This window comes from Ptychodera flava, chromosome 5 (genome assembly GCF_041260155.1).
Source record: "Ptychodera flava strain L36383 chromosome 5, AS_Pfla_20210202, whole genome shotgun sequence".
NCBI classification, from domain to species: Eukaryota; Metazoa; Hemichordata; class Enteropneusta; family Ptychoderidae; genus Ptychodera; species Ptychodera flava.
This window is the reverse complement of record NC_091932.1, coordinates 26228976-26517333: the sequence shown is the minus strand read 5'-3', so window position 1 is coordinate 26517333 and position 288358 is coordinate 26228976. Positions and strand designations below refer to the sequence as shown.

The 288358-nt window shown below is 37.4% G+C and overlaps 8 protein-coding genes and 1 long non-coding RNA gene across 11 annotated transcripts; 1 reads left to right on the top strand and 8 right to left on the bottom strand.

The window, feature by feature from the left end:
* Positions 1 to 18004: 18004 nt before the first annotated feature.
* Positions 18005 to 51026, bottom strand: LOC139133384 (short transient receptor potential channel 4-like). Of its 2 annotated transcripts, none has more exons than XM_070699942.1 (17): positions 50973 to 51026; positions 46309 to 46387; positions 42812 to 42865; positions 41930 to 42110; positions 39091 to 39193; positions 34560 to 34661; positions 34152 to 34261; positions 31089 to 31172; positions 30640 to 30846; positions 29248 to 30005; positions 27771 to 28014; positions 25419 to 25583; positions 24370 to 24453; positions 22528 to 22569; positions 21964 to 22023; positions 20471 to 20598; positions 18005 to 20342 (listed from the first exon to the last, which is right to left on the bottom strand). In XM_070699942.1, the coding sequence occupies exons 2-17, from the start codon at positions 46320 to 46322 to the stop codon at positions 20297 to 20299; spliced, it is 2382 nt and encodes a 793-aa protein (XP_070556043.1). In that variant the 5' UTR covers positions 46323 to 46387; positions 50973 to 51026; the 3' UTR covers positions 18005 to 20296. The 2 variants fall into 2 exon arrangements, with proteins under 2 accessions (XP_070556043.1, XP_070556044.1); XM_070699943.1 differs by having other exon boundaries at positions 42812 to 42862.
* A 30055-nt stretch (positions 51027 to 81081) lies between these two features.
* LOC139133387 (tyrosine-protein kinase SRK3-like) lies at positions 81082 to 86753 on the bottom strand. 2 transcript variants are annotated; one of them, XM_070699945.1, is made up of 9 exons: positions 86661 to 86753; positions 86121 to 86180; positions 85170 to 85422; positions 84409 to 84503; positions 84027 to 84198; positions 83396 to 83557; positions 82414 to 82592; positions 81957 to 82113; positions 81082 to 81569 (listed from the first exon to the last, which is right to left on the bottom strand). In XM_070699945.1, exons 1-9 carry the CDS (start codon positions 86670 to 86672, stop codon positions 81394 to 81396), a joined length of 1266 nt encoding a protein of 421 aa, XP_070556046.1. In that variant the 5' UTR covers positions 86673 to 86753; the 3' UTR covers positions 81082 to 81393. The 2 variants fall into 2 exon arrangements, with proteins under 2 accessions (XP_070556046.1, XP_070556047.1); XM_070699946.1 differs by having other exon boundaries at positions 83396 to 83554.
* Positions 86754 to 88484: 1731 nt separating this feature from the next.
* LOC139133386 (tyrosine-protein kinase HCK-like) lies at positions 88485 to 99757 on the bottom strand. The gene is made up of 9 exons (XM_070699944.1): positions 99694 to 99757; positions 98984 to 99022; positions 97303 to 97554; positions 96973 to 97067; positions 94903 to 95074; positions 94551 to 94709; positions 92656 to 92834; positions 92206 to 92359; positions 88485 to 91559 (listed from the first exon to the last, which is right to left on the bottom strand). The coding sequence occupies exons 3-9, from the start codon at positions 97343 to 97345 to the stop codon at positions 91375 to 91377; spliced, it is 987 nt and encodes a 328-aa protein (XP_070556045.1). The 5' UTR covers positions 97346 to 97554; positions 98984 to 99022; positions 99694 to 99757; the 3' UTR covers positions 88485 to 91374.
* Positions 99758 to 103576: 3819 nt separating this feature from the next.
* On the bottom strand, positions 103577 to 104194 carry LOC139133611 (uncharacterized protein CG45076-like). Its single transcript, XM_070700351.1, has one exon. The coding sequence runs from the start codon at positions 104192 to 104194 to the stop codon at positions 103577 to 103579; it is 618 nt and encodes a 205-aa protein (XP_070556452.1).
* Positions 104195 to 112738: 8544 nt separating this feature from the next.
* Positions 112739 to 118942, bottom strand: LOC139133385 (uncharacterized). The gene is made up of 3 exons (XR_011552583.1): positions 118831 to 118942; positions 113804 to 113871; positions 112739 to 112939 (listed from the first exon to the last, which is right to left on the bottom strand). It is a non-coding gene; the product is annotated as an uncharacterized lncRNA (long non-coding RNA).
* Positions 118943 to 144119: 25177 nt separating this feature from the next.
* LOC139133610 (uncharacterized) lies at positions 144120 to 144698 on the top strand. The gene has a single exon (XM_070700350.1). The coding sequence runs from the start codon at positions 144120 to 144122 to the stop codon at positions 144696 to 144698; it is 579 nt and encodes a 192-aa protein (XP_070556451.1).
* A 2414-nt stretch (positions 144699 to 147112) lies between these two features.
* LOC139133383 (uncharacterized) lies at positions 147113 to 164827 on the bottom strand. The gene is made up of 14 exons (XM_070699941.1): positions 164555 to 164827; positions 162991 to 163043; positions 162614 to 162747; positions 161654 to 161715; positions 158953 to 159852; positions 157667 to 157903; positions 155476 to 155629; positions 154605 to 154692; positions 151579 to 151650; positions 150154 to 150380; positions 149733 to 149964; positions 149439 to 149508; positions 148218 to 148293; positions 147113 to 147439 (listed from the first exon to the last, which is right to left on the bottom strand). The coding sequence occupies exons 4-9, from the start codon at positions 161663 to 161665 to the stop codon at positions 151626 to 151628; spliced, it is 1416 nt and encodes a 471-aa protein (XP_070556042.1). The 5' UTR covers positions 161666 to 161715; positions 162614 to 162747; positions 162991 to 163043; positions 164555 to 164827; the 3' UTR covers positions 147113 to 147439; positions 148218 to 148293; positions 149439 to 149508; positions 149733 to 149964; positions 150154 to 150380; positions 151579 to 151625.
* Positions 164828 to 170020: 5193 nt separating this feature from the next.
* LOC139132572 (polycystin-2-like protein 2) lies at positions 170021 to 181505 on the bottom strand. Its single transcript, XM_070698868.1, has 18 exons — positions 181470 to 181505; positions 181180 to 181218; positions 179399 to 179462; positions 179040 to 179075; positions 178032 to 178060; positions 177731 to 177822; positions 177159 to 177288; positions 176897 to 176974; positions 176438 to 176577; positions 175836 to 176092; positions 175318 to 175401; positions 174879 to 174988; positions 174402 to 174517; positions 173861 to 174065; positions 172324 to 172564; positions 171986 to 172052; positions 171679 to 171751; positions 170021 to 171460 (listed from the first exon to the last, which is right to left on the bottom strand). Exons 2-18 carry the CDS (start codon positions 181204 to 181206, stop codon positions 171392 to 171394), a joined length of 1818 nt encoding a protein of 605 aa, XP_070554969.1. The 5' UTR covers positions 181207 to 181218; positions 181470 to 181505; the 3' UTR covers positions 170021 to 171391.
* On the bottom strand, positions 181423 to 193012 carry LOC139133609 (ankyrin repeat domain-containing protein 7-like). The gene is made up of 9 exons (XM_070700348.1): positions 192789 to 193012; positions 187872 to 188077; positions 185285 to 185634; positions 184514 to 184664; positions 183906 to 184064; positions 183680 to 183789; positions 183164 to 183257; positions 181821 to 181859; positions 181423 to 181505 (listed from the first exon to the last, which is right to left on the bottom strand). Exons 4-9 carry the CDS (start codon positions 184539 to 184541, stop codon positions 181423 to 181425), a joined length of 513 nt encoding a protein of 170 aa, XP_070556449.1. The 5' UTR covers positions 184542 to 184664; positions 185285 to 185634; positions 187872 to 188077; positions 192789 to 193012.
* Between the last annotated feature and the right edge of the window lie 95346 nt (positions 193013 to 288358).

Sequence of the window (288358 nt, the reverse complement as noted above, 5' to 3'; positions counted from 1 at the left end):
CGGTCTAGTTCATGTCAGGACTTTTAATGGGCAAGAGTGTGTGTACAGCTATTCATAGTACCTAAATTCGTCAGAGGTTGCAGCGTGCGCATGACATACTTCGGAAGATAACGCGTCCCTGTGGTCGTAGCGACGCGTATCCGTTTTCATTCTCCTTCGCACTTTGAATACGCGCGACAGAATCGTAGTAAAAACTTTCTCATTTAAAACTCTGCCCGGCCGAGATGGAGAATGACCCGGTGTATGTGTGAGAGAAAGAATAATCGATTGGGTGAACCAGCGGAATATGACTGTTTCTATTCTCCTTTGTATAAATGATCCAATTGTTGATTAGGCCTTTTTTTTTAATCACGATATAAGTTCTCCAGCGGCAGCAAAAAACAAAAATACGAAATCCTGTTCACTGCATGTCAATTATTTCTTGCTTCTACACCTTTATTTAAAAACTATAGAATCCCCGAGGTTTAATTTGTCATCACAGCCTGCATTTTTGGAATATGAACAATGGTATTGCCGAAGACTATAGTAACTTTAAGTCTGCACTAGAATTCGTAATGTCAACACCAACATGGCATAGTGTACACAATGTGTACTTGCGAGGTATTATCTCAACATATTTATGGGAAAAGATTATGTGCGTGTACAAGTTTACATTGTGTAATATGCATTTATTATCAGTGCTGTGAACTCTTACACAATCTGTTTGTTGGTCATTCCTTAAGCAGATGATGACATATGATGACGGTCAGTGCTCGTCGCTTCCTGTGTTAAATGTTATAAACGCTTATTCTCTTACTTTCTTGACTCCGTATAATATTTCAAAATATCAGAGCTAGAAATATGACAACTTATTCAGTTCCTTAAATGTTTGCAACAGGGGTCACTAAATAAAACGGTTTGTGTCGAGGAGACGTTGACAAACACTGAACAAAAAAAAAATTAACGATGCATTTTTATTCTGTGTAGCCCCTGTGTTGCCATCGTTGGTTTACTACCTAAGGCAATCACTCTTCTAACGCTAAGTTGACGGCATAATTTGAGGAAATTCGCGTTCTTGAATGCTGCCACAAAGTACGAAGTCGATGCACCTTGCTATTCACGCTCTGAAACAAAAACATTGCATAATGTTCAAAACATTTTACTCGATCATTTGGTGAATAAAAAAACAGAAGACGCGTTATTTCTATTTTTATGTTTTCAAATAATTGGAATAAGGCCTGAAGTGCAATATAAGAATGGTCCTTACAGATACAATGTACGCATGTTACAAAATTTATACGCGGTGTGCACATTGCGTTGCCTTGGCTGGGTGACTACCTTACAGCATTAAACATTAAACTCGAAGTCAAAATCGACAACTCGAAAGTAAAGTAATTCTCCTTAATGTTAATTCAGAAAAACTCGGGATCTGAAAGAAAAACGGTGACATAACTCCGATTCAGTTTTTAAGGCAAAACTCGGTATGTATAAAAGGAAACTTGAGGGCTTTTCATTTCGTGGTTTGTGAACAATTTCAATTTATTACAAACTAGGATTCCTAAGTGAAAAAGGTTATGCCGACTTAGGTCGACGCATTCTAACGTAACGCCTACATTATAATGGTCGATTGTCCACTCTGAGCCGATAAACCTTCATGAACAGCGATTGACCGTGACAAAATCGAAAGCAATGTCATTCTCCATACTTTAACGTCGAATACAAAGGTAATTGAATATTTAGGATCTGAAACTAAATGTTAACATACCTGCAAAACCCTTCTGTCGATACCACGACAAATGTCAGAATAAACGACTTTTACTTTGTCCACCTCTGTTCAGCTGCAATGAAATAATAAAAAACAAAGTTTGGGTATAAATGTTCTTTGTGTAAAAGGTCTGTCATGCATGTAAAGCTGGTGCAAGTATACATTTAGCAACATGATTTTATTTAAGCAAGGACAAAGTTTTGCGGGGTTCGTATTCCTTAGCTTATTGATTTTCCGTATCAGTTATTTGCATATTTAGAAATTTCTTTTATTTTCTACGAGGTTACTCTCTTTTGTTTTGACAAATGAAGTTAAGTAGTACGAGCCTCAAAACTGAAAGACTTAAACTTTTGCCAGAACTTTCGTCGAAGAATTTTTCAAGCATTGCGTTATCAAATGGAGAATAAAAATCAGGGGTTACTAAGAACAAGAAAAACTATCTGACATTTACCAGTATTGAATTTTGAAATTCAATTTGGCCACTTTCCCAATTATTACTCTATGTTTTGGAAAATAACATTTTAGAAAAACTATGACCGTAAAAGTATTTCTTTCTCGAAGAGCTTTAAAATGATCGCCCAAAATAATAGATGATGTCTGTGAACTCTTATGTGTAATCTGTTCCGTCATGTTGAATTAATTTTAAACGAAAATTTTGGTGGAAGTACTTGTGTTGCTATAAACGATTCTTTAAATCGATGTATAAAGTAAACATGCCGTGACACGATTAGATTGACGCAATAATCCGGATATCTGAACTAGGATATAAGCGACAACAATATTGCTTCATGGAAGGCAAATGTGTTATATTAAGAAAGGACAATACTCTCTTTGTGAATCGATCCATCGCCGCCTACGAGACAAAGTGAAAAAGTTCCACTTATCAGTATTAGAATGGGATACACTCCGCTACGAGGGCATTCCGTTTGAACAAGAAGGCCCCCAATTCAATGGAAATTTTACCTTGCTATATATAGTTCGATTACTGCAGACGCTTTGCGCTTTAATATCCAAACACAGAGTTGACATAAAAAGTAATGCAGTTTGAGGTGACATTGCCAGAAGGTACTATTTACAGTGTCGTTCAGGCTCTGGAACATAAACATGACATAGCTCCAAATATATGAATCGACGACTCAGCAATGATGATCAGAAACGTGGTTTTGAGAACGTTTTGATTTCTTGTAAAGCAAGACAACAAGGTAAACAAGGATTGCGTCAGCTGTGCAAACAAACCTTTCCAATCATTGACCACTACTCTATTATATTCATAGTCTTTCATTTTGCGTAGCGTCCAGGTTGCCATGCCTTGGTTCGCTTAACTAAAATAGACCAGATGACGTAAACTTGATGTCGAAAGTATAGTGATTCTGAATAAATACCGTCTCGGTATACACCGTTACTGAACGAATCGGACTCTGAAGTAACATTTGGTCATACCTGAAAATCTTTCAAAACAAACAGGAAATCTGAATGGCCCTTTATTTTCGAGATTGCTTGTAAGCTGTAAGCAATGACAGCAACGAAAACGGATTAGGCAGGTATATTTCGCGTCATATATGTATATCTCGGACCCCCAAGCGGGTCCTTTGCCGTGTAAACTTTACATCAGCACATAAAACACAACACAGAAAGCAGCGCGCTTTATTTTTGCAACCAGAAGATGCTACCATATTAACAATGGAAAGTAAGTAAAAGTATTCCCTCGTAATTCTAGGTACAAGAAAACAAAGTTACAGGAAACCTCCCTAACTGCGGCACAAAATGAAACAAATCTGCAAATATATCAGTCGACATTTCGACAAAAGTGAAACAGAAAGTCCTTCTATTATGCTGTCTTTTCGTCTCCAGTTTGTTTTTTATATGTGGATATAATGAGGATATATTGTGCTAAATAAAGGAAATCAAATATAAGTACATTTTGAAATCTGTCAGTATGCAGTAAATAACACACCTCACAGGTTTGATGCATGTGCTTTGTTAAATAAATGTATGTCTAACATTTGAACTATTTGAGTAAACATGCAAATATATTAGTTCATTTGTGCAAATAACAAAGTTCACCGGGGTCAACAGTTCTGCTTATGACAGCATCATATTTTCCATTACACATCTACATGTATCGGCTGAACGTAAATGTCACGTATTTTTACAAAGTCCTTAAATTTTGTGCAAAGCCTTCTGTTTTCGACAACGTTGAGCGTTTCGTTGTAGGAGCGACTCAAACTACTTATTCACAGCGAATTTTGCCATGGTGAATTTCGAGCATATTCGTCTACTTAGTGAACACGAAATAGTGTTCTTGGACAGTTACCGGCCGGTACCTATCTATCGGAATCTTAGCCCAAACTCATTTCCTAACCCAAGCCCAATTTTGTGAATTGAAATGTCAGGATGGTGATAAATCGTATAGGGTAGAATAGTTTCCTCTACAGCTTGACAATTTTCAACAGAAAAAAGGGGTTTCTATTGCAAAAAGTTTTTGCGAACAATTATGACTTTGTTTTCAGGAACATGGGCATGTCAATGTTGCTCTGAGTCGGGCTGCCAAGAGAACCAGTAATGCACCTGCATTATTACATGACACAACACATTTTTTCATCGCGCGTAGAGTCTAGTTTGCCATTTCAATATGGACTATTTATAGGCATTATTAAACTACTGTGGACCAAACAACAACAAATCGACAGTTACAAATCGAAAGTAAAGTTATTCCCCTTCGTGTTGAATCAAAATGCAAAGTAAATGAAAAAATCCAGGCTGTGAAACAAAAAGTTTCCACACCTGCAAATCTTGTGGTTGACAAGTTGACTTCACGACTACATAAGAGCGGTAAAGTATTGTTGACCTCATAACATGGAGGACATAATGAGTGTAGTGTCCTGGTTGCCATAGCTGGAGCTCCCTTGGGGCGTTGAACGACAGTTGACCTCTAAACACGACGTCAAAAATTTACAAAGCGAAAGTAATGTGAGTCCCCAGAAATACACCTCAAAGTGCAAAGATACTGCACGGATCAGACTCCAAAGTATTAGGATAACACACCTGAAAGTCTTCGAAACAAAAGAAAGCAATGGCTTTCCATTTTCAAAAACGTTTGTATGCTCTCTCCTGAACTTTCTATTTAGTAATACGCAACTCTGTCGTGGTAAAATAACAACAATAAGAAACATCAGTTAGGTGTACTTTAAGTCATAAAATGACTTCTAATCAATAAATGTGTGCAAACACTTCGGGATATGATTATTTTGACATGGGGTCAAATTCCTAGTGAGTCTAATGCCTCTGCAACACATCAGCGTATTTATAAAAAACGCTCCCATGTATGGGAATAAGATAACGTCCAATGCATTTCTAAGTTCCATTATCTTTTTGCAAGATATATCTGTTTTTAAACAGATGTTTTTGTTTTCACAGATAGTGAAACAATCATATCAACTGCTGAAAAAGTAAAAAAAAAAAACGTATAAGAAAATAACGATCGTGGAAGCCTACTATTCTTGTCACATGCTTAAGTCAAGTTTGTCATTCTCTTGACAAAAACACAGGATATACGATATGGTCTTTAGGTGCATCGGAACTTGTTTGCGTCGATCTTCGATGTCATTACCTAAACAAGCAACATTGCAAGAAGCCAGCAGTTCTCCAACGATCAAAACTTGTGTCATATCTGACCTCGAAACACCGTAAAAATCATTGATTGTTTATCAGAGTTTGACAAAATACATCCACTTGGGGAATGTTCTTGTAATTTAGCTTTGTCGCCAATAATGTACCCCTCCGCCGCCTGAACTTTCGACTCACGAGCGTACATTCATGCGGTAGACTAAGTTAACCCTGCAACAGCGGGGTAAAGTGTTGCGTTCAGGTCGCATGTTGAGCCTCAAAAATTCGTAACATTAAAGCAATATTTTCATACACATCGGCAACAATATCCGAATAACGGTAAATTGTTTATTTGACGTAAGAAATATCCGTAACTCTTGGTTTTGTTGATAGATAAGCTGTAACACTGTAGATTCTCCCAAGCGGTCTACTTCGTGTCAACCCTTGGGCTTTCTTATGGGTAAGAGTGTGTGTACAGCTATTCATAGTACCTAAATTCGTCAGAGGTTGCAGCGTGCGCATGACATACTTCGAAAGATAACGCGTCCCTGTGGTCGTAGCGACGCGTATCCGTTTTCATTCTCCTTCGCACTTTGAATACGCGCAACAGAATCGTAGTAAACACTTGCTCATTTAAAACTTTGCCCGGCCGAGATGGAGAATGACCCGGTGTATGTGTGAGAGAAAGAATAATCGATTGGGTGAACCAGCGGAATATGACTGTTTCTATTCTCCTTTGTATAAATGATCCAATTGTTGATTAGGCCTTTTTTTTTAATCACGATATAAGTTCTCCAGCGGCAGCAAAAAACAAAAATACGAAATCCTGTTCACTGCATGTCAATTATTTCTTGCTTCTACACCTTTATTTAAAAACTATAGAATCCCGAGGTTCAATTTGTCATCACAGCCTGCATTTTGGAATATGAACAATGGTATTGCTACAGTAACTTTAAGTCTGCACTAGAATTCGTAATGTCAACACCAACATGGCATAGTGTACACAATGTGTACTTGCGAGGTATTATCTCAACATATTTATGGGAAAAGATTATGTGCGTGTACAAGTTTACATTGTGTAATATGCATTTATTATCAGTGCTGTGAACTCTTACACAATTTGTTTTGTTGGTCATTCCTTAAGCAGATGATGACATATGATGACGGTCAGTGCTCGTCGCTTCCTGTGTTAAATGTTATAAACGCTTATTCTCTTACTTTCTTGACTCCGTATAATATTTCAAAATATCAGAGCTAGAAATATGACAACTTATTCCAGTTCCTCAAATGTTTGCAACAGGGGTCACTAAATAAAACGGTTTGTGTCGAGGAGACGTTGACAAACACTGAACAAAAAAAAATTAACGATGCATTTTTATTCTGTGTAGCCCCTGTGTTGCCATCGTTGGATTACTACTTAAGGCAATCACTCTTCTAACGCTAAGTTGACGGCATAATTTGAGGAAATTCGCGTTCTTGAATGCTGCCACAAAGTACGAAGTCGATGCACCTTGCTATTCACGCTCTGAAACAAAAACATTGCATAATGTTCAAAATATTTTACTCGATATTTGGTGAATACAAAAAAGAAGACGCGTTATTTCTATTTTATGTTTTCAAATAATTGGAATAAGGCCTGAAGTGCAATATAAGAATGGTCCTTACAGATACAATGTACGCAAGTTACAAAATTTATACGCGGTGTGCACATTGCGTTGCCTTGGCTGGGTGACTATCTTAGAGCATTAAACATTAAACTCGAAGTCAAAATCGACAACTCGAAAGTAAAGTCATTCTCCTTAATGTTAATTCAGAAAAACTCGAGATCTGAAAGAAAAACGGTGACATAACTCCGACTCAGTTTTTAAGGCAACTCGGTATGTATAAAAGGAAACTTGAGGGCTTTTCATTTCGTGGTTTGTGAACAATTTCAATTTATTACAAACTAGGATTCTAAGTGAAAAAGGTTATGCCGACTTAGGTCGACGCATTCTAACGTAACGCCTACATTATAATGGTCGATTGTCCACTCTGAGCCGATAAACCTTCATGAACAGCGATTGACAGTGACAAAATCGAAAGCAATGTCATTCTCCACACTTTTACGTCGAATACAAAGGTAATGGAACATTTAGGATCTGAAACTAAATGTTAACATACCTGCAAAACCCTTCTGTCGATACCACGACAAATGTCAGAATAAACGACTTTTACTTTGTCCATCTCTGTTCAGCCGCAATGAAATAATAAAAAACAAAGTTTGGTATAAATGTTCTTTGTGTAAAAGGTCTGTCATGCATGTAAAGCTGATGCAAGTACACAGTTAGCAACATGATTATATTCAAGAAAGGACAAAGTTTTCCGGGGCTCGTATTCCTTAGCTTATTGATTTTCCGTATCATTTATTTGCATATTTAGGAATTTCTTTTATTTTCTGCGACGTCACTCTCTTTTGTTTTGACAAATGAAGTTAAATAGTACGCGCATCAAAAGTGAAAGACTTATACTTTGCCAGAACTTTCGTCGAAGAATTTTTCAAGCATTGCGTTACCAAATGGAGAATAAAAAATCAGGGGTCACTAAGAACAAGAAAAAACTATCTGACCTTTACCAGTATTTGAACTTTCCCAATTATTACTCTATGTTTTGAAAAATAACATTTTAGAAAAACTATGACCGTAAAAGTATTTATTTCTCGAAGAGCTTTAAAATGATCGCCCAAAATAATAGATGATGTCTGTGAACTCTTATGTGTAATCTGTTCCGTCATGTTGAATTAATTTTAAACGAAAATTTTGGTGGAAGTACTTGTGTTGCTATAAACGATTCTTTAAATCGATGTATAAAGTAAACATGCCGTGACACGATTAGATTGACGCAATGATCCGGATATCTGAACTAGGATATAAGCGACAAACAATATTGCTTCATGGAAGGCAAATGTGTTATATTAAGAAAGGACAATACTCTCTTTGTGAATCGATCCATCGCCGCCTACGAGACAAAGTGAAAAAGTTCCACTTATCAGTATTAGAATGGGAAACACTCCGCTACGAGGGCATTCCATTTGAACAAGAAGGCCCCCAATTCAATGGAAATTTTACTTTGCTATATATAGTTCGATTACTGCAGACGCTGTGCGCTTTAATATCCAAACACAGAGTTGACATAAAAAGTAATGCAGTTTGAGGTGACATTGCCAGAAGGTACTATTTACGGTGTCGTTCAGGCTCTGGAACATAAACATGACATAGCTCCAAATATATGAATCGACGACTCAGCAATGATGATCAGAAATGTGGTTTTGAGAACGTTTTTGATTTCTTGTAAAGCAAGACAACAAGGTAAACAAGGATTGCGTCAGCTGTGCAAACAAACCTTTCCAATCATTGACCACTACTCTATTATATTTATAGCCTTTCATTTTGCGTAGCGTCCAGGTTGCCATGCCTTGGTTCGCTTAACTAAAAAGACCAGATGACGTAAAATTGATGTCGAAAGTATAGTGATTCTGAATAAATACCGTCTCGTATACACCGTTACTGAACGAATCGGACTCTGAAGTAACATTTGGTCATACCTGAAAATCTTTCAAAACAAACAGGAAATCTGAATGGCCCTGTATTTTCGAGAATGCTTGTAAGCTGTAAGCAATGACAGCAACGAAAACGGATTAGGCAGGTATATTTCGCGTCATATATGTATATCTCGGACCCCAAGCGGGTCCTTTGCCGTGTAAACTTTACATCAGCACATAAAACACAACACAGAAAGCAGCGCGCTTTATTTTTTGCAACCAGAAAGATGCTACCATATTAATAATGGAAAGTAAGTAAAAGTATTCCCTCGTAATTCTAGGTACAAGAAAACAAAGTTACAGGAAACCTCCCTAACTGCGGCACAAAATGAAACAAATCTGCTAATATATCAGTCGACATTTCGACAAAAGTTAAACAGAAAGTCCTTCTATTATGCTGTCTTTTCGTCTCAGTTTGTTTTTATATGTGGATATAATGAAGATATATTGTGCTAAATAAAGGAAATCAAATATAAGTACATTTTGAAATCTGTCAGTATGCAGTAAATAACACACCTCACAGGTTTGATGCATGTGCTTTGTTAAATAAATGTATGTCTAACATTTGAACTATTTGGGTAAACATGCAAATATATTAGTTCATTTGTGCAAATAACAAAGTTCACCGGGGTCAACAGTTCTGCTTATGACAGCATCATATTTTCCATTACACATCTACATGTATCTGCTGAACGTAAATGTCACGTATTTTTACAAAGTCCTTAAATTTTGTGCAAAGCCTTCTGTTTTCGACAACGTTGAGCGTTTCGTTGTAGGAGCGACTTAAACTACTTATTCACAGCGAATTTTGCCATGGTGAATTTCGAGCATATTCGTCTACTTAGTGAACACGAAATAGTGTTCTTGGACAGTTACCGGCCGGTACCTATCTATCGGAATCTTAGCCCAAACTCATTTCATAACCCAAGCCCAATTTTGTGAATTGAAATGTCAGGATGGTGATAAATCGTATAGGGTAGAATAGTTTCCTCTACAGCTTGACAATTTTCAACAGAAAAAAGGGGTTTCTATTGCAAAAAGTTTTTGCGAACAATTATGACTTTGTTTTCAGGAACATGGGCATGTCAATGTTGCTCTGAGTCGGGCTGCCAAGAGAACCAGTAATGCACCTGCATTATTACATGACACAACACATTTTTTCATCGCGCGTAGAGTCTAGTTTGCCATTTCAATATGGACTATTTATAGGCATTATTAAACTACTGTGGACCAAACAACAACAAATCGACAGTTACAAATCGAAAGTAAAGTTATTCCCCTTCGTGTTGAATCAAAATGCAAAGTAAATGAAAAAATCCAGGCTGTGAAACAAAAAGTTTCCACACCTGCAAATCTTGTGGTTGACAAGTTGACTTCACGACTACATAAGAGCGGTAAAGTATGGTTGACCTCATAACATGGAGGACATAATGAGTGTAGTGTCCTGGTTGCCATAGCTGGAGCTCCCTTGGGGCGTTGAACGACAGTTGACCTCTAAACACGACGTCAAAAATTTACAAAAAGCGAAAGAGTAATGTGAGTCCCCAGAAATACACCTCAAAGTGCAAAGATACTGCACGGATCAGACTCCAAAGTATTAGGATAACACACCTGAAAGTCTTCGAAACAAAAGAAAGCAATGGCTTTCCATTTTCAAAAACGTTTGTATGCTCTCTCCTGAACTTTCTATTTAGTAATACGCAACTCTGTCGTGGTAAAATAACAACAATAAGAAACATCAGTTAGGTGTACTTTAAGTCATAAAATGACTTCTAATCAATAAATGTGTGCAAACACTTCGGGATATGATTATTTTGACATGGGGTCAAATTCCTAGTGAGTCTAATGCCTCTGCAACACATCAGCGTATTTATAAAAAACGCTCCCATGTATGGGAATAAGATACGTCCAATGCATTTCTAAGTTCCATTATCTTTTTGCAAGATATATCTGTTTTTAAACAGATGTTTTTTTTTCACAGATAGTGAAACAATCATATCAACTGCTGAAAAAGTAAAAAAAAAAAACGTATAAGAAAATAACGATCGTGGAAGCCTACTATTCTTGTCACATGCTTAAGTCAAGTTTGTCATCTCTTGACAAAAACACAGGATATACGATATGGTCTTTAGGTGCATCGGAACTTGTTTGCGTCGATCTTCGATGTCATTACCTAAACAAGTAACATTGCAAGAAGCCAGCAGTTCTCCAACGATCAAAACTTGTGTCATATCTGACCTCGAAACACCGTAAAAATCATTGATTGTTTATCAGAGTTTGACAAAATACATCCACTTGGGGAATGTTCTTGTAATTTAGCTTTGTCGCCAATAATGTACCCCTCCGCCGCCTGAACTTTCGACTCACGAGCGTACATTCATGCCGTAGACTAAGTTAACCCTGCAACAGCGGGGTAAAGTGTTGCGTTCAGGTCGCATGTTGAGCCTCAAAAAGTCGTGACATTAAAGCAATATTTTCATAGACATCGGCAACAATAATCCGAATAACGGTAAATTGTTTATTTGACGTAAGAAATATCCGTAACTCTTGGTTTTGTTGATAAATAAGCTGTAACACTGAAGATTCTCCCAAGCGGTCTAGTTCGTGTCAACCCTTGGGCTTTCTTATGGGTAAGAGTGTGTGTACAGCTATTTAAAGTACCTAAATTCGTCAGAGGTTGCAGCGTGCGCATGACATACTTCGGAAGATAACGCGTCCCTGTGGTCGTAGCGACGCGTATCCGTTTTCATTCTCCTTCGCACTTTGAATACGCGCAACAGAATCGTAGTAAACACTTGCTCATTTAAAACTCTGCCCGGCCGAGATGGAGAATGACCCGGTGTATGTGTGAGAGAAAGAATAATCGATTGGGTGAACCAGCGGAATATGACTGTTTCTATTCTCCTTTGTATAAATGATCCGATTGTTGATTAGGCTTTTTTTAAAATCACGATATAAGTTCTCCAGCGGCAGCAAAAACAAAAATACGAAATCCTGTTCACTGCATGTCAATTATTTCTTGCTGCTACACCATTATTTAAAAACTATAGAATCCCCGAGGTTTAATTTGTCATCACAGCCTGCATTTTTGGAATATGAACAATGGTATTGCCGAAGACTATAGTAACTTTAAGTCTGCACTAGAATTCGTAATGTCAACACCAACATGGCATAGTGTACACAATGTGTACTTGCGAGGTATTATCTCAACATATTTATGGAAAAGATTATGTGCGTGTACAAGTTTACATTGTGTAATATGCATTTATTATCAGTGCTGTGAACTCTTACACAATTTGTTTTGTTGGTCATTCCTTAAGCAGATGATGACATATGATGACGGTCAGTGCTCGTCGCTTCCTGTGTTAAATGTTATAAACGCTTATTCTCTTACTTTCTTGACTCCGTATAATATTTCAAAATATCAGAGCTAGAAATATGACAACTTATTCCAGTTCCTTAAATGTTTGCAACAGGAGCACTAAATAAAACGTTTGTGTCGAGGATACGTTGACAAACACTGGACAAAAAAAAAATCAACGATGCATTTCTATTCTGTGTAGCCCCTGTGTTGCCATCGTTGGATTACTACCTAAGGCAATCACTCCTCTAACGCTAAGTTGACGGCATAAGTTGAGGAAATTCGCGTTCTTGAATGCTGCCACAAAGTACGAAGTCGATGCACCTTGCTATTCACGCTCTGAAACAAAAACATTGCATAATGTTCAAAACATTTTACTCGATCATTTGGTGAATAAAAAAACAGAAGACGCGTTATTTCTATTTTTATGTTTTCAAATAATTGGAATAAGGCCTGAAGTGCAATATAAGAATGGTCCTTACAGATACAATGTACGCATGTTACAAAATTTATACGCGGTGTGCACTCGAAGTCAAAATCGACAACTCGAAAGTAAAGTCATTCTCCTTAATGTTAATTCAGAAAAACTCGAGATCTGAAAGAAAAACGGTGACATAACTCCGACTCAGTTTTTAAGGCAACTCGGTATGTATAAAAGGAAACTTGAGGGCTTTTCATTTCGTGGTTTGTGAACAATTTCAATTTATTACAAACTAGGATTCCTAAGTGAAAAAGGTTATGCCGACTTAGGTCGACGCATTCTAACGTAACGCCTACATTATAATGGTCGATTGTCCACTCTGAGCCGATAAACCTTCATGAACAGCGATTGACACGTGACAAAATCGAAAGCAATGTCATTCTCCACACTTTTACGTCGAATACAAAGGTAATGGAACATTTAGGATCTGAAACTAAATGTTAACATACCTGCAAAACCCTTCTGTCGATACCACGACAAATGTCAGAATAAACGACTTTTACTTTGTCCATCTCTGTTCAGCCGCAATGAAATAATAAAAAACAAAGTTTGGTATAAATGTTCTTTGTGTAAAAGGTCTGTCATGCATGTAAAGCTGATGCAAGTACACATTTAGCAACATGATTATATTCAAGCAAGGACAAAGTTTTCCGGGGCTCGTATTCCTTAGCTTATTGATTTTCCGTATCATTTATTTGCATATTTAGGAATTTCTTTTATTTTCTGCGACGTCACTCTCTTTGTTTTGACAAATGAAGTTAAATAGTACGCGCCTCAAAAGTGAAAGACTTAAACTTTGCCAGAACTTTCGTCGAAGAATTTTCAAGCATTGCGTTACCAAATGGAGAATAAAAATCAGGGGTCACTAAGAACAAGAAAACTATCTGACGTTTACCAGTATTTGAAATTCAAAATGGCCACTTTCCCAATTATTACTCTATTTGGAAAAATAACATTATAGAAAAACTATGACCGTAAAAGTATTTCTTTCTCGAAGAGCTTTAAAATGATCGCCCAAAATAATAGATGATGTCTGTGAACTCTTATGTGTAATCTGTTCCGTCATGTTGAAATGATTTTAAACGAAAATTTTGGTGGAAGTACTTGTGTTGCTATAAACGATTCTTTAATCGATGTATAAAGTAAACATGCCGTGACACGACTAGATTGACGCAATGATCCGGATATCTGAACTAGGATATAAGCGACAAACAATATTGCTTCATGGAAGGCAAATATGTTATATTAAGAAAGGACAATACTCTCTTTGTGAATCGATCCATCGCCGCCTACGAGACAAAGTGAAAAAGTTCCACTTATCAGTATTAGAATGGGAAACACTCCGCTACGAGGGCATTCCATTTGAACAAGAAGGCCCCAATTCAATGGAAATTTTACTTTGCTATATATAGTTCGTTTACTGCAGACGCTTTGCGCTTTAATATCCAAACAAAGAGTTGAAATAAAAAGTAATGCAGTTTTGAGGTAACATTGCCAGAAGGTACTATTTACGGTGTCGTTCAGGCTCTGGAACATAAACATGACATAGCTCCAAATATATGAAACGACGACTCAGCAATGATTATCAGAAACGTGGTTTTGAGAATGTTTTTGATTTCTTGTAAAGTAAGACAACAAGGTAAACAAGGATTGCGTCAGCTGTGCAAACAAACCTTTCCAATCATTGACCACTACTCTATTATATTTATAGCCTTTCATTTTGCGTAGCGTCCAGGTTGCCATGCCTTGGTTCGCTTAACTAAAATAGACCAGATGACGTAAACTTGATGTCGAAAGTATAGTGATTCTGAATAAATACCGTCTCGGTATACACCGTTACTGAACGAATCGGACTCTGAAGTAACATTTGGTCATACCTGAAAATCTTTCAAAACAAACAGGAAATCTGAATGGCCCTTTATTTTCGAGAATGCTTGTAAGCTGTAAGCAATGACAGCAACGAAAACGGATTAGGCAGGTATATTTCGCGTCATAAATGTATATCTTGGACCCCCAAGCGGGTCCTTTGCCGTGTAAACTTTACATCAGCACATAAAACACAACACAGAGAGCAGCGCCTTTTATTTTTGCACCCAGAAAGATGCTACCATATTAACAATGGAAAGTAAGTAAAAGTATTCCCTCGTAATTCTTTCGTTTGTTTTTTATATGTGGATATAATGAGGATATATTGTGCTAAATAAAGGAAATCAAATAAAAATACATTTTGAAATCTGTCAGTATGCAGTAAAATAACACTCCTCACAGGTTTGATGCATGTGCTTTGTTAAATAAATGTATGTCTAACATTTGGACTATTTGAGTAAACATGCAAATATATTAGTTCATTTGTGCAAATAACAAAGTTCACCGGGGTCAACAGTTCTGCTTATGACAGCATCATATTTTCCATTACACATCTACATGTATCGGCTGAACGTAAATGTCACGTATTTTTACCAAGTCCTTAAATTTTGTGCAAAGCCTTCTGTTTTCGACAACGTTGAGCGTTTCGTTGTAGGAGCGACTCAAACTACTTATTCACAGCGAATTTTGCCATGGTGAATTTCGAGCATATTCGTCTACTTAGTGAACACGAAATAGTGTTCTTGGACAGTTACCCGGCCGGTACCTATCTATTGGAATCTTAGCCCAAACTCATTTCCTAACCCAAGCCCAATTTTGTGAATTGAAATGTCAGGATGGTGATGAATCGTACAGGGTAGAATAGTTTGCTCTACAGCTTGGCAATTTTCTACAGAAAAAAGGGGTTTCTATTGCAAAAAGTTTTTGCGGACAATTATGACTTTGTTTTCAGGAACATGGGCATGTCAATGTTGCTCTGAGTCGGGCTGCCAAGAGAACCAGTAATGCACCTGCATTATTACATGACACAACACATTTTTTCATTGCGCGTAGAGTCTAGTTTGCCATTTCAATAATGACTATCTATAGGCATTATTAAACTACTGTGGACCAAACAACAAGAAATCGACAGTTACAAATCGAAAGTAAAGTTATCCCCCTTTCGTGTTGAGTCAAAATGCTAAGTAAATGAAAAATTTCAGGCTGTGAAACAAAAAGTTTCAACACCTGCAAATCTTGTGGTTGACAAGTTGACTTCACGACTACATATGAGCGGTAAAGTATGGTTGACCTCATAACATGAAGGACATTATGGGTGTAGCGTCCTGGTTGCCATAGCTGGAGCTCCCTTTGGGTGTTGAACGACAGTTGACCTCTCAACACGCCGTCAAAATATACAAATCGAAAGTAATGTGAGTCTTCAGAAATACATCTCTAAGTGCAAGGATACTGCACGGACCAGACTCCAAAGTATTAGGATAACATACCTGAAAGTCTTCCGAAACAAAAGAAAGCAATAACTTTTCATTTTCAAAAACGTTTGTAAGCTCTCTCCTGAACTTTCTTTTTAGTAATACACAACTCTGTCGTGGTGAAATAACGACAATAAGAAACATCAGGTAGGTGTCCTTTAAGTCATAAAATGACTTCAAGTCAATAAATGTGTGCAAACACTTCGGGATATGATTATATTGACACGGGGTCAAATTCCTAGAGAGTCTAATGTCTCTGTAATTCATCAGCATATTTATGAAAAACGCTCCCATGTATGGGAATAAGATAACGTCCAATGCATTTCTAAGTTCCCTTATCTATTTGCAAGATATATCTGTTTTTAAACAGATGGGGTTTTTTTCACAGATAGTGAAACATTCCACTGCTGAAAAAGGAAATAAGAGTATAAGAAAATAACGATCTTGGAAGCCTACTATTCTTGTCACGTGCTTAAGTCAAGTTTGTCATCTCTTGACAAAAACACTGGATATATGATATGGTCGTACTACTTCACAAAAACCCTCGTCTATGTCATCAGTTTAGGTGCATCGGAACTTGTTTGCGTCGATCTTCGATGTCATTGCCGAAATAAACAAGTAACATTACAAGAAGCCAGCAGTTCTCTAACGATCAAAACTTGTGTCATGTCTGACATCGAAACACCGTAAAAATTATTGATTTTTTATCAGAGTTTGACAAAATACATCCACTTGGGGAATGTTCTTGTAATTTAGCTTTGTCGCCAATAATGTACCCCTCCGCCGCCTGAACTTTCGACTCACGAGCGTACATTCATGCGGTAGACTAAGTTAACCCTGCAACAACGGGCTCAAGTGATGCGTTCAGGTCGTATGTTGAGCCTCAAAAAGTCGTGACATGAAAGCAATATTTTCATAGACATCGGCAACAATAATCCGAATAAGGGTAAATTGTTTATTTGACGTAAGAAATATCCGTAACTCTTGGTTTTGTTGATAGATAAGCTGTAACACTGTAGATTCTCCCAAGCGGTCTAGTTCGTGTCAACCCTTGGGCTTTCTTATGGGTAAGAGTGCGTGTACAGCTATTCATAGTATCTAAATTCGTCAGAGATTGCAGCGTGCTCATGACATACTTCGGAAGATAACGCGTCCCTGTGGTCGTAGCGACGCGTATACATTTTCATTCTCCTTCCCACTTTGAATACGCGCAACAGAATCGTAGTAAACACTTGCTCATTTAAAACTCTGCCCGGCCGAGATGGAGAATGAACCGGTGTATGTGTGAGAAAAAGAATAATCGATTGGGTGAACCAGCGGAATATGACTGTATCTATTCTCCTTTGTATAAATGATCCAATTGTTGATTAGGCTTTTTTTTTAAATCACGATATAAGTTCTCCAGCGGCAGCAAAAAAATACGAAATCCTGTTCACTGCATGTCAATTATTTCTTGCTGCTACACCATTATTTAAAAACTATAGAATCCCCGAGGTTCAATTTGTCATCACAGCCTGCACTTTTGGAATATGAACAATGGTATTGCCGAAGATAATAGTAACTTTAAGTCTGCACTAGAATTCGTAATGTCAACACCAACATGGCATAGTGTACACAATGCGTACTTGCGAGGTATTATTTCAACGTATTTATGGGAAAAGATTATGTGCGTGTACAAGTTTTCCAGAAGAAAAACAATGAAAAATCAACAAGTAACAATACTGTCCCCTTAACTAATGAGCACATAGACGGGAGACAGGGTGGCTTTAATCTAAACAACAGCTTAGTCAGTGCAACAGTTAATTATTCTGGAGAAATCCAATTTCAACAAAAGCTGAATGTACTTTCGTTTCTATGGGGAAGTATGACGGAAAGCTACCCGTACACAGTATATTATATACGAGCTGAAACAAACATAAACGTAAACACATGATTTTATCGATAATTATACAACAGCTTAGTCAATACAAATGAAGTTTGTAAAGTCATCTAAAGGATTGCTTCTGATATCTTTTCCGATTATCCAGTATTGTGACCAGAGATGTTTTTCACATCTTTGAATTCACTGGCATTGTCAAAACTATAAAACAATAGCAAAAATGTATTCCCCTATTGGACTCTAGTAAACTTTGCACTCCATAATGTACTCGGCTTCGCCTCGTAAATTATGTCGTGCAAAGTTTGGTTAGGTTTCATTATGGGCCGCAAAGGGGTACATTTGCTTAATTAAAAAATGCAAATAACTGCTCTAGACGACGAAAACACTTATTTAATTGGAGCTATTACGTTATATTTTATCGATTACATTTCTATTTTTGTCAGATATCTCAAATTCTGTAATTGTGGTTAATATTTCAGAATGTGCCATTGATAATTTCTTCAAGGGTAGAGATGAAATAAAATACACAACGAAGGAATGAAAAAGACTTCATTGTACATATTCCCCGGAAACATAAAAATGTGTCAGGATATAGTGTGGTACTTTTGACAACATTTGGAATTTTGCATGTTTGAAAATGAGATATGTTTTGACAAACGCACTTGAATAAAAAAAAATAGTTTCCAGGTAAATATTGGATGTTCCGAAGGTATTCGACAAAAATTTTTTATCACAAAACGATGTAGAACTTTGTTGGAAAACAGTTACGGTAGATGGAGCGGTGAGACGTTAAAATAGTCTTGGTTTCTAAAACATAAACAACTAACAAAAGAGATTGAATGTATGCATTACAATATCTCATAAATCCAGGATTCACGAAAACATAAACAACAAACAAAAAAGATAAAATGTAAGTTTTGCAATATCTCAGAAATCCACTTAAAAGATGCATTCTGTGATATAAGCAATGTATTCAAACACCAGCTACATTGTAATTTATCAGGACTAAAGAAGAAACACATGGTTATTAACATAGCAATGTGCAGTGATTTGTTTATGTTTCTCTGTCTGACGCGCGTGCAGTGGCCGTGGTTGTTGTGTAAATGAGAGCATTACCTGATTAAATGTAAACAAGACTACATCCAGCCCTGTTGTGTTAATGTTGTAAAAACGCTGCAACATCAGAACATATAACTTCACGTTTTCGAGAGCTTATTTTACTGCGAATAGTAATAGATGAGAGTAAGTCAAAGCTGTAGAATGTAAATTCAGGACGATGCAATACTGAGAAACCCTGTCTGTCACAAGTGTTGCATTCTATTTCATTACAGAAAAATTAAAAACAGTTTCCTCAAAAACTTTTTCAACATTAAAGTACAGTATTCTTATAATTAATAAAAAAAACAAGAGTAAACAGCACCCATTAGCGTTAATCTTGATTAAATCAAACAGAAATAAAAACACGATCTTGAAATTAAACTCGATTTAGATCTTACATCTACAAATATCACTGCAAATTGTACTTGGAAAAAACATTCATGATCATGATCATGATTATGATTTACTACTATACGAATTCGAATTGTTTTCTCAGAAGATCTCAATTTAAGGCACAATGTGATTCACTATGTGATATCCGGTTATAATGTGAAAATGAAATATTATAGTACCGCTGTTAATGTTAAAATTCAGGCCCGTTTAGTACAAGATCCCCCCTTTTAATGAACTGTACAGATTCAATCGAATTATGTTTTACAGTTTCTTTCCTCCACAATATTCATACCCAATTTTTCAATGTATTTAACATAGTTCGTACTATGAAAATTTTTTTCATCAGTGAAAAGTAGTAAGTGAAATAATTCAGCAACGTATTCATTACGCTGGACTATGGGATCAAAAATAAGAAACTATCGGTAAAAGAGATTACTAAAACGATTTTGAATTATAGAAAGACTAATTGATACCACTTAAAATAAATAAAAAATATATCAAACCTTTGACAATAAAATTACTTCTGTCCCTAGGCCGTGTGTATGATAATATATAAAGGTTTACACAGTGATGTGTTTCTACTTCATGTGGTATTTTGATCGGCTGCATTGATGAAGGATCGAAGAACTTACGTAGATGAGATTTTGTGGGCTTTAGCATATTTGGATTTGCAAAATGTTGAAAATCTGACTGTGGTATGGTGCCAAAAGCGACATATTTGTATGTCACTGATATGTGCAACACTTGTACATCAAGGTAAGTTGTAATTCTCTGCACGGAAGATGAATAAGGTGATAATTTTATTTCGGATTACTGAAGTTAACTTTCTGAGTCATACGAGGCAAGATCCATGTCACTTGCATTCCTGGAAAACAAAACGAAAAATTAGTGTTCTTTTCTGGCAAATAACTTAATCGATAACAAAAGATTTGTTTTACGTTACTCACTAGCTGGAAGACAACATGGGTGAATTAAAGCGTAAACGACACTCACTGCAGCTGTTTGTCCGTAAATCCCGTCTGTGGTCTTTCCTGTTTCTGATCTTGACTTTCTTCGCTAGTAAATGTATCATGTCTTCTCACATGCTTTACATAATATCTGTGCAGTAGTAGTTTCAAAAACTAACAAGAAAACAATCTTATGTAATTCCTGTATAATACCAGACAACCGACACAAGCAATGGTTTGAAAGAGCCAATCCTGCACGTAACAGACTATATACCCAAGTTTGTGTCATTCAGAGCATATATAAACCAAAACACAAGAGAAAAACACAAAACATGGTTAGATTGGGAACTAAAAGATCCATTAGCTGTAACTTTGGTCATTTTTTTATTTTGTTTGTTTCTGTGTATCATCTGCAGTTTCTGGTTTGAATCCCTGAACCATGGAGAAATTCCTAATATTTAGCTCATAAATATACCGTATATGAGTATAATCTGCATTGTTATTGTTTAAATTTTGTATTTAGGTCGTGACTGGAATACATTTATCAACTATAACAATGGTCATTTCACATATACAGGCTGTGTTGGCAAGCAGGACACCGGACATTGGTCATGATGATCGGATTATAGTAAAATTCTTGAGTTGATACATTGAAACAGAGAAGTGAAAAATTAGTCAACAGTTACAGCTAATGTCCCTTAAAAGAGATGAATGTGTGATTTAATCTAAATTATACATACACTGAATTTCAAAAAAGCTTGGAATTACAACATGCTAGGGTGATAAAAAATCATTTCTGGCGATACAAAATAACGACACCTGCATTTGTTATAAACGTTCTGATTTTTGCAACAATTTATCCCAATATGACATTCATTGTTCTACAGTTCACATCGTAAGTGTTTCCACGCTCACACTGAAAAAAATTACCCGTACACTGTCTGCATGAACATTCTCATATTTCCTTAATTACATTTCCTATCGATGAATCTGCACAGAACACTGACAATAGGTTTTTTCGGTACAGTGTGTATGGGTCGGTAAAACGAGTGGTTGTTTCTTTCACTGAGCGTGTTCTGTAAGTGAGAACAGCGACGTCGTATTGGGTTAAATTGTTGCAAAATCTATCAAAGGAGAACACTCGTTATGAATGCAGTTTTCTATTGCCAGAAATGTTTTTCTTATCACCCAAGCACTTTGTAATTCCAAGGTAGTTTGAAATTCACTGTGAGCATTTCTATAGAAATTACGAACAAATGTTTGATAATTTATGCACTTTCATTTTGTAGAAGTGTCACATGTATGTCTATGCATACGCGGCTCTGAAATGATACCTCGCAAGAGCAATGTGTGTCAAGGTTTTCGTTATAGACGAACGATCTCAATCTCATTATGTGATGTCTGTCATTATGACAGTTTCATTCATTGAATAATGATCTTAGAAAACTACGACGCTAAAGATATTAGATAATCTAAGTAATTGTCAAGAGATTACAGAGACGTAAACAAGGCAGTTGAAAACAACAGTTATGTACGCACCATATGATAAGTTAGTTTTGCCAGTTCCTGATCTACATTTTGCAATTGCTCATCTGGAACCTTTACAATAATAAAAGACAGATTACATATCAGTAAGGGCAAATATTAGAAAGAAATTAGCGTGAGACAGACAATACAATAACATTGAGTTTCGATTCTCATCACATTATATTTCGATACCGTAAACATGTAACCCCATCAAACACGCAATTAAAAAATTTTCAATTCCAATATTTATCTATTTACTTGGTATTTACACAGATTTCCCGACAGAGATTATGACATTTATATAAAAGAAAGTAGTTTAAAGTTTGCGTCAGTGCAGATAAACGATAAAGTTTAAGATTAAATTAAATTAAACTTTAAGATTAAATTACATGAATGAAGAAGAGGACGAATCGTTCTTGGCCAATCAAATGTATCACAATGCCGAGCTTATCATGATAATGCTTGCATTTCCTTAACTATCTTCAATTTTTTTCAATTCAGATTTTTTTTTTGTTTCTGAAGTACGTATTACCTTTCATATCGGTAATAAAGGGAATAGAAATAATTTATATCCACCTCGAAATTGTCCGGATTTTCTTCTGTACCCTCGTCCTCAACCTTAAAAGTAAACAGAAATATACCGAGGTAGGACCAATTGATGAAGTGGAGTACATGTGGAAACAAAGCAGGAAAGCCGTAGGAAGACTACAAGAATAAATGTTGGCAATCAACATTATACTGGAAAACGACATAGGACTGAAGCATAATACAAACGTATTTCCCATTACAGAAACACTTACAATTTTACATAAAATGACATAAAGATAGTGTTATTCCATTCAAAGAAATGCAAGGCAATACATCTTCGAATTCGTCCTACAAAAGAGCGTAATTCTTTTATTCAGTTAAAAAACAAACACAGGCTAAACTGCAGTACTTTGCTAGATAACAATTGTTGGCTCAAAAGTACCTGTCAATATCGGACGGTGTTTCAAATCTTATCGTGTCATGTCATTCACATAATCGAATTAAGGTTGGTTTTACATGTTTTCAAATGCGTTTTTTAATCTATATTTAACATCATTTTTGAGGACGTAAACCAAACCAAGCATTCAGCCCAGTGAATAATGGCAAAAATTGCCCGAAAAATACAACATTAGAGACTTCATCATAATTTCAATATATCGATATCACATTTAGTTCATCTGTAGGAACCTGTATACCAAACATCAAAGGTATGAGACGTAGTTTTTGAGAAACATATTTTTGTCCAAAAATTGCAAAAATTGCGCATAAAATTACAAAATTGTAGGTTTCATCATAATTTGAATATGTCATGCTTTACTTATCCCGATGAACCAATATACCATTGAAATATCAAATTTGTCAGACAAGCAATATTGGTCCAAAACAATTTTTTTGACCGAAAATGGAAAAAAGTGCCTTAAAAATACAAATTTGAATATTTCTGCACACTTTGAACATTGTAAAACATCAGTAAGGCTTTGGTTCCTTTGTAATCATAGAGGATAAAATGCACATTTCAGAAATCCGAAAACTTCAAAAGTATTCAGTGTGAAATATTCTAAGGAAAGTCTACCTTAGAATAATGATTAGAAATGCATTTGTTTTGGTGGACAATTTTCGCAAACGCGACATTCCTAACCAATATGACTTAATGGTAATCGAGCCTCTTGATACGTCAACAAAAGAATAATGAGTATGAAATAAGTATTTCCGGAATAGGCTAAGGTTGTCGATTGTCGAAACGTGACATTATATAGCTAACGGTTGAAAAAACAATGGATGATACATCAATAACAACATTTGCTATTTGCTATTTGTGTTTGGTCATGACTCATATTATTAACGCTAGAGAGCAAGTGTTCATTAACAAGGTAGATACACCGACCCTAGCTGGTATAAACGTCGTAGTCCTTTCCCCTGCCCTTTCCACTAATTGTTTTGTTTGTTTAGCTTTTATTCAATGTATTGAGTCTCATTTTCTTCTTTTTCACAAGTCCCACATTTAGTCGATAATAAAGGCATTGGGATAATCACAATTGGGACCCTTAGCAGAAAATAATTATTTTCAAGTTTTTAAAATTTATCATTGACCTATCGTTGCAAGACGGCAGCAGAACTGCTTACCCTCAGCGATTGCGAGGTAAGAATGATTTTTCATTGCACCGTATGCCATCACGGCATTTTTGCCGGGAGGGGTTACATTATTGCTTAAACATAAAACCCTTTAAGGGATTATTGACATATATTGACAGTGCTTCCATTTCTTGGACGATGTTTGATATTGTACTGCAGTCAATATTTCGCTTGGAACACGAGCACTTACTTTAGCAAGTGTGGAGGTAATGCATAGGTATTAAGTATGAGAGTAAACACAAATCCTTCTTTACCTACCGGGGAATTTACTGTTCCTTCTTCTGTTTGCACCTGGGAAGTTTCTGGTCCAACCCTTCGAGTTCTTCGCGCTCTTGTAGCTTGCTAGTCATAAAAGGGTTTAATGTTGAAACGAAGCTGGGAGGACTACATGAATCAACGTCATCAATCGACAATGCATAGAAATATGAATTTCACTAAATTCAATGGGAGAGAAACACATTTAAATAACAAGATAAAATTATTGTCTTTCTGTGCAAAGTAATAGACTAACACTCATTTACTTATCACCTGATGTGCAAACATATGTGACTCACTGGCCCTAAACTTCTTGTCAAATCTTGGCACGTTTTAATCTTACCTTGATAGTTTATTGAATCATGAAGCAAAACAAGGAACACATGTATGTAATAGATCAATATCATCAATTCTAGAGAGTATGTATGTGTTTATGTGTATATGTATCTTAGTGAGCTATGCTTAATTGACGATTTGCTGTGTGTGATATATCTAAAAGTGTTTAGATGCCTATTAATTGCATTTACTATATTTGGAATTTACTATACTATTTCATCAAGTTTACGAGACCTTTCAAAAAGTTATGTGAACTGTCCACAACGTTTGATAGATGCGCGGACTGTTGATGATTTTGGAAACAGTTGAAATTAACAGAATGGTCGCCCGGCTGCCGAAGTGAACTGTACCAAGAAAGGCAAGAACTTACTAAACTAACCCAAGGACGGCGCCACACAACTCGTTATCTGCATATACACTCAAATAACCTACAAATTGACTGATCTCATATGCGATCATAATGGTAAAATATTCTACTGGTCTCTTAAAATTTATTAAAATCCTAATAGTCCATATTCATGGCTCATATCCTTGCAATCCTTAGTTTAAATCAAAGAAATATCGCTTCAGCTTCAGATTGCAATGAATGATATTGACTAATGAAATATTCTCAATAAGAATGGAAAAAATGTTTCTTTATTTTGCAGAAGTTTTAAACATGAAAATTCAAAGTAATATTACTTAAATTAAATGAAACGAATAAATCTCAGGCTTACCTTTCCGTTGCTAATAAAGCGGCGAAGGCATATGATCAGTGGACTAAACAGTATCATGAAGAGATAGCACAATGTTGTCGCAGGAGTCATGGGTGCCCGTTTGGTGCAAATATATGATATCCATATTTTGGTTCTTTCAAATTTCCATTCAAGATCGATGACTTCCTAAAATCAGAAAAAAATCGTAATGAAGTTTTATTGCACATTATCCTGTCTGTCTGCCTGTCTATCTGACAGTCTATCTACCTACCTACCTATCTATCTATCTATCTATCTATCTATCTATCTATCTATCTATCTATCTATCTATCTATCTATCTATCTATCTATCTATCTATCTATCTATCTATCTATCTATCTATCAATCTATCTATCTATCTATCTATCCATCCATCCATCCATCCATCCATCCATCCATCCATCCATCCATCCATCTATCTATCTATCTATCTATCTATCTATCTATCTATCTATCTATCTATCTATCTATCTATCTGTCTCTCTATCTACCTACCCATCTATATGTCTGTCTGTCTGTCTGTCTGTCTGTCCGTCCGTCCGTCTGTGTATGAGTGAGTGCCTCTGTGTGAAGACCATGGAGGCAATTATTCTGTAGTTTATATCAAGTAATGGTTCAGTCTATCTATCAATCTATCTATCTATCTATCTATCTATCTGTCTCTCTATCTACCTACCCATCTATATGTCTGTCTGTCCGTTTGTGTATGAGTGAGTGCCTCTGTGTGAAGACCATGGAGGCAATTATTCTGTAGTTTATATCAAGTAATGGTTCTCTACTTACACCAGTGGCCACTTTAGTGTTGATCAAGGTTACTTGATACAGACAGAAATTCTGCTTGTATAAAGACAAAACAGGCCCTGCCCAGGGGTTGTAAATGAGATCCAACGATTGACACCCCGTGTTAAAAATTGAGACACAAGATACCATTTCCATTCATGAAAGCCTCTACTCGATGATCAGTTTATTGGGGCAACACACTTTTATAAGCTCGCTCACTGCTATAGCATCAAGTAAAATTGTATGTCCCATGCAAACAGTGTGTGTGGGGAAATTGAAATAAACAAAGACTTCACCATGGACCAGTGCATGGTAATGTTACATTGTATCGCACTCTTGAACACAGGGTGCAAATCGTAAACTCTCATTTACAACCCCAGGCAGAGCTAGTTTTGCCTTTGTACAAGCAGAATTTCTGTCTGTACCAAGTAGCCTTGATCAACACTAAATCGGCCACGGGTATATTAAACCCACTGCAGTAACGAAATAAATAATTGGCATTTACCTATTTGAGATAAAGATTTATAGCGTCACTTATCAATGAACCCAATAATGTGCTTTATTACTTACTACGCATCCAAGTTACATATACCTTCCTACAACCATACGTACAAGCGATCGTAAAAATATCTTACTATGAAAGAAATGACGACCCAGCTAACCGACTAAGCAACGAAACAAATACATCATAATTTACTTTCTAATTACTTACAGATTATCTATATGACTGACAGGCTGTCTACTTAATTATCAAACGAAAAAAACAAAAAAAAACCGAACAAAACATCGACAAACAAGAAGAATTTTGAATATATACCGTGGTTATTGCTGATTTTTTATAAAACCAATATGGCCTCCAAACCACATGACCCATCCATACCCTTTTTGCAAAGTGGGAAGTGCCTAACCTAAGGAAGGTATGAGCAAAGTTTTGGTTCAAATGGTGCTTTTGTTCTGGAGAAAAATATTTTTGGACACTATACACTGGTTATCATAGCTTTTTCGCAAAGCAATATGACCGCCTAACCACGTGACCAATCTATATGCCTTTTGTAAATTGATAGTACTCACACCAGTGATGACATGAGTAAACTTTCAGTGCAAATGGTGTTTCAGTTGTGGAGTTTATGATTTTTGTAAATAAAATTGGTATTTTTTGAAAATCCTATATGGCGGCCAACCCTTGTGACCGATCCAAAGGCCTTTCGAATACATGATAGTACTCATTGTAGTGATGACATAAGCAAAATTTCAGTTCAAATAGTTTAAATTAGAATTTACAAAAAAAAAACCCACTATGACCGCCAAACCACGTGACCGATCCAAAAGTCTTTCACAAACTTGAAACTTAAAATTCAATCAAGTGTGAGGTGCACCACCCCCTCATTATCGTTGATCATTGTACCAAGATTGGGAAGTGTACATGTAGCGGTGTCCAGATATAGGCTGGCAAAGAGTAGACGGAAGAAGAAGAAGAAAGCAGAAAAGCCCCAATGAAACCAATAGGGACCCAGCCGATAGCCTTTGGCCTCTAATTATGTAGTTGGACGTACCTGTATCCGAGTGTATCTGTCAGACATCATAGCAATGCACAGATTTAGTAACATTACAATCACAATAATGCCAAAGAAAGTGTACAACACGTATCCCATAGATACATAATAGTCAGCAGCGGTTGAGGCATATCTACTTAATTCAGGGGAAATATTGAACCTCCTATTTTGGTCAACTTGTAGATCATCTGTGCCATCTCCTCCAAATATTGTTGTTATTAAAATCGTTAATGACGAGGAAAGCCTGCAAAAATTAATCAAAAAGGTTTGCGTGTTTCTTACTGAGATGGATGGAAATAGATTTTCTCGATGTCAACAAAATAAGCTTACGTTTAGTGTTAACAATGAAATAAGCTATAGATTATCATTGATTATCAGGGTGTTTGATAGTGTATTTCTCTGATTGAGTTTGTCTCGGAAGCTAAATCATTCGTAAATTAAAGGCCCGTTTTTTGTGATTTTACTTTCAAACTAAAACACGTTTATGGGAAAGTACTCATTGGGGAGTATTGATACAGGTAGATGAAGCTGTTCCTGGGATTACATATGCAGTTTTAAGCAAGATAAATAATTAATGTTTGCCCAAACACAAATGGCGCCCGCATGCAAATAAAGAAAAAACACAGTACGCAGCGCATATATGCATTGGAATCTGCACGGAAATAACATGGTAAGCAATTATAATGAATAGTGCTGCAGGTTTTCCACTGAGACACAATATGTTTTTTTTTCTTTTTCACATAACCAAATTTTGAAAATGGCGGGAAATCAAAATAACGGTAAAAATTAAAATTTACTTTTCCGATTTTCTAGTGGTAAAAGACTATATCCTTTAATTGTAAAATTTGAAGAAACAAGAAGAAATAGAAAGTCTTTTTCAGGTCGACATATTTCAAGAGTTACAGCTACAAAAGGCTTTAATTTAAATCATTTCAATTACAATAGCAGTCATCATGGACTTGTATTTACACTACTACCTATTAGGTTCTACTTTTCATTGAGATGTCTGTATCGATCTTATGCAGAGAACGAGAAAATTAATCGACACCTGCATGCAACTTTACTGTATGATAAGCATTATAATTTGACAAGTTGGATTAACTGTATTGTAGTTAATCGAAACAAATAATTACTATCCCTTTAGTACCGTTACATAAAATACGATGAAACATTTTATGTACATTCACTGGACAAAATGCTTGATCTACGTTTGGAACATTTATGTATATTGACGTATATGTAACAAAATATTGTTGCATACGTAACGTATATCTTTGTATATGTAACATGCAGATTATGGTTATATGTAAAGCAGATCTTTGCACACCAAGTGTACACTGAAGTTTTGCATTTGAATAGTATAGGTACGTATATACTTAAAGTATTTGACACTTGTATAGAATCATTATATATGTATATATATTATTGTATATCAAGCATTTTGCCCTGGTGTTTAAAAATGAAATCGTGAACTTACTCTGCATAGCCTGACTGGTCCGAGCCAAGGTCAACGTAGAAGTAATACATGGCAAGTGCGAATGCCAGAACAACATATCCAAAGATAATAAGAAAGCGAAAGATGTCATGCCTCATATCAGTAAATATAATCAACATTGGGCCCAAAAAATGCGACAAGTACAATGGTTTCAATAAGCGAAGCAAGGCAAAGATAAAGCTTAGGGAAGCTAGTTTACTGAGAATAATATATACATAAGGATTTTGATAGATTGATCCAAGAATTAGCGGGTTTCCCAAAATAGCGCTTCCTATAAAAAACGTGAAAATTAAGAAGTCTAGAAAGTTCCAGTAGCTTTTGAAATATCTGAAACCTTCTTCAAGTATTTCTGCAAATTCATGGACAAGCAGCGCTCCAAACCAAATTAGGGACAAAATAAGAATAGGCCAGTAATTTATGTTCGATACCAACGCAATCTGATTATCAATTATTTTATAATCAACCGAAACATCATAAATAAAGAAGAAAAGAAGAAACGAAGCATATGTGTAGTAATGGGTCAGTAAAGCCGTTTTAGGACTGTGGAAGAATTTCTGAAGCCGCGTTCCTTTACAGAAGAAAAGTTGCACTGGAATCAACTGACAAATTATGCCGAAGACGAAAATACTATAAAACAGGTAAATTGAGCTCCACAGCTTTCCCTTCTTCTTAGCCCATCCCGGCTGCCCACGCAACCATTCTTGCTTGAGGAAGTGCTGGCATTTTTCCTGTACAATAAACTGAAAGATAATTTCAATGCGAGGTCGTTTAACAGACTAAGCTCATCTGCTTTCCTTTTTAAGTTACACACTTGTTTTCATTAGTAATTTGTAATATTGCAAAATTCCGCCATATGACACCTGACACTTTTGAGAAATTTGATTAATATAAAGATCCAATTATCCCAAATAAGTTCCAATCGATTTAAATCACACCTTTCAGCTTTTTCAATTTACAATTTTAAGTACAAAATTCAGCTACTTTTGACTTTACTCTGGCTTCACTATACACATTTTCTATGAATATACATTAAATATGATCAGGTAGAAGTAAAATGACATTAAACACTCCCTTCAAATAAAGTATGGCTGGAGGAAAATCTTTCTCCTTAAAACCTCACACAGCTTACTCTGCTTTCCACGCAAAGAGTTGAATTACAAGAAAATGTACAATTAAGGCATCAAACAAGACGAGTGTTATAAATCGAATTTCCTTATTTTTCTCCTTTTTTGGATCACGAATACTTTTCGAATGAAAAGTGATGACGCTAGAATAAAAGCTGTCATGTTATCTAATTGATGGTGGAGTCATCTTTCACCTAATTAAAGGCTGCTAATTTGCAAAATGGGATTAATAAATAATCCTTTACTTTACCTTTTTTTGCTTTGTTTCAATGGCTTCCTTTGCGAGTAATAAATCCCGGTTCTCCCTATCAAAAAGAAAATGGTAACAGATGCGTTGATTATGGGTCTTCTCATTTTCACCTTTCAATAGTTTGGCAACTTCATCAATGGTGATGCAAGAGTTCAGTATGTCTACGGTGAACTTGGTAAGGTTATCTTGAAGTTGCCCAATTGTTTCCTATAACAATAAATAAATAAATAAATAAATAAATAAATAAATAAATAAATAAATAAATAAATAAATAACTATTTGTGGAATCTCGATATTGCGATTCATGATCCATTTTTCGTAAATTTATCGACCGTCCGAAACCAAATCCTAGGTACATTCTAACTCCTTACCATAGCGCTAAAATATTATGTTGTATATAACCCTCTATCTTTGGTAAGTGAAGGGATAATGATACTCAACATAATTACCTTCCAAATTGTGTAATCCAGTACACCGACCAACTGTTTAAGTTCCTTGAACACTTCAAATGCATGCTGAAGGAAATGTTTACCCTGTTTAAGCATAGAAAGCTAACATTAAAGGGATGCTGTTTTCGGAATTGCGCATGTGCGACTCTCTTGTTTATAAACAATGTAATTCATGCTTGATATCTAGATACATCATGTCAACATAGCAATATTTAAATTTTACAATATTCATACAGTGTTTTTATCGGTCGTACAGGTCGCCTGTAGCCTTTGAGTACAGGTCAAAAGACAGCATCCCGTTAACACGAAAATATTCAATAAATTAGGGTAAAACATGATTTGACACTCATTTAATCGAGAAAGAGCAGAACATCGACGCAAAAGAAAAGGATTCACACAAGTACTTACAGGTAAGGGGTTCCATGTACTTTTTATCTATTGTCTACTCTACAAATGTGACAGGTTATAATGATTTTTTGCTGGGCGTTGGAAATTATAGGCCATTGTATTTTAACAACTTGTGACGGTGAGATTTTATTATAGGATGTTTTATTGAAAAACGATGCCGGTATCTTAACATTGCAACCGTATTCTATTTTTAATCAGTAAAATTGACTTCCTAAGTATAATAACTATTGTCTATCGGCTCCTCATAATCATATTTAGTTTAAGAATGTTAAAAATGCAGTCAATTCTCGATAGGATTCTAACTCACAACGTACAGCATGCATTCATCTTGTATAAACATGGGCAGTAAAAAGCACCCGAATACATTTGAACTCTTACAAAGAGAGATTCATAATTAAAACTCACCGGCAAAATTGAAAGTGCGCTTAGGTACAATTTGTCAGACTCGAATACACTGTAAATTGCTATTGAGAACTACTTAAGAAGATGCATTTGGATTGGTGTTGTTAAATGAAAGAACAATTCTTTTTCAAGTTTCGTGCCGATGGGAAAACCTACACAAGTTTGCCACTTACTCCGAGTCTGCATAGTGGTATTGATTAATAAATATTTACATTTAAAAACCAACATTGATGGATTAAAAAGGTCCAGTCTCCCCTTCTTCTAGAGTGTACTGTCCTTAGCTTGACCCCGTCTAATATTCTGGAAGACCTTCTTGTTATTGAGTGTGATTAGCATTGTAGCGGAAAGCCAGGTTTTGATGAAACAAAGAGAACAGCAGTTCGATGACGTTCATTTTAGGTTTTAGAGAACAGTATAGACTGCAAATGTAAGATGAAGATGCTTTACAAACGGATCTGGCATAATTTTCCTCATTCAACCGATGTAAGGTAGTGTCATCCGACGGATATAACAGAACGTCACAAATTAAATATGTGTTATATGTTCAATCATAGAGTGGCAACGGGTATTGTTCAAGGCGTGAAGCGGTTACGTAACCCATCCATGTTCGCCTCGCCTCAGGTTGCTCTCGCCTCTCTTTTCCGAAGAGTGACGACCATGAATCCTTCGGTAATTTTCGGATTTCGCCAATCGTTAAGCGAAAGTATGTTCGGCAAAGTTTGTGTTGTTGTTGTCGTGTGGTGCTGAGCAGAATTGACGTGCTGGCGAAAACGGGAGTGTTTTGAGCTTCAGAAAGTGAGTTTTACTGTTTTAAAAATTCCTCTCATATTTTTTTGAATATATAATGAGTGTGTTTGAACCAATTTGAAAGTCTTTTATCGATACTGTCTGGTTTTACTCAATAGTTTACGGTCAGTCATACTGTCTTTTACACGTGCGTCAAGGAAGGACATGTTTATGAAACTGCTGGCGTGTTATGTTTTGATTGGCGTGAAGTAGTGTTTCTGGCCTGAGAGCTCACAAAGTAACTATGGTTGCTACGCGACTGGCAGTACGATGCCATCTCCTCGTATTTTTCGCATAATCTCGTGTAATTATCAACCACAATACAAACAAAGCCTCCAAAAGGTTTAACACCTTTGAAGCTCATTTTAATATAAAAAGCCGATAGTCTACCTAGACGACCATGGAACAAAAGGCATGCAAGTGTTGCCACTCTGCCTATGTTTCTCTGTGGTTCAATTCACTCGGTACTCTTAGACAACTGAGTTGTAACACATGATATGACAATGAGTACTAGTATGATGAAAAAGTCAAGTATCGCCATTAATATCACAAGCTCCCGCTAATACACACCGTCAATATCGCTGTTTATCAATATTTACTTTGCAGAAAATATCCGTGGCATTGAGATCGATGAACAACTTCGCTCTCATAAGGTCTAGCAAAATGCAGACCATTACGGAAACAGTCTGCTATTCTCAAACAAATTAGACGTATCGTGACATCCGCAAAAGTCAGTGGTTGACGTTGATGCTATCATTTCTCAACTGTACGACCGTCAAGCGACTATATGGACGAGTAAGTCAAGACCTGCCAAAAGGAAAACTTACGGAAAACGTCGTCTGGTTATAGGATAAGCTTATAACTTCCAAAAATTCATGATTCGTCACTCGTGTAGTTGCATCAGACAGAAAAAAGGACCTTGTGCCGAAAAAGTATTGTCCGATAGCAATAACCCTACCCAGGAGAGTTTACGGGAGAAGTTAGTACCATTAGCAACACATGGCAGTAACTGCCACGGCGAGTGCTATTATGTTAGAAATTGTACCCGAATCGTGTGTATACCCACTTGCGAAGGGGGTTATAGCTATTATATCAGTATTCGTGCGGTTTTAGCACAAAGTAGAAAGCGGAATCAAACATTCAGCGCCACGGACAAAGCATTGTAGCCACGTACAAAGTATTGTATAATTGTGCATGCAGATGACTACAAATGACAACGTTGATGCGGTAAAGCGTCAGCTAATGTAGCAGTTCTAAAACAACATTCTAAACCTTTACACTAACTACTCTTGCAATCATTTCTCAAGAAATGATGCTATTTTTTGCCCCACGTCTCTGCGTTTAAGCTTTTATACTTATTATGAGGTAGATCTATGATATACACAGCCTCAAGGTCCTATATAGAAATACACATTGGCTCGACAAATAAACTGGTATACAATAAAAACATTTACTGCGTGAATTTACCTTTTGATTTTTCTGATTTTCTTCTTTTGATCTTGATAGATATGAAACGCATATATAAGCAGGGCTTGAAACAGCACGAAGCAAACTCACTTTTTCGTCAATTGGTTCTTCTGTCAGGAAAATTACATGAGTTTTATTTTTACTATCATTGATCTCCAGTTATGAAATGTCAAGCCCAACCCCAAAACTTCACGATTCTATTTTGCTGGCTTTATGTTTGAATAATGTTCGACTTTCTCATTCCTACCGTGTCATAGTACACATCAGCAACTGATTGCATGTCAAGAGGAATTTCAGGATTTTGTCGGGCCAACATTTAAAATCTGCATACAGACCCATTTATCGGCATGCAAATTCAGTTATTTTACTTAATATGATTCGAAATCATAACCTGTGGTTCCTACTCACCTTGATTATTAATCAGCAAACATAAACGCTTGGCCAAATCCCCGCCGCTATGTAAACATGCAAATTGTTTGTAGCAACTGTCCTCTTTTGTCTGTTCATCATCTTAAATTAATACAGAAAGATATCAGTATTGCTCTGCTCTTGATTCACACACCCACAGCTATGTAAGTGTAACGACGCTCTGAAGTTTCTCGTTAAGTGTTTGCATGTGTATATTGGCTATGATCAAAGATTGAAAGCAACTATGCTAAATATCTTTAGGTCTATGTAAATAACAGGGACGACAATGTTAATGCACTGTGTCACTACCTACTTACTTTGCATACAATGACGACACCCAAACTTCTTCTGAGAGGTATTTTTATTAGATCCCAACTCATAATATACTGCAACAGTACCTACTAACCTAACGAAGAGGTCAACGATCAAAACCACTCGCTGTGTAAATTTTGATAACGACCAAACCACATTGCTAAATATCGAGGAAGTATAATTTCGTTATGATCTTATACCATGGAAAATGTGTTCAAATCTTAAAGCATTTTGACCCTCTCTATCAGCACTTTTCCTGAAAAACAGTCTAGCTTGTACAGCTGGCGGGGTTCCTATTTAATGAAGTCCTATTTGCTTAATATATCTATTGCGAAGAGAAAGCAAACTGTCTGTCTGTCTGTCTTTCTGTCTGCCTGCCTGCCTGTCTCTGTGTGTGTCTGTCTGTCTGTCTTCCCCTGTAAAAAAATCGCAGCAAACTTATTTACCGCAATGGGATTTCAACAAAGACAGTGAATAGAAGAATTTTGTTGATTGTTTTTGTTGATTCTAAAACAATTGCTTAATCTCTTATCCCTATATTTCATTTTTGCGATTCCGGGTGGCAGATAATGGCCAAACATCCCGTCCAATTATTTATCAGATAGTCGTAAATTTAAAATAATTCTTCGTACATCCACCTAATTACTCATTCCATGAATGAATAAAAGAATGAATATATGTATGAATGAATGAATGGATGAATCAATCTATCAATCAATCAATCAATCAATTCGTGAAATTATTCAGCCAACCATTTTTTCGCCTGGATTCAACGAATGACAGTCGAATTATACTATAGGCAAATTTGTTATTTCATTGGTTCGCTTGACCATTTACATTGAAATTGGACCCATTTTCAATCTTCAATGTTCTTTCTTAGCACTGTATTTAAGCGCGGTATCTTTATCGGTCAACCTTATTTTTACCGATAAATAAGACTTTAAATTACAAAATTGGTACACTAATCCGTGACGTTATTCAGCCAACAATTTCTTCATCCTGGATTAAGTAATGGAAATTGAAATATGGGCAAATTTCTTTTTTCACCGCTTAACATGCCATTTCATTGAAATTGGACAAAATTTCCATCTTAGATGAGTTTTCTCAGCACTATATTTCTGAATTAAGAATAACACGGTTAGGGTGTTTTCTTTATCGGCCAACTTCATTTTGAGTTAATAAATGCAAATAGAAATCTCGAACGGGGTAAATAACTATCTTATAGTTTGGTTTCCCGAGTACGAATAGTGACGTTTCTCACTAATCCTCCAGTTGTGCAATGTTGATAGCAAATCAAAATTAGAAATTAGAAATGTGCACCACGTGATTCTAATGTGGAAAACTTTCATTTTTGACGGGGAAGGGGTCGGTGGATATCAAAGGCTTTAGTTTCACAGCACTGCTCGGGGGTTAGACATTCAAAAGATGGGGATGTATTCTACATAAGTTTGTTTTGTCGCACTACGGCAATAACAACATCCACGTCGTTTAAATATAAGTATATAGAATATGAGTACATAAATATCACTTCAGCAGTTGTCTGTCAAACTGTGGCAGTTTACAAACTTTCTGTAAATAGAACTATATTTATGAAGTAAAGTGATATATAAACTCCTGGATATGACACTTTAGCCTACAATTAATCGTTTGATTCTGATAAGTTTATATATATATTTACATATATATATATATATATATATATATATATATATATATATATATATATATATATATATATATATATATATATATATATATATATATATATATATATATATATATATAACATTGTGACGGTCTGTTTTTGGGTGACTTTCTATCCCTCGGCGTACAGACATATGCTATTGCACTCATGGCCAGTCAATATGTGTATACTGTACCATAAAAATGTGTTCTTGATATTAACTGTAATCCACAAGAGAAGCAACTCGAAGTTTTTTTTCTGAGGAATTCACGTACCTAAACCTTTATTTATATGCCAGGAAAACAATCGAAAATATTGGAAGTAGTCAAACCGTTCATATTCTGTCATGATTATCATGAGTTACAACTATATTACATGCATGTATATCACACGGGGCCGTGGAAATCTTTCTTTGATTTGAAAGGGCATTAGATTATACAGACATAATTTGTTTTGCATCAAATACACAGGATTTAGAATTTACGGAATGTCTAAGTGTAAATTAAGATAGACATATTATGAAGTGATTACATGTGGTTTTGCGTATTGAATATGTATAGCAATAAGATCAATATTGGACGTTACGAATTGTTTTGTACACTCTTGTTATTCGACTAGTAAACAATCTGTTGATGAACTCTTTTGTTATTATTGAAGCTTTCAATATGCCAAGAAAAACAAGGAATTAGATTACCGTATTGGCATCAAAAATAAGTATGCTTGTTTATAACTAATTCCTTAACAGTGTTCTCCCAGAAAAGTGTTATAGAATATCAAGTAATTTGCATAAAATGTACAAACGATAGTTTTGCAGGACAAAATTGAGACAGCTGATTGATTACAATGATCACTGTTGCAGCCAGGGATTTTAAACAAGGGGCACTGTGTCCCACTACCGATTAGTTTTTGGGGAATTTTGCTCATTTTGGGGACAACTTGCATAATTTGTCAATCAAAGTTTGTATTATTTTATTATAAATTAGTTCCACAAAACAAAACTCAAGTTTCCGGGACTGCGTCACTATGCTTTGATTTCAGGCAATTGCAACAGTATAACGTATCTACCTCGAATCAAAGCTCAGTTTGACTACAACCAAGTGCAGAGTTTTAGTTACTTTCAATCACAGCTTCGAAAGTACGTAAACATAAGCCTCAAGCCATCGTCAGTATCATATATTACGTGCAGACTACATCCATTAAACACAGTCGACTTTTGCGTGCTCCCAAAGTGACCTGCAGAGCGCTGCAATGCGCGACAGTGGGTTCCGTTTTGGGGACATTGTCGCAATGGCGCGTACTGGTTCCAATGTTAAATGAGCGTCGCATTTCATCCCATATTGGGATTACTTGTCAAAAATATATCGCTTTACAGCAGAAATCACAACAAAAGCAGGTGTCGCAGTGCTGTTTGCACCATCTCAATTCGAAACGGCTAGAAATCTAAACAAATATTTGCTTGGTCGTGCAACAGGCGTTGAAAAATAGTGAAAGTTCAGTGTACAGAGGAAAGATACAATATAACAAATTTAAAGTAAATCAGTTTGGAACTGATTTCTTATTCATAAACAAAAAAAAACTTTCATCATTGTACATTTTCTAAAATTTTACGGCCAGGGGCTGCTAGGCAAGCCTTGACAAGAGTTTGAAGACACTTGTACAATTCAAGTTGTTACACGTAAGGTTTGACTACTTCATGTTTTCAGTATACGTAATCTCAATTTTGATTTTACATTTTTTAATTTGATGATATTGCATGTTGTTTTTGCAAGAAAGTTGAATATCTGACAGTTCACAACTCACAGGTCATGGCATTGTCGTCGTGCCAATCGTTAAAGGTAGGACAAGCTTTGAAAGTCTGAATATTGATTGCACTCAAAACTCACAAAAATCTCAATAACCACAAGATGTTATTCAAATTCTTCATAACGACAAAAAGACCAGAAGCGCAAATTTCGCACATAGTGTCATCAGTGCAATTACTTTCAACCATGGTAACCGCTTAGGCTCCGATTATACTGCTTGCAGCTTTAATTTCTAATTGCATTTATTGAATAAAATATAAGCCCGATAAAGATAAAACCCTGAGAAGAGAGATGTAAGATCGAAATTTGGTCCGATTTCAATGTAAATGGTCACGAGAACCCGTGAAATAATATAATTCGCCCATATTTCGACTTCAATTTCTTAATTTCAGGGTGAACAAATTGTCGGCCGAATAATGTAACCGATTTTCCCAGAGCCGTATATACCTTATTTCCCGTATTTCAAACTTGGTTTTATATTTCATAATAGACATAAAAGTTAGCAATCGCGATAATAAGACCATTTGAAAATGTAAAATTCGTTCCGTTTCAATTTTCTGTTATGAAGGTGCAAATAGATTATTGGTTTGCCAAAATATGCCACGGATTGTCTACAAGCTACCAGTAATTTTATCGATCCATTAACCGACAAAATCACTGAAAGACCAGCCAAGTCATTGGAGGCCATGGATCCGTTAACCTGTAAACCATTAAGAATTATTTACAAACTTACTTTTAGGCGGTACCTTGTCGAATAATAATTCCACCATTCGAAAGTCATTATTCTCTGCAGCAATTTGAAGTGCTGTAGTTTCAATTCCTCGGAATGTATTCGTCTATGATGAAAATCAAGTTATCTATTTAAATTAAGGGTCACTTTACTGTACCTTGAATTTTGCTGTTGATTTTATTTTTAGCTTACATGTTCGCACACGTGAGCTTATGTCATAGCGATGTCTGTCTGTCTGTCTGTGCTTGTGTGTGTGAGTGCGTGTGTGTGTATGTCTTTCTGTGTGTCCGTCTGTTTACACGATATCTAAAACACGCCTGCCCAGATTCAAAACGGATTTGGTAGACAGGTACCATATGTTAATTGCAAGAACTGGTTAGATTTGTTTAGTGTGGCTTGCATGTTAATGAAGTTATGACATATCATTTTTTCATATAATGATTTCCCTATGGAGACAGTAATAACAGTGTCAACATATATCAAGATATACTGCACAAAATTTCATGAAACGTTTCACAGATGACAATCTCAGAACAATATGATGATACTGTGAGTTTCATGGTAATCTTCTACTCATTTAAGTATTGAAAGAACTTTTGTAATTAGTGACATAACTCTAAAATTCCTGCAAAATTTGATGATACGTGCAACATATATTGATGTGATATAAATCTAATTATATTTAGAAGCATTGAGCAGTGTCAAGTTAATAAATAGCGCATTTGAATATTTTATGAAGTTTTGTAATTAGTCGTATAACTCCGAAATAAGTGCACCACATCTGATGACGTCTGCTGCAGATACTGATCCGACATATATCTAACTGTGTTGTAAAGCATTTAAAAGTGTTAAGTTAATTAAGGCAATTAAGTTGATCAATCATTTGCATATTTAATGAACTTTGTAATTAGTGATATAACTCCAAAATTTGAGCATTAAAGTTGATGAAACGGACAACCTATATTAATCTGAAAGATATGTAATTGTCCCATGAAGCATTGAGCAGCGTCAAGTTAATAAAAAGCTCATTTGCATATGAAATTAAGTTTTGCAATTAGTGATTTCAACTCTGAGAGTTCTTTGCGAAAGTTGATGAAACCTGCTATATATAATGATATAACAGATATCTGATTCTTTAGTGAAGTGTACTGCCATTAATGAACCTGTTGTAAAACTTGGAGCACATTCAATTCACATCATGTACTTTATTTTTGTGTCTTTCTTGTCTTGTAATGTCTTGTCTTGTATTTTGTTTTATTGTATTGTATTGTCTTGTATTTTATTACTTTGTTTTGTATTGTTTTGTATTGCATTGTATTGTGTTGTGTTGTATCGAATTGCATTGTATTGTATTGTATTGTATTGCATTGTATTGTATTGTATTGTATTGTATTGTATTGATTTGAATTGTATTATATTGTGTTATATTATTTTGTTTGTATTGTATATTGTATTTAATCATACATGCTGTGCCTGTATTACCATTTTCCTGTTGTTTCGAGAGTACTGATCTAAGCCGGTATTAAAACATTTTAAAATATGTATCCTATTTTCATTGTAACTGGAACTACTTAATGCTAGGCTCAGGTGTTGGCATGTTCATATACATGTAACGGCTGAGCGAACAAAACTTATGATACCATGCGACGTCTTTTATAACTAAGATCAAAATTTGATACCTTGCTTTTTAGTTTTGGGCTATAAACTAAAGAGCAAGCATAGTTTAACAAAAAGTAAACAAAAAGCCAACGCATTCATTTTAAGTCTGATAAGTATTGCGACCAGCTCCTTTCATTTTTCACAGTCGATTCCGTGCCGGGTTTATCGTCTACGCAGCTGAAGAGTACGGTACTTGTTGTTAGTGAATCATAACAGAATCACCTTAAAACAAGCTCCCTTAAAGGCACTGTTCGCGATCCCAGAGATCGCCTTTGTTCTGGTCGGTAAGAGGATTATGAAGGTGTAATAGCCTTTTGTTTTCCAGTGAAATTGTAATCGTGTGGGTAAATTTTCTGATGAGACAATACGGCGCCAAGACATGCCTTTAATATCTAGTCAGTGAATTATATCGAGTGTAGCCATAAATGGGCAACATGGTCATTGTCGTTGTCCATGTAAATTTCAGATACAAAGAATGAGATTCTCAAAAAGTCAAATTTTCATTTAGGTCGTTTGAACAAGGTTAGCTCTATTTTGGCAAACCAGTAACAAACAAATGTAAAAGCATACGATGTAAATACTTTGTAATGTTTTGTTCGTACTCTAACAGAATTGAAAATCATTAGAATACACATCGAGTTACGACGCTCGATGCTTCACTCACTTAAACTTACATTGATTTATGGGTTATTACCCTAATTTTGATGAATATCGTAATATTTTGACAATTTTCGCATCAACAAAACAACATTCGAGACACTCGAATGCATTATTGTATGGTTATATGAGTTGTATATATATGTATGTATGTATTTATGTATGTATGTATGCTACTTAAGTTTAACGCATATATACATATTTATACATTATACATACATACATACATATATATATATATATATATATATATATATATATATATATATATATATATAATATATATATATATATATATATATATATATATATATATATATGTATATATATGTATATATATTTGTTTTGTTTGTTTGTTTGTGTGTGAGTGTCAATGTTAACTTTTAGTTCCTATTTTGTAAAGTAAAAGTGGACTGGGAGTTTTCAGACTGTCTATTAGTAGGGAAGAATAACTTGTAGTCTTCTCTGTAAATTTGACTTTTCATGTCTTCATTAGTAAATTTACATACTACGTTTCTGTACTTACACTGTGCAACGATCTTTTCGCAGATTCAGGCTTAGAAAGAAGTTTTTCAACCTCCTGCACATCACCGTCCAGCACGGCACGTATTAGTTTTTCAGATCTTGGAGCACTGCTAGTGGGGATTTTTTCCACAATATGGTCTTGATAGGTTTTGATAACTTTTTCCTGGATGTCAAATAGCTTTCTGATAACAAGAAAGATATACCTTGTTTAGAACATTTCTTTTCAATAGTGTTTATATGATGCTGTCAGGTTTTTGCGTCGCAGAAATTATAGTGTTTTATTTTCACTGTTCCATTAGTCATACCTCTGAGACGTTTTGTAATAACGAAAATTTGCATCACAAAGTACAGTCCTCTCATAATGCCACCAATTTCTCAGAGACTTAGCAAGGCACCATTTCTAATCAGTGGTTGTATTATTACAGTGTTTACTTTGTGGTGTACTTGGTATGTACCCATGACGTCACGTGAGTAGCACACGTGCTAGGTGTCGTATTGTATTATGGACAACACCTATAATGTTCTCAGAATAACAATTGTCGGTCATGTATAACTGAATTTATTTTACGAAAGTGTGTGTCCTGGTGGATGGACTCTGACGCTTTTCTTGGGGATGTACACAAGTTGGTAAAGCATGTACCGGAGATGAACTCTTCCCAAAAGAACATTACAATTAGAGTTTATCTGTTCCCTTTCAAAATTATGTAGTACCACACAGAAATATCAGACATAGTAAATCACGTGTAATATATCAAATAACGGCCAAATGATAACTTAATTCTCATCAGCATAATATTCCCATGATGTCAATATGCAATCTGGTATGAAAATTTGACAAGTTATTTTTTGACATGTGATTCAAGTGTTTTGATGATATACTTACCCTGTTTTTAATGATGAAGTACGTATTTCTGAACTCCGCGTAACTTCAACGCTGCTAGCAAAATAAAAATGGTAATTACATACATTTCTGCAAATGAGAAAAAGTAGTCCCTATTGACAGAAAATTTTCACGGCTAAAATGTCCATTTTAGCGATTTCAAGGGAACATATACAATAGCAAAACGCTATAACCTCAGCGCATGATCCGTAGGTACAGAAATAATATTCACTTGCTATTGAAAGCCAACTGCAGTATATCACCTCACCACTCATAAAATTAACTTCTTTACACCATAGATTATGCAAGAAGATAGTGGCGTTGTGTCGCAGTCACATAGCCTATTGGTTTTCAGACATATTGAAACATCAAATAATATATTTTCGTGAATGTCCAAGGAGTAAAAATAATTTTAGTTAACTATGAACCATTTTGTGCAATTTTAGCCTGTGCATAACTTACAAGGCTGAGCCATGTCCGATAAGAAACACTTCCAAAATTTAAATTAGAAAGCTGTTAATTTTTAGTCCCCACATATTGGTCTAATGGTATAATGGCGTGCATACATCAGTAGTAGTATCATATTGATTTCTGGCTGATTTGAATATTTAATGAATTGTCGTAATTAGGCTGATATGTCAAGAAATGGTTCACCAAATTTAATGAAACTTGGTACAAATTTTGAGCTGACATTGCTTCAACATTTAAATTAACGCATTTATCGACGCCGTTCAGATTAGTAGAAAATTTGCATATTTAATGAATTTTCCTAATAAATGGCCTATGTCCCAAAATACAGCATCAAACTTGATGAAACTTGGTGCAGATGTTGATCTTTCAGTAGTGTAAAATGTGCAAAGAAATTAAACAGTATCATGTCAATTGATTGCCAAGTTGCATATTTGATGAATTTCATAATTAGTGTGATATGTCTAGATTTCAGCATCAAATTTGAGGCAACTTGGTGCAGATGTTGATGTTCCGGTAGTGTAATGACATGCTACGATATAAAGTTGTATCGCGTCAATTAACGGCTGATTTGCATATTTAATGAATTTTCGTGATTAGAAATGGATCATCAAATGTAATGGAACTTGGTACAGATGTTGAGCTCACCTTGCTTTAACAATTAACGAAGACACTTAGCAGTTTCTTGTAAATTGATGTTTATTTACATATTTAATCAACTTTAGTGATATGTCCAAAAAGCTTCATCAAATTTCATGAAACTTGGTACAGATGTTTATCTCACAGTTTTGTAATACAATTCATTGACACTTAGCAGTATCATTTATGAAACGCTGTACAGGTAGTAATCTGCCAGTGTTGCAATAAATTGCAAAAATGTTTTTGCAGTATCCTGTCGATTAATTACTTATTGGCTCATAAAATGACCTTTTGTTAATAGGATGAACGCCCGCATTGGTTTTTACGTTTTCACCACCTCGGGACTCATTCTTCTCAATTTAGGCTATGTTTTCATTGCTTCGCTTCGATGAAGTTTGTGTGCGATGTGTGATAGTAAGCGTACGAGCGTGAACGCTTCACAAACTCTACAACGTGCGGAAGGATCGCAGTCAGAAAAATTGTAACAACTTGACTCGGTTATTGAATCAATCTTATAACATAAGTATTTGACTGAGCTGTTTTGTCTGATGCTTTTTCGCTAGGTGACTGGGCACCGTACATTGTGAGTTCAACCCCGATTAAAACCACCGTTCTTAGTCACAGGCACAATTAATGAACATGATTTGATCCTCTCTACGGACGCATAATCAAAATACGCATTAACATATGAGGACTGTGTCATCAACGATGACAAATTAAATTTCAAAAACACATATTGTAATAAATGTTCTACCATAAATAGATCTTAATTTGATACAGACCCATTACACAGTGGATATGTAATCTATGTCAACCACTGTTTTGAGTCACATATTGCTTACAATGTATAAAGTATACCGATGGGCTAAGCTATTACTTATGGGATAACTCTTCCCAAATTTTAGTTTGAAGACTATAGGAATTGGAGCTTTATAAAAGTACACATGTGAATCTACTAAAACGATCTTAGTTTGATTCAGATCCATCATGAAGTAAATATAAAGTATGTTGACTAATGTATATTTTGTGTCATGTGCCCCCGATGAATAAGGTATATCATGATAATAATTGTGTCTCTGATAGGTAAATGTCTCATAGGTAAGAATGTTCAAAACTTTTATCGCAGAAATGTTGAAATTGACACTTCAAAGAAAATCTGTACACTAGGGCTACATTCACAGACACCCCTGGAAGGGAGCGGTAAATGCAGCCTTGTAAAACAGTGTAAAATGCTTTTCTAGCGAGCACATCAAGGATGGAAGAAAATTAATGGAATGTCCACAACTATGCGATGTGTTTCCATGGCAACCATAATGTTTTTTAAAAAAACCTAAGATATCTTGCCATTAAATGGTTGTCATGGAAACAGGCTATATGAGTATAAGGATCACTTTTGTTTTTCACAACCAATCAAAAAACATTCTTTTAAAGTTTTGTTTCATTTTGAGCCATTTTCAATGCCATTTGACAAAAACTGATACATATTTTGAACCCCAAAATGGTCACCATTGAAACAGGCTGCACATGTGTAAAGTTCACCTTTACTTATTACAACTTATCGAAAATCTTCTTTTGAAAGTTATGATGCATTCTCTGCCATTGTCAATAGCATTTGATAAAAAATGATAATTTGAACCCCGAAATGGTTGCCATGGAAACAGTCTGCATGAGTATAAAGATCACTTTTGTTTATCAAAACCGATGAAACTTTTTTTTTCAAACGTTTTGCTTCATTCTATACTATTGTCAACGGCATTTGACAAGAAATCATGTTTATAACCCCAAAATGGTTGCCATGGAAAAATGGGGCATCTAAATGGACACAAATTTTGTTCCTTTAAATCAAATTTTCGTGACAATTTGGATCTACTATTATTCGCATTATGATAATTATATAATTCTTTATTTTATCATTATTATTTGGTGAAGTTCATCTGTCATCTTTCGCCAGGCATTTCAAATTTTTACCTGTGAAAAATATATGCGCACGATATTACGACTATTTTATCAGCCGTTAATAACTTCATGACATGTGACGAAGTTGCACATTCAACTTGCCTGCAATTTGTGCATTGTAACCTCAATACATGCCAATTTTTGCTTTGGCACACATCAAGGTCTTTAAAGTATGATGCAGAATTATGCATTAACATTATCAGTCGTCAATCGTGACAGTTACTAGTCGAATATTGTCATCATTTAGATGTAGTATTTCAAAGCAATTACGTGCGTATAGCTAATACTAGTATATGCAAGCTTGGCCATACGAGTTAATAGACAAACAGCTGCACACGCTTCAGCTCGGAGGGCTCTAAAACTCACAAATCGACAAAATGCATAAATACGAGTCATACAAATATAACGACTAAGGTTTTGAATAAAAAGTGACATACCTTTCACGGAACATGATTCGACAAAAAAGTGGCTCTTCAGGTTTTCAGGAACTATGAACCGTCGGATGTAAGCGCCATCCTGTCACAGAGAATTAACAAGACCAAAAAGGCAGGCTTGTTAGATTTTACTCGCATTGTAAAATTATACTTTCGTGATATAATTTCACGTAGACGAACGTAGGCCAAAAAAATAAAAGTTTGTTTCTCATCCTCGCACGCGACAATTCAGGCCCGCCGCGTCAACCTTTTTTATCTGTTCATGTGGAAATAAAATGAAAAAATAAGAAATAAGTGCAAAAATGTGCGACGATAGTGCATAACATAGTGCTGTATAAAACAAAACTGTAAACAAAATAACTGACAATTACAGTCCATTCAGAACTGTATACACATGTCACTGTTATATTAAGCTGTCAAAACTGTGCATTGCTGTATTAAAATTCAAATCGCAGAAATGTTGCTAAATGTATTCAAAAATACATTGAAGAATAAAAATAAATTTTGAGAGAAAAAACGTCTCGTCACCGCATCATTTTTGCAATACGTCTAGGATGAGAAACAGACTTTTTATTTTTCTGGGCCTAAGAGATCTAGAGAGTCATGAGTCCCAGCAATGCGCAATGCAACAGCATATTCACAAACAAGATACGCCTTTATGCCTGATCTGAACACACCGTTTAATGTTAGGCTGCGGGAGTTTATTTCTTAATCCTCACACGTATTGCGATATTATCACTGCCACTCCTTCACTTTGTCTACTGGGAGGTGTTTTTGAGTTGGGGGCTACCATGTGGCGGCACAACTCTAGAACTATTATACCATTTAATTTTTACAAATCTTCCAATTCTTTCTTCTTTTACAATTATTTCCAATTCTTTCTTCTTTTACAATTATTTCCGATAGGGCACTTCTGATGATTCATTTTAAAGCTCTCTTTGTAGAAAACTTTTCACAGTCTTAGTTTTTCGAAATCCAAAAATTTATATTTGCTCTGTAGAGTTAACACAGAGATGGCGCCCATTTTGAATATTAAAATATTGGTAAACCATGGGCAATTTGTTTCTCTAGTACCAAAATTTTCACGGTAACACAGATTATTATTCTTGATTTTGAAAGTGAATGGTCAAAATATTCGTTGAAAAAAGTTTGAGCGAAAGTTCAAGTCATTCACTTTTTAGGCGCACACTACCTAAAGTCACCCTCTGCCGTATGCTGTGTCCAAGAATACATTGACTGCCATTGTCTTGTCAGCTACATATTTATCTATTTTATAAGTGTCCCATTTACTTGTCCATAAGCGCCCCTAGCTATGCGGACAGGGCTGAAAGCTGACAGGCGAAGCCGAGGGGTAGCACTTAAATCTACCAGCGCATCTTGAAAGGACGGTAGCATTCTTTGGACAGGCCTTGTTTGAGCGATTAACTCATTTGCAATCACCAGGGATTACTCGTTCCACGACAAGTCTTGCATTTTTTCGTTTCTGAAAAATCGTACGATTATTACGTCATACCTTATTTTCTCATATAACATAAGCTTACTATAAGTTGTTCACCTCGTGCCACTGTAAAAACCACAGGGCGACCCTCTGACCAAACCCTTGGCATTCCAGATGGAACCGTAATCAAACGGTGGACCACTGCATAATGTTCATTGTGTTTCATGGTGCGCCTTTGATACTGAGCAGAACCTCATGGTGTTGAAATATGACGTTTGCTGCATGTTGTAACCTCCACAAATGTAATAATCTCCACAAATGTAATATCAACCACAATTGTAATAAAATCAACCACAAATGTAATAAAATAGTCAACCATAAATGTAACAACCCGCAACCACAAATGTAATAAACAAATTAACCATAAATGTAATAAAACTCAACCATAAATGTAATAAACTTGAACTTGCATATGTGATCATTTGTTTATCAATGCCCTGAGTAAATAATAACTTTAATAAGACTAGTGTAATGTTATTGCATACTTTCCTGAAACTAGGTTTCCTTTCCGAAACACAGAACAGAATACTTTGAGAACACTGTCAGAAAACGGCGAGGTACTGATCAAACCGTTAGATAATGGAAGTGGAACAGCAGTTCTAGACACTGATAATTACATAATAAGGAAGCGTCAAAATAACTCGTCAACCAGTGATACCACACAAAGTTTATGACAGATGACTCAGAACAAATAACAGAGAAATATAAAACCTTATAACAGAAACTTACGACACAAAACATGTTGACGAGAACATATATTTCAATCTAGTAAAAAACAATACGAACACTACCTTGAACACAGTAGAACAAAATAAGACATCCTGGCATCCCTAGTGAAGGAACAAACTTCAAGTGGGACAACATAGGAATACAGACAATCTATCGATTATTCCACAAAATTTATCCCCTGAAGACGACTTTGAGGCAATTGATTAAGAAAGCACGGCAATTTTCGAAAAAACGGCGTTAAAAAGGATCGTAGTGTTACACAGTCTTCCCCACTCTGGAGTAGAGACTGCACTGACATTCATATTACAGCTGTGTTTCGCCGCGGCCAATCAGTTCTATACACAAAACAGTGAAACGTAAAATACACTTTCAAATATACTTACAAACATACTAAAACGCAAACAATCAAGATATGAATAATGTGTGGAGTTGCATTCCTTATTACATAGATCAATATTTAAGGGCTAATTCCTGAATTGCAACGACAAAATAGATTTATTACATTTATGGTTGATAAGTATTACATTTATGGGTGTTTTTTTATTACATTTATGGTTACCGTTTATTACATTTGTGGTTGGTGTTTTTATTACATTTATGGTTGATTTTTGTTACATTTATGGGCGATATTACATTTATGGGCGCATTTTATTACAATTGTGGTTGATATTACATTTGTGGAGATTATTACATTTGTGGAGGTTACACATGTTGCTCAAAAGTTTTCCTACACCACAATTTCCTTTTCCTCACTTCTGAAAAGGCGCATTGCATTAATTGACTAGTATCACAAACCTAATGATTTGTATTTTATCATGAAGAGACGGCTTCAAGAACATGCAAAAGGCTTCAATAAGTGTATCTAGCTAGATCTCAATGGTATATGCCAGTCAAATGACGTGTATTTGATGAATTGCTGACTCTCGGAAATAAGGTTTATAGCGAATGGAGCCTTTAAAGCCGCAATTTTCAATCCCCAGGTTCTCGCATTAGTGGAGTTCTCCTTCCAGTCAAACACTTGGCCAGTACGATTTTTCATTTCTATAACATTAATTACACAAACTGGTCACAACCTTTTGTGACCTTTTGCTAGTCCTGCAAACATAGTTTACACAAGCGTTTAATTGACGGTCGATTCAAATCGCCAACGGTCACTGATTCCCCACCACCAACGCTCGAATTTCCTAAAAAAGTGTCTTCCACTCGCGTTAGAATTTGAATATAACCACAAAGTTCGATCTGCAGGGCTAGCAGCTTCGCACTGACCGCTTGGCAGTCTGTCTGCGTTTATACGGCCTGAGAAAATTAAAAGTAACATTTTCTGGAGCGTGTGCCCGCGTGTTGCCTGTTTGGTGTCCAGTTACACAGTGAGCGCCGCCATAGCTTGGCGCTCATTAAAAGGGAGGTCCCCGCCTTTAAGTGATACCGGGGTACCATATTTGCCTTCGTTATATATGCCTACTTGAACATACAACAACTCGCATTGCATGATAGCATATCAAGAGCTGGTATGGATGTCGGACTCTGGTAGTATAGTGACATATTTATTAGGGTAAACATGTTTAAACTGGCTTATCTTAAACAAATATCATGGCTACTGTTAAAGGGTCCATACTTCCCTCTTACAAATTTAAAAGTTTCGACATTGGGTAATTCAAATGCTGTACACAAATCAATAATATTATTATATTCATCAAACTTTCAAAAGTACCAATATTCACGTGAACATAAGACTGCTGTTGTGTTCCTGACCATAGATTACTGCTTATCTTGAAGAAGAAACCCAACAGATCTTGAAAGAACAGGATTGTCAAATTTTCGACCTGAAAGCTGGTATGCAGAAGACAAATACTTTTGAGGAGCAATGCTTGACAAAGGTAAGGGATTGCAATAAGTTATTTGAGTTTACTGGTACAGATAATGATTTGAAAAACAAAGATCATCTGCAAATTTGTTTAATCGACTATGCTGTTCTCTGGAGTAAGAAATTTAACCGGAAATAGCGAGAAACGATCATTCGACAGCGTTTTATTTTATCAACCACTATATTTCAGGTGTGGTAATGCCAATGATCCTGTATTTACTTTAAATTTCGGAGGAAATGCAGCTGCAGCATATCTTTTCTATACGTATCCATTCATAGCTTCAATGCTTCAAATGTTTTGAACAAACTAACAATAGGCATATGTCATGTCACTATATTAGCATAGGATTTCAACGATGAATTTAGACCAACTGTAATAACTACATCATAAGTCATGGTACACAAAAGCGCTTTGATGATTTTAACGACTTCAGGAAACAGCTGTCTCACATCTATTCCGAGAAATCCACAGAAGCGCACTAACAATTGAAAACACTCGACGCTCATAAGAAGGAAGTTCTGAGTTAGAGCAAAGCAAATTTAGTGGATTAATTATAAGCAAAAAATGATACTCACGACTACAGATGAGGTTTTAAAGCAAAGCTTGAGGTGTGTATGTGCTGAGTCGCCTGCGATGTATGATGGGGTAATAGGAGGAGCTTACTTTTATAAGAGCTGGTCACTTGACAACAATATGTTTATTCAACCAAATATATCGATTATTTTCCTTCGGGTGATTCTCATAAAAGTAAAAAATAGCTCAGGCATAGTTCATTGGTAGAGGAGTTCATTCCATATTAGGCAAAGAAATTTGAGGTAGATTTGTACATTGCAAGTTAGCTGTGGAAAGTCATATTCTTGGCAAAGGAGTATGATGTCGAATGTCCATGTAATATAATACAACCGTGGCCACTTTAGTGTTGATTAAGCCTGTCTGGTGCATGCAGAAATTATGTTTGTATAAAACGAAACAAAGTGGTGATCGGTGTAATAAATGCAAGGTTCACTATCGGCACCCCACTGTTCGGATTGAGATAACGTTCTACTAAAATGTCTCACCTGCCCAATTCAAATCGATGACAACACTGCACTGTAGACACGCTGTAAGGCTGCACTCCTACAATGAACATCAATAATAACGGTCGCGAATATCATAAGGGCAAATCCTTCAGTGAAGACGTTGCAAGCTTGATTGTTCAAAATATAAGAGATTGTAGTGGCAATCCGGCATCTGGCGAGGTACAACGAGGAGCTTACAAAGAAACAAGCAAGCGTTTTAAGATAAGCGTGGAGGGAGCCAGAAAAGTTTGGAAGAGATATATCAGGACAGGTTCCCTTCAACCGACATGGAGGAGACACCGTCCCAGGAAGCTCCTATACGGTGACACAGCATATTTGGAAGGGCTGAAGATTCAAAGACCCGGAATTACATCGAGAGCAATGAAGGCGAAGTTAGCTGAAGTTTCAGCGACCGATGTAAGTGAGAGAGCAATTAGACGCACTGTTCGTAATTACTTTACCGGGGGACTTTGGACGTACAAGAGGAATAAAACTGTCGCCGAAGAAAGGTTTACAGAAGCCAATTTACGCTATACCCAAGCGTATATGGATTTGTTGTGTACTATCGATCCAAGGTGAATCAAATTCATGGATGAGTCTGGTTTTAAAACAACGCATGTGAGCCGTCCTGTCTATGGACATTCGCTTGTTGGAACGCCATCCATCGAAGTTATCCGTTACCATCAAAGCCCAAACGTAACACTCAATTTGTTAGTTGGACTCGATGGAATTATGCATGCTCAGACCATTGACGGCGCTTCTGATTCGGCGAAGAACTTAGATTTTATTACGCAATGCGTGGACTCATTGACCGAGATGGGTCAGCCAGCGCTTCAAACCGGAGATGTTCTTATCGTAGATAATTGTCCAACTCATCACATATGCAAATGGAGAGTACGTTCGGTGCGACGACAAACTAAGTTAGTACGTTCTTCTTTTATAAATAGTTGTGTAGGACCTAACCCGGCCTTTTCTACGGTCACAGTTGCTTGCAGTTGCTATAGATTTTGTGCAAGAAAAGTAGACTGGCCACCGTCGCTTGGCTTTTCAGTTACCTTTTCCCCTTGAATGTACTATTGTTTTTATATATATATGCCCACAGATTTGGAGCATTGAGCCCCAGTAAAAAGAGTATTTATATTACTTTACACAAGCTCTCGGCAGTTTGTGTTGGAAACTCGCGGAAAGCAAGAGTTTAAGTACGATACCAGACGAGACTTAGTAATATTATGATAACCAAAACAGCCATGGATTGTTTTTTTTCGTATAATCCAGAATTCTCCCTCCGATAAGTGTAAAACTCTTTCAACATAGTTTAAGTCAAGCGTTCACACTTGAGATTTTCGTTACAGCATATTATGAAAAGTATCAACGAGCACAAGAACATATATTTATTGTTGTCATCCGGAATGCGGGATGTCAACTTTTATGAAAAATCTACCCCCACAGATCTTGATGGAAAATGGATGTTGAAAGATATGGCACAATTTGTTTCAACAGTAAGCACTCTGAAGAAAAAAATGAACTGCAGTATCAAAACATACACTGCGCTCAAGCTACTGTCCGTGTATAATGAGAAGGTTTACATTGGAATCACTAACTTGAAAGACTAATGTCCCAGCACTATCTTTCATACGCCGACTCTCGTTTAGTAGACATCCTCGAGTCAATATATAAACTCGAGAGTGGTATTCAAGAAGTTAATCTTCCACTACGTAATGTACCACAGTCTTAGTATTTGACAATATAGTATTGGTATTAATTCTGCTTTGCAACCTTGGTATGAAGTTGCGATGATATCAGACCCCATATCATTACGCTCACTGCGTAAACAGATATTACAAAATGCATGCTCCAAAAGGGTTGCTTTCAGACTAATTTGTCTATTGTTTGATATTCGACACATTTGGGAAAAGTGTTTAATTATCGGCTTATCCCGCAGCCAATTGTAAAATAAAATGAAAATTCCAAAAATGGAAAAGGCTAGCTCACAAAGCGGCGAGACAATTGGCGACGAGCTTTGGTAATGACAGGCATCTAATTAATAAACCGTACTAGATAAAACGAACTTAAAGGTAGGGAAATCGATCCAAAGGCCTAAGAGTGGCAATTAATTGTAAAACAGTGTATACCATTGCGTCAGAGGCGGAATAAACTATATCTCTTTATCCAGGAAACCTTAAAACTGACAGCTATGTGCGTACGCAAAATGAGCCAGATAACATTACGGACACACACAAAGGACAAACAGGTGGTGGTTTTGAACACAATCAATGAATTTCAAGAATGTCTGTAACTCGTACTTGAAAATAGTTGTAGCTTGACGCACTTTGAACCATAGAGAAACATAGATAGAGTGGCAACGGGTATTGTTTAAGGCGTGAAGCGGTTACGTCACCCATCCATGTTCGCCTCGCCTCAGGTTGCTCTCGCCTCTCTTTTCCGAAGAGTGCCGACCATGAATCCTTCTGTAGTTTTCGGATTTTCGCCAATTGTTAAGCGAAAGTATGTTCGGCAAAGTTTGTGTTGTTGTTGTCGTGTGGTGCTGAGCAGAATTGACGTGCTGGCGAAAACGGGAGTGTTTTGAGCATCAGGAAAATGAGTTTTACCGTTTTAAAAATTCCTCTCATATTTTTATGAATATATAATGAGTGTGTTTGAACCAAATTTGAAAGTCTTTTATCGATACTGTCTGGTTTTCCTCAATGGTTTACGGTCAGTCATACCCTCTTTTACACGTGCGTCAAGGAAGGACATGTTTATGAAACTGCTGCCGTGTTATGTTTTGATTGGCGTGAAGCAGTGTTTCTGGCCTGAGAGCTCACAAAGTAACTATGGTTGCTACGCGACTGGCAGTACGATGCCATCTCGTCGTATTTTTCGCATAATCTCGTGTAATCATCAACCACAAACAAAGCCTCCAAAAAGTTTAACACCTTTGGAGCTCATTTTAATATGAAAAGCCAATAGTCTACCGAGACGACCATGGAACAAAAGGCATGCAAGCGTTGCTACTCTGTTTATGTTACTCTGTGCTTTGAACATAGCTCGTAACAAGGAACAATTGAGTGCTCCTGGGACGTGTAGATCTATAACAGCCACTCACGTAGTTTTTGCACGGTGAAGACTTTTCGTCGGACGGAACGTGGCCTGACCTTTCCTACCGTAATTAGCATAGCGAAATAGGTCCAACGAACTCACTGACAACAAACTGCCCACGAAATTTGCCGAAATCAGACTAAAACTAAACTACAGCTAACAAGATTCTGGGAAATCAGTGTCGAGAGAAGAAACAAAAGCAAAATATTGTAAAAAACAATCACAAGATGAATTAAAATATCAAGCTGAACTACAAAAAACTTAAAATTTGTAAATGTTTCACTATTTGAAAATGAACGAATCAAATTAAGTAATCTCATAAATACTCATAAAATGATGAACTATATGAAGATTTATACAAACTGGCCATATACTAATTTTACCTCAAAAAAATTCAAACTGTATATGGAAAAGATCTTACCGTTCCAGGGGCAAACCAACAAGCGCCATCATTCACAGATGAATGATCATTAGTGTGCAAGATCGCTTTATGATAGATCAGGGTTAGACGTTTCTGGCGTGGAAATTTCTGGACAGTACAAAAGATGGGGCGGAATAAGACACTAATACGACCAACGTGTTACCGGAAATACCGCAGCTGATAACCCAAGACCTTCTCTATAACTTTCAGGGGCGTACATCGGTACGTAACGTACTGTTGATAGCAAGCTATCTAGTTCTAAGTCCAGTGACGAACGCGATTCTAAATATACCATGGCTGCTAATTTGAGCTGCTACCTCCGATCGATAATTTCCAATGAGAAGAAATAATATCAATAATTTTGCGCGATTATAAGCGCCCGCTGTCTTCTCGCCAAATAGCTGCTATCAAATTTATTATGATAAAAGCAAGCGCAGAACGCCTGCTTGCTCTTCTTATGCCCAACATATAAAAATAAGTCATTGCTGCCGAGAAATACGAACACAAATATTGCGATGTGAATTTCTTACTAACTTCCTCGCGATGCTTTGCATCTAGGCCTATTTTATCACGGTTCCTGGACTATTTCTTACAATTTTTACGAACAAACAATCAATTCACACTCATCGCGTTAACATATTGCAAAGACGTTCACAAATTTTCATTATAGGAAATATTACTGTAGGTGTAGGTGTTGTTTATCTTGGAAAATCGCGAGCTGCAGGCTATAAATAAGAAAATGCTTTCTTCTCAACAGTTTCCCCTAAAACTTTGCAATCACACCCCGTCACCACGTGACGGGTGTAACGGTAAAAAAGTAATGGACAATTCTAAGTTGATCCCCGCTACTTGGAGCGCAAGGATGGCCTTATGCAAAGCTAATAGGTTACCGTTTTAGTTGCCGAAAGGGAAATATTTTCCGATTGCATACTTGTACCCCAATCCCCTACGCGGCCTCACATGGGGCACGAATGGCAGTAAGTACGCGTGTTCAACGCGTACAAAACGCCCCTTGTCAGGGCTACAACATACTTCAAAGGCAACTACAGTAAAATATCGGTCTGCAGGTCATCACACATCAAAGGCCTGCAGGTGCACAGATCCACAAACAAACAGGGAGAAGCAATCTGCTTGAAACAATGAGCAGTTTGTGTCTAAATCATCTGGGTAGCCATTCGTAAAGTAATTCGCCTATTGAATCGTTTGTTCATTGTTTACATGGTAATCGATCCAATGTACACAGCAAGTGTTTGATCGTTTTCACCTTTCCGCGTCCCCTCGTGATTAGCAGCTCTTTCAATGCTTTCATCTACTGTTCTTTGGACTTTTCGAACACAGCATCGAAGCAGTTTTGGCATAAAAACCAACTTAATATGGACAAATTGAGAGAATTCCCCCAACAAGGTGATGCCAAAAGTATTCACAAAACGTAACATGTTGGCACAGTGCTATAATTTTACATCATTGTTCTTTAAAGATTCAGATTTTCGGGAGCATTCGTCGGCGCTGCTGTCATATCCAACTCATTTTAAATAATGAATGCCCAGGGAGATAGGGGCTAGAATAGATGCTATTTGGAGCCTCCCCCTTGCTTTCAGTTCATTACCCACCATTGGTGGTATTTGTTCTTTGGACTTAAAGTTTATGTCCCCTGGCATTCATTCACATTGCAACGCAAACATGCATGACAAACTACTTCAATTGTACATTACGATATCCTTAACTGGCAGATATTTATTAGATTAGGTCACAGACCTCTTTTCTGTGGTGAGGCATACGTAAGTTGATTTACATTAAATAAATAACCCACTTTTAACCGTGTTCAAAGAACGAATTTTTCAATACTCTTCCGTCTTACAGATTGGAAACATTCTACCGATTGTAAATCGAAGGTGGGTGTATGTCGAGATCGGTGAATAGGGAGTGGCTCAACCAAATGACGCAATTGGAGTGCCAAGCATTCCATCAGTATTCATAGCTCTAGGTGCTGGATAAACGTCAATGTAAAATTCCGTAGATTTTCGATCGGATTCGAACTCACAACTTACACAGCACACAGTCACCTAGCGAAGACAGCACAGTCCAAAGCGCTTTGTCAAATCCCCACCCTTAAAAAAGTGGTTCATTAACTGAGCTAAGTTGTTACAATTTTTCTGACTGTGACCCCTCAACACGTTGTGGCGTTCATGAAGCACTCGCACTCACATAATCGCTATCACATATGACACACAAAGTTTATCAGAGCACCAATGCCTAAAATTGAGGTATTGGTGCGGCATATGTGATGCTAAACCAGTTTTCACACCTATCCACTTTTCCTCAAATACCTGTGAATTCACTTTGTATATTTAGACATGCTCGTACAGCATATCGCTTTAGTATTCTACATACTGGGTGGTGACCTTCTAAAACGACTGTTTATCATGATTCAGAAAATGACAAGCATCTCTTTATCATCAAACGCTGAAGTTGATTCTTGACAAGGTAAAAGATATAATTATAGATGATCACGTTTTACTGGCAGATGAGAATATTCCTGTCAAAGCTACATCAGTGTCACGTGAATCATTAAATTGGTCTTACGTGTCAGTAGTACACAGTGAAGTATGTACGATTTCTTAATCTTTATGGATACTAGATGAGCGTAGCCACTGTATAGCAAGTCACGCGTCTTTGCATCCATGTGACTATGTTTAGTCATATTACGGACGTAGCCAAGTATATGATCACCATTTGACTCTTATAGAATAGCGCGTAGCCTGTTTAAGGACACAATCAGGTTATTATGTAGTCGATTCAGAAAGTGTAATTTTGGCTCACGTGTTCACACATGTGAGCAAATGTCTAAGCGATGTGTGTCTGTCTGTTTGTCTGTTTACGCGATAACTCAAAAACGCCTAAACTCATTCAAGTCAGATCTGTTGGATAGGTATTGTATCCTTATGCAAGATTTGATTAGGTTTTGTTTAGTGTGGCTTGCATATTAATGAAGTTATAAACTATATCGTTTTTTATATAATGGTTTCCTATGGAGACAGTAATGACAGTGTCGACATATATCAAGAAATACTGCACAAAATTTACTGAAACTTTTCATAGATGACAATATCAGAACATTTCGATGATACTGTGAGTGTCTTGTCAATTATCTGCTCGTTTGCACATTTAATGACCTTTTGTAATTAGTGATATAACTTCGAAATTCCTACTCAATAGTTGATGATACCTAAATGTACTGAGAAACATCGGGCAGTGTCAAGTTAATAAAAAGTTCATTTACATATTTAATGAAGTTTTGTGATGAGTCATAAAACTCCGAAATAACTGCACAAATTTGATGAAATCTGCTGCAGATCCTGATCCGAGAGATATCTGACTGTGTTGTGAAGCATTTAGTAGTGTAAAGTTAATGAGGGGTCCATTTGCTACAGATATTGATGTGATACATTTCTAGTTGTCCCATGAAGCACTGAGCAGCGTCAAGTTAATAAATAGCTCATTTGCATATTTAAAGGAGATTGTAATTAGTCATATAATGCTGTAATGAGTACACCTAATTTCATGAAATCTGCTGCAGGTACTGATCTGATAGAAATCTGACTTTGTTGTGAAGCATTTAGCAGTGCAAAGTAGTGCGAAGTTAATTAAGGGTCATTTGCATATTAATGAACTTTGTATTTAGTGATAGAACTCTAAAACTAAGGCACTATATATGGTGAAACCTGCTACAGATATTAATCTGATAAATATCTAATTATCGCTTGAAGCACTGACCAGTGCCAAGTTAATTAAGGGCTCCTTTTGCATATTTAATGAACTTTGTAATTAGTGTATTACTCCGAAATTACAGAATCAAATTTGATGAAATATGCTACAGATGTTGATCTGCTACTATATAATTGTCCTATGAAGACTTGGGCAATGTCAATAATAATAAACAGCTAATGAACAGCTCATTTGCATGTTAAATGAAGTTTTGTATTGTAATTTATTCCGAGAGTACATTGCGAAAGTTGATGAAGCCCGCTAAATATAATGATCTGACAGATATCTTATTTTTCTGTGAAGCGTTTTACTATGTCATGAACCTGTTATTAACCACGTGAGCACATTCCATTCACTGCTGGTATACTCATCTCATGGTTACCACTTGATCACCATTTTGGTCACGTGTTTAAACCGGTTCAAATTTGTTCAAACTGGTTCAACAAGATTAAGGGTAGGGTTACACAAAATGGTGTGAAAATGGAGCCTTCAAAGGCGTCTTCTCTACAATAAACAGTAGTCGATAATTGTTGACGATGGAAATTTCCAGTATCTGTCTTGCAGAAAGTTGACTATGATTGAGTTTAAAGGAACATGCAAGATTTCGACCTCAAAGTATGTACAGGTGAAAAAGTGCTCAGTCCCAGGAAAATGTTAATCGAAAAATTCCTAAGCAGAAATTAATACTCACAACTACATACGAAGATTTCAAAGAAATGCTTCAGATGTGTATACGCGAAGTCGACTTCAACACGTTATGAGGTAAAAGGAAGGACCTAATTTTGTAAGGACCGATCACGTGGCAACAATATGTTTATTTAATCATTAGTCATAAATATCGATTATTTCCCTACCACTGATTCTCATATCGAATTTACCCCGCAAAACTAAAAAAAAGCTCGAGCATATTTTTCTGCATAAGTTCAAAGGTATTTATCCCGAATTTTGGGTAAAAACTTGAGGTAGGGGTTGTGTATTACTTGCAATTAAACACTTAAAAGTCTTATCATAGGCAAAGGAAGTTGATGTTGAATATAAATGTAATGTAATAGATATATCTTTATTCATAGTAGATGCACCTCAAAAATATGAATATCGACCATTTTCGTAACTAAACAATCAAGGCTTACCAAAGGCAAGAGGTAGTATATTTCTGTTTTAGTTTTTACACAATTGGAACAGTACACCTTTGAAGTCCCATTTGTTGCTCACGTGTTCACACACATGACAATGTCGAAGTGATGTCTGTCTGTCTGTCTGTCTGGCTGGCTGGCTGGCTGTTTACAGGGTAACTAAAGAACGCCTGAACGGATTCAAGTCAGATTTGCTGGATTGGTACCATATGCTAGTTGCAAGAACTGATTAGATTTTAGTGTGTGTGGGTGACAAATCAATGAAGTTATAAACTGTCGTTAGCTCACATGTTCACACACGTGAGCTAATGTCATAGCGATGTCTGTGTGTGTGAGTGTGTGTCTGTCTGTCTGTTTGAATGGACGATGTCTCTCTATGTTTTACTTTTTACTGCAATGATTATCTTCATGATTAATTCTGAAAACGTTGCATAACATCTGTTAACTAATTTCGTCTAGTCGCTAGGTGACACGGGTCAAGGAACAATTCTCTTACACAACTTTATATCAGTCCAAAAGTATGCAATAATTGTCAAGTAATCAGCAATACATATAATTGCTATTACTTGATTACTGAGTTTTTAATTCTGTCAAAACTTAAAATATGTAACACTAAACCTTTGTATATAACCAATAGTCAGTTAGATATGCCTTTTAACAAGTATTTTATCTCTCGCTGGTTGGCCATCTTTTACTGAGGAGTGAAATACACAGTTTTCTTCATCACATCGTCGAAAGTCCGTCCAGTCGGCCATACTTTCGTAACCAGATAACCGCGCAAACCCATTAAGAGTGGAATACCCAGAGTGCAAAACAGCATTAACCAGACAAGTGTCTTACACCAACATGGTATCCGGCTACTCACAGCTTCTTGCGTCGCAGCGAGGTGAAAAAAGCTGATCGAGGTTTTCCCTTGCCATCCATTATTCCGATATTCAAGTTTCAGTAAGCATGAATGACAAAACTTTTAGTCACTCTGTTCAGTCATACCCTGCTCCCCTGTATCGCATGCAACGTTCACCTCGCGAACGTCATCTCGATGACGTCAACCCTCAGTCAAGATATTCGCCCTCGCTTCTACAGCTGGCGTCAGGTGACCCAAGGCGTATTACAGGCATTATTCGTCTAGTAATTAAGATAAATGTATTTCACTTTTTTCATTATATAAGCCTTGCCCGTGTTGCTTGTATGCTTATTACTTTACACTCGCCATCTTTATACGTTATAGAAAACGTTAAAAATAAATTCATTGGCCCCTAATCCCCTTCATTAATTTGTTGTAACGGCCACCAATGCGGAGGCGTATCGCGCTGACCAAATAACTCATTAGAGGTAAAAGTAAAGACTGAAAGGGATGAAACTCCGGATCACTAGCTAGAGGATGGGAGTAAATAACCCGGATGCTTGATTCATGCATATATGCATTCATGCTTGTATAAATAAGCAGGAAAGAAATATCGAACAATAAAAACGTCATTTCGATCATATTTCAATCATATTTGAGAGTCTGAAAGAAATACTTTTCGCTGATGTCATATAAAATTCACGCCAAATGAAGTACTTTCCTTCTTATCGTGAGAGAAAATCAATTGCAGGTTGCCATGCTTCCTCCTAGACTGGCCTCTGTCGTTTGGCTTTCCTCGGGCCTACGCTGTCGTTACCAGCTGTTCAAGGCATAACTAGAAAATGGTCATAGATGTAAAACGAACGAGTAAATTGCTTGTATTCCGCGACAACCTCACCACTAACGCGATATGCTGAAATTTATTTTACTGTTATCCTGATACTCTACTTTGGTATCTAAATGCCACAAACTTTGGCAAGTCCAGCTGCCTCCTTGCTTTAAGTTTATCCTTCTATCATTGAGGTCAGACGGACGACTTGTACAGACTTAGGGATGACCATTTCATGACGAAGATATGTCATAAATGGCAAAGGAAATTCAAGTGAATTAAAATCAAATTTTAGGCAGCTATTCTATTTTGTAATGCCTCCATTTGTACAAGACAAAGTTAAGCAGCTAATATTATTTCGTGTCAATTCAAGAACATTTCTCGGCGTAAAAATTAAGACATTCATCATTCAATATCGAGTCATCAACGGGTTCACTACTTTGACTTTAGTTAGAGATCAATGCGAAATGTAGAAAAAACGACTAAAATTTCATTTCTTTCAAAGGTTAATCGCTAGGTTTCTATATAAATCAAACATCTCTTTGCGTATTTCTTGACAAGAAACGCATCGTTGAGTGTACCTCCATTCTCTGTGTCCAAGGGAAAGAACATGATGAACAAGAGAAAGATGAATATATCACCGAATCGCTGACAGAAACAATCAAATCAGCAACATTGAAAAGGAAGGCAGAAAACAATGAAAAGGAAAGCTAAACACAACAACAGGTAAAACGATACAAATGTAGTAAGACACCACGAAAACAAGCAAAAAGGGCTTCTCTTTCATATTATTTTGACTAAATACACTTTCGAGAACGACATGCCTTATCGGCTTTTAAGTTAGTCAGGCAGGGCTTCTCGGAAAGTAGAAGATCTTTTAAGAAATTATATCGTAGATATGGGGACATAGTTTCAAAATATGACACATATTCCCAACTTTGACCTTATACGGTAGCTTCACTGAGTTGCCATTGATTTTGACACTTTAGGGCCATGCTTGACGGGTGTAGCTTGCTAGCAGGGTATGCTTACCACTTCCAGACGCCTCGTACTACCACTAATGATTGTATTCGTGGTTCAAGATCGTCCTTCATTATCTTGAAAAAAAATTCTATTTTGATATTTAATACCAAAGGACCTGGTAATTTATTACCTCGTATGATTTGGATTATTAATTTTTTTGAGGTCACATTCCATGCTATATCAAATGAAAAAAATAAAAATTAATGCATTTGAGATAATATGATTCAATATAATATGTTAAATAGTGTTTCCCGAGGACGACAGTTACGTAGACGTCACTGAGCAATATCCCATGATCATCTCTGCCATATTATATATATGATAAGATAAAAGGTGTTTCCGATGTCACAATTCATTAAATTACACTGTTTGTTCGCAGTTTATATTAAAGGTTCGTGCCTCCTTCTAAAAGTTATAAAAACTGGCTAGCTGAATTTGTTAACTGTCAAATTAATACGAAATCCTAGTTAGCAGTCTTGAATGTATTCCGTAGCCATAAAGCACGTTGTCAATTGATCGTTTCACGGTGATATCAGAGTAAATTTTCTGACAAAACACAGTACTTTCACCAACACGTGTCTCCTGCTATAATAACTTGACTTGAGTCATATCAGATGATTAAGATTTTAGAAATACAAGAGCTTGCAAAGAGTCAAACGAAAAAAGTGTCATGTTTCCTAACATTGTCGATAAAAAGAAGTTATCAAACGCATAATATGTATATTCGAGTTGCTTTGACATGACGTTTTTCCTGATTATAATATTTGTTTTCTATTCGTGTTCATTCTCACACTCGATGGCTTTCCTTGACGATAAATCTCTTCAAAGTAAGTTACTCCTTGTCATCCTGAGCCAATTTGTCACTGCGGATCACACATGAGCAGGCAATACTGTCATTGGCAGTGGAGCTGCTCTTCCACTCCACTGTCTATGCTGCTAAATTGTCTTTGGTCAAACCATGCCATACACAGGAAGACGAGTTCATTTCGGTCTAAGAAATCATATTTGATTACAAATACTCACCAGATTTCATTATCCCGACTTTGCACAGTAGGGACAAACATTGAAATTACAACCATGCGTTGATTGTAGTGTTATTCGCTCAGCAGTGTTTTAGTTGTCTACCAAATCAAATCAAAACATGGGAAATTTGAACGAACTGCACATCCCAACTCTGATGCTGGAGCATTTTAATTTACTGAAACACAGAAGGCAGATTAAATTTCAATAACTGACCCTGCATAAATCTACTGGAGGTAATATAGATGCAATCAGGGAAGCGAATATGGTCGTCATTTTTTGGAAAATTTACATGACCTAACCCTTCAAAAATGCAATTTTTTAAAAATTGGACCCTGAGAGTTTCATCCCTTTCCTCTTTTACCATATGAGCTGCTAACAAGTTATTTGGCCAGGGCGAGAAGCTTAAGCCCCTACGATGGTGATCGGTGGAACAAATAAATGAAGGGGATTAGGACCCGGAGCGCTCAGTTTTTTTTTGCCAGGGAATGGGTTTGCAAATTCTTCCTATGTATCAGTCAAAGTATGTGAACTCCCTACCCATTGCCTTCCATAATTGATGTCCCCTTCTTTTAAGATGACAAAATTCATTACCTCCTGATTTCTTGAGTAGGTTTGATCTTATTTAGAATGATACCATTAACCATTACCGATACAATATAACATATGTGGAAAAGAGATTTTTCCGGATTACTGCTTTGATTTTGTGTCCGTTGTTCTCTTTGGTTGACAGATTGTGATTAATTAGGTATTTGTTTTAACTGGCCGCAGTCGCCTGGCGTTTTTTGGCAGCAGTCATTGGCTGGTGTCGGCAGTCGCGTTCACCCGGCGATCTATGCGACAGCCTGCTTCTAACGTGACAGTCTGCTGTTCTGTTTTGATATTTATATACCCACAGTCTTGGAGCAGGTCGTCTTTTTGTTTAGTTCTTGCACGTCTTCTTATACACAACGTGTAAAAATGAGTTATATCTGCCGAGAAATACGACTCACACAGCAAATATTGCAATGTGAATTTCTTAAATCTTCCTCGCAATGATTCAATTTGCATCTTGGTCTAGCTTATCATAGTCTCTGGGCTATTTCTGACAATTTTTACGAACAAACAACCAGTTCACACTCATCGTGGGAACATATTGCAAAGACGTTCAAAAATGTTCATCACAGGAAAGATTACTGTAGGTGAAGGTGTTGTTTATCTTGAAAAACCGCTAGCTGCAGGCTGTAAACAAAAAATGATTTTTTCTCAACAAAAAGTAATGAACATACTGGGCTGATTCTCGCTACTTCGAGCGCAAAGATCGCCTTATGCTAAGCTAATGGAGTACCGTTATAGTTGCCGAAACAGCAATAATTCCAGATTGCATACTAGTACGGATACAATCTCTGTATCCCAATCCCCTTAAGCAGCCTAACATGGGACAGAAATGGCAGTACGAACCCGTGTTCAACACGTACAAAACAGCCCTTTTCAGGGTCACAACATACTTCAAAAAAGAGCACTTGCGTAAAATATCGGCCAGCAGGTCAACATTTATCATAGGCTTACAGGTGCACAGATCCACAAACAAACAGGGAGAGGCAATATGCTTGAATCAATGAAGCGGTCTGTGTCTCAGAGTAGCCATTTGTCAAGTATTTTGGCTATTGAATCGTTTATTCATTGTTTACATTGTCGTCGATCCAATGTACACAGCAAGTGTTTGATCGTTTTCACCTTTTCGCGTCCCCTCGTGATTTGAAGCTCTTTCAATGCTTTCATCTACTGTTCTTTGGACGTTTCGAACACAGCATCGAAGCAGTTTTGGCATCAAAAACCGACTTAATAAGGACAAATTGAGAGAATCCCCCAACAAGGTGATGCCACAATTAATCACAAAACGTAAAATGTTGGCACAGTGCTTTAATTTTACATCGTGGTTCTTTAAAGATTCAGATTTTCGGGAGCATTCGTCGACGCTGCTTTCATGTGTCACTCATGTTCAGTAATGAATGCCAAGGGAGATAGGGGCTATTTAGAGGCTCGCCCTGGGTGGTATTTGTTCTTTGGACGTAAAGTTTATGTCCCTTGGTATTCATTCATAATGAAACCGCAAACATTCATGGCAAACTACTTCAATAGGACAGTACAATATCCTTAACTGTTAGGTATTTATTAGGTTAGGACACAGACTCCTTGACTGTAGTTAGGCATTCAGAAAAAGTTGATTTACATTAAACAAATAACCCACTATTGAACATGTTCAAAGAACGAATTTTTCGATATTTTTCCGTCTTGCAGATTGGAAACAATCTACAGATTGTAAATCGAGGTGGGTGTATGTCGAGATTGATGAATAGGAAGTGGCTCAACCAAGCGATCAATTGGAGTGCCAACCATTCCATCAGTGTTCATAGCTCTACATGCTGGTTAAACGTCAATGTAATATTCCGTAGATTTTCGATCGGATTCGAACTCACAACTTATATGACACAGTCACCTAGCGACGATATCACAGTCCAAACCACTTTGCCAAATCCCCATCCTTAAAAAGTGGTTCAATAACTGAGCTAAGTTGTTACAACTTTTCTGACTGTGACCCCTCCACACGCTGTAGTGTTCATAAAGTACCCGAACTCACACACTTGCTATCACACATCACAGATAAACTTTATACCTAAACTTTAGGTATTGGTGCAGTATATGTGCATGCTACACAAGTTTAGATACCTTTCCATTTTTCCTCAAATACCTGTGAATGCGCTGTAGTATATTTAGACATCCTCTTACAGTGTACAGCTATAGTGTACATAGTGGTGTATTCTACATATATTGAACTTCATTATGTATACTACGCAAATGCGTACAATTTGGTGGTGAATCTGTCAACAAAAATGCAAAAAAATGTTTCAATTGTTTCAATGATGACCACAAAAGTATAGACTGCTTAAGCAAGCGTGTAGTGTTGAAGTTACGCCTGCAATCGTCAGAAGACATGGGCAGCTGGAGGAACACAGTGGCCAAAATTGACTACATAAGCAATTGAAACGATTGCGCATGCCACAGGTGTCAGTGACTCCATCTGCGGCCAACCTCTAGACGCCAGATGAGCGATGATAGAATAATCGTTGCCTAATTCTTGGTATTTACTTAATTCTTGGTATTTCCTAACTGCTCTTATAATAAATTATAAGAGGCTACTACCGCATCGGGGACATTTTCACTGTCTAACAAATAGAAGAGGGATTGTACCAAAGTTGTCTATATCAAAACAAACCACATAGATAGGTAGGCGTAAAACAATAGCAGCACTCATTTACAACATTTGAGGCAGTAGTTAATGTAATTATATTCCCAGGAAGCCCAATGCTTATAATGGCATTGTTAAGAAAAGAAATACATAATGGAGCCTAACGAAAATGTAAAAAAACAGCAGGACATGATATATGAATTGAAAAAAAATCGTGACTTAAAACAATACAGATTGATGAGAATGAAGTGTTACAGAAGATTACTTTAAATGTTATGTGGAAACCAATAAAGCTATCTGAGTTGCTGGCCCCTTCAAACTTATAGCAAACACTGATAGAAAACTTTGTCAAACGACTGGATATTACATTCCGAAAATGACAAGCATCTCTTTGTCATCAACACAGACAAATAGAGGACAGACTAGAAACGCAGCATGCCTTTTGTTGCATGGTCGTCTCAGTAGACTATGGCCTTTTCATATTAAAATGAGCTTCACAGGTGTTAGACTTTTTGGAGACTCTGTTTGTGGTCAATAATTGCACAAGATTATGCGAAAAATACGACGAGATGGCACTGTGCTGCCAGTCGCTTAGAAACCGTACTTACTTTGTGAGCTGTCAGGGCAGAAACACTGCTTCACGCGAATCAAAACATAACACGCCAGCAGTTTCTTAAACACGTCCTTCAATGACCAACTAGTAAAAGACGACATGACTGACCTTAAACCATTTACCAGACAGTATCGATAAAAGACTTTCAAATTTGGTTCAAACACACTCATAAACCTGTGAGAAGAAATTTTAAAATAGTAAAACTCACCTCCCTAAGGCTCAAAACTTTCCTGTTTTCGCCAGCACGCAAATTCCGCTCAGCGCCACACGACAACAACAACACGAACTTTGCCGAACATACTTTCGCTTAAAAATTGGTGAAAATCCGGAAACTACCGAAGGGTGCATGGTCGGTGCTCTTCGGAAAAGAGAGGCGAGAGCTACCTGAGGCGAGGCGTACATGGAGGGCTAAAGTAACCGCTTCACACCTTGAACAATACCCGTTGCCAGTCTCTCTCTATTTGTCTGTGTCATCAAGAATATAAGGTGCTGATTAGAAGTTGATCCTTTACAAGGGATATAGCATATAGTTATAGATAGTCATATTTTACAGACAGATTTGAATATTCCTATCAAAATGTGACTACATGAGGTTACGTGAAGCTATAGGTTCGTTTTTCGTGTCAGTAGTACAGAGTGAAGTTTGGTACGACTTTTTTCGACGTCTAGTATGGATACTTGATGGGCGTAGCAACTGCACAGCCAGTAAAAAATTGATCGACCAACGGGAGAAAAAACACTTGTAAAAAGCATTGGATTGCAACAAGTGAAAATTGATACAGAAAAATACTGACCGACAAGCGGGAGATAAAACACTTGAAAATTCGCAGAGAATAAAAACAGGACGTTTCGGGTACAACCCTTCAACAGCACTAAAACTCCCTAAAGAAACGTGGAAAAACAAGAACTAAAAACAGCAAATCAAACAAGAGAACGATCTTACGCATTAAAATGTGCATTCATTTCAGCTGGTGCTAAAGTGCCAAGTTTAAAAATTGTGGCCTGTTTGAGTTAATGGCGGGTAGAGTCATTGATGGAAATGATTGCTGTCACTGCCATGTCCGACCGACCGCGATGGGGTGGTGTACAGAAATGTTTGGCCACACTGTGCGAAGATGTTAGACAAAGCGATTGCCTAGGTGACGCTTTGTTTCGCCAATATATAACATGCTGCAGCGTTTGCATTTAATACATTAAATAATATTAGCCTACGTGAATGTGAACACGCCGAAAACATTGACTCTACCACGCGGGCCCTGAATGAAATTAGTTGTAAAGATATGCGGGCTGGTGTTACATACTCGACGGCCACATGATGATGTTTCAGTTGCGCAGTAGCGATTATGTAAACTGGAACGTACGGATCAGTCGTTAATGTTTGAGTCCCATCGAAATGCCATGATGGAAATGCCATGATGGGAAGTGCGGAGAAAATATGTTGAAGATGGATGTTGAAGGAGTTAGTTAGTTAAAATGGAAGACTACTCAAAGATGATTTTGCGTATTCTATGGTTCAAGGGGTGGTATGTTAACACTAAAGGAATGCGATCGCATTGGAAGGGGTGGTTGATATTACCGCCTCCTCTGGTGTTAGTGGTATCACAAGTTGTTTGGCTTTGTCCACTACAGAGCGGAGGTAACCCCAAGCCGAGAACAAAGTACTTGTTGTGTCTAACTGCTGCTCAAAGTCCTTTTGATGGGAGCTAATGCGCCGAGTGCGTAAAAATTGTGAAAATGAAATGGATTCCTTGAAACGTCGGAGGTGAGATGAACTGGGTACAACGTATGCATGAGAGTCTGTAGGTTTATAATGAATGGAGGTAGACAGGGAATCCCCTTTTATTAAAACTAAGACTAAGACTATCTCAAGAAATGCAACCTATGTGTCTGAAACAGTGGAAGTAAATTCCAGTGCAGGGTGCAAATGTCATCAATATACCGTTTAAAGAGCTGGGGAATGTGACCGGTATATGAGTGTATTATCTGTTGTTCGATGTAACCAACAAATAAACAAGTGTAAGAACGTCTCACGTGTGTACCCATGGCAACGCCACGAGCTTGTGTGCAGACTTCATTATTAAAGGTGAAGCAATTTAAAGTCAGAACTAGTTCCGCCAAGAGATTTAAAACGTTTGTAGTTGAATATATTACGTCGCGCAAGTCGAGAAAATATGCGAGTGCCTTGGGACCATCCTGATGAGGAATGGAAGTATAGAGAGCCTTAATATCCTCTGTAAATATATATCGATGGGTACCATTAAATTTAAAGTCGTTGAAGATCTTAATGGCATGAGATGTATCTTTGACAAAAGTGGGGACTGCATTCACGATGCCAGCAAAAATGTTGTCAACAAATATTGAGATGAGTTCAGTGGGACAGGAACATGCAGACACAATTGGGCGGACAGGGTTACCGGTTCTATGAATTTTCGGTAATAAGTAAAAGTGAGACGTGCCTAGATACGAGATGATCAAGGATTTTGTATCATCGGGCACAAGGTTAACATGAACTAGATCACTGATAGTACGTTTGACGATATTATCTTTACTCGTGATGTCGGCATTGAGATGTTTGTAGAAGGATGTGGCGTTGCCATGGGTACACGCATGGGTTCTTCTTACACTTGTTTATTTGTTGGTTACATCGAACAACAGATAATACCCTCATATAACGGTCACATTCCCGAGCTCTTTAAACGGTATATTGATGACATTTGCACCCTGCACTGGAATCTGCATGTAATCATGCAGAAAATCATGTCTATTTCGCCGAATATTTTTGAACACTTAAACTACTTTTTGACGAGATGGACACTTATGAAAATAAAGAAACCCCTCTCTGTGCTGTTTAAAAATACACAACCGCCTTAGCAATTTTCAAATTTAAGGTGATCCTCCCCTTGATTTGAAGGACCACCCTGCCGTAATAACTGAACAATTCCTTAGGGAGGGCAATTATCAGATAAAGGCTGTTTTCTTTGAAATGCTATACAGAGATAGCAAGGGTAAAGTAATAAGCACAAACACAACACAATTGGCTTGTATAATTAAAAATGTTTATTGCTGGCGCAAATAAACTTGGAACACCGAAGTCCCTATATACATAGGAAAACCGCTGGCGATATCCCTATATCGCCAAGTGATTAGCCAAAGCAGTATCGCTAGTGAGTTAGATCATCTTACAGTTTGTTTATCGAAATCACTGCGGGGTGCCCTCATACTGTGTTTCATAGACAAAAAGCCATAGCAGAGGCCGTTCAAATTGCGTGAACGATGGTACAAGAAAGGATTGATGTTTTGAGTAAAGTTACTTGGGTAAATTTCGATGAGCAGGGAACCTGTTGAAGCAACCGTTTTGACAGACTTTCCCTCAAAATGAAGAAAGAGTGCAGGTGAGAAACGGTAGGTGTTGTCATGGAGTTCGCTATCGTTTGGCTTCGTTTCGTTGTGCAGGCGTGTCATCATAAATGCCGTCATTTCAACTATCTCACAAAAATTGTAAATTACGCCCGGCATTGTGGTTAAATCTGTATTTTTAACTTTCATTTTTATAAAGTGATCAGCTTACGTTGAGGTTAAAATGTGCGTCTCTTTCTTTTATGTTGTACATGACCTTTAGGCCTATTCACGTTTTTAATACACCCATCGAGCGATGTAATATCTCGAACATGTACTTCGACAATTTCCATTCAAAGCGACAGTGTTTCCTTGAGTGAAATTCAAAGTCGCTAAATTTCTAATTTCGTTTCGAAGAAACCGGTTTGTCCATAGACCCTCGTTTCTCGAGGATCTATGGTTTGTCGACCGGTGTAAAGTAGATGCGTATTCTAAGTGAGGAATAGACGGTTGTGAAAATAACCAATGGTACCGGTACGTTACCGGTACGTTTATATCGGCCGTGCACCGATGCGAGTTGCTAGGTAAAACTTCCTGGCTCTGACGTTTTTTATCCGACATGTCGTAGCGAAATTCTGTGAGAAATAATACTGGCAAGGTTTCGGTTTTCGGAGAATTTCAGTGTATCAGCTGATTATCAAGTTGAAATAATGGTCCGACTTGTTGCTGGCGCACGGCGTGGCGCATGTGGCGTGGCGGGGAATCTATGTTACAAGCATCCAACTGTCGGCCATAACCTCTACGGTCGCCATCGACGGCTTTCGTGATTTTGAAGAATATAGTAAACCGTAGATAAAGCTAGACTTTTCTGGCTTGTTTCTGAAAACCTCTCCTCAGAGGCAAAGGCGACGTAAACCGTGTCCGAGTCTCGGCCTTGACATGACACAAGAAAGTCATAGTTCAATCACATTTATTTGCGTGCGTCATACAGATGATATCATTATTCATAGGGGTATCCGCTTGAAGTGGGTACATACTATTCTCAAGAAACGTACGATGAAAAAGGACAGGCTAAATAAAAAGGTTTTAATCATATCATCAATTGCAAAGAACGCTGAAATGCTGCAGATTTTAATTGCTATGGCAAAGTTTGTTTTTTGACCTCAACGTTATCCGATCGAGAACGTAAACTTGGTTTGACCCAAAGTTTGAAAATGTGTTTTCTGATCTCCCGCGGCATGGCCCGCAGCCTAGCCAGTGACGTCGACGTTTCGTACTTCGAATTCTGAGAGCTACATCAAATCGCCACGATCAGCGGACAAGAAATTACTATTTTCAAATCGCCATCACCAAAAAAATTACAGAGAAATGAGACAACACGGTGAGAAAAAAGGCATATCATCAATGATGTTGATAACCTACATTTTGCTTCAAAACGGGTACCTTTTCAAACCACCCAGATTCCCGATACCAACTCGCCCGAATTCAATTTGTTGGGCGAGCCAACGATATATTTTTCCTGCAAACGTAAACAGACTTGCACTGTGCACTGAAAGGAATAGTTGGCGATATCTTTACCGAAACTGAAAAAAATAGCTAAAGAAGTAGCCATCTCTCAGGCAGTACACGGCAAAGGTAAACCTGAGCGTTCATATTCGACTATAATGTGGAGCATTTTCAACGAAAACGGCGATGTCCAGGCGATGACTTATTTTTAAAGTTGAAGAAAAATGCTTAAAATTTTGGTTGTGTTAGTCAATCTATCGAAATATTTTTGTTCTAACTGATAAAATCATAGACAGTCTCGATTATACCATCCATAATTAATATTTACAGACTAAATCGACAGGGGGGGAACGCGGTACGAACGAACGTGTGCACTCAAACAACGGGCGAGTTGATTCGGACCAATATGACTAAAATCAGATGTAGGTTCCCTGGTCATTGAAATTTACCAACGTAACTTTACTCAAAACGTCAATTCTTTATTGTACCATCGTTCACGCAAAATGAACGGCCTCTGCTAAGGCGTTTTGTCTATGAGACACAGCATGGGCACCCCGCAGTGTTTTCGATAAACAAAGTGTAAGATGATCTAACTCACTAGCGATACCGCTTTGCTAATCACTTGGCGATATAGGGAAATCGCCAGCGGTTTCCCTAAGTATATAGGGACTTCGGTGTTCCAAGTTTATTTGCGCCAGCAAATTACCTTAATACATGATATTTGTTGATTATAATACCTCTGACCATATAATTACATAACAGTGCCTGCAATAACCTGTGGATGACCTTGGCTTGGCGTAGTCTGGCAACTTTAGATAGCTTATTGGATGCTACTAGCACTTTGAACAATACCCGCTTCTAGTCAGTTCTTTTCTTTGCCTGTTCTCTACCCCACTAACCCTGCTGGAATGTCAAGTGTATCATCGTTGAGTTTCATCACTTCAAAATAGTTGCAGTACGATGTCGCTAAGTGTCACTCACGTCGAAAGGAAACAATCGGATAATTGTGTCGAAGTCGTGGATGGGAGCTACTTGTACTCGGCACTGATGACACACAAAAAGAGTAGCAGAGTTGAAACACCAAAAAAGTTAACGGCCATGGATGACAATGGCATGGGACCCGTAGTCGACATTCCAACTCGGATGAATGTCCAAATTACAACAAGTTCTTTCAACCATGTGCGATGACCAACCACCAGAGGTGGCTAGGAGAGACAAGATACCTGCGGTGAAAACTAATCAGTTCGACTGCGGTTTTACAGAAAGTTCTTGAATGTGCCTGATTGTAGATTTGCATGTGACGCGACGAGAGATAACTTTCCTGAAAACAGTGGCTAATGCGTGCCGATGATGTTACCATCACAAGACGCGAAGTTACGCCTGTATGCATGATTTCCCTTGTCCTATCTTTGTATCCAAACTTGCCCGGGATACCGTACGTCGCTCTGCTTCATATCTTGATCTGTTCCTACAAGTGGGTACTAATGGAATACACACTAAGCTGTATGACAAAAGGGATGATTTCGATTTTGAAATCATAAATTATCCCCACTTGTCTAGTAATATTCCATCTGCACCTGCTTATGGTGTGTACGTGTCTCAACTTGTCAAGTATCGTAAGGCTTATGATTCCTACGCTGATTTTCAACTGAGACACAGCTCATTGGCATCAAAATTACTGAGACAAGGATACACAACAAAAAGACTCGTTAGGACTTTCAAAAAGTTATACAGTTGATGTGACGACATTGTGGTCAATCTGACACCTTAGTCACTCAAATGATTAACGACAGCATTCCCTGCTTTGACTTATTACAGTGATTCATATCCTGTATCTTTTCATACAATATTTAGACAATTTTGGACCAATCCTGACGAGTGTAGCATGCTAGCAGGGTACGGTTACCATTCCGGACACCTGGTGCCGCCACTAACTATCAGTAGTTCAGGATGGTCCTACTTAAATTTGTAAATCTCAAATGTCCCATGGACCTGGTAATGTATTACCTTGAATGGAAACGATTATTGGACCCGTTTAATGTCACATTGGTATAGGCATGAAACAGTCCTTCTAAGGATTACCAGCCAAATGGTCCTTTCAGGGCCACTAAATTTTCCCCAAAATATACCCATATGATAGTCAGTCAACACAGAGGAAATCTGACTGTTTGTACTATTTCGTGAAAGTGCAAAGCAATGTGTGTGATCATGTTGACACTGAAGGTAAATACAAATGCTTAAAAACTAATAAAGCAGAACCGTGAAATTTGCATGAGGTTGTTGTTATATTTTTTTCTACAATGATTGAATTCTTAGTGGTTTTAGGCAATGGAAAGTTGCTAAATCACAAGTACAACCATCTTTATTATCTGCCATGTATTTGGACAGTAGCTAGATAAGGAGATTCACGTATTTATTGCTATTTACAATGACAACACGACGAGGACTACATAAACATTTGACTGATTGGCAGGTCAAGTTTACACGCGTGTTTGATCGATAACGAGTTTCAAACCGCCATAGCTGTTCTGGCCTAGACTTTCGCCACCAACGCACAAATATACCTCTCTAGCGTCCTCTTACATAATAAATGCAGCCATTGCCTTGTTCCATTTTATAAGGTAGTTGCGTCATCGGTTAGTAAATATATAAACTTGACAGTCGTATCAAAAGGTTTATCCTTCGTTACGTGGTGTGCTAGAGTCTTCGTATTTAGGAAGCCTTCAGTAATTATAATGGGTAGGCCAAGGAATTCCATGCGCACCGGTACTGTAAAATGTGACCCTTCCCCTATCCTCGTGTCTAAAATGTGACCCTCCCCCTTGTCCGACATTCTAGAACTTGACCCTCTCCAATCACTGAAGTATTCTCCCCAGGAAAAACCGAAACTTTATCAGCTAATTAACATTAAATTGTTATGTAAGTTACGAACAGAAATTACAGTGGAAGGGCTGGCATTTCGGCAGGGAGGTTCACAATTTATCATGCAGGCATTTTTGAAGGGCCATGTATTTGCGGGAGGGTCACCATATTTTGCGCAACTATAAGGCAGCGAGATATGGCCGAGTGCTTGGCCAAAAATATCAAATCATAATACATAGGAGTTTATCAGGAAAACTATTGACAATTTCTTCCCACACAACACTCCCACACAACAAACTATATCTGCATATATGTTTGACAATATATGTAAATGTACTTTTCTTGAAGTTGGAAGTAAAACATGCATGTGTGTGTACAAGAAATTGAAAATGGTGATTCACTATACATGGTAGTCTATGAGTAAACTATGATTTTTTTTCCAATATAAAACTATGGAATCTATGTATTTATGTTTGATTATTGATTTCAATGTATTTGATTCGACTATGGTGGTTACCAGTGGATATGTGTGCAAGACATTAGATTTTGGAATTTCACTGAAATATTGATTCAATATACATGGTAGTCTATGTGGAAATATGAATAATTTTTTCCAATGAAAAAACTAGGTAAATCTGTGTATTTATGTACTCTTGATTATTGATATTGATGTACTTGATCAGACTATGGTGGTTACTAGTGGATGTGTGTGCAAGAAATTGGATTTTGGAATTTCATCGAAAAGTTGATTCACTATACACGGTACTCTATGAGCGAACTATGAACAATTTTTCCCAAATATAAAACACAAAACTAATAATATTTGTTCAATTATAGACATTTGATAATTGATATACACTTTATCATCTGTCCCATATGTTTTTGTCTCTTGGCTTTCATCAGTTTTAACTTTCCAAGGTTTTTAATATAGGATACCACTGCATCTTCTTTGCTCGTTAATCTTGCCGATAATGTGTATGTATTTAAAAGAATCAATGTATTTCGTTGGTGATTTCCTATTTACAAGCAAAGATTTGGCGGTAAAATCAGCTTCTGTTAACATTGACCCTCCCAAAGGTAGGTTAAACTTTATAAAAGTGACCCTCCCCTTGGACAGTTTTCTATAAGATGACCATCCCCTGAATTTCCGCGGCCCTCGCCCTATAATTAATGAAAGCTCCCTTAAGAAATAAAGTATGAGTTTTAGTTTTCCATCAAAGTTTCAACATAGCAAGTGACGTTATCGTTACACTCACTACGTAGTACACATATATTACAAAATACATAACTTACAAAGGTTGCCTCAGAGTGCTCTGATGTTTAATGATCGAGACACTAGCTAAAAGTCATGCGATCATTGGCTTATGCTGCAATCAACCGCCAGCTTATGCTGCAATCGATCACAAATTGAAGGGTTAACTAAAAAAGGGAAGAGACAAGGTCATAAAGCAACGAGAAAATGCGAGATGAACTTTTGTTTTGTAATACTAACTTTGAAACCTGTGAATGAAAACAAGACGCCTAGTGATATTACTTCAGAGCGTGCGCTTTCGGTTTGTCACCCTAGAGGTATTTGTACTTAGGACTCAAAGTTTATGACCTTTGGAATTCGAATCTAATCAAAAACAAACGCAAACATGCATGACACACTACTCTAAATGCGCAATAAAATCTCCTGAGCTGTCAAGTGTTTATTATATTAGTGAGGTATAAGGTATGCTCATGATTTACGTCAAGCAAATAAACCATAATTACCCATTGTTCAAAGAAAAACTTGTCCAACATACATACTTCTGTCTTACAATATGAGAAATACTGTACAGGGTCCGGTTGGAATATATTCAAAAATGTTTAAACTGGTTTGATCACGTGACTGGCACTTGGTAATCATGCGATGAGTATTACAAACTACTTATGAGGATCAACTCCTTTTTATCCCCTAATTCTCAGTATACTAACTTCGCAGTACTACGGAAACGTTACACTGCAGTAATGTAACTGGCTATGCCAGCAGGGTTGTTATAGAGGGCCACATTGTTGTGTAGTTCATAGGCCCTCCAATGTGTAGTCTTGTGATTGACTAGGTAGTGGCTATTAGTTGCGAATTTTGCCGTCGCTTGGGGCTGAGGACCTATGCCCTTGGCCGCGGTAACTTCCAATTGAGCGAAACCACATTCTCTTCAGGCTCCCATGAGTTGAAGCTGTTCGGGTAGCCCGTCCACTTATAAGAAAAAAACTTTTTGCCCTGCACTTTCTTCGTCTTTAGCACTTTTTGTGCCTATAGACGTCGTCATCATGAACCGTCACTTTCTGCAGCTCATCCTTGTAAAATGTGCCAATGACCTCTTCGCCGTGCAGGTCGGTGATTTCGTACACAGGGGGCTCTAGTCCGGAAGGACCCTAGAAATGGTGAACATCTTCTCTGTCCATTTCGGTAGATACTCTTTGGTGAGGATGCCCTTGTACTTCGAAAGTCGCACTTTTTCCCCGACATGGAACTTGGGCTTCGCCCCTCTGGCTGCGAACTCTTGCCTGTACAGGGCTTGGAAGGCTATTGGACATTCGCGGCTGTCATGCCCTTTGGCTTCATGAGGATGCTGCTATGCTTGGTGCTGTTGTAATTCGCGACCAGCTCAGTCAAGTTTTTCGACCCAGGTGTGCATGTTTTTGTTTGTGAAGTATTTCCACATCAGCCCTCTCAAGGCCCGATTGAATTGCTCCACGACGCTGGCCTTCTTGCCGCTGTGCATGTGGAACCAGCGGATATCTTCCACCGCCAGCCAGTCTTGAATCTTTCTGTTGGTGAATTCACGCCCTTCGTCTATCTGCAGCTTTGAAGGGCCTCTGGCCCCTCTCACTGATGATGCTTTTAGTGACAAAAGAGTGTCTTTGCCTGTCTTTGTTTTGATGCAAACCAGCTGATCACGTTGATGACCATCAGCATGTAGCGGTATCCTCTGCTATCCAGGGCATACATCTGAATCTCTAAAAGGTCCGCCTGCCACAAACACGTTGTGGGAAAAAGCGCTTCGCCTGGCGGGCCGGTGGAGGGTGTAGGTCAGCTGCGCGCTTGCCAGTCTTTGACTTGTTTTTGGTTGACCTCACCCCGTGTTTTTTATGCTTCTCCAAAGAGCCGCCATGCTCCAAAACCCCTCAACTGGGTCATAATAAATCTCTCTTAGGCACTACTCAGCCTAAAGCGCTGCCCCTGCATCACTCTGGACCATTGTGCTATACCAACTCCAGACAAACAGTGCAAGGGAAATCATTGAAGTCGACTTGCTGGCCCTCCTGATCCGAGGGGCATCATGAGGACGTTGCTGATGTCATATACCACTTTTTCGCAGATTTCTTTCATGTCCTTCAGGGCTAGGATTTGCAGATAATCTTTCGGGGAGGTGCAGGTGTCTGCCAACAGCCCTGCAGTGGAGGTTGGCCTCGCTGCAAAATTGTTGGCTCTATCGACCGCGTCGCAGTAGATAACGTATTTATCGACATGGCCGAAACCCGCACTCCTGTGGCTCTCTCTGCTTTTGTCCACAATCATCTGTTTGCATCTGTTTGAAACCAAGCAGGGGTGCGAAGCTCTTGTCGGGGCTCAAGTCGATCTTCCAATCTTTGGCCAGATCTTGGTAGACTCTGCCTGTTGGCTAAGGTGATCTTGTCTGGCAGCCCAATGGCCTTCGGTTAGGGTGTTGATCTTGTAGTTGCCAGTCGCAGTATCCTCTGTTTCCATGCCTTGTTGAAATGCGATAGTGGATGGTGTTTTCATCTGTCACATTGTACCAAGAGTTGCCGGATGCTGGTGAGCCCCGTTATATCGATGCTGGGGTCAAAGTGGACCACTCCCTTTGCCCCATACTTATTAATAACCCAAATGATAATTTTGCTATATACATACATATAAATGTCAATAAAATATTGTTTAGGCTGAACAATGTATAGTGATTATTCATATGTTGCTATTAACTCATTCAACATTATATAAGCTGACCAATGGCAGAAAAATATTGGAATTGCCTTTAAATCTCGTTATCAAGCAGGCTTCATATTATACAGAGACACTACATCTAACTCACATTTTCTTTTTTTTTGTTATTTCACTCTTATCTTTTTGTAAGTCTTTTCCCCCGTATTTGTCCTGGTCTCGAAGACAGTGGATCTTTCACAGTAAGATAATTCCGGTATCAACGTTACTTTTCCGGTTATAAGCTACATTTAGACTTGTCGAGTTCTGCACAGCAAAACGAAGAGTTTTTGAATTTCTCAGGTAAGAATAATTTAGGTTTGAAGTGACGTAAGTGTTGTTATCCTAAGTCCTTATGTCGAAAGTGATCTTAATAATTAACAAAAGAAAAGGCATATTTACTTTCGTGAGCATCTTCGGCTATATGACAAAGTCACTAATTCTACTTGTGCACTATGTTTTTAAACGTCACTTTGCTCATACAGTTCCAAAGGGTCAAGTGTTCATCAAATAAGAGAGTTGTTGTTAAATTTACTTATTAATAATCAGAAGACACATATAAGAAATGTATTTCAAACTGGGAATAAGATTTGACTACTAGGCTTATTCAAACAAAGTCATTTAAGAATTAAAATAGTTTAGTCTTTTAGGATAATAGATAGCTTATTTTTTTCTTGGTAACCTTCGATGCACAAGCTTTATTTCGTTTTTGTTCTTTCAAGCTCTTGTTTCAGGCATTAGTACAGGTAGAAGATTAAGTTACTGTCAGTAGCTAGATGTTTGTAGTCTTCTTTTACTTTTCAGTGTATCTACGCTTTCATATTCCATAGTATACTGCAATCTCAGTCTTAAATTCGTTAATATGACATGTATATAGGAAATATAGCTTTGTTATCGCTAAAAGAACAGATAGTAATATGTATGTATATGTGATATAAAATGCAGGATAGGAGGCACAACATTTTCCCCAACTGTCTCCACTACGTAGCGAGCGGTAGCGGGGATAGCGGCAATTTTACTAAATATAATGGAACTACATAGATGTCCATCGGTAATGTGTTAGTGCGCTCGTGCAAGTGTTAATGCCTCCGTTATGGTACAGAAAGCCCGGATTTTTCTGAAACATACATTGCAAACTCTTATAGAAATTCCAAACTTTTTTATGAAACATACTAAATTATCTAAAATACCAGTGAAACAAAATGTGCAGAATTTGTAGTCTATATAAATAGGGTAACAGATACAACTCATAAAATAAACGAGTACTTTTGTACGAGATTTTCAAGCAATAATAAGGAACATTCGATAATGTACAGAGATGTTGATTATTGAAAACCTTCTTACTGGTTCAAATGAGCTGGACTGGTGTTGGGCATGCCACTACTATACCGTCTGTACATGAAACCCCGCTAGACACGATCCTTTTGCGTTTCCCACAAACACCGTCGGCTAGTACGCCAGGGGTTTAAAGTTGATTGTGCCCAGAAATGCACATCGGCGGAAGAGTCATCTTGGAGCACTAGACTCTAGCTTACATTATCCCTTTTAACCCTATCTATGCCATAGCACTTCGATGGCAAAGATTGAGCCTTTCAGATAACCCAAGAAATAAACAGACTGCATCAAGGAATTTTTTGGCCTCATTTTACAAAACATAAAGTCATAAATACCTTGTGATCGAATATTATTATTGAATAATAAACAACCTTGACTTTGTAGGTGCACCGTATTATTAACATACACGATAAAAATCACATGGGAGTTTAATTATGGATATTATGATGTGAGTGTAATCGCTAGCGGGCTCTCTTCCTAGAGAGGCACCCCAATGTATGAAAAATGACATATAAAATGGAAACGTACGAATTGATAGATGAAATATTTACATAAAGCCATTGGAATAGCCACTTATGAAAGATTGAATTAATTTGAATTATTGATATTCACTTGACACAGATGCATGATCGAAAGTCTGCGATGCTAGATATTCGGTAATCACATAATTACAGGGGGTTTCTCCTAATGTACGAAAAAATTAATGCACTTGAATAAAAAGTATGTCATGGGTTCTGAATAAATGACTAAAGTAAATGATTGTTGTAAAGATTCGGTGGCGATGCAACCGTCTCACATTCGCGTTACAGCTAGAGTTCAAAATCTCTACATTCTGATGGAATCAACTGTCACAGGTGCAAATACTTATACAACGGCCTTGGCCTTTAGGCCAGCATGTGTAAGCGAATCTTCAGTGGAGTGTTTAGTTTCCTGCACTCAAATGTGTTCCTGATTTTTTACTCAAGTTTCAGTGTCACAAGTCTTTGTTTGACGTCATCAGCTGACGGTCTATCTTCAGGGTCTTTCTCCCAACACTGCTGCATTACAAGGTAGAGTTCTAGAGGGCATTTCTTAGGTCGAGTCGGGATGCAGCCACTGTCTACGAGCTTTGTTACTTCTGGTCCCGTTAAACCTGATGTGAGTATGAGAGAGAGAGAGAGAGAGAGAGAGAGAGAGAGAGGGGGGGGGGGGGGAGAGAGAGAGAGAGAGAGAGAGAGAGAGAGAGAGAGAGAGAGATTGTCACCCATTACAAAATGATGATGCACATCGTAAATGCAGCCTTCACAGTGTACAGCTTAGTATTATTGAATGCTTAGAAATATCTCTTTCAGTCCGAGGTTTATGTCTTCCACAGGGACATCTGCAAGATTTTCACAATTTACCAAAACCCCATAGGAGAAATTAAACCGTTAAGGAAAGAATTATCCTGTTCGTAAACACACGTCTCTATTGATAAAATGACATCTACATGACATCTATATGTACGTTATTAAACTCGTATTATTTGATATAATCTTACCTTGGTATGGGACTTTTCCGTGTAGGACAATTTCAAGCAGAAGAATTCCAAAGGCCCAGACGTCGGATTTCGGAGAAAAAGTTTGAGATGTGAAGGTTTCCGGGGCAGCCCACTTGAGAGCTATTGTGTTGTTACCTTTCGCATCATATATTCCATTCTGTTCAGAAAATGGATTAACAAGGTCGAGTATTGATTCAGAAATTCCAAATTTACAAAGTACATGTCCAATATTCCTTGCTATGTATAATATTATTGTATACAATATTAAAATTGACTTTTCCTTCAGCGCACTTCACTAAATCGATTCTGGCTCTTGGTGAACAAGCAACCTCACCCATTTGTATCAGTTTTAATACACCCTTTCTTGAGGATGTTCATTCTTTTCTGACTGTTTTCTTCTCCTTGCCCTTTGAATATTGCTTTCTTTATGCTCACCTTCGTACTTGTCTCATCTTACCTCAAGCTTTGCAGCCAAAGTGAATCCTGCCAGTTTACAGACTCTGTCTGAACCAACCAGCACACTTCGCGTTCCGATATCTCTGTGGACGTAACCTTTAGAAGCAACGTAGGATATCGCAGAAGCACATTGACTGGCCATCTTCATTGCGTCAGAGAGTTTCAACCGTTTTTCGTTTTCTAGCCAACAACAAAAAACTATGTGTAAGTTCTATATATTTCAAATTATCGTCATCATATTTGAAAATTTTCATGTATTGCACTTTGTACATTTCAAGTTTTTGCAACCCATATTTGTCTTATGTTTACAATATTATCAGCTCTTTTGTTTCCTATGGTACAGAGTGCACCTGGCATTTTTGCACACTGCGGCAAATGATCAAACCGAACATACGTACATTTGTTCCATCCTTCCTGCGCTCAAAAGGGAGATTGCTACTTCAAAGAGCAACACACCTCTCCCGTAAAATGTAACAAAAATTCATTGAACAGTGACATTTAATGCATAGAAAGAAAATCAATGGAATAAATACCGAGAATTTTTCACATAAGCTCAAATTGTATTATTACTTAGGTAGTATCCGCCTCAAAAGTGAAAGACTTAAACTTTTGCTCAAAATTTCCTAAATGAAACTTTCAACCATTCTCTTACCAAATTAACAGTAAAAATCTGTGGTCACCGTGCAAATTTACGGACTAGAGAAAAAAATTAAACTACACAACATTTCACAATATTTGAAATTCATAATAGCAGACATCCCTGTGTTAACTCTATGGGAAAAAATTAAATTTTAGAATTTTGAAAAAACTAAGACGGCGAAAGTTTTTCTTACTCAAAGAGCTTTAAAACCAGCCCACACATGTGGTATATGCGAAACGAATTGTACAAAATTGAGAGCCCAAACATCTGTCCCCGAGGCGCGTTCTAAATTAACAAGTTTTACAGTGAACTGAATACCAAAACAACGGACGTAAAAGCTTACCAATCAAAAACTGTGTAAGTGTTCCATTTTCAAGAAATTCAGTTATAAGACACACTGGATCTTCGCCAATTCCATGTAACTTCACAACATTATTGTGATCCAGATCCCAGAGTATACTAGCCTCGGTTTGTATCCTCTCAATATTTTGGCAATTGTCGTCTTCTTTCGATTAACACAAATTAAATCATAAAAAATAATGATAATAATAATGATAATATATGCTTGTTTGTTTATATATATATATATATAATATATATATATATATATATATATATATATATATATAAATATTATATATGTGTATATATATATAAATATTATATATGTGTATATATATATATATTATATATATATATATATATATATATATATATATATATATATATATATATATTACCATTGAAATGTCTCTGTCAGTTATTAAAGTATATTTGGCAAAATATCTAAATCTGCAAACGTTTTTGCCTGTTTCAGTGAGTATTGAAAATAATTTTTCCTAATACATGCTTAAAACATGACCAAACACTGCAAACAATCTCATGATTATGTCTTTATCGCAAACCTTGTGTCTTGAAGACAGGCAATATTTTGTCGACGAATATTACATTGATGATATATCATTACTACATACCCTTTGATTGTTTAATCATGACTCTCCTGTCGCCTTCTAACATTCCCTCGTAATAGACAGCGAACTCATCATTTAATAGTTTCCAGCGTCTACTGATGGCATCTTTATCAATGACGGGTATCCTTGATTCTGGTTCAGCCTCCGATAAGTCTATATTCGTTATGATATTTTCCTGAGAAATAACAATCTAGCAATGAGTATCCGTACATACATACATACATACATACATACATACATACATACATACATACATACATACATACATACATACATACATACATACATACATACATACATACATACATACATACATACATACATACATACATACATACATGCGAATATGCAGCCATGAAAGAAGTGATAGGCTTAGTCAACATACATCAAGAGAGAGACTCGGTACATCTTCATAATCATCGTAATCCTGCTGGTCATCTGAAAGCGTACTTTCCGCATCCAAATCGATGCGGGTCTGCCCTGAGTAAATAAAATAAATTGCCTTTAGAAAATTGCACATGGATAAATTTATACCGTCTCATTCTTTACAATGATTTTTCTTTGGATTTTTTCGATAAAGTCAAGCTCATGTCGTTTCAAAAGTTTTTAGCACATCGGTTGCTCGAAAAGGTCTATGATAGCAGAAACAGTGTTTTGACCCAACTCCGGTGGCAACACATGTAAAGAAAAGAACTTCCGAAATGAAACAGTCGTTATTAAATTAATTCTAATCACCTCAAATAGGTAGTATGCACCTCGAAAGTGAAAGATTTAAACTTCTGCTAAAACTTTCCTCGGGGAATTTTTCAACTATCCTCTTTAAAAATCACAATTAAGAACTGGGTTCACCATGCACTTTTTGGTACTGGAGAAGCAAATTACCTAAGATTTACAGATATCTGAAATTCAAAATCGCAGCCCCCCGTGTTAACTCTGAGGACAAAAATAAAATTTCAATTTTCGAAAAACTAAGACGTTGAAAAGTTTTCTTACACCAAGAGCTTTAAAAGGAACTCCTACAAGTGTTAGATCATAAAAGAACGATAAAAGTTTGAGGGTCCGACTATCTGTCCCCGAGGCGCATTCTAGTTCACTTTTGATGACAGCGTTTGTTATCTTGGACTTGAACAGTGTAGAAGTACCTACAGTAACTCTTTGGTTGGTTACTCCCGTCCAAATGAACACAACATTTATTTTCTCCTTCTCCAGACTTGAATTCAACTTTTACTTTCTTGCCAAGTAGAGTCACAGTGCAGTTTTTGAGAACCGACTTTGATTCTTTGAGAACGGCATCCCTAGCCTCTTGCAAGAGACACCTGTCGTCGTGTTCCAGATTTTCACTCCGTTCTTCGATGTAGGAAGTCAACACAATCGCATTTATACCATCGTCACACGTTCTCTGGAAATTTGAAAAAAGAACCACACAACAGTCAGACCGAAAGAATGGGCTTGCGAAGTATTTCTTGTAACTCTGGCAAAACACTTTCTTCGTCGGCTACATGCATTCTTTATGAAAAAAAAAAACCAAAAAAACAAAACACATATGGGTCTACAGACAAGCTGGCTAGAAATTTCTACTTACACTGCAAGAACGGTGGTTGCACATCTGTCGGTATTACACACGTGCACACCATATAGAGGGCGCGCCAGACTCCGCTGAGACTTTGTGTTTAAGGAAGTGACGTGTAGTGTGTTGCTGTTTCTATTTTAATCATTTAAGTTCCGTGTTTCAGACAATCGTAGATAAGAAAGTGAGACAATTTGAATTTATACGTTCTTGATCTTTGAGACCCGATATCCGAGATAAAAGTTTAAAAAATGAATTGTGTGACGGAAGAAGACAGCCTATAGCGAGCCCTTAGCCTAATTCCTTTAACGTTTTGAGCAAGCCTTATGAAATAGTAAGGGAAATGAATCTGAAGAGTTACTGTGGAAGAGAATATATTGAGTAAACGTCCCTAGGCTAATTGGTAACTGAAATGGCGCGTTTGACAGAATTTATTGAGAGAAAGCAAACAAAATCACCACAGCGGGTCATCAAGACCGACAGCTGGTCACGGCCAACTAGACAACAGAGGAATTTTATAGCGCCATTACCTTGTCTATATACGACATCTTGCCCTCCACGTATAATATCTCGCAACAGTGGTGTTGTGCCTGGAAAAGAAAGAGAGAAAGACAGACATATATATTGACAGTAAAACAAGAAACCTGAAAGCGGAAACAATTTCTTGTCAACCGGATCTGCAGTCCGATCCTAGAAACAGAATTACTTGCAAAAGGGAACGTCCGTATTTTTACGTTCTATGTATTTTCACTGGCCCTCACGGTATACCTAGCCACCTCCACGGACAACTTTCACATGATCAGAAGTTGAAGAAGATTCTCGAAGCTCGAGCCTCGAAAGTTCATGTGATTGGCTTTCAAGTAAAGTATATGATTGTGTCCCACACTGCGTGATTCAAATCGTCGGCGAACCAGCGGCATACAGAGTTCATCCAGTGTTATCGGCTATGCACAAAAGCCCATTCTATGGATCCCTATGGTTGTTTGTCTGCCATGTATTGTAAACGTTACATGATCTGTTACCTTGATAATTTATGAATGGAAAAGAAAATCTCGATGTAATAATTTTACCTTCTCATACATGAAATCATTCCTCGCTAATATAAGGTCACTGTTCACGATGTTTTACACTTACTTCCTGGTTGTTTGGAGTAAAGGAACTGTAAAGGGTATAAATGAGGGCGCTATACCAAAATGTTATACCACGTGCATGGTACGCCACTTCCTTCTTTGAGTATTCGTGTAACGTTAAACTTCAGTGTTAAGTGGCAATAATGTACTGTTAAAGATTAAGAGTCTTATCATAAGCTTTCAGTGCTCCTAATCACCTTGACATTAACTTTCAGGAATGCGGATATATATTCTGCTTCATATTTGAAAAACAGAACAAAAACAGAATGACCGAAAATATGTTCATTTATTTAAGCTACCGTAATTCAACTTTGGATCGAAACTAAATGAGCGATTTTCAAATGTACATTCTTCGAGGCACCCAAGTCGGCTCCTAATCGAAATATCAAATATGTCTTTCACTGTGCATGACCAATTTCATCAAAATGGACAGTTATAGCGTAAGCTTATAGATGATTTGTAATTGTGGCAGTGTAATTAGCAGCTCCAAGTAACCCAAGCAAGCGTCACTCTTACTCATATACTGTCCTCTGCCTCCCAGGCGTATACGGCTTTAGCACTACTGGAGACAACATCTGTAGATTTCTATTATATTTTCTATCATTTTATTCTATAAAGCAAGCACATTTTCAGGGTTTTCTCTCCACTGCGCGATTGCGCAAATTGCGCCATTTTCTGCCCTTTAAAAGTTACTGTCTGCGCGAAAATCGCGCACAAAACACAGCACGCGAAAACGTCCGTATAATGGTGACCCAAAGCGCACAGTGTAGTGACCTTTTAATTTGCTGTTATTTATATTTAAAATATTCCCCCGGAAAAGACAAAATATTGCCTGTCATTCAATTTTGGTGACGTGCATAAGTTTACGCATCGAAAAGAAAACACAGTAAACGACATAGTTGTGCTTCGGTCTCCATGGATACTAGTGCCATTTTATGTTCATGTTTTGATAGGATATGTTGTTTGATGTCATTAGTAACCATTAAAAAATACTGCCCCTCTCAAATGTCAAGTCCCCCCTAATTTTGATTAATGGGGCAGAAATTGCCCCAATCAGTGAACATGCAGAGAAAACACTACATTTTCTCACCCTTTTCCTGAAGTATGTTGGATTGTTATAAATTAGCCTTGCTGACACACTGCACTGTCAACAATATTATGTATGACTTCGTAATGCTGTTGTTGATAAATAAACTCTTGTCCGGACGAAAATTAAGTCATCACTAACATCACTCATGGCACAAACGTGTGTGAAGACAGCTTGAACATCGAGGTAGCATGCATCTAGAAAGTTAAAGAATTAAAGTTTTGCTCGAGCTTTCCCAATGAAACTTTCGACCAATCTCTTCCAGAGCAAGAAGAAAAAATCAGGGCTCATTACGCAAAATTTCTTACCAGGGAGACAAATTACCTATCATTTCCCGATATTTGAAATTCAAAATGGTCGCCATGTCTGTGTTAACTTAATGGGGAAAATAAAATTTTCGATTTTCAAAAAATCCAAGATGGTCAAAACTTTTCTTACACCAAGAGCTTTAAAATGAGCCCCCATAAGTGGTAGATCAGAGGAGAATTGATCAAATTTGAGAGCCCGAATATCTATCCCCGAGGCGCGTTTGACCTTCAATATTTGAAAGCTTTACATAGTGTTTGCCATCAAGATGTCAGCTAGTCCCCGACTTGTTTATCCCTTTCTTCCTTATATCCTGACATATAACGTATCACACTGGAGTAAACAAACAGCAACAAACAAAATGATTTCAAGGGGTAGAAACAATCTTTATTTTTAATTCAGAAAAAAAAAGAAAAACGATATCGGATCTAATAATGAATTATGTTCTATATGGCCTCTAACACCGCGCTCTCCGTTTTTTCTACGGGTGGCACCATGGCGGCGGTATGAAAAGCCATAGGAGCATCAAAGTACAAAAACTAACGCGGCCTCGAACTTCGCTCCTATGGGGCTCGCTAGCATTGCACAAGCTCTGGGGTCCCGTTGTCTTTGGCGTGGGAAATTTTCCTACCGTTGTCTTGGGTTCGTTGATAATATTATAGAAGTAACAGACTCCTCCCTGACCATAAACGTGTATTTATAGCTGCGGGCGAGAGGAAAGCCAACATTAACGGGCTCGGCTGTTAATTTTTGGCTTTCCTCTCGCCCTTGCCAATAAATAAACGTTGATAGTCAGGGCGTCGCCCATTATTGCTATATTAAAATCTTGAAAGTTAGTTATTCTTACATGATAACACTGTCCATTTGCGGATCAAGTGCGAAATGTGGCGGAATGACAACTCAAGACAACAGTTATTGGTTTAATAAGATTGATGGCTAACGCGCCGGCGGCTCCGCTCAATCGATAGTGACACGGTATTACAGGATACAACTTTCAGGTCTACATGCATGGCCACTAGTACGAATGTGACAAGTACGTTTTCACTTTGTACAAACGAGGACTGAATACACTGCATTTGCGAAAAAAAGACAGATTATCGCGAAAACTTAATCTGGCATTTCTTCATCATTTAAATCATAACTGCGCATCTTATGTTTATGTATCAACATTGCAGCTGAATTCGATTAACTTAATTCCCCTTTAACTCAACAATCAAAGGATGTAAATACAATTTCTTCGCTCTTGACTTCATAGCTAATGTTATTTTATCACGAATGCGCTTCGGAGAGAGATATTCGGACTCTGAAAAAAACTCTTTTTGGTATTATGCTTTATTGTACTCATCTTGACGCTTGAGCCTTTTAAAGAAGTTTCCATAAGAACCTTTCCTTAAAATCTCACAATCTTAGCCAAAGCCAGTCAAACTTTACTCTAAAGAAGTAGCAATCCTATATTTTTACTGGTGATAATATTATGGCGATATGTTGTTCCAGTATTTCCAATATGCCCCAGTTGATATTTATAAATTTACTCATGGTCAGGAGGTGTGTTGCAAGTTGTAGAATAATTAAACGATACATAAAATCCTTTTGAAATCTTATAATTTACTTGTCGTGTTACAATACTCTTACATTTGTTTGTAACTTGTTTACGTCCTTTCGCAAATTGCCTAAATCTTGTTTGTTTGTTTGTTTGTTTGTTTGTTTGTTTGTTTGTTTTTTCGTTCGCGCCTTGGTGCCTACAAAGAAGGAACGTAAATTTTTATGTCCTGCGATCATCATGAGTAAAATTGATTGTAGAAATGTGGTCGCATTGTAAATATTTATTTCACGGTATTCATAAGCTCGTTGCAAAAACACTTTTCAGTCATTTAAAACATACTGATATGCATTGTATACCCATCACAACCACACATATATCGGACATGGCATTCTGTTATTAGTCGCGCCAGCGGCTTACTGACTACGCATGCGCTTATTCATAATATACTATGCGAGTAACCGGAAGTGTACCCTTCTTTCATGGGCGCCGCCATGTTTTTTTTTGAGTACTCGTAAATAAACAAATACGAAACAAATTACTATTATTTAACATGCCTTTTATAAAATATACCTCTTTTATAAGCCAGTAAATGTTATTATGCACCTTGTCGCTGATACAGAATATCGTTAATATAGATAAAGGGAGAAAACTGTCGTGCATATGAACGGGGCATACGCAAAGAATGCTGGGATTGAATTATAGAAGAGCGCCCCCTGTGTCAATAATTAGATTCAAAAATTGCCGGTTTTTAGACGGAACGCTATAGTTTTCAGCTTGCAAGGGAAGGTGGGCAATGCAGTTACCATTGCAATGATAATGATTGCATAATACGTCCCTTGTTTAACGCAATAGGCTGTTATCATTGTAAAAATTGCCAATTTTGCCAAATTTTTTACACGCTACAGAAAATCTATACCTGCCCTGCTGCAGGGTTTGACGTCGTGTACGTACGTGAACTGCTTTCATCATAGGGAAAGTGGGCATAGTTGCCATATAAACGTTTATGAAGTAACAATTACAGTTTATCATGAATCAATACAAATAACATTGCCAATCTTAACCCCTGGCGCGACACCAAGGGCTGAGCCCTATATAATATTATCATAGTAGGAAAAGTCTTCTCTTGCTGACGTTACAGTAGTGCATCACGATAAATACATTACAATAAAGAGTACGACAAAAGATAATAATATGACTTAACCATGAAAACAATGCATATTCGGATGCATTAAATTCTCATTCCCTGCCTTGCACTGTGGCCCATAATATGATATTTGAGAATACGTTATTGCACTATCGTTTTATTTCTCATTCTCAAATGGAATATACTATTTTCTTTAATGTTTTGTTCCTTGACTATGTAAGTTACATATTCACTGACTGTCACTTATAATTTGAATGTTATTTAAATCCTCTACGATAAGCGAGGTCCCGATACTGTAATAAAGAAACTGTGAACTTGACACATCTGATGTTGTAACAGAATGCTAAACAATATTTTTTTTAATTAAAAGTTATTGATCAATTGTTCTTGTATCTTACTGTTAGAGGATTTTTCATGTTTTATCTGAGATTAAGTCTGAAATTAAGAATAACAGCTGAATTTCAAATCAATTACATCATATACTGCCAAGGTCTTATTTGTCGAGCCATTCACTCACACTGCTGTTCAGCGTTCCTGTCACTTGACTTTTTTATATACGACTAGATTTTTATTCTTAATTTGTTTCTTCGAATTTCAGATTGTCAAGTTTCTGTTTGACGTCATCAGCAGATGGCCTTTCTTCAGGGTCTTTCTCCCAGCACCGCTGCATTATACGATACAGCTCAAAAGGACATTCCTTCGGGCGATTTGGGATGCACCCAAACTCTAGCAGTCGTTTCACTTCACCGTTCGTTAATCCTTGTGTGTGAGAGAGAGAGAAGACAGACAGAGAGGCAGAGAGAGAGAGAGAGAGAGAGAGAGAGAGAGAGAGAGAGTCAAGTATTATTTCTATCTGGATGATCTTACACAAAGGATTCTAACAATTGATCCAAATTCTATTATTTTACTTAGTGACAGACATATGGCTCCACCCTGTGTGCAAACCCTCTTTTTTCAGAAAATCGAAGATGCAAAACAGAAAAAAATACAACAATAATTCTAACATTTCATGATTTTTTTTAGAATTAAAAACTAACATTGCGCAGTTTCGGGAAACAAAACGCCAACTTGTTAGTCGAGACTTTCGTCGGCATTATAATAACAACAAACACTGGACTCGAATAATCGATCAGGTTCTCCAGATGACTTTTATTTTCCTTTGTGTACTTACTAGTGCTAGACTATATTAAAATACGAAAGTCATCTGAAATAATAGAAGGAAAGAAATATACGAGTTTCATGTGTATACACAGGGCACTTTCTCATAAGAATGATCTTTTATGGACTAAATGACTCCTACCTACAAGGGAAATAATCAATGGAATAGATATAAATTTACTAATCACCGACGAATTAATATATATATATATATATATATTCCTTGTATCCTGTGATTCAATCTCACCTGAGTATGGCGCTTTCCCATGTAGGACTATTTGGAGCAGGAGCATTCCAAATGACCATACATCTGATTGGGGAGAAAATTTTCCTAAAAGGCCTTCCGGGGCTGTCCACTTGATAGCTAGGGTGCCACTACCTTTCGCCTCATATATTCCATTCTGTCGAGAGCAAAAAACCAAAAAAAAAAACATATGAGTTCAGGTAAATAACGTTTCGCATGGAAAATATTAAGTTTACGATGGAAGCCAATGTTGGACTTTGCTGTTATCCTGTTGTACGTTTGTCTATATAATACATCGTAGCTCTTGAGAAAGCACGATTTTTCTCGGTTGCATGGAAGGATTATTTTATCACTAAACGTTTTGTTTGCCTTTCTCTCCCGTTGGACTCAGTCACCCTTATATTTTTGACAAATTGTAGAATCTGCTCAGACATGGATCAACATCTATTTTACCTCCAGCTTTACTGCCAAAGTAAACCCAGACAGTTTACAAATTCTGTTGGAACCAATGAGTACATTGCGAGTTCCGATGTCTCTGTGTACGTAGCCTTTACTACTTATGTAGGATATCGCTGAAGCACATTGACTGGCCATCGCGACGGCGTCTGGGAGTTTTTGTCTTCTTTCGTTTTCTGGTTAACAATAAAAAAGACAGCCCATCACCTCACAGGACACTTTTAAATCGGTGGCTATTTCAGGCCATCCAAATTTTCAATTTGATATCAAAGAAACAATACTGAAAAATCCGTCAGTTTTTCCCGTAATTGTCGTTTTAGGGGAGACATATCCAAAATTTGACATTTTATTAAAAGACAGTGCAATGTGCGACCAGGTTATGTTTAGTGGTGATATGAGAGACCTATACGCGTATTAGCTCGAAATCCAGCACCTATTGTTCCAATGAAATTAGTGAGAAGATGCAAGGACCATCGCTTTTCAATATGCTCAGAATATGATATCAAATCAATTCCAGCAATCGTTATCATTCAAACAAGTAAATGACCAGGTTCAAGAAACCATACCCAAGAAACAAAATCGACAAAATCAATAGTAAAATATCTAACCACGAGTTAAAAGGTGGTAACATGTGTCCGGAATGAGTAGGCTACATCCGTCAAGATTAAATTAAAATGGCAAAGTAATTGTACGGTAATTCAGCTAGCTGTCAAATTACTCTTGTGAGACAAGCCGGGAATACTGTCTCTGATCATCTGAGTACCAGATTTGCCATGTTGGAGATAGGATCTTCATATCTACCACAGAACTCCTTAAATGATCTAGCTAACCTTCTAAGTTTGTGAGAATCCCTGTTTCACTAGCTTTAATACTAAAAAGCTGTGTGTCCCTTGAAAGTCTTTATATGAATCACAAGCTCTACAGTATCTCAGGAGTTGTAAAATGTATGCACCGTATGCTGGACCAGACAGAATATTACTGGTTAGGTAGAAAAGTAAGTGATTTCAAATTAAAATCGTCACTTTTTTATTACAGCTTAGTAACTTGTCTAAATAGAAAAAACAGATCAAGGTATGACGAAGTATGATGCTGAGCTCACATTTTCTGTTGTTTCTTTTATTTCTAATTCATCTGGATAGATACGATGGAGACAATTAGAAATACAAGGATTGTTCAAACTAATCAGATCATCAATGTATTAATGGGCGTTATTAAAACACTCACTTTGCATCTCTTTTAGATCCAGTTTTAAGAAGAGACCGCATGAACTCTCCTTCATATGAATACAAAACTAAGTCTGCAAGAAGTGGTGCACAGTTTGTCCCCATAGGAATACCTATAGTATGCCTGAATTTCATTCCAGCAAATGTGATACATATGTTGTCAATTACAAAGTGTAGCATATTAATTACTTCCGTGTCAGTGTATTTGCATATAGCATTACTAAAACTGCTTAAGTTGTGTTTGATAACGATGAATTCATTCCTGCGACGGCCATTCTTGTGAAAGAAGGCTTGTTTAACAAATGGTGACACCTAGTTTTAAGCTCGTGTAGGATTGCGGTAAACAGTGTAGAAACATCAAATGTATTGATTCAACTCTTCATGCTGTCGTTGGTTCTAAAGCATGCAATAATTCTTTATAATGTTTCAATATCCACATATACATGAAGTAACCCAACTAGCTTCATAAACCTTGTCACAATACCGTACCAGACCAGATTTTATGGTTGATGAAATTGTGGTCAAGAGTTGGCTGTACATCTGCTGGAACTAGCTATGAAAAGTAGTTTAGAGGGATTCTTGCGGATTTTCGAAACCCACTATAGTTGCGGTACCAGTGTAAGCACAATGTAGGACAGTAATATCACTTTGACAAAGAGAATCGCTTACCGATCAAAAACTGTGTTAGCGTTCCGTTCTCAAGAAATTCAATTATCAGACATACTGGATCTTCGCTCATTCCATGTAACTTTATAATGTTGTTATGATCAAGATCCCACAGAACACTGGCCTCGCTTTTCATCATATCGATATTCTTTATGCTATCGTCTGCTTTCAATAAATACATCATTTGAAATCGCGGAAATAGTTCGCGAAGATATATGTATGAAATGTAAGTCTATAATCTATGTATATTAGCTTTATTACACGAGGACACATTGGAGTGTTAATGTTCATGTGTATTAATGTGCAAACCTTTGTACAATGCTTTCCCTCTCAGTGACCTCTAATTACTACTCACCCTTTGATTGTTTTATCATAATTCTCCTATCACCTTCTAACATCCCCTCGTAGTATACAGCAAACTCGTCATTCAGTAGTTTCCAGCGTCTACTGATGGCATCTTTATCAATGACGGGTATCCTTGATTCTGGTTCAGCCTCCGATATGTCTATATCCGTTATGATGTTTTCCTGGGAAATAACAATCTAGCAATGAGTATCTGTCTAGTTTATCAATCTGCATGTGCGTATTTTTACGTATCTCATTACTACACACACACACACAACACACACACACACACCACACACACACACAAACACACACACACACACATACATACATACATACATACATACATACATACATACATACATACATACATACATACATACATACGTACCTACATACATACGTACGTACATACGTACGTACATACGTACGTACGTATGTGCGTCCGTCCGCCCAACAAACCTACCAACCAACAAACCAACCGACCATCTTTTAGCGCATGCGTCAATCTGTTATGTTTCAGGTAGAGTCGATAACATACATTAGGGACTGGTCAGTTTCTTCGGCCTGGGGGGGGGGGGGGGGGCGGTGGATTATTTTTTCCCGACGTCAAAAAGTGGCTGACCCCCCTATTCCAAATTTTGAAAACAGGGTGACCCCTATTCCAAATTTCGAAAACAGGGTGACACCCCCCCGGCACGCGACATAGGTAAAACAAAAGGTGGACATAAATTATATATATATATATATATATATATATAATATATATATATTATATATATATATATATATATATATATATATATATATATATATTATATTTTACATTTTACATATATTTATATTTTAAATAGTCATTCTATGTTTTAATGAAATTGTTGACATGTCAGTTGTAAGATAGGAATTTCAAAATGTCAATCTTAAAGTTTGAATACAGTACATTTTGAATGAGCTGTATTTTGAATGAGCTGTGAATGTATTTCACACTTTCTATGCTTAACCAGATGTCCTGAACTGTTGTACAGAAATGGATGTCAATCATTAATATCAAAGAGGAAAAAGCAGTGAATCAAAAACTTTGATGGGTGTTAATATTAATGCCAACCATATAATTAAATCTCTTTAGGAGCCATAGAGAGCTTTTTTAGCAAATCAGATGTGTACAGTCTCTGAGAGGACCTTTTCTTGTAACATTGAAACCATAAAAGCACAGCTAATAATGACAAAAACTACCTTTTTTAACTGTTATTTTGTTCATAAAAATCATCTTTCTACAGCAAACCTGTGACACAAAGGAAAATAATTGCATCAATGAGAAGGACAGATATCTTGTCATTTTTCTATCTCTTAAATAGATCACTGTATCAAATATATATTGTGAAATATTTGTGCATGTTGCTTTCTCATACTGAATTCTCATAAAGAGAACAGAAAAGTATCAGGAATTTGTCATCCTTTTCATATGAAATGCAGATTTCATAATGGTACACTTTCACTTAGCAAACATCAAGATATCTCTGATTTAATAAAGTATGGCGCCCGAAGGGCGCGCCGAAAAATATGAAACATCCTGATATCTCTGATATAATGCCTTGTATATTAAAGTCATGCACCTGAAGGGCATGCTGAAAAATGTCTGATATATTAAAGTATTGAGCTTGAAGAGCATGCTGAAAAATATTGAACATACAGATATCTCTGATGTATGTATGATATGTTAAAGTTGGGCATGCTGAAAATATGACTGATTATTAAAGTTACGCGCCCGAAGGGCGCGCCGAAAAATACAACTGAATGATGAAATTTGTGGCTGACACTAGCATTTTAGGCAATGATGAGCCTGTGTCAAAATTCAAAAACACACTGACCCCCCCTATTGGGCATTTCAAAAACATGGTGACCCCCCCTATCACCAAAGTCAAAAACAGGGTGACCCCCCCCATGAATCCACCGGCCCCCCAGGCTGAAGAAACTGACCAGTCCCTTAGCATATCAGGTGATGTGTAATAGAAGTTAACTTACAGAAGTTGTACATAACTTTACTACAATCATGAAAGGGTCAACGATTTAAGATACGTACATCAATAGAAACACTCTGAACATTTTCATTATCGTTGTCTCCCTGCTGGTCATCTGATTGCATGCTTTCATTATCCGAATTGTTGTCGTTTTGCCCTGCATTATAAAATCAAAGTGCCTCATGACAAAAAAATGTGACCAAATGCACATATTTACATTATTATTATTATTTCTTAGAATAATTTAAGTTTAGACATACTTTCATTATCACGTCAAAATGTTCAGTTAATTTGTCCTTAAAATCTTAGGACAGGGACAGGGCTATCTTTTAAATCTATTTTAATTCAAAAACATTATGTAGCTTATGCCTGTCCTCTATGGAAGTACCTACAGTAAGTTTTGGTTGGTTGCTCCCGTCCAAATGAATATAACATTTGTTTTCTCCTTCTCCAGACTTGAATTCAACTTTCACTTTCTTGCCAAGTAGAGTCACAGTGCAGTTTTTGAGAACCGACTTAGATTCTCTGAGAACGGCATCCCTAGCTTCTTGCAGAAGGCACCGGTCATCTAGTTCCAGATTCTCGCTTCGTTCTTCGATGTAGGAGGTCAACACAATCTCGTCTACACTATCTTCACACATTAGCTGAAATTTGAAGACAAAAACATGTTATAGGGAAGGCAGACCAAAATGATTGGCTAGCCTTATTTCATGGACTACTTCCTTGCCGGAACTCTGGCTAAACAGATTCTTCGAAGGCTAAAGTAACATGAATTCTACACTAAATGACTTAATAACGACGTTCAAAATAACTATATAGACAAGCTGACCGGTAGACAATGCCATAACTGTGATGTTTACATATATTTGCCGGGTTTTATAAACCAGATAGAAGACGAGAAAGTCTCCACAACAGCTCGCTCATATTTAAATTTAAAGCAGTATAAGAGCTTATTGTTATTGCATATTGAGAGTCGTCACTGTGTATCGACAAACATTGCGATATATCACATCTTAAAATTTCATATTTCATAGATAGATAGATAGATAGATAGATAGATAGATAGATAGATAGATAGATAGATAGATAGATAGATAGATAGATAGATAGATAGATAGATAGATAGATAGATAGATAGATAGATAGATAGATAGATAGATAGAAAGATAAACAGATAGATAGATAGATACATAGATAAATAGATGCATGCAGCATGCATACATAGATACATAGATACATACATGCATACATACACACACACATACATACATACATACATACATACATACACACATACATACATACATAAATACATACATACATACATACATACATACATACATACATACATACATACATACATACATACGTACGTACGTACGTACGTACGTACGTACGTACGTACATACATACATACATACATACATGTTAAATATACATGTATATATACATTAAAAATGTAAGATTATTCATCGCCGTGTTCTGTTTTACTTAAATCCGAATGTACTAGTAGTTGACAACCTTCAAGTTGGTTTAAAAGTTGTGACAATGTAAACAAAAGATGACAGATAGCAAACAATAGACACTGCCTATGCTTGAACGTCTTAGGATAAACAAAACCGATTTTTCAAACTATGGTCATTAATCGAGAAAGGCGTTAACACAATGTCCCTTGACCTATTTGAAGGTAATAAATTAAAGTGTGTTCCCAGAGTAGGTTCCGTGTTGTAGCTAGTCACAGAATAGGAGAAGAAAAGTAAAATTTTAACATAGACCCCGAAGCGGGCCTAGCTTTTATGATTTTATTCGTTCTCGTGCTTATATTATATAACCTGGTCTTCTAAATCAGAGAAAGAAAACATAACGTGTCGCAAAAGTATTGGACAATGATGGAAGGGTTGTGTTACTGTGGTATGCTCCTGTTATGGATTGAGATTATTTATTCATGTGTATAGATTATTTCATGATATCCCGGTCATGTTTATCTGTCGCTCTTCTATTGTGCCTGTACGTTTGACACATTCATTATAGAGCGCAGGAAAATTTGAAAGCGAAAACCGTTAACGTTATTACCTTGTCTATATACGACATCTTCCGCTTCACGAATAAAACCTCACAACGGTAGTTGGAGAGAGAGAGAGAGAGAGAGAGAGAGAGAGAGAGAGAGAGAGAGAGAGAGAGAGAGAGAGAGAGAGAGATATCTGCTCTTTAACCACATATACCCGTTAGAAAAAGTAAAAAGTGGCGGAATTCGAAAGATATTGTCAGCTTGAGTTATAAATCAAGGAACTGGACAAACATATGAGCGAAAAGAAATGTTTGTCTTGTACGGTCCATGTACGCTCACTGACCCTTAGAGTTTTACAATCTACATGAACAGAGAACTATCTTTCTGTCTTTTTATGATGAACTTTCGAACAAACATAAGATAAATACAAATGCAGTTGTTTCAATATCGATCCTAGAATCCGTGAAGAAGATAAATTTTCCGAATGAAGCTCGGATATTTTACATAATTCATAATGTTTACTTTCAAGTCAGGTATTTGACTTTGTCCATGTCTGTCATTGCATGACCGATCGTGACATCGTATACGTAGCGGCCTTCGGCATGCAGAGTTCATTCGGTGTTATATCAGCCACGCAGTGCACGTGGAGACCATAGGTGTGAAGCGTCCGTATAGTTGTATGTATCCCATCCATTATATTCGGAACATCAGGTTGTCTATTATTATCCTTGCAATGTTTTGAATGGTGAAGAAATCAGAAGAATTGTAAATTTACCTTCATGTACAGGCAGTCCTACCGGGCAGGTATGATATAGTCGTTTTAAATATTTCTTTTCATTTTACTTCCCGGTTCATCAAACTGTAAAAGTAAAGGGAACTGAACGGCGCTTAAATGAGGGCGCTATACTAAAATATCAATCACATGGCCTGAATCACATGCACCTTCCCTCACTGCGTATACCTTGGTGGTCGTCGACGTCGAACTTTCTTGCGATGTAGCAATAATGCACTATCAGAGTTGCAAAGTGTGCAAAACAGTGCATTAAGGTTACAGGTAATGGACGTGAAGTGTAACATCGCTCATTGATAATTAGAGGTTATTAATATCAAACATTGCCTGTTCCTTGCGTCGTATCAATGTTCTTGTCAATTGTGCTTAGTCAGACACTCGACGTTGATTCGTGTCTGACGCAGCACAAATGACACTCATGCCGATACGACACAGGAACAGGCCATATCATGTTGATGAAAACCTAGCTCTAAACATACATCAGCCAGTATCACGAGGTCCGAATTAATGCTCTTAAAAATTTGCAGCAGCTCCCTTGTGTGATTTAATTACTCCCACTCCCTCCTTGACAGTGTAAATAATAATTCCCATGAAGTGCCGTTTTTCCTAGGATGAGCTAATTTCTACCCTATGAATAATTTCTTGTAAATCGGGGTTGTTTTATTTGCCGCATCAAGGTCGTGGCTTAAATATCTTGACAGTACCATCTAGGATTTGTACGGCCAAGTTACATTCCAGACGATGAAAACTTTGCCTAACAACAATTTTGCCGAGTCTCTAATAATTTGCATCATCACTACTTTTCTTGTATAAAAATGTCATGGTTTTGTTTGATACCGGAAATGGTATCATGAACTAAACATGTTATACGCACTGGCATTGGTATGAGCTTAGCTGTAACAGCCAATGATTAAAGACTTTTCAGAAAGCAGAATAGCAGTTTTTCGAGTGAAACAATAATTGAAACACGATTGGAAATAATATTGGATAATTGGATATTCATATTTTTCAAATTTCTTAAAAGTGTTAGGTGCCGTATAGCTGAATGTTGCAATATTGCAAATTACTCATAAAAACAAGTGTGTAATATCAGAGAAAAGCAGATGAGACTACATTTGTAGATTAAGTCGACATTACTTCTCCATCCAATTATCCAAAATTAGTTCCAATTGTGTTTTAAATGCAATGTCATTTTTGTGCGATTTTGTCATTTTCCATGAGACGAATAATTTTTCAAACCCGTAGTATCAGTTTGACATAAGTAATTCTCACAACTGATAAGCCAATACACTGTTTCCGTATTCCATGAGAGGTTAAAGATTGCGTTCAGGAACACGATATTTCGATCTTCAGTAAAGGCATCGAGTGCACAACAATGGTCTAGGCAATGTTTCCGAATTTTATTGAAAATAATAGTTAGCAAATATAATCAAGTATCAATATCTCAAAATTTTAAGGTACAAGACACTATGAAATGACAATTGACTTGGAATAATGAAAACTAGTACTACTCTTATAATCCTGGCCAAATAAAAGTGGTATAAATTCACCTTCATTTATCCATGTCGCTGGATTACTAAATGTCAAGACGGCACGCATAATAATTGTGAATAGGGTATTTTGTAAGCAACTACAATTTGACTAAAATGCATGGCCCTTTTTCTTGTTTTCTAAGTACATCATAGTATAATTGGCAATAACTTATACTATCCATTGTTTTCAGTCAGCCAAAGAATAAAACGCTAGGAAAGATGAAAAACTAAACAAGTAAGGTCCTCTCTTGTAAAACGAAGTTGTGTTTTGTCAGGTTTGTCGAAAATCCTGCCTCACATGATGCAGTTGTCATATACCTGTCTTATGTATTAATCGCTATGGTGATAAAGCATATCAAGGTACCAGCAATGACAACTAATACTATTGGATAACAGAAATCACAAAATGGTTCGTGAGCCCATGATACCTGTCATAAGAGCGTTTTGAACGCAGAAACAAGTTATTTTCTGACTAATCCTGAACAAACGGCATGTATTAAGAAAGAAGCGCCATCAAATGCTGCACACAGGGCACACTGACCCTACGATAATATTGGCATTGGTAAGCGTCATTAATTTCAAGTTCCAAAATTGCTTGTTGCCTTTTTGTCTTGTGACGCAGATTCAAAAGATTCTGTTGATCATCTGTTTATTCACACAGCAGGAGAGCAATTTTAGCTCGCAGCTTTAAACACGTGAGCTAATGTCGCAATGATGTCTTTGTGTCTGTCTGTGCATCTGTCTGTTGGCGCGATATCTGAAGAACGGCTGATCAGATCAGAAATCAAATCTTATACATAAATTAGGGTTTGCAATAGCGAGAATTGATTAGTTTTTGGAGGGTGTGCCTTGCATATTTAAGCTATGTTGCATAATTAATAATTGTAGAAAAACGGACATTGACAACCGAGGCACACAATTTGATGAAATTGATATCAACTGTTAAATATACTATGGGATGACATGTATATAAATAAGGATTTGCATATATAATGATAATGGATTTTCATAACAAGGATACAGCTGATTAGACTCGATCAAGATCGACGCAAATTGCATGTACATTGAAGATACAATGATATAGCAGTTTTGAAATAATTTATAAAGGATTATTTCTTATTTACATATTTCACCAACTTTCCTAAGAAGCGATATGAATCTGCATTGATTTCACAAAAGTTTCTGGAACTTGTTATTTATACGTGAGATACTATGATATCATATTATTGAAACTCGTTTAGCATTTTACTCTAGCTGATTACTAAAATGCATATTTAAAGACCTTTTCTTATTAGGAATATATCTAAAATAATTATAAAACTTGCTATGTGTAATTAATAGACTATGATGCAACATTATTGTCAGCATTTTGAGATCAACTAATTACTAATTTGCATATTTTGAGAACTTTTCCTATTAGGTATATATCGGAATTGACTTGATCAAAGTTGACAAAATGTGTTGTGTGCAATAAATATACCATGATATAACATTATTGTTTAGCTTTATGAGATCAACTTATTACTCTTTTCATATCTGACAGAGTTTCTCAATGAGAGATACATATCTGAATTGACTGGATCTATGACATAACATTTTTGAAAGTCATGAAGCATTTTAACTTCAGCTATTACACATTCGCATATACTTTTCTTATAAGAGTATTGGTTCGATCAAAAGTGAACAATCTTGCTGTGTACAATAGATATACCATGATGCATTTTAAGATAAACCAATAAGTCATTTGTATATCTAATAAACTTTCATAATGAGGGATATATATGTCTGAATAGATTGATCAAAGTTGACAAAACATGCTATGTTTATTGAAGGTACAATGATAAGATATTACTGTTAACAATTTTCCATCGGCTAGTTTCTCGTGTACAAATGTAGGTCCATAAGATTGGAAGTACACAACAAAAGTTTATGAAACTTACAATGTATATTGATGAGACAAGTATATTGCATTAGTGAATATATTCTGCATTTTCACGTCAGCTAATTTATGATTTGAATATCCAATGAGCTTTCACCTTTTCAATATCAAGCTTGAAGAACCTGACCAAAGACAATTAAACTTGCCATTTCAAGTGTTGATACAGTGAAAGAAATTTAGTGTTCTAATTTTAGCTAATTATATAATTATATCTGTATACTTAATGACCTTTGGAATTATCTGTGATGAATATGTTGCATGATGTTGACAATAGCAGTTTGAATTAAGTTGAAAACTCTTGGCGAAAGTTTTAATTTACTGACAACTACAGCATTTACTGAAACACATGAGCATTTTCAGCTCATAACTGGTTGCTGACTGTCGATCAAAGTTTTCATTATAAACCACTGAAAACAGAGATTATGATATTCAAACAGCTCACCATACCAACGAGCACTGTTGCTATAAGTTCAAGTCTATAAAATCTAAGAGCGGCATTTTCGGCCTCCTTAGCCTCTTCTGAACTGTAGTCTTCAGCAGCCTGAACAAACTCTGTTTCCTCTTCCACTCTAGACTCTCCAATAATGGTCATGGCAATATCCTCAGCCTTCTTCAAAGCCTCCTCCGAGGTCGTTTCGGCAACATCCTCCGCACTTTTCTCAGAAGCATTCTTCAAGCCCTGCTCCACATATTTCTTCAAAGCCTTCTTTACTGCCGGCTCCAATGCCATTTTCACCGCACTCATTGCATTCTCCTTCGTTATAGCTTCCTGATCTTGCGAATAACTCTCCAAAGATTTTAAAATCTTTTCCTCGGCTGTCACTGCAGCTTTTGTTGCTGTCTCATTCACATTAACCCTTGTAACACCTTTTACAAGATTCTCCATACCTTCCTTTACGGTTGGCTTTATAGCATCCCTCATAGCAGCATGCACCTCCAAGGCCTTCTTGGTCGTCTCTTTAGCAGCCCTGTCCAAACGTCCTTTCAATGCTTCCTCAAACTTCCCAGGTGTCATGCTCTCCAAAATATGAACTGCCGCTGGTCTGATACGACTTTTTTGTTTATCATGAAGAAAAAACTGAAAGAAAGATGAGACGAATTCGAGATTTGAAATGCAAGAAAAAAACATGAAAAGTAAACGTTAGGTAACAATGCCTGACTCCAACATAAAATCATCAGATGTAATAGCTGATCATTGTGGGTTCTCTGTAATGGTAGAAGATTATAACAGTGAACAAGAACCTCATCATATATGAACAATTAAAAGCTGTCAAAAACAAACATATTAAAAAGGCTCAATACGTTCAGTTGACGAATATTTCGGGGATATATAGCTACCTAAAATAAACAAAAGTGGCCTACGTATATGCGATTTTTAACGTACTGGAAACAGTTTAGTTGTGTAGTTTCAGAGTGCTAGAAACCGTAAAGAGAGGTCGGTCGGGTGAGGTCGGTCGGGTATATGGAAAGGGTACTTCCTGTGAGTAGCTTCAGGGTTAGGTTTACTCTGCTGATGGTCTCTTTTATTTACGTGTACAACATTTTTGGAAGTTGTGGCAATCTTTTGAAATTTTCTATCGCTTCTATTAACACTGTTTGCTGACGGATACTTTAGGTATTCTTAGTTTTCAGGACACATTGGCCCTGGGCAGATGTGACTTTAGAACATTTGCAGAAACTCGTAATAAAAACTATTTATCGATGCAAGACAATTTTCAGATTGTAAAGACAATTGTTTAACAATTATTTTCTGAATATCTCAGATATATATTGGCTTTTGCAACTTGAAGAAAATTTCTCTCAATGTCTTTAGACACTGGTTGATGTCAAACTCTTCTTCTGACATTGGCTGATGCACGATAAATTCTGAGATACTTTTCAAACACTGTCTCATGGAATAATTTCAAAGCACTTTACACAATGAAGAATAACATATATCAAAGAAAACACCAGCACGAACAGGAAAAGAAGAAAACAGGCGTCGCAACGTCGTCTGGTTCAACCACTATTTAGCAAGAAAGTCCAAACCAATGTCGGCAAAACCTTCCTGAAATTAATCAAAAAGCACTTCCCGGGAGACTCAAAGCTGACACAGATATTGAACAAAAGAAATGTTAAAATCAGTTACAGCTGTATGGAAAACATATCCTGCACCATCAAGGCTCACAACAAGAAAATCGCTGAAGGTAAACCAGATAAAATACCACACAACGTTGCCACTACAGAAAAAAGAAAAGTGCCCTCTTAAATGAAATTGCAAACCTTCCTCCGTCATCTACAAGGCTGATGTCCCAACTGATAATGGAAATGTTAAACACACATCGAACTGACACATTAAAACACATTCAAAAGGCGGTACAATAACCACAAGTTTTCATTCACACAAAAGAAACAAGAAGACAGCACCAAACTCTCCAATCATATCTCGGACTTAAACAAAGGGTTCAGAAGTTCAACATCAACTTGTTCCTTATCTCCAAGACAACAACATACACCAACGAAGAGCAAACGATACAACTCACAGAAAAACTCATATAATCAACACCGAAAGAAGCAGGTTGCGCAACAAAGGATGGCACTAGCGTCAAATACCGTCACGAGAACAATTGTACCTAACGAATTTTACCTTCGAACCTGCATAACAATGAAACATAACATTCCCTCCGTCTGCAAGTAACCATGTGCACTGACGAAAGCTGATGACCGCGTAACAACTTAATACTCGAGTCGAGTCACGACAGAACGCACGTTTACCGTTATTATAGACTGTAAATAAACCGTAAACTTCATTGAATTATATAATATATATATATATATATATATATATATATATATATATATATATATATATATAACCACGATTATAGAAAGATAATCGATTTAAATACATGCAGTTGTAGTTTTCATATTTTCAAGGGTAGACTGCCCTCTACGGCAAATAGAGTTCCATTCATTAGTGCCTTAGAGGGGGGTCACAACATTGCCCTGCCTCTTTTCGATCACACCGCCAAACAAGCAGCTGGCAGTTTGGTTTTTCCAACAATTTTATCCTCGTTTCTACATTTTTCAGGCAAGCTCTCTTTTTGTCTTAGGGGTCCTACCCTTATATAAGTGCTGGGCATCCAGGCACATGTTTTTGGCAATCAGTATGAAGCCAAAGGTGTTAATTTTAGGTCATTCTTTCGTGGCTAGGCGTCCATGTCATTACCGCGTAACGCACGTCCTATGCCGCAGTCATTCAACATGTGCAGTTCTGCAGAAATACAGCTACACGGCATCGGAGGCCGTACGGTGAATAATGTACGGGGTTTTGATTTACATGTCGTCCAGTGTTTTAACCCAGTGTGGTTGTTTTACAGCTAGGTGCAATTGATTTGTCATAACTTTCAGCAGCTATTGCCGGCTCAAGTCTGATGCATTTCGTGGAGATTTGCTCGGTCATGGACGTCAAGTTTATTTTTGTTTGCCAGATTTTCCCGCGCATCACATCATGTAGTAGCCGTTTTTAACGAGCGTGTCTCACTGTTGAACACTTTCTCAGAGGCCGAGTTAGAAGGCTTCGCCTTTGGGCATTTCTGGAAACACAAGCGTGTTTTAGCAAGTGTGCACAGATTTTCTGCGCCGATGGGGTTCATTCTAGCGCACTTGGCGAGATCAGGTAAGGTAAATTGGGCAATTGCGACCCATGAGGGAAGTTTGGCCCATGGTACGTTCTCTGCTTTTTAAAGCGCCATCTATCATCAACAAGGGCATACGTACGTCTGCTTATTATAGGAGCTTACGGGGGGCAGTTCTTAAATCATTACGGTTAATTTGAGCGTGTTTTGATGGTGCAGTATTGCCAGTAGTGTCGGTGTTATCAGTTTCCGTACATTCGTTTACACTTTTCAGCCTTGCGTACATGCATATTGGGCTTATTTCAGTTGTTATTGTTGCCACTCACATTGACATATCTCGTCATGACAGAGTGGTTTTACTATGTATTAATTTTGGTTGTATATACCTTATTACGTATTACTTATGTATGCATTTTTATTTGCATAGTTTTAATTACCCAATGAAGGTATATTCCCTTTTTACAGCATGATTAGTGCAATATCTTACCCGGTAACCATTTTGGTGGCCATTTGCACTAGTGCTGTTTTTGTACCCTCTCATACCTTGTCAGGGGAGAGTGGTTTACCAATATTATTGGTTGGATTTACCTTCTGTTTCAAGGGTTGATTTAATTTGTAGCCACGTGCACTGTTTAATTTATGCAGTGGTTATTTTAATTTCTTTGTACTTAAAGTAATGTGTTACCAGGGTGAAGGGTTTACAATTTTTACATTTTATTATGCAGTGCAAGTGTTATTTTATTTTTCTTCCCTATGCTGGCATGACTATTCTTATCATTAGCCAATAGGGCCAAAGGTCTAGTCCACTTTACTTGCTGTTAGTATTTCTCTTTATCAACAGCATGCCACCGAAGCGAAAAGCATCGGCCACCAGGCAGCTACAGCTTAATGCAAGGTTTCATCAACAACAACATTTGCTGTCCCTGTGAGAGCATCGGTCAATCCTCCACATGCAGCTGAACCTATTCAAGAATTCCTACAAGTTCCCAGTACCAGTCAACATAGCGAACAACTTGTTGCTGCAGTTTTAACGCCTAGTGTCACTTCTTGGACTCACACCGATACCAGTGCATTAGCAGCCATTATGTCGCAAACAGTCATCCAGGGTTTAAAGGATGTTGGCCTTTTCACCTCCGCAAGCCCAGCTACTACATATCCAGCTGTAGCCCAATCAGTTAACAATGACATTACCAGTCATGGGGTTTTAGTTTCTAGGCAACTGGCATCCCCTCACAGTTTCTACCAATCAGTTGAAGGTGGAAGTGAGCAGGCTTCTGCTGCAAGCCCTTAACTGTCTGTTTATCTAGGAAAACATGCCAACGTGCATGGAGACTTTTTATACAGTTCATAAGCAGCCAATTTGGGGTGCATTGTCCATCACTACCACTCTCAGATGTGCATGGAGACTTTTTATACAGTTCACAGGCAGCCACTTTGGGGTGCATTGTCCATCACTACCACTCTCAGACGTGCATGGAGACTTTTTATACAGTTCACAGGCAGCCACTTTGGGGTGCATTGTCCATCACTACCACTCTCAGACACAGCTATTGCATTGTTTATTGGTTACCTTTCCAGACAGCACCTAGCCCCATCCACTGTGTCAACTTACTTGTCAGGCATAAGCTATGTTCATAAACTTGCAGGTTTTTCAGACCTAACCAATTCTTTTATGGTACACAAACTGGTTCATTTATATCGCACATTAGAGCATAAACTGGGTACTCGTCTCCTATCACACGCGATATTTTGCATTGTCTAGTTAAGACCATTCCAGATGTTATTACATCAGCTTATCAGTGTTGTTTATTCAGAGCAATGTTTCTAACAGCCTTCTAAGGTTTTCCTCATGATTGGGAAATCACCACTAAGAATAAGCACGATAGAGATGGTGTCATTCGGTTCAATATGTTGCAGTTTCGGGAACTTCAGGTGAACCTCAGTCAATGATATTAACTCTTTTCAATTTTAAGCATAGCAGGCCGGGCACAGCATTTGTTATTTCATTTCAGAAGATTGATGTGGTTGACATTTGCCATGTACAGGCTATGTGTGGAATTTTGCCCTTTTAAGGGAGTGGAGCCTGGCCCACGTTTTTGCTTCCCAGGGGCGTTGGACATAGGACGTTGTGATTTCACAGCACATCTTTAGTACATAGATTACTCTATATGTTATACATATGCACATTGAATTTTGTTTGTATCCGGTCTAAAATGGCTGTGTGGCAGCCATTTTGTTTCTTGTATTTGATGACTGTGCATTCGTTCATGTAAATCTCTCAGCGATGCCGGGCGCGATTGCATTGAAAGTTAGTACATTTTTTTTCCTTTTCACATATATATGCACGCCGTTTTTTGTAATGATTTAATCAAAAATGGCTTTGTGACAGCCGTTTTCTTTCCTGTATTCGATATCCATCCACAGGGTCCCCAGGTATAATCCACAGGGGTTCAAGGATGAAATTAATATTAGTGCTGTGTCCATGCATAGGGGCTCATGAGTGCAGATATCTGAGATATGCCTGTGCCAATTCTTTTTATACTTTGTACAGGGATACTACACTGTAGAATACATGCATGTCAATTTATATTGGTGTGGCATGCATAATTAGTGCTAATTTGCATAATTCTGGATGAGAGCACTGTTTTTGGTACAACTGTGCCAAATTTGATGAAACTTTGTACAGGTGATTTTCACAGAGAGTTCTAATATCAGTCAACGACATATGTCAGTATTGCATCAATTAATTGGTATTTTGCATATTTGATGAATTTTGCAATTAGGGTGATGTCTAGAATATACGGTGATGTCCAGAATTTACTGCAGCAGATTTAATGAAACAAATGGTCGAAATCTTTAGCACATAGCCCTACAATAGTGTACAAAGATACTTAGCAGTATCATGTTAATTAATTGCTAATTTGCATATTTCGTTCCTTTTCCTTATTAGTGGGCTATCTCCAGAAATACTTTTAAATTTTATGAAATCTGGAGCAGATGTTGATCCGTCAGCATCATAATACTTTGTGAACACATTAAGGAGTTTCATTTCTTTTTTACATATTTAATGAACTTTCATAATTATTGTCATATGTCTAATAATGCTGTATCAATGGTCAAATACAGTGCAAAGATATGTAGCAGTTTCTTATCAATTAATTGCTTATTTGCATATTTAATGGATTTTGCTAATTAGGCTGATATATCAAGAAATAGTTCATCAAATTTCATTAAACTTGGTACAGATGTTGAGCTCAAATTGCTTTAACAGTGAAAAAGACATTTATCAGTGTCAATTTATTCAATTGGTGATTGTATTTGTAATAACTTTCCTAATTCTAGTGATATATCCACAAATACTGCGTTAATAAACTTGGTACAGATTTTGATCTCATAGTGTTGTTAATACAGTTCATTGGCACTTAGTGGTATCATACATATATATAAATTAATGGGTAGTTTGCATTTACATAATGGATTTTGTTTTAGGTTGAATGTCCAAAGTACTGCATCAAACTTTATGAAATGTGGTACCGATGATAATCTGTCAGTGTTAGTATAGGATGCAAAAATGTTCGGCAGCGTCCTGTTGATAAGATACTATTTGATTCATTTTATTGACCATTTTTAGTATGGCAGCTTACCGTAGCCCTCTCAGAGGACTTGTAAATAACCCTTTTCCTGCCATACAGTATCAATTACCCATCAGCCAAGTCAGTATAAAGGGGTTTTGAGCCAAACACGACGTTTTTTCACTCACTTGGCTTGGTCTGTTATAGCATCTTTAGTCAAATAAATAAATAAATAAATAAATAATTAAGTATCATCAAGTTAACAGTATTTTTGTTTTCAACAGCCTTCAAATGTACAGTATTATGTTAAAATACACCATATGGAATATGTATTTCATTAATTTTAACCATCTTGACCTGGTGTTGAAATATGGACTTGACAGGAAGGGAGTTAAAGTACCTATTAACATGAGGGGATTATGTCATTGTCAATGACTTGTTGAACAGAAAAAGGGAAATTGGTGCTCTGCACTCATATATAGGACAGGCATGGGCCGCTATATATGGGTGCCATTCCTGGTTTGATCCTCCCTCATTTCTACATAAGTGAGATGGGGGCCACCATACTTAGATTTTTAGCATTTTTGTTTACCAAAATAGTTACGTTTTCTTGAATTGCGTTAACCAGTTTTGTAATTTCATCAAGTTTTACCTTCGCTTCTGGTCATTTTGGGTGGGGCGGCCACACGATGTGTGGCTTGTGGCGTTTTTGAGGCCCACACCTTGTGGTAGATTAATATGTGCCTTTTTTCCAGTGTTTTACTGTTGTGTAAATTTTTCCTCGCCAGTTGACCTTTGACCTGTGACTCCATTGTTTGGGGTTCTGTAGTTTTCTCTCAAATCTAGGAAACTGGCGAGGAATTTTTCTTGCTTTCTCATTTTTCATATTTCATTAAAACGTCAAGGATACTTGGCCTTTCGCTCCATCTCATCATTGTTTTGGTGATTATTATCTCCCACAAACAGAGCAAAATGACCAGAAGTGGTTTAGTTTTAATGCAGGGATATAAAAGCACGATTATAGAAAGATAATTGGATTTATATACATGCAGTTGTAGTTTTCATATTTTCAAGGGTAGACTGCCCTCTACGGCAAATAGAGTTCCATTCATTAGTGCCTTAGTTGGGGGTCACAACATTGACCTACCTCTTTTCGATCACACCGCCAAACAAGCAGCTGGCAGTTTGGTTTTTCCAACAATTTTATCCTCCGGCCTCCACCCCTCCAACCTCCATTGCTAGTCATAGGTTGGTGTTGGCGTTTTTGAGGCCCACACCTTTGTGGTAGATTAATATGTGCCTTTTCTCCAGTGTTTTACTGTTGTGTAAATTTTTCTTCGCCAGTTGACCTTTGACCTGTGACCTCCATTGTTTGGGGTTCTGTAGTTTTCTCTCTCAAATCTAGGAAACTGGCGAGGAATTTTTCTTGCTTTCTCATTTTTCATATTTCATTAAAACGTCAAGGGTACTTGACCTTTCGCTCCATCTCATCATTGTTTTGGTGATTATTTATCTCCCACAAACAGAGCAAAATGACCAAAATGGTTTGGTTTAAATGCAGGGATATAAATATATATATTACTTCAATTGCAAAGTAATAATATGTGCTAAACATATAAATGAAAGTGAAGAGTTAAGAATCCTTTCTGTCTGAAGACTGCAGGATGCATGAAACTTATAAGTAAGCTGACGTTATGTTACTTAAGTATCAGGGTATAAGCTTAAGCCGTCCATTTTATTGGGATGTACCATTGTACTGTAGTTCTAGGTTGTGATGAAGTTCGATAAAAATATTTGTTTTGGTGATGACACTCTAAAAGTAACTCAGATCGTTTGTTCAACGGCTTAAACTTGTCAGCATTGATTATGTGTAGCTTCTCTCATAGACAAAGTTTACATAGCTTAATACTTATGTAAGAGTAACTTGATGCTCTGTCTATGATTGACCATGGCACAAAAAAGTCCTGGTTTATTTATTTATTTAATTAATTAGCTTTGAAACGGTTTAAAAACAAAAACTGCAGAAAAAGCTTTGACGGTCCAGTACTATTATGATGCTTTTTGTAAGGAATGATTGCATGTGATTAGCGGAGCGTGTATTTCAAGGTGTCATCAGTGAGTCTTATGTAGCCTTCGCATCATTGACTCGTGTTGAGACATTGGCCTTGTAATAACACTCCTGGCTCGACAGTCACCTTTCAACGGACATGAAAACCAGAGATTGCGGGCAGCTTGACGGTTGTTACGTGTATAATCCATTATCAATAAAGTACACGCAAACCTGATTTAGTTTGTAAGCAGTGCTTGTAATTGCCAAAGGGAGAGTTGACAGCACAATATTTACATAGTTTTATATTACTTACCGTCCAGGCAAGGAAGATGCTCACAAGTACTTGCAATACAATCGAAAGAACAATCAATACAATTAGGAAGATATAGTGCTGATGACTTGGGCCTTCACCGATAATGTATCTTTAACTGTGAAGCATTAGCTGACAATAACGATAAATTTAGGAATCCATTGGCTACCACTTTTGTGTCACCATAAGTTGTCGGCTTGCTGTTGTTATCCTGCAAAGGGTTGGAAAAACGTTACTTTAATGTTTTAAACATGCAAGCAAAATTAGCAAAACGTACATAAAAATCCTTGCATTTCCATACATTTTTATGCCATTGGTTTTGTTGTTAATGCCATCATTTGATCTCTGAGCGTTTTAAGTATATGGAACATCGCATGTCTTATTTACAGCGAAGAACCATTGGACGGCAAATTGCTTCATTTTATAAAAGCAGTAGACTCAATAATATGTACGTGTATGGTGGAGAGAAATCCCTCTAAACTAGCTCAGCACATCAGATAATTTATGTTTTGAATCAATCGTTTTCTGAAATATATCTTGGTATGATAATACGGTGCCAAAATCCTGATGATAGTATATAAGGGAAATGTTTCAGCGCAAATGACAAACACTATATTGAGAGACTCAAACCTATGGTAAACCTCAACATGTTTATCAAAATGACACAAGAAGGCATCAAATATGAAATTCATAAGGTACCTGCATTTTTAAAGGAAATTAGCATGTATACAGGATTAATGGAGAAAACGAGATATACTCTATTGTTCTCTTGCAAATAGAAATTTACTAAGTTAAAGCAATGGTCAGACTCGTTTGAATGCTGACGGACGTAATCTCCTCGGCCATGTGTTAATTATAAGGATTGCCTCTACTGTTCGTTGACAGCGTTTTAAAGGACTGCTTGATGCAGTGTCTTTGAGTATTGGTTATGCCTTGCTGACGAAACTGAATCCAAGTGAATCTCGATAAATTGTTGCTTATTAATACACACTCAATATGTGTACCTTCTTAATGTTTTAATTTTAAACAAAACTTTTGGAAGTATTCTAGAACTCAATATGCATAGGGAACTTACCTCCTTCGCCATCCTTACGATCGTCTTTCACAAACTCTTAAAATGTACACAGAATGATGGACCGTCTCCTGAAGACAGAGAGAAAAAAGTGACACTTTGTTGAAAATATGTATGTAAGAGTGCTGCTCTTTAGCCTACTCAGGTTGACCATATTGTCACTCATCCATGATCCCTACTGACAGAAACAGTCAGCTCATCACAGTGTTTAATATCGCATCTTGTAACTTAACACTACAAGCGTCGATCTTTTCAGGTATTATTCCGACATACCAGGCATTGATATAAACATTTATAATTACAGGGTTTTCAAGATGAACAACAATAATAGAATTTCCGAGATGAAAATTGCATCGCACTTGACAAATGGAAATTTAGTATGTGCTTGTCATATGACAGATAAAGACGGTCAGAAAGACGGGAAACGATCAAACTATGCTTATCTGAGATCATTGCCATTTGGCAAATTGTGTGTACCCTGGATGGATGGATGGATGGAGATGGATGGATGGATATCGAAGTATACAGATGTCCTTGTGGGAAACTACAGTGCTTGATGCGGAAAGCAGAGCGTTATAAATTTACTTCAAGTACAAGTAATAATATCTATTACTTAAGTTTTATGCATCCTGCATTCTTCAGACAGAAGTCAATCTTCAATCTTCTGTCTGAAGATTGCACAATGTATGGTCATGTGACAGTACGACAGTGTTTGAAATGCAGACAGCTGAAAACCGGAAGTACATTAACTTTCAAGGCGATATAATTAATGACAACTTTGTTTGTTATCGTCTCACAAAGTTACATTCAAGGGTGATCAAGCCACTAAATTTTTTATCAACAATTTTCGTTATTTTTCTCTAACAGTAAGACTTATAGATGAGGATCAGATTACGACGAAAAAATTAATATGTCACCAGATTAATTTGGCAGCTGGAAGGATCTGATGGTTATGAGTGAACACCCGTACAATAAATTGGACTTTTCGAATTTCACAGACACAACTTACTAAATCTGTTTATAAGTATTTGACAATTGCTACAAATGTACTTGATCACAATAGGGTTTTTGAAAGTCCAGATATGAACAACAAATGATACTGTAATTTACAGAAATATCAATTCGCTAATGATGGTAGTCTAACAGTAAACCATTAATCATTTTCCCCGACAACATGCTTTATCTGTGCTTTCATAGATCAATGTTGTTCAATAGTGACTTTAGGCTGTAATAAGTTTCTTGACAAACAATGACAATAATAATAAACAATAAGCCAATCTTTTAATGATAGTAAACATTACAGCTGTTTTCCCCTTTGAATTTGAATAGCCAGTTGTAGTGCAAGTAGTTGATAGAATTATTTATTGTGAAATGTGATATTTTTTCATTGTATTACTTGAAAAAGATATACATAAAAGTGATTGTTTATAAATATTAAGAAGTATTCGCTGAAAGTTAAAATGCAAGTGAGAAATTATATGTCAATTAAGATATAATTGATATCGACTGTGGTACGCAGGGGAGGGTAACTGATTTTTTTCGCATGAAAATTGGGGAAGGTCACATGTTTATTGCGATACGTTTGAAGGGTCTCCTTTTTTGTGAAGCATCATTTTGAAAAACACCGGCCTTGGCCCCGGCAATTTCTGTCCAGTCCCTTCACAAAGTTATTGATGAAGTAAGAAACCGTGATTTTCTTTGTTCTACTCCAAATTATTAGAGTTCAAGATATCGCTTTGTGCCGAGCGTCCTGTATCAAAGTTGAGACCAATTGAGTCCCGCTAAGGCTGTGTTTAGCTCTATCAATGTTTGTCACTAAAGTGATATCTTCAATAGGATCGTCATTTATTGCATAACAAATAACGCACCTCGCGACCGAGTGTGCTTTCTCAGGTATCATACATTTCAAAATGTCATACAGACAGACAATCAATACATTTTTGGGCTGGGGACTCCAACACGCTACAAATGTCGAGTAAATGTTGTACCCGAATTCAACATTGACGTGTATTGGAAGTAAAGTGGAAATTTCAAGAAGCATTCAATACAGCTAATGTCCGATTTTAGAGAAAAGTTCAAAGTTGCATTCTTTGTTTGCATATATATATATATATATATATATATATATATATATATATATATATATATATATATATATATATATATATATATATATATATATATATATATATATATATATATTCTACCACTCAGGAAGATATTCACAACAGTACACTCAAACTCAGCTGCAACTGTATGCCGAATATGCAAAGTATCATCACTTTACACAACATATCAGTACTTGCCAATTAAGAAATGGAAAGCAAGAATACACCCGCCACGATCGCCACCAAACTTAATGCAACTGCAGACAAAAGAACAAATGTCTACTGTCAGGAAAATGCCTCATCGAGGGCGTAGTTTACCAAGCAACGGTTACCAGGGACGATAACAATACACACGCAACATACACCGGGCTGACGGAGACTTTATTCAAAACAAGATACAATAACCACATGCTATCATTCCTCAACGCAAAATACAGAAACAGCACTGAACTGAGCAAACGCATTTGAGCTTCGTGAACTATTCAAAGACACTGCAGGACAATAGATTGACTTGAAAATAATAAAACAATGCAATCCATACTCTAACGTCACAAAAAATGCAATCTGTGCCTGCACGAGAAATTCATACTTACTAGATATCCAGAAATGTACTCTCTCAACAATAGAAACGAATAAGTATCAACCTGTAGACACAGGAGAAAATTTCCCCAGTGCAGTCAGTAGCGATCATTAATTTATGCAACTTTTCAGACCAACCAAACAGGTGCCAACAAAAAGCAAAAGAAATTGTTTCCCCGCCAAACAACGTACGCGATCAGTAGCCTAAACGTTGCAGTCAACCACAGCCAACCGATGAGCGTAGGCGGCTCTGCTGTGTACATGAAACAACTTTGCAGTGTAAGTGTAATTTAGATTATCCTGGTCAACTGAGTTGTGGGTATATATATAATATATATATATATATATATATATATATATATATATATATATATATATATATATATATATATATATATATATATATATATATGGTAAAATTGATAACAAGTAGAAAACAGGACTTAGGCGTTACTCAGAGTTTCACCCTACATGTGTTCTCTGTAGCGATCATCTGATAATTACGGTGTGATCTGCACTGTGAAAGTTTGAAACACATGCAAGTTTGACTGACTCGTTATTGAAACCTCTCGCACAAATGGTCGAAGGAAGTTTGTTCACCTACAGTCGCCTTGTTTTCCGAAGAATGTGTGCCATAGTAACGCAACTGTATAGTAAACATATATTAGCATAGGTTGATCAATGAAAAATATTTAAATTATAATGCCGAAAGATTACAGCAGTTTTCAATCTCTAAGCATTAAATGCTATAAAAGCCTTCAAAATTTGCTTTACCGGTAGCACCTGGTATATGTGATATTAAGCATAAGTGTCAAAATATCGTTCCCATGACTTTGGTGTTTAATCTGACTACCAAAACTGAGAAATAGTTAAGAGTTTTTTCTTCAACGTAGCTAATTAAAAACGAAGAATATCTGTTAACAACGTTATTAAAATGCATATGTATATACCATAGAACCATGCATTTTACTGCACATTCACAGATGATATAATGGTATAAACTTTGGAAGAGCTATAACTATTAGATATAGTTACCGTTAGACGTCATATATAATCAGACATCACCAGATTTTGCTGACACACCTTCCACTTATGCTAGAAAAATTATGGATAAATTAAGAAGGGCCTCCAAAAGAATTTGTGAAACACTAGACGAATCTTACAAAAGACAAAGATAATTGGCCTCATTATCACACATATGGTGAAGGTGAGAGATTCTGGTTCTATATGGTTCAAGGTCAAGGACGGGTCGAGCACATAATGTTGGCTTAACATGGACGTGGTCATATATGGTAAAAATGTCACGATTACAAGTCAATAGTTGTGTATCGTATGTATTACAATCGACTGATATTGTGTAACAGTAACAAAAGTGAAAATTTGTACAAAACAAGCCATTAGCAGCCAAAGCAAATGTAAAGTCTGCAAACTGTCCACGCACCTTACAGCAGAGATGCAAAAGTTTAAACAATTCCGAAAGAGGGGTTTATAACTCCAGACAGTGAACATTCTGAGGAGGCTGGTAAATTAGTTACTTAGGGATTGGAGCACATGTTATCGCATGAAAGCCATGGAAGTGAAATTGACAGTGTACAGGAAACATAGGACATCGTAACAAGGTAAAGAGATTAGGTCGAGTTACAAGAATATGCACAGTAAAAACAATTGCCTCTAGTGGTCAATATTTTTGAGATACGGTGAGAATTTCGTTTAAAGTGAGAACTTGCTAACTATTATGAACTTTCAAAGAACTTGGACTTTATAAGGTAGAAAAGAATCCATGCATTGATATTTACCTCTGAAAAAATTACTTTCATATATTTCAAATATTTTCATACTTATTTAAATATTTTTCTAGACTGTGCAGGAGGGCATTTCCTCACTATTTGAAAGTAATGTGGCCAACGTTTATGCGAGTAATTGTGTGAGAGCGCTTGTATTCATAGTAAGAGCTTGATGGCCTACATGTATCTTTCCGATTGGAAAACCCACGCGACTTGGTATAAAATCTGTCGTAATTTTTTTCAGAGTGTTCGCTGTGCGGTTGGAAAGTTTCGAGCTGAAATAACCGTCTGTCTTTTGCAAATGTGTACAGCTTACGCTCTAAACACATTTATCGAAAATGTTGGATATAGTACTGTCATGCTCGAATGATATATATTTTATAAACTTTATGGGTTTATGTTAAGTAACTATAACCAATTAAAAAGCTCTGGTTAACGAATCCGTCGTAGATCTGTTTCATTAGAACTTGACTTTGATGTCAACTTCGCTAGTCTTTAGAGAATTATGGTGTTTAACATACTATTTGGAGTATAAATCTTAATGAACAAGTATACTTACCAACGTTTTATGGAAGAAAGAGACTGTGCTTTTTTGTTCTATTCCAAATTACTAGAGTTCAGGATTTAGCTTGGTGCCGAGCGTCCCGTATCAAGTTGAGATCTACTGAGTCTCGCTAACGGCGTGTGCTAACTTTATGTTTGGCTTGAGCACTGATTGTCACCAAGGTGATACTACTAAGCGGATCGTCTTTTATTCAAAATTATTGTACCCCTTGAAAAATGTACGTGCTTGGTCTTTTTGTATATGAAGAGCAGGTTGCAGGGGTGAGGGACTGGGGTCAGCCAGAAGACAAAGTCGGTGCAGAGCGAGTGTAAGCAAATTGAGTCCCGCCCCCGCCCACTCAAGGCTAGCAACCCCATTAAATATGATTTACACGACACAAAATCAGGCAACATGTAGCTACAAACACTGACACTGCGAACAGCAAAAATTGCTAAGTTTTGCAAAGCTAATTTGTCTAAGGTAAGGGGTGATTAAAGAAACTTTTAAAAACATTAACTAAACTCTCATGCATGAATATTTTGTTTGCAAAAGCTCCATTTCGTTTGTTAGATTTTACACTAGTAACCTCATACTCCTGGTCCGTAATTTTTCCATCGACCCCCTCCGATTTTTTTGCGACTTCTAATCACTCCCCTTTGTGAGAGCTACTGACGCCACTAACTGTATACATGCTCAGGCACATTTTCAAAGACTATCCGTAGAAAAAGTCCCGACATAATATTCTCTGACGTCACTCTTTCGAAAAAATAGGGACGAGTTACGCAGCAACGAGTGAAAATGCGGACACATCAGAACGTCTTCTTTTCGGAGGAATGGTATGTTTTTCCATACTGAAAATTTTGACGAAGTTATTTTCATGCAATGTCAGTTATGTGAAATATTTATATGTGAAACGCAACCACTAATTGTTGACTATTCCATGACGTAAATATCGAGTAAATATTCTTTGGATAACGGTTTCTGAGAAACTACTAACACTTACGGCCCTGGAGCGAGCTGCCGTCAACAAAACTGATACCCGTCGACGAAATCGACAATATTTGTCAGTAGTAGACATGAGGTAGGCGACACTGAGAAACTGCCTTTGACTTCTTTTGTAGTCTTCAACCCAACTATGGATCAAATCTGTGTCTCAATAAAGGATCAACTATTGTTAATGTATCATTTTTCGTACTGGATATCAATGTTCTAACAATACGTGTCTTGGTTAGTACAACATTCTGTGTAGTGGAGTTGATTTTTAAAAGACACAGGTATAGCCTGTATTTCTCAGTGTAGAGGCTTAGTTTTGATAAACGGCTTCTACATGTAGCCTATGCTTAGCAACAAGTCTCTAATCCCTGCTATTGTTACTAAGGAAACATCCAAATCGTTTTACAGGACTTGGAGAGAAATGTGAGGAAAAGGGATGACTTACTCTTACTACAAGCAAAGAGTATACTGCTAGCTGCTCAGTAATCCTGTCTACACTAGTTAAATTCTGCACAGAGGTCTGGATTTTACAACCTACCAGGGCTGGTAATAATGCGGATGGCTTACACAGAAGCGCACGGAAATTGATAAAATAACATCTATGATGTAGTTGTCAAGCGCAGTGCATGTCAGAAACCGATCTGTGTCATCAATTTAACACAGTGCATGTATAACGATGTACAACTGCAACACAAGCAAATCCTTGTAATTGCATATAAATCCATATAAACTGTAAAAAAACAGATCCAATAATGCCTCAAACAAGGTTTTTAAATCTATTATGAGCTGTTAAGTTCCCTTACACCACTGAAGGTACCATGAAGTATTTTGTCAACGATTATAACCAATTTGTATGCACTACAATGCCTAATCAATGGAATTTGACGAGTAACGAATGACCTTGAATTTGACCTTGACGAAGTGGAAAGAAAAATGCCAACAATGTTTTTTGGACTGTCCAGGTATTAAGGAACAAAATGATATATGTTGACAAGAGTCTTCATGAAATGCACACGGAAGCCAAAATCACGACAAGTGACCCCGGACTATTAGTGCCGAGCGTCCTGTATCAAAGTTGAGACCAATTGAGTCTCGCTAAGGCTGTGTGCTACCTTTATGTTTAGCTCTATCAATGTTTGTCACTAAGGTGATATCTTCTATAGGATCGTCATTTATGGCATAACAAATAACGCACCTCGCGACCGAGTGTGCTTTCTCAGGTATCATACATTTCAAAACGTCATACAGACAGGCAATCAATAAATTTTAGGCTGGTGACTCCCACACACTGCAAATGCCGAGTAAATGTTGTACCCGAATTCAACATTGACGTGTATTGGAAGTAAAGTGGGAATTTCGAGAAGCATTCAATACAGCTAATGTCCTATTTTAGAGAAAAGTTCAAAGGTTGCATTCTTTGTTTGCATGTATATATATATATATATATATATATATATATATATATATATATTATATATATATATATATATATATATATATAATATATATATATATATATATATTAATATATTATATATATATATATATATATTAATATATATATATATATATATATATATATATATATATATATATATATATATATATATATATATATATATATATTATATATATATATATATATATATTCTTCCAATCAGGAAGATATTCAACAACCATACACTCAAACTAAGCTGCAACTGTATGCCAAACATGCAAACTACCATCACTGTATACAACATATCAGTACTTGCCAATTAAGAAATGGAAAGCACGAATACACCCGCCACCATCGCCACCAAACTGAATGCAACTGCAGACAAAAGAACAAATGTCTACTGCCAGGAAAATGCCTCATCGAGGGCATGGTTTACCAAGCAACAGTTACCAGGGATGACAACCATACTTACATAACATTCATTGACCTGACAGACTTCATTCAAAACAAGATACAATAACCACACTCTATCATTCCGCAAAATAAAGAAACAGCACTGAACTAGCAAACTCATTTGAGCTTCGTGCACCATACAAAGACACTGCAGGACACAGGATTGACTGGAAAATAATAAAACAATGCAATCCATACTCTAACGTCACAAAATGCAATATGTGCCTCCACGAGAAATTCATTCTAACCAGATATCCAGAAATGTACTCTCTAAACAATAGAAACGAATTAGTATAAACCTGTAGACACAGGAGAAAATTTCTCCTGTGCAGTCAGTAGCGATCACTAATTTATGGAACTTTTCAGACCAACCAAACAGGTGCTGACAAAAAAGCAAAAGAAATTGTTTCCCCACCAAACAACATACGCGATCAGTAGCTTAAACGTTACAGTCGACCACAGCCAACCGATGAGTGTAGGCGGCTCTAGTGTCTATATGAAACAACTTTGTAGTAGAAGTGTAATTTAGATTATCCTGGTCAACTGAGTTGTGGGTATATATATATATATATATATATATATATATATATATATATATATATATATATATATATATATTATATATATATTATATATATATATATATGGTAAAATTTATAATAAGTAGAAAACAGGACTTAGGCGTAACTCAGAGTTTCACGCTACATATTTTCTCTGTAGCGATCATCTGATAATTACGCTGTAATCTGCACTGTGAAAGTTTGAAACACATGCCAAGTTTGACTGACTCGTTATTGAAACCTCTCGCACAAATGGTCGAAGGAAGTTTGTTCACCTACAGTCGCCTTGTTTTCCGAAGAAAGTGTGCTATAGTAACGCAACTGTATAGTAAACATATATTAGCATATGTTGATCAATGAAAAATATTTAAATTATAATGCCGAAAGATTACAGCAGTTTTCAATCTCTAAGCATTAAATGCTATAAAAGCCTTCAAAATTTGCTTTACCGGTAGCACCTGGTATATGGGATATTAAGCAAAAGTGTCAAAATATCGTTCCCGTGACTTTGGTGTTTAATCTGACTAACAAAACTGAGAAATTGTTAAGACTTTTTTCTTCAACGTAGCTAGTTAAAAACGAAGAATTTCTGTCAACAACGCGTTTAAAATGCATATGTATTTACCATAGAAGCATGCATTTTACTGCACATTCACAGATGATATAATGGTATTAACTTTGAAAGAGCTATAACCATTAGATATCGTTACCGTTAGATGTCATATATAATCAGACATCACCAGATTTTGCTGAGACACCTTCAACGTATGCTAGAAAAATTATGGATAAATTGAGAAGAACTCCAAAAGACAACAGGTTGGCTATGATAATTGGCCTCATTATCACACATGGTGAAGGCGAGAGAGTCTGGTTCTATATGGTTCAAGGTCAAGGACGGGTCGATCACATAATTTTGGCTTAACATGTACTTGGTCATATAAGGTAACATGTCACGATTACAAGTCAATAGTTGTGTATCGTATATGTTACAATCGACTGATATTGTGTAACAGTAACCAAAGTGAAACTTTGTACAAAACAAGCCCTTAGCAGCCAAAGCAAATGTAAAGTCTGCATACCGACCATCGTACAACAGAGATGCAAATGCCAAAACAATTCCGCAAGAGGGATTTATAACTCCAGACAGTGAACATTCTGAGGGGGCTGGTTAATTAGTTACCTACGGAATGGAGCACATTTTATCGCATGAAAGCCATGAAAGTGAAATTGACAGTGTACAGGAAACATAGGACATCGTAACAAGGTAAGGAGATTGGGTCAAGTTACCAGAATATGCACAGTAAAAATCAATTGCCTCTAGTGTGTCAATATTTTTGAGATACGGTAAGAATTTCGTTTGAAGTGAGAACTTGCTGAACTTTCAAAGAACTTGGACTTGATAAGGTAGAAAAGAATCCATGCATTGATATTTACCTCTGAAAAAATTACTTTCATATATTTCAAATATTTTCATACTTATTTAAATATTTTTCTAGACTGTGCAGGAGGGCATTTCCTCACTATTTGGAAGTAATGTGGCCACGTTTATGCGAGTAATTGTGTGAGAGCGCTTGTATTCATAGTAAGAGCTTGATGGCCTACATGTATCTTTCCGATTGGAAAACACACGTGACTTGGTATAAAATCTGTCGTAATTTTTTTCAGAGTGTTCGCTGTGCGGTTGGAAAGTTTCGAGCTGAAATAACCGTCTGTCTTTTGCAAATGTGTACAGCTTACGCTCTAAACACATTTATCGAAAATGTTGGATTTAGTACTGTCATGCTCGAAGATATATATTTTATAAACTTTATGGGTTTATGTTAAGTAACTATAACCAATTAAAAAGCTCTGGTTAACGAATCCGTCGTAGATCTGTTTCATTAGAACTTGACTTGATGTAAACTGCGCTAGTCTTCACAGAATTATGGTGTTTAACATACTATTTGGAGTATAAATCTTAATGAACAAGTATACTTACCAACGTTTTATGGAAGAAAGAGACTGTGCTTTTTTGTTCTATTCCAAATTACTAGAGTTCAGATTTAGCTTGGTGCCGAGCGTCCCGTATCAAAGTTGAGATCTACTGAGTCTCGCTAACGGCGTGTGCTAACTTTATGTTTGGCTTGAGCACTGCTTGTCACCAAGGTGATATCTATCAAGGGGATCGACTTTTATTCACAATTATTGTAACCCGTGAAGATGCACGTGCTTGGTCTTTTTTGTATATGAAGAGCAGGTTGCAGGGTGAGGGCCTGGGTCAGCCAGAAGACAAAGTCGGTGCAGAGCTAGTGTAAGCAAATTGAGTCCCGCCCCCGCCCACTAGCAACCCCATAAAATATGATTTACACGACACAAAATCACGCTCCATTTCGTTTCAATTGTTAATTTTTACACTAGTAACCTCCTACTCCTGTTCCATAATTTTTCCATCGACCCCCTCCGATCTTTTACGACTTCTAATCACTCCCCTTTGTTAGGAGCTACTGACGCCACTGACTGTATACATGCCCAGGCACATTTTCAAAGACTATCCGTAGAAAAAGTCCCGACAAAATTATTCTCTGACGTCACTCTTTCGTAAAAATAGGGACGAGTTACGTAGCAACGAGAGAAAATGCGGACACATCTGCTTACAGTGACTCATACTCGATAAACAAACGAACGAACTCATTGAAAATTTGTATGCACAGGGACCAACATCGCGACACCTTGCATCATGGCCAGTGGCTAGAGCAGTGGACTCACGATCAAAGGATGGTGAGTTCGAGCCCCGGCATGGCTGTGGTGTTGTGTCCTTGGGCAAGGCACTTTATTCCTCATTGCTTCTCCCCACCCAGGAGTGATGGGTACCTGGTAGGACAGAGGTTGTTATGTGTGCGTTTAGCTCTGCTGCGCTTATTGCTGCACATGTGAGCTGTTGTCTGCTCCCCAGGGAGTTGAGTGGTATCATATTAGGTCCAGTGACCAGGGGTAATAATAATTGTAAAGCGCCTTGATCACATCTACTTGTGGATATGTGCGCTATATAAGAACCAAATATTATTATTATTATTATTATTATTATTATTATATTATTATTATTATTATTATTATTATTATTATTATTATTATTATTATTATTATTATTATTATTATTATTATTATTATTATTATTATTATTATTATTATTACAAGTTTAGGGGCTATAAGTATTATATAGAAATCTAAAAAACATTCATTGAAGCTGTGGGACTTCTGAAAAAAAAATGTTGTTACTCCTGAATGGTTGCCATGGAAACATCTCACATTAAAATGAGTGTGATTTTCTTTGTGTGCTAACCAGAAAACCCCTTTATTATCAATTTTTTACATCAATTAATAGTTTCTTTAATAGAATTAGGGAAAAAGTAACATTTTCAATCCCAAATAGTTACTATGGCAACTCGAAACATTAAAGTAAGTCTGACATTTGTGTTCTCTGACCCGAACTTCCCCACTAGATATTTTCATATCAATCAAAGTAACTTTTCAAGGGATATTAAAAAACTGAAATTTTCAACACCTAATGGTTACCATGGAAACATGGAGGAGTGAAATCGATATCATATTTGGTCTTTTCGACCACCAGATACCCATATGGTGAAATTTTCACGGAAATTAAACCTATTATTATTCGTGTTATTATTTCTATATATACTTTATTAATTATTATTATTATTATAAAATTCACAACCTCGATATTAAAACTCGTCAACATGAACTTGTAGCATAGCAGTTCTGTCATGATGCAGTCGAACAGAACCGTAGTCTTCGGCAGTGTAGACAACACGGAAACACCATACGGGACTGTGCAGGAGGGCATTTCCTCACTATTTGGAAGTAATGTGCGCAACGTTTATGCGAGTAATTGTGTGAGAGCGCTTGTATTCATAGTAAGAGCTTGATGGCCTACATGTATCTTTCCGATTGGAAAACACACGTGACTTGGTATAAAATCTGTCGTAATTTTTTTCAGAGTGTTCGCTGTGCGGTTGGAAAGTTTCGAGCTGAAATAACCGTCTGTCTTTTGCAAATGTGTACAGCTTACGCTCTAAACACATTTATCGAAAATGTTGGATTTAGTACTGTCATGCTCGAATGATATATATTTTATAAACTTTATGGGTTTATGTTAAGTAACTATAACCAATTAAAAAGCTCTGGTTAACGAATCCGTCGTAGATCTGTTTCATTAGAACTTGACTTGATGTAAACTGCGCTAGTCTTCACAGAATTATGGTGTTTAACATACTATTTGGAGTATAAATCTTAATGAACAAGTATACTTACCAACGTTTTATGGAAGAAAGAGACTGTGCTTTTTTGTTCTATTCCAAATTACTAGAGTTCAGGATTTAGCTTGGTGCCGAGCGTCCCGTATCAAAGTTGAGATCTACTGAGTCTCGCTAACGGCGTGTGCTAACTTTATGTTTGGCTTGAGCACTGCTTGTCACCAAGGTGATATCTATCAAGGGGATCGACTTTTATTCACAATTATTGTAACCCGTGAAAGATGCACGTGCTTGGTCTTTTTTGTATATGAAGAGCAGGTTGCAGGGGTGAGGGCCTGGGGTCAGCCAGAAGACAAAGTCGGTGCAGAGCTAGTGTAAGCAAATTGAGTCCCGCCCCCGCCCACTAGCAACCCCATAAAATATGATTTACACGACACAAAATCACGCTCCATTTCGTTTCAATTGTTAATTTTTACACTAGTAACCTCCTACTCCTGTTCCATAATTTTTCCATCGACCCCCTCCGATCTTTTTGCGACTTCTAATCACTCCCTTTGTTAAGAGCTACTGACGCCACTGACTGTATACATGCCCAGGCACATTTTCAAAGACTATCCGTAGAAAAAGTCCCGACAAAATTATTCTCTGACGTCACTCTTTCGTAAAAATAGGGACGAGTTACGTAGCAACGAGAGAAAATGCGGACACATCTGCTTACAGTGACTCATACTCGATAAACAAACGAACGAACTCATTGAAAATTTGTATGCACAGGGACCAACATCGCGACACCTTGCATCATGGGCCAGTGGCTAGAGCAGTGGACTCACGATCAAAGGATGGTGAGTTCGAGCCCCGGCATGGCTGTGGTGTTGTGTCCTTGGGCAAGGCACTTTATTCCTCATTGCTTCTCCCCACCCAGGAGTGATGGGTACCTGGTAGGACAGAGGTTGTTATGTGTGCGTTTAGCTCTGCTGCGCTTATTGGCTGCACATGTGAGCTGTTGTCTGCTCCCCAGGGAGTTGAGTGGTATCATATTAGGTCCAGTGACCAGGGGTAATAATAATTGTAAAGCGCCTTGATCACATCTACTTGTGGATATGTGCGCTATATAAGAACCAAATATTATTATTATTATTATTATTATTATTATTATTATTATTATTATTATTATTATTATTATTATTATTATTATTATTATTATTATTATTATTATTATTATTATTATTATTATTATTATTATTATTATTACAAGTTTAGGGCTATAAGTATTATATAGAAATCTAAAAAACATTCATTGAAGCTGTGGGACTTCTGAAAAAAAAATGTTGTTACTCCTGAATGGTTGCCATGGAAACATCTCACATTAAAATGAGTGTGATTTTCTTTGTGTGCTAACCAGAAAACCCCTTATTATCAATTTTTTACATCAATTAATAGTTCTTTAATAGGAATTAGGGAAAAAGTAACATTTTCAATCCCAAAATAGTTACTATGGCAACTCGAAACATTAAAGTAAGTCTGACATTTGTGTTCTCTGACCCGAACTTCCCCACTAGATAATTTTCATATCAATCAAAGTAACTTTTCAAGGATATTAGAAAAACTGAAATTTTCAACACCTAAATGGTTACCATGGAAACATGGAGGAGTGAAATCGATATCATATTTGGTCTTTTCGACCCCAGATACCCATATGGTGAAATTTTCACGGAAATTAAACCTATTATTATTCGTGTTATTATTTCTATATAATACTTTATTAATTATTATTATTATTATAAAATTCACAACCTCGATATTAAAACTCGTCAACATGAACTTGTAGCATAGCAGTTCTGTCATGATGCAGTCGAACAGAACCGTAGTCTTCGGCAGTGTAGACAACACGGAAACACCATACGGGACTGTGCAGGAGGGCATTTCCTCACTATTTGGAAGTAATGTGGCCAACGTTTATGCGAGTAATTGTGTGAGAGCGCTTGTATTCATAGTAAGAGCTTGATGGCCTACATGTATCTTTCCGATTGGAAAACACACGTGACTTGGTATAAAATCTGTCGTAATTTTTTTCAGAGTGTTCGCTGTGCGGTTGGAAAGTTTCGAGCTGAAATAACCGTCTGTCTTTTGCAAATGTGTACAGCTTACGCTCTAAACACATTTATCGAAAATGTTGGATTTAGTACTGTCATGCTCGAATGATATATATTTTATAAACTTTATGGGTTTATGTTAAGTAACTATAACCAATTAAAAAGCTCTGGTTAACGAATCCGTCGTAGATCTGTTTCATTAGAACTTGACTTGATGTAAACTGCGCTAGTCTTCACAGAATTATGGTGTTTAACATACTATTTGGAGTATAAATCTTAATGAACAAGTATACTTACCAACGTTTTATGGAAGAAAGAGACTGTGCTTTTTTGTTCTATTCCAAATTACTAGAGTTCAGGATTTAGCTTGGTGCCGAGCGTCCCGTATCAAAGTTGAGATCTACTGAGTCTCGCTAACGGCGTGTGCTAACTTTATGTTTGGCTTGAGCACTGCTTGTCACCAAGGTGATATCTATCAAGGGGATCGACTTTTATTCACAATTATTGTAACCCGTGAAAGATGCACGTGCTTGGTCTTTTTTGTATATGAAGAGCAGGTTGCAGGGGTGAGGGCCTGGGGTCAGCCAGAAGACAAAGTCGGTGCAGAGCTAGTGTAAGCAAATTGAGTCCCGCCCCGCCCACTAGCAACCCCATAAAATATGATTTACACGACACAAAATCACGCTCCATTTCGTTTCAATGTTAATTTTTACACTAGTAACCTCCTACTCCTGTTCCATAATTTTTCCATCGACCCCCTCCGATCTTTTTGCGACTTCTAATCACTCCCCTTTGTTAAGAGCTACTGACGCCACTGACTGTATACATGCCCAGGCACATTTTCAAAGACTATCCGTAGAAAAAGTCCCGACAAAATTATTCTCTGACGTCACTCTTTCGTAAAAATAGGGACGAGTTACGTAGCAACGAGAGAAAATGCGGACACATCTGCTTACAGTGACTCATACTCGATAAACAAACGAACGAACTCATTGAAAATTTGTATGCACAGGGACCAACATCGCGACACCTTGCATCATGGGCCAGTGGCTAGAGCAGTGGACTCACGATCAAAGGATGGTGAGTTCGAGCCCCGGCATGGCTGTGGTGTTGTGTCCTTGGGCAAGGCACTTTATTCCTCATTGCTTCTCCCCACCCAGGAGTGATGGGTACCTGGTAGGACAGAGGTTGTTATGTGTGCGTTTAGCTCTGCTGCGCTTATTGGCTGCACATGTGAGCTGTTGTCTGCTCCCCAGGGAGTTGAGTGGTATCATATTAGGTCCAGTGACCAGGGGTAATAATAATTGTAAAGCGCCTTGATCACATCTACTTGTGGATATGTGCGCTATATAAGAACCAAATATTATTATTATTATTATTATTATTATTATTATATTATTATTATTATTATTATTATTATTATTATTATTATTATTATTATTATTATAAAATTCACAACCTCGATATTAAAACTCGTCAACATGAAACTTGTAGCATAGCAGTTCTGTCATGATGCAGTCGAACAGAACCGTAGTCTTCGGCAGTGTAGACAACACGGAAACACCATACGGGACCATGAACGATGAAAGGTGTCGCGATGTTGGTCCCTGTGCATACAAATTTTCAATGAGTTCGTTCGTTTGTTTATGGTAAGACTGTTCATGTGCCACGAACATGAAAGCAAACATTGAAATTTTGACAATAATTATAAATGACTGTCGACATTTCGGAGTATTATTACATGTAATTCTGTTCGACTTTTTGTACGCTTAAAGGGTGTTTTTGCCATTGAGAACTCCTCCCATGATTGTTACCGGTACACCAGAAAAAATTACAGCGTAAGCTTGTTGTTAGATACATGTATAAAGTTGTTTGTTACGGTGATCTATTTACGTAATTATCACGAAAGTGAACCAGGGTTACTGGGCCCATCAAAAGGAACGCACAGTGCCTTGCGCGAGTCACAATTCCATTGCACAAAGAGCAGGCACCTTCTATACAGCTCGATTGTTATGGTTTTTCTATTTTCAATAGTTAAGTGATCCATAACACTTATACTTAAAGAACACGTTGGCGAGTAGAGTTTTTTAGTTCCCACAGACGTAGTCCTGGGGGACTGGTGGTTTTGGCCATGTTCGTTCGTCTGCCTGTGCGTCCGTCACCAAGCATTTATCAGATATGTGTGAACCGATTTCTTTCAGGGTAGGTACAAGAATATTGACCAATGTCATACATATGTACGTCGATTTGTTTTAGGATACGATCCAATATGGCCGCATGGCGAACACTTTGTTGCTGTATTTCATTCTTGAGCCATAACTTAGACATGTCTCAAGCGATTTTATTCAAATTGGTACAAGGACATTAATCTATGACACACATATGCACGTCAATTAGTTTCAGAATGTGATGCAATATGACCGTTTGGCTGCCATTATGTTACGATTTTTTCATGTCCGGAGCCGTAACTCAGACTTATTTCAACAAATACCATTCAAAGTTAGTACAAAGACATTGACCTTTGTCATACATATGCACGTCTATTTGTTTCATGATATGATCCAATATGGTCACCTGGCGGCCATTTTGTAACGACTTGTCTTATGTCAGGAGCCATAACTCATAGGCTCTACCAATTGTTTGGTACATAGGTTTCCTTTCAGACACTTTAAGCTAATTTATTGTCCCACAAATGTATGGCTACTTTTTGTTTAGCTTCGCTGTCAGCGACGCTGAGCTTGTAGGTGGCAATGCCAAGTTATCTGACGCTGCTTGTACTGTAGTCATAATTTTAACCAGATATGAACTGAAAATGCTCACGTGTTTCATTATTATTGCAGTTATGTGTAAATTTGAAACTTTGGCACATGTTTTGCAACTTCATTGCAAGTATTATGATCAACATAATGAACAATATTCACCACCGATTAACTCTAAAAGATCATGAAGTGTACAAATACGTATTAGCTAGAATAAAAATACCTTCTGTAACTGCTGTCATTGTACTACCACTTTATATAGCAAGTGTAATTACCTTTAGCCAAGTCCTTCAAGCCATATATGCCAAACTGTGAAAGCTCATTAGATATGCAAATTATAATTAGCTGACATGAAAATGTGAAATGACTTTCAGTATTGTTTTAACCTGGTATAATCATCAATGTACATAGCATGTTTTGCCAACTTTGATCAAGTAAATCCCAGTATATATCCCTTATTAGAAAAGATCATTTAAATGCAAATTAGGAATTGGCTAAAGGAAAAATGCTTAATGACTTTCAATAATGTTGTATCATAGTATCTTTAATGTATATAGCAAGTTTCATCAACTTTGGTCCAGTCAATTCAGATATATATCCCTAATTAGCAAAGTTCATTAAATATGTAAATTAGGAATTGGCTGAAGTAAAAATGCTTAATGATTTTCAATAATGTTGTATCATAGTATCTCCAATACATGTAGCAAGTTTTGTCAACTTTGGTCGAGTCAATTTAGATATATATCCCTAATTAGGAAAGTTCATTAAATATGCAAATTAGGAATTGGCTGAAGAGAAAATGCTTAATGACTTTCAATAATATTGTATTATAGTGTCTTTAATGTACTTAGCAAGTTTGGTCAATTTTGATAGTTTCAAATCAGATATATATCCCTAATTATGAAAATTCATTTAATATGCAAATTAGGAATTGGCAGAAGTAAAAATGTCTTTTGACTTTCAATAATGTTATATCACAGTGTCTTTGATGTAAACAGCAAGTTTCAACCACTACAATCAAGTTAATTTAGATATATATCCCCAATTAGGAAAGTTCATTAAATATGCAAATTCAGAATTGACAGAAGTAAAACTGTAAAATGACTTTCAATAATGTTGTATCATAGTATCTCCAATACATGTAGCAAGTTTTGTCAACTTTGGTCAAGTCAATTCAATTTATATCCCTAATTAGCAAAGTTCATTAAATATGTAAATTAGGAATTGGCTGAAGTAAAAATGCTTCATGATTTTCAATAATGTTGTATTATAATATCTCCAATACATGTAGCAAGTTTTGTCAACTTTGGTCAAGTCTATTCAGATATATATCCCTAATTAGGAAAGTTCATTAAATATGCAAATTAGGAATTGGCTGAAGAGAAAATGCTAAATGACTTTGAATAATACTGTATCATAGTATCTTCAATACATGTAGAAAGTTTGGTCAATTTTGATCGTGTCAAATCAGATATATATCCCTAATTAGGAAAGTTCATTAAATATGCAAATTAGCAACTATCTTTCATGTAACCCCTTAATGGTTGCCACTGCTGATATATCTTGATGTGATCAACATTTGTAGCAAATCTCATCAAATTGTGTGCAGTTGTTTTTAATGTGTATCCGTTTTTTCTAAAATCATTAATTATGCAAATTAGCAAAAAGTATGCAAGCCAGACCCACCAAAAACTAATCAGTTCTTGCCATTTGCTAATTGAATCTATGTACCAGATTTGATTCTGATCTGATCAGCCGTTTTTGAATTATCGGACCAACAGACAGACAGACAGACAGACAGACATCGCTACTACATATACACACGTGAGCAAAAAACGACTTTCATACATGATTGCATGTGGCACGTTGAACCACCCAATCCCACTGAGATAGTTTTGTATGGCTGTCACTGGCATTACTGTTGCATAATTTGCCATCAATATACTGTCTTCAGATATCACTTGTTAAATTCAACAATTGAACAACAACTGTACTAAAACCTCAGTCTCGGCCATTACGCCCCGTCTGTATCGCAAATACTGAATAGGACTCTGTCCCCTTCGAGGATTTGTAGTCAAAGAACCCATTAACAAGTGGGGACTGTGTCATCGACGATGACTTGTGAATATGTTGGCTAAGTGAGGACTTTTTTGTTTATAGTGTGACTTATAATTTACAGAAAGCCGATTATTCTTGTTTGTCAAGAAACTTATTACAGCCTAAAAGTCGATATGGAACTACATGTTAATAAAAATACAATTATATACCATGTTTTGTAGCGGAAATTTAATTTAATTCAATAGCCCTTTACTCATCGCAACCGTGGGCAAAAAAGTGTGACTAAAATACAATACATAAAAAATATAAGAAACATACAGAAAGTGCGTAAACACTGAACGGTGACAAAAACAAACACACACAAAAAACAGTTAACCAACAATTTAAAAGCCATACAGCAGTGGGAATGAATGAAACTTGCGCTTGTTTGACCTACAACCGCAATATCTGAAACGCCGACTTGAGGGAAGTATTTCAAACTCTATATGATTACTAGACAAAACAATCGAGTGAGCTTTTCTGAATACTTGCTGATTATAAAATGATGACAGACTTCTCTGAGGTACCCCAATTAATTTGAGCTAAGCGACACATTTCTATAAAGTGAACTTCTGTTTTTGACTGTCAGATTATAAAACAAGAATGAAATAACGTTTTCTATGTAAGTTTCATAAAAAAGGGAGAAGATTTTCCTATCTACCATGAATAAACGCAGTTTCCTTTAAAATACAATCATTGATGTCCTTTCCTCAAGACAATCCATTTAATTTGTTAGGGACCGTTCAGTTTTACAGCCGGGGGGGCGGCAAAATCCGGGGGGGGGGGGGGGTCATCGTAATTTTGGAATCCGCAAAGGGGGGGGTCATCGCTTTTTCACTGGTAGGAAAGGGGGGGGGTCACCACATTTTCAAAAACATAATACCAACAATAAAGTTCACTTTGCCATGGCCATGATCGACCCTCTTTACTGGCGGGCCGCCTTCGGCGCCCACTACAATAAATATACATAATGTATTACCCATGACCCTCTTGACGGGCAGACGCCTTTGGCGGCCCACTCCAATTAGGTTTACTTCATGCAATGGCCATGATCCAACCCTCTTTACCGGCAGGCCGCCTGCGGCGGCCCACTACAATACATTGACTTTATGTAATACCCCACGGCAATCTTACTGTAAAATTCCCAATTGAAGCCGCGGCTTGTATTAGAAACATTTTTGAGGGACCCTGGGATCACGCACTGAATAATGGTAATGGTTGCGCGCCTTCAGCGGCCCTGTCCAGTAAAGTCTACTTTATGCAATAGCCATGATCGACCCTCTTTACCGGCGGGCCAGCTTTGGTGGCCCACTAGAATAAAGTTGACTTTACGAAATGGCCCATGACCCTCTTAACCGAGGGCTGCCTTTGGCGAACCACTCCAATAAAGTTTACTTTATACAATTTCCATGGACATGAGTTGTCTATGGAAATGAAGTTAAAATTGCCTTACAGTTGTCCTAATTAACAGACGTTTCAATGGATGTGGCTGAGAAGTTTGTGCACTGGCATCTCTGCTACACGAATAAAGTGTGCCGTGTACCGGAGTTCAAATCCAAACCATGCGGGTAAATTTGACATATGGGTATTGGTTATTTTTTCAGGGGGTCATCAATTTTTTTACTCTGACAAAGGGGGGGGGGGGGTCATCTTTTTTTAACAAAAAATGCAGGGGGGGGTCTATATTTTTTTGAACACCGGCGACAAAATTTTGCCGCCCCCCCCCCCCCCCCCCCCCCCAGGCCGTAAAAACTAAACGCTCCCTTACGGAGTGTTGAAGGTGGTATACTTGGAGACAATTTCAACTTCTTGGTCGTGAAAAATGGTTGTCAGAGGGTTGTGTTCTTGCCTCCTTAAGTCGATTATCATATCCTTAGTTTTCTCAACGATGTGTAATAGCTTACCCCTACACTGTCATGAGAATTGAATTTAAACATTATTGTGACATTCCAATATCATACTTGTTGTTTACATCTGTAATCGGGTATATTTTTATCAATTGTCAAACAATTATAACAGCAAAGAGTTAGCAAGTTTGGTGTTGAAAACAATATTCATAGTTCTCACATTGACTACCTAGCAAAGTAAACCAAATTTCTTGTACACATATGCAATTGTAACTACCCTATTTTAATCAAGTGCATTTATATTAATCATCAATCGTCCATAAATGTATAGATATAGCTTGTTTTGTAGGAGAAAATGTTAATAGGTTACTCAATAAACTTCCATGTATTATTATTGGATATTTTGGGACGAAGCACTAGATCATCCACATGTTGTCTTCTTTTAGTTGTCCAAAAACGGTGACCCTCCTAAAAGGCCTGTTTGAAATTTCACGACCCTTCAAAATGCCTGCGCGAAACATTGCGACCCACCCCAAAAACTACCGGCTTTCGCCTCAGTCATTTCTCTCCAGTCCCTAATTTTGCTGTGAAATTTCATGACTCTGCAAAAATGCCTGCTTGAAAAAATGCGACCCAGGCCTCAAAAAATACCGGCTATCGCCCCAGTAATTTCTCTCGAGTCCCTAATGACGCCGTGATTGATGACCCTTCAAAATTGATTGCGCGAAAAATTACGGCCCACCCCGAACAAATAACGGCCTTCCCCTGCATTTTCTGTCCAATCCCTAAGTACAACGTAAGCTGCACTGTGAAAGTTTCAAACCCATGCCAAATTTGACTGACTCAATGTTGAAACCCCTCCCTCGGACAAATGACTGGTCGAAGTTTGCTTACCATAAGTCGCTTCATTTTCCGAAGACTGAACGCCATAGCAAAACAACACAGTATAGACATATAAGTATATGCTGATAAAAAAAGAAAAATATTTTAATTCTCATACCAGAAGAATTACAGTTCTCATTCTCTGAGAGTTTATTTATAAACCTTCAAAATCTTCTCTACCGGTAGTACAGAGATAAGCAAAAGTGTCAAAAGTTGTCCAACAACTTACTGTTACAGTAATTTTGTTTACTTTAACATTGTCTAAAAAAAGGGAATTTGTTAAAAAGGCTTTTTTGCGAATGAGCTAATGAAAAACGCCTGTGAAATACATATTTACATACCATAGAAGCACGCATCTCACTGAAAATTTACAAAAAAAATGTTATTATAAAATTAACTTTGGAATAGCTATAACCATATGTTAACACGCTGCCAGATTTGGCTGAGCACATTCAACTTATGATAGACAAATAATGGATAAATTAAGAAGTGCTTGCAAACTAACTCATGAAACAATACACAAATGTCACAAAAGAAAGAGAGTTGGATATGATATTTGGGCTCATCATCACCCGTATAGAGAAGCTGAAGCTGAGAGAGTGGTTCTATGAACCAAGTTCAAAGACGGGTCGAGCACAGAACCTTGGATTCACAAGGACGGAGCCTTGTGTGGAAACGTAATGAATTCCAGGGCCAGATCATAATTCATAATTGATGTGTGTGTACACAAACTATTTTGAGGAGCATTCAGGCAACCCAAAAATGAATCTACAATGGCATCTATAAATCTGCCAGAATTCATGGTATCATCAAACTAAAGGGGTAAATACTGTGGGTTTAACTTTTGATGAGTTTATTTTACTATGTCTGCCTTAGGCCAAGAAAAACAAAACAGTTTGTTTCTCATCCTCACGCGTCGATTCAGACTCGCCGCCTCAACCTTTTTACTGCTCATGAGGAAATAAAATGAAAAAAATAATAAACGCAAAAATACGCGACGTTAGTGCATAACACAGTGGTGTATAAAACATAACTGTATACAAACTAACTGACACTAACATTCCATTCAGAACTGTACACTTATGTCGCTGTCAAAACTGTGCATTGCTACACTAAAAGTCAAACCGCAGTACTGTTGCTATACAAAAATACTAAAGCAACACTGCTGTGCATTTATCTCTGCGTGTATTACTAAGAAGTGTTTTCATGTTTTTTGCGAGTTCTTTTGATGACGAATAAAACAAGCAACTTAGCGGTCGATATAGCTCGCTGTGCTATGTAAAGAACAATTATTTTTGACACATGTGTAGATGAAGAAGGTGGAAATCTTCGATAGCTCATTTCAGTGGCCAGACAAAAATTGGCACAAATAGCTGCAAAATACACAGTGGAAGATTTCGTCATAATTTGAACATATCACACTAAGATCATCCCTAAGAACATGTCAACCAAAGATATATGACAAGTAATTTTTTGAGAATCAAATTTTCTGACCAAAAATGGCAAAATTCCCCCCCCCAAAAAAAACCAATTCAATTGCAGCTTTCATTACAATTTCAATATATCACATTTAGTTCAACTTTAGACTGTATACCAAATTTCAAAGCTATCAGACAAGTAGTTGTGGAGAAACACATTTTTTGACCAAATCGGCAAAAATTGCCCCAAACAAAATTGCAGATTTGATCATAATTTGAATATATCACATTTTGCTCATACCTACAAACCTGTATACCAAATATCAAAGCTGTCAGACGCCGTTTTGATGGAACAAATTTGTTAACCAAAAATTGCCTTAAAATACAAATTTGCATATTTCTGCACAATCTTAACAAATCTGAAATAGATCATCCCTAGGGACCAATGTACCAAATGTCAAAGCTATCTCACCTGTAGTTTTGAAGGTTTTTAAAGAATTTTTTACCAAAACTTGCCTAAAAATTACAATATGCAAATTTCACCACGATTTGAACAAATTTGACTGAAGTCACCCTAAGTAAACTGCATATTAAATTTCAAAGCAATTGGACGTGTGGTTTAACAGATTTTTTACCAAAAACAGCAAAAATACAAATTTCACTACGATTTGAACAACCTAGGTGAGGTCACCCTAAGTGAACTGCATATCAATTCAAAGCAATATTTCAAAGCAATCGGACTTGCGGTTTCAGAGAAGAAGGCAATTGTTGACGGACAACAGATGACAACAGTTAATCAGCCTTTTTGATAAGCTCCGCATCGCTGGCAGCGGAGCTGAAAAAAGAAGCAAAAAAAACACGTCACCGCATCATTTTTGCAATATGTCTAGGATGAGAAACAAACTTTTTTATTTTTCTTGGCCTTATATGGCAATTGCAAGTTCTTGTTCTGCGTCCTGCTGAGGCAAATTTCAACACCCACTATTCAGTTTGTCAACACTGTGTCTATACTTGTAACATGCACTGTTATTGTTTACCATTTGAAGTCTGGTCCAGACTAGAATTCCCTTTTCAACAATGATAATGCGATTCACACATGATGGAAGAGTTGATGAGCTGAATACTGTATATTTCAACATGTTTGGGAGTAGAACAAGAAAATAGCAGACACTGACAAACAAAAGAAGAGAATAAATAGTGACAACATCACTGTTCGCTCCCATATAGTTATCAATACAAGTCAACAATTGTATGAAACATGGACATACATATACAGATAGACTGACATACACAGAGTGATGACATTGACCCCAAGTGTGCCTTGGCCCATGGAGAGTGATAAAGATATAACAAACAGCTGAATGTAATGATAAAATAGTTAAGTATAGGCCTATACAGGCACTGAGAGTGAATATGTTACAGCAATTTGATTAGTTTCTTTTCCTTTTCTACTTCTGTGATAATATTTAAGACAATCAATCTGCAAGGCAGTTTATGTATTGACAAATGTTATCTTTTACAAGCATGCAGTAAACTGTTCTTGATTTTTCATTTACAATATTTGACATAGACTGAAATACATAACATGCAACCAATGTTTACACTTTGCCCATACACCAGATACATGGAGAGATTTCAACATACAATCATCAACTCAGAAACCCTACAGGAAAAGTAAACATTGTTTTCTTCCAGAACAGCTGGTACATCCACATCTGGAACAACTTACAAACTTAACCAATTACACAAGGATGATGACACAAGAGATAAAGTTAAACTGTGGTGAACTTGACTATTCCTTTCAAATCCTTACCTAACTTGACATCTTAAACTAAAATACGCTGCATGGTTAATTGTGCACAAAAATACATCGGGGTGGACCATTTGATAAGGGACGGTGTCTGGAAGATCGATGAGGTACATTATCTTTTTTATCCGATCCATTGTACATTTTTTCCCCACTCTCCCACCTTTTCTTTTTGTCAAACCTTCTCTGGCTGATATTTTTTATTGGCATTTGTTTGGAATTTTTCAAAATCTGCCAGGATTTTTTTACTGCATTTAAACACCAAATACAGTTTACCATATCAAATGCTTACTAAATCACCACATTATATACTCTTGGTTCCAGTAGTTATAAAGTTACCCGTAAAAATCTTAAAAATACAAAATGAAAGATATCCCAGTAAAACTGAAAGTTTCGCAAAGTTGCCCCAAAAATTCAAAATTCCGGATTTCAACTTAATTTCAATATATCTTATTAACAAAAACCCTAAGGACCGGTTTACTAAATATCAAAGCAATCAGACTGGTAAATTTTGAGAAACAAATATTTTGACCAAAAATGAGAACAATTGACTCCCAAAATACAAAATTGCAGATTTCATCCTAATTTTAAATATATCTAATTAACATAAACCCTAGGAACCTGTAAACTAGATATCAAAGCTACCAGATCAGAAGTTTTAGGAGAAAAATTTTTGACCAAGAAAGGCAAAATTGCCCCCAAAATAAAAAAATTGCCAGTTTCAACATACCTTCAATACATTATATTGAGATTAATCTTAGATACCTGTATACCAAATACATGTATCAAAGCTATCAAATCAGCAATTATTGGATTAAATTTTTTTTTATCAAAAATTGGGAAAATTGCCCAAAATTACAAATATGACAATATCAATACAATTTATACAAGATGACTCAGGTCATTCTGAGGAACATGAATATTAAGTTTCATAGCAATCAGACGAGCGATTTCAGAGAACAAGATTTTTGACTAAAAACGGAAAAAATACCCTAAAACTACAAACATGCAAATTTTACCCAATTTTTGCACACATAATTTAGAATATCTAAAGAAATCTAGATCTGCATACCAAGTTTCAACCAAATCTGACCAATGCCTACTAAGTTTTAGCCATTTGCAGGATTTTTCCTTCCCCCCCCCCCTCATTTGCATATTTTTGGCCTGACATGTTCATTTGAACAAATTCACATCTCCACCCCTAGGTGCACCTGTACATCAAATACTAAGACAGTAGGTGCTACGGTTTAGGAGTTTTTGATGTGGACGGACTAACAGACATACATACAAACATACACACAGACGCCATTTTGCCACCTTATACGAATACCTCCCATTTGCATATATACATATGCATATATGGGAGCGTAAAAAATGGAAAGTTAAAGGTACTCATCCTTTTAAATATCAAAAAGCACAAAACAAAATAAGACACAAGTTTGGAAAATATTAACTTTTATTCATGCAAAGTTGGTCAAAATATGTGAAAGGGGAACATTTGTGGTTTTACTAATTGTGACAGATCAAGGTGAGAAAAGAGCTATTACACATTTCCTGCCAGAGAAACTGGCTGATGAAAATTATTGCCCTGAAGTCTGACAGAGGTCGTTTGTGTTTTTTAGGTTATGAATTCCTGTAACATTTACCTGTTTACTGCCCTTAAAAAAACCCACTGAATTTAATGATTTGTGGATTGGTTTGCGACGAAGTTAAAAGAGATGCACAGCTTTAAAAAGTAGACTTCAAAACGAGTCAACGTGGTCATAGTGTAATTTTTCCATGAAGTAATATAGACTGTAGATGGCTGTCTATTTTCAGAAATATGCTTTGTATATATATATATATATATATATATATATATATATATATATAGTATATATATATATATATATATATATATATATATTAGTTTTAAGAAGATGTATTTGGAAAAAATTCTATGCCTTCCTTGTCTTGGTGATACATCTATCATCACTTTCAATGCATTGTTATTCATGATTTGTGTATTTGATATGTTTGTTTTTGTTAAAGCTGTGGATACAACTGTCTTGCTAATCATTTAATCTGTTTCTTTTTTCTATATTGGATTGCAAAGGATGAATTTTTGTTTGTTCTATATCCCCACTTCATCTATTTTTATGACCTTTATAACTTGATTTCTGCTCAGCCCTGTGAGTCTTTCAGCCACTGCACTGCTTATCAAAGACAAACATGCACTTGTCATATGATGACCTATCTATCAGCTGAAAGTAAATGACCGGGTAGGCACACTTGTAGAATTGAGTATAAAATTAATGTATAGATCAGTAGGTTTAAGGAAATATGAATAAAAAGTAATTGACATATGTAAAGTCATCCCATGATTAATGTACATGTTGTTAATCATAGCTTTTTCAGGGTTACAAATGTACAATATCTCTAAATAAGTATACAACTGAGAGAAAACGATTGAGGCACAAGGAGCTGAACACATACGGACAAAGATGTAAGAAAACGCAGACTTGTGTCATAAGCTTATACTTTCCCAATTCAAAATGTGAAGTATTCGCATTTATTACTAATACAGATGGCCGTGAAGCAATACAAAACGTTTTGAAAAAAAATTACATACACAAGGGCTTGCACAACCTGTAGGGTCCCCTACAAGGATGGAAGGCTCTTGTGATCTCATACCAATACATTTCACTAGAGAACATAGCGACCATCCTGACTGTTACCAAAGGTTTATGGTGAAGATCAAGTGTTTGATGACTAGTGGTGAACAATCATCAGAAGCTATTACATCTCAAATTCTTGATTTCTCCTGCTTGCAGGCAAAGCAAGATAGTGCATGTCATGGCAATCACACATTAAGACTATGATTTTACATCTGTTGTTATGTTGTTGACCATATGATGTGTGCAATAATACTTGTTTTATTGTAATTTAAATGGGGCGGATTCGAGGCTGTGCTGGATATCGTGGGAACGAGGCTACCCTGGAGTATTCATTGTTAGCTTTGACCCTCGAGCGTTCGCACGTACATAGTACTTTGTCCACAAGCTATTGTTCCCGCCAACCAACCATTCATAACTTACAACAATGGGAGACACCGAACAAACTTTCCAAGCATGGTGCGAGGCAGCAGGCCTTACGGAAGACACATTCAGGATACTAACGGCACAGGCCATCCCATCGAAGGACGTACTCAAACGCCTCAGCGACGAAGACATCATTGCTCTTGAATTGCCTATCGGTCAACGCAGTATGCTCCGCCACGCACGGACCAACTTACGCGAAAACCAAGCTCCTCTGGATCCCCAGCAACAGGCAATTCCAGACCAACCTGCAGGTGCGGCGGCGACAGCAGAGGTGACTACGAAGTCCCTGGCCAAAAATAGCGACTTGAACGCCCTTCTCGAAGAGCTAGGCGACAGCGCGCTCAAGGACATCATATCAGACCAGCACATCAAGCGTACCAACGACCAGAGTTCTGTGAAAGGTGAGCATAAACCGTTACTCATTCCGGACTTTATTACCACCAAAAACGGTTCACTCGACGCAACTGATGAGGCCAAACTCATGGCCGACGGGGACATGAAACTAATAATGCGAACATCCAAGCAGAGACCAAAACCGGGCCAAGTTTCCCTCCCTCAGTGGATATCGGCCAACGCCCGCATCTTAAAGACATTAATTAACCGCGGTATGTCTCCGAAGGACACATTAGCCTACCTCGACCATACAATCAACATCGGCGATTACGCGCAATCCTTCACATCCGCATCAGTTCTGCGATATGACCACGAGTATCGAAAAAAGCAAGCGGCGGACTCACTCGCATGGGGCTCTGTCGACCTGCACCTCTCATTATATCATCTCAATAAAAGACACACTACTCAGACAAAAGGAAACGTTTCCAAGAAACCAACAAAAGGCTGGCATTACGACTCCAATGGCAAGGAGATCTGTTTCGACTTCCAAAATCAAACCGGCTGCCAACGGTCATCCTGTCGCTACGCGCATGTGTGCATCGAGGAGGGCTGTCACAAAGACCACCCACAGTATCGCCACAAAGCATTCCGGAACAACAACTCCATCAGCCAAGCATAGCATAAGGTGGCTAGCCCTCTGACTGACTGCCTGACAACATGGGAAAATGAACTACAGAACGATATTGACCGCGACTTCCTTCTGCACGGCATTACCTATGGCTTCAATATCATCGACCCTGGCACACCCCTCCATAAAGTCTAAAGTTCCAACTATGCCTCCTGCACCGATCCGGCTTATTGCGACGCGGTCAAGCGACAGATCGCCCACGAAATCGCCGCCGGTAACTACAGAATTACCGCTAATCAACCGCGAATCGTTAGCAGCTTAGGCGCCATACCTAAGAAAGACTCAAATAAAGTTCGACTCATCCACGACTGCAGCCAGCCCGTCGATAAAAGCGTGAACTCATACGCGTCGACCACTCCCTTCAAATACAAAATGATAGATAACGCCGTCTCAGCGTGCAAACCGGGCGCCTTTCTAGCCAAAGTTGACTTAAAATCCACTTACGCCATGTACCCATAAGCGCAGACTCTCAGCGTGCTACCGGTCTCCGTTACCGCTTCGCAGGGAATCAATCATGGACCTACATGGTTGACACGAGACTGCCCTTCGGGGCAGCCAAAAAGCCCTGAAATTTTCACTCGCATTACCAGGAGTATCACTAGAATGATGCGCAGAAAAGGGTACCACGTGGTGATAGTGTACCTCGACGATTTCCTAATAATTGCGGACTCCAAACTGGAATGCGAGCAAACATTCCAAGCGTTACTACAACTGCTACAACAACTCGGCTTCACTATTAACTGGGAGAAAGTGATCGCACCCACCCAATGCCTCACGTTCCTCGGCATTGAAATAAATACGCACAACCGGACATTGTCCTTAGACAGCAGCAAACTGCAGGACCTCAGCAATCTCCTTACATGCTGGCTGCCCAAACGGCGGGCAACCAAACGCGAGCTTCAACAATTAGTCGGCAAACTCAACTGGGCGGCACGAGTTATCCGCGGCGGTCGCACATTTCTGCGACGTCTCATCGATTTGACCAACTCTGTTTCACGTCAATCACACCACATACGCCTAAACAAGCAAGCGCAAGCTGACATCAGCTGGTGGGCAAATCTGAGCAAAACGTTCAATGGTACGGCATTCTTCATCGAGGAAACACCGTTGCCCCAACAGATCTTCACCACCGACGCGTGCTCTACGGCAGGAGCGGGCGTTTATGAGAAAGACTGGTTTACGTGATGGCCCACGGACCACCCCACAATTGCAGACGCACATATCAACTTGCAAGAACTCTACACAATACTACTCGCTTGCAAGCGGTGGCATCACTTCTGGGACCAGCGCCACATCGTAGTATATACGGACAATACTACCACGATGTATACGATCAATTCTGGCACGTCCCGCAATACTACAGCCATGACCTGGCTGCGCGAACTTTTCTGGCTTTCGGCCCTTTCGAATTTCTATATTACAGCAAGATACGTCAACACGAGAGATAATCTTGCGGACTCACTATCGCGCTTACACGAAGTTAAACATTACTTCAAGGCCGTGGACATTCTCCACACTCGTGCACTGCACCCATTACGCAACTGGCATTATCATATGACCAATGATTCCTACTCTCTGTTACTACAGGGCCTCTACACCAACGCCAACTCCTGGAACTGGACGGCGACCTCTCAAAATACAAACAAGCAGCGTATGCAGAGTCAACGAAACGCACATACAACTCCCAACGCATGGCCTACTTCCGGTTCTGCCTCTACTTCGGTCTCCGCCCAGTGCCGTGCACTCAGCTTACAGTCTGCCGGTACGCAGTTTTTCTCGCGAGAACACTCAAACCTTCGAGCATCCCAGGCTACCTAAATATCATTCGACTCCTCCACGCCGAGGCGGGCTACCCCAACCCCCTAGAAAACAACTGGCTACTAACTGTTCTTCGACGAGGCATCACCCGGACCCACGGGAAACCACCCGCGCAAAAGCTGCCCATCACACCGTGCATACTTCAGGCAATCTACGCCAAGCTCGACCTCTCCATACCATTCAACGCTACATTTTGGTGCGCCTGCCTCCTCGCATTCTTCACATTTGCCAGGAAATCGACGTTGCTCCTCCAAACACAAACGTTGCCGGATTCCAACAAATACCTACGTAGAGACGACATTGCCATACTCGGAACGTCCGCGATCCTCACGATCAGACACACCAAAACAATCCAGTGCGGTCAGCGCTTACTCGAACTACCTCTCCCTCTCATCGAGAACTCTCCTCTTTGTCCAATTCGAGCACTCGTTAACATGATACGGCTCTCCCCTACACACCAAGCCAGAGACCATCTGTTCAACTATATGCCGTCGAAAACCGCAGCAACCACCCCCTGGTCCTCATGCATGCGAAATTCACTAGGACACTCAAACTCATTCTTACTGACTGCGGCTTTAAGCCGGCCGACTACTCCGGTCACTCATTCCGCCGTGGCGGAGCAACGTTTGCTCTTAATTTGGCAATCCCCCCTTATTAATCAAGCTACAAGGCGATTGGAAATCCAATGCGTTCGAACGCTACACAGTTCTGTCCCATGAAACAAAGTGCAAAGTCACAAAATCCATGGCCCTCGCATTATGTACTCAGGAGGAGGGCTAGCGCCCACCACCAGTGTTGGGGTAATCTTGGCGGACTTTGGCTTGCAGCCTGTCAACTTGTATTAAAGTAGTTGACCTTGATCCCCAACACTGTGTGTCTGTCTCTTATTATTGTTATTATTACTTTGTTATTGTTGTTGTTTAGTGCTAGAGTAGCCAACAGTTAAGTGTGCAATAATACTTGTTTTATTGTAATTTAAATGGGGCGGATTCGAGGCTGTGCCTGATATCGTGGGAACGAGGCTACCCTTGAGTATTCATTGTTAGCTTTGACCCTCGAGCGTTCCCCCACCCTCCCACCCAATGACCATATGATTTACAATGTAAACTGGTGAATCATCAAAATTTAGTTTAAATCTGAAGCCGAACATTCAAAACAGAAAGTGACTTTTTTCGCTTGAATTACAGATACATGTAAACCTTTAATATCACACTGGGCTGAGCCCACAAGCTGGCACAGCTGTGTAATTTCAAGAAAGTGACAGTCCATTTTAATGTCTGCTAAAGAGTAGTTTTGGAGGGAGGTATTTTTCAGATACTCCTCTTACTCACAGGCATTTATAGCCTTTGGGCCGGCTTGCTACACATGTGGCAGCTTGCTGAGATTGATTACTCAATGCGCTGCAGTACTGTATTTTGTGCCACAGCAATGACCCTTGACACAAGATGATTGCCAGCATGAAGCACATGCACAGCTGATGCTATCAAACGGAGTGATGTTTAATCTCCAACAAAAATATATCAACGCCTATTTAATTCGTTTTCATTTCTTTTCGATGAATTTGTTTTTTAACTTCACTGCTTGGAAACTGAATCTTCTTCAAATTAAAAACTATTGAAGCTGGGCCATGACATACGATGATACTATCAAATGAATCATGTGATTGCAATGGTTGCTGCCTTACCGCCCAGAATTTTGTTATCATCATACAGGAGAGATGTATGCATATCAGTGAGTCGCTGGTGGCCGTCTTTGGCAGCTTGCTGCGCAAGCTAATAACTGTATAATGGCTTGAATATATATGATTGAAAATGTTTCCTATAAACAGGATGAGCTCTTCACTGACATCCAATTGTACAAAAAATAGTTGCAAATATCTTCTATAAAGTACACAGTGAGATGAAACACAACCGAAAACCATCACGAATGAGCAGATGTTGAAAGATGCAAATGCTAAAACTTTGGGAAGACATCTGTATTTCTTTTGTTCAAGCATCCAGTAAGGCAATAGTTGATAATATTCAAGCTTTGAATGATCTTTCAAAAGCCACAACTTCTGTGCCGTCACCCGCAATATCCAGTGCACCCATCAAAGGTGAAGGTCTTTGCTGTAAATGAAAGATAACATTAGAATCCTGGGTAGAGCTATATTTTTATCAGATCTGTTGACGCATGTTTACAGTGGTTTGCTTTGAAGCATTGGCATTATGCGAAGGTGACATATTGTCTAAATTGAGGTGTTGCCAACACTGTCAGGTGTAAATATCAGCTGAGCAGTAATTCCAGTCCACCATGGGGAAATCAACTCTGCCAAAGTTGGGGCATTGTCTTGCAGCAGGTCAGATGTACCGGTAGTCAAAAGAACTACATGTACACCTGAAAGCAAGTGATAAGACTTGGACAGTGCTTGGATATATGTGGTACATAGACTACAGTACGTCTGACCTCCTGCTTAACAATGTTTCACCTTTTGTAGAGTTACCGCTTAGCTGTTAATTGCACCAAACAGTGTTGGCAACACCTCGATTTAGACAATATGTCCAGTTCGTCTAATGCCAATGCTTCAAAGCAAACCACTGTAAGTATGGTATGTTAAGTTCAATGGGAACCTACCATTTCACAGGTGTCCATACCTAAGCATGCAGTTTCATAATTATATATATTTGAAATTTTATCTATTCAAGAATCGATCTATCTCCGCCAAATCACGCAATCACACACTTCAATATCTAACACTACCTGAAGGATGGCAAAGTCAGGCTTTTAAACACTGACATATCCCTTTCAATATCAATTTGTTTTTCAGACCTATCATTTTCCATAGCAAATTTTGGTCTCTGTACTGTCAAAGGGAGCTGGAAGAGGTAGCCATTTTATTTATTTTACCTAGTAGCTTGTTCCTGTGCCGGCATAACAATCTTCTACAAACGTCTCCGTCTTAATTGTCGTGAGTCTTCTTTGCCTGCGGGAATTGGTACATTAAAAAGTTCAAAACTTGCAAATATTTGTCATGAATATCACGCTATCTTGTTTATAACATAATAAAAGGATGTCTTGAAATGTATACAAATAGGAAAGATGCATAGAAACTAACAACTTGTTCCTGCAAATGTTATTGTAAGAATATTTCAATTGAAATACATGATTGTCAATATTTGTTAATTATTATACACCTGCCTCTGTAAACCTATGGTGTTTCTTTGTACAGTAAGTTTTGGTAACAGAGGACGCTGAGTCCATTAACTTTGATGACGTAACTTTACGCATTATTGGACACTATATGACCTTTGACCTTGTAACACATTTACTGCATCACAGAGAAAAACAAGAGCTTTCAAATTTTTCACAAAAAATATACATGTGAACATTCAGTACTTCACGCTGTGAGTAATTGTCGATACAAAACTTGTGAACTTGAATGAAATTATGCTGCTGAACTACAATTTCTACACTGTGCACTGTGCTACCTACATAGGTTGAAATTTTGTTCTGTGTGCACACTGAACACTGAACATGTTCCGAGTCTTCTCACGATCACTCGGTGAAGTGAATGATCCGCATCCTAAAAACGCTTTAATTTCAACTTTTTCTGTTAATATTGGACTTAAAAGGACAAAGTCCGCCATTTTTTCATGTTTGATACGAGATACTACTTGTATTGTTTGACATGTTGAAAGATACTGAATGAATGGGTGACCTTGCATATATGCAACTCCGGTTTTAGACACGGTACATGAAATCATCGCAAAAATGAATTAATAGATTAATGGTCATGACCATTAATTCATTTTTGCGATGGTTTCATTTAATTTGTCTAAAACCGGGGTCGAATATATGCATGGTCACCCATTCATTCAGTAAGTAGTATCTCGCATCAAACAAAATTCATGAAAAAATGGGCGACTTTGTCCCTTTAAAAGGTGTAGAATATTAATAATAAGGTTATTCACAAAATACTGGAATTCATATCCTGGTACATAGTACACTTCGATAAAGTCCTACACGCTATGGGTCTCTGTGAATACCTCCACTGCACGATGTACTCAGACATAAATCCCAGTATTTTGTGAATCACCTTATATTATTGTCAATATCCTACTAGCTTACCTTTTACTTTCCTGCAAGCAATCTTCGTCATCGTCACTTTCATCATACGACCCTGGGTCATCGGTCAGACCTTTGACAAAACAATAGTTAATATTACAATCTGGACTAAAATGAGGGTACGATGTATTTGAGCACAACTATTTTGTTGAATTCTTAAACTTCACTGATAACTTCTAATCCACCATGATCCCCTACAACATTTTACCTTTGACTTTGTTCCTATACTGGCCCTTTGGTGGTCTTTTATGAGGTAATGAAATGATCTGCTGTTGAAGATAAACGAATTGAACTTACGTTTGCGTCTTGTTGGAGTCTTCTTAATGATACTAAAGAGTTGTTTTATGTCTGCCTGTATCTTCTCTATGGATTCCTGATGTTGAGCTTTCATAATTCTCAGTTCATTATTCAAATGATGGATATCATGAATATACTGTGTTTCATCCAGTGCCATTTCATTAGTTGTTTGCCTGACAGTGTCATCTTCAGCTTGACTGTTTGTCATGTCATTCGGTGCATTAAGTCGTTCCTGTGAAATGAAAATGAAAAGGCAAACTAAGGGATCTGTCAAAAACTTTCAAGAATATTTATCCATATACATAATATGCCATTATGAATCTAATAACTTCGTACCTGCAGATAAATATCAAGTGAAAGACGGCATGCAGTATTTCAGAAACAATTGCAGAAGCACTTGTGATAAAAGCAGGAAACTTACCTTGCTACGTACAAGATAAACTTTCTTAATTATTGATGACAGACTTATTGTGTCGGTGTATGGTTTCTTCCGCCTCCCTTTCAAAAACAATGGTTTGTAGCCATTTTTTCCAGGTTCACACCATTGAACGAATGCACTTTTTCTTGAAACCGATATAATCTTGCCGAACCACATGTCATCACCACCATCAATTTGGATCAGGTCACCTTTCTGATAAGTCTCTGCATCTGTTAAAGACAATTTATTATAAAGATTTGATGACAAATTTCGGCCAATCTTGCCCAAGGAAGAGTTAGTAGCTAATGCAGTAAAGAAATGGATGAGACAAAGGCTTTTGTGGTTTGGGTAACTGTGATTCTGTATTGGTTGTCCCACTTCCAAGATGTGTTACGTTGAACCTGTAATTACAGCCTGACAATTATAGTGATGTTCAGTTTTTGCTGAAAAGATAATCTTCATTTACCGATGATACCTCTCGGAATTATTCAATTGCTTTAACAAATTCCACTGTCACATCCCCCACACTATTAAGCAACAGTTGCATTCTCTGCATACATGAATTCATTTGTATGAGAAGTTTATCTAATTTTCACAGTTCCATTCAAGTTTTTCTTCCTTGCCAACCCTCCATTTTGCTGTCTTCTTCAATTCCTTGCTACAAGAAAAGGCACAACATGATCTTGGATATGTACATGAGTATAAAACATAGCGTCAATGACAATTGGCTCACATTTGGTTCGATGTGGCAGGCCACAGTGAGTATACTTGACTAAGTTTACCCTTGGGAACATGCATGCCAAGTTTAAAAGCAATAAGATAAGCAATTTCAGAGAAATGATTTTTTGATCAAAAATAGGGAAAATTGCCACAAAAATACAAATACAAAAATTTTACCACAATTTGAACAAATTTAAAGAGGTCAAACCTAGGATCATGCACATGAATTTTCAAGGCAATGGAACAAGCACTTTCAGAGAAGATTTTTGACCAAAAACATGGCAAAAATTGCCCTACAATTCAACTATCAAAATTTCATCACAATTTGAACAAATCTGACTAAAGTCACCATAAAGGAACTGCATACCAAGTATCGATGAAATCTAGCCTGAGGTTACAGAGTTTTTGTTATTTGCAGGATTTTTCCTTTTGTGCATAGTGTTGATACTGACATGTTCATTTTAACAAATTCACATCTCCATCTCTGGGTGCACCTGTACACCGAATGCTAAGATGGTAGGTGCTGCAGTTTTGGAGTTTTTGATGTTGACACACATACTAACATACATATACCGGTATACATGTACGTACAGATGCCACCGACCAAGCATAAGCTCTCTTTGGTATATATCCATACGCCAAATGTGAGCTAAAAGAGAGAAAGTGATTCACTTAGTGGTAGAAATGTTTTGTTGTTAATGCGGTTACCTTTTTCCTGTGTAAATGAAATGGTCGATGGGATCTCTTTTTCTGTGTCATTGATCTGAATTCCTTCTTCTCCTGTAAACACAACAGAAAAGCCTAAACAATTATACATTTACTTGTCTGCCCTTGCTAAAATATGTTTACAAAGATAAGCGATAGGGCTGTGTTGCATTCTTACCCGGCAAAATCATGTCCTTGCAATAACCAGTAAATTCCTGCATTATTCAACACTCTGCCTATAGTGCGCTCTACATTCCTTGAACTGTTTTTTATAGCCTAATCAAATGTCAAACGAAAAATTCTGACACATGCCTACTGTGACAGGCAGTGATTGGCAAAATCATCATAATTTTATATGTAGAACGGGCCTACCGGTATACTTGCTTATGCAGATAATTTTTTCCTTCAATTCCTTGCCACAAGAAAAGGCACAACATAATGTGTAGGATATTTACATGAGTATAAAACATGGCGTCAATGATACTTGGCTGACATTTGGTTTGATGTAGCAGGCCATGGTGAGTACACTTAACTAAGTTTACCCCTGGGAACATGCATACAATGTTTCAAAGCAATTGGACAAGTGATTTCAGAGAAAATGTTTTTCTGACCAAAACGGAAAAATTTCCACAAAAATACGAATGTGAGAACTTCACCACAATTTGAACAAAAAGGTTAAACCTAGGATCATGCACATCAATTTCAAGGCCATGGAATGAGCAATTTCACAGAAGATTTTTTGACCAAAAAATGGCAAAAATTGCCCTTACAAAATCAACTATCAAAATTTCATCTCAATGTGAGACTAACTAAAGTCACCATAAAGAAACTGCATACCAAGTTTCAACAAAATCTAGCCTGGGGTTACAGAGTTTTTGCAATTTGCAGGATTTTTTCCTTTTTCACCTCATTTGCATATTTTTGATACTTTATATTCATTTGAACAAATTCACATCTCCATCCCTGGGTGCACCTGTACACCAAATACTAAGATTGTAGGTGCTGCAGTTTTGGAGTTTTGATGTGGATGGACTTAAATTTGCACATACTAGCATACATATATACATACGTACAGACGCCACCTACAAAACATAAGCTCTCATTGCAATATTTCATGGTACTCTTAAACTACATGTATACACCCACAAATAATATATTGTTATTATTTGCTGGTGTAAAGATTGATTAGGGTCTACACAAACGGAAAATACATGTAGCTCTCGCACTTTGTTTATGTGAGTGGTAGGCGAGCGGAGTGATTGCTTTCCTCAAAACATAAGGTCTGGTGATATCTGTCTGTGGGGGACTGAAGTTGGTAGTTCACATTTTTAAAAGAGATTTAAGCACACTCTGCCTGTGCAGTAATAATAACAACATAACTGTAATGACAAAAAATACCGTCAAGGACACTATGTGCTCACATTTGGTTTGAATTGGTCCATTCGAGAAATATTTAAACCAGGAAAAACAAGAATGACAAATGCAAATAAGGTCTCCAACTTAGGTACTGGAGGTCATCTTTAGGAACATGCATATCAACTTCTATAGCGACGGGAGAAGCAGATCCTAAATAAGCAAATGTCAACAACAAAAAACAGAGAAGGCTTGATAAAAAGAAAAGGTGGGAGTGGGCAAAAAATGCACAAGGGATCTGGTAAAAAAGTAATGCTGTATCATCGATCTTCTAGACCCTACCCCCTCCTGAATATCAAATGTTCCACCCCTTGGTATTACATAAGACCAATGACAGGAAGTACATTAACAACCTTGGAGATCTTTAATTAATGCCATGAGTGTTATCATTCTAATGTAAACAAGACTTACATGTAAGTTAGTTACAGATAGTGAAATGCCTTCCACTGTGGGCAGTGATTACAACATCTGGAATTATCCTGGATCCAAATTTCTCATCAGTTCTTGTATGTCTTACATAGAAAAGTTGCAAAAATTGGTCCAAAATGAAAAAAATCACCTCAGCTTTGCTTTCTGGATCAAATTTTCCTACAAATTGGTACCAAATATGACAAAATTATGTTCACAGCCTTCAAAATTGTCTCACAACATATCCTGGGTTGGTGTAGGTCATTTAAGGTCACAAACTGAGAAAAGTACCAAAAATATACAAATTTTGGGGTTTCCCAACACTTTGAGCAGAAAATTTATCTAATAACCACTTTCGGGACTTTATACCAGATTACAAGGCTATCAAACAAGGGACTTTACACCAAATTACAAAGCTATCAAACAAATAATGTTGAGACAAAGTTTTCTTGACCAAAAATGATAATATTGTCTTAAAAATACAATTTTTTATATTTCAGGACAATTTCCACATATCTAACTATTGTCATCTCTGTATGTCTGGGTACCAAATATGAAAGCTGTCTGTCCAGGGGTTTTAAAAAGGAAATACTGTCTAAGATTTTTTGACCAAAAATGACAAAATTGCACAAAAATAGTAATTTTCCCAATTTTGTCATAATTTCAACAAATTAGAAGAGTAACACCCTTGCAAAGAGACAACCCAAATTTGAGAGCGATTGGGCTGGCGGTTTCAGAGAAGAAGAATTTTTACTGAAAATGAGAAAAATCACAAAAAATTCAGCAAAAATACAAAATTAAGGATATCTTCACAATATTCATAAAACTGTATAAGGTTTACCTAAGGTACTTGCACACAAATTTTCAAAGCAATAAAAAAAGCGGTTCTTGAGTTATTAATTCTTAACCATTTTCACATTTTGTAAGCTCATTTGCATAATTTTGGCAATGCAGACTTCATTTGAACAAAATCCCATCTATAGCCCAGGATGCATCCACACACCAAATACCAAGCTGAAACGTGCAGCGGTTTGCGTGTTTTTGATGTTGACGGACATACTGTACATACATACATACATACATACATACATACATACATACATACATACATACATACATACATACAGGTACATACATGTACATACATACACACATACATACAGACGCCATCGACTTCAGCCTATACGATAAACTCACATTGGTAAAACCAAATGTGAGCTAAAAGGGAAATTGTAAAGGGGTAATTACCTGCCACGTCATCACTTGAATTTGTGAGAGCTCTTTGTCTCTTGAGTTCTGAGAATACAGAATTACAAATAACAGCTATACTTGTAATTGTTGCATTGATTCACATTGACACTTCATTTAGATATTTCTAATATTCTTCAAAGATATTCCTCACACGGGAGTGTCTCTACAGAGTGTCTCTACAGACACTCTCTCTCTCTCTGATTGCATTACATAATCAAACATTTAGCAGTTTCTGTAGCACTTCTTTCTATTTCAAAATATTCAAAAGCCATTTATCCGAGTGCATATGAAAGTGCTTAATTACACAAAATATCTATAAATGTCAATACAAGTTTGCTTAATGGTCAATTAGTGTATTCTGTTTGAAACTACTTCTATCATGTGTCATACAAAATACATTCAAGTCTTACAGTATTGAGACCCAGCAAAAAATCCCTCATTACAGATTTCAATAGAAATTAAACTGTATACGTACACACCTTTCAACCATCAGTTCTATTTTACATATATACGTACATACATACATATGTTCGTAAGTACGTACTGAATGTATGCATGTGTAGATACTTAAAATTCATCCATACATACATTTACATACATACAGTACATACATACATATACATGTTCAAGTATGTGTACATATATACATATGTACATGTACATATACTGGTACTTACAAACATACATACATACATACATACATAAATACATCCAGTCATACATAGATGCATACAATATTACAAACAGCTATGTTTCTATGTGAACAATAAGACACACATTTCAGATCTAATCTTACATACAGTAGCATATATGTTGGTGGACTCTTACCTTTAATAGCTTTGATCAGTTCATCACCAGTAATCTCTTCATCTATTGTACGGCCATGCTTCACTCTTATTGCCCTTAATGGAACGTTGACCAGTGACTGACAGGTGAGGTTCAAGTTGTTTGTGGCATCGACTGTCAAAATACCTGTGTCTGCCTTGTTTAAAATAAAAAGAACTGCTGTTATGACAGGGTGAAACCATTATTCAGTGTGTTTTGAGGTTTGACTAGTTTGAGAAGTTTACTGCTTACAAGTGTAGTTTCATTTTGAGAGTCTCTTTTCTGTCGATTGCCTGAATATACATGTATATGTATTAAAATGCTGCACTGGCAAAATAATAATGATAAATTGGCTTTGTGTATCTCTCTGGTCATCAATATGTAAGATTTTAGTCAATGGAGCTCAAACAGACACAGACTGGCAGGTCTTTATTATCTATGAAGATGTACAATCAGTGGATGTTTGACCCTTCAAGAGTTATGTAGTGTAGTAAAGGATGATGCCCTTAGGTTGGCATATATATATATATATATATATATATATATATATATATATATATATATATAAATTGCATAAACTAATTATATGTTGCACAAACTAATGGGAAAAGTTATACGGTATGTATATAAACGTTTTAATAATTTGCAGTGTAGAGTGTAGATACAATCAGATGTAGTGTGCTTTTATCATTAGTTTTTGCATATACCGTATGTATATAAATATTTATGTGTGTGTGTGTGTGTGTGTGTGTGTGTGTGTGTAGAAAGAGAGAGAGAGATATATTGCTCACACATTTAATTCAGATCATCTCATGAAAAACTCTGTTTATATTGAGCACCAAGCTCCATAACAATTTTACAGCAAGGGCACGAGTTATCGGAACACCAAATTAGGTAATTACCCAGCAACTTAGCTGAGCACTTTGCAATTTGACCTGGCATTTACCTAAACAAGAGTCTTTTTATTGTCTGAAGACTGATAATATATCCACCAAACCCAGCAGGCAGCTCCCACTGAGTCAACTGATATGCCTACACTGGAACAACCATTTTCAACTGGCGTCTAGTTCATGGGAAAATTGTGAAAATGGGGAATAAATATTATGATGTAACACAATCTATTGTACTCATTTTGTGTCCTGGGCCTGAACCTGACAGGTTTTGCCTCTGTATGTTATTTGGAATTGAAACATCGCAGCATCTCTTGTAAATCTAGAGTGTACAAAACTCGTCAAATTTACCACCTTCCATGAGCTCACCACCGACGTTGATGGAACAGTCCATTTTTACAATATGATTGGATGGTTGCTCTGACAGTCAGTGTTTCTTCAATGTATGTAATTGTGATTAAAAAACTGGTAATAACATGCATCTATACAAAAACAGGACACAAAATGACAGCGGCAAATCATGTTTTACACTTAACAACATTTTATTCCGGCCCTTCAAAACTCTCCCCATCAACTACATGCAGCTGCCGGTCAAAAATGTTTTTTGCAGTGTAGGCATATCAGTTTACTCAGTGGAGGAGCTGCCTGCTGAGTTTGGTGGATATCTTATCAGTCTTCAGACCATAAAACAGACTCTTGTTTAGGTAAACGCCAGGTCAAATAGCAAAGTACTCAGCCAAGTTGCTGGGTAATTACCTAATTTAGTGTTCCAATAACTCGTGCGCCAAGCTCCATAACAATTTTAAAACAGAAAGACTGTCATTTCTACTGGTGGACAAATTATTGTGCTTCAAGTAATGCTGTGAATATTTCTGAGCGTGCGTACCCTAGTTCTTGCTTAAATGCCTTTCACTCCTATCAAGTGAAAACAAGATACTCACGGTTATGCATTCACTAAAACTTTACTGTAAATGACAGGGCATTGAAAATACTAAATTCTTTACAAAACAGGTATGAATATAAGCGACACAGCAACAGAGTTGAGTAACTCCTTTAGTTTTAGTTGGACGGAAGGTAGCATGAGGAAGTATGGGAAAGCAACAAATTTTAAAGCACGCAAACTTTACGAAATCTTCAAGTCTTCTATCAGTGATATTTTCTTTGCTGTAGATATTGTCTGTGAAATCTTCTATGCTATAAAGCTATTTTGAGTATATGAGCTTCCATTAAAATATGTCGTAATTAAAGTGACATACTGTAAATATCAAAACAGTCAGAAATCTTCAAATGATGTTTATACTCACTGTGTCCTTCAGTTTTGAATATCGTGCCCTCTCACGCAATTCTGGGAATGTAATTTCGCCTTCGCCCAGCTCCCGAATCAGCTGAAATTTAGTTGCTTGGTCAACTCCATTCAGGACGTCAAATCTTCTGGCTTTAAATGTTGGGTTCTGCACGTAAAATTTGTACAATAAATCCCATTGTTCCTTGTCAAACTTGGCAATTTTCTTAATTGTTGACATTCCGTCGTGCTGCGATTTCTGAAGAAGATACAAAATGTTATCATCATTGTGCAAAAAACACATTTAGAGAGATTTGGCTGGAATGTAGTGGTGCAATAACTTAAAGTATATTCTGAATATCCCTCTGGTACAAATATCCGGACTCTCAATTTTTTCAATACCGTTCTGGCATTGTGGAGACTTTTTTATTTAAAAGCTCTTGGAGTAAGAACAATTTTCATCGTTGTAGTTTTTCGAAAATCAAAAACGTTATTTTTCCCTATGACGGTAACACAGGGACACAAGGCAGCTAATTTGAATTTCAAATATTACTGAATGTTAGGTAAATTTTCTTTAATACCAAACTTTCTATGGTAACCCAAAATTTTTATTGTTTTGGTAAGAAAATGGTTGAAAGGTTCCTTGAGGAAAGTTTGATCTAAAGTTTAAGTCTTTCAGTCTCAAGGCATACTACCTAAAGGTAATATAGTATTATAAAATTTAAGCAATCAGAACCTGTGCACATAGTAGAGTTTCAGACCATGCCTTGATCAAACTTAACTCCCCCTTATCGGTATGCTTTTCCTCTCATACAAGGAGGTATTAGCTATCCACATTATTGTTTGTAAGTACTGAAAGTGGCACTTCATATTTTATGCCTATCAATGACCGAAGGTGGTAATAATGGCAGTGTCTGCAGCAAGGTGCTAGTCTGATATCTGTTATTTGGCCCACAACAAATTACAGCTGTAGGTCTCTAAAAAGGCCAGATCAACAGACTTGTCAATTGTTGTCCACCATTCTTCTTATTGTCCATTGTTATTCTAGAATCCTGGAACACTACGTTCACCCAATTTACTTTTTGTATAAAAATATTACAAGGAAACTGTAAAAAAAGTTAATCAATGTAAGATTGTTAATCCCCAAATCTGAGTTAAGCCCCTCATATTGTTGCAGCTAATTTTAACATTGGCAATTTGCTTCAAAGTGTCTACTTGAATAGTAAAATGCTTCACTTTTTGACTTCATATTCCCTTTTTTGTCCAATGAAACAAGAACTCATGCACTTTTTGATGATAAAGTCCTACCGTTGTTAAGTTGAAGGTTCTGTGCACTCTATCTGTCCACATTTTGTTGGGTGCTGGAGTTGGCTGGTCTTCTGAAACACCATTCATTGCATACAACAACTTCCGACAAAAGCAAATTTTTTCTAAATCCGTTGGGCCTTGCGTTTTTGGACTTAAAGGCTCGGTGATTCCGAGAGTTAGGCACTCCACATCTGTGAGTCCTGCGTACAAGTGTACTTTCAGTGTTTCAAACCTTTTATCGCCTGTCTCTCTGTAGATTTCTCTGTATGCTCCCAATGTGTCGTTCCCGTCGATTATATAAATTTTGTATTTCGGCAATCTTTTGGCACTATATTGTCGGCTGTCTTTACACTGATTAGTATCTATTACTCCTGACAACGGGCTTTGTTGCCAAAGCTCAAAATTATCAACAATGTCAAGCTTGAGCATTTTCATGAACTGTTCATCTATTCGTCTTGCCATTATATTCTCCGGTGGATGGAATAATTGCGATTGATGAATTTTCAGTAAACCGATATAGTTCGCCGGAAAAACAGAGGGTGACGGCCATTTCATTTGGTTGGTGGTGCTTTCCTCTGTAGCAGCAGATCTAGATGAACTAGGAGTTTCGTGACCGGATGACGAGTGTAAGTTTGGCTGAAACGAGTGACCGCCATTCTCATTGCTGACATCAGATTCACTATCTGTGCTGAATAAAGACAGATAGGCATCTGTATCGTTATCTGTTATTTCTTCCCTACTGTCGCTGTAATCCAAGTTGTGAGCATTGCTTCTTCTATGTTGCTTGTAAAAATCGACGACTTCCTTGTTGCTCTTGAATGTTTTGTTTGGTGCAGATTTTTTGGGCAAAAACGTTGTCGCTGGTAATTTGTATGGCTTTAGTTTGCCAACTACCTCCACCTGAAAGTAAGAATTCGACATTCATTATTTTACATAATTGTCCGACTTAACTGTGCAAGCTTTTGTTGAGATATAAAAACTAAATGATTATATTATCCTTGGTTATTTTGTCGGTGGCTTTAAAAAACTTTTTCCATGGATCAATGACTGTGTGCTTTTCTCCTGGTCTTGCTTTATAGATCTCATTTGCTTTGCTGACACAATTTAAACTATCAGGATGAAGTGCGCCATTAGGGGAAGGGAGAGACATGTCAATGAGCAAAGCGATGTTGTCGCTTCGCAACTCAATGCTAAGTCACACTCCCCATCGCATGCGGCACACTTTACTATGATTATTACGCCATTGTGAAGTGACTGAGGTCTGGAAGGTGAGACTGTTATTCTCCTTGAACCATGCTGAAATGTCCAGTAGTCTGCTGACTTCCAGGTACACGTCATTGCGATGGGTGCGGTTGACAAATGAAGACTAGTTCTGACGTCACTTTAAATTTCAACGATAACAAAAGTGACTGTCAGTAATGTAAGAAGTAATTTAAAAGTGACTTGTGAATGTCTTGCTATCACTGATGCAGAACATATTGGTTTTGATTCTTCGATATCCAAGTATTTCACTGGTTGTTCAGGAAAGAAATTTAAAGTATCTAGCCTCTTTTCAAAACCACGGCTGTGGAGCATATTTGTTTATCATATAATTTTTCTAGTACTACCCAGTCAGTCTGCTTTCCAGAATGTTGTATTAAACTCTGATCATGTATGCTAGAGAAGAGGTAGCAGGTAGTGTATAAACCTTACATCTTGAGACTTTCACACATTTTTTACACAGTTGATCTCTACTCCATAGAAAAAATAGTGTTGACACACCAGTTTTCAACTTTTGTATTCTCACAAGGAACAACTGGACTTTTTTGGCCTAATTCACCCATAGGTGGGACGGAACTAATAAAAATTTAACTTGCTCATAATCCTCCCTGGCTACTTACAACTACTGAGCCGAGTGAAGCAGGGCTACACTGACTAATACATAGATCATAGAAAATCATATTTCTAGGATCTATGCTCTAGCTGACTGTGCATACATGTAGATATGTATGTAGATGAATGTGTTATATGCATGTGTGTGTGTGTGTGTGTGTGTGTGTGTCTGGCTGTATGTATGTGTATACATTTATGTATGTAAGTACCTACGCACGAGTTGAAATCATCATGGCTACACTCATGCATACCTGTGTATCCATGAGTGTTGGATTTGTAGGTACATGCATACTGTTTCATCTTGATAGGGGGGTATTGGGGATTCCCCCTCTGTTGATATGATGGCACCGCCAGTAATTTGTTGCAGGGGAACCAGCCCTCCCCCCCCCCCCATGAAAATTGAAATGGTGCCAGTCACACCTTAAAGATACAAAGTAGAACATATGAATTGGTGCAACTCCACTAAATTTTCTGGTAAAATTTCCTGTTGATGCCATCCTCGATGAAACACTGATACTAAACCCATCTTATTTCACTGCACACCTGTAAAAACGTGTTTTAAATGTATAAACTCATTATTTTTCATTTGGCACCTCACATATCAGAGAGAGTCTAGGGTTCATCGAGAGTGGGAAAGAGACAAAGGACAAAGCGAAATGACATATAGAGGGTTATTCAGTAAGGATCCCCATACAGTTTTGATCTTTCTGTCAGACTCATATCGGTATCACAGAGGGATAATGGAATTCTCTACTCCTAGCTACCCTCTGTTTGGAGGATTATTTAATACTTGGCAAGAAAGAAGTTAGACAGCGTAGACCACACTTACTTCAATACACATTAAACAACCAGACTGTGCACAGGTAACCACAGACTTAACTGAGCCAACGACTGAAAAAACAAACACAAAAAATAGTACGTTAAAATCGTAGGAACTTCTGGAAGCTTTACAACATGTTAATAATACCGGTAAAACGTTTGAACAAATCCCTGTGAAATTATAGTTAATGTTCCCTCATAACAGAAAATAAGCGGCTCACTTGTCTCCAGCGATTGATAATGTCATCTACCGGTATGCTTCAGATCATGCCAAATTATGTCTGACCATTCATGTTTTTGCTTTGAATGCTGAATTCAATTTTTGTGTGTCTGCCTTTTAACTTGCCATTTTTATCATCAGCACGCCAAGAAGAAGCGTGTGTGTGTTATTTAATTTTGTCATATAGTATCCATGCGGAGAAAAAATTACAAATTCATGGCATCCCTCTGCTCTAAGTCTATACATACATGTGTAAGTTTGGCATGGCATTGATCCATAGGGACCAAACAACACCAATTTCATTGATTGTTGTTTCATGGCCACCAGTCCAAAAAATTACAATTTATTAGAAGTCCCTCACAAGGACCCTAAGTACAAGTTTTCGATCACCACTGCCCTCTTGGCTTTGCATATCATGATCAAGTCGTCCTCAGTGGGAAACACCCCCTTGAGACATGTGATGGATCATGGCTGCATGTATTCATTGTGGTTATATATAACCTAGTATTCAATGCAAACGATCAGCTGGTATTAGTATATAGTACTACTACACATTGCTGCGGATCCGTAGCCCTACCACTCCCTTTGCTGGTTGTGTTGGGGGAGTGGGCCCCACTCCCCGGCACAACCAGCAAAGGGAGTTGTAGGGCTACGGATCCGCAGCAATACTACACAATGCTAGTACGCGCAATAATTAGATTTTAGTACAAAGGAAACGTCATATTTGTTACTATGACAACGTCATCCTACCTTTATCACGTGTCTCTGTTTTAATCACAAGTTCTTCTGTTTTGGCGCGAAATGCAAATGACCATTTCCTTGTCTTCGCCACGCCCCTTTCTTTCCTCCAGAATGAAATTTCTTGCCAAGAACACACATACGTTCTACAAACATAATATGATGTATGTGATTGAGGTGACAATTACATAATACATGTACTTCTACACTGTTCATGTTACAAGCATATCCCGGCTGAAATATAAAAGACGGAGTTGTCGGCGGGCATCTTTGGAAGTTGACAATACATGTAATTAGAGCCAAATGTTGCTTCTACAGTACAGGGACTGTCATTTACTTCTTCATGCAACATCAAATAGACAACCGTAAACAATTTAAAGTGTACTTGCCAAGTTGTGGGTGCTCAGCCATACTGATTTCTTCAAAGCGTAAGACTTCCAAACTTAAAGCGCAGTGGTCGTCGCGCTGCGCGTGCGTGATTTTTTTGTTGATAAACATAAATTTTTGTAAACATAAGTCTTCTCAACTTCAATAGGAGTGAGATGGGAGCAGTCCCCAACTTTGTTAAGGCCTTTGTAAGACTCAACATCATGCAATAGTAAAATATTAAGATCGGAAACGAACTTCAGTGGTGTATTTCTATCTATAAACTCGTGTAGAGCTACGAACATTGGGACACTACACTCAGCAAATTATGTCGCTGAGTTTACTGTACGCAGACACAGTATTCAAAAAGGTTTGATCGCGCGCGATCACGCTGGTTGTACACAATGCTATGTACAGTACAGTGAAAATACATAACTAAAATGATCAACATTGCCTATATATGTAGACCAGCAACAAGCACAATGCCTACCACAAAAATTACACTCAAGACCATGATCGGCAAGCCAGAGCAGGACACGGGAGATGTTGTTGGGAGACGGTCACCGCGTTGACGTACACGGATATAGAGAATCCGGTCCCACAACGTACCGGCCGGCCCGCGACGACTTGGCCCACAACCAACTGTTGATCACCATGTCTTACTTCTCATAGTATTACGTGGTAAGAAATAGTAAAATGACAGGAAACAATAGACAAAACGAGCGGGTTTTCGCGGCATTTGGCAGGAAAATTGCATAGACGTATCGAGAGATCCTGTGCCCGGTCCTGTGCACGCGCGCGGTCATGGCAGTGATCCAACCGCTACCTGGTGTAGGCCTACCGGTGCTGGGCAAACTTCGTTGTTGTACCTCCTGATTGCCAGGTAGGTCTGAAACCTCTTTCAAGTGAGATAAACCCCACATAACAAGAAGACCTATGAAAGGTCCTTCGCTTGACTTGATACCTGTACTCCGAATTCTCGTTTGCACCCCAAAACGGGGTAAACTTTGTAGTTGAGTTGGATTCTCCACAGCCGAGTGTAGCGCGCCATATACCCGGTTTGACACGGACGTTCATACAGACCACGGAACGGAACAGATGTAGAGATGCTTCTTGCTGCAGCGGGCATTGCTCTGCGAGCTGTAGATTTCTGTAGTTTGAGCCTGTCGAGCCTCTTGAAATGAAAGCTCTCGTCCTTGCTAGCGATGTCGAAAACTAGAGCCCAGTCGTTGATAGTCTGTTGGCGTATACATGCGTACTTGCGTACGTCTAGCTCTATGGCTCGAGCGATATCAGTAGCCGAGCCCCATTCAACTGATTAAAGAAAATCATGAGCAAGTATGATCTCAATCCAGCGTGCAATTATTGTTCAATATTCAGCAGATATTTAACTTAGATTAATTGACCTTTAATTGCGTGTTACATTTGGTTAGTTGGTATGCTTGTGACAGATCAGCCGCCATTTTAACAATTAGCGGCAATATAGCAAACATTACAATCAACCCGTAACATGTGCGGCGTTCTTGGATTTGTTTACAACAGAGGGGGACCCCCTTAGGAGGATGCGCAGCGCGACGACCACTGCGCTTTAATCTTGGTACTACGCACACAATACTCTTCGTCCGCGAGTGATACGGACCCGCAAGGAAGACAGTGGGTCTTGATTTTAACACATCAAGAGGAGTGAATGAACTCACATCACGGCTCCTTGCTTGATGACATGTAGCTCGCTGTGGCCTTCTTCTGCCCTGATTTTGAGTTAGCCAGATCGTTGAGGGCACATCAAAGAAGTTAAGTAACACATGTACGTGTTATAGAGTAAAACACAGTCCTTCAATCCTGCACTGCAAGGGAGAGAATACGGCTCGGGATATGCAGCTTGAGCGGACGTATAGAAATTTGCATAATTCAATAGGCTGCAGAGCCTCGTTCTGAATGTAAACAAGCAATATGTCGGAATACACGTCGTTCGAGCGACTTGGTCGTGAAAATGGGCTCGAAAGCTCACAAATATGATTATTTAATGCGAAATGGAACATGCTATGAGGTAATGTACACTTTTGAGAGTAATTTCATCGTATCTATGCATGATAGAAATAAATACTAATGATAATTGACAACTGAATTCGTACGTTGCAATGATGGTTTTATACCTCTCGCTGTGTGCTATTTTTAGACTGTGACCCGAAACACACTGATACAGGTCTTGAACAAAAATAATACTTGTTGTGTCAAACCACTTGCTATTGAACAACGCTTGTGACAAGTTTCGTGAATTTCTGACAGTGCGCATATATTTGCGGCATGATTTCATGATGCCATGTATGCGCTGTTAGTGTTACCGTACAAGGCCGATCGTACAGCCCAGTGTACGCGTGTACAGCGTACAACGCTATGGCACTGAAACTCGCCTTTATGCTATCGGACTTCAGTCAACATTGACGAGTTGAAACATGGTAACTGAACAGTGATATACTACCCGTTACCAGTGAAAAGGAAAACTGTGACAAATCACGGTCACTCAAATCCACTCTTACAACGATATTATTATCTTGAAAGGCTGAGGGGTCAGTAAAATCAGGCGTGGGAATGTCCGACCACCACATCCTGCATCGACTCCAAACAGACAGACACTGACAGTTGACAATGACCGAATACAAGAGAAGTCGGCCAGTACAGTATGCACCCTATTAGAATATATGCTCCATATTAGTGTTTCTTTTTTTGAAGTCTCACTTAAGTTATATACGAAAGCGATCTAAATGTCATTCATAAGATGAGCGTAATGTTTGCAAACTTCACAGATCACAGTTCAACGCACGTATGGGTAAAATTAAAGATGGCGGTGTATCGCGATCGTGGTAGCGAGTTTTGCAGTCTTCGTCATAGTTACACTTGAAGTTCGTTAAAAAGTCATAGGAGATGGCGAAGCAACTTAGTTAAGAGTCATCAAGCCATGAATTTTACTGAAGAAATGGCATAATGTTTGCCTGAACTTTAATACGGTACGCGCGCGATCTGCAGAAACACGGAGGCAGACCGTACATGTTTTGCAGGGTGGACGTGGGAGCTCTTCGACTTTGAGTTGTTTTCTGAATGTTCGTAGTACCCGGTAGTATTAAACCGACAAAATAACAAAAACTATGGTAGTAAAAAGTTAAAATTGTTTGGCATATTCAACTGTGAAGAGGATGCGTATGCAATCATATTGCTTTGTTGCGAGTGGCAGACTTCTCCTGGCCGAGTCCCACTGCACTGGCCGAGTTGGTCAGCACCATCGGCGCTGGCCGAGTTCGCAACTGCCCGACTTCTCCGGTTACCCAATGGAATATTGGTAGCCAATGCCTACGAGGACTACCGCGAAATTGTAACCCAAGCATCAAATATAAATATAACATAAGTTGGATTGACAACAGTAAAATATGTGATATTGTGCAATCTTTGGGCCTAAACAATTTGTAAAGGGTGAGCAAGGCGTCAGCGGAGTGCAACACGTTCCTCACTATAAGCGGCCATCTTGTCTTCTGATGGCGGGACGGTGTACAACCTACACGAGGCCAAAGCAGTGATTTGCAGGGCATGAACAAGAATAAAACTAAGTTAGGGGGCTTAAATAATGATTAGACTGTCTAACTATGTAAAAATATTCACAAGAATCAGCTGTGCATGTAGTTGCGGCAGCTCAAAAGTAGGCCTATGTTTAGCGAGCCATAGATCGACAATACACACATAGCACCAAAAGTAAGCCGTAGAAGTTGATAAAAATTCATAGGCACAAACTTAACTGCTTTATATGACCATAGAAACGTCTCTGACATCGTTTGTTGGGAAAAAATGGGCTGAAATTGCCCCCCAAAAAACAGGAAAAATCACACTAACGGTCAAGTAGAACAGCGCCCTCATCACTTCCATTTGAACGAAATTCTAATATAAATATGCAAATAGGGGTATCTCCGCTCAAGCTGTATGCGCTCGACCTCAATATCACGATGCGTTTTCAAAACACAGAGCGATCACGTGACTTGCTATGGATGGCGCCCTCAGACATCTACCTTGGAATGGCGGGGAAAATCACAAGTAGCCAGGCCATAACCAGTGTTTTTATGATTCCATGAGCATTTCTCTTTTTGCCGACTCCAACAGAAACGAAGAAGACACGTGAAGATTTAATTTTTGTGAAGGAAAAAAATGGATACCAGTGAAATCATTTTACTAAGAATCATCCTACCACCGACCTAGTTTTGAAGTTTGTTAGCAAAAAGTAGCTTGTTCGTTAGACCGTGGCCCCAGTCGCTTGACTTTCTCGGGCGTACGCAGCAATTCCTGGCTGAAGGCCATTGTGTTTACCAAAAGATCTACGCAACAGATTGACAGAGTTTATTGTTTCAATTTAGCGATCCCGTCACTACTAACGCGCGACAGTCCGCTGAAATTTATTACTTCAGTTTGCTCTGTTTTGATACTATTTGAATTTAGGCCAAGGAAAATAAAAAGTTTGTTTTTCATCCTCGCGCGCGTCAATTTAGGCCCGCCGCGTCAACCTTTTTTTCTGCTTATGAGGAAATAAAATAAATAACTAAATACAAAAATGCGCCACGATAGTGGATAACACAGTGCTGTAACAGAACTGTAAAGAAAATAACTGACACTAACATTCCATTCAGAACTGTGCACATAAAGCTGTCAAAACTGTGCATTGCTGCACTAAAATTCAAACCGCAGAACTGTTGCTTTACAAAAATACTAAAGCAACACTGCAGTACATTTATTTCTGCGTGTATTCCTATGCATGCTATGTTATTTTCATGGGTTTTTTCGTGTTCTTGTTGGTTGCAGAATAAAAAAATAATGAGAGAAATAAAACCGCGTCAAATCATTTTGGAATATGTCTAGGATGAGAAACAAACTTTTATTTTCTTGGCCTTATATATAGTCACGGACTTTTTGCAGGTATACTTACATTCCGAAGTGCCGTTTATCCCTACAAAAAATATGAAAGACATTGTTGGCTTTTATGACTTTTAAATTTTAAATTTATTGAGATTGACATCTAATCCGTAAATAGACTCGCTACTCGCGCAAAAAGTAGACTGACAACCATATCATTGATCATGTATCTTTGTACCTTTATGGTCTTATTTTACTGCAACAATGATGTGAAGTTATTCTCGTATTCGTTTTCGTATCCGTACTCGTTGATGAAGATTTATAATAATGCAGAAGTTTCGCTTTTGTCACAATGGTAATAATGCTTGTTAGATCGTTGGCGGCGCTGTTAATATTTCTTTAGATTGTTTGGGGGGCTGATACTGTAAAAGGAAATAATAATTTAATTATTGGACTTTAAAAGTGTCAAAAAGATAGAGTACTGTGGTGTCGCTGTCACTTTCCGTCCGACAGAGCTCGACCTGAGGATGTCAAGTACGACGAAGGCAAGTGGGATAGAGAGTAATAGCTTTCCCAGAAAACTATTCCTTGTCACTGTGGAAAAGAAAGACACGGAAAACCTACTACCACAGATACAGAAGTGAATAAGGTTAGAAGTAATATTTAAACTATCGTCTACTGGATCCACTTTTCTTCAGGCTTGCCTCATTTCTTCATTCCTAACTGTATAGTTAGCAGCAGTTTTGTGCACGGGTTAACGTTTGATTGAATTACGTCCCACAGCTCATATTTTGACTGTCAAGAAAAGAGTTTCAATATTTGAGAGGTACCTTAAACTCACTGTGACCCATGTCCCATATGCATTATAGACATCAGAATCGTTTGCAGCAGAATTTTCCTTCATAAGTTCTGGTCTTTTGCATGATGCCATCGCTTTAACTTCAATCGTCCCATGGCCAAATACAGTCATTTCTGTAATGACTGATATTAGGTCAGGCCAAAGTAATTAAATTCTTTGTTTTGCGTTCCCACCCGCTTAGGTTTGTAAGGTTTTCATGAAAAACGCACACAGTGTATTTGAATAGGAAATTTTAGGACATGACCGCTTAGCTTTTCTGAACTAAAATTTTGTTACAATTTTTTATTTGCTGCAATCAAATTACATTGTGTTAATTTGCTTGTGTATGTTTTCCAACCGCTTAGACGCGTACCTTTTCCCATTTAGAGTGGACGCAAAACAAGGAATTTAATTACTTTGGCCTCATTGTTTCGTTTATACTATCTGAATCTGACAACCGAGTGTATGAGATTAGCAATTTGATGATTGCTATATTTATTTCAAATACAATAAAAATTATTTCCGGATTACAAATACGACTGCAATTGACTGACTCTTTCCCACAACATACATCGTTCGTGAAGAAAACCTAAGACGTGACCGAACAGAATTGAAGCCGTTGAATTTACTGAGGACCGACAGAACAAAATGTGAAATTATACACAACGACCAGAAGAGTATCATCTGTCTCCTTTCCTTCTTTTCCTGCCATATAGGCTTCAGTAGTTATGGCTTAAAACATTTGATGAAGATTTATAATAATACAGAAATTTCGCTTTTGTCACAATGGCATGCTGTTAGATCGTTGGCGGCGCTGTTAAATGTCTTGGTTTCAGAATGAACTCATATGAAGAGTAAATGCGCATTTCATATTGTTTTCAAAATGGACCAGGAACACTTCCCTGTCAACGTGCATTCTACATTTCATTCAGAATTATGTCTGCGTACAAGTTATAAAACATAATAGCGTATTTCCACAATGTACATCGAGACAGGCGATCCACTTGCTCTGAAGTAAATATTCCGTCTATATCCAGGCTGTCTTTCACCCAGTTTAAGCAATGTAATTATTGCTTCGACAAAGTTTGTGTATGATGTGTGATAGTAAGTGTACAAACGTACGTGCTTCACGGACTCTACAGCGGGTGGAGAGACACAGTCTGCAAAATATGGTAACAACCTTTAATAACTATAAGCTCGATTATTGAACCAATCTTTTTTGAGCTTGGGGATTTGGCAGAGCGGTTTTGTCTGTGTCTTCTTGGATAGTCGACTGGGTGCCGTATGTTGTGAGTGAATTCGAACCCGATTGAAAACACCGCATACTTAAAAGAAGCCTTTTAGGTTTACATTTTTAGACACGCAGAGACGTCTCTGAATACTAAAGTAACAAATATGTTTAATCGATATAGTTAGAATATTACAAGGAAAATACTTGTGTAAATACATATATAGGAATTATTTCATATGCAATCCTCTTAAATACAATGAGACAATGTGGTGTGTCTGAAAAGACACGTCGACAACGCGACAATCTACTTTGTGGACGAGGACGGATTGGAGACGAAACTGAAGAATGCGCAAAAGTTAATAGACCTATTATACAAGTATAGTCATTGGCAGAGTTAACCCCTTGTAACGTTTAGCGTATCCAGAGATTTTACAATTGTTCAGGGAAATCTCCGAGTTTCTTTTCTCAATACTTTTCCATCTTCGGATGAAGTTATTGGCGATAATTGATGAAGTAGACAAACAAATTAAAACAATTTTAGAATAATCAGCTATGGCTTGATTTCTACAAGTTAAATATAGCTTGGGTGACAAGGCACATGCATGAAAATTAAAAGCAAAGTTAGTGTTGTCACCTGGAGAACGCTTTAGCTCTTCGACGGTATACTAAAACGGAAGTTGACATGAACTGTGGAAAGTTGCATCGCCCTCTTCGGGCAGGAAGAGAAAATTTGACGGGGGAGAAAGTTCACTTTCTCCATCCATCATAATAAATGTACGTTGAAAGACCTTTCCAACATTTTCGAAAAATTATCATTACTAATCATTTGAGGATTTATCAGATTTATCTAGAATGTTTTCCCTTACCTAAACTTCAGTCACCATAAGAAATGAGAATCAAGAAGCCTGATGGTATGTATCCTGCTGAAGAAATAGTGCGCAAAATATCGTAAATGGCGCCATTACTATGATTTACATATTTATAGGACGGGTTTGCTGTCATTTTACTACTTATTCATACTTGAATTTAGCTCAGCCTCTCCATGATTGTTGTTGTAAAACACAGTGACGACTAATAACTGGCAATCAATTATCTGTGCCCTGCTTGCGAATAAGTAAGATATCTGACGCATGTCCTGACAATCAAGCGTTCCGTATGAGCGCTTTGAGACTGAGTTTACATCTGCAGGTATTTGCAAGTGAATTATTAAACTTTAGTTATTCATAAGACTTCCATTTTAAAGAATATATATCTGTCTGTACTTATCTTTGGTGAAATACATTTTTTAAACGTGTCGGAAAATTGTCTTTCCCGTAAAACTCTCAAATGATGAAGCGTGACTGAAAACCATCATAATGAGTATATTCCATAAGATGCAAATGCTAAAGTTTTGGAAAGACATCCGCACATCTTTTCAGTTCAAGTGTCTATATGAATGTAAGCCAATGTATGGTTGATAGTATTCAACTCAAGCTTCAGTTGAACCGTCCAGATCCTCCATTTCTATGCTTTCACTAGTTGAAGGTTGGTGTCTTTGCTGCAAATGAAAGACGACAATTAGAATCTGATGAAGTCAGGCCTATTGCTGTAGCAATCAAATAACCTTTCTCTGTCAAATCACACTCTTGCATACACTTAAATTTCTTGCACTGTCTGAAAGCTCACGGTTCCAAAGCTTGACATTCCCCTTCATCAAGTTGTGGTGCACATGGATTGTGTTACGTGTAGGAAAGGGTAGAAAAGTTTCCGCTTTACCTGGCTCGTAGCTTCACTACCAAGATAATCTTCTGTAAATGCTTCTGTCTTCGGCCTTGGACGTCTTTTTTGCCTAAAGAAATTTACACCTTGCAAAGTTTAACACGTACGTTTATGACGAACACAGTTATGCCATGTTGGTGACATAGTAAAAGAATGATTTGCTGTGTTGTGTATATAAAAATAGGAAAGTCGTATACAAACCAGTAATTAGTTCCCGCATATGCAATTCAAAAGAATAGTTCAACTGAAATCCAACTAATTGTCGATGTTCAAATATAATTATTATAAACCCTTATTAGCTTACCTTTTCTTTCCATCAAAGCTGCCATCATCGTCACCTTCGCCATATGACTTCGGCTTATCTGTTGGACCTTTCAAAAACAATCACCCGTAAGTTAAAATCTGGACTGAGGCAGAAGAAGGTTAGCGTCGAACTGTTTTGTGCGTTCTGCTGATGTTAATATTACAACTTAACTACATCTTGTCATCTACCTCAAGTTTCACACCATTTTGTATCTTTATTTACGTCTTTTTCTATCAAATCTGCTGTCAGGTTATTGAATTTTTCGGAAAACAAAAATAGTTATTTTTCCATGAAGGAGATTCAGAATCTGAAGGTTACGATGTGATAAATCAACATACCTTTGGGTTTCTTGGCAGTCTTAGTAAGAATACTAAGGATATTTTTTATGTCTGCAGTAGATTCTGTCAGCTGTGCTTTCAACTGACCCAGTTCCTTATTAATACGATCGATTTCTTGTTCATAGCGTTTTTCAGATGACATTTCATTGATTCTTTGCTTGCTCGTGTTCATTTCAGCTCGACTGTTCATCGTATCATTCGATGTAATAGACAGTTGTTCGCTCAATGCTTTAAGTTGTTCCTGTGAAGTGAAGAGGTAAACTTAGAGACGGTCGTCCATTTATGTTTGATCTCAAATACAGATACAAGCACATCTCCCTAAAGATCATTTTAAAAAAAGTAGTGAAGGAAAGAACGGCATGCATGAACGATCTATTCCTAATTCATAAACGTTTTAGCTTGTCCTTAAAGCTTGTTTATTCATGTAGTCATGTCTTTTCACTTGTTTCCTTCTTTATTGAGAAATTCAATTGATTTCTTAATTTATGATGTGATTATTTCGTTTATGTATCCGTTTGTTTGTTTGTTTGTTTGTTTGTTTGTTTGTTTGTTTGTTTACTCACTTCCTTTTGTCCGTTGGCTCGTTCGTTTGTTTATTTGCTTGTCTACAGATGTACGGGACAAGATAGTTTGCATCAACACCTTGTCCCAGTATGTGCAAATTAGCCACATGTGCACATTCACTGGGATAGTTTATCCTTGGTCTGCGTCATCACCATCACCATAGAGAAACATAGATAGAGTAGCAACGGGTATTGTTTAAGGCGTGAAGCGGTTACGTAACCCATCCTGTTCGCCTCGCCTCAGGTTGCTCTCGCCTCTCTTTTCCGAAGAGTGCCGACCATGAATCCTTCGGTAATTTTCGGTTTTTCGCCAATTGTTAAGCGAAAGTATGTTCGGCAAAGTTTGTGTTGTTGTTGTCGTGTGGTGCTGAGCAGAATTGACGTGCTTGCGAAAACGGGAGTGTTTTGAGCTTCAGGAAAGTGAGTTTTACCGTTTTAAAAATTCCTCTCATATTTTTATGAATATATAATGAGTGTGTTTGAACCAAATTTGAAAGTCTTTTATCGATACTGTCTGGTTTTACTCAATGGTTTACGGTCAGTCATACCCTCTTTTACACGTGCGTCAAGGAAGGACATGTTTATGAAACTGCTGGCGTGTTATGTTTTGATTGGCGTGAAGCAGTGTTTCTGGCCTGAGAGCTCACAAAGTAACTATGGTTGCTACGCGACTGGCAGTACGATGCCATCTCGTCGTATTTTCGCATAATCTCGTGCAATTACCAACCACAAAAAGTTTAACACCTTTGAAGCTCATTTTAATATGAAAAGCCAATAGTCTACCGATACGACCATGGAACAAAAGGCATGCAAGCGTTGCGACTCTGTCCATGTTACTCTGTGCCATCACCAGCATTTAAGCAAGAACCTCCTTTTGAATTCTTTGGCATGACCGGATTCGAAAAGACGATGTGGTTAAAATAATTGACACACACAATAACACTCTGTATTGACATGTCGTAATTACAACGTACCTTTATCTGGAAAGTTACTTTCTTGAAGTCCTTGCTTTCGCTTTCGAATGCCATATCGTCATCATAGAACTTCTTCCTGGGATTACAGTGTTCATTGATGTATTTACGAAAATAGTTTTTCCAGGAATCAGGTAGGTTGTCCTCTATACACAAAATTATTTGTGCTCTTTCCATCAGTGCAATAGAATATGCGTTGTCATGGATTCTATTACAGTAATAAAATAGAAAAAGGGATGACAAAGTTTTCATTCCAAATAGCCTCTCCGCTATAGCTGTACACAAATGTCGACTGAACATAAACGATTTATGTCGTGCATTCTTGGATTTGAATATTTCAACAGCTATATGTATGAAAATACCTTCAAATTTGCATCTTAATACAGACAACAGAATTAGCAAGTTGTATAAAACATTAGCACTTATGAAGCAAAATCATTTTTCGGTCTGAAGGTACGTGCTTTAGTGACTAGAACTCTTCAAATGCACGATAGGAGACCAAAGAAAGGTCTTCATTTCGCTAAGTTTGGCTCCCCTAACTTACCGAACAAACGTCTCACTAAGCATGGCAATGAAAAGATTAAGCAGTACGATAGCAGAGATTGCCAGGTAAGTACCAACCAGGATATCACACATTATAGGATTTTCTTCTTTTAGTCCCTATAGTAAAAAATACAAGCAGTTACACATAGGGGATTTGTGAATAAAGATAAACATATCTCCAAGGCAGCGTTAGCATGTGACTTTTTAAAAATCAAATTAAAAGTATACGTCCCACTTAAAAGTCGGTTTCTTTAAGCGACGAGTCCACATTTATTTATTAATTATAAGTACGAGATATTAAATATTCGTCCACAGTACGCAGGCTAGAAATACAATTTTTTGTCTGGTTCTGATTGCTAACGACATTAACATTGGATTGCAAAGGCATAAGGATATCTCTCTATAAAAATTGATTAGTTGGAACCAGTCAGGTTTTGTTAAGTACAGTGTGTTAAAGATGAGTATTGTAGTCGCTTACTTCGTAGTTGTATTCATCGACAAGGGTCATTCTGAACAAACTGAACAGCGTCTCCGAGATAGTTTCGAATTCTTCTACGTCACCACCGAACATCATCCAGAATGCACTCGCTGAAATCGGAAAAAAAACAGAGTTAGGACTCTGAGAGTATTAAGTGAAAACTTGCTCAGTGCAAATATTGTAGATATGCTTTTGTCGGTTTTACACCTCTGCTAAAAGCTAGGAAACAAATATAGAATATTATAAATGGGATCAATGAATGGAAACATGGAATTCAGAAAATGAAGGTTATCGATGATATGAATACGATATCTGTTTTGAAACGCGGAAAGACGCGTCGGTTTACTATTTCTGAAGTAAATTATTGGGACGTTTACACTAAACAAAAAATACGATATATCTAATCTTCTTTAAAACAAAATAAACAATGAGAACTTACTGTAAGGGATGTAGAAGACTATATAGAGGAAAAGAAACCTTGCAACATCAGCCAGGATCTTGTAACACATCGCGATAAAAGGGCCTAAACAAAAGAGCACACTTAAAAAAACTAATGCACCCGTGAAACTGCTTTTTGGTTCCAATAACGTCAAAGCAGATATATTTCAGTCATTTTGTACTTCTGAATGCATTTCTGCGTGTGTGCATGTCTGCCTGTGATATCGTATATTATGTCTGTGTGTCGACTAATGTAATTAGTCAAGGTGAACGGAGTTAAACGAACTGAATATGATATAGTGTATAGCACGGCAACACGCAATTTTTGCGACCGTTGTCAAAAGATACTGTACGCCAAAGTACGACCGTTGGTCGTACCTTTTGTTCATAAGTAACGGTGAAAACGCCAATAAAAATCATAACCAAGAAGAAATTAAGAATTGTCTAGTTTTGTAAGATTGCATACTATTGCGATTTACGCAATGGGTATAAAAACTGCTAACTAGCGTCATTGCTTACCAAGAGTCATAAATGCTCTCGCTGATTTAAGAATCCTCACCCAAACGAAGATTATGGTGATAGAAAAAACTCGAATATGCAGTCGAGAAGCGAGGCTTTCTATTTCATCGTCATCCACTTTCACAGGTTCTGTCGTGGCATTCCCGGTGGTGCCGTTGCCGGGACTACACAGTTCATGTGGCACGATAATGATGTCAATGAAATGCAGTACTACACATGCCGTCAAAAGTATGTACACAAACCAGTCAAAAATATTCCTGGAAATCGCAAATAGTAAAGCATATGTATTGGAAAAACGTCGAGAATAATGTACTAATTTATTTTAGCATCCCAAGGAATCCCTGTTCAATTAAAATGCAGCCAATAAATCATGCAAAAATTGAAATCAGTAGAATCTGTTGAATTTTGTCACCACATAGTTATTTTTATGATACTGTCTAGACCAGTATATGTTTGCGCTATAGGTAATCTTGCAAGTTTTCAGAGGATGAAAGAATTTATACATCTTTTAAGAATCGAATCAAGTTGAAAATATCCTTGGATATCAAAAACGCCACATTTTCATGAAAAAATATTGTTGTAATCAGAGTTACATCATTTACCAATAATCGTGGAAGTAGGAAGCTTTCATTTTGTTAATATCTTCAATTTCGTTGTCAAGCCATTCCTTTTCTTGCGGCCATTTTGGATGACAGTCCGCCATGTCGTTCTCGAGGATCCACAATTTCCAGGCTTTCCACTCCTAAGAAAGAAAAACGACATAAATGTATCTTCTCCCAGATGATCGACGACAAATCGGTAATTCAGTGTTTGCCATTTATTTCACATCCTACTACCTTAAGACGAACTTTCATTCTATAATAAGAAACGTCGATATTGTCATGGTGGTGACTCAATCTTATTATGGTTACTAACGTCAAAGTCTGGTTTAGTGATGTTATCGACTGTTAAGTTCTCTTCGATCGAGAAATAGTTCAAACGCAGGGGTGCTACCAAACTGATTGAAAATATGTTACTCTTGGAAATCCCAAGTTCAAGGAAGTGTATCGATTGCCACTTACTTGTAGTTCCCGTTTCGAAGTCCAGAACTCCCTGAGTTCTTGAATAATCAAAAACACTGTATACCCTATTGAAATGATCTGCAACGAAATAAGCAAGGTGAAGGCAAGTTTCTAAAGATATTGTACTCTTTGATTTGTTATATCATTTAAACAAAACGCAGAAATGTTGAAGAAGATTGCGGCAGCTGGAAGAGATGTCGGGATTCCTCTTTCATATGAATCGTAACGTTTGAGGAAAATGGCGTTACCAAAGCTTTCTTACCCAAAGAATAACTCGCCATATATCTCCTGGAAAATAGTAGCAGGCTCTGGCGTCTGGCTTTATCGTAGCGAGCGCCGTCCATAGGATGATAAAAGTTAAATCAAGGAAGAAATCAAACCAAGCCCAAAATCTGAATAGAATCAAAGAGAAGTAAGAGATGACCAATGCAGTATGACTCGTTGTGTGGAAAATTAAACGTGATAAGAACAAGAGAAAGATCCAGATAAACAGACATTGAATAGGAAATGAACACATAATATGGATTAACAAGACAAACGATAAGAAGACAAATATAAAATGAGAATAACAGCGTGTTAGGAAATTGAACTATTGAAAAGTAACAAATACAGACATTTAACTTTTTAAGGGCAAAGCACTGGTCGTACTCTCTCGAAAAATGTGAAACGAATACATGGAAATTAAGAACATGCAGGAGCTTTAACTCTTTTTTCGAATAAACTGAAAAGAGAGGATAGTTTGAATGATATAGTAAGTTTGCTTTCAAAGTTTAAAGGTTTAAAACGATTAAAGGCACCATAACCCTGCTAGTGTTTTAGCAGTGACACGCATACCTGCCGAACTCCTTCCATTTGACTTCAATCAACTCGCAGAAGACTTGGTGTTCAATGTTTTCTAATTGCCGATCGTGTACTACAACTTGCATCTGTTAAAGACACAGGGGATAGATTACAATGTGTTGATTAGATAAGTCAAAACACGTGGACATGCACGCAGAGGAACGTGTCAAGGAAAATTGTCTGAAAAAAGTCGTACATGCAGTCTTTTCAATATTGCACAAGTAAATAGATAATAATCGGATCCATTAACATCTTTTCTTCGAGAAATGTTGGACTCGGACAAAAATGACCTTACCGGTGTGCGAATTTTCCTTTTGGGTTTTTCTGAAATCCAAGTAAAAGAAAAACAAAAGATTGAATTTAACACTTCAAGTTTGCCAATTTCAGAAGCATCTTCTCAAAAGGTAAGCGCACTGACCGTCTTAAGTTTCCAGAGTTTTTTTTTCGTCTTCCTTTATTTCAAAATACACACAAATCAGTTGAATACAACAGGCGTAAGCCTGATCTCTGTTTAAATTTAGTATCATAGGGATATGAATGATACATTTGTCGTCATATATCGGGAAAATGTAAGGAATGGCAAATATTATAGATTCAGGAGAAATAAAAGTTATAACCATCCATGACTTCATTGTCCGATTTCCCTCTTCTGAAATCGAAGTAAATGAAATTGTCAACTGAAAATCAAAGATCTTATCTTGTCTTGTTTTGCATCCCTCGATCTACCTAACAATCAGTGACACTTGAAGAAGATTTCCTTCCAAAGATTTTCTGCATACTGTTATTATATAGAACAGAATTCTTGAGTTTTGTATCGGAGACTTATTCATGTAATTTTTTTTTTGTAATGTACTATAGCAACATATAGTTTGGTCGGGAAAATGGAAGTGGAAATTTATTGACTTCATTTTAACACATCATTATTGTAATAAACACACAAACCTGCTCGGCTGTGGGTCAAAACTTATCCTAACCTACTCTAGTTTTGCCTCTCTTGATCTACCATTAGTGGGTGAATTTTTAAAAAGTCACTCCTCGGATTTCAACAGTTGAAATCGTAAAATTTTAGGCATGTACAGCAATACACCATTAATCACAAACTGCATAAACAAAGCGATGTCAACAAGAGCATGATCACAGAGCGATAAACAAATTAAGGAGATGGGATTATATACAATGCTTTTGTTATGTAATGATACAATAAATAATGTTTTTATTTCACTTGATGTCAATAAATCATAAATATTCAGAAACCTGAAATTACTTTATTATAATGATTGCGGAGATAAAAAAATAAACTTACTTTGACTCAAATCTTTCTTGTCCGATTTTCCTTCTTCTGAAATCAGAGTATATGAAAGTGTCAACTACATATAAAAGATCCTATCTTGTCTTCTTTTCTATCCCTTGATCTACCTAATAATGAGCGATTTTTGAAGATTTCCAAAATTGTACTTTATCTTCTATAAATTTATCGGGAACAGAATTGCTAAGTTCTGCATCGACTGCTTTATTCGTGTAAATTTTATTTGAATGTTCCAGCTACAAATTGTACTTTATCTTGTCGGAAAAACGGAAGTATAAATTAATCAAGTTGATATAAACACATCGTTTGGCAATAATGATATAAAGCATAGCTATAGCGGTTATAAAATAACTTACTTTGACTCAAGTCTTCGTCGTCCGATTTTCCTTCTTCTGAAATCAGAGTATATGAAAGTGTCAACTGGATATAACTTATCCTATCTTGTCTTGGTTTTGTAAGCTTATAGCTTTATTTACCTGATAATGAATGATTTTTGAAGAATACATCTTTTCCAAGATTGTATGCAAAATTACATTACTATAAATGGTTCTTCATCTTGTCGGGAAAAATGAATTAGGAATTAATCGAGTTGATATAAACCGATTGTTGGGCAATAATGATAAATAGCATATAAACCTACCTTGCTGTTGGGGATTTTTATTATCGTCTGTTTCTCCTGAAATGCGAGTAAGCGAAAACTTCATCAGAAACAAGTATTGAAGAACTGGCAAAATCTATTCCTATCTAATCTACTCTTGCTATCCTTTGATCTACTTTATAAGCGTTGATATTGAAGGTGTTGCTTCTCGGAATTCAAATGTTGATATCGAGACAATATAATAAACTTTTATGGCTGATTTTGTAGCTTTCTGTGAAATGTTAAATTTATAATTATGTACAGTAAAAACTGCATAAACAAAGCGATGTCAACAAGGGCATAATCACTGAGCGCTGAAGAAATTAAGGTGATGGTTAATATACAATGCTTTTATTATGTAATGATACGATAAATAATGCTTTTTTCACGTGATTAAAATAAATCATAAATGTGGATTAAAATATTCAAAAACCAGAAATGACATTATTTCAATATTCCGGAGAAAAAATAAGTTATTGTGGATCAAGTCTCCCTTGTTCGATTTTCCTTCTTCTGAAATCAGAGCATATGAAAGTGTGAAGTGGATGTAAAAGAACCTATGTTGTCTTGTTTAGCATCCCTTTATCTACCGAATAATGAGTGATTTTTATAGAAAAATTCCTTTCCAAGATTGTATGTACATACTTATACTAATTTATCGGGAACAGAATTGATAAGTTTTGCATCGACTACTTTATTCATGCAAATTTTTTTTGAATGTTCTAGCTACAAATAGTACTTTATCTTTTCGGGAAAATTGAATTAGGAATTCATTGAGTTGATATAAAGACATAGTTGGGGAAAAATATAAGATTATTCACAAAATACCGGGATTTGTGTTCGAGTACATCGTGCAGCGGAGGTATTGTCCGAGACGCGTAGCGTACGATGTACGAGGATATAAATCCCAGTATTTTGTGAATAACCTTATTAGTAGCGTCGAGGACAATACCGTAGCGCGCGATGTACGAGGACATAAATCCCGGTATTTTGTGAATAACCTTATTATTATACACCTTTTTAGTCCAACTTAAGCTGAAAAAAGTCGAAATTTAGGCGTTTTTTAGATGCTTCTCGCGCACTGCACTGAGCGATCGCCAGCAGACTGGGAACGCGTTCAGTGCGTCCGCTAAGCCCACAGAACGAAATTTCAACCCGCGCTGCGCAGTGCGCGTGGTAGAAATTTTACGTCAGCAGCATAATTTCACCTAAATTCACCGGTTTTGGACTGACCATGATTTGCTTTGTGAAGTACTGAATGTTAAGAAGTATAAATTTTTTTGTTAAAAAATGTAAAATATCCTCTTCTTTTTCCTTGTGTTGACGTAAAGGTGTTTTGAGGTCAAAGGTCAAATAGCGTCCAATAACACCTAAAGTTATTGTACTCCGCGTCAAAGTTATTGGACTCCGCGTCCTTTGACACCGAACTTTACTGTACGACGAAACTCCATAAGTTACAGACGTAGGTGTACAATAATGATAAATCGCATATAAACCTACCTGGCTGTTTGGGATTTTTGTTATCATTTGTTTCTCCCCCTGTAATGCGAGTACATTAACACCATTAATTTCAAACTGCATAAACAAAGCGACGTCATCAACAAGAGCATAATCTGTGAGCGCTAAGACATTAAGGTGGGATGATGTACAATGCTTTTATTATGTATGATATAATGAACAATGCTTTGATTTCACTTGATACCAGAATATCATAAATGAGGACTTAAATAAGGATTAAAATATTCAGAAACCAGAAATTACATTATTACAATATTGCGGAGATAACTTACTTTGTCTCAAGCCTCCCTTGTCCGATTTTCCATCTTCTGAAATCAGAGTATATAAAAGTGTCAAATGGATATAAAGTATTCTATCTTTAGTCTTGTTTTGCATCCCTTTATCTACCAAATAATGAGTGATTTTTTGAAGAATAACTCTTTTCCAAGATTGTATGCATAATCATATTATCGGTAACAGAATCCCCAAGTTTTGCATCGAATACTCTACTCATGTACATTTTGTTTTAATGTACTAGCTATAAATAGTTCTTCATCTTGTCGGGAAAATGAATTAGAAATCAATCGAGCTGATATAAACACATCGTTGGGCAATAATGATTTATAGCATATAAACCTACCTACCTTGCTGTTTGTGATTTTTATTATCATTTGTTTCTGCCCCTGAAATGCAAGTACGCGAAAATTTCATCAGAAAGAAGTATTAAATAAGCAGCACAATCTATTTCTAATCTTTACTTTCTCTCCTTGATCTACTATATAATCGTTGAAATGGTAAGGCGTCGACTCTTGGAATTCAACTATTGATATCGAGACAAAATGCCAAACTTATACGGCTGAGTTTGTAGACAGCATTCTGTGAAATGTGAAATTTGTAGCTATATTCATTAACACACGATTAATTAACAATTAATTAACAAACCGCATAAGCAAGCGACTTCAACAAGAGCATAACCCCTGAGCGCTAAAGAAATCAATGAGATGGAATAATATAAAATGCTTGTACTTCCACTTATACCCATATATCATAAAAGCATAACAGTGGGGAATATCGATCGGCTTTGTACTCCATAGTCATTATTTTGTTGTCTGTAAAGCACGTAAGATAAATAAGTTCAATAAGATATCATGAAAATATAATCTGTTCAGGAAAATGAAATGGCATTGGTTTTTCATGAATTCGTGGCCTTTACGTTAATTGATAACTAACATAAAAATACAATGTGTTTTACGACCCTTGATGTCCTTAAAATTGTTGAAATGCTCATATCGATAACAAAATTACTGAATCTGGTATGGACGATTTTATACAGTGCTTTCTGTGTTATCACATGCCCTAGACTGATTACAAAACGACTTCAACACGAGAATACCGTGTGTGAGCTATTAAATAGACGAATAAATACTTTGATTTACACAGATGCCAAACAAATGAGATCAGAAATATTTACAATCTAGAAATAACACATGATACATTGATTGCGATTATCACGTCAGTAAATTACTTGAAGACAACCGTAACAGCAAGAATAATCAACTCCGTTGCCATGGTGTCAATTGCAAGACAACATAATCAAAATATCATTGGACATAATACTTTATCAGAAAAGAAAAGCTATCTTTTTGTTTTGTTCTGCCTTTTTGTGTTTAGTTATTAATTATAAGACATTGTGATTCTACATACATTTTAATATCCTAGGAACTATAAAGCCAATCATTTTGACAACAATTTCGACAAAACTCAAGGGGTTCCAAAATTTTAACCGTATACAACGCGCAGACAAATCATCTATTTGCACATAATGTATTCCCATATTAACTGAAACCTGATGGAACTCATGAACGCCCTCGTCCCAATTTCTCTGTATAGGTGTTCAAATTCATCATTCAAATCGACAGAAGCGGAACAAAGAAAAAACGGTCAAAGGGTGAAAGACAACAGTTGACATGTTGATCCTTAATCTCACCTTCCTGTTCCATTGGTTCCAGGCCACATAGATCAAAATATTGTGCTCTATTTGCACCGTCTACTCTGTGGAATTGGTCTAGTGCGATGCGAGCCTGACACGTGACGTCGACAAAACGAGTGAGCAGAAATTCAGTCACAGTATATCACTTTATAACAATTCTTTCCACTGCTAATATGATCATACTGTTTGGCAGCGGTTTCGAATCATGGTAATATAAATAATAACATATGATTGTTTGTTTCGAAATACTGGCATGCAATTTTATAGTTATATTGGTTTACATTCGATTTTGTCTCATTGTGTTTTCCATCTTTTATCTTTCTAACGTCGCTACTCAAATTAATGCCAAAGTCTGTTTCGATTCCTTCAATCTTTATAAAATTAGGATATAGGAAATTAGTGCTTGCATAGCTATGGTATTTAGGTGTATTATAAAAAGATATAATATATCCCTTCTGAACCTTCCGACCATTTCTGCCAAGTGTACGTATATTGTAAACCACCTTGACTTACCACTGTTTGCATCTTAGCCAGCATCGTCACTATACAAGGTTCTCCATATATGTCTTTGACATCTGCCTTGGCACCCATTTTCAGCAGTAATTTGCAACTTTCACTGCGATCTAAAATTAATAACAGCAGTAGATATTTTGACAATATAGCCAACCGCATCGCATATAGAATATGTCGCTGTCAAAATTTTTAAGGTATACTTTGATCTATAAAGACATTACAGTACCTCCGAGGGCCGCCAGCATCAACGGTGTCCTTTGTTTGCTATCTCTCTTGTTTATATCAGCTCCTCGGCTTTCAAGCAATTTCATAGCTTCAATTCCATCGTTCGCAGCGGCAAAGGCAATCGCTGTGCGACCGGCTTTGTCTTGGTCAGATGTTTCCGCTGAAATGTATAATGTAAATATTATCGGTACCGTTATTTAATTTGTACTTTGGAATTGCAAAATCAAATTGATTCAATACAATCGTACTATTAAGAGTCGTTAATGTGAATTCATTCAAAAATACGACTTGTTAAGGTGTCATTTCCAGTCTTTTGTGTGACAAGGGTGAGATGAATTTTGGTTACTTGGCGTGAGTTTACTTGTAAGAGAGGCTCTGCATCAAATTTCATTTGTAAGTGTTCACGAACTAAATACCAAAGTATAGAATAACGTCGTTTTGTCACTTGTAACCGTCTCTTTTATGCCACTGGTGTTTGCGATGGTGACATTGAAGTTAATTTCGATCACAACCCACTAGATAGCCATGGAATCACCTCCAATCAACAAACCAAAACTTATAAAATCTCAGACTACCATTCCAAGGATTATTTACGTGCTCCAAAATTACCTCCATTATCCAGCAAAAGCTCCATCATGGCGACATTATCCTTTGAAGCGGCAACATGCAAAGGTTGTCGACCCTGCTTGTCTTCTGCTTTCACCTTTGCACCACGATTGATCAGTAATTCTGCAACGTCCTTCCGTTGGCATCGAGCCACCTTTGAAAGAACATTGTGAGGGCTTTCGAACAATTGTGATAATTGATGACTTTTCAGTTATCCAAGACATGTTAGCTTATCAAGAACCTCTTAAAACACCTATAGCTTTCCATTTTCCACGAAGCAGCAACATTCATTAGGGAAAATTAGAGCAATCACGTTCACAAAGGTGACTGTATATACCACTGATGTCCTTCGTACAAAAAAGTCTGAGCCTGTTCTGTCAGCAGACATTTCCACAAAGTAACATTTCTCTGTTTTCAACGCTTCCCAATTTCTCTACATTGAAGTTTGCTTTCCCCTGGTCAATTATATTTTACAAGCCTAAAGCTACAGCTCCAAGTTGTAATTCAAGTAAGGTGGATGGAACAGAGCCCGTATACACGCAGTTCACTTATTTAGCACACTCGGCTAGGCTATTCAGTAAACAAATTTCACACCCTTTTTCGCACCTCGCAGACCATTTTAGGGACTTGAAACATAACAGAGTCAGTATTATCCTACAAATTAGAAATATGATACGCGTTTAAAAACAGCGTATCAGTTAGTTATTACAAGAACTACTGGTTAGCGCATGTAATCAATATCTTTGGGCCTAACTTTCTGTATTTTCGTTTTACCTCGTGCAAAAGTGTCTCTCCATCGCCATCCTTAGCTTCCAGGTCGGCACCTTTGTCTAATAAATCCTCAATTTCTTTAAGTTTGTTTTCATCTGTCGTATCTGCTACTTTGTCTTTGTTAGTGTTGTCTCCTCTTTTGACTGATTGGTCTGATTTTTCTCTTTCCCTGTGTGATTGTCTTTGTCTCTGTCCGTGCCAAGATAATTATCTCTTTCTTGCTGACCCTGTATGGTCTGCTTCACTGTTTTTGTCTGCTTGGTCCTCGTTTTGGAAAGACTGTATCAGTTTTCTGAGTTCCCGCGTTTCTTCACTCCAGCTGTCAGATGCTTTGCTATTATTCACTTGGACACCTTCAGCACAACGAGATAGCAAAGTGCATTACTTTCTTACCTAAATCGTATAGGATCTAAAATATTACATCTTTTGTTAGAAAGAATTGAAAGTTGTTGCATGGAAGGACTTTGGAAGGACTGAGTATGGAAGGACTGAACAAATTGTGTGTTGAACGTACAAATTATACAATTTAACAGTTAACGCTTCGTAGTAGCACGATATTATCAATATAATCTGTCAGTGATTTTCTTTATTATCACTGAAATGAAATTGAGTCACAGCAGTCATTAAGGTAGAACGCACCTCGGGGACAGAAATTCGGGCCTCTAAATTTTATCAATTTCCTTCTGACCTACCTCTTGTGGGGGCTCATTTGAAGCTCTCGACGAAAAGAAAAGTTTTCATGGTCTCAGTTTTTCGAAAATCGAAATTTTTTTTTTTATAGAGTTAATACAGGGTGGCGGCCATTTTGGATTTCATATATCGAGAAATCGCAAGTTATTTGTCTCTCTAGTACCAAAGTTTGCACGGTGACCCTGATTTTTATTCTTGCTTTGGTAAGAGAATGGTTGAAAGTTTCACTGAGGAAAATTGAGCAAAAGTTTAAGTCTTTCACTTTCGAGGTGCATATTACTTAAAGGTGTCGTACGATTAGGCTTAGATCTAAATAATGACGCGCCGTAGTGTTATGTTCGTGCGTAGAATATTACAACTTGAAAGGTGAGCATACGGGTATAATGACATGCCATGTAGTGTACAATATCGCGGTGTTGTTCAAATAAGTCGATCTATATGACGTCTGTGTGTTTGATTTGATGCACGGACTCAGAGAAAGAAGCATGCCTTAAAGCCCCAATAGCTGTGAATGGTAATAAACCGATCTCAAAATATCCCAAATTTTCAAGAATTTTCTTGGAATAAGAAACATTAAAGACTGCGAAAGTGTTACATAACATTGTAATAAGTATCGAAAATGGCATGTAAATTCATACGTTTTAATTTTGTAGATTTCCCGCCGTTTTCAAAAACTAATGATGTGACAGGGAAAATAAATATTACAATAACAAAATGTTGCATTCAAGTAAATGGCGTCATGCTTGTTTCTTTTATGACCACGATGTGTATGTGCAGGAAATACTGCATTTTTTGTATTTCTCCATGGGGGCGCCATGTGTGGGGCACCCATTTATTATTTAACATTTTAAAAGTCATAGGCATGATACGAATCAGCAAGCAGTGATACTTCTATACATGTCCTTCAGTTAGAACATTTACACAATGCAACTTTGGTTTGAAAATAAAATCATGAAAATAATGCATAAAATTCGCAGCTATTAGGGCTTTAATGCAAAGTTTTTTTAAAAAACAGCGTTCTTAGGACAGTTGAACATATAATGAGAGAAACAGAAAAAACATATCGCTGTAAAGAGGAGCAATGTCAGTCAACTGATTAGCTGTTCAATCAAGAACCGGCAACTAAAGAGACGTTTTAATCCCCCATGTCATTCACACAGATTAAACCATATGACAATTCAAAATGATCCTATATCTCAGTATGTCTGTACATTGACACTTTTCTTTGACATTATTGCCACAAACTTGTCATAAATATGCATAAATGTGCAAACTGCCAAATTCCTCTCACCTAAATGTTTAATGTCTTCGATTGTAGTGTATAATTAGAAAACCTATATACCAATGAATCAGTATTATATAATTGAAAACAATATACTTAGCATACTCATTGCATCGATGAAATTTTCGGGCGATGTTTGATGGCGAGTATGTGAGTGCGAGTGCTTCATGAACTCTATGGCGTGTGGAGGGGTCGCAGCCAGAATAATTGTAACAACTTAGATCGGTTATTGAACCATTCGTTTTAAAGAGTGGGGATTTGACAGTGCGGTTTTGACTGTGACGTCTTCGCTAGGTGACTGGGCGACGTACGTTGTGAGTTCGAATCTGATCGAAAATTTACCGTACGTTAACAGTTTATCATTGTTAGTGCGTAGAGTAGAAATATATATATTTTTGTGTACATGTGTTTTTATTTATGTTGTTTTAGGCACGAGGTGGAGAGACGTCTAATAGATATTCAGAGATCAAATTTGTCTCAGCTATGAATGTTTTCATTTACTGCCTTTCTTATTCAGTTCAGTCAAGTATTGATCTTTTTAATATTATGGTAGACAACACAACGAGGAGTGGTAGAAATATGAAAAAATGTGTAATTTACATTGCCATTAATATTTACCATTATTGATGTCGCTCAAGTTTGTCTCCATGTGAGATGCGTCCGATGCAGGTTGGTTTCCCACTAGACATTCCAATGGCCAAGGCAATACCTTGTTTGACCTTCGTTCGCATTTCGTGTCACAGTCTTTCTTACACAAATTCATCGTCCGTAAGAGGTATCGCAGGTATTGCAGATGACATGTGCCGGAATCCGAACAAAACACCCTGGTAATATGAACATATATAAATCAACATGAGTAAGATAACTTATTCAACTGGTTCTAGAACTGTAATATTGTTCACCTTACCTGATCTCGCATTTTAGTGTAATGATGTTTTCACTGAAGAAGGTTCGTTTGGCGCAGTCATCTGCTATCTCTTGTTCTAAGTGGCTCAGTTTGGAAAATATGATAAATGTACTCTACCCAGAAGTCACATTAATATCTTATACGAAACAGCCAATTAAAAAGCCCCCTTCAATCCAAATTAGGAATAGTATATCGAATGTGGCATGGATGCAGGCCGTAATTTGTTTTGTAACAGAGACGCATAGCACTACTTTGAAGTCTGCAGGTCAGTTCCAATAAGTATAATAGAGCGCCTCCACAGTCACCATACACTGCCCGAATCAACTACCTGACACCAACTCGTCTCAAGCGAACATGGCGAGAACTGTTTGTCGGCACAAAACCAGCTTTTTCATTTCTACTCATCCCATAGGCAAGTTAGGTCATATTCCTATTGGATCTAAATGACAGGTGTATACTCGCCGCCAAACCTCATATTTTTGAAAACGTACACAATTTAGCAGACCGCCGATGATGCAAGTAAACCTGATTCTTCATGTTCGCTATATATCGTCGACTAAGCAATGAAAGAAAACGTAATTTAAGAAGACGTTACGATTATGGTTGGTTTATCGATGCAGTCGTGACAATAAGTCACTTGAGATTTAACAATGGACCGAGTTGTGGGCTGAGTTAACTCCGGTCCGTGTGGTACGCTGGCCGAGTTAACCCCTATAGGTCAGTCAATTTGTGCCGAGTTGAGCTTTGATCGAGTTGGTGCGAGGATTATTTTGTCTCGAAGTTAATTAAGTTGGTTTGACCTAGTTTGCCAAAAGTCAAAGATGCTGTACATCAGTCGGTTCCTCGCTCAATTTGGCCCATGCCGTCCTTGCGATGTCTATCGGTAACCAATACCCTCTAACCAACAGAGGGCAACCGGTGCGGAAAGGAAAAACACTCGTCTTTTTCGCTGTTATTTGAGACAATCTGTAACTTATGCATTTTTCAAATAAAATCGCATATTATCTGTTTTCTTTAATTGTTATAATAATGTCAAGTTTTCTATTCTATTAATTTTGTATAATTACGCAATTATAATGAAACATTTTTTACCAATTCTCACTTTTTACCCCCACAAGTAATTTTGATGACCAAGAAATTGTTTGATATTTTTGTTGTTGTAACAGTCCTTGTAGGTATTACGACGACTAATAAAGAAATGGAATGAGAAAATTTGGTTTTCAAAATATACCGTTCTCTTATATTTTATGCAACTCATATTTATATGACAAATGCAAGACTTCCTAAATTACGTACCTGGAGTGTATAATTGTCGTACTCAGAAAAAACTACCGAGTCAGCATCTTCAGGTTCTTAATTTCAAGAATGCAGTTCAATGTTACCCTGGTTGCGTTTGCTCACGCGTGAACAGTTTTCTGAAGGCATGATTTTGCACAGTTATTATCGAATATTTACTGCCTTGTTACCACATGCGTTGTTGGACCAGATGGTCTGCTTAATCTGTTTATCGCGAACTCGATGCTCTCTGCCCAAGGTGCGGTAGATAGCAGAGCAACGAGTGCACGATCGATAGATCGAGCAGATGATCGATCGATAGAGCAGACTACAGAGCCCACGAACGCCTGTGTGACTAGTATCGAAGTTTGAGGTCACACAAATTTATGTTATACATAAGCTAACAGACATCGACCGTACTAAATTCGACACTAGACGAAACTGCAACGATGTGCCGTGTAATCCTATCTGGCACGCTCGGTCTGCGAAATCACCGATATTTATTCGAAATTCATCGGCGATTTTAGGACTCTAATATTGTGTCCCTTTCTGTGGAGAACATAAAATCTGTTGTAAAGCTGTATTGTTTCAGATTAAGGAAGTTCATGCCAAAAATACTTAGAAGTACGTGCTGACACAAGCACTCTTGACTTTTCACTATATTGGCTAGCACAATACGAAAACTGTTTTGAGTGCATAATATTGCCTCGTACGCAAGCGGTTAAATCACAGTTTGTTTGTACAAGAGAAAATTTTATCAAAGGTCGCGACACTTCGGTCGAAATTCCAATCGCCTGTATTCTAATTGAGCAAAAAATCTTGGATAGATATAGTCTTAGTCCAATTTTCATAGACTCGCATTACTATTTTGAGTGTATAACCTGGCAACTCTGCTTAAAGCCAACGTAGTATTCAATATACATGTAGTGAAATAGAACCGAATTGCAATTAGCGCACTAATCATATCAGAGACTGATTGGTTTTTGTAGTATATGACGTGCAGGGGTGAAGGCCTAGGGTCATTCAATCGCATAACCGGTACGCCCGGGAGCGAGTGTGTGCAAGCTGAGTCCTGGCCCCGCCGATCAGCGATCCGTTACACATGATTTATACGACGCAAAACCGGGCAACTCGGCAGTTACAAACTAAAGGTTTACGGCGTATGGTCATTGGGCCAAGTCGATTTGTGCCGATATAAGACTTTGCTATAATGATGTGTATTCTATCAGGGCGGACCGAGTCTGTGAAATCGCCAATATTTATCGGCGATTTCGGGACTCTACAGACTCTAATATCGACACCAGACTTGGCCGGGAGACTTGCCTTGTATCTTGGCACTCCTGGCCTGCGAAATCACCGATATTTGCCCGAAATTTTATGTCGGCGATTTGGGGACTCTAATTATAATACCATTATGACTCACCTTGAATTTTGGCACACCGGGACGTTGAAATCGCCGATATTTACACTTCAGTACCCCTCTAACGTCGATACTAGACGATGTACTAAACATAGAATCGCAGGTAAGTCCTGTATAAATCGAAGATTTCGAAACTAACTCAGCCCTACATCATCAGTATGACTCTAACTTCGACACTAGATTTGTCAAATCGTAGGCACATATCCGATATATATCGGAGATTTCATCACCTTACGGATCTGGCCAAGTCTGACTTCCTTAACTTCAATCAAAACGTCGATCCTAGACTTGTCAACTCGCAGGTAAATATCCGATATCTTACGATGATTTCACCACCTTTACCTCGCGATCTGACTCAGCTCGAGATTGCACCACCTCACATATCTGACGCAGCAATTCTAAGTTTTTTACGGTGTGCCTGCGACATGTTTGAATTGGCATCACCGGTCACCAGGATCACGACCAGAACACACCGCACACGCTATGAAAATGATTTAATTCTGATCACTATTCGGACCTAAATGTCTTTAACAAGGTCAAGTTTTATTCGCTGAATTTGGAACCTATCATTCCCAGTACAAGAATAAAGTTTCAAGATCATGACGTTTCGTTTGAGCTTCTCTATCACATTTCTCACACAAATTTCAACACTGCGATAGTGGGTTAAATTCACATTAGAGGGCTACTAGTGATAGTTTGAACAGCCTATTTAGCCAATCAATGAATATGCTTAGAATCTTGGTGTCAAGTTCAAAGTCAGTGCGTACATAGTGACAATTACACAAAGTTATTACGATTTATAGCTCATTTGAATCGACAAAACTGACCAAGAATCTATGTGGTAAAATGTCGTTATGATTTACACGTTTTGATTAAAATATATAGGATAGTTTTTGCCATTTTATCTTGGAATCAAGAACGTTGACAATTGCATTGATTAATTTTTTGAAATGCTCCCTACAGAGAGACTATTGTGCAAAGTTTTAAAACTATCACAATATTACAACTACGGTTTGCATGCTATCTACATGAACGTCTATCAAAGCCGCTTACACGGCTCTATTCATGGGTTATATTAATGTTTGAAATAAAAACCATTTCTAGCCGAAGTTGACGAATACGGTTTTAATTTCTTTTGTAACAGTATTGTTTTGTGACATTACTCTAACGAGTCCAAGTCAAGGTTTTACGTGATGTCAAATATGTGTGTTATGCTGAGGGCAAAGGCGGACGCCTTTAGAATACCGACCTCCTTCAAAAAGTTAATTTACAACAAAATGATCCCCAAAATTGTGATATCACCATGCTATGATACGCACACATACGCACACTGATACGGTCACATTGTAGTGACCTTGCACAGATTACTTTGTTGTGATTTGTACAGGGGCACACATTGGAGAGCATTTATTTAATTGGCTAAGTTCCACCTTTAGCTAAGGAGTTATTCAAGTCCTCTCTCTTTAAATTAAGAGACTATTTTGGAAGAAGACGATCTCACGAATGGAATTAGAAAGCGGAAGTTCAACAGCTTAAATCGCTGACATTTATTCAAGTGACCTATCGATTATCCTGAAATTTTGACACGTTTACTGTTATGGACAGCCGTACAAACAACGAATTTGTTTAACATGAGAAAATTACACTGTCAACTGTGCTCGTTTTCGGCCCAACTTCAAGTTTAACTAACTTGTCGTTTACACTTCCTCCTCATCAAAAAGCTTGGTCGAAGTTAAGCCTCCAAAGGTCCCATTATTTTCCGAAAATATTATGGCAAAGCAATGCAAGATGACGAACATAAACACGCATATTATGCTGACCTATATGGAAAGGCGTTTAAAGAAACTGGAAGAAGAATGGAGTTTTCATAATCTAAGAATGCAGTTTTCATGATCAGTTGGATGACAAAACCTCAGTGAACAACTTCACTTACCAATGTTGCTCGCGAGGCAAGAAACACAAACAGTAATTCCCTCTGCTCCACTCCAAAGGATTAGGCTTACAGCCCAGGATTTCGTTTTGTGCCGAGCGCTCTGTCTCAAAGTTTAGACCTACTGAGTCTGGCCAAGGCAGGGTACGACCATATGTTTGGCACGAACTATGTATGTCGCCAAGGTGATCTCTTTCAATGGGATCGTCATTTTATTGTCCATTAAATGACGTATCTCGTGGTCGAGTGTGATCCCTTAGGCATCGTATATTTTAAAGATTAATCCAAACAATCAATAAATTTTAGAGCTGTAGACTCCAACGCTCCGCAAATGCCGGGTAATTGATATATCCCGATTCAATATGTAAGATTATTTTAAAAGCAAAGTTTCTAAATTTCCGGAAGGAGATTTCCAGACAACATATATCTGATATTAGAGAACAAAGCCTGTATTGTTTCAGATTAAGGAAGTTCATGACAAAAATACTTAGCAAGCTTACGTACGTGCTGACACAAATATTCTCGAGTTTTTACTCTATTGGCTTGTACAATATGAAAATCAATTGCAAAACATTGCCTCGTACGCGAGCAGTCACATCACAGACTATTTGTAAATAGAAAATTTTGTCAAAAGGTCCCGACCCTTTGGTCGAAATTCCAAGTCGTCTTTAAACCAAATCAGATAAAACGAACTCGGATCTTTACAGGTTTTAGTCGAATTTTCATGGGCTCTAGTTAATAGTATGACTGTATAACCCGACAGAATATGCCTAAAGCCAGCGTAGTATTCAATATAGTGAAACAGAGCAAAATTACAATTTGCGCGCTAATTATATTATAGACTGCTTCGTTTTTGCATTATATCACGTGCAGGGGTGAAAGGTCGCGACCCTTCTGTCGAAATTCCAACACTACTAATAGACATAGTCGGTGAGGAGCGAGTGTGAGCAAGCTGAGTCCAGGCCCAACCCATTAGCAATCCCTTACACATGATTTATACAACGTAAAACATGGCAACTCGGTAGCTACAAAATATAGTTCAATGGGCGCTTAGCATGCGAATGGATTTGTTCGGTGAAGTCGAATTTTGGTCGAGTTGCATGGTTCTAGGTCCGAGTCGGTTTAGACCAAATTGGCTTATTGTTGACTTTAATGTGAGGAGTTTGCTTGCTTACGTTTTATCAGTTGACTAATGTATTTGCTTGTTTTATTTTCATCTCGTTGTCACCTTAGCGTCTCTTCAATGCACTGTCTTTATTTAAAAGTACACCTCTCACCTCAACGTTTGCGGCAAAAGTATAACCCTGACAATTTAGATATATAGATAGATACGATAGATACGATAGATAAGATAGATAAGATAGATAGATAGATAGATAGATAGATAGACAGACAGACAGACAGACAGATAGATAGATAGATAGATAGATAGATAGATAGATAGATAGATAGATAGATAGATAGATAGATAGATAGATAGAAAGATAGATAGATAGATAGATAGATAGATAGAAAGATAGATAGATGCATGCATGCATGCATGCATGCATGCATACACGCATGCATACACACACATCCATCCATCCATCCTTACATACAACACGATTGGAACTAATTTGGGATAATTGGATGGTGAAGTAATGCCGATTTAATCTACAATTGTAATCTCATCTGCTTTTCTTTTTACATTACACATTTGTTTTATGATTAATTTGCAATATTGCAACATTCAGCTATACGGCACCTAACATTTTTGAGAAATTTGAAAAATATGAAAATCCAATTATCCCAAAATAGTTCCAATCGTGTTTATATACATACATACATACATACATACATACATACATACATACGTACGCACACACGCGCGCGCGCGCACACACACACACAAACATACATACATACATACATACAAACATACATACATACATACATACATACATACATACATACATACATACATTCGTACGTAGGTACGTACATAGAATTCCAAGAAATAGAGTCAGTCCAACTGCAACTATTGAAGTCATCAGGAAGAAGCGGGGAGTACAGCAAAGTCTTGACACAGTGTGGAGAAATGAAAGGCGTACTCGACCAATTTCTTCAATCTTCAAACGATCTTTATTAATAAAACCGACGTTTCGGCAATACACAGATTGCCTTCCTCAGGGTAATTTGTCACGGCTGTGCTTTCACTCTCTCTGGGTTGAGGTACCGGTCTGGGATCGTAATGCTTTCAGTAACTGAAGCTTGACACCAAAGTTGTCAGTTGTAAGCACAACTTCAATCTTTATTACTAAACACCGTTCTCAGCTCCGTTCCACGGTCTCTCTTCTACTTCTACAAAGTACACAACTTAAATAGTTTCCAAATCTACATATTATAATGAATGACTCAAGCTACAATTTTAATTAAATACAGATATGTCGGAAAATAGTAAAAGACAGGAAATATTGTCAAAACAGGACGAAGTATTCTTTCAACACGAAGTTTGAGTCAACGTCAACCTCCGGTCACTTCTAATGAGTTTAACATCTGTTAAAACAATCCATCACTCAACACAAGACAGTGACGGTTACTTCAAGGTTGTGAACGTAAACAGTCTTAGTGAGTAATAGGAAACTACAATCGTCAAGGGAATAAGCATAGGAACTCAGTGTAGTCTTGGAGGTCACTGTGGGGTTACTAGAGTTCAAGTGAATTACTACAAGTTTTAAAACTATCCTGGGAAAAAGGGAAAAGGAAGCGAAAAGGAGGGCGTTACACTCTCCCACCTTTTTAATAACCAGCGTCCTCGCTGGTCAAAAGCAATGACGCTGTACAAAGAAAGTAAAAGTTTCTGTCTAAAGAAAATATCTAAAATAAAACACAGTGTGATTAAAATACGAGAAAATACATAACAAAAAAAACTAATAAGAAATCGCCAAAGCCATTACCGATGTTCCAGTCACTGCCTATAAACAACACCTAATATCAGGAAATCTCTCGTACGGGCTAGACTCAAAAGGCCCTCAAACTCCGTTAATCCTGGTTCAACAAAAAGCTGTGGTGAATGCAACCAATGTAAATTTGTCGCTGAAACCAACACAATTACCAGCACAAATAATGGCAAAGTTCACAATATTGTCGGTAACATCACCTGTAATACACGCAACCTATATATGTCATCACCTGCCGAAAATGCCTTCAACAATATGTTGGTGAAACCAAAAGAGAGTTTAAGAGACGTATATATGAGCATGTCTACACTATTCGCAATAGAAAATCCACTCCGGTCTCCGAACACTTCAACAAACCCGGTCACAATCTTTCTCATTTTCAAGTAAGTGGCATTTGTAAAATGCATTCTATTAGTACCCAACTCAGAAGAAAAACTGAACTTTCATACATTACTAGCTTGAAACGCTGTCACCCATTGGTATCAACCGTAAAGAAGGGTAATTTCTCTTCCACTTTTCTGTAAGCCCCCCCCCCCCCCCCCCCCGCTCTCTGTTCTCCAGTTAGGGGGTCTTGTTGCTCCGTCTCTTCAACATGTACATAAGGGTTCCCTTGACAATGACATTTCATTTTCCATCCAGACCTCACACGATCTAGGTTAGTAGAGTCCCTTCTCCATTTTACCTATGTCGATTTTCACATTCTCATTTTTATTCCTGTATTTTACATCATTCCAGTGTTTTTATTCTGAGTACTGTATTTTTATCGCCTTTTTTAGTCTTTGTGAGGATTTGTCATCATGATTTTACTTTCCTGTAGTCGTTCCACCTTCCTTTGACACGTTCTATTTTATCCGCTTTTATCTATTAGTTTTTACCCTGAGGAAGGCAATCTGTGTATTGCCGAAACGTCGGTTTTATTAATAAAGATCGTTTGAAGATTGAAGAAATTGGTCGAGTACGCCTTTCATTTCTCCACACTACATACATACATACATACATACATACATACATACATACATACATACATACATACATACATACGTACATACATACATTTTACAATATATCAAACGTAATTATCATGAACCCGCAGACGAGTGTGGGCATATGGGTAACTTTACTTCAATAAACTAGCTAATTCTTAACATCGCCTTCACCACATGTACATGTATCACTCATAAAGGAAGGATTATGATGTAAAAATTATAATTATCCTTTTCATAAAAATTTCATATACTCTCACAGAATATTTTATATGATTACTCGAAACAAATCACACGTTTGTGAAGACCTCAAAGTGGTCCCCGACTTCAAAGAGGTCCCCGTAGTTATAATTGAACTAAATTTTTACGCAGTCCAAGGATTTTTCCATTCATATATTTGCATAATCTGTTCAGAAACGTCCATGTGACAACAAAAGCTTCCATCAGGCGGTAGGTGTCGTCAGACATGAGTTTAACCCCCTATCTGACCGGACATTTAGAATGGGGATCAATTTGAAGTCGGGGTCCACGTGCACACACGTCTTCACGTTTCTCACTTTATAATACATTGTACATCGCTACGGTATAGCATATTTCATGATATGATTGGTTTTTCATTCGATTTCTGCTAAAATAAAAAGTATAAGATAAGAAATATCTGAAAACCATTGTATGCTCATGCTTTGTCTCCCCACTGGACGGGGACACTTTCTTCTGGTGATATATTTACACCTGAATACATCTCTAATCTTTATCACATAAGACTGCTCAACAGTTGGTCGTAAAATACCACAATTTCGGTTATTGAAGAAACTTGATAAACAAATGATGCTATCAAAATCAAAGCTTACGTACGAGTGGTTTGAAAGTGAATTTCCATCGTTAGTTGTGCCAAAGACAAAATGATCATATTTTGCTATCGTGTCATTAAAACTTAACGATGTAAATTGCCTGATTATAACGTAGACACCAATGAAAGATCTTTTGTATGCATGTCTCAAGGAAAAAATTTCCATGTAGAAATTGATTACTTAATTGAATAAGACTATTGTACGCAAGTGATACAATATATTTCTTAAGCTAACTGCACGTTTGAAAGAAACGTTATAAAAATGTTTTACAAAAACGGCTAGAATAGTTTGCCAAGTGACTCATAAGCGAAATCATAATACATAATTGCAATTTATGTCGTCACTTGGTGATCATCGAAATCGTCTCTTGAGCTTACGAACGTCTCAAAAAGCGTGTAACACAAACAAACAAAAAGTACGCGTTAAATAGGAACAATTACACGTTTTAAAAATATACGTCAATATTATGATGCGCGAAGACTTAAAGACAGTATTTTCTTTTCACACATCATAATGACGCTTATATGTAATTTTTGAAAGAAAGCCGTAAAGTTGATAAAATGGCTTGGTTTCTGAGCATAAAAAAAAACTTTTTACGTAAGTGTTTGTATAAAAATTGAAATACAGTATGGTACACCTGAAGGACACAAGGCTTAATCAGGTTTTCTTGGGGCCTCTGAAGCTTTGTTCTGCAAGTGCTTGTGAAAGTACTCAGTTTTGGTCAATTGTTCTCCAGCCTCCCCTCTAGGATAAAATGATAATAAATTATGTAAAATTATGTAAAATATAAAACTACTCACGTAAGAGAAAAAAGATAAATATTTGACGAGAATATGGCGACAGCAATTAGTAACTATATATACTGCAGAAAGGCAAGATTCTACGCGAAAGTACTGTTGATTGTCCGTCCTCTATATTTTGTGTATGCGATGGGCCTTTCCCGCATTTTCTCGAGGTACTTTTTAAAAATAATCAATAAATAACTGCACGAGTGTATAACATATTGTCTCTCCACGGCGTTGACTTTACTGCTATACTCAGCTTAAGCGATGGGACGGTTGAACTTATAAGACACATAGATAGTATCCGTCAGTAAGCGAGCCACTGCGAAATATAGTAAACTAATGCTATTACGCTGCCCTCTGTCTTGTCAAGGCAAGGACGGCTTTATTTACGGTCGTGGTATTTAAATCATATATTACTGTGTTGTTTGATCCTTCTTACATCACTCGGTGATGATTTGATGATTAATTATGTTATGCCAGTTCTCTTTAACAGAACTAGATCAATGATGGCATAAAAATTTATGTTACTAAATGAAGTGTAATGATTTACATCTATAAGTGTTGTCTGAAATTATTTTAGCCGATAAATCATGAAATTCATTTTCAGCATATGGTTAAAGACCTCTAATATAACAGCGGTTATATGTTTACTTTTAGGATAGATATACTTAACAGAAATACTGACAAATGTATACGGCGTATATGAGGTTTAAATGTGATTTTACGTTAAAGAATGAAGTATTTCTCTATACCAGATTATGGTAAGATTGTGAAATGTGAAAATGTAAACGTAGAATATGGGTAGGACATTTTCAATTATTTTTAGATCCAGTGTACGCAGCTCTCAGCTAATTGTTTGTAGCTTCGGTTGAACATTCAACTTCTGCAGCACCACCAACGGCTCTTTTGATTGCAACCGCTTGAGGTGCTTTGCTGTGATAAAATAGAACAAAATATTGTTATTCAGGATTTATTTTTCTATTGAACATGTTTATGGTAAAATATATTTAGATCAGCATCCCCTTACTAATTACTATTGTTTCCAACCTTTTTTGTATGCCCGTCTTTCTCGTAACCTGTTACAAACCAGTCCAAGTCTCGCATGCCCATATATTTGAGTTTCAGACAGTAAATTATTTTACGTAGCTTGCTTCTGTACAGCCACGATCATCTACAGGAAATCATTTTGTTTCAGGCATCGAATGTTTCTCTTGCAAAAGAAAACACATCATAATTTAAACGTTTGGAGATTTTTGTGATAATGTTTATGGTACCTTTTTATGGTTACATCATATAAAATATATCTGACTTAGATTGTATGCCAAAGAGAATGAATATTCCAGTATGAATTTTTTCTCACTTTTACAGTCAATCAAATATTATGATACAAAAACATTGAAATGTACCATAACCTTAGTCAATAACTATTGACATTGCAAGAGTGACTCACTTTAATATTCATCCGAGTCATCATCACTGTCACTATCGGAACCTTAAGCATAAGAAATAAAAAGACATTACGATCTGAAATATGGAAATTAGATTATCCTCGTTATGTTAAAATAGGTCTTTAATGACTACTGAAAATCCGACATTGAAGGTCTCACATACACACACACAATCACACATCAGCAATACACCAGCAAACAATATATATATATATATATATATATATATATATATATATATATATATGAACAAAAACTAATATTAATTTATGTACAGTAATACTATCTGAGAATTGCGATACAAAGCTTGAAACTTGAGTTAAAGACATTTCAGTTTGCACTTGAAGTAAGTTTAGATTTTGTTGATAACGCTGTGCTTTTGCCATCGAGCATGGTATATGCCTTCGGAGACATCTGTTTACTAAAAGCAGAGTTTGTGAATAATAACGCAAATTACTTCAAGTATTAGCCTAAATGCTCGATGCATGAAATGTAAGAAAGCGATATACAAAATCCAATGACCCGTTCACAGTTTTGAAAGATCACAATTCATTTGATTATGACTTACTTTCCCATTGTATGTCGGATTCTTGTAGAATACTTAGAATCATGTCTATCTTGCTTTCCATTTTGGTCATAGATTGTTGTAGTTTTGTTATATCATTCGAATGTTTTGTAACTTTTTTCTAAAAGATAAAGTGGGGCACGGGTTAATCGCGAGAATGTCTTCCAAAATTTAACATTAATATTCATCTTTTACGGGAAAAATATTGTACGAAAATGAAGGATACATTATGTATTTATTTATTTATTTATTTATCAGTATTCCTTCCATTTGCGCATGCTTCCCAAATCCTACATAATGCATTCACTCAGGAAGCTAACAAATACACATATAGCGATTAATCTTAGAATGGTATAATGACAATTTTTAGCACGAGTTTTAAGTGCAAAGTGTAAAGCTTATGTCTGAAACTTACATGAGTAGCATTAAGTTTGGCTGTGTTTAAATATTCGATAGAAGAACTTTTGTCTGAATAAGAACGGACTTAAGAAGCAGAAAAACTCCAAAAATTTAAAATTAAGTGTAAGAAGACAAAGTGCCAGTCTTATAAAAATCTGAAAGTTCAACATTTGAGTACACACAATTCCCTAGTGCACAAGTCATTGATAATGACATAGTCCCCACTTGTAATAGGAGTATTAGTCTTGATGGGACAGGGAAATGTGGTCATTAAGAAGTATCACTGGAGTGTATATGTTGAGATCTATGGGCACATAGGTCTACGTCGTTGTTCCAAATTTGAAACACATGAGGCATGTCTAAGTTATGGTTCTAAATCGGAAAAAAGGATCAGACCTCTAGCTGCATTGGCAGCCAAGAAATATATATGCGCATAATAAATGAGGTACAAGATGTGACATCTTAAGGTCTAATATCCTATCAAAATTAAAGTGTATAGAACTTGTGCATATATATGTATAAGATACGTATAATCAAGGTCAAAGGTCATCGAGGTCACGTGATTTTTTGAAAAAAAAAATTGTATTTCTAATTAATCCCTATATGCCAAAAATTAGACCCCTAGCTCTATTCGCTTGCCCAGAATTAGATATGTGCATAATTAATGAGGTAAAAGATGTGACATCTTAAGGTCTAATATCCTATCAAAATTAAAGGGTATAGAACTTGTGCATATATATGTATAATATGTGTATAATCAAGGTCAAAGGTCATCGAGGTCACGTGAAATTTCGGAAAAAAAAATTGTATTGCTAATTAATCCCTATATGCCAAAAATTAGACCCCTAGCTCTATTCGCTTGCCCAGAATTAGATATGTGCATAATTAATGAGGTAAAGCGTGTGTTGTCATAAGGTCTCCAATCATACCAAACATGAAGGGTGTAGCACTTGTGGTTACCGAGTTATGGACAAATATGTATATTTGAGGTCAAAGGTCACCGAGGTCACGTGACATTTTGTCAAAAAAATTCTATCCTATAGTTATCCCTATATACCAAAATTTGACATCCAGCTCTATGGCTTGCTCAGAATTAGATATGCGTATAAGAGGTAGAGTATGTGGCGTCATAAGGTCTTCCATCATACCAAAAATGAAGGCTATAGCACTTGTGGTTACTGAGTTAGTGGACAAATATGTATATTTGAGGTCAAAGGTCATTGAGGTCACGTGACATTTTGTCAAAAAATTGTTATTGCTAAGTTATCCCTATATACCAAAAATCAGACCTCTAACTCTATTGGCTAGCTCAAATTAGATTTGGGCATAATTAATGAGGTACAATATGTGGCGTCATAAAGTGTCCCATCATACCATATAAGCCCCCTGGACTTCATCCGTGGGGACTAAAAACAGTGTCACCACATCCTTTTTGCAATATGAATACGATGAGAAACTAAATTTTTATTTTTCTTGGCCTTATACATGGGAGTCTATAGAGAACTGACTTATACATGGGAGTCTATGGAGAACTGCCTTATACATGGAAGTCTATGGAGGTGTAAACTAAAAAGTCCTCTAACATGGCCAAATTTGATCACATTGTGAAACAAATCGACGTGCATCTGTATGGGGTAGGGTACTATCCTTGTGCAAAGTTTGAAAGAAATTGACCAGGGCATGAGATATCTGCATGAATGGCCGGACGCACGGACAGACGGACATTGTCCAATCTATAAGTCCCCCCAGACTTTGTCCGTGGGGTCTAAAAAGAATTGACACATGCATATCTCAGATATCTGCATTTATGAGCCCTATGCATGAACACAGCATTAATATAATATCATCCTGGAACCCCTGTGGATCATACAGGGGAGCCTGTGGATGGATATCAAATACAGGAAAGAAACGGCCGTCACACAGCCATTTTTGATAAAATCAAATTCCATGTTTATGTTCATCAAACCAGTTTTATGTTCATGAAAACTATTTTTGTGTTCATAAAAATCAGTTTTGTGTTCATGAATTCCATGTTTATGTTCATCAAAACCATTTTTGTGTTCATGAATTCCATGTTTATGTTCATCAAAACCATTTTTATGTTCATGAAAACTTTTTTTGTGTTCATAAAAATCATTTTTGTGTTCATGAATTCCATGTTTATGTTCATGAAAACCATTTTTGTGTTCATGAATTTTATGTTTATGTTCATGAAAACCATTTTTGTGTTCATGAATTTTATGTTTATGTTCATGAAAACCATTTTTATGTTCATGAAAACTATTTTTGTGTTCATAAAAATCATTTCTGTGTTCATGAATCCATGTTTTTTTCATGAAAACCATTTTTGTGTTCATGAATTTATGTTTATGTTCATGAAAACCATTTTTGTGTTCATAAAGCTATTTTTGTGTTCATAAATTCCATGTTCCTTACGTTCATGAAAACCATTTTAGCGTTCATGAATTTTATGTTTATGTTCATGAAAACCATTTTATGTTCATGAAAACCATTTTTGTGTTCATGAATTTTATGTTTATGTTCATGAAAACCATTTTTGTGTTCATAAAAGCTATTTTTGTGTTCATAAATTCCATGTTTATGTTCATGAAAACCAATTTTGTGTTCATGAATTTTATGTTTATGTTCATCAAAACCATTTTTGTGTTCATAAAAGCTATTTTTGTGTTCATGAAATCCACGTTTATGCACCGTGCAAATCGTTTGAAATCACATGATGGAGTAACCAGTCCGTAACTAACACGCCGTTTCTCCTCGGAATAAACGTCGGGTTAGATCTGATGACACAGAAACGCACTGTCAGTTGCAAATTTCAGTCCCTGTCGAAAATGCCACCAGAAATAACAAAGTGCGACAAAGGGAGTTTTTGTTTAATAAGGATAAGGCAGATGATCAATTCCATAGGCAGCTTGAGCGTATTACACTTCCCTTGTATTTCATCCAGGAAACTTATGTAAACCGTCAGGTTCCTACCTGATTTAATGCAATCTCTAAATTGAATTGAATTGGCCAAAGTGGATTGGGACTCGTGAAAGGGGATTGTGCACACTGAAGTAATTTACACTGTCGGGCCCTCAATTTCGCCAGACATGCCCAGAAAAAGGCGATAGGCTTAGCAAGTCTGTCTCTCACCGCGATGATCAATGGCTGTCTTACCATGGCGGATGCACGCTCAAAGAGAGTTTTTTGTACAGTGTATTTGACCCTAGAGACTGTTCCATGCAATTGGCTCGAGGCATTTACAGCATGAATTCTGCTTGTACTAACTCCAATGTTGATTATTTGCTATAGTAACAAATTGTTCAAATACAGCCTGCCAGTCATTAAAATTTGAGGGGGTGAAATACATGAAAGTCTGTACTAGTTTGTATGTTGTACGATAATCTCACATTTATTAACTACAAAAGTCAGCATGTACAGGTTAGAACAATATACATGTACTGTAAATCTATTGAAAGTGAAAATCATACAAAATCTGCATATTCCTTTAATAAAACTATAAACTCATACAAATTTGAAGGAATCACTGAAAAATTTAAAAACTCAAACAAACATGTGCAAATAATTGGTTACTTATTTTCTCATCTATAGAAAAGAATAATTATACATCTCTGAAAAGAAACCAGCTCAATATATACTTGAAGTGTATTAGCAAAGAAATCAACTCTCAGATTTTATCATCATCATCATCATTATCATCATTATCATCATCATCATCACCATCATGCTTTTGACTTTTTATTATAAGTGATTATACATTAAAAAATGAATAATTGCATTCTGCACAGTGGAACAAGTTTAAAGTGAAAAGTATATGTACTTGAATACTAGCAATTTCCAGCATTCTTTGAAGTAATGATCAAGTACGTTAAATCTATATACATTAAATTTCATATCTTCTTCCTATAGGTTTGCATTTAGAATTTATGGAAGAGCACCTTGTATTGTTGTCATTTTCATTAAAATTTGCACAAAGCTCAGTAAAAAAAAATAAATTATAGTGATAAATATTATTTTCTCAGGAGAACCCTGCTTTATAATTTCAATATACAGTATATCATATCAAACATGAACCTTATCCAAGTATATTTCTATTTATATTATCAAACATACATGCAGATGTAGTTTCCACATCAAATATAACAGGTGTGTAATTTCCAGATTGTAGTAAAATCTTGGTAGGTGGGGACAGTGGTTTGGGTATTCCATCTGCGCTGCATGGTGCAGAAAGACCGATTTCCTTCTGATGAGTTGTTCCCTCTCTCAACTCTATGGCAGCTATCTTTTGTGTCCTCTTCTCTTTCAACTTAAAAAAAATCAAAACAGAGATTGATAAATATGATGTAACAATAATCCCATAAACCAAAGCAATGCGATAGGTAGAGTAAATTGAAAATCCAATGTACATGATGATGACTCATGTACAGGATGTGTAAACAGTCACCGTGTATGAATACATTATCATTTTATACACTGTCATAGTGTGTATACACAGTCATTGTGTGTCTACACTGTGTGTATACACCGTCACTGTGTATACTCTGTCATTGTGTGTATACAATGTCACTGTGTGTCTACACTATGTGTGTATACACCGTCAATATGTGTATACACTGTCATTGTGTGTATACAATGTCACTATGTATACAGTCACTGTGTGTCTACACTGTGTGTATACACTGTCACTGTGTATACACTCATTGTGTGTATACACAGTCACTGTGTATACACTGTCACTGTGTGTATAACTGTGTGTCTACACTGTGTATACACTGTCATTGTGCGTCTACACAGTCACTGTGTGTCTACACAGGGTGTCTATACACTGTCAATATGTACATGCAATGTCAATGTGTGTATACACTGTGTGTGTATACACTGTCACTGTGTGTATACAATGTCAGTGTGTGTATACAGTGTCACTCTTTGTGTGTGTGTTTGCTTCTGTACTCTGGTATTTTCTTTCTAAGCTCTTTGTTTTTCATCCAATTTCGCTCCATATATCTGGCATGATTTGCTAGGGCACAGCATACTTTCTATGTGGACCTGAAGAGTCACAAACACAAACTTGTAAGGATTTGATTCACATGATTAATTATACCTTGTTGATAGTTATGAGAAGAAAACCTCATAATATTAATATTTATACAACAAAACACTATAAAAAAATTTTCAGCATATTAAAGTCTTGAAAATTAGAAAAAAATCATTTTCTCTTATTTTCTCTATTTTATATTTTAATACATTTCTGCGTTATCTGAAACATTAAGAACCTGGTCTCTGCATTATTTCCTACCAACCTGACTAACATATTAAGTTCTTCTGAGCAACTGCATCAGCAACACGGAAGTTTAAACTGTCAGAGCCACTGTAGTGTCTAGCTTTTGGAGCCTTTGAGGCAATTACCATATTCATATTTTCATTTCCCTGTGATGACCATATTCTTGAAAGATCACCTGCATTCATAACATATGTCTGCATGACCTTCAAGCTTCTCTAAAGCCTGCCTCAAATCCCTGCCATACTGTAGACTTTTGTGTTTGTAGTGTAATGGGTTGTTCAGAAACTGACACCACTTCACATCACAGCCCCCATGATCTCCAAATGCATGGGGTACAATGGCGTTCAGGTTACTAATTAGCCCTATAGTATTGTCATGATTCTGGGTTATGGCATTGCTGAAACACTTCTGAAGATAATTTATCACTTTGGCTGTTAACTGCTTGTGGTTTTCTTTGAGTTTGTAGAGTTTATCAGCAAAACCCTTCTTAAGATGGTTATTGTCTTTATGCTTGATTATATCCTGTCTAACATCTGCCTGTATCTTCCCTATAGTTGTACTGTCATCATCCATGGTAACGGTCGCTATAATATAAGTGAAACATATATGTTTCAAATATACCTAACTACTAGTATAATACAATTATCAATACATTTTGTTACGTCTTTTTTTAATCATATTTCATATTAACTTGCTTTCTTAGCTTTTGAACATTCTTCTTCTATGGCCTGACGACATGAGTTTTTTGCAACCCTCAGTATTGCATCTCCAGATTCCCTTTCTTTGTGTTTCAATGTTTTATTGTGGAGAGGGGGCAGTGACATTGCTGTGAACAACGCATTCAGACATGCATGCCTTTCTCTAACGCCAGCATTGATCATTCTTATACGAAATAATGCAGTAAAAAGTTATTTACTCTCCAGAAAACACACAAGATGACTCAAATCTTGATTGGCACAGTTACTTGTACATGAATGCAAAAAGGAGATAAAAATCACATTTCTTGAGTTGCCAATATTATTTCTAAAAGGCTAAAAGAAATCGACATCTTGAGTTGAAAAGCAAACGTTTTGAATGTTTTGTTGTTTCTGGCGAATAAAGATTATTATTATTATTATTATTATTATTATTATTATTGTACTTGGGCCTCAGCCCAAGTACATTTGTTTTCATTTCGTGGGAAAAAACTCTGTAAGGTATAACCATTCCTGGCTGAGACCAGGGAGGGCAAAATGTCTTGGCTTCATCTTTCTTGGCATAATAAATGGCGTAATGATGTTAACTGAATGGAAGTGCTGCTCTCAGCCAGTCTTGAATAAGTGAGATGTGAATATAAATGCTTCTCTATCTGAGTTTTTGCCACAAAATCTTCTGAATATAATCAAAATGTGCATCGAAATGCAACAATTAATGCACCGTCCGTTTCCTAGGCGATGGCATGACCCTTGCTACACCCACTGGACGAGCCAAAGTGGGAGGGGTAATTTCAGTTTGGTCGAACAAGAGGGCTCGAGACCAGAATTTAACATTTAAACTTGAAACATGTTTAATCAAGGGTCCTCAGGCTCCGATGATGATGATGTTGTTGTTTTTTATTGTTGTTGTTGTTGTTGTTGATAGTATTTGCAGAAAAGAACAAAGTATGCGCTGCGAAATTCAATACAGCCTAACTATACATGTGCGTTGCAGCCTAACTAAACTATGCGTTGCAAATTCAATACAGCCTAACTATACATGTGCGTTGCAAATTCAATACAGCCTAACTATACATGTGCGTTGTTGCCTAACTATACATGTGCGTTGCAAATTCAATACAGCCTAACTATACATGTGCGTTGTTGCCTAACTATACATGTGCGTTGCAAATTCAATACAGCCTAACATTACCCAAGGGTGTCACTTCATTGCCACACACTTTTTTTCAATCGCCAAAAATGCACCTAGCAAGCATTGAAATCGGTAAAATTCGACGTAGGGTCAAAGCACATTAGTCCTTCTCAATCATACTCAGACATTTTTACTTCTTGCCGATGAAAAGTCGACAAATCGGCAGGTTTTTCAATGCATCTAGTCGTCTCTTGATTCCAGATTTAAAAGGCAGCGCGAAAGATCTAGTCACGTGGGCGCATTTCAAATCGAACCAATAGCAGAGCTGGATGGGCCCAGCGTGAAAACCCGGCAGTAACGTAAGTTTCTCACGTCTTTGGAAAGAACGTTCTCTTGCTATGGGTGAACTGGAACTGTTAAAGTTACCAGAATTTCATACGCAGACGAACGCAGACAGTGTCACCCATAGTCTTCAAAGACATAAGAAACTTACGTTACTGCCGGGTTTTCACGCTGGGCCCATCCAGCTCTGCTATTGGTTCGATTTGAAATGCGCCCACGTGACTAGATCTTTCGCGCGGCCTTTTAAATCTGGAATCAAGAGACGACTAGATGCATTGAAAAACCTGCCGATTTGTCGACTTTTCATCGGCAAGAGGTAAAAATGTCTGAGTATGATTGAGAAGGACTAATGTGCTTTGACCCTGCGTCGAATTTTACCGATTTCGATGCTTGCTAGGTGCATTTTTGGCGATTGAAAAAAAGTGTGTGGCAATGAAGTGACAACCCTTGGGTAATGTTAGGCTGTATTGAATTTGCAACGCACATGTATAGTTAGGCAACAACGCACATGTATAGTTAGGCTGTATTGAATTTGCAACGCATAGTTTTAGTTAGGCTGCAACGCACATGTATAGTTAGGCTGTATTGAATTTCGCAGCGCATACTTTGTTCTTTTCTGCAAATACTATCAACAACAACAACAATAATAAAAACAACAACATCATCATCATCATCGGAGCCTGAGGACCCTTTGGTTTAATCGCTGACAAGATTGGACTAGTGTAATCGAAGTAAAATTGTGAAAAGGAAAGGTTTTATATCCCGGACACAATGAAAAACATTACGACTGGAAACTGTACCCCCAGTTGAGAATAGTAATGCCCACAGCGATGGAGAACACTTATCCTTGAGCTGAGAAAACCAGACCATCATTTCGAAATAGAGCTGCAGATTCGAGAAGCTCGTTCAAAATAGCTAGGTACACCCCATAAAGGGGTGGTTTTGAGTTTTGAGGGCAAATTTCGCCTCCTTCATATAGAAATCGTACGTTTGTTTTTCCAGGAGAACACACCATTTGACACAAAATTTGCATGTAAAGGGTCGCCAGTAAGCACGTGGTCAAATCTGGCATAAGAAACAATATGAAATGTTGGGTAAAGCCAGTCCAAAATAAACTGATTTGAACTTTTGTGTTTTGTAATTTATACCACTGCAGTAACATTACCTTTTTTGACAACATCACACAATGTAATACGTTTTGAAACTGAATACTCCGACGTATTCTGTGTCTCCTTTGCTAAAAAATACGGTATGCCGATTACCATGTAAGGAGATGATGACGTCAAGACAGATTTGTAGTGTGTTTGGTCCTGGATGGTGCACGAAGTTTTGTCAAGGTAGCTTGTGTATTTATTTCCTAAATGGGAGAGATAAGGGTCGATCTAAACGAAGGCCAAAGAATGTTATGATCCTCAATGCGAGCTGAACTCTAACGCGAATGGTTGGATAATTTGGAGGATGTCTAGAATGATCTCGTCTCATTAAGATTATTTGGCGGTCAGTATGAATTTCAACTGCGTCATAAGTTTGCGAAATGAGTATTCCGTCGAACGGTCAACGAACGATATTTTAGAAATCTGGAGACATGGCACATCGCATTTTTATTTTAATATTTTATATTTTACAAAAGATGTAAGAAGCAATGATTTTGTCGAAAATTCTGAAAAAAATATAGGAAGATTTGATCGCGAACACATTTTCACTTGGGGTCAACTAGCTCTGCTTTCGATGCTGTGTGTTCCGCTACAGCTAATCGCCCCGCTCACCACAGCCCTGCAAAGACCCGTACGCGTACATAGGGTCGGTGACTTCAAATCCATTTTGGGACTTGACGTAAAAAGCCAAATTACTGCCGAAATTCAGCGTTCTTGGGCCCAAGTCGTATCCCAGCCTACCTCAGCTACTCGATCGCTTCCAAAAATGACAGTCTTTTATTCACTTCTCGTAAATAACCGTCGATGTCGGCAACTCTCTCGCTAGCCCTGCGAACGATGCTGTGTGTTAGCTGTAGCACATAGCATCGTACGCAGGGCTAGGGGTCAACATGGGGTCGCAGCCATGTTGCCTCAAAACTTATTTCTGTCTGCACTCAAAACTCAAAAATGTCGGATATGAACCTGAAAAAATCGATGCAATTTTGTCAAACTTCGGCGAAATTTCAGCATATAGACAAAATTTCATCTAGGTAAGGTAAATTTACTGAAATTTGATCGACATATAATCCTGAGCTTGAACGTGACAGCTCGCCTTCTCCGGGAAGTCAAGTATCCAGCTGCTCATACACAGTTGCCCATATGGCCAGGTTTATGAGATTGTTTTCAAGCGACGGCGGCAGACCGTACGGGGCTCTGGATATGAACCTACCGCCGTGTAGCTGTAATAACTGTTGTGTTGTTTTTAGTGCCCACGGACAAAGTCCTGGGGGAGTTATAGGTTTGGTCTAGCCCTGCGTACGATGCGTGTGTTCAGCTACAGCTAATAGCCCCGCTCACCACAGCCCTGCAAAGACCCGTACGTAGAGTTGGTGACTTCAAATCCATTTTTGGACTTGACGTAAAAAGCCAAATTACTGCCGAAATTCAGCGTTCTTGGGCCCAAGTCGTATCCCTGCCTACCTCAGCTACTCGATCGCTTCCAAAAATGCCAGTCTTTTATTCTTTTTCGTAAATAACCGTCGATGTCGGCAACTCTCTCGCTAGCCCTGCGTACGTACGCAGTGTACGCTGTGCGGTAGTGTTAGGAACGCACATAGGGAATGCACAGCGTACACTGCGTACGTACGCAGGGCTAGCGAGAGAGTTGCCGACATCGACGGTTATTTACGAAAAAAGAATAAAAGACTGGCATTTTTGGAAGCGATCGAGTAGCTGAGGTAGGCAGGGATACGACTTGGGCCCAAGAACGCTGAATTTCGGCAGTAATTTGGCTTTTTACGTCAAGTCCAAAAATGGATTTGAAGTCACCAACTCTACGTACGGGTCTTTGCAGGGCTGTGGTGAGCGGGGCTATTAGCTGTAGCGGAACACACAGCATCTTACGCAGGGCTAAGGTTTGGTCATGTCAGTCCTTCCGTCCGTCCGTTCACGCAGATATCTCAGACATGCCCTGGTCAATTTCTTTCAAACTTTGCACAAGAATAGTACCCAACCCCATACAGATGCACGTCGATTTGTTTCACAATGCGATCGAATTTGGCCGTGTTAGAGGACTTTTTAGTTTACACCCTCCATAGACTCCCATGTATAAGGCAGTTCTCCATAGACTTTCATGTATAAGGCCAAGAAAAATAAAAATTTAGTTTCTCATCGTATTCATATTGCCTAAAGGATGCAGTGACACAGTTTTTGTCCCCACGGATAAAGTCCAGGGGGCTTATAGATTGGGTCATAGCCGTCCGTGAGTCCATCAGTGAGTCCATCGGTTCACGCAGATATCTCAGACATTTTGACAAAATATCATGTGACTTTGGTGACCTTTGACCTCAAATATACATTATTGTCCATAACTCAGTAACCACAAGTGCTAAACCTTTCATATTTAGTATGATGGGACACCTTAGGGGCGACGTCAAAAGATCGATGTTTGAAAAAAACTTAATTGCTTAAGTTTGGGGGTGGGGGTTTTTGGCCAAATTAATTTCTGTGCAGTCAAAAAAGATTTAACGTCTTTATGGCAAATTTTACGATTTCAAGGCTGCTTTTTGTACGCTAAAACCGATCCAGTCACCCGTATTTTTGTTACTTTATAATGGTTTTCAATTTTTATTTAATTCAATGGTACATTGGTACGTTGTTTGAAAGAATTAGTACAGGGTATGAGTCCGCAATGTTTTTCAATTTTAGGTCAGTTAAGTTAGAAGGGGGGGTGGGGGGGTCTGAGGCCAAACTTAAGCAATTAAGTTAGATTTATTATATTGAACTTTTGATGTTGCCCCTTATGACGCCACATATTGTACCTCATTAATTATGCGCATATCTAATTTTGAGCGAGCCAATAGAGCTAGAGGTCTGATTTTTGGTATATAGGGATAAGTTAACAATATAATTTGTTTGACAAAACGTCACGTGACCTCAATGACCTTTGACCTCAAATATACATATTTGTCCACAACTCAGTAACCACAAGTGCTACACCCTTCATATTTGGTATGATAGGACACCTTATGACACCATATATTGTACCTCATTAATTATGCGCATATCTTATTTTGAGCGAGCCAATAGAGCTAGAGGTCTGATTTTTGGTATATAGGAATAACTTAGCAATACAATTATTATGACAAAATGTGACGTGACCTCAATGACCTTTGACCTCAAATATATATTTGTCCACAACTCAGTAACCACAAGTGCTACATCCTTCATATTTGGTATGATAAGACACCTAACGACACCACATATTGTACCTTATTAATTATGCGCATATCTAATTTTGAGCGAGCCAATAGAGCTAGAGGTCTGATTTTTGGTATATAGGAATAACTTAGCAATACAATTATTTTGACAAAATGTCATGTGACCTCAATGACCTTTGACCTCAAATATATATATTTGTCCACAACTCAGTAACCACAAGTGCTACACCCTTCATATTTGGTATGATGGGACACCTTATGACACCACATATTGTACCTCATTAATTATTCGCATATCTAATTCTGAGCAAGCCAATAGAGCTAGATGTCCGATTTTTGGTACATAGGGATAACTATAGGGTAGAAATCTAAATATGCCCATCTAAATATTAGACATCTACCATCGAGAACAAAAGAAATTTGCTGTAATTTGAATATTTAAGGAGTTTAAGCAATTTCACATAAATAAAGAACCCCTGCCTCAAACTCCACAAAAGTTGCTAGACATATTTTGCCGTTGTCATGCGATTGCTTCGTTTAATAACCAGTTAATCAAATGCCTAATTGACAGGAGGAAATTCAAGACCATATTTGAATAGTAGTATATATTGTCCTCAAAATTACTCTATCTCGGCCCAAGTACTCATTGCCTTCAGCAATACTGCCTTGTTATCATTATTATTATTATTATTATTATTATTTTATGGCTATTATTATCATTATTATATTATTAGACATATTTAGGGATGATATATAAGTGAAGGAGGGGGGGGGAACAATACAATGCAGACCCAACGTTCAACAAAGTCCAAAGTCCCATTTCTCACTCAATGGATCTACGACAGAACATGAATACAGGCTTCTCATTTTAACGCTGATTCAAAACAAGGATAAAACATCCAAAATGTTGATTTGGTAGTGCACTTGTGATTTACGTCAACGCTACGACATACGGTTTAAGAGTCAAGGGCAACAAACACATCACACACACCCGTCCCCCCTTCAATTCCTGTCAGAATACGTAAACTGTGTCGACACATACGTCCTATATACACTTGGCAGATTACATTAACTGATAAAAGTACTGACATACCTGTTGCTGTCTTGTTATTGATATCAAAAGCTCTCATTCCACGTTTATCTGCTTTTCGATGTGTCTTGTTCGTACTTTGTTGACAGTATCACATCCTCAGGCCACGCTCAAAATACTTCCGCCTCCATACCTCGTTTCACCGATACACCGTGAAAGTTGAAGGGGCCTCTTACAGTTGCTAGGGGAGAACCATTTGATTTCGGGGGGGGGGGGGGTGGAGGATCTGTGGGAAAAAAAATTGTCGGCAGGTGAAGGACAGAAAAAAAAATTGATCCAACAATGGCTTGAGAAAAAATAAATTGTTCCAACAGACAGGAGAGAAAAAAAAATTGTCGCCATGTGCTAAAATCACCAAAGTTTGGGACTGATTAAAAAAAAAACGACGGAGGGCGGCCGCCTACGGCGGCACTAATATTTTCAATATTTTAGAGTGAATCCTGATGTAAATAATCTGGCATATAAATAAACTTCAATACTACACAATGTAATAAGGGAAAGTGGATTCACACATCAGCCATCTCGTCTTTTATGTGCTTTGGTTGTTTTAGTGCTGAGTTGTGTTTTGGCTGTTAGTGTGGAAATTAACAAGCGAGTCGTTAATTTTCAAATAAGCCATGGCGAGACGTGGGCGTAGTCAGATGTGTCCTTGACAGCGGTGACTCTTTTTATCCCCACGTTTCGAAACCAGAGCAGTCTCTTCCTCAGTCGCCTAAGATATGTGCATATCTTTTTTGTTTTATGTCATGTCGATATTGTTGATCTCCTGTGCTTCTAGCAGTGACGCCAGAATGCTTATGTTTGGATCGTAATGTGTTCGTTCGTTCATTGACTTGTTTCTAATGCAATGGACTTTAGCCTTAATCATGTGTCGCTGATGTTCGTATTTCTTTTGTAAGCGATGATCGGTTGTTTAGGAAATAAATTCCTTAATGTTTCGTCCTTTTCTATGTAATCCCAGTTTTCACACAGAGCTAATTTGATAGTTTGTGTCTTTATGTATGGGCTATATCTTGTTGTGAACACAAGTGTGTTTTTCGTTCTGTTTTTTGTTCGCTGGTGTTGTAATTGCGTAATTCTGGTGGCGAACTTTGTTTGTGATGTAATTCTAGAGATTTCATCCTGTTTGTAGCCACGTTCAACTAATCTTGCATTGAATGACTTGACTTTAGCACTAAAATCATTCTCATTGTTGCAAGTTCTGATGTACCTTAGTGTTTCGCCTTTGATCAGGCCTTTAAAGGTAGATTTTGGATGGCATGATGTTCTATGTAGGAATTGAAACGTATCTGTGGTTTTCGTGTGCGTTCTTATGTCCAGTATCTTCTCACTGTTATGTCGTTGACCTTTGTATACCACAAGATCGAGGTATGTTATCTCATGTGTCGAGCTTTCAAACGAAAATTTGAAAGTAGGGTGCATTTTGTTGATGCCTGATGTGAATTCGTTCAGTTGAGGTTTGTACTGCATGCTGTAACATATTGGAACGGGTCACACTACACATGCAAGATATTTTGTTCTGGCTCCTGGTACTACTATGATGGCTTGAAGGAAAGCAACTCAGAGGGATCAGGGATACAGCACTCACCAGATCAGTCAGCTCCAAATGTATTTTTTACTAGTTATTTGTTGTACATAAAATTTTAACAGCAGAACCATGAACACAACAAGTTATTAAAACATCCGGTTGTGAACCAATAACGTGTATGTATAGCATATTGTATTAAAAATTGGCAAGCGAGAAAAAACAATTTGCTTTGCCACTGCATACAGAAAAAAATAATTTTATGCAGGACTGACAATAGAAAAAAAATTTGCTGTCACAGTCATGGGAAAACAAAATTTGTTTGCCCCATCCATTTCCTCCATCCCCCCCAGAAATCAAATGGTTCACTCCTTACAGGAGTTCAGACTTGTAGTAAGAACTCCCACATTCACCAGCCTGATGGCTTCATTCCATGGTATGTCTATGTCTTGCCGACAGTTTCAGTATCAGCAACTGTGGCCTCGCGCTGAACTGATTGTCTCTGCAGCTGATCTCGCGCTGGAGTTTTCGCCCCAGAAACTGTGAAAATTCTACTCTGATTCACAACAGAAACATTCTGACGTCTTCTGAACTCGGCCTTTGAAAGAAATTGTCCGTGTTTCGCTGTATTCATAGTGTCCTCAGGGAAAAAACTCGACAAAACACTGTGAACGGCAGGCGACAGCCAACACGCCATACCAAAACAAATAAAACTTAGGTAGCTAGGGGGTCTGCAAATAACTCGAAGACGGATCTGTTCTCGACAGAACGGTTCATCCTCGCATCGTTTCAGGATTTTGGATATGCCACGCTGACGGTGTGGTGGGCAGGTGTTCGGAGGGTGAAGGGATAAAAACACTGCGGCCACAAATCAGTCTATATGGCCACCTCAGTCTGTCATAATATGGCCAGCTCTGAGAACTGCAGAGCGCCACCTAGCGCTGAAAAAGTGCATGCATATAAACATGTTTGTTATGAACACAAACATGATTTTACGAAAAACATATGGTTCATACACGTAAACGTGAAATCTATGAACACAAATTGTTTTCATGAACAAAACATAAAATCTATGAACAAATGACTGTTTTTCAATGAACATAAACATCGAATTCATTAAAATAATTTGTTTTCAGGAACACAAACATGAGATTTTATGAACATAAAAACAAACTATGAACACAAAAATATGGTTCATAGACACAAAAATGGGTTTCTTGAACATAAACATAAAATTCAAAAACACAAAAATGTTTTCATGAACATAAACATAAACTTTATGAACATAAACATCAAGAACACAAAAATGGTTTTATGAACACAAAAACGGATTTTATGAACAAAAACATATATTCATGAACACCAAAATGGTTTTTTGAACACAAAATGTTTTTTATGAACATAAACATGAAATTTATGAACATAAACATGAAATTTATGAACATAAACATAAAATTCATCAACATAAACATGGTTTTCATGAACATAAAAATAGTTTTCATGAACATAAATATGGAATTCATGAACATAAACATAAAATTCATGAACACAAAAATGTGTTTCATGAACACAAAATTTTTTATGAACACAAAAATGGTTTTGTGAATATAAACATGGTTTTTATGAACACAAAAATGCTTTTTATGAACATAAACATAAAATTCACGAATTTTGCAACACTTGGCTTGCCATATACTATGGATCTTAAGTTCTTGTAATCTTACTGAATTCATGTTGTTGGCGCAGGCGACAAAGGGTTATACTGACAAAATCTTGAAAGACATAAATTTCAAATTACCTAGCAACGAACTGATTGACACAAGTAGTGGAATTGTTTGGTTTTTTTCCGTTTCGTAAGCATGGCATTCTTTACTTACCGAGTAAATGTAGAACTGACAACAGCAATAAAGAGATTCAAAAGCACTATAGCAGAGATTGCCAGGTAGGTACCAACCAGGATATCACACATGACAGGATTTTCTTCCTTCAGTCCCTAGGGTGTAAATGTCATGTACAACACCGACCTCAGTAAAACAGTGATAGTTATTTGCTCTTTTCATTTATTTCTATTTGAAAGACATATTATTCATGATAAGACAATAACTGTTACGTTTGTTGATGTGTTAACAGTTCGAGCGTGAGTACATCGAAATTCAAAGAAACAGCCTGTAATATAACTGATACCGCACAATAAGCAATATTTTTTTAAAGATATGAAAGCGACTTTGTAAATCATGTTGTCGTCAGAATCATTGGGCACAAATACAAAGGCTATTTAAGCACTGAGTGTATAGTGGTCGCAATGTTTCATAAAAAAGAGCCAAATATAGAAACCAAATCACACGTTTAAGCGCCAACACCTATGGTATAACATATAGTCTAGGCTTATCGGTATAAGGTTTTATAGATGACTTAATTTCAGATACTGACTTCATAGTTGTATTCATCGACAAGGGTCATTCTGAACAAACTAAAGAGCGTCTCCGAGATAGTCTCGAACTCTTCTACGTCACCACCGAACATCATCCAGAATGCACTCGCTGAAAGGGGAGAATATCAGATAGTATGAAGAAGACATGAACATATTTGTCATATTTCTTTAGGTAATACGTAGTTCAAATCAAACGTTGTAATGTACAATTCAGGGCTCGTGAGTAAAAGTCAGTTATGTCACTGATAAGGGTCATTAATAGTTTACAAGTGATACAAACAAGGCATTAAAAGCAAAACCATGCTTATCATTATAAGCAATTGCCAGATCGATTATTAGATATTAGATATCGGCACACAATAAACACTTACTGTATGGAATGTAGAAGACAAAGTACAGGAAACTAAATCGTGCAACATCACACAAGATTTTGTGACACATCGCGATAAAATGGCCTGAAAAATCAAACCATAACTAGGTTATTTGCCTGTATGTCGACTCTTCTTATCAAAATACGGAGATGACTTTATTTCTCTTTGCGTTTATCTATTACGTCTGTCTGTTTCTGTCATACGTTTATGTCTCTTTTTTCTTCAATGTATTTACATTCACTTTGGTGTTGTTCTAAATGCTAGTTACGAGTGAAACAAGCTAAAGAATGATTATTCAATACATTTAACAACAGCATGATAAATTTTTACCCATTATATTTTGAAATTTATCAAAAATAATACGCTTGTTCACAGTACCACAGATATGCAACTGAAAATAATTAGGCAGACATATTGCACCTGCGTAAAGTTAAAATAGAAAAAAGTGTTTCACTACTGACCCAGTGTCATAAAAGCTCTTGCTGATTTCAGAATTCTAACCCAAACGAAGATAATGGTGATAGAAAATATTCGAATATGGAAAAACGAAGCTTGGCTTTCTCTTTCGTCATCATCTACTCTCACAGGTTCTGTAGTTGTAACATTTCCCATTGTGCCATTGCCATAATCCGGCCGACACAGTTCATCTGGCACGATAATGATGTCGACCAAGTGCAGTACTATGCATGCCATCAATCGAAAACTGTCGGCGAGATTTATGACAGGCAAGTTCAGGTTAGAGAAGAAAAGAACACTGTAATTTCAGAAGATACAAATCGTGTTGGTGCCACGAGGGTGCTTAGAAAACGGACTGAACCAGAGGACTCATCTAAATCAAGCACTGATAAAACAGACAGATAGGCTAACTCAACTGATGAGAAGGCGCAGAGCTCCATACTTACATTTCTAGGAGATAAAACTAATGAACAGCGAAGGTCCAAGCCAGTGACTGTTTGTACTGAGGGTGAGAATACAGAAGACGAAGAGCGATCAGTCACTAGTTATGATGAACATTGTGATACTTCAAGAGAAAACTTTTCAGAGTTCTCAGTTGAATCGCCACAACCGCGTGTAAAAAGAAAGGGACAATGGAAATCAGCAGAAACAAAAAGAAAAGGAAATGAAGGCGCAAGCATAGGACTCAAATAAGTAGAACAGTTAGTTTATGAAAGGAATTAATTTAATTTCCCTGAATGTCAGGGGTTTTATGAACAAAAGCAAAAGACTATGTATCTTCAATGTGCTCAGATTTCAAAAGGCTAATATTGCGATTTTACAAGAGGTCCGCGAAGATAGCGAAGATATTCGCACTTGGGAGAATGAATGGGGTGGTAGAAAATTGCACACTAAAGGTGATAATTACAGCTGGAGAACTGCAATAATGATCGACAAGAACTTTCATTTTGACATTGACAGTGTGTGGAAAGGCAATAAAGGGAGCATTAACAAATGGTAGTTACAGGAATTTCAAAATGTCAATTTGTGGCATATACGCGCCAAACGACGTGAAGCAGCGAAGTGACTTTCTGGTGAAACTCAAGGATTATGTTGACAAAAACTGTCTGTATGAAAATATTGTTGTGGCAGGGTATTTTAACTGTGTGTAGGATAAGCATATAGACAGATCTTCCAGTGTAACAACCAAAGGTAAAGACAGCTCAGCAAAGACACTGCGCAATTTTATGCACTAATTTAATATGGCTGCGTCCTGGAGAGTATTGCACCCGGGGACCAAGACAGTCACTTGGGTATGGGGTCCAGTTGACATGGGGTCTAATTGACGCGGGGCCCAGTTGACCAGTTACCGGTCAGGAGATGCGTATATTAGTTCGATTTATCCAAATTTACACCCGACTTCGGCAAACAATGCCAGTCTTGTCCAACCCCAGGATAATGTACCAAATACGGAACACAAAAACTATGAGAGGGTTCAGAAAATTACAGGTCGTAGGTTCGCAAACGTAAACAATAACGAATAGAGTCTGGAAGCATTACTTCTGAGCTGTGGACCGCTGGCACAAAATATCATTCTTTATTTCCATACATAAACTACAAATCAATTGCGTAGCGAAAGGATTAAACAACATTTGAATCGATCAAGAATACATACCTTATCGATGAGATAGTCGTCTGTAAAGTGCCAAGTGCAGAATGCAATAGAATAAAAGCGACGCGACGGGTAACGTCAATCGACAGTTCAAAAATAGCGGTTTGGCTTGACCAGCGCTTTGTGCGTGACGTAGGGTAAGGTCACGTGACACTTGGCTCGCTGACTCCTTAGGTAGCCGCCCGCCCGTCCAGATCCAGCTAACTTTGCAGAGAAGGAGCAATTATTTATGCAGCTGCACGTCCCTCTTTTCTTTCAGTTCCTTCGCGTAGACTTCATATTAGAAAACCTAACAATCTTTAGACCTCCGTCCGAGATGCGTTCAATGCAGCCTTAAGCAACTTTACTTTATTGGTCACATTCCATGAGAAACTGTTTGTCGAGGACTGTTTTGGCTCCAATAAGCTTAAGCTTATATGCCCGATTTCATCTAAAAGAGGAACAATTGCTTGTAGAAGACTCATACAGGAAACCGGCACAGGACATTCTTAAATTAACAGCTTCTGTAAGAAATAAAGGCATCCTGTTGATACTAAGACGATATATGCATACAGTAGAGTCAACATCTATTGTAAGAATATAGCACTTTCAAAATACTGCCACACATGTAATGTTATAAATGGTAACATATCATGTTCGCTTTAAGTATACCTAGATGGTTTGTACATACCAGTGGAGCAGAATTTTTAGCTCCTGCGTAAAATCCCATGAACTCAGATGTATATTGTGTTACAATGTGCTAGAAAGCTTCATTCGGTTCGTTTTCCTTTCATTTTCGGTTGCAAAATAGGGCCGCAAGTATCGGAGTATATAGAGGGGTAGCCTTTTTTGGTCACGTGTTCACACCACGTGAGCATATGTCGCAGCGATATCTGTCTGTCTATCTGTCTGTCTGTCTGTCTGTCTGTCTGTCTTTTGGTCCGATATCTCAAAATGGCGATCAGATCAGAATCAAATCTGGTACATAGATTCAGTTAGCAAATGGCAAGAACTGATTAGTTTTTGGTGGGTGTGGCTTGCATACTTTTTGCTCATTTGCATAATTAATGATTTTAGAAAAAACGGATATACATTAAAAACAACTGCACACAATTTGATGAGATTTGCTACAAATGTTGATCACACCAAGATATATCAGCAGTGGGAACCATTAAGGGGTGAGATATGAAAGATAGTTGCTAATTTGCATATTTAATGAACTTTCCTAATTAGGGATATATATATGAATTGACTTGATCAAAGTTGATCAAACTTGCTACGTATATTGAAGATACTACTATGATACAACATTATTTAAAGTCATTAACATTTTTACTTCAGCCAATTTCTAATTTGCATATTTAATGAACTTTCCTAATTAGGGATATATATCATAATTGACATGATCAAAATTGACGAAACTTGGTATGTACATTGAAGATACTGTGATAAAAAATTATTGAAAGTCATTAAGCATTTTCAATTCAGCCAATCCCTAATTTGCATATTTAATGAATTTTCATAATAAGGGATATATATCTGAATTAACTTGACCAAAGCTGACGAAACTTGCTACATATATTGAAGATACTATGATACAACATTATTGAAAATCATTAAGCATTTTTACTTCAGCCAATTCCTAATTACATATTTAATGAACTTTGCTAATTAGGGATATATATCTGAATTGACTGGACCAAAGTTGATGAAACATACATTAAGATACTATGATACAACATTATTGAAAGTCATTAAGCATTTTACTTCAGGCAATTCCTAATTTGCATTTTCAATGATCTTTTCTAATTAGGGATATATACTGGATTTACTTGATCAAAGTTGGCAAACATGCTATGTACATTGATGATTATACCAGGTTAAAACAATATCGAAAGTCATTTCACATTTTCATGTCAGCTAATTTATAATTTGCATATCTAATGAGCTTTCACAGTTGGCATATATGGCTTGAAGGACTTGGCTAAAGGTAATTACACTTGCTATATAAGTGGTGATACAATGACAGCAGTCAAAGAGGTATTTTTATTCTAGCTAATTACGTATTTGTATACTTCATGATCTTTTAGAGTTAATCGGCGGTGAATATTGTTCATTATGTTGATCATAATACTTTCAATGAAGTTGCAAACATGTGGCAAAGGTTCAAATTTACACATAACTGCAATAATAATGAAACACTGGAGCATTTTCCGTTCATATCTGGTTGTAGAGCGCTGTTTGTGTGTGATTTCTTGCGAGGTCGGGCAGATCAATTTCATTTCAGCTCAGGGTTGTGAACACGTGGCTAATGGCATAGCGATGTCTGGTGTGTGTGTGTGTGTGTGTGTGTGTGTGTGTGTGTGTGTGTGTGTCTGTCTGTCGGTCTGTCTGTCTGTTTACACGACCCTGAACGGATTCAAGTCAGATTTGATAGACAGGTACCATATGCTACTTGCAAGACTGATTAGATTTTGGTTAGTGTGGCTTGCATATTAATGAATTTATGCAAGATCGTTTTTTTTCCGTACAATGGTTTCCCTATGGAGACGGTAATTGACGTGTAAACATATATCAAGAAATACTGCACAACAATTTCATTAAACTTTTCACAGATGACAATCTCAGAACATTATTTGATACTGTGAGTGTCATGTCAATTATCTGCTCATTTGCATATTTAATGAACTTTTGTTATTAGTGAGATAATTCTAAAATTCCTGCACAAACTTGATGATACTTACAACAAATATTGATCTGATATATATCAATTTACACTTGGAAGCATTGGCAGTGTCAAGTTAATAAGTAGCTAATTTGCATATTATATCATTTGCAAGTTTTATAATGAGTCATATAACTCCAATATAACTGCACCAAAAGTGATGAAATCTGCTGCAGATACTGATCCGACTGATATCTAACTGTGGTGTAAAGCAATTAATGTGTGAAGTTAATTAAGGCTTCATTTGCATATTAATGAACTTTGTAATTAGTATATAACTCTGAAATTACGGCTACCCAAGTCAGTGAAATGGTGTACAGATATTGTTCTGATCAATATCTAATTGTACAGAGAAGCATTTGGCAGTGTCAAGTTAACAAATAGCTCATTCGCATATTTTATAAAGTTTTGTAATTAGTCATATAAGTCTAAAATAGCTGCACCAAATGTGATGAAATCTTCTGCAGATACTGATCCGACAGATATCGTAATTGTGGTGTAAAGCATTTAGTTGTGTGAGTTAATTAAGGGTTCATTTGCATATTTAATGAACTTTGTAATTAGTGATATTACTCCAAAATTACAGCATTAAATTTGATGAAACTTGCTACAGATGTTGATCTGATAAATATCCAATTGTACTGAGAAGCATTGAGCAGTGTCAAGTTAATAATTAGCTCATTTGCATATTTCATGAAGTTTTATAATTAGTCATATAACTCCGAAATAACTGCATCAAATGTGATGAAAACTGCTGCATATACTGATCCGACAGATATGTAACTGTGTTGTAAAGCATTTAGTAGTGTGAAGTTAATTAAGGGTTCATTTGCATATTTAAAGAACTTTTTGATTAGGTAAATAACTCTGAAGTTACGGCACCAAATTTGGTGAAACGTGCTACAGATATTGATCTGATAAATTTTAATTGTGCTATGAATCATTGAACAGTGTCAAGTTAATTTAGGGTCATTTGCATATTTAATGAACTTTGTCATTAGTGATATTACTCTAAAATTACAAGCATAAATTTAATGAAAGTGCTACAAATAATGATCTGATGGATATCTAATTGTCCCATGAAGCATTGAGCAGTGGCAAGTTGATTAACAGCTCATTTTTATATTAAATAAAGTTTTGTAATTAGTGATTAAACTCTTAAAGTACAGTGTCAAAGTTGATTAAACCTGCTACATATAGTGTATAACAGATATCTGATTGTTGTGTTAAGTGTATGTATATTAATGAACCTGTTGTAAAATACGTGAGCATATCAGTTCACATCTGGTCTTATTAGCAAGCGACCAGTGAGCAGGCATTGTAACGCCAGCATAACAGGGAAGAGGATATAATTTACACTGCTATTTGCACAGTCCGCCCGTTTGTGATTACGAAAACGGCAGACTAACTTGAATGAAATGTAGGAACGTTCTGAATAAGTTTTAATGAAAGGCTGATCCTCTTCATATCATGTATTTAAAGAAATTTATTCTAAAGTAGCCAAGTTAGATAATGCAATGGGGAGGCGGTACTAGACGATTTATCCGGGTATGCGTTGAGGTGTTAAATCTACACATTCTGTCATGTCGTATTTTATGAGAATCTTACACTCATCATATATCACGCGCTAAGGAGAAAAAGCTATTCCCACATCAGAAAGACAACATATGAAAATTCGCCATCAAAAGAGCGATGCTAACTTTTAAGATTTAAGTTTTTTAAGTGAGCAGAAAAAGCTGCAAGACTGTGCTTTTAGTAGGGAAATCAATATCTCCAAGTTTTTTTAGAAAATTTAAGTCCATGTTTTGTTACATCAAAGAACATGCAGAAGGTGTAACAAATAAATCAGTGTCCCAAACTCATGACAATGAATCGATCCGTCCGCTGGACAGATTTTGGTGAAAAACTTTGTTGTTACTCAGTTTGAAATAACATCTATGTTATTGTCGTTTTCTGTACATAAATTTCTTGAGTACGGCCTTTTCATAGTGAATCGGACATGCACCTGGACACATGTTTCAACAATATAAAAGTAATTTGATAAATGCAGTATCATGCATCACTTTGATAATATAATAATTTGATAATTTATCACTTTGAGAACATGTCAATCATATTAAAAGTATGTGTATTTATGCAAATTAGTATCTTGCCCCAACATAGCATCGAGCTTGGTCAGAAGATAAAGTGGTACTCAGTACAATAAACAATTGACAATACTAAGAATAAAGTTTTGTTACCAAATTGGAGACAACAGAGATACACTTTATCGAGCTTTGTATTACAGCAATATCTCGTTAATAGCTTATTAAAATGTGACTTAACAGTTTTTTTTGGATATTTTTTGAAAATTCTGATGTGGGTAGAATGACATATAGAGAGAAAAGCACTGAAAGAAATTTGCTTCGTGAAATGTGGAAAACCCGAAAAGAATTATGAAATTAAGAAGGTTATTTACTTGATGCGCGTTTCTTTACTCACTGTAGTAATATCATCCTGAATAATAGAAAATGAAGTGCTACCAACCAGGACGGTTGTGACACACACGCGAAATATAAGCTGATTGCTTTGAAAACAAAAACTATTTTTAGAATTATTAATATGATGAGCGTATATACTCTCCTAAATTATGCCGTTTATCCTGATTAACCTGAAAATTGATTGTTACTTCTAACAATAAACATTGACAATTTGTCACTGAAAACAATATGCTTGCAATACCATTAGGCAAATAGGGTAAGCAGCATTTAAACGTATACGGAACGTTGCAAAGTATAGTTCAATTTGATAAACTCTTAACATTTGAAGAAAAAAAGAAAAAATCCCCACTAATAATTAGTTTTTCAGTTAGTTGCAATTCAGCTCTTGTTTTTCAATTCCAAGGGTTGTAGGAAGATATTTGCAACTTATTCCTCTGAAGGTAGAATGCGCTTTCAAACGTTCACAAATGGTTTTTTCGGTCAAATACTTTTAGGGTCTCATTTTGGAGTTGCCAATTTAACGCAATTTTCACAGGCTTATTTTTGCGAATGTCTATAAAAGTATTTTTTCTTCGTTGAGTTCATATAGGGAACACTCATTTCGTATTTCAAGTGTTATAAATTTTGGTGATTTATTTCTATACATTTCGCTGGCGCAGCAACGAGGCAAAATGCGGACACATCACGAGAATATGACGCGGTTATCGCCCAATCTACGTGTAGTTACCCCTTTTTCATACATGCATGCTTTGTTATGAACGTTTTCCTATACGGACTTTCGGAAATTAGAGACGAAATCAACTGAAATCGACCTTGCTTGCTCCTATGTGTACTCATAAAAAGTTGGTTGCTAAGAAGTGATGACAACCGTATCACCTTTTGATATCATTCCGCTTTTGGGCCATTCCACTTCAGGGAGGGTTTATAGCACACTTTTAAACGAACAATGAAACATTAAGATGTCGACACAGGTTTTCACAACGTGAATAGGATTTATTTTATGCTTTAAATTGCGGTGGAAGTAAAACATAGGCTGGAGTGTACAAAATGAACGTGTTTGCCTGTTTTGAGACATAATCTCATCCCTTCGCGAAAGTTATGAGGCCTACCAAAATCGGGTCGCGAGCGTTCGATTTCAAACTCGATCGAGTATGAGCAGCTGAGAGCATAGAGTTAGAGCAAGCACTTGCGACATCTATGAATGCACATACAGTGGATATAATACCCGTACCAGTCAGTTTATCTCGAAGAATTATACATGTTCCCAGACGTCAAATATGCCGAATTTACCATCTCAGTAAGCGGATTAGTGAAAACATGAAGTGAGTACACTGTAAGCTGTAGTGTCGTAACTCGTTCGTGATTTTGTTGCTGTACGAATAAACATTTCAAAGGTATTTACATCGTCTGCTCATGTATATAGTTACTTGCTTGCTTGAATAGAACTAAACTTCTGTTAACAACCTAATTTACGAAAGTTTGACTTTCCCAAGTATCTTATATTGTATCCGAAACCCGCACGCTGACACGATCATGGCCTGTGAATCTCACAGGCAGGTACAAATCGGAAATATATTATTTGCACCTTGTCTGTCGCGAGTATTTTCAATTGTGTTGTATTTTTGCATTCTCGCGAGCCAGAGCAATAATTTCCGCCCCGCTGACCTGCGCAAAAATCGGGTAGCGCTAAGCTGTTGCCGTAAAGAGGCGCGTGGTTTACGACGATGGATTTTTGTGGCTCATCACCTAGATACTTAAACTCATCATAGAAAACTTGTCGTATAGAGGTTGTATGATGATGTACTTGTCAGCCGGGACCGTAATCTTCCGAAGTTTAGACGCTTAGACGACATGAAAACACTGCACCGTATTGCCCTTGGGACCAGCCATGAACGATCATGACAGGTGTTGGCAAAACATAAAAATTCTCAATGCATTCGTTTGTATGTTTTTGGTACAACTGTACTTGTACCTACGTGCATTGCCCGTGAACTGACTGCAAACAACAAATTGTGACCATAATCACATTGCCCGTGAACTGACGGCAAACAACAAATTTTGACCATAATCACAATGACGTTTCAGAGTGTCACAAGTCTTATTCGCTCAGCTGTTTGACATGTATATGAACATACCAGCGAAGGTCACGCGTACGTGTAGCGGTAAGTTCGGTTACAGTGGAAATGTAATTCGTATTTTAACTAGTTAAAATACGGGTTCATATCAGTACCGTCTAAACAATAGGAGAATGGCGGTACAGGCATAGCATGTATGATAATTTACTATAGTAACATCGTTTCACATATCGAACTAAATAACTGCATACAAAAGTTAAATTCTTCACAATCAGTATGTCCGAAGTAAATATTGTGAACTTCTAGCCGAGCATTGGCCTATAAGTCACGCTTACTGAAGTAGAACTTCCTATGGGCATTGCCTTCTTTTAGGGAATTGAAGTTAGTTTTTCCTTCGGACAACATTTCATAAATATATTTGGATTATATATCGCCAGGGCTTATGGGAAAAGACCATCCATATTATACGAAAACGATAAGAATTAACCTTTGTCATTGACCTTTTTCCCACTATAATAATATAAGACAAGAAATCTTTGTAATGTTTTCTTTTCTCATGTATTTGGGCACAGTCCCTCATATGAAATTGTACCACTTTCTAAAAGTGACTAATAAGCCCGTTGAGGCTTGGTGTAATGTCACTAGTCACTATAATAAATATCTATCTATCTATCTATCTATCTATCTATCTATCTATCTATCTATCTATCTATCTATCTATCTATATGATTACTGATAAAGGTTTCGCAAGCTTCTAACGTGAATGCGTTTACAAATCGAGATTGAATTTATTATATAATCTACAATCACAGTCAAATAAAGTTTATCATGAACAACATTTTCATATCAAAGGGTCCATTTTCTTTCTTCAACCTGTAAGCTGAAATATCGACCGATTCTAAGAGATATATGTTCCATTGCATATTCTTGCAATCAACGACCGGATCTTGTGCGGAATATTGTACAACAAATAAGATTAGGTAATATTGATATTTTTGAAAGTTCAGTAAGTTCTCTGTTTCGTTTTGTTCCGCAGTTACATCTCAAATTTACGATATTCTGTTAAAGTAAGGAACTAAAGTTTTGTCTTGACTTAATCTCAGTCTCAAGTTTACACAATATTTGTCAACACCCACACCCCTTCTACCTGGTCCAATGTCGTCAAGCTGTGTCTACACCAACATCACTTCTGCCTGTTCCAAACCCGCATCGCTTCTATCTGGCCAAATGTCGGCAACCTCTGTGTCAACACCTACATCACTACTACCTTGTCCATTATCATCAAGCCGGGTGTCAACACCCACATTGCTTTAGATTTACAGTTTATCGTTGTTCACACTTTAATATGACTTGTGTAAAAAGGGTCGTTCTCCTCCATGACCTGGAATTCAATTCAACTTTTACAGACTGTATTTATCCCTTGACTTAATGATTAGTTTATTTTTTGTAACAAATTTTATTTTCAAGAAAATCGCTTACTAAACCTATTTTTCTAATCTAACAAATTGAAAGTGCATGTATTCAATCATGTAAATTCAACGTTTGTGATTTCGCGAGAATAATTTGTCACGTCTTGCTCATGTCAGCTTTTGAACATCATAACAATAACGGTGTGGAAGTCTTATGCTTAATGGACGTGAATAAGTTAGCATAAATTAGCAGAGTTTACCAAATAAATATTTAATCGAACTACATGAGTGTGAAACGAGCATATGTTATAGCATATGTTATATACATTTTTGTTGATGGCACTTCGCATGTTTTTTGTGATGAGTCGTTTTGAGTTCCAAGTTTGGTGCTCAGAAAAGCTATGCATGTAAAATACAAAATATTTGAAAGCCAACAAAATCAATCTACAAGAGTTTATTGCTCTTACATCAAATTGAATTGAAAGAAACAATCTCCCTGTGTTGGATACTGGGACATTCACTTTCTGGCAATGCTTTGCCTTCGATGGTTATCTGCCATTTACCTTATCCAAGTACACAAATAACCATACATGAATTTTAATCGCTCCTGTGTCTCATGTATATTGCAGTTTCCCGAAAAACTATTTACCATAGATTAAATCCAAAACCATTCAGTAAGCATATTCTGAATTAGCTGAAATTGAAATGTAACATTTTTTACGGCTGTCATTGTTTTGCCACTTTACATAGCAAGTATAAATTATTGTCCTTGTACGTCTTTTTTGGGTAAAACTCTATATGCCATGCTGTTAACGACAATTAGTATGCAAATACAATTTACCTGAAAAGAAAGCGTAAAATTTGTGTTCGTCCCATGTTTGCCTTCATTGTGGTGGAGAGGTAACGTAGTCAACGGTACATACACACAGAGGTCAATACAGCATCGTGTACCAATAGTGGTGTACTTCCCTCAGCGTTTATATAGTTTTTATATAAATAAAGTAATCAAAATACTAAATTAATTGAAAAAATGAAATAGCTCACAATGCATCGATATAATTGTTTTTGTAATAAAGCATATTTCAATAGCATCAGCGGCGTGCACACGCTGCAGTCAAGGAAGCTGCGGCAAGGCCTACCTTCATTATATTGCACGATAGAATGCTGCAGCGTGCAGAGTATAGTCAGTCCCGGCGAGCTATTGCACACTGAGCCAGCGAGAATCCCAATACCTGCACAAGTTCTAATAGCACCAGTTCTATTACAACAATTTAATACTAAATCGGCGTGAGCTTCCGTCCGATCGAAACTAAGACGCTGATACAATATAGTAAATATTTTATTTTTAATTGCCTACAAGTGAGTAACCTGTAAATTCCGGAATCAACTTTATTCCGACGTAATGACGTCATGTCCGTAATTCCACTGGAATCAATGTCAATACTGTGGAAATGAGAAAAACATACTAAAAATATAAAAACAGAAGCCGATAGTTGATTGGTGAAAAAAAGTTAGCAGAAGCGGGAACTTTCAAAATGGGCGGCATCGGGTATTCTAGACATAATAAGACATACAAGACGACAGCTCACCCCATCATAATCTTGAGGATAACCGTTTTTCTTTCTTATAGACAGCTGCTGAAAAAATTCATGTCGGCAAAGATAAAAAAGAACTTTACACAAATTGCCTGATTCCCCATGTTTGAATATCAATCAACACATAATCACGTAATCCCAACATTCTGGCTGAAATTTCGAAAATAAATTGATGTCGGAGCGACCTGAGAGTAAACTGCGTCTGAAAAAGATCACAGCCCTCATCTTTCTCATTGTCATGCGCATACATTATCAATGTTTCCACCATGGATGGGGGGGGGGGGGGGGCTATGGGACTAACAGGAGAATTTGACATTTTTTCTAGCCATGATGTCTAATCCCCCACTCCAGGACCATAAAATGATGTCAAACACCCAGGGGCTCAGTGAACACAGGCTCATGCACTGACATGTGGCTGATGAAAGCGAGAAGTTTGTCTCTCATGACTTTGTATTGAGATGGTGTACGTTCTCTAAATTGCTGTGTATGATGATAATTGTACACTACACCCGGGCATGTGATATTGTGATTTGAAAATGGTTAGCCAGCTGAAAATCACTTCTGAAATTAGCCAACGCGAGTGGTAGAAGAGTGAGTGAATAGCTTAGTACCCTGAATACAGTCATGAGTAAGGGGAGTGCATGAATAATTTTTTATGCAAACATTGTTCTTTTTTTATTGTTAAGTAAAACATAAGGGAGAAAATACCTGGTATGTATTTTGATATGACCTATGGATTACTTTCAAAATTTTTCAAAAAATAAATATGCTTAAATATGGCCTCTGTTGCATCCATAAAGAAACAAATGAAGTTATGCTTTTAATTATTTTTATTTATTTACACTTTTAATGAGCGTCAGAGTTACTCAAATGAGTAATTTTCACCGGGGCTCGATAATTAACAAGTCACAAAACTGGTAAGAATAAATAGATAAGATTACAGCGGAATGTTCTTTGTTATATATTTTTTCAGAAGCACCCTGAAATTTACAATAGTCGAAGCTAATCTGATATCATTTGGCAGTGATTTCCGTAATTTAGTTGCACGATAATGAAAACTCCGTTGTCCAATATTTAAAGCAGTTGTCCTAATTTTCCACAGTCCAACACTTGATTGCAACTCCATGCCGGCACACTCGTTGAACATGACCTTCTTCCTTGCTTAAGTAACATCCAACTCTGTAATTACTTCTTGGAAAGTCTGAGGTACGTTGTCGACCTCTATAGGCGTAGTTTTGATCGCTGGAATTTCCATAGTTTCGTGAGATGCGTTGAGCATTGTATGGGTAGCGGCCTCGTACATCATTACGCCTTACCCGTCCATTGAAAGGTCTCGGACATGGACAAGTATCGTAACTTTTTCTCGATTATAGAAATTGCAGACAACATGAATGGCACACGTTGCCACTCACAAAAATGAATGCATATTTTCTGATCGAAAAGTTTTGCCTGAGCGATTGTTGGGTCTCATTGCCCTTTGAAAGCATGAAGTTATTAAAATGACTCTGAAAAGTTTGACAGACACTTGATTCTGCTGAAAACCACGATCAGTTAATGCTAACATTACCAGGGTTACTGTGACTCATTGGACAAGTATTATTATAATATTGTATCACATTGTTGCACCAAAATCAATCCATTCCATTGCTAGAATCTGCATGCACGGACGTAATTCATACTGATCTGAATGTAATCAGCTGCACCTTGCTATGCGCGTCGATCGGAGGGATTAGACTCTTCGTAAATGTAAAAAGTCGCGAGACAAAAATGACTATGTTGCGACATTGTCTGGCGTACCATAGAGATTGAATTCCCCACTACCAGGACACGAAGTGAGATCAATATCCCCTGTTGCCACGCACTCCCACTGTGGAAAACATTGATAGGTGCATGGCATTCAAGTCTGAATCAAATGATTCAGAGTCAGTCATCATCTGCACCTGTTACAGGTCTTGACGGAGAAATTTTCATTATTTATTCCAAATTTCAGTCGGTCATAGGGACCGACATGTTGCTGAAAACTGTTGGCCCGACGAGAAATCTCTCGGTCTCGGACCGTCGGACCGACGTTTCGCACTCTGCTTTCAAGGCTTTCCCCTGGCCAGGCTGTTTCTGGGCAAGCACGTGCACGTTAACACTGGTGAAGGCAGTCGCATTGTGACTCACCTCGACAACTATCATTCCCACTACCGCTGCCATGCTTTGCACTAAAAGAGTTACGGCTTTCAGAATAATTTCTTGCTGAAGCAAGTCTTTAGTTACAAAAGCCACTGCCACGGCTCCACCAAGCTTGGGACTCTTTTTAAGGTGGGTTTACCCGGGTCACCAATCTCTGTCTTCAGCATTTTTTCTACGCCCATCAGGTAGACAATGGTCAGGCCTTCCAGCAATACAATGTACAATGTGGTGGCAAGGGTCTTAGTGTCCATCACACCGTAAATATGTAAATATAAAATCGAAGGTGGCTTCCATAAATTATTCAGTTTCATAAAGAGAATGCCACAGAGAGTCTAAGGAGGAGGAGATGGTGAAAGAGGAGAAGGGCCCCTGTGGCCTGTTGCCTTAATCAAGGTTGGCCGGTGCACTGGATGACAAGCATACTTGTGTTTTGAGCAGTACAAGCCTTGGGCTGTAAGGCGACAAACCAGTTGTACTGCCCATCTGGCCCATCGTTTATCCTGGCCATTGAACTTTGTGCCTTCGCTAAGCAAGGGGCTACTGCGATTGACATACATGTAGCCACTGCCAAGACCCCCATTTGCTCTCCTTTTTTACGTGAAGTCTTCTCTGTCACTGATGCTGAACTCAAAGCAGAGTGCTTCGTAACTAAACTAGTCATAGGAATTGATCCACACCTTGGAATCGCCATCGTCAGGCAGTGCAATCTCATCTATTTGAGAAATCACCTGGTGGTGAAATACTCTTGGAAACGGAAAATGGATCTGATCGTAGGGGACAGGGTGGAGGCCAACAAGTGGTCTTGGAAAGTTACACCACAACCAGCCATGGCACACCAAACAGCAAAGTTTAACTGCTAGGGCCAGTACTGGATGTGAGGGCCGGCCAAACAAGCCTTTGCCTCCTTTGCATTCCTGTGGGCAAGGATATTGTTCTTGAATATGTCTCAACGGTGGGTGACAATCTTTTCTCTCCTGGTCACATAGATCACGAGCCTGATTAGTTGTGCCTTTAGATTACCCACAGCTGCTGCCCTCACCTCATCTACCACCGGGACCATTTGGTATTGATCCTTGTTGGGCTTGTAACTGTTGGGGTAGCCGGCAATCCTGCCTGCATATCTTTTGCGTATTTTCCGCCAGGACGGCTGCTGGCTACTATTCCTAAGTATAGCTGTTGATACTGTTCATCCTGATACCTTTCCAGAGGTGGCGTGAAGCTCTCTTCCTTGTGAATATTGAGTGCCTTAGAGAAGATATCCTTGATAAAGGCCGAGTCCTGATCGTATGGCCACTCGCTGACTGGGCACGCCACTCTTTGCCTTCTATGAGCAGCTGGTTGTACTGGATGTAGTGCATTTTGTATCATTCTCTTTTCCTTGCAACCCCAATGTTCGTCTTGATGACCTCAGTGACAACGCCAGAAAGTGCGATTGCCGCACGGCTGGCAGAAGTGAAGGAATATGAGCAGCCAGCACACTGCTAATGAACACGCCGTTTGCGATGTTCAAGCCTATATTGATTCGACCCATCAACTTGTATCTGCGCTGGTAAGCAGCAGCTATTCTTTCAACACAATAAGCCAGGCAGGTTGCCTCTGTAAAGACCGAGATATGCATGATGGTTCTAAAAATTGAATATGCAAATCTCCTAGTGTATGATACATGTATCTCTTTTGTGTGTCGCGGATCAGCTCATTACCCAATATTCATTTAAATAACATTGCTCTTCACTGTCTTCTGGGTCTTGAAACACATCTATGAAGTCCACCTTCTTGAGAAAGCGGGCCTTCTAGCACTCTAGCACAAAACAGATGATGGTGCAGTATAACGAGCTTGCTCATTAGCCGTCTGCTTGGGTTTGCCTTGAGGACATGTCTGTTTGTTCTAAGCAAGCCACACCATTCAAGATCAATGCTGAAGCCGAAGACTTCTCTGCGTTTCTCAAGAAAGATTGGGATATTCTTTTCGTCTAACATCCTACGCTGTCAGCCTATTCATTATGTAGAATAAAAGTGCCGTCATAAAAATCCACAGCTGTTCGCCCACAAAGCCCATCATGGTGCCAGCGGTTTTCAGGATGAAACTGACAATGGTGCACATCAATCCTGGGATAGCTGCAACACTTTTTGCAGCCAGTCCCTTTAGCCTCTGGCCCAGATGTTTGACAGCTCTCTTTGCCATATTGTATGCGTTTCCCATTTGGGTTATCAGTTCCAGAACTGGATCCTTGAGAACGTCTATAAGTGATCTTGTTGGAGCAATTCTGTCATGAACTCTCCGGTTCTTCCACCAAGCCTCTTTATGCTGTCGTTGATTTTAGCTGGTGGGGCTTCGGGTTCAAGCATCAACTCCTTGGGTTCCCCATTTGGGCCTGGGCTTAGTATTTTGTCTCTCTCAGCGTAAAGCGCCCCAATGTTTTGTTAACAAGTATTAGCTTATCATTGTATGCTGCGTATTCAGGGTTAAGGTCATTCCATTCGGCAATCCTGTCCTCAGTTTCCTGATTCTTTTCTGCATTGCAGCTGGGCTCCTCTTTGAGCTCTGTCAGATGATAATCTTGCAACCGAGCAATGTCCTCAGGGTGAGTCTATTGACTGCTTTATGCAGATTGCGAAGTTGCCTTTTGCGGATTCAACATCAATAGGGCCAACATCATCGCTTTCTGCAGGGGCTCCGACGACATTTTTGTAAATTCTGTCCTGCCCTTTCCTCTCCTCAAAGTCGACTCTGCGTAAAGTTTCCTTCCTCTATCGTGTGTCAGCTTCAAGCCTTTGTAGTACAGCTCTCCACCTCTAACCTTTGCAATGGGCCTCAATAGTTCTACATCTGCTGGGCGTAAGCGTCAACTTTATTTTTTTGAAATCTACCCATTGTCTTTGTCAGTCTGTCAACTACAGGAGTAGCCTCAGTGTCGACATCTCCAAAAAGCAGTCTCTTTTTCATCCGTCTCAAGGAGTTTCAACATCGGGGTCGGGCTTATTTTGTAAATGTCAATTTTTTGACAGTATGTGCTGCATTTGTACTATGCTACCACATTACAACTAGTGATAATATAAAAATCTGTAGTAAATAATAAAATAATATTTCTTTAATTTGGTTGCATATTGCAAACACATAGATGGAATCTGACTACGTATGGTCGCTACTCCTTCTCTGCAAACGCTCCTGTCCTTTGGAACTCTTTACGCTGGACATAAAACCTCTCCTTATGTCAACATTTTCAAAATATGTTTTAAAACCTACATTTTCCAGAGAGCATTTTTATTCTAACTCTAAGTGCCACTTAGTATTGTTTAATTTTGGATATTTTGGGCTATACAAATTTTCTAGATAGCTAGATGGATTTTATAGACCTCTGTGACACTGCGGACTGTAGTACAGGCAACTGTAACACAATGACAGTAAAAGAAAGTCATTCTTTTATCTCTGTGGTAATGCGAAACCTAAAGTACACTTTTGCTTGATCGTTGGTCATCGCAATCAAGTTGAAAAGCTCAGCTGTGACTGTGACTGCATCATATGTAAAATAGTGTGTACTACCATCGTCGTCTAATAGCGCACGTGTAACAGCTCATAATCCTCAGTTAGAAAAGCTCAATCGGTGAAGGCGGCCATTATGAATACCGATTGCATGTGCCACACGGACGGTTGATGTAACGCTTAGCCAAACGGATTTTTGCACGTGAACGCGGAGTCTGCACGATATTTCTGTGCTAAAAAAACGCATTTTTTAAGGTTTGTTATTTGTGCAAATTATCATCAGTTTAACATTAAACTGAATTAAAGATCGCACTTTCTGATGAAAATACCGGATCTGTAACATGTTGCGTCATGTTTGCTTTGATCATCGTGATAAATACTTCCATATTACGTTTTTAGGTTTACTATTATATCATTAAGAACGGTATTGTTATTAAACTTTTTATAATGTTATAATTAACTCTTTTATTAAAATATAAGGTAGTATTTAAACGTCGTGTAACTAATAAATGTCCGTCACTTTTTGTCTCTGTTTTCACTAACACATCGGACACATTTCATTTACTTTGGTCTACTCTTTCAATATGTGTATCCCTACATTTGAAAGTACGTTAAATACGCAAACGAGCAATACCCTTGAGATCTGAAGATGCTAAGTGAACTTGAAAATTCACCTTTAGTACGACTATCTGTCGACCTGACTCCAAACAGTTCATCTTTTAAATAGTCTTTTTGAGAAATTCTAACGTAAGTACAATTAAGTAGGCAAACTAGACCAATGGAAGTCACAGGTACACAAATATTCAGTTATGGTCAGTACTACAGAGAAACGAGAAGAATCTCTGTACTAGATTTCAGTAATTTTTGATTTAAAACCCTCAATGCATATGTCAAATATCGTGCAACACTTAATAATTTTAACTGCTTTTACAATGTTGTGCGTAAGCATTTTTGAAGCTGAACTTTATTTCTTTCCACCATTTTACAGTTTAATGATCTACGAATCAACGTAAACGTGTATACATTAGGTGTACATACACAAAATCACAGAGACACAAATGCACAGACAAACAGACAGACAGACATACGGAGACGCTTACACGCAAAGGACCTAAATTCGTACCGCGGCCGTTTGCAAAGAAAATCGACAAACCTCATTTAACCTCATTTATTCTAATTTCGATATAAATCACACACACACACACACACACACACACACACACACACACACACACACACACACACACACACACAAACGCGCGCACACACACATGCACACACACACGGTCAGAAATTAACATTGTTAATGTGCGTGAAGCAATATATCTAGCTGATTTACTTTGCAGTGGTCTATTCATAACGATTCACATACAATTTGCACTGTCTGTCTTGCAGGAAAACCTTAACAAATAAAATACCCCTAGCCTTATGGGATAATATAGAGTTGAATCTTACAGGAACCTTATGTAGGTTGTGTGTGTGCAGATGTAGACACGCTAGATTGTAGAGTCCAAAACAGTTTTATGCGTACTCATTTCAAGCACAGGGACTGCTGATTTACAAAGGTATAAATGTCTGTAAGGTATGATTCGGTAGGGAGTATGAGGTCGCAGGCTAATTGCAGTACATTTGTTGAAACTGAGAAAATGTCACCTCACTTGCCTCATCACTGGACAAAATGCTTGATATACAACAATATATGCACATATACTAATTCTGCACATGTGTCAAATACGTTAAGTATACTTGTACGTATACTAATAAAATGCAAAACTACAGTGTACACTTAGTGTGCAAAGATCTGCCTATCTTCATGATCTGCATAGAAATACGCTACGCATATCAACGTTTTAGAATGTACCATATACAAAGATATACGTTGCGTATGCAATTAATACTAGAGAGGTTTAGTTACACGTAATTACGTGTACGTCTGACGGCGCGCAGTGGCGTACGCGTATCCGTGCTCACGTGTGAATAGAGAGGTTTAGTTGTGCGTTCCCGATTATTTTGCTGCATATTTTTCTCAGAAACATGCGAAATTCGTGTAATTTTTAAGAAACATGAATTTCGATACGTGAGGACCACTCTTATAGAAGCTCGTTCTACCCTCGAACTACCTTAAATCGGCCGATTTTCTTTGATACAGTTATTCATGTGGTTTAGAGAATTCTTTTTGGAGGCGTCAGACAAAAAGTGGGAATGCGACTACAACATTTCGTTCATGTAAGGAAATTATGGCAAGTACTCCTTGTACAGTTGCAAACTCTACGAAATATTCTGATATCAAAGATGTTTGCTAATTTACAATGATAACTTTTGAGTTTGCTTGTCTAAATTCGTGGAAATCATTGAGAAAATCTCAAAAATACTACACGTAATTATGACTACGTGTAGAAGTGTTGTTTGACGTTCGGAACGTCTGTGCTACACGTACGCGACGTCCGGTTATCACGTGACAAAGACGCTACGCGTACTGATCGAACGTAATTACGTGTAACTAAACCTCTCTAATATTGTGTTCCATATACATCAATATAGGTAAATGTGCCAAGCGCATATCAAGCATTTTGTCAAGTGAAAGTTCAAACGAATGGTATTCTCTTACAAAACCAAGAATAAACATTCCGGGACATTGCACAATGTTTGGTGCAAAAGAAACATACTAAAATTTACCTACACCTGTAAATCGATGTTTCCGCTAATTTCATCATTGATTTTAAGAGAAGGGTTGATGCTTATATTTCTATTACAGCGATATCTATGTTGCCGATTCGTTTTCACATATTTATTAAACACCTTCTGGTCAATTTTTGAAAATTCGTCGCTGTGTAGAATTGACACACAGTTATAAAAATCCGTAAAGGAATCGACCCTGTCAATTTAAATGGTCTTGATTTCTCCCGGCGGAGATGAAATTACTGATTAATTAGAAAATGACATTTTCTTTTTACATTTCAAAACCTGAGGAGACTCAAACTTATTTGTAGTAATTTTGTAAAGAAAGTAGTTAAATCAGCATCAATGTCATGAGCACTTTTTCAGATTCATGGTTGATGAAAATTACGTTAACAAATTTGACAACACTCCAAAAAAATTTTAAATGGTTTATTAATACGACAGGTGTTCTCTTCTTTCTCATCGAAGCAACATCACCCTGATTAATTAGAAATTGAAGTGTTTTTCTGTGCAATAAAACAAGGCAGATGTGACGCCCACTCAAATATTATCAATATTAATGAATGTAAAATGAACACTTTGACAACGCTATTGAGGGATGTGTATTGCCCTGTTCTGAACGTGAATATTAACATTTAAGTCTTACGTTTTAGATGATCAAATGAACACCAAAACAAAATGTCGGCAATTACATTTAAAGGAATATAGGGGAAAATAATATTTTCATTGGGTTAAGACATATATGTCATTTTTGTTATATATGTTATTTTGTATTTGTTAACCTTACTTTTATCATTTTTTAAAAAAAGAAAGGTTTGAAGTTTCGCTATGGAAAACTTCAGCTAAAACGTTTTTAAGTCAAACTCTTTAGATTGCGAGGCACGCACTCATGAAAACAATAATGATAATTGATATTACTGAAACGAAAGTTCCAGAGTGGTGTTGCAGTGTAGTATGTACCTCGTTATATATACGCATCCCTCAATAGTGTTGTCAAAGTGTTTATTTTAAATTAATATTGATAATATTTGAGTGGGCGTCACATCTGTCCTGTATTCTCGCACAGAGAAATACTTCAATTTCTAATTAATCAGGGTGATGTTACTTCGATGAAAAAATAAGAGAGCGTCTGTCGTATTAATAAACCGTTTAATAATACGAGACTTTTAGGTGCTGAAATAGTTACATTCTCCTGGACCAGTAAGCTATTTATTGTTTGTGCGTATCTTCCGACCTGTTCTAGAGAAAACTATGATAGTTATATGAGTTATTTGGCAAAATATCAAAAGTATTATAATGAGGTTGACACTACGAATGTTATCATTCATGGCGATTTTAATGCCAATTTCGGTACGTTATTTGCGAATTAGCTTGATATTTTTGTGTTGAAAATAATTTGCATATCTCTGATGTTAAAAATATTGGCAGATGCGATGAAAACTTTACATTTATTAGTGAAGCACATGGTAGTACTGGTTGTTTGGATCATATTTTGAGCACCCATGCAGTGCATAATGCTATTTCTGACATTGGTAAAATGTATGACTGTATGTCATCCGATCATTTTCCTCTTTGTGAAAATATTGATATTATTGAGCTTGTTCATACTGACCCAATTCGGCAGAACGCGACCAACTCTCATGCAAAACCTAATTGGAGTAAAGCAACGCATAGGAATCTGTCTGCCTATGAATATGTAACCGATTGATTGCTAACAATTCTCTTGCGTGTCGAGATCCTAATTGTAAGAACGTTGAGCACCCTCACAATCTGAATTCATTGTATTAGAATGTTGTTATTTGTCTTAAATTAGCTGCTCAGAACTGTATCCCTACTTCGAAGGTAGACGGTCAGGGGTTTAACTATTCCAGGGTGGAATGAACATGTGCGTAAGTTCCACAGTGCCGCTCGCGATGCATTTAAGTTATGGGCCTCCAATGGTAAACCTAGGTATGGTCCACTTTTTGATCTTATGAGCAAAACGCGTGCAAAATTTAAATCTGCCTTACCGGTGTGTAAAAGAGATGAAAATCAAGAAAAAGCCGATCCTTTGGCTAACAACTTGACGCAGGGGGCTCACATAAGTTTTGGCATTTTGTTCACACCACTCGTGGTTGTTTATCTTCGCTTCCGACTAGTGTATCTGGGTGCACTGGTCACGACAATGTTGCTGATATGTGGAAACAACACTATAAAAAATTGCTTCATTCCGTTTCGAACTGTCGTGATAAAAGTTTTGTATTATCACACATTAAATGAAACTGGTTTCCACAATGCGATGGTGGTTACTGCAAATAAAGGAAAAGGGTGTATCAATAAGCTAGAAAAGGGAAAGGCATAGGGTAATGATGGTATTACAGCTGAACGCCTTGTTTATGCTAGTTCAATCTTAGCGTTTAATTGAGGCTGTTTTACTGGATGTTTTACACATGGATATTTACCCGAAACTTTAATGCATGCGATCATTTGTCCCGTCGTGAAGGACAAATCCAAGGATGTTACTTCTGTGGATAATTATAGACCCATTGCAATTGTGACGGCCATTTCGAAGGTATTGAACTCTGTGTTCTATCTCGTATTGAATCACTTTTAGATACCAGCAATTTACAGTTCGGTTTTAAAAGTAACCACTCTACTGATATGTGTATTTTCGTGCTCAAAGAAATTGTAGATCGCCAGTGTATCTGTGTTTCATGGACGCAACGAAAGTTTTTGACAGGGTAAATCACTGGACATTGTTTAGAAAACTGATCAACAGAAAGATACCCCTTTCATTATTCTTATTTTACAACACTGGTACAGTAACCAATGTTTTTTTTTCTTTGCTTGGCATCTGCAGTTTCTGACTCTTTTGGGCTACTAACGGTGTTCGTCAAGGTAGTATCCTTTCACCCAAACTGTTTGCCATGTATGTATATGGCTAAGCTTCAGTCGGCCGGTGTGGGCTGTCACCACGCAAATACCATTGTGAACCATTTGTTCTATGCCGATGATTTAGTCTTGATTTGTCCGTCGGTTAAAGCATTACATAACTAAGTAGCATTTGTGAACATTATGGAAATGAGCACGACATTATCTTTCATACTGCAAAGACAGAATGTATGGCAATTTCCCCAAAGTCCCGGAAAGCACACAGTCTAAGAATACCCTGTGTACTACTGTCCTGGAAAGCTACCAGTCTGAGAATCGTATGGTAAATCTCTTAAGTTTGTTTGTACAAAAAAGTATCTTTGCTATATTGAGTCTTCTTACGGTACAGATGATGCTGATGTGCAACGGCAGCTGCGTTGTTTTATGCTAGAGCTAATTTTATTTTACGTAATTTTTCCAGTGCTCACACAAAGTGAAGTGTACTCTTTGTCTTAATGTTTGGTGTAACTACAGTGTCAAACAAATGTCTTCACTGAAAGTAGCGTAAAAAATGCATGGAGATTAATATTTAATCTGAAGCGTGATACAAGTATAAGTTTAAATTTTGTTAGTAGAAATATTCTGAACTTTACCTCGCTTCACCGTAAATAGTTGTTTACATTTTGTGAACGGTTGTGGAAAAGCGGAAATCCTGTTATTCGCAGCTGTGTTAATTCCGACACTTTTTTCAGTCCCGTTTCTGGAAACATTGTAAGAGTATTCTTCATTAAGTTTATTTTAGCTTTATTTCTTAGATTTGATGTTGTATTTTTGTATATTTTACTGTATGGGTTTATGGCCTGAAATAAAGAATCATAATAATATTAGATGTCAAAAGTATATCTTCCCTATATATCTAAATACAGCAAAGAAGAAAGCATAGATATATGAATTAAAATTTAAAAAATCAATTGTTAAAGGATACTATGAATTCTACAGTCAATGTGTGAAATCAAGAGGGTAAATTGTGTGTGAAATATATCCATTTTGTTCCTGTAAATTTTAAATAGGCAGAGCATTGTTGTTAGTCGATTAGAAATAATCGAAAACAGGTTATAGTTTACATACACACATACAGTGATTAATAAAATCCGTTATGCAATGATTATATGAAGTATAGAATGCACGTTTACCTTCAATGATCAGCCAAAATAATTTAGTATATCCGACGCAAACTGTTTATGTTTATGTTTATCTGAAAAGAAAACGTATCGAGTGCTCTATCTCTATTTCGCCCATAATGTTTGGCATATTTTTATCTCTCAATGAAAAAAATGCAAATTAATTGTTTGACCAAAAGTTAGAGGATAGATCAGTCTTAGATGTGTTTTTTTAAAAAAATTGTTTGTAGACAGCAAGAGGGGTATCCTCGAGTATAAGACAATTACAGAGAGAATATGAAATAATTTTGAGTTACGCATAATCTGAGAAATACAGGTGCAAACAAAAATATCAACTTTGTTCATGCCAGGAAATCCCCAAGAGATTTGACCGGTTGACCTCGCTGTTAATATTATGCAGGACATTACAATAACAATGCTTGGTCGAATGACGCAGTGCCATGAGGGCGGGATCGCCAGTGGTAAATAGAGGGAGGAGTACCTTCCCGATGGTGATAAGTGGTGCACATTACCTTCGCCTAGATGACTGGCGTATACGCGTGCCAAAAGCTACCTATGGTTGATTTCCTGTTGACCAGTCGGATGGCAGAGTTGCAAATACCTGGACTGAACCATTTGTTTTTTTGTGGGTGTCGTTGGTACTTTGACAATAAAAGTAAAGATGCACAGATATTGAGTTTATTGTCTTGTTTATGAGCGGCCAGTATTTCCAACAGCATGAATTACGTGCATTTGCCCCAGAAGAAATAAATATTTTCGAATAAAACATCGCGAATGTAACCACATTCCTTAAGCTCGACGTACACGTAAGTGCCACAAAGAACCACGAAATCACCCGACTTTCGATTGAAGAGATGAGTTTTGCCAAACCGCGTATACAGAAAAAGTGGCAGATGACTTTATTTTTTAGAATCATAGACAGTATAGCAAGATGTAAAAAATGTGAAAGAGGCTCCCCACCTAACTATCCTAAATGTTTTTGTGTCGAGTTTGTGTTTCATTCGTTTCGAAACTGTGTTCCTACATTCTTATCCGGTAAATTTTGTTTTGACTGGTGTGTCTTTTAGATTTTTGCGGAGGTTTGTGAATTTTAAGGCAATAAGTACCACTGCTGGGTACGGATTTTATGTTTATTGGATCAAGATACTTACAAGTATCCTAGTTGATGTGCTTGTTCTCGTACATTTTGATTAATACTTCTTTTACTTTGTTTACTGTTTGTTCTGGCTTGTTGTGTATAATACTGAGTTTGCATAATTGCCTTTCGCATTCGAGTACGGAATCATTTGTGTTGACAATGACGAAAACCCGACCCTTGTCGAAGGGTTTTTTTTCCGAAATTTTTCTATTGTTTGCAAGCTGGTTTATCGCGATTCTTTTAGCACGCGACATGTTTTGTTTCCTTGTTTGAAAGGGTATCTCCAGAAGTGCAAGTTTAGCAGCTTCAGATAGCTTTCAGTTTATGTTTTTTGTTGTTCGTGGAGCCCAATTTGACTTTTCTTTGAATTGGTGTTGTTGCGATTGTTTGTGTCTCAAGATGTAGCGTAGTCACATTTTACGACTTTATTTGTTGAAATCCTGAGGTGGGTTTATTAGGGGCCCAAGCCGACCGGCTGGGACCCTATTGTTATTGCTCAAGTTCTACTACTTCCTCTTCTTCCTCCTCTTCTTCTTCTTCTTCTTCTGCCGTTTCTTTGTCGACCTAGATCTCTTAAACGGCTGAACGAAAACTTCTCAAATTTGCAGGGCTAGTAGGTATCAATTACTACTCGTGCACCTGACCCTTGAAATTTTGATTGGTCACGTGACCTGGCGGCCATATTTGATTTTCCAAAAACCTAAAAATGGCTTCTCCAGAAGACCTAGGGGTCTAGTTGATTTGAAATTTTTTGTAAAGTAAGCATGACCTAAGGTCTTTAGAATTTGCAAATAAAAATCGCATGCGGTCACGTGACCTTGGCCGCCATATTGAATTTTTTAAAATACTCATTTAATCTTTAAAAATCTTCTTCTATAGAACCAACGCACTGATTGAATTGAAATTTCACCTCATGTCATACTTACAGTGATGCCATTTCTTTCAAGTTTGCAAAGGGCATTTTGATCAGTCACGTGGTTTGGCCGCCATATTGAATTTTCGAAAATCGCAATTTCATCTTTTAAAATCTTCTTCTCCTGAACCAATACACCGATAGAACTAAAATTTAATACATATCATCTTTAGTGTGATATCTTTCAAGTTTGCGAAAGGCATTTTGATCGGTCACGTGGTTTGGCCGCCATATTGAATTTTGTGAATATCGCAATTTCAGTTTTAAAAATTTTCTTCTCCTGAACCAATACACCGATAGAACTACAATTTTACATATATCATCTTTATTGTGATCTCTTTCAAGTTTGCGAAAGGCTTTTTGATCGGTCACGTGGTTTGGCCGCCATATTGGATTTTGCGACAATCGTAATTTCATCTTTAAATATCTTCTTCTCGTGAACCAATACACTGATAGAACTAAAATTTTACATATATCATCGTAAGTGTGATCTCTTTCAAGTTTTCGGAAGGCGTGTGGATCGGTCACCTGGTTTGGCCGCCATATTGGATTTTGCGAAAATCGCAATTTCATCTTTCAAAATCTTCTTCTCTAGAACCAACACACAGAATCGACTGAAATTTACATGTATCATCTTTATCCTTATCTCTTTCAAGTTTGTGAAAGGCATTTGGATAGGTCACATGGTTTTCCGCCATATTGCATTTTGCAAAAATCGTAATTTACTCTTAAAAATCTTCCACTCCAGAACAAACACACAGATTCAATTGAAATTTATATATATATCATGTAAAGTGTGATCTCTTTCAAGCTTGCAAAAGACGTTTGGATCGGTTACATGGTTTGGTTGTCGTATTTGATTTTGTGAAACTGGTCATTTAATCCTTAAAAATATTCTCCTCCAGAGTCAATACAGAGATTGAACTAAAATTTTACACTCATAATCCCTAGTGGTAGTTCTTTCAATTTCTGAAAGGCGTTTTGGTCAGTCAGGAGGTTTGTTCGCCGTATTGAATATAGCGAAAACGGCAATTTAATCATTAGAAATTTTCTTCTCAAAAACCAACACACATATTCAATTGAAATTTTACTCTTATCTTTCTTAGTGCGAGCACTTTCAAGTTTGCGAAAGGTGTTTTGATCGTTAAGTCGCCCAAATGTCATAAGGCTGCAGTTTAAAACCTCGTCAGTCAGAAGATCGATCAGTGATGTATGTTATATTGTACACTTGACAGTCAAAGACGGCACAACAGACTGCAATGGCCGCTGTCAAATTCAGCTAGCAGTCACTAGAACCCTAATCTCGGCCCCCTGTGTATGGCAACTTCAGCGACCAGCTTTTGTACGCCAGGATGACGTTGTCAAGTATACTCAGCCACGGAAGTACTTAGAGGAGTGTGCCACTAGCTTTAAGGGGTGGCCGACTGCTGTGATTGACTGAATAAGAGCCGAAAAAGGTCCTACCAGGGCACAATGTTACTGGGGTCTACTCACAGCTGATATGTGAGTGCCGAGCTGATGTTCGGGTAATTTTATATGTAGGTGTCTGAATGGACGCTCACTTGTTCATCACGAATAAAAAAGACAGATACATGACATTGCAAGGTGTGGTGATTTGTTTATGTTTCTCTATCTGACATGCATGGAGTGGCCGTGGTGTGTTGTGTAACTGAGAGCATGTAGCTGATTAAAAATGTAAACAAGACCATATCAAGTCCAGCTGTTAATGTCGTAAAAATCGCTGATGCACATCGATTAAAACAACACCTTGTTTAATGAAGTTCTGCAGCTTGATCGAATTTCACTGTAATTGCTTTGTGCCATTTGCACGCCCAGTCAGTGAAATCGCCCAAATTTACCCGATATTTATCATCGATTTGGGGACTCTAATATCGATACTAGACGATACTAGAATGACTTGCCCTGTGCCTCGGTATGCCGGATCTGTGGAATCTCCGATATTTACCCGATAATTATCGACAATTTGGGGACTCTAATATCGATACTATACGGTAGACGATAGTACAATGACTTGCCCTATGATTCGGTACGCCAGATCTGTGATTCGGATGTTATCAGCAATTGGGGACTCTAATATCGATAGTAAACAATACTAGAATGATCGACTTGCCCTGTGCCTCAGCACGCTAGGTCTGTGAAATTGCCGACATTTACCAGATATTTATCGGCGATTTGGGGACTCAAATATCGATACTAGACGATACTGGATTCTGTCAAATCGCGAATAAATATCCGATATATATCGGAAATTACACTACTTTACAGTTCTGGTCAAACCCGACTTCACAGGACTGACTCTTATAACTTCGATACTACACGATACTAGATTCTGTCAAATCGCGGGTAAATATCCGATATCGGAGATTTCAATCCCTTACAGTCTTGGTCAAACCCGACTTCCAAGGACTGACTCTAGCTTCTATTACTGGACGATAAGATTATGTCAAATCGCGGGTAAAAATTCGGTATATATCGGAGATTTCACCACCTTACAGGTCTGGTCAAACCAGACTTCCAAGGACTGACTCTAGCTTCGATACTACACGATACTAGATTCTATCAAATCGCGGGTAAATATCCGATATATATCGGACATATCTCCACCTTGCAGGTTTTGACAAAACCCGACTTCAAAGGATTGACTCAGATTTCAATACTAGGATATACTAGATTTTGTCAAATCGCAGTAAATATCCAATATATATATATATATATATATATATATATATATATATATATATATATATATCAGAGTTTTCACCACTTACAGGTTTTTCACAAATCCGACTAAGCGATAATGAGATTCTGTCATCTGGCGGGTAAATATCCAATATATTATATCGGACATTTCACCACCTTATACTGTTCTGGTCAAACCCGACTTCAAAGGACGGACTCTAACTTCAATACTAGGCGATACTAGATTCTGTCAAATCGCGGGTAAATATCTGATATATATCGGAGATTTCACCACCTTATAGATCTAGCCGAGCAAATCTAACTTCTATATTGTATAATCTAGTAGCCGTAAGTATCGGATATCATATAAAAGTGCAATGTCGCGATGTCCTCGGGATTCCGGGATAAACTTCCTTGTATAGCGCTCACCCCGCCTATCGCGTTCACCACACTCAGGCATCTCACATCGCCTTCACTCCACTAAAACATTCACAAATCACAGACAAGTTGCGAAAGGCATTTGAATCGGTTATTTCGCCCCAATGTTCATAAGGCTGCAGTTCAAAACCTCGTCAGTCAGAAGATCGATAAGTGATGTATGTTATATTGTACACTTGAAAGTCAAAGACGGCACAACAGACTGCAATGCTCGCTGTCAAATCAAGCTAGCAGTCACATGAACCCTAATCTCGACCCCTTGTGTAAGGCAACTTTGACGACCAGCTTTTGTACGCCAGGTGACGTTGTCAAGTATACTGCCACGGAAGTACTCAGTGTGCCTCTACTGGCCGACTGGTGTTATTGACTGAAGAAGAGCGGGACAAGGTCCCGCCAGGGCGCAATATTTCTGGGGTCTACGCACAGCTGATATGTGAGTGTCAAGGATCATAAATGAAGCTGATGTTCGGGTAATTTTATATGTAGGTGTCTGAATGCACGCTCACTTGTTCATCACGAGTCAAAAAGAAAGTTACACGACATTGCAAGGTGTGGTGATTTGTTTATGTTTCTCTATCTGACATGCATGGAGTGACCCTAGTATGTTGCGTAACTGAGAGCATGTACCTGTCACTGATTAAAAATGTAAACAAGACCTCATCAAGCCCAGCTGTTAATGTCGTAAAAATCGCTCTGCAGCTTGGACTTTCGCTGTAATTGCTTTGTGCCATTGCGCGCCCAGTCCGTGAAATCCCCGAAATTTACCCGATATTTATCAGCGATTTGGAGACTCTAATATCGATACTAGAATGACTTGCCCCGTGCCTCGGTACGCCGGATCTGTGAAATCTCTGATATTTACCCGATATTTATCGGAGATTTTGGAACGCTAATATTAATACTAGACGATACTTAAAGATGAATTCGCAAGAATTTTCAGTGTTGTGACGTAATATCGTAAACAGATTTTCAGAGAAGGCGCTCGCTCGTTTGCAGAGTCGACGTACTTTCGCATTCATATCCTGCAAATACGTAAGTCTTGTCACGATATTTGAGCATTTAACTTGACCGTCAGTGACACAAAAAAGTTACTCCATATCAAAACATCATGTGTTTTATATTTTAGGGTTCTGTTAAAGTAATAGACATGAACATTTGGATTTATGATCCATGATTTCCGCGATTGTGGCATGATTCAAGCTGGCCGTGAAAACGCACTGACGTTTTTGGTGATGACCGCTGACCCAAGTGTCATCGATATGCTGTGCGCTGTTCGAATATCGCTTGCTAAATTCATGGACCTACCAAAGCTCCATGCTAAATTCAAGTGTAAAGCAAATGTATCGAACGTCTAAAATGCACACATTTCTCAAGTATGAGAGTATTTTACTTTTGAACTGCTATGACAATGGATATCTAATTCATAAAAACTGGTATGCTGAAGCAGGTTTCATGCAGTTATAGCGCGATATGTACAGTACAGCAATGATAGCGATTGCAGGTTTGTTACTAAGGCTGCAGTCACAAAAAAGGTTAGGGGGGGGGGGCTGGAGGTATTCATTCAGGAAGGGGAATCGAAAACTTTAGGGTAGTAGAGAAGGACTTGAAAATTTTGCTCTACCTGTAGGGGGCACTTGAAAATTTATAGGTTCCTTTTATGTTTTACATTTTCCGATTCCGAGTTTTTTGTAGGTAATTTAATAAAAAATTAATACCATTTATTTGTCATTCAAATGTTGTTATGTTAGTAATAATTTAACAGAATCTAGAACCATTATGTCACATTCCATGACTTATATCTCGAAAAAATCTAACCAGGTGTGATTGTCGTAAAAAAATCTAACTTGAGCCTAGTAACAGGGCAGAAGCTGCAACCGTTGATGATTTTTGCAATCTATCTAATATATCAACTAGTTCCCTGCTGTCTCCCTACATCATGCTCAAACACACAATGTTCAGTTTGTCGACGAAACCTGTATATATAAATATGTATTTAGGTGATAGTTTAATGAGAGTCCAGACTGACAGTCAGTTGTCAGCACTGATACGTGGTACACATACACAGGCTGTGCTAGCAAGCTGAATACTGGACAGTTCAACATGCTGTAGAGAGTAGAACAAGAACGCAGTTGTATAATAAACTGAACAAAAATAGTGTCAAAATTATCAAAGTTTATAAAGCTACTTCCTTTGGGCAACTGTCACTATAAGATACTGCCCTGCTACTGCAGTATATACGTGAGCAGTGACAGAGATAGCTCAGACTCCGATATACATTGTAGTTGAAGAAGAGTTTGTGTCAAATGACGCTCATGACAGTGAAACATTACCTAAACAAGATCAGGCCAGAAAGCAACACAGGGAAGAACACATGGAAATTTTTGCATTCTAGCATATGAGAATAATCAAATATTAAAGAAAAAAGAGGGGTTCACCATGCTTGATTTTCTAAATTTTCACAGTTTTGTCATAACATTATAAAAAGTAAAACTTTGAACAGTGGAGATGAAATGAAAAAATATATGACTACTTATTTATTTTTTAATCAAATTTGCAATTATTACACTCAAAATTTCAGAGATGAATACATTAATTTGATGGAATATTTCAGTCTTCCAGTATTGTCAATTTTGAGTAGCATCTAATTCACATATGTCTTGTACTTTTGAAAGAAATTTTTGGTAGCTCACCGTGCTCAGTTTCAGACTCCATATTTGATTTCGCGAAAATTGCAATTTATCTCTAAAATCTTATTCTCCAGAACCAGAACACTGATGGCAGTGAAATTCCTCTTTTGTCATTCTTAGTGAGAGCTCTTTCAAGTTTGTGAAAGGCAATTTGATCGGTCACATGGTTTTGCTGCCATATTGTATTTTGCATAAAACATAAGATTACGATTGAAACAGACAGTAAATATGAGATGATGTTCAAAATTCTTCTTTACAACAACTTGACTGTTTTCAAGCTGAAATTTTGCACATAATAAAATCACTGCAAGAACTGGAAACCATGTTAATCGCTTAGACCCGCCAACGCTGCTTGCAGCTTTAATATTGTTTGGTTTTGTTGTTGTCCGAATTAATTTTAAGGCTTTTACCTAGTACTATTTTTCGGAGTTTCATAGTTTGAGCGATGATAGGTTGTTGTTGAATTTCATGTTGTTGTCGGCTTTTCTTTGGAAATAGCTGATTTATTTCCACGGCCATTTTTTCTGTTACGTTACGGTGATAGTTTATATTGTATTTAATATTGTGTTTCAGTTGTTGTTATGTGTACGATTTTTGTTATTTCTTTTAAGTGTTTGTGTGTTCTATGTCATTTTATGGTTGTTTTGGTAGTTCTCTTTTTGGAGTATTTGGTGGCCCTGAAAAGGGCCGCTTGGTATGGGTTTTGTTAGCGCTTGGCGCGTTTGTTTTGGCGATGAGCCTAGCTTTTTTATGCTTCTTTTCGCCGATTCGATGTGCTTGGTGAGTAGGTGTTTGCCGCCGCCTTGTCACTGTGTGTGCGTACATGGACAGTCTGCATAGCCCTTGAATGTGGTCTCGATTTTGATCAAACTTACAATTTAGGAGTATATATCAAAACTGATAAATGATTTATGTTTTCACATGGGTTCACAAAAGGTTTCGCCCCGGTGTTCATTTTTGGCCCAGGAATTCCATCTACCCACCCTTTGCAGAGTAGTAAGCTTATGGGGCAAGTAAACATGGATGCGCCGGTGCGATTCAACGATCAGCCTGTATATCGGATCGAAAGTCAACAATTTTACGGCTCGGACTATGATTTTATAAGTTTATACACAGTCCCTCGTGGATAGAGGGACTGTGGTTTATATAAAAAGTATAAGGCGCGGGGTATTATATATTGACTGATTACTGTAGCTATAGATAGGCTACATTCAGGACGGGCAGCGACGGGCATTAATTAGTAGGCAAAACAGGTGGTTTTCACCGTGGGCAGAACTCGGTGCCATGATACTGAACTTTAATAGTAAGCCTGTCACCTTGAAGGTAATACTGTAGGTGAAACGAGGACTTCAAACGCACGATGGTACAAACAACACCACAAGTGAAACGTACACATAGAAATACACGCGTTCCTACGTTGTGCCCACCCGGGCCACGCGATTAAAATATGACTGATACTGCTGGATAGTGTTAATTGGGTCGGTAAACAGTCAATTAATAGTTTAATTGACGTCCTGGTGATTGGCAGGTCGTGTCCAACGACGTCATATGCAAAGCAGGCCAAAAGACAAAAGCCCCCAAAGATATTGACAGCTGGCCAGGGGTCACCATGAATACGTAATGAAGCTTCACTACGCAGAAATCGCGGTGTCAAGCCCTTCTTAACCGGTCAAATCCTCTTGGCATTTCCTCTCATGTTAAACAGATTTCAAACAAGCTTCTGTTTTTGGTTTAGGTACGATGCACCTCGGGGATCGATATTTTGACTCTCTTATCTTTTCAATATTTTCCTTGTATACGGCTTCGCGTGAGTAGGTGCAAATTTTAAGCTGAAAGCGTAAAAACAATTTTTCACTGCATTACTTTTTCTATAATGGAAAATGTTATTCTCTCCATGGAATAAATAAAGGAATAGCGGCCACTTAGTAGAAACATCACAGTCAAAACCGCACGACCAAGTACCAACACTCATCAACCAGAGGTCTGAACGTCTGAACGGTTCATGTTTTCGTATTGCGGCATATTTGAAGTTTTAATAGTGCTACGGCTCCATCTTTGGATCGAGGAGTAACCCCTAGACATGGGAAAAATCAGCAATTCCAAATTGGAGCGTTGGAGCAAGATCACTAGTGTGCAATGGCGACAGTGAGTTTTACGAGTAATTTAGATCGAATTGACCGTATCTCAATAGTGGTAGTAAAATTTACTGTTTATCAGATCCATTTCTCTCTATATATTTGAGTTTCTTTATTTTTAAGTTAATTTATTAATTTCCATATTTTTCAATTTCTTTTTTCTTCATTTCGCTACTTGGCTAATTCGCCAATTCAGAATTTTGCAGAATAAAATTAGTCAGAAGTAGTTTTTGTTCATTTTATCAGACGAAACTTTAAGAAAGAAAAACCATTAAATACAACAGGAGATCTGTAGTCAGGGAAATGAAAGTCAGGGAGATCATAATCAGCCAGGCTGGTGGCCTCTGTAAAGACAAGGACATGCGTAATGGTCCTAAAATTTTACAAGCAAATCTCCTCGTGTTCGATACAGTACCCGTTATTAGTTGAAATAAAATTGCTCTTCACTGTTTTCTGGGTCTTGAACACACATCTATGACGTCCACTCTCTTGAAAAAGTTGGCCTTCTGCCACTCTAGCACAAAATCGAGGATGATGCAGTATAAGAGCTTGCTCGTTAGCCGTCTGCTCGGGTTTGCCTTGAGGATATGTCTGTTTGCTCTCAGCAGGCTGCACCATTGTAGATCAATGCTAAAGCGAATGTTTCTGAAGAAACTTTGGGATATTCTTTTAATATCCTTTGCTGTAAACCCATTAACTACAGGTGTCGCCAACTAAGCTGTTCGTGCAAAAAGGTGTTCGTGCGCAGTTTTTCGGCGGGCGGGCAAATTTCAAAATTAAACAGCAGGCGGGTAAAAAAGTCGATATTAACTGTTGGCGGGGAAGAAATTTCATCATTTTCAGTGCGCAGGGAGAACATTTTGAAAGAGGGTATCGGAAAATACGTAGAGGGAGGGGAAAGCCGTGGTTGATGATAAAACCTGAGGGCGATTAAGCGCCTAACTAAGAGGGGAGCAATGTTCCAAGGTATACTGCTAACTGCTGGCACGGTTTTGTGTTTGATCTAGGGTGCAAAGATGGTATCTAGCACTGCATGAAAACCCAATAATTCAGATAAATTCACATTAATGAGTTGCCTGTATTATAGTATAATACACGTGAATTCACATGAATCCACATGAATACAGGCTTGCTGAATACAAAAAATGGATTCTTGACTGTATTCATCTGTATATGCACTTTTTAGCTAAAATACAGACAATAATCCATGCTAATACAGTAAGTATTATAGGGTTTTTATGCAGTGTAGTGAGCAACGGGGAATTTCAGTAGTAGGGCGAGGGCAGTGCGGAGCTTAAATTGTTGCGGGGAGAGGGGAGCGGGCAGACCATAGATACTGGAGGGCAGTGGGTATCACAATTCAGTGGGAGAACATTTCCGTGTATGCCAGTGGGAATGCAGTTACGAACAGCTCTACTTTCCCTCAAATTTTTAGGTCAAGTTCAAAAATAAGTAAAATTGGTATATCAGCCTTAAAATAATCTTTTATGATGATTTTGCGAAATTAATGACATGTAGTAGTTTTCGGTACCTGTCACCATGTGGAATAAAATCGCTGTCATAAAAATTCATAGTTTTCGCCACTAAGCCAATCATGGTGTCAGCGGTTTTCAGGATGAAACTGACAATGGTGCCGATCAATCCTGGGATAGCTGCAGCAAGTTTTGCGACCAGCCCTGCAGCCACTGGCCAACTTGTTTGACCACTCCTTTTCGATATTGTATCTGTTGTATGCTTTCCAAATTGGGCTATCAGTTCCAGAACTGGATCCTTGAGAACTTCTTTTAGTGGTCTTGTTGGAGCAATTCTGGTATAAATCCTCCGGTTCTTGCCATCAAGCCTCTCTATGCGGTCGTTGATTTTTCGCTAGAAGGGCTTCGGGCTCAGGCGTCAACTCAGGGAGTTCACTATCGGGGCCTGGGCTTAGTATTTTTTCTCTCTCGGCGTACAGTGCCTCCAAAGTTTTCATTTGCAAGTCTTTGTAAGCTGCTTATTCTGGGTTGAGACCATTCCAATTGCAATCCTGTCCTCGATTGCCTGTATCTTTTTGTATTGCCCTGGCGTCCTCTCTGAGCGAGGTCAGGAAGTAATCTTGTAACCGAGCAATGTCCTCAGGGTGAGTCTATTGACTGCTTTATGCAGATTGCGAAGTTGCCTTTTGCGGGATTCAACATCAATAGGGCCAACATCATCGCTTTCTGCAGGCTCCGACGACATTTTTAGTAAATTCTGTCCTGCTCTTTCCTCTCGTCAAAGTCGACTCTGTGTAAAGTTTCCTTCCTCCTTCATGTGTCAGCTTCAAGCCCTTGTAGTACTGCTCTCCACCTCTAACCTTTGCAAGGGGCCTCAATAGTTCTACATCTGCTGGGCGTAAGCGTCAACTTTATTGTTTGTGATCTACTCATTGTCTTGTCAGTCCCTCAACCACAGGAGTAGCCTCAGTGTCGACATCTCCAAAAAGCAGCCTCTTTTTCATCCGTCTCAAGGGGTTCAACATCGGGGCTGGAGCTTATTTTTCCATGTCAAATTTTTGACAGTATTGTGCTGCATTTGTACTCGTAAAGCTACCGCATTACTACTAGTGATAATCTAAAAATATGTAGTAAATATTATGAGGTTATTACGAAAATACCGCAAAGGATGCACGAGGACATTGGCGCAGTGTATCGCGTCGGGCGATGCGCGGCACCAATGTCCGAGTGCATCCTTTGCGGTATTTTCGTAATAACCTTATTATTATACATCTTACTTCCTGATCGGGGCATCAAAATGTCGGCGTTGTGACCGTTTTCGTGCAATATCGCAACAATTTGTCTTCCGATTTATTATCGCGCCTGTGTGGAACGAGGCTTCTGCAAGATTTGGAGTGTGTTCACTACACACATACGTACGTACAGAGCGCGAGCAAAACTTGTTCTGGCACTCGTCCAAGGGGTCCCTTGAAATCGTTCTACCGTGGACGCGCAGATACAACCGCAGGGAATGGGACGCCTTGAAACCGTACGTGTTACGGAACGGGCGTTCCGTACGGCTTTTTAAACGCACGCTAAATTCTATTGTTCTCGTGGTAAATGTATAATAATAAAAGAATATTTCTTTAATTTGGTTGCATATTGCAAACACCTAGATGGAATCTGACTACGTATGGTCGCCACTCCTTCTATGCGTCAGTTCCTGTCCTTTGTAACTCTTGACTCTGGATATAAAAAACCTCTCCTGATGTCAACATTTTCAATTTTAAAAGAGTTTTAAAAAATACCGTCAATGACGCTGTACCTTCTCTAATGTATGGCCAGGTCAGGTAATTGGTTGTTGGCATGGAGTTATTGGTAAATAGTTGATGATGTAGGGGCATGAGGTGAGATATGGACCCAAAGAACCCAAAAGATGATTAAATACATCAATCAAAAAAATTCTAAGCTACAGTATAAACTGCCTAAAGATAGTTCAGTGTGGAAAAAAGGTTAAATAATTCAGAAATAAGAATTAACAGTCCAAAATAGTAATGACGCACTTCCCTACTGACCTGAGTGCATGTGAAATACACAACCTGGCATCTGTAAATTAAATGTATACCAAGTGATCATTTTAAGTCACTTTTAACTGTTTTTAAGGGATATTCCAAAGAGTCCTGTGGAAATGATGAAAAACGCTTATCTGGTCTTGTGTTTGTAAAACCTCATGGCTGATAATTGTCATAGTATTCAAAAGAAATTGAAAGTGAAGAAATTACTGTTTTTTCATGTTATCCTTGTATGACAGTCAGTACAATATGGAACTTGAACACAACACAGTGAATAAGTATGCTGTAAATGAAATGGTGTGGCTGCATCCACATGCAGCAATAGGAGTGCCTTTGTCTCTCACCCCTCATTTCCAACCTGTCCCATCCCTGAAAAAATAGTTTGGTCTTATATTTATAATGTTAATAATTTCTGTATTTGTTAAAATGTGCGCATCTCAAAAACTTTTGATCATAAACATTTTCATTGTTTTTTATAGCTGACCAGTCAGTTAACCTGTTTATTTTGAATATTTGCGCATTTTTTCTCAGTATTTGACATTTTCAGAATAGCTTCTTATTCAATTTGTCATTTTCTAAAAGTTAAAATGCTCCTTTGTGTGGTCAAGCTTCCACAAGCATCAAATGTTGTACTTCATATAGGAAGGTCTGCCTCTAGAGGGCGGGCATCATGAATAGTGTTTGTTAGTTATTTCCTCCACATAAACTTCTGATTGTACTGTAAACATTGAACATGGCCGACGTCCGATTTTCCTGTCTAAAACTTTCACTCATTTTCGTTCATATGACTCTGAAACTCAAGGAAACGATTGGGAAGAAAGAGTTATCTTGAAATATTGAGGTACTCGCCGATATTTTGCAAAATTAAATGAGAAAAAATGGAAGGAAAATGCCGACAGGCTTGCACAATGACCGTTTTCAGACTCAGAGGCATATGATCATCTGCAGATTATGCAACAGGCCCATATCACGTGAGGCCATGAGGGGATATCCACGCAACTCAGTACCAAACACTAGCGCACACAGGGTGAGCAGACACAAAGTGAGTACCCCTAACGTCAGCTCAGTAGTCTGTAATAGATCGTAGTCAACTAAGAACCTTGGAGAAAGGCTTACATGTAACACTGTGGCTATGCCACTAAGTCCCTTTTGATTTTTGTCACAGCTCAAAATCGTTCTCCTACACCTCAACCTGAACTACATGAACACCCCACCAGTTTATGATATGACCCATCACAATGACATAACGTCAACGGATCTTGACAGACGGAAGTATTGACAGACGGAAGTAGTTGACACCAGCATACTGGTTTTCAACTCTAATACCTTCTCTGTCTATAAATAGACACGAGAAGGTAAAAATTACATCTTCCAGAGAGCGTTTTATTGTAACGCTACAATGTGCCACTGAACCTTGTTTAACTTTTGATATTTGGGGCTATACAGATTTTCTAGATAGCTATATAGATTTAATAGACCGCTGTGACACTGCCCACTGTAGTACAGGCAACTGTAACAACATGGCGATAAAAGAAAGTCATTCTTTTATCTCAATGGTAACGCGAAACCTCAAGTACACTGTTGCTTGATCGTTGGTCATCGCATTCAAGTTGAAAAACTCAGCTGTGACTGTGACTGCATCATATGTAAAATAGTTAGTACTGCCATCGTCGTCTAATAACGCACGTTGAACAGCTAGAGTACAGCCCAAAGGCGCCCTAATTTTAGCGAAACAATTTTCGCAACACATATTTGCAGTCCGCGTAGACAGAGTAATATCCACCTGCCTTGTCGAAATGAAAATTTCGCCGGATTTCTTCGCTGCACAGTAAAAATTGATGAAAAATTTGCATATTCAATTTCCTTTAAATGTTACCCTTTCTATTATGATATTTTGGCAGGAATTCCACGGACAAATTGAGAAAAATACATACTCATTGATAGTCATATGAAAAAATAGGTGAAAGCACAGCCGACAGCACAAACGATCATTAAATCGTCTTTTCATTCAATTAATAGGGAAACAAAAAAAAATAAAATAAAATAAAATAAAATAAAACATAGAGTTTTAGTTAATCTTCATGAGATGTGTAATCTAAAATATTGTAAAGAATAATGGCGAAATTAAAAGTTATACTCACGGTTTTTTCAGTGATGTACTTTTCATTTTACGACTGGGCGAATAACCTCGATTTCCCATAAAAAAAATGGCGTCTAATGTTCAAAACAGATTGCACACTTCTCGCCGGTTCAAATTCCTCAATTATGAACCAATGAAGGTGAAATGTGGCACGGTGGTCCTTTCATTGATATAAAAATATTCATTCGGTTTTTAGATTTTTGAATTTCATAACGAAACTTGTTTTATTTGCATTGTATTTATTCCGATAACTGAAATATAAGCTTACTCCTGCCCTCAATAAAATGGCGATCTGACAGCGATTACATATACAGAACAAGTTTCTTCAATGGACGCATATAACCATTTGCGTTATAGTAAAAAAATATTTTTTCTTTAACCTGAGTGGAGAGTTTCTGCTGGTGGATATTTACTTGTCCCCGAGTCTGTCTGATAGCTCAGTAAAAAGCTTCGTGCTTTTCCGATTACTATATGTGTTTGTACTGTGTCTGTGTATCGTCTTCTCCAAGCACACCGTGTTGCTCGGTCGCGCACAGGATTGCAACATCTAAGTCGGTTACTGTGACCAACTCTTTTTGGGTTGGAAACGGTGGCCGACTGGTTTTGTGTGAGGCCTAGCAGCTAGGCGATGTTGCCGTGAGTGTGTGGGGGTTCGAATCCGTTTGGGTTATAGTAAACACTTATTGCCCGGTCATGAGGGCTATAGCGCCCGTCTATTACCCGAGGGGCCGTGTGTTACCAGAAACACATCGCTTTTCCCCGAGGCCGTAGGCCGAGGAGTATAGCGATGTGTTTCTGGTAACACACTGCCACGAGGGTAATAGACGAGCGCTATAGCCCGAATAAAGACCAGGCTATAGGTGTTTCATAACACACACACACATGCTCATGTTGTATTGTTATCTAGATTTTAATGTGTTTTGATAGTTTGCACCGCAGCAATCCATTGTGATAAGTTTACTGGGCGATGTACAGCGGTTTCAGTTGTACGTGGTACCACTTTCTAGCGACATCCTTAGTTGCACTTTAATCTTTTCCGTCGATGAGCTGTTCAAGTTCCTACGCTGTTGGAATGTTGGAAAATGTTGGAAAATCTTTTTTTGAGAATATGTCGTCACCTATCCCCAACGGACATCACGTTCCAGTCACCCGCTATTGTTTCAAAGCTGCAAACGACACTACGGTCACGTGACCGGGCACTTTTCCTAATTGGGTCAGAACTATTTCCCTAGGTTAATAGCTTTTCAAAACATACCCTCTGACGTCATTTTCTCGATCCGGTTGGGACTGGACGTTTTTATTTTCTCGTCACATGACGTATTTTGGAGAATCGCGACACGGTATGAGCATGTGGAGTGTTATAATAAAAATATATTTAATCAGTAAGCGTCTCGTAAGTTGACATACCAAATACCTATCAGGTTGTTGTAGTCTATACAAAATTTGGGCGAATATTCACGATGAAAATTGCAGAAAATTGGAAAAATAACACAGAAGGAAGGCGAACGGGCACAGAGTCTCCTATGTTCATGGATAATGAACGTAATCGATCGATATTCTTTTGTTCGAAATTGATACAGTGTTCTCTTTGTTCACTTGCAAATCGTTACCTACTCACAATGGCGCCAAAAATGGCAAGAGTGTGCAAAATATGCTGAAAGTAAAAGTATCACCAAAACTAAAAAGGTGTCTCCGATTTAATTTGAATACAAGAAACTAACAGATACGTTGATGTATGACATATACGTCTATATATAGGTAAATGTGGGAATATTCATGAGTTGACCTGATTACACGAGCCGCACGCGAACGGGTTTCGATCGATATGCTATTGAAAATAAATTGATAGGATGTTCACTGTCGTCAACAGCAACCGGCTTTTAAGAGAAGGGTTGATGCTTATATTTCTATTACAGCGATATCTATGTTGCCGATTCGTTTTCACATATTTAGTAAACACCTTCTGGTCAATTTTTGAAAATTCGTCGCTGTGTAGAATTGACACACAGTTATAAAAATCCGTAAAAGGAATCGACCCTGTCAATTTAAATGGTCTTGTATTCTCCCGGCGCAGATGAAATTACTGATTAATTAGAAAATGACATTTTCTTTTTACATTTCAAAACCTGAGGAGACTCAAACTTATTTGTAGTAATTTTGTAAAGAAAGTAGTTAAATCAGCATCAATGTCATGAGCACTTCTTCAGATTCCTGGTTGATAAAATTATGTTTAACAAATTTGACAACACTCCAAAAAAAATTTAAACGGTTTATTAATACGACAGGTGTTCTCTTCTTTTCTCATCGAAGCAACATCACCCTGATTAATTAGAAATTGAAGTGTTTCTCTTTGCAATAAAACAAGGCAGATGTGACGCCCACTCAAATATTATCAATATTAATGAATGTAAAATGAACACTTTGACAACGCTATTGAGGGATGTGTATTGCCCTGTTCTGAACGTGAATATGTAACATTTAAGTCTTACGTTTTAGATGAACAAATGAACACCAAAACAAAATGTCGGCAATTTACATTTAAAGGAATATAGGGGAAATAATATTTTCATTGGGTTAAGACATATATGTCATTTTTGTTATATATGTTATTTTGTATTTGCTAACCTTACTTTTATCATTTTTAAAAAAAGGAAAGGTTTGCAGTTTCGCTATGGAAAACTTCAGCTAAAACGTTTTTAAGTCAAACTCTTTAGATTGCGAGGCACGCACTCATGAAAACAATAATGATAATTGATATTACTGAAACGAAAGTTCCAGAGTGGTGTTGCAGTGTAGTATGTACCTCGTTATATATACGCATCCCTCAATAGTGTTGTCAAAGTGTTTATTTTAAATTAATATTGATAATATTTGAGTGGGCGTCACATCTGTCCTGTATTCTCGCACAGAGAAATACTTCAATTTCTAATTAATCAGGGTGATGTTGCTTCGATGAAAAAATAAGAGAAGCGTCTGTCGTATTAATAACCGTTTAACAATACGAGACTTTTAGGTGCTGAAATAGTTACATTCTCCTGGACCAGTAAGCTATATATTGTTTGTGCGTATCTTCCGACCTGTTCTAGAGAAAACTATGATAGTTATATGAGTTATTTGGCAAAATATCAAAAGTATTATAAATGAGGTTGACACTACAAATGTTATCATTCATGGCGATTTTAATGCCAATTTCGGTACGTTATTTGCGAGTGAACTTGATATATTTGTGTTGAAAATAATTTGCATATCTCTGATGTTAAAAAGATTGGCAGATGCGATGAAAACTTTACATTTATTAGTGAAGCACATGGTAGTACTGGTTGTTTGGATCATATTTTGAGCACCCATGCAGTGCATAATGCTATTTCTGACATTGGTAAAATGTATGACTGTATGTCATCCGATCATTTTCCTCTTTGTGAAAATATTGATATTGTTGAGCTTGTTCATACTGACCCAATGCGGCGGAACGTGACCAACTCTCATGCAAAACCTTTTTGCTAACAACTTGACGCAGGGGGCTCACATAAGTTTTGGCATTCTGTTCACACCACTCGTGGTTGTTTATCTTCGCTTCCGACTAGTGTATCTGGGTGCACTGGTCACGACAATGTTGCTGATATGTGGAAACAACACTATAAAAAATTGCTTCGTTCCGTTTCGAACTGTCGTGATAAAAGTTTTGTATTATCGACATTAAATGAAACTGGTTTCCACAATGCGATGGTGGTTACTGCAAATGAAGGAAAAGGGGTGTATCAATAAGCTAGAAAAGGGAAAGGCATAGGGTAATGATGGTATTACAGCTGAACACCTTATTTATGCTGGTTCAATCTTAGCGTTTTATTGAGGCTATGTTTTACTGGATTTTTTACACATGGATATTTACCCGAAACTTTAATGCATGCCATCATTTGTCCCGTCGTTGAGGATAAATCCAAGGATGTTACTTCTGTGGATAATTATAGACCCATTGCAATTGTGACGGCCATTTCGAAGGTATTGGAACACTGTGTTCTATTGAATCACTTTTAGATACCAGCAATTTACAGTTTGGTTTTAAAAGTAACCACTCTACTGATATGTGTATTTTCGTGCTCAAAGAAATTGTAGATCGCCAGTGTATCTGTGTTTCATGGACGTAACGAAAGTTTGACAGGGTAAATCACTGGACATTGTTTAGAAAACTGATCAACAGAAAGATACCCCTTTCACTATTCTTATTTTACAAAACTGGTATAGTAACCAATGTTTTTATTGTTTGCTTGGCATCTGCAGTTTCTAACTCTTTTGGGCTACTAACGGTGTTCGTCAAGGTAGTATCCTTTCACCCAAACTGTTTGCCATGTATGTATATGGTTAAGCTTCAGTCGGCCGGTGTGGGTTGTCACCACGCAAATACCATTGTGAACCATTTGTTCTATGCCGATGATTTAGTCTTGATTTGTCCGTCGGTTAAAGCATTACATAACTAAGTAGCATTTGTGAACATTATGGTAATGAGCACGACTTATCTTTCATACTGCAAAGACAGAATGTATGGCAATTTCCCCAAAGTCCCGGAAAGCACACAGTCTAAGAATACCCTGTGTACTACTGTCCTGGAAAGCTACCAGTCTGAGAATCGTATGGTAAACTCTTAAGTTTGTTTGTACAAAAAAGTATCTTTGCTATATTGTGTCTTCTTACGGTACAGATGATGCTGATGTGCAACGGCAGCTGCGTTATTTTTATGCTAGAGCTAAATTTATTTTACGTAATTTTGACCAGTGCTCACACAAAGTGAAGTGTACTCTTTGTCTTAATGTTTGGTGTAACTACAGTGTCAAACAAATGTCTTCACTGAAAGTAGCGTAAAAAAATGCATGGAGATTAATATTTAATCTGAAGCGTGATACAATTATAACTTTAAATTTTGTTAGTAGAAATATTCTGAATTTTACCTCGCTTCACCGTACATTGTTGTTTGCATTTTGTGAACGGTTGTGGAAAAGCGGAAATCCTGTTATTCGCAGTTGTGTTAATTCCGACACTTTTTTCAGTCCCGTTTCTGGAAACATTGTAAGAGTATTCTTTATTAAGTTTTTTTAGCTTTATTTCTTAGATTTGATGTTGTATTTTTGTATATTTTACTGTATGGGTTTATGGCCTGAAATAAAGAATCATAATAATATTAGATGTCAAAAGTATATCTTCCCTATATATCTAAATACAGCAAAAGAAGAAAGCATAGATATATGAATTAAAATTTAAAAAATCAATTGTTAAAGGATACTATGAATTCTACAGTCAATGTGCGAAATCAAGAGGGTAAATGTGTGTGAAATATATCCATTTTGTTCCTGTAAATTTTAAATAGGCAGAGCATTGTTGTTAGTCGATTAGAAATAATCGAAAACAGGTTATAGTTTACATACACACATACCGTGATTAATAAAATCCGTTATGCAATGGTTATATGAAGTATAGAATGCACGTTTACCTTCAATGATCAACCAAAATAATTTAGTATATCCGACGCAAACTGTTTATGTTTATGTTTATCTGAAAAGAAAACGTATCGAGTGCTCTATCTCTATTTCGCCCATAATGTTTGGCATATTTTTATCTCTCAATGAAAAAAATGCAAATTAATTGTTTGACCAAAAGTTAGAGGATAGATCAGTCTTAGATGTGTTTTTTTAAAAAAATTGTTTGTAGACAGCAAGAGGGGTATCCTCGAGTATAAGACAATTACAGAGAGAATATGAAATAATTTTGAGTTACGCATAATCTGAGAAATACAGGTGCAAACAAAAATATCAACTTTGTTCATGCCAGGAAATCCCCAAGAGGATTTGACCGGTTGACCTCGCTGTTAATATTATGCAGCACATTACAATAACAATGCTTGGTCGAATGACGCAGTGCCATGAAGGCGGGATCGCCAGTGGAAATAGAGGGAGGAGTACCTTCCCGATGGTGATAAGTGGTGCACATTACCTTCGCCTAGATGACTGGCGTATACGCGTGCCAAAAGCTACCTATGGTTGATTTCCTGTTGACCAGTCGGATGGCAGAGTTGCAAATACCTGGACTGAACCATTTGGTTTTTTGTGGGTGTCGGTGGTACTTTGACAATAAAAGTAAAGATGCACAGATATTGAGTTTATTGTCTTGTTTATGAGCGGCCAGTATTTCCAACAGCATGAATTACGTGCATTTGCCCAAGAAGAAAAAAATATTTTTGAATAAAACATCGCGAATGTAACCACATTCCTTAAGCTCGACGTACACTTAAGTGCCCCAAAGAACCATGAAATCACCCGACTTTCGATTGAAGAGATGAGTTTTGCCAAACCGCGTATACAGAAAAAGTGGCAGATGACTTTATTTTTAGAATCATAGACAGTATAGCAAGATGTAAAAAATGTGAAAGAGGCTCCCCACCTAACTATCCTAAATGTTTTTGTGTCGAGTTTGTGTTTGATTCGTTTCGAAAATGTGTTCCTACATTCTTATCCGATTGTGTGTGTTAATAAAAATGTTTGTTTCGCTTTAGATATTTGTAGAGAAGTTTGGATTAGTGTGTACGGTAATGTTTTGTTTGTGTGGGGAAAGCTTATGGCGAGACGCAGCCGGACCTATGTTGTTACAAAAGTTGATAGAGTCTCCCTTTGACGCTTGCGTTTCGAAACCCGAGTGTGGTTTCTCATCAGTCGCAGTGTAGATTCTTTCCTAAGTTTGTGTTTGTGAAAATTTATTTTAATGCATTTTAGTGGTCTTGCTTTTCAATTAGCGAGGCAAGTATATTAATTTTGGTCACGTTGTGAGTCCGTTTGGTGGTTCGGTTTGTTTGTTCTAGGTTTCTTTACTTCGGTAAATTTTGTTTTTACTGGTGTGTCTTTTAGATTTTTGCGGAGGTTTGTGAATTTAAAGGCAATAAGTACCACAGTGGGGTACGGATTTTATGTTTATTGGATCAAGATACTTACAAGTATCCTGGTTGATGTGCTTGTTCTCGTACATTTTGATTAATAGTTCGTTTACTTTGTTTACTGTTTGTTCTGGCTTGTTGTGTATAATACTGAGTGTTGCATAATTGCCTTTCGCATTCGAGTACGTAATCGTTTGTGTTGACAATGACGAAAACCCGACCCTTGTCGAAGGGGTTTTTTTTTTCGAAATTTTTCTATTGTTTGCAAGCTGGTTTATCGCGATTCTTTAGCACGCGACATGTTTTGTTTCCTTGTTTGAAAGGGTATCTCCAGAAGTGCGAGTTTAGCAGCTTCAGATAGCTTTCAAGTTTTTGTTTTTGTTGTTCATGGAGCCCAATTTGACGTTTCTTTGAATTTGTGACGACTTTATTTGTTGAAATCCTGAGGTGGTTTTATTCTGTTTGGTTTTGTTGGTGTCCGAATTAATTTTAAGGCTTTTGCCTAGTACTATTTTTCGGAGTTTCATAGTTTGAGCGATGATAGGTTGTTGTTGAATTTCATGTTGTTGTCGGCTTTTCTTTGGAAATAGCTGATTTATTTCCATGGCTATTTTTTAGCTCCCATAGCCATATGTATATATGGCAATGGAAGCTATTCTTATAGGCTAGGGAAATGTCTGTATGTATGTATGTCTGTATGTCTGTATGTCTGTGTGTCTGTATGTCTGTATGTCTGTATGTCTGTATGTCTGTCCGTCAACATCAAAAACTCCAAAACCACTGTACATTTCATCTTGATATTTGGTGTGTACATGGATGATGGGCTGTAGATGAGATTTTGTTGAAATCAAGTTGTCATTGCCAAAAATATGCAAATTAAGTGAAAAAATGTGAAAACAGTCAAATTGAAAAAACTCAATAACCACTGAGCAGATTACATGAAAATTAGCATGTAAGTACTTTGGGCTGACATGAAATGATTGTGCACATCTTGGGTCAGTATCTTGGACTTGCTATTTTTCATGAATTTTTTTGTAATTTTCTCCCATTTTTGGTCAAAAATCTCCTGCTCTGAAACCACAAGTCCGATTGATTTGAAACTTGGTATGGAAGTGCATAGGAGTGACCTTTCCCAAATTTGGGCAAATCGTGGTGAAATCAAATCGTGGTGAAATTTGCATATTTTTAGTTTACACGTCCATAGACTCCCATGTATAAGGCAGATCTACATAGACTCCATGTATAAGGCCACGAAATAAAAATTTAGTTTCTCATCGTATTCATATCGCAAAAGGATGCAGTGACACAATTTTTAGTCCCCACGGATGAAGTCCAGTGAGCTTATAGATTGGGTCATGTCCGTCTGTTCGTCCATCCGTGAGTCCATCCGTTCACGCAGATATCTCGGATATTTTGACAAAATGTCATGTGACCTTGATGACCTTTGATCTCAAATATACATATTTGTCCATAACTCAGTAACCACAAGTGCTACCACCCTTCATATATGGTATGATGGGACACCTTATGACGCCACATATTGTACCTCATTAATTATGTGCATATCTAATTTTGAGCGAGCCAATAGAGCTAGAGGTCTGATTTTTGGTATATAGGGATAACTTAGCAATACAAATTTTTTGACAAAATGTCACGTGACCTCAGTGACCTTTGACCTCAAATATACATATTTGTCCATAACTCAGTAACCACAAGTGCTACACCCTTCATGTATGGTATGATGGGACACCTTATGACGCCACATATTGTACCTCATTAATTATGCACATATCAAATTTTGAGCGAGCCAATAGAGCTAGAGGTCTGATTTTTGGTATATAGGGATAACTTAGCAATACAATTTTTTTGACAAAATGTCACGTGACCTCGGTGACCTTTGACCTCAAATATACATATTTGTCCATAACTCAGTAACCACAAGTGCTACAGCCTTCATGTATGGTATGATGGGACACCTTATGACGCCACATATTGTACCTCATTAATTATGTGCATATCTAATTTTGAGCGAGCCATAGAGCTAGAGGTCTGATTTTTGGTATATAGGGATAACTTAGCAATACAATTTTTTTGACAAAATGTCACGTGACCTCGGTGACCTTTGACCTCAAATATACATATTTGTCCATAACTCAGTAACCACAAGTGCTACAGCCTTCATGTATGGTATGATGGGACACCTTATGACGCCACATATTGTACCTCATTAATTATGCACATATCTAATTTTGAGCGAGCCAATAGAGCTAGAGGTCTGATTTTTGGTATATAGGGATAACTTAGCAAAAGAATTTTTTTGACAAAATGTCATGTGACCTCGGTGACCTTTGACCTCAAATATACATATTTTTCCATAACTCGGTAACCACAAGTGCTACACCCTTCATGTTTGGTATGATTCGACACCTTATGACGCGACATACTGTACCTCAATAATTATGTGCATATCTCATTCTGAGCGAGCCAATAGAGCTGGATGTCTGATTTTTGGTATATAGGGATAACTATAGGAGAGAAATTTTTTGACCAAATGTCATGTGACCTCGATTACCTTTTACCTAAAATATATGTTTATGTCAATAAATAAGTAACCACAAGTGCTATGTCCTTTGTATTTAGTAGGATGGGAGACCTTATGACAACACACGCTTTACCTCATTAATTATGTACACATCTAATTCTGGGCAAGCGAATAGAGCTAGAGATCTGATTTTTTGGCATATAGGGATTAATTAGCAATATAATTTTTTTTTTCAAAATGTCATGTGACCTCGATGACCTTTGACCTAGATATACATATATATGCATATTTCAGTAACCACAAGTTCTATACCCTCCAATTTTGATAGGATATTAGACCTTAAGATGTCACATCTTGTACCTCATTTATAATGCGCATATGTATTTCTTGGCTGGCCAATACTGCTAGAGGTCTGATCTTTTTTCCCGATTTAGAACCATAACTTAGACATGCCTCATGTGTTTTCAAATTGGGACAACAACATAGACCTATGTGCCCATAGATCTCAACATATACACTCCAGTGATACTTCTTAATGACCACATTTTCCTGCCCCATCAAGACTAATACTCCTATTACAAGTGGGGACTATGTCATTGTAAATGACTTGTTGAGTTAATGGTTGTATCACAGTATTCGATATATCTAATTCTGTATTTTTTCCATTTTATATTCTGAATAATTACATTAAACATATTTCACTGTCTCCAGTACATTTCATTTAAGTATTTTCACTTCATGCACTTTATCCCTTTCACACATGTTCAAATATCTGACCAGAGAACAAACACTAATAGTCCAGGATGGGAGCTACAGTGTCATTGACGCTATTTTTCTGTTAGGTTACGGTGATAGTTTATTTTGTATTTAATGTTGTGTTTCAGTTGTTTATTATGTGTACGATTTTTGTTATTTCTTTTAAGTGTTTGTTTGTTCTATGTCATTTTATGGTTTTTTTGGTAGTTCTCTTTTGGGAGTATTTGGTTGCCCTGAAAACGGCCGCTTGGTATGGGTTTTGTTAGCGCTTGGCGCGTTGTTTTTGCAATGAGCCTAGCTTTTTTATGCTTCTTTTCGCCGATTCGATGTGCTTGGTGAGTAGGTGTTTGCCGCCGCCTTGTCACTGTGTGTGCGTACATGGACAGTCTGCATAGCCCTTGAATGTGGTCTCGATTTTGCAATCAAACTTACAATTTAGGAGTATATATCAAAACTGATAATATGTTTTCACATGGGTTCACAAAAAGTTTCGCACCGGTGTTCATTTTTGGCCCAGGAATTCCATCTACCCACCCTTTGCAGAGTAGTAAGCTTATGGGGCAAGTAAACATGGATGCGCCGGTGCGATTCAACGATCAGCCTGTATATCGGATCGAAAGTCAACAATTTTACGGCTCGGACTATGATTTTATAAGTTTATACACAGTCCCTCGTGGATAGAGGGACTGTGGTTTATATAAAAAGTATAAGGCGCGGGGTATTATATATTTACTGATTACTGTAGCTATAGATAGGCTACATTCAGGACGGGCAGCGACGGGCATTAATTAGTAGGCAAAACAGGTGGTTTTCACCGTGGGCAGAACTCGGTGCCATGATACTGAACTTTAATAGTAAGCCTGTCACCTTGAAGGTAATACTGTAGGTGAAACGAGGACTTCAAACGCACGATGGTACAAACAACACCACAAGTGAAACGTACACATAGAAATACACGCGTTCCTACGTTGTGCCCACCCGGGCCACGCGATTAAAATATGACTGATACTGCTGGATAGTGTTAATTGGGTCGGTAAACAGTCAATTAATAGTTTAATTGACTACCTGGGTGATTGGCAGGTCGTGTCCAACGACGTCATATGCAAAGCAGGCCAAAAGACAAAAGCCCCCAAAGATATTGACAGCTGGCCAGGGGTCACCATGAATACGTAATGAAGCTTCACTACGCAGAAATCGCGGTGTCAAGCCCTTCTTAACCGGTCAAATCCTCTTGGCATTTCCTCTCATGTTAAACAGATTTTCAAACAAGCTTCTGTTTTTGGTTTAGGTACGATACACCTCCGGGATCGATATTTTGACTCTCTTATCTTTTCAATATTTTCCTTGTATACGGCTTCGCGTGAGTAGGTGCAAATTTTAAGCTGAAAGCGTAAAACAATTTTTACTGCATTACTTTTTCTATAATGGAAAATGTTATCTCTCCATGGAATAAATAAAGGAATAGCGGCCACTTAGTAGAAACATCACAGTCAAAACCGCACGACCAAGTACCAACACTCATCAACCAGAGGTCTGAACGTCTGAACGGTTCATGTTTTCGTATTGCGGTATATGTTTGAAGTTTTAATAGTGCTACGGCTCCATCTTTGGATCGAGGAGCTACCCCTAGACATTGGAAAAATCAGCAATTCCAAATTGGAGCGTTGGAGCAAGATCACTAGTGTGCAATGGCGACAGTGAGTTTTACGAGTAATTTAGATCGAATTGACCGTATCTCAATAGTGGTAGTAAAATTTACTGTTTATCAGATCCATTTCTCTCTATATATTTGAGTTTCTTTATTTTTAAGTTAATTTATTAATTTCCTTATTTTTCAATTTCTTTTTTTCTTCATTTCGCTACTTGGCTAATTCGCCAATTCAGAATTTTGCAGAATAAATTAGTCAGAAGTAGTTTTTGGTTCATTTTATCAGACGAAACTTTAAGAAAAGAAAAACCTTAAATACAACAGGAGATCTATAGTCAGGGAAATGAAAGTCAGGGAGATCATAATCAGCCAGGCTGGTGGCCTCTGTAAAGACAAGGACATGCGTAATGGTCCTAAAATTTTACAAGCAAATCTCCTCGTGTTCGATACAGTAACCCGTTATTAGTTGAAATAAAATTGCTCTTCACTGTCTTCTAGGTCTTGAAACACATCTATGACGTCCACCCTCTTGAAAAAGCTGGCCTTCTGGCACTCTAGCACAAAACCAAGGATGGTGCAGTATAAGAGCTTGCTCTTCAGCCGTCTGCTCGAATTTGCCTTGAGGACATATCTGTTTGGTCTCCGCAGGCTGCACAATTCTAGATCAATGCTAAAGCGAATGTTTCTGAAGAAACTTTGGGATATTCTTTTAATATCCTTCGCTGTAAACCTATTAACTACAGGTGTCGCCAACTAAGCTGTTCGTGCAAAAAGGTGTTCGTGCGCAGTTTTTCAGCGGGCGGGCAAATTTCAAAATTAAACAGCAGGCGGGTAAAAAAGTCGATATTTACTGTTGGCGGGAAGAAATTTCATCATTTTCAGTGCGCAGGGAGCAAATTTTGAAAGAGGGTATCGGAAAATACGTAGAGGGAGGGGAAAGCCGTGGTTGATGATAAAACCTGAGGGCGATTAAGCGCCTAACTAAGAGGGGAGCAATGTTCCAAGGTATACTGCTAACTGCTGGCACGGTTTTGTGTTGATCTAGGGTGCAAAGATGGTATCTAGTGAGCAACGGGGAATTTCAGTAGTAGGGCGAGGGCAGTGGGGAGCTTAATTGTTGTGGGCAGAGGGGAGCGGGCAGACCATAGATACTGGAGGGCAGTGGGTATCACAATTCAGTGGGAGAACATTTTCCGTGTATGCCAGTGGGAATGCAGTTACGAACAGCTCTACTTTCCCCTCAAAATTCTAGGTCAAGTTCAAAAAATAAGTAAAATTGGTATATCAGCCTTAAAATAATCTTTTATGATGATTTTGCGAAATTAATGACATGTAGTAGTTTTCGGTACCTGTCACTATGTGGAATAAAATCGCTGTCATAAAAATTCATAGTTGTTCGCCACTAAGCCAATCATGGTGTCAGCGGTTTTCAGGATGAAACTGACAATGGTGCCAAATCTTGGGATAGCTGCAGCACGTTTTGCAGCCATTCCTTACAGTCACTGACCCAATTGTTTGACCACTCCTTTTCGATATTGTATCTGTTGTATGCTTTCCCAATTGGGCCATCAGTTCCAGATCTGGATCCTTGAGAACTTCTTTCAGTGGTCTTGTTGGAGCAATTCTGTCATAGATCCTCCGGTTCTTGCCATCAAGCCTCTCTATGCGGTCTATGATTTTCGCTAGTAGGTCTTCGGGCTCAGGCGTCAATTCAGGGAGTTCACTATCGGGGCCTGGGCTTAGAATTTTTGTCTCTCTCAGGGTACAGCGCCTCAAAAGTTTTCATTGGCCTGTATCTTTTTTACATTGCCCCTGGCGTCCTCTCTGAGCTAGGTCAGGAAGTAATCTTGCAACCATGCAATGTCCTCAGGGATGAGTCTATTGACTGCTGTATGCAGATTGCGAAGTCGCCCTTTGCGGGTCTCAACATCAATAGGACAAACATCATCGCTTTCTGCAAGGGCTTAGAGGACACTTTTTATAAATTCTGTTCTGCCCTTTCTCTCCTCAAAGTCACTCTGCGTAAAGTTTCCTTCCTCTATCGTGTGTCAGCTTCAAGCCTTTGTAGTACAGCTCTCCACCTCTAACCTCTGCAATGGGCCTGGCGTAAGCGTCAACTTTTATTGTTTGAGATCTACTCACTGTCTTGTCAGTCCCTCAACCACAGGAGTAGCCTCAGTGTCGACATCTCAAAAAGCAGTCTCTTTTTCATCCGTCTCAAGGAGTTTCAACATCGGGGTCGGGCTTATTTGTAAATGTCAATTTTTTGACAGTATTTGCTGCATTTGTACGTATGCTACCACATTACTACTAGTCATAATCTAAAAATCTGTAGTAAATAATAAAAGAATATTTTTTTTAATTTGGTTGCATATTGAAAACATCTAGATGGAATCTGACTCTGTATGGTCGCCACTCCTTCTATGCATACAGTTCCTTTCCTTTTGAACTCTTGACCCTGGACATTGAAACCTCTCCTGATGTCAACATTTTCAAAAGAGGTTTGAAAAAACTTACATCTTCCAGAGAGCGTTTTTATTGTAATTATACAAAGTGCCACTGAACATTGTTTAACTTTTGATATTTGGGGCTATACAAATTTTCTAGAGAGCTAAATAGATTTCTAGACTGCTGTGACACTGCCCACTGCAGAACAGCCAGACTGTAACATCATGGCGATAAAAGAAAGTCATTCTTTTATCCCATGGTAACGCGAAACCTAAAGTTCACTTCGCTTGATCGTTGGTCATCGCATTCATTTGAAAAATTCAGTTGTGATTGTGACTGCATCATATGTAAAATAGTACTGCCATCGTCGTCTAATAACGCACATTTAACAACAGCCCAAAGGCGCCCTATTTTAGCAATACACTTTTCGCAACACATACGTTGAGTTCGCGTACAGAGAGTAATATCCACCTCCCGCGTCGTGTTGAAAATTTCGCTGGATTTCTTCTCTGCACAGTAAAATTGATGAAGAATTTGCATATTCAATTTCCTTTAAATGCTTACCCTTTCAATTATGTATTTTGGCAAGAATTCCACGGACAAATTGCTGAGAAATACATACTCGTTGATAGTCATATGAAAAAATAGGTGAAAAGCACAGCCGACAGCACAAACGATCGTTAAATCGTCTTTTCATAAATTAATAGGGAAACCAAAAAAAAATAAAATAAAAAAAAAAATAAAACAAAGAGTTTTAGTTAATCGTTCATGAGATGTGTAAGTCTAAAATATTGTAAAAAATAATGGCGAAATGAAAAATATACCCTTGGTTTTTTCAGTGATGTATTTTTCATTTTACGACCGGCGAATAACCTCGATTTCCCAAAGAAAAAAATGGCGTCTAATGTTCAAACAGATTGCACACTTCTCGCCGGTTCAAATTCCTCAATTCTGAACCAATGACGGTGAAATGTGGCACGGTGGTCCTGTGATTGATATAAAAAATTCATTTGTTTTTTAGATTTTTGAATTTCTCAACGAAACTTGTTTTATTTGCATTGTATTTATTCCGATAACTGAAATATAATTTTACTCCTGCCCAAATAAATGAAGATCTGACAGCGATTACATATACAGAACAGTGTCTTTTGGCCTGCTTTGCATATGCGTCGTTGGACACGACCTGCCAATCACCCAGGTAGTCAATTAAACTATTAATTGACCGTTTACCGACCCAATAACACTATCCAGCAGTATCAGTCGTATTTTAATCGCGTGGCCCGGGTGGGCACAACGTAGAACGCGTGTATTTCTATGTGTACGTTTCACTTGTGGTGTTGTCTGTACCATCGTGAGTTTGAAGTCCTTGTTTCACCTACAGCATTACCTTCAAGGTGACAGGCTTACTATTAATGTTCAGTATCATTGCACCGAGTTCTGCCCACGGTGAAAACCACCTGTTTTGCCTGCTAATTACTGTCCTGCCGTCCTGAATGTAGCCTATCTATAGCTACAGTAATCACATAAATCATTTATCAGTTTTGATATATACTCCTAAATTGTAAGTTTGATCAAAATCGAGACCACATTCAAGGGCTATGCAGACTGTCCATGTACGCACACACAGTGACAAGAAGGCGGCAAACACCTACTCACCAAGCACATCGAATCGGCGAAAAGAAGCATAAAAAAGCTAGGCTCATCGCCAAACAAACGCGCCAAGCGCTAACAAAAACCCATACCAAAACGGACATAGAACACACAAACACTTAAAGAAATAACAAAAATCGTACACATAACAAACAACTGAAACACAACATTAAATACAAAATAAACAATCACCGTAACGTAACAAAAAACATGGCCGTGGAAATAAATCAGCTATTTCCAAAGAAAAGCCGACAACAACATGAAATTCAACAACAACCTATCATCGCTCAAACTATGAAACTCCGAAAAATAGTACTAGGCAAAAGCCTTAAAATTCATTCGGACACCAACAAAACCAAACAGAATAAAACCACCTCAGGATTTCAACAAATAATTACGTATAAGTGACTACGCTACATCGTGAGACACAAACAATCGCAACACCAATTCAAAGAAAAGTCAAATTGGACTCCACGAACAACAAAAAAACAAAAACTTGAAAGCTATCTGAAGCTGCTAAACTCGCACTTCTAGAGATACCCTTTCAAACAAGGAAACAAAACATGTCGCGTGCCAAAAGAATCGCGATAAACCAGCTTGCAAACAATGGACAAATTTCGGGAAAATAACCCTTCGACAAGGGTCGGTTTTTCGTTATTGTCAACACAAACGATTACGTACTCGAATGCGAAAGGCAATTACGCAACACTCAGTATTATACACAACAAGCCAGAACAAACAGTAAACAAAGTAAACGAACTATTTATCAAAATGTACGAGAACAAGCACATCAACCAGGATACTTGTAAGTATCTTGATCCAATAAAAATAAAATCCGTACCCCGCAGTGGTACTTATTGCCTAAAAAATCACAAACTCCGCAAAAATCTAAAAGACACACCAGTCAAAACAAAATTTACCGAAGTAAAGAAATATAGAACAAACAACCGACCACCAAACGGACTCACAACGTGACCAAAATTAATATACTTGCCTCGCTAATCGGAAAGCAAGACCACTAAAATGCATTGAAATAAATTTTCACAAACACAAACTAAGGAAAGAATCTACACTGCGACTGATGAGAAACCACACTCGGGTTTCGAAACGCAAGCGTCAAAGGGCGACTCTATCAACTATTGTAACAACATAGGTCCGCGCTGCGCCTCGCCATAAGCTTTCCCCACACAAACAAAACATTACCGTACACACTAATCCAAACTTCTCTACAAATATCCAAAGCGAAACAAACATTTCATTAACACAAACAATCGGATAAGAATGTAGGAACACATTTACGAAACGAATCAAACACAAACTCGACACAAAAACATTTAGGATAGTTAGGTGGGGAGCCTGTTTCACATTTTTTACATACCGCTATACTGTCTATGATTCTAAAAATAAAGTCATCTGCCACTTTTTCTGTATACGCGGTTTGGCAAACTCATCTCTTCAATCGAAAGTCGGGCGATTTCATGGTTCTTTGGGGCACTTAAGTGTACGTCGAGCTTAAGGAATGTAGTTACATTCGCGATGTTTTATTCGAAATTATTTATTTCTTCAAGGGCAATGCACATAATTTATGCTGTTTGAAATACTGGCCGCTCATAAAAAGACAATAAACTCAATATATGTGCATCTTTACTTATATTGTCACAGTACCACCGACACCCACAAAAAACCAAATGGTTCAGTCCAGGTATTTGCAACTCTGCCATCCGACTGGTCAACAGGAAATCAACCATAGGTGTCTTTTGGCACGCGTATACGCCAGTCACCTAGGCTACGGTAATCTGCACCACTTATCACCATCCTGCTACTCCCCCCTATACACTGGCGATCCCACCCTCAAGGCACTGCGTCATTCGACCAAGCATTGTTATTGTAATTTCCTGCATAAAATTAACAGCGAGGTCAACCGGTCAAATCGTCTTGGGATTTCCTGGCATGCTTGCAGATCGTTTCCTGCTCCACAACGGCGCCAAAACTGCAAAAGTGTGCCAAATATGCTGAAAGTAATGTATCACCAAACTAAACAAGTGTCTTCCATTTAATTTGAGTACAAGAAACTAACAGATACGTTGATGGTATGACATATACGTCTATATATAGATTTGCAAAAAACACCTCTTACCAAGGATCCATAATCCCAGTAGAAAACCTGGAATAGTCAGTGTATGACGTCTCATCGAAGAAAAAGGTGCCGGAAGTGAATTGATTATCGACTTAAAGGGTGTTCTTAGTAACAAACGTTGGATTTATGCTTGGTTAGATCTGGTTCCCAGTATGTTTGGATGGTTCATCATCAGAAACATATTGTGACGTAATTAGAACGTAAAAGAATAATGCTTCATATAATGAATTAAGGTAGATAAATACCAAATTGTTCATTTTTCTGTCAAATTTTCAAAATTCTCTGAGAATACGCCTTGAAGTAAGACCCAGAATTGAGATGTGTCGCCAGTTCAAGATAAGGAATGGTTTCCGTGTAATTTACGATTTTTTAAAAATCAAAACAAATGCACGTGGCTATCCCGGTTAAATTGGGGAGCTTTTGTAAACATTGTGGACATATTTGCATCGCTATTTGCATAATCTCCCTTGAGTGACACAACGGTGCGTGGCACGAGCCCATAATGACGTGTCTGACTTCTTCAAACACAAGGATTACTTCCGTCTGTAAACAATAGACCGTTACAATTAAATGTTTGTCGAAGCCTAGTCCAATAAACAAGTATTCGTACAGTTCCAGACATAGTCTACACCAGACAGCAAGTCATTTTTCTTAGTGTGGTCAAGACATCGTGTCAACGACGATTTCTCAGCAGTGCGACGTTTTATCACTCTTTGCATAGGGTTGGTCGGAGCCCTGCACACGCCGCATTACGGTGGTTGACGTCTTTTTCGCCACGTTAGATAAACAATTAGTGTTCATTCTAGGATTTAAAAACAAGGGGCCACTGTGGGCCCCAACTCCTGTCCCAACGGGGCCATTTTAGAAAATCGGGGGCCATCATCATCACACATGTAAAAACCTTGAATTTTCTGCAGAAAATACTATAGTCTATCAAGTCAAGAAAAGGAGAATACTGGAGATCGGGCGCCCCGTTAACCAACCAAGCCTACTGCAAAGTTGTCCCTTGTACGTACGCAACAGGCCCAACAATGGCAACAGCAAACCGTTTGGTTTGATTCAATTGTTTACGTAACTTATGTGATGAATTATTGATATGTCGGACTTGAACAACTGTACAAATTGCTAAGGACTGTGATTTTGACTGTGGAAACGATCATGATCAAAGCTTAGCGCACCGGTAGGATTTCTCCGAGAGTGGCCCTCGATTTGCACGCATCGACAATTACTGATACACTGATACAGCACGAGAGTGTAACCCGTACGACCTAAATAAAGTGATCGATACATCAACTTTTAAACATAACTCGTATGTATTAGCAAATTTACGATCATCGATTCTGGCCAAAGGGTTTTACACAGCGGTGTTGTTCTATGCAAATACCTGGCTACTCTGGAAAAGAGATGTGTCCGACCTAAAATGTGTTGCTCTTCAAAACGATCATGGATGTTTCCTTGTTCCAGTGAGCATGGTTCAACGTTTCGTTTGTATAGACGGTAGACGTTGCAAACGCTTCAATCAAACGTTTCAAGCCAAACGTTTCAAGCGTTTTTCTCAAACGCTGCCGATCATCCTGGGTTCATCAACTATACCGGCGTTAAAAATCCGAGTGGCGACTAGCTTTCCACCATTACGCAGCGGCCAGTGCCGTTGTTATACATTCATATCATCGGCCATGCCACATGCTTACGGCTCCAATACACCGTTGCCCCTACATCAGTCCTTTCTACCCAGCTTCCTATGTACCACCATATTTGCTGTAGTGGGTATTTAATTGCAAAGGTTGATGCATGGGTAACTGAATCGTTTTACATGTCACACTATGACTGAGGTAATGACCTTCGGGGGAGCTACGCGAATGTACTATGAACTACGTGAACTCTGCGTGATCGACCCATTCATATAATGTTGCGTCCTTAGTGGCGCATCAAACGTAGAAATGAGGGCCATTCGAGATTTTATTGCGCGAATTGCGCAATGGCGCGTCCTAGAATTAACTCTGCAATTAGTGCGATAGTACAATATCAACACTATCATCTACGGTTCTGCAATGTCTATATAGCGTGTGAGGGGAGTGTGATCTGGGGAACGCAAACAAGCTTATTTACATATGAATTTAGGACACGCCCGCTATCAGTAATGACTGCTGACGTCATTGTTTTTCCCACTGAAGCCATTCGCTGTGGCGACGTGTCGACACGCAAGGCTCCAAAATTGGTAGTTTTCCGCGATTTATTTTATTTTCCTGGGACTTTTTCTCTGAACAACTGTCTTTCCAGGTCGACATCATCACTAGGTAACAAAGTATGCCCGTGTTGAGGCTCATGCACGTTTAATTATCAAATGCCGTAGCGTAGAAGTATCAAAACATGTTTTTTGCGTTTTTCTCGAATTCAATGTGTGAATGAAGTACCCGTCTTTGGCACCTCGTCAATTCGCGCTCACAAACACTAGCTGCTTGAAATTCACACTGTCCATTGGAAACATAATGAACTCAAAATCCGTGTCTGGGATTTCCTTTATATGCCTTTGTTTTTTTAATGCGCTCTGAAAGGTGTTGGACGAAGGTGCTTTTCAAGGAATTTTAATTATCACGCCATATAATTTGAATGGAGCCTCCGAGAAAAAAATCGCAGACACGGTTTTGAAGGATATTGTCAAGGCTTGTCAATGAAGAAATTCCAACCGGAAATCTTGCAGCGTGTTTGCATAAGGCGGGAAAAACCGGTTTTTGGAAGGTTCAGCAAAACGCTTGTCACGTGACTCTTATGCAAACAATGACCGTGTACTGTACTTGGTCGGATAGCTCTATATCAGGGCTTTTAGAAAATATATAGTTTATTGCGGTTTGGGACGTGTTCAATTGAGAAAAAAATAAAAATCTGAAAGTGTCTAAAAGGTATTTATCCATCCTTAAAGTCAAGAAAAAGTTAGCGTACAACTATATTTCCAATGCGAACAGATGATCATTTCGAGGAAGATAGAACTGACGTCTGGCAATTAGTCATCATTTGCTGTGGTCTTTTCAGTTTTACATTTATTACTTTTAATTTGTCAAAACATTTTGAGTATGTTTTCATAGATATCTTCAAAAATCCTCACTCGTGAACGCGAAACATAGAATACTCTTTTTTGGCCTTTGTTAACGCTTCAAATGTTCATGAAGAGCATGATGAATGAGAAAGCAGCTAACTGTAACAAAGTGCATCTCGCGCTATGTTTTGACATGTATATACATTTTAAAAGAATTGTTCGGCTGTGCATGGCAATTTTGTCTCAAGTATTCAGTTGATTTTTATAAAAAAGGTGTACGAACGTCTTATGACAAACTGCGCTGAAGAAGAACATTGCTATCAGCAATCATGTATAAAACAAATCTTATAAAAGAAATCTGTTGAGAGTTGCCAATCATGATGGACAGCTTATATGGGAAGGCAGGGATCTTGTTTTCAAACGTATAAGCTGATGTCTTGAATGAAATAAAGAGGCTGACAAAGTAAATGTGGCTTATGTACCTATATCAATTTGAACGTCATACTGACATTTCTTTGTTCAGCAGCTATCCATTTCTAGTTTACAAGTGAAGATATATATACTTAGAAATGAATTCCGTTTACATGTGTTTGAAAGTAAAAAGTCACGAAGGGATGGCCTTGTTGTCTCTACTCAGCTGTATTGGTTGAAAATGCTTCAGGGAAAGAGCATCGCTGCCTTAATGTGGTTGCAGCTGCCTGACAGTTGGTTAATAAAACGGTCACGGTTAATCGAGTATTTTGTCCGAACAACGGCCGTCGAGGCTGATTTTGGTAGAAGTACGTTATCATTTATTCTGAAATGTACTTTACAGTGTTGAAAATTGAATTCACTGTTCAAATAAGGAAATCAACGCAAATGGACGATTACTTTCACTAACCATCACAAATGTCACTCTTAATTATAGGACTAATACCGGAATCATTTGAACTCAAAACTCTTATCTAGCGTTATACCACTCTCCGCCTCGTGCCCATTGTTCTAACCATGCTCTCTAATTCCATAACCGAATATTTTATTATATACCACCTGGCTTTCTTTGTTTAAAAAGTGTCCGATTTACAAGTTCTTTTGTTTAAAAGTGTCCGATTTACTAGTAAATCGGACAGTTCTTTTGTTAAAAACTGTCCGGTTTACTAGTAAATCGGACACTTTTAAACAAAAGAACTTGTAAAATGGACACTTTTTAAACAAAAGAAAGTCACGTGGCGACGAGTAAAAAAAACAAATGCGAGACATTATACCAGAAGAAATTTATTTCACCATTAAGTACAGAGTAAAGACACTTTAAAAGAATCACCGGAATTAATTTTGCACGACTGTACATCTCAAAATCAATTACAGGTCACCGTGAAATAACGGTATTGATTGCAAATATCACTTCTGTGTTAAGGTTATTGTTATCACGATCATTCGAAGCTGAAATTTAAGACTTCAAAGTCAGTTATCAACACTGAATGTAGAGGTTTCAGTCGCCTTTGGTAAAGTTAAATCTAGCTACAGGCAAACACACGCAGTACCACAGTCATTGTGGATCTACACATTTTTTTTTGTACTTGCAGTTTCTGTTGCGCCTTTCTCTGACGTGGCTGTGTAGCTTGGTCTTCCGATTGTGGCCGTTAGCACTGGCGTGACAGGGGGACTTTTCTTTCCATCTTTGGCTTTGGTAGTTGAAGTGCACCGGATACAGCTTTCATTTGTACTTCATCCGCCATATCGAAATACGTAGAGCGACTCGGCAATTGCGTGTATGCTGCTCAAAGTTTTCGACCCAAATGAGCAAAGCGTGACTCTAACGTCGATCTGCAAACACCTTTTCACTTCATTCAACCAACCAATCAATCAAACATAATTCATACAATTCAAATCAAACCAGGTGCTCAACCACGTCATCGCACTACAATAGCAACACATGTCAACTTTGTTTTATCCAATCATGGGTTATTTTTTTATACTTTCGTTCAACAAGGTGTCAAAACGCGTCAATGTTTTCCTGCCAAAGTTTCAACTTGCACTGCACTAAAATTACAAATAAAACTTTCGGCGTGCAAACAAGGCTCTAAAACTCGGCAAATTCGTGGTATAACACGGTAAGCGAATTCGTAGTCGGCGGTTTACGGAATCTAACGGTACAGTTTGCCATAAAAACTCCTCGGCCCTGCGGGCCGAGGAGTTTTACTGGCAAACTGTACCGTTAAATTCCGTAAACCGCCTCCTACTCGTCCGCCTACCTATAGTTAACCTAAGACTGGTTAATGAGATATTATGAAAGCCGTAGCTGTCCTTAAGTGATAGTAAAATGATGATTGATGCGCGTTCGTTATACGGTGATCGGGCATTTTTACATGGTGATGCGCATTTGTTATACAGTGATTGGAATCTTTTATATGGTGATGCGCATTTGTTATATGGTGATGCACGCTTGTTATATGGTGATGTGCATTTGTTATATGGTGATGCACGCTTGTTATATGGTGATGTGCATTTGTTATAGGTGATGGAATTTTGTTATATGGTGATGTGCATTTGTTATATGGTGATGCACGCTTGTTATATGGTGATGTGCATTTGTTATATGGTGGTGCACAATTGTTATATGGTGATGGGCATTTATCATACAGTGATGGAATCTTTTATATTGTGATACGCATTTGTTATATTGTGGTGCACACTTGTTATATGGTGATGCGCATTTGTTATATGGTGATGTGCATTTGTTATATGTGGTGCACCATTTGTTATATGGTGATGAGCATTTGTTATACGGTGATGAGAATCTTTTATATTGTGATGCGCATTTGTTATATGGTGGTGCACACTTGTTATATGGTGATGCGCATTTGTTATATAGTGATGTGCATTTGTTATATGGTGGTGCACAATTGTTATATGGTGATGGGCATTTGTTATACGGTGATGAGAATCTTTATATTATGATACGCATTTGTTATATGGTGGTGCACACTTGTTATATGGTGATGGCATTTGTTATATGGTGTGTGCACTTGTTATATGGTGATGGGCATTTGTTATACAGTGATTGGAATCTTTTATATTGTGATACGCATTTGTTATATGGTGGTGCACACTTGTTATATGGTGATGCACACTTGTTATATGGTGATGCAAACTTGTTATATAGTGATGTGCATTTATTATATGGTGATTGGCATTTGTTATACAGTGATGGGAATCTTTTATATGTGATGCATATGTGTTATATGGCGATGCGCATTTGTTATATAGTACTGGGCCTTTGTTATACAGTAACAGGCATTTGTTCTACTGTGATGCGCATTTTTATACGGTAATAAAGTGAATTTTAAAAGGTTAATTATTGACCAAAATGATACCCATAATGCCTCGCCATGCACATGCTCAGTTTATATTACTTATAGCACGTGAGATTACCACACATCATGGCGACAACTACATGTATGGAGAATATTTTGGATGCTGTAGGTTTGGGACACCTCGTTGATAAATTTACTTCTGAGAAAATAACCCCCAACATGGTATGTAAACTATCAGCTGTAGACATGGAGACACTCGGACTGCATAATAGGGCCGATATGATGGCACTACGTGTAGCTTGCACCACATTTGGAGGAAGAACGCCAGCTAAAACATTAGGACCCAATGGTGGCGCACCATTATTTACCATTCCAAAATGTGTATTAGAGCATCTTCTTGGTGAAGGCTTTACTATTGCAGAGGTAGCGTCAATGTTGTCAGTTTCTGAGAGCACCATTTACCGCAGAATGAGGCAGTATAATCTGAGTAAAATGGATTTTTCTGATATATGTGATGATGAACTTGACGCTAACATCAGGCAGCTGACCACGGAATTCCCATATTGTGGTGAAAACATGATAAAGCAGATGTTATACGATAAGGGCTTAAAAGTCCAAAGGATGAGGCTAAGAGACAGCATCCATCGTGTTGACAATAACGGTGTCCAATCAAGGAAGAAAGGGCGCTTACAGAGGCGCGTTTATAATGTGCAAGGACCAAACCATTTGTGGCACATAGACACTAATCACAAGCTTGTAAGGTGGCATTTTATCATCTTTGGAGGAATTGATGGTTTTAGTAGATTACCTTCCATTTTATCATGTATCAATAACAACCAGGCTACTACCCTGTTGCAATTGTTTATGGCTGGTGTTGAGAATTATGGACTGCCAAGTCGAGTCAGATCAGATTTGGGATTAGAAAACAAGGCAATAGCAGAGTATATGGTAAGAAAGAGAGGCCCTAACAGAGGGAGTATGATAACTGGAAAAGTGTTCATGACCAAAGAATTGAAAGGCTTTGGAAAGATGTGTATGATGGCATATTAAGTCTCTATTATCAGCTGTTCTACTTCATGGAAGATAAGGTATCTTAGATCCATTAAATGAATTGCACTTAGCCGCACTCCATTACGTATTTATGCCAAAGATCAACGAAAAGTTGGAAATGTGGAGAAGGGCATGGTCGCGCCACAGAATGCGCACAACGAAGTCGTCCCCTCTTTGACTGTGGATCTCAGGACAGTTACAAGATCCTGTAGGAATAGAGGTGACTAACTTTGAAACGTATGGTGTCGAAGGTGTTGTGCATGGTGATGATTCAGAACAAGAGGCCTATTCAAGACCGATCGTTGACCCCATAGGATTTCAGTTCAGTCAGCATTGTGAAGAGGCACTCTCAGCGCACATATACCACCGAACTGGACATCGGACTATGGCATTGATGTTTTTAATACAGCAGTTGAAATAATAAGTAACCATTCTCAGGGGATATAGATTCATGTCTCCTGAAAAATTGTCATGCAATCTCGGAAAATAATTTTCTGGTTCAATGATTATAAAACATTAGATTGCAATGAAGTAAAATGCATTAAAATTATCACCATATATAGGTAAGCTTTCAATTTCAGGGTTTTACACATTTGCCAAGCAATAAAACAACTTGAACCATTGGTTTACCGACAGAGTTTAAAGGGTGGAAACAATTGTAAAAATTGTGGTCAATGCAAAGCATGTGTCAATTTACCGGGTCCGTATTTCTGATGAAAATACTGTTTCATTTTATTCCGCCATAGTTGTTACCCTACAGGTGTTTCAGAAAATACCATAAATATTGTCACAGATGGATTTTTTCCTCAGCAAATTGGAAGAAAACAATGATTTCAGCACTCTTTACAAAGACAAGACCTGTTTATATGACTCCATACATTTGGGTTACAATTGAAATTATGGATGTCTTTATTTTATTTCTTCGGTAATTTTCAAAGATATGTGGCTTGCAAAAAATAATTTAGCAGGATTGAATGCACTAGGATTTTGTAGAGACCGTTTCTTTATTGTCTCCATTTTGGTGGCATGGGTAGATTCTGGGAGTAAATTCAATAGTGTCAGAACATGTCAGGAGTAATACTGAATAGCTATTCTCAACACATTTTGTACTTCATCAAAATGGTGGTGAAATGGGGTGTTCAATATTCTCTAGTTGGTGTATTACAGCAAGATGTACATAACAATGGAATTGTATGTTCTAGTGATATCTCTTTAATCTATCGTAGGCTTCGACAACTGTTTTCTTTTCAAACTATATCTATAACACAAACATTTTCATGCAGTACACATTTACAGACATATGGCTGAACATTATCTTACGTTTAATTTTCAAGTAGTTCCGTGAAATTTCATAATTGACCATTACCCAAACAGTAGTACGTGTGCATAGCCATCACATTTGGTGTTTACACAGTCTTCAATCCCATGTTCTCAACAAATAGTACATACGTGTGTAAACTGAAAAACTATTACTGTGATGTGAGTATAATTATATTGTTAAAAATAAAGATTTTTTGACATCATAACTTGAACATCATGTGTCATTTGAAACAATTACAGCCACTGTAGATTATACTCTGAAGAAAACCTTGATGCGTTGTTATTTCTTTTCCAGTATTTTGGTCTCTGTTAACTACATATTGTGCTGGCCTGCAACTGGCAAGTATTCGGCTTGTCAACTAAACTTATGCAAATCAACTAATTATGATATGTCACACTTATCAAACTTCCAGCATGACAAAATGTATGATATAAACATGTCATGCTCATTTAAATCTTCAGATCAGCAAAGTATATCAAATGAATTTTGGAAGTCTGACCACATCAACTCCACTAAGTTTTGCTCATAGCCTAACTATCGAATGTCATTAACATAAAAATGAACTCATTATGATACATCATCAACAGCCAGCATGACTTACAGCAAGTTCAGCTGCTGTAGCTAAGATGTCAGATCAAAATCAATAGATAAAAGTTTGATATATAGCCTGATGACATAATTTCAATAAACAAATATGCAAATATGAGTACCTCATAGTCATCAAACATTTAGAATAAACATGGTCTTGTGGAGTGACCATGGCCTAAATTGCAACCGGTTTACCAAACAAGTTCAATCAAATGAGGTACATTCATTTTTCCGTATTCTGCTTCTAATCTGTATAATAACTACCGTGTCTGACCCCAATCCGTTTGTCATGCTGAAATTTCGCGTATTCTTTTTGTCAACACAGCTGTATGTGGGTAGTGATCATTTTTAATTTTTTACAAATAAATTCTAGTCCGGACTTGAATACAATTTTCAACAATAACAATGGAGATCATACTCATATAGGTTGTGTTGATATGCTAAATACTTGGCATTAAATTACAGATTAGCGATTCAATGCAGAAAGTGTGGGGAAACCTCAAAACAAAAGCTCTGAAAATAGTCAAAAGATACAGCTTATGGAACTTTAAACGATCGGTATCAGCAATAAGAGTAAACACGGAGGTCATTATTAGATATTTTGTTTTATTCAACTAAGAGCTCTTGGTAACACCATAGGAATGTGTCAAGTCTTTGTTAATTTTGTGAAAATAGAAACAGGTTAATACATGGTCACAAAGTAGTCTGTTACAAATCAGATTACAGTATACAACTGCAATTTGAAAATAATCTGCTACAACATTATTTCTTAAATTATTAAATTCTGTTTTTTCCAATAACAATATTACTGTCAACAACTCGGTGAAAATGTAACCTTAAATGTCCTCACTACAAAACATCGAACAGTGCTTTTTTAAGTTTTAGACCACTTACTTCTGGCCAAACATACTTGCAATTACGCAAAAACAAACTCTAGCGGGTTAGATATTTCTAGCAACAAATCATCGATGATGACACAGTCCCCACTTGTTAATGGGTACTTTAAGTACAAGTCCTCAGAGAGGATAGAGTCCTCTTCATTAATTAGGTCTGGGATAAAAATACTGCAATACCGATGGCGCTCAATGGCCAAGAATGAGTTCCATGGTGGTAAAAACATAAAACCAATGTAGGCAGCCATCCTATTACAACAGGTCATTTAATGAGTCAATTAGTAATTAATTGAAAGGATGTTGTCAAACATTGTTGCATACTAACCCAACAATGACAGATTATCAACAGTACCATATTTCATACTTTGATGCAGTATTTACAACACTGTGAGATCAATATCTGTACCAAGTTTCATCAAATTTGACGCAGTATTTGTGGATATATGACTCTAATTAGGAAAGTTCATTACATAAGCAATTAAAAATTTATTAACATGACACTGATAAATGTCTTTTTCACTGTTAAAGCAATGTGAGCTTAAAATCTGTACCAAGTTTGATGAAATTTGATGCAGTATTTATTGACATATAAGCCCAATTGCAAAACATACGTAATTGACATAATACTGCTACGTAACGTGAAACAAATTGATGTGCATATGTATGAAATAGGTCAATGTCCTTGTACCAACTTTGAATGATACTGGTAGAAATATGTCTGAGTTATGGCTCAGTACATGAAAAAGTAACAAAATGGCCGCCATGCAGCCTATTTAATCTAACTGTCTAAACCAGATATGAACTGAATATGCTCACGTGTTTTACAACAGGTTCATTAATAGTAGTACGCTTCACAGAACAATAAGATATATGTTATCACTAAATGACGCAGGGTTTTTTTTCAACATCGCACAGTACTCTCAGATTTTAATCACTAATTACAAAACTTTATTTAATATGCAAATGAGCTGTTAATTAACTTGACACTGCTCAATGCTTCATGGGACAATTAGATATCCATCAGATCAACATTTGTAGCACGTTTTATTTAATTTAATGCAGTAATTTTAGAGTAATGTCACTAATTACAAAGTTCATTAAATATGCAAATAATCCCTATGAATAACTTGACACTGTTCTAATGATTCATAGCACAATTAAATATTTATCAAATCAATATCTGTAGCACGTTTCACAAAATATGGTGCCGTAATTTCAGAGTTATATACCTAATTACAAAGTTTATTAAATATGCAAATGAACCCTTAATTAACTTTACACTACTAAATGCTTTACAACACAGTTAGATATCTGTCAGATCAGTATATGCAGCAGTTTTCATCACATTTGATGCAGTTATTTCGGAGTTATATGACTACTTATAAACTTCATGAAATATGCAAATGAGCTAATTATTAACTTGACACTGTTCAATGCTTCTCAGTACAATTGGATATTTATCAGATCAACAGCTGTAGCAAGTTTTATCAAATTTAACGCTGTAATTTTGGAGTAATATCACTAATTACAAAGTTCATTAAATATGCAAATAAACCCTTAATTAACTTCACACAAGTAAATGCTCTACACCACAATAAGATATCTGTCGGATCAGTATCTGCAGCAGATTTCATAACATTTGGTGCAGTTATTTTGGAGTTATATCACTAAT

Coding starts and splice junctions, on each gene's coding strand:
- LOC139133610 (XM_070700350.1), top strand. CDS start 144,120: ATGCGCAGAAAAGGGTACCACGTGGTGATAGTGTACCTCGACGATTTC.
- LOC139133384 (XM_070699942.1), bottom strand. Junction 24,454..25,418: donor GCTTTATTAGCAACGGAAAG/GTAAGCCTGAGA, acceptor TTTTATGACTAG/CAAGCTACAAGAGCGCGAAG. Junction 22,570..24,369: donor AAGGAACAGTAAATTCCCCG/GTAGGTAAAGAA, acceptor TTTACTTTTAAG/GTTGAGGACGAGGGTACAGA.
- LOC139133386 (XM_070699944.1), bottom strand. CDS start 97,345: ATGTTATATTCATTTGGACGGGAGCAACCAACCAAAACTTACT. Junction 97,068..97,302: donor GCAACCAACCAAAACTTACT/GTAGGTACTTCC, acceptor TTTATAATGCAG/GGCAAAACGACAACAATTCG. Junction 92,835..94,550: donor GCTAACACAGTTTTTGATCG/GTAAGCGATTCT, acceptor ATTGTTAACCAG/AAAACGAAAGAAGACAAAAA.
- LOC139133387 (XM_070699945.1), bottom strand. Junction 84,504..85,169: donor TAACCAACCAAAGAGTTACT/GTAGGTACTTCT, acceptor TTATTTACTCAG/GGCAGACCCGCATCGATTTG. Junction 84,199..84,408: donor TACCGAGTCTCTCTCTTGAT/GTATGTTGACTA, acceptor GTTATTTCTCAG/GAAAATATCATAACGAATAT.
- LOC139133609 (XM_070700348.1), bottom strand. CDS start 184,541: ATGATGGAGCTTTTGCTGGATAATGGAG. Junction 184,065..184,513: donor GCTTTTGCTGGATAATGGAG/GTAATTTTGGAG, acceptor TATACATTTCAG/CGGAAACATCTGACCAAGAC. Junction 181,506..181,820: donor TAAAAATCACAAACAGCAAG/GTAGGTAGGTTT, acceptor CTCTGATTTCAG/AAGATGGAAAATCGGACAAG.
- LOC139132572 (XM_070698868.1), bottom strand. CDS start 181,206: ATGATAACAAAAATCCCAAACAGCCAG. Junction 176,093..176,437: donor TCCTACTTCCACGATTATTG/GTAAATGATGTA, acceptor TGCGATTTCCAG/GAATATTTTTGACTGGTTTG. Junction 175,402..175,835: donor GAGAGCATTTATGACTCTTG/GTAAGCAATGAC, acceptor TCTTTTGTTTAG/GCCCTTTTATCGCGATGTGT.
- LOC139133611 (XM_070700351.1), bottom strand. CDS start 104,194: ATGACACCTGGGAAGTTTGAGGAAGCATTGAAAGGACGTTTGGACAGG.
- LOC139133383 (XM_070699941.1), bottom strand. Junction 155,630..157,666: donor ATTCAAAACTGAAGGACACA/GTGAGTATAAAC, acceptor ATTTTAAACAAG/GCAGACACAGGTATTTTGAC. Junction 154,693..155,475: donor ACTGATCAAAGCTATTAAAG/GTAAGAGTCCAC, acceptor CTGTATTCTCAG/AACTCAAGAGACAAAGAGCT.